General features: G+C 42.5%; 2 protein-coding genes across 2 annotated transcripts; one reads left to right on the top strand and one right to left on the bottom strand.

The window, feature by feature from the left end:
* Positions 1-62,810: 62,810 nt before the first annotated feature.
* Positions 62,811-227,778, bottom strand: NWD2 (NACHT and WD repeat domain containing 2). Its single transcript, XM_036278163.1, has 7 exons — positions 227,628-227,778; positions 158,308-158,396; positions 139,570-139,686; positions 79,186-79,389; positions 76,198-76,342; positions 71,314-71,903; positions 62,811-66,743 (listed from the first exon to the last, which is right to left on the bottom strand). Exons 1-7 carry the CDS (start codon positions 227,776-227,778, stop codon positions 62,811-62,813), a joined length of 5,229 nt encoding a protein of 1,742 aa, XP_036134056.1.
* LOC118636305 (metallothionein-2-like) lies at positions 192,798-199,105 on the top strand. The gene is made up of 2 exons (XM_036271384.1): positions 192,798-192,880; positions 198,925-199,105. Exons 1-2 carry the CDS (start codon positions 192,798-192,800, stop codon positions 199,103-199,105), a joined length of 264 nt encoding a protein of 87 aa, XP_036127277.1.
* Positions 227,779-288,358: the final 60,580 nt, after the last annotated feature.

The following is a 288,358-nucleotide window of genomic DNA, read 5'->3' as shown; positions in this document are numbered from 1 at the left end:
CTAGGACCTGCCAGGAGCGAGAGAGTGAACTTGGAAGCGGACCTTCAGAGGGTGGCCAGCAGGCACCCGCAAGCGCTCGGAAGCACGCCCTGCAGCTCCACCCAGCTTGCGGATGACCGCAACCCTGCCGGCAGCCTGACTACCGTCTCATTACACTGTGTCTGGGTCCCTGACCCAAAGAAACAATAAGATAAGAACTGTCTGTCCTTTTAAACTGCTGAGTTTTGGTGTCATTTGTTATGTAGCAAGAGATAAGTAAAACAACTGTGTCTCTTTAGCTGGATTCACCCTTTCAAGGTGAGTGAAATTCGACCTCCCAAGTCAAAGCCCCTCTGTGATCTGCTCTGTGGAGCCTTTTGGACCCCTGGTCCCCAGGTCCAAATGGTTCCAGCCACTTGGATGATCCCAAGCATCAAGGCACTGTGCCAACCGCTCACTCAGACTCTGTCCCATGGCCAAGTGGTCAGTTACACAGATGTCTGTCTCCCTGGCTGATGTTTCCTCAGGTTTGTAACCACAGAATCAATCTCATTTGGTGCCTATTATTCATAATGGAATATTAATATTTATTGAATGCTTATATTTGTAAAGCATTGTATATGCATCACTTCATTTAACCCTCACCACAACCTTATGAGGCAGGCAGTACTTTGAAGCCCACTTCATAGGGGAGGAACCTCAGAAACTTGCCTTTTTCCTGTAGCCAGCAGGTAGTGGAACAAGATCTGGGCTCTGACAGACCCTGATGCTGCCACACTACCGCCTGGGACACAAAGTCCCAGGATCCGTGGCTTATATCTCGGTACTGCAACTTTTTTTTTTTTTTTTTTGCATTTATCTTCAGATAGAGGGGGAGGGAGAGAGGGAGGAAGAGAGAGAGAAGCATCGATGTGAGAGAGACAAATCGAGTGGCTGCTACCCACACGACCCCAACCAGGGCCGGGGACAAACTGCAACAGAGGTACATGCCCTTAGCGGGAACCAAACCCGAGACTCTCTGGTCCGTGCGCTGACGTTTTAACTGCTGAGCAAAACCGGCCAGGGCTCAGTCCTACCACTTTTAACTGTGGGCTTGGCAAAGTCACTCACACAAAGGAAACCAATGTCCTCACCTATAATGTGGGGACAATGATGCCACTCACCTCTCTTTCGCTCCATTGATTTTAGCTGAATAAAGAAAAGATGTTTCACCCATTTCTGGCTGTTTTTTGCTGGAACAGAAATTCCATCGAGAAGCTATTTAGTGTTCAAGCAGTGCTAAGCACTTAGTGGGTGCTCAGGAAATACCTGTTAACTGGCTGAGCCGAAATATCTGACTTCACACTATTAGAGTCAGGACATAGAGTCTGAGTAAAGAACAGACCGATGGTTGCCAGTGGAGAGGGGGTTGGGGGACTGGGTGAAAAGGCGGAGAGGTTGAGAAGTACAAATTGGAAGTTACAAGGTAGCCACAGGGATGTAAGGCACAGCATAGGGAATACAGTCAATAATATCACAGTCACTGTGTGGGGCCAGGTAGGAAGCAGAAATCAGGGGAGCACTTTGTAAAGTATGAGATTGTCTAACCACCATGCTGTACACCTGAAAATAATACAAAACAATACTGAGTGTAGCCCTGGCCAGTTTGGCTCAGCGGTTAGAGCATCGGCCTGTGGTCCAGAGAGACCCAGGTTCAGTTCCCGCTAAGGGCATGTACCTCGGTTGCAGTTTGCCCCCGGCCCTGGTTGGGTTGTGCGGGTGGCAACCACTTGATGTGTCCCTTTTACGTCGATGTTTCTCTCTCTCTCTTTCTCCCTCCCACTCTATCTGAACAAAAAAATGGGAAAATGTCCTCGGATGAGGATAAAAAAAAAAAAAGTGGTGGTAAAAAAAATATATATACACTGAGTGTAAACTGTAATTGAAAAAGAAAAGAAAAAGAAAGTAGAGTTCAAAAATGGTTTCAAGGTTCAGAAGACTCCTGAGTCTGGCCGAGGCTCCAACTGTGGCCAAGCCAGAATGAACTCCTAGGACCTTCCTACGCGTGGGTTTCATAATATCAATGTTGTGTGTTCATCCTCTAGGAAACGTATCTATCTGATCAGACTGCATCCAATAACCTTGGATTGAAATAGTATCTTTCCTGAGCAGGGATTTTCAAAAGTTAAAAAAAAAAAAAAAAAAGATTGCTACTTCTGCATGGACTTTTGTTTGTTTGAAAAACAAACCAAAAACAACACTGCTCCCCTCTAAGCAAGAAGATCCTGAGAGACCAAAACCCTTCATCAGGGTTTCCTTTCAGCACCATTTCTGATCAATCAGGTAAAATAGACATCTCAAGAAAACAGGGAACCTGACCTACGCTTAATATCAAAACCAGAAAAGCATTCTGCCCGAGCTCCGTGAAAGTGTGACTACGTGATTCCCACCATTGGCAACCTGTCTCCTTTTCTAAGGGAACTAAGATAGGCTTCATGTCCATCAGACGACTGTTCAAACCTGAGTCAAAAATAACTTGCCCCATTATTATTTTCATCCCTTCCACCGAGCACCCCTAATCCTACATAAAGCACTTTTCCAGAGGACATTGGAAGGGTCTCTAGTTGTTTTACTTTCATTCATTCACTCATTCATTCATTTCCCCCAGTAATAAATATTAGAGGTCCATCAGACTAAGACGGAAAAGAGAGCAGTTCTCAAAATTGTATGTATTAAAGTTTGTTCAGAGAAAGTAAAAAATTTGGTCACGGCAAGTTTGCTAATTTATAAACTAAGATCAACAGGCCGGCCCCTCCTCCTGTAGTGTGGAATGTAAGGCGGAAACCTCGTGTTGTAGAAACAGTCCAAAACCAGTTAAAGGAGAAGCAAGTAACTAAGCGTATAACAACATGCACGACAATCCACGGACCACAGAGTGTTTCTAGAGAGAGGTACAGGGTAGAAGTAAAACAAAGCCAGAAACTGATATGCTCTGACCCAACCTTTCATTCACTCAACTAAGTAAATATGAGACTGGTTTAAATTCCCAATTTTTCAACCCTTAATGTTTTCTTCGCTTGATATACTAACACATAAAGTGTATTAACTTACTGTTCTTTGGGGCGGGGGGGATCCTACTACTTAAGCCAAGATAGCTGGAAATGGACCCTATGATCTTCATTAGCAAAAAAAAAAAAAAAAAAAAAAAAAAGGTATGTGTACATATGGCAGCAAAATGCATGACATTGCAGGAGAAACTTATCTGTAACCCGATTCTGGGTAGTTTGAAGACTTCTGGACATGATTCATTCTTGCTGGTGGCCTAATGCGGAAAATTCAGCACCAGAAGAAGCTGGCATGCTTTTGAGCTTTTCCTTTTTTAACAACGGGGTAAAGAGCTATGTTCCTATTTCACTTCTATTCAAAATGATGCCAATGTTCTGGGGAAGGCGTGACTCGGACTCTGCGGTTCTGGCAGGTGAAAAGTTTGCAGAGCAGCCAGACCTCCCAGGCCGCCGTGAGCCAGCGAATGTCTAACTGGTTCTACAGAAACAAGAACGGTTACTGTTATACATGAGGGGTGGGTAGTGCACCGTTTACAAGCAAGATCAGCAATACTTTCTTTTCATTATAGATTGCATTTGGACAAATTGATTTCCACGGGAGCTTTAACTGAGTTTTTTTTCTGGAGTCTTCTATCCATAGTCAACCTATGGTGGCAACTGACAAAACAAGTAGTGTTTTGACATGGAAGTCAGTTGATACTTCATTTACATTAAGGAGATAGATGAAAGTGAAACAACGAGCACACATGTTTGGAATTTCACTGGCTTGTTAATAACACCAGGACACTCTTTGCAGATAATCCTTTTTGAAGGATTATCAGAAAACGTTTAGTGTCATTCTCATGGAATGACGACAGACAGGAAACTCTTATGTTTAATTCGCGTTAACGTTTTCTTCATCACATTCTTAAGGGTAGTCAATAAAAAAAACATGATATTGAACCTGATTTATAGCATTTGCCAATTTCCATGGTGTAAATGCTCCTGCCACGGCCGATTTCAGCTAGTAACGTTAAGTCACGTAGAAAGACGGTATAATGGTGTGCAACTGTATACCTCTTTCCACTTTGTGTTCAGTGACTTAACTTGAACACAAAGTGGAAAGAGGTATACAGTTGCACACCATTATACCGTCTTTCTACCACACAGACACAATAAATGTAAAAAACGTAGAAAACTAATTAGGAAATGATGCGTTTTAAGTATTTATAACTTTGTTTTAATATAATTTGCTTGCCTATACTTGAATAGAATTTGACGTTTTAATATAACATCACAAAATGTCTGAAATTCCATAATTCCCTAGCCAGTTCAGGCGGGCTCCAGCACAAGGTTTCAGAGTTCTGAGCCTGAAGGGCAAATGCATTTTCCAGACAATTTTTCCCTCAGCTGCATACCACTAACCTCCAATTAACAGTGCCTCCCTCTCCCCCCCCCCCCCCCCGGGCTAACTCCTCCCACTATGAGTTAATCAATCTCAAGGGGTGGCTGTCTGGCATCAAGTTCCCAGCAGAGTATTAACACTTAGTGGGAGAGAAAAATGACTTCAGCATGGGCATGTGACTTGGAGGCAGTACTCAGTTTCCTCATCTGTAGAATGGGACAATACTTTTCCTAGGGCTGTTAGAAGGATTAGAGATAATGCAGCAAAGCTCCTGGAATAATGCCTCCAATCCAGATGTGGAAAAACTAAGTGGTATCACTAAGATGATGGCAGAATCGCTGTAAAAGATCCCTTTTTGTGGATACTTATGAGCCAGTCATCTGAGCTTCCTCCTCTCCAACAGAGAAGCCATTTTCAAATGTGACCGACTGAAGAGCGGGTTCGAGGGCAAGCCCAGTCACTAGCAGATTTCTTGAGTATATGGAAGAGCGTTACCTGGCTCCCAAGAATCTCTGTTTCATTCCTTCTCAGGAAAAAGAAACAAATAAAGTAAATTTGTAACTGGGGTGTCTCAGCACAGACCCAGAAGGTAACTTCCAACAGTGAGTATTTTATGTTAGAATCATGGGCTAGAATTTAGGGCGACTCATTTGCCACCTGCGAAACTGGCACAGGCAACAGTTGTTTGGGGAGCATCTTGTTTGGATGATAGACAAAGTCTTTTAGAGTTTTTGATACTTTCCAAACTATACTGCCTAGAATATTTATCATAACTTGTAGGATTCCAGGCCTCTTCAAGATCCTTTCTGCACTACCTCTTTTTTTTTTTTTTTTTTTTTAAGGACACCTTAAAGAAAACATAATGCAAAACAATTCAAGTACAAAAGGCTTACATTGTTTTTTAAATGTGTGGAACAGGGGTAACTATACCTATCTCATAAACTTACTGTCTTAATGAACTCAAGAATCCAGTCCACGACCCTGGCTGGTTTGGCTCAGTGGTTAGAGCGCCGGCCTGTGGTCCAGAGAGACCCGGGTTCGGTTCCCGCTAAGGGCGCGTACCTTGGTTGCAGTTTGTCCCCGACCCTGGTTGGTCCTGCGGGTGGTAGCCACTTGATGTGTCCCTTTCATGTCGATGTTTCTCTACGTCGATGTTTCTCTCTCTCTCTCTCTCTCTCTCTCTCTCTCTCTCTTCCTCTCTCTTCCTCCCATCCTCCCACTCTATCTGAACAAAAAATAGAAAAATATTCTCAGGTAAGGATAAAAAAAAAAAAAAATCCAGCCCACGGGACATGTCCTGCCCACCGCCTGGGTCCATACCCAATGGCAGTCATTGTATGCAGCACACTCCACCCCCTCCTTCCAAGTGAACTCGAGGTGAACTGGGCGAGGGGAGCACAGACAAAATACCAAGGAGAGGCCAGCTTTCTCCTGTCTACGAAATGGTCAGGTAAACAGGCTGCATTGATCCAATTTTCCTCCCTGGAAAAGAGTGTTTTCTTCTAAAACTCGAAAGAACAGCAGCCCGCTTGTGGTAGTTATTAACTAGGAATTCAGAGATTCTAAGAACTCACTTGTTCTTTTATTTTATGGACATTTGTAAACCCTAGTCTTTATTCTGGATTTCAGTGACACCAGGGATTAAATGTCAAGCCATGGGGAATTTCAGCAAATGCTAAACATTTCCAGCACAGAAGGTACGATAGAACCATCAAGAGTCGGCATAGCCTTAAGTTATAAGATATTTATAGCATCAATAAACACACACTATACAAATGACATATTGTAGAATTTTATATCTGAACCCTATATAGTTTTATTACCCCAATAAATCCAATAAAAAACAATACATGATCATATGGCTGGGGAGAAAATGCAGGGAAGAAATAGATATGAATCTTAAAACTAGAAATATTAACAGAAAAGAATTAATGGCTGTATTCTAAAGCATCTAGATGATCATAAAAATGTTTTGTAGCACATTATGGAAGACAATTTGATATGTTTCTGGGGAAATCACAGAATTTAGCCTACAAATATATGAAAATAGAAGAACTTTAGGTAACATTGTTAAATTTAGCATCATTCAAATTCTGAGACTTGAGATCTAGTTGCAATTTATGTTTCATAAAAAACTCAAGCTAAATTCCTGGGCAGGAAATGTTCTAAATTGAAAAAATGCACAAAATATGATAAACCAAATATGACGAGTTGTCAGATTTAAAATCTCAAATGATGAACAGTGATCTAGATTACTTAAATTGAAGTTTTAAAAGTAATAAATAGTGTGTGTGTGTGTGTGTGTGTGTACATGCCTATGTGCAAACTTAAGCCAGAACAAAAAAGTTTTTCTCTTCTGGTGGAGTTTACATAATGTACACTAGGGCTAGACTGTTCATGAGAATAGCTCCTTAAACTATAGTATTTTTAAATTTGAATACACACTGCTAATTAGTTCTATGTGAATTTGGAAGGAACGCAGAGTGAATTTACAGTATCATCAGTCTTTCTAATTCAGTTGCAAGCCCTTCCCCTCCCAGCCTACAGGAGCGGAGTTCCCGCCTGGGGAAAGGCCGCAGCAAATCAACGCGGGTGTCTTCCTCTCTCCGGGCAAGTGCAGCAAGAGCTAAGTTTTTTGTTTGTATTTTTTTCTGAAGCATTTCTTACCTCACCAGGCTTGTGATGTCATCAGACCTATATACACTGGAGTTGTGCTGTTGGTTCTTCTCTTCTTATTTTTTTCCCCAAAGAGGTACCCCAAACGCTTACAGCCTAAGCCTAAAATCTCAGCAGGTTCTCAGAACTTGACACAGTTGTGCAATGGTTAAAAACCAAACAGAAAGCCCAGCCCTGGACCTTCCTGGCTAGGGTGTGGCGGAGGCTATTGCTTAACAAACCAAATACTCAGCACTAACCGCTGACCAGGTACAGTGATTACATATTAAATAGAAGGAGCTGTATACCTTTCCTCACCAAAGACATGAATGAAATCGTAAAACCCTTTAGTCGGGGCTCCTCCGGGTTCAATTCCCAGTGCTTTTCAACCTTGAGCGTTCAAGCATGACCTGGAGTAAAAGCCCACTGCTTACTTCCTAAAGTTGATGTTTGACATACTCAAAATGGGTGAAAATGGGAAAACTCAATTTTAAAAATTCTGAAACAAAGCCATCACCATTTATATTGGGTACATTATGGTTCATACTTTATGCTTGTTTTCTGACAAAGCTTAATATATATCAGGAGCAAGGCAGTGAACTGACATAAAAAACAAACAAACAAAAAACCCAACTATATAAAATATGTACCATTTCCATCCCTCATGGCAGATTGCACTGAATCATTTCAGAGCTAGGCAGTCTTTTACTGTCATTAATCCAGTAAGGCACTTTAGAAGTTCAGAGCAAAGACAGAACTCTCAGGACCAAATATTTTGTAAGCATTGCAATAAATTTTAATAATTCAAAAGTATTTATTATATATCTATATGTATGTAGCACTGTGCTAGCCATTATGGAAAACTTAAAAAGTATATGGCTCACTCTCTCCAAGACTTTTAGTCAACAAGCCAAATCTATCCTGGCCAAGTGGCTCAGTTGGTTGGAGTATCATCCTGTACACCGAAAGGTGGCGGGTTCTTCCCGGTCAGGGCACATACCCAGGTGGCGGCTTCTATCCCCTGTCAGGGTGGGTACAGGAGGCAACTCCATTCCTCTGCCTCTAAATATATATATCTAGTCTATGTCTATGTCTATGTCTATGTCTATGTCTATGTCTATGTCTATGTCTATGTCTATGTCTATGTCTATGTCTATGTCTATGTCTATATAGATCTCTCTCTCTCTCCATCTATCCATCCATCCATCCATCCTCAAGTGAGGACTAAAAAATAAAGAGTAACAGAAAAATCTATGTATGGAATATTTTCAATTCTGACTTAAGTATCATTTCCATAGGGTGGTGTAGGAAGACCTAGAATAGAAGATTGGAATTTCAAGTTTACAAAACATATTGACGTACTGCTTGGTGCCTGCTTGCTCATAAATGTGGTTGAGAATCTATATGTGGAAGATCTGGCCTGAGACTTGTTTCATTACATCCTGGCAGAGAGGATGCCGACAGGGGCTCCTTCTCACCCACGAGGCTTTCCCGTGGTTACCGTTAACTACCCTTGATCCAATGAGTTTGATTTTTTAGATGCTGGGAAGATCTATTTTAAAGTTAAGGGCAGTGGGCCCTTACTAACAACTGGTTATGTAGCTGACCACAAATTCTTTAGGTTCAACTTTAATCCAATTAAATGAGGAGAACAACACTTATCTCCTGGGGTTACTATAAAAATTCATAACAATTATGCACATAACCCAGTCGGCTGCTCATTCACTACCCTGATTACTGTCCTGTTGTTATACATTTCCTAGCCCAGAGGAAATGTACAAATGTTTGCAAAATTGAAAAGTGTAATCTCTCTCTATTTTCCATTTTAATTTATTGGGACAGAACAACTTTTGGAATTGTAAATACGGCACCCGCGTTACCCCATCTTAAATCTGGATGCCGTGAATCATCGGAGGCTGAGATGCTTTCCTTCTTCTAGTACCTAGAGTCCTTCCCCAGTCCTGGAATTCCTTGTGCCCATTCACACTTCTAGGACTCTCCATGGGCAATTACTGCTTTGGTGTCTCTCAGTGTCACCTCAGTCATTGCCTTAGATATACTTCGGAAGAAGATATCCATTTAACTTCCATTTTATTAAAAACAAACAAACATCCTTTCTTCACTAAGCAATAAAAGATGAAAAACTATTGCAGAATGCTTAGCAAGTGTGGTAGCCAACCTCTCAGCTGGCCCCCAGTGATCCTTGCCTCCTGGTGTCACATCCTTGCATAGTGAGTCCTCTTCCTACATGGAATCAGGGCTGGAGTGTGTGACCAACAGAATATGCAGAAGTCATAAAGTGTGGTTGTCAAGGCTGGGAAAAGAAAGGCATTAGAGCTTCTGCAGCGGTCTCTTCAGTTGCTCACTCAGGGGGAAGCCAGCTGCCGCGCTGTGAGGACACTTAAGAGTGGAGAGGCCCATGGGGATGAACCAACTTGGGCCACCTTGGAAGGTATCCACCAGCCCCAGTCAAACCCCAGGGACTGAAGCCAAAGCTGACACCTGACTGCAACCTTATGAGAGATGGAAAGCCAGAAAGGCCCAAGTCGGCCACCCTCCAATTCCTGACCCACAGATATTTCCAGATGATAAATGTTTACTTTTGCTTTAAACCACTGACTTTTGGAGCAACTTGTTATACAGCAACAGATAACTAATCCGTTACAAATGCATTTCCTATTCTTCATGACGGAGACAGTCTAAGGCAGGCAAAGTCTTTCAAAGAAGGAATACACTTTATACTTTACTTGTTACTCTTTGCCACTTTCTCCTTTTGAAATATGTATGCTAATGGAGCTGTGAGCAAGATACTACAGTCTGTACCTCCCAGATTCCTGCTGATGCCCCGGTCCCCACTGTGATGGTATTTAGAGGTGGGGCAATTGGGAGGTAAACAGGTTTAGATGAGCTCATGGGGTTGGAGCCCATGACAGGATTAATACTCTTCTAAGAGTAGGAGATCCAAGACTGCTCTCCAGCTCTCCCAGTGCGCATGCACCCAGGAGAGGCCACGTGAGCACACAACCAGCAAGAGGGCCCCCACTAGGAACTCAGCTGGAACTCCGATCTCAGACTTTCAGCCTCCAGACCAGGAGAAACAAACGTGTGTTGTTATAGCCGCCCAATCGATGGCAATTGGTTATAGGAGCAAGAACTAAGACAGGAACGTTTCGTCTATAACACACAAGAGTGTTAATTTCTGTTTACTTATGGAGGAAAACACATACAGCAAGCACATAACTCTCCTCTTGGTTTTAGCTATATTCTGAATGTTCCCCCAAATTCATATGTTGAAACTGAAACCCCAATATTATGATACTGGGGGCTTGGGAGGTGATTAGGTCATAAGAGTAGAGCCCTCATGAATGGGTTACTGTCCTTATAATAAGAGCCCAGAGAGCGCCCTTGCCCCTTCCACCAGGTGAGAACACAGGGCATGGATGTCTATGAACCAGGAGGCTGGCTGCCACCAGACAACCTCCCTGCATCTTCACCTTAGATCTCTCAGCCTCCAGGACTGTGACAAAGAAACGTGTGCTGTTTACAAGCCACCTGGTGCCTGGCATTCTGCTAAAGCAGCCCGAACGGACTAACACAGCTGTGTAAGACTGAGCGGCAAACCCCACTAAGCACAGAGAATGGACCCAGTCCAGGTGTGTCCGTGAAGTCAGCTGGTGACTGTGTCACTGCACAAATAATTCATGGTCACGACCGAAGGTTTAGAACATACGGATGAAGCAAAAATGTAATCAATACCATTTGTGATTCCTTTAGCCTTGTTTTCTACTTAAAATTACATCATGAATATTATCTATGATACAATAAATAAGCTCTAGAGAATCTGCTACAATGCCATGGACAAAGCAGATGTGCAATAAATATTTGTTGACTAAGCCAGAATAATTATTAAACTGATAGAAGCTAAAAAGTGAGAGTTATGACAAATTTATGTTCACAGGTACATTAGTGGTTTATTTTTATTTTTTGATAAACAATGCTAAAAATCTTCTTTTAGAATTCTGTAACTCATCACTAATTAGAATGAATAATTACATGTTATTGGACTTCTGTGTGGTAACATGTTGGTAAATCCACCATTATTTAAATGTATATTGGTAGTTTGCAAAATGGCGGTGGAGTGAATGGAAGCTACACAGACCATCTCCCAGGACAAAACTGGAATTACAACTAAAACAAAGACAAATCATCGGGAAAAAGCAACTGAAAAGCAGCTTGCGAGGACCATATAACCAGGGACACTGGATTGATCCTGGCAGAATTGCGGAGGGGTGAGAGAGGGGGGCTGGGAGCCCACGGACAGCAGCGGCCTTAGCTGTGAGCAGCGCCCTCAAGTTAAACTCCCAAGCAGCTCCACAGGGCAGAGCCGGGACAGACGCTAAAATAGCCACAGCCCCTGACCTTGGACTCTGGCAGAGGGAGAGTGGACTGGACTGGAACTGTGTGGGGACACTTGGGATTTGGAGGGCACTCAGAGCTTTTGTTGAGTTGCAACCAACCAGGATGGTGGTCATTTTACTCCTCCCCAGGGCTCTGGGGAGAGGCAGCGGCCTCTCCCTCGGAGATTCAACCCCACCGTGTGGGCTATTGAAATGAAAATTGAGGCCCATTAACAACCAACATCTGCCCCACCCTTGGAAAACTCCTTTATACTGAGCACCTGAGGGAGTTTTTCATTCAACTGAGAACCCAAGGTTCTTCAAGTAACCACTACTGATAGCCTATAGGCAAAAAGCTGGAGTATAATTGAACCATTCCTGGGCTAGCAACTCTAACCTAGAAAGTAAAACTTGACAGTGGTGTTTAACATGGGTCCTCTCTCGCTCATCCAAACCCAGGAGAAGGAGCCACAAATAGCAGAACACCAACACCCACAAAGAAAATTTGGCACACTTCAAAGCCCACTGTGATAGCCAAAATGGTGAAACAAAGAAACAAATGCCAAATGAAAGAACAAGAGACCTCTACTGAAGATGAGATAAATGAGGTGCAGTTAAGCAAGTTAACAGAGCTAGTATTCAAAGCCATGATCTTGAGGAAGCTCAACAGCATGAGGAAGGACATCAACACCATGAGCAAAAACACAGAAATGTTGAAAGTCAACCAATTGGAAATTAAAAAGCACCAAGAAGAAAGGAAGAATGACATATCAGAAATGAAGAACACATTGTAAGGTCTAAATGGCAGAGTAGAGGAAGCTGAGGACCAGATCAGTGAATTAGAAGACAGGGTAGAAAAAAATAAACCAATCAGAAAAACGATAGGAAAAAACAATTAAAAACAGAAAGACAGATTAAGAGAACTGTGGGACAACTGGAAACATAATAACATTTGCATCATAGGAGTCCCCGAAGAAGAATAAAATGAGCAAGGGTTAGAGAATATATTTGAAGAAATAGTGACAGAAAACTTCCTTAATTTGGTAAAGGAAAAAGGCATTCAAATTCAAGAAGCACAGAGAGCCCCAAGTAAGAAGAACCCAAACAGGTCCACACCAAGACACATAGTAATTTAAATGCCAAAAATTAAAGACAAAAAGAGAATCCTAAAAGCAGCAAGAGATAAGCAACAGGTTACCTACAAAGGAACTCCCATAAGGCTCTCAGCTGACTTCTCAACAGAAACACTGCAGTCCAGAAGGGAATGGCATGAAGTAATCAAGGTCATGAAAAACAAGAATCTGAATCCAATACTACTCTACCCAGCAAGGTTATCATTCAAAAAGAAGGTCAAATAAAGAGCGTCCCAGACAAAAAAAGCCTAAGAGAATACATTAGCACCAAACCAGAACTGCAAGAAATGTTAAAAGGACTGCTGTAATTAGTAGAAGAAATAGGAAGAAAAATATAACCACACTAAACAAAAATGGCAATAAATAAGTACATATCAATAATCACCTTAAATGTAAATGGATTGAGTGCTCCCATAAAAAGACACAGAGTAGCTGATTGGATAAGAATGCATGACTCATATATATGTTGTGTCCGAGAGACCCACCTCACAACAAAAGACTCACATAGGTTGAAAGTGAAGAGATGGAAAAAAATCTTCCAAGCAAATGGAAAGGAAAAAAAAAGCTGTGGTAGCAATACTCATAACTGATAAAATAGATTTCAAAATGAAGGCCATAACTAGAGACAAAGAAAGCCACTACATAATATTGAAAGGATCTATCCAACAGGAAGATATAACCTTGATAAACATATATGCACCCAATATAAGAGCACCAAAATATATTAAAATTCTTCTGGAGGATTTCAAAGGAGAAATCGATAGCAATACAATCATAGCAGGGGACTTCAACACCCCGCTCACATCACTGGATAGATCCTCTAGACAAAAAAATTAACAAGGAAGCAGAGACTCTAAATAAAGCACTAGGCCAAATGGATTTAATAGATATCTACAGAGAATTACACACCAAAACTAGAGAATTTACATTCTTCTCAAGTGCACATGAGACATTCTCAAAGATAGACCACATGTTAGGACACAAGCTAAATCTCTACAAGTTCAAGAAGTTTGAAATCATATCAAGCATCTTCTCAGATCACAATGGCATGAAACTAGAAATCAATTGCAAGAAGAACATGCAAAGACATTTGAACACATGTAGGCTAAATAGCATGTTATTAAACAATGAATGGGTTGCTGAGGAGATCAAGGAAGAAATTTAAAAATTCCTGGAAACCAATGAAAATGAACACACAACAGTATAAAATCTATGGGATGCAGCAAAAGCAGTTCTGAGAGGGAAGTTCACAGCACTACAGGCCTACCTCAAGAAACAAGAAAAATTTGTAATAGACTATCTAATCTCATAACTTAAAAAACTAGAAAGAAAACAAAAATAAAACCCCAGAGAAAGTAGAAGGGAGGAAATAGTAAAGATCAGAGCAGAAATAAATGACATAGAGACGAAAAACACAATTCAAAGGATCAATGTAACAAAGAGCTGGTTTTTCGAAAAGATAAACAAGATTGATGGACAGTTAGCTAGACTCACCAAGAAACAAAGAGAGACAACCCAAATATACAAAATCAGAAATGAAAGAGGAGAAGTAACAGCTGACATCACAGAAATATGACAATCTAAGCCAAATGGACAAATTTCTAGAAACACATCTTCTCCCAAAACTGGACCGGGAAGAGATAGAAAACTTGAACAGACCAACAACAACTAAGGAAATTGAAGAGGTAATGAAGACTCTCCCAGCAAACAAAAGCCCAGGCCCGGATGGCCTCACGGGGAAGTTTTACCAAACATTCAAAAAACAACTAGCACCCATTCTCCTCAAACTATTTCAAAAAAATTCAAGAAGGAAGACTTCCAAACTCTTTTAATGAGGCCAGCGTAATTCTAATTATAAAAGCAGAAAAGACACTACAAAGAAAGAAAACTACAGACCAATATCCCTGATGAACAGACGCCAAAATCCTGAACAAAATACTAGCAAATCGGATCCAGCAATACATCAAAAAAAATTATTCACCATGATCAAGTGGGATTCATCCCAGGGATGTAAGGCTGGTGCAATATTCGCAAATCAATAAATGTGATACACCACATGAATAAAATGAAGAATAAAAACCACATGATCATATCAATAGATGCCGAAAAAACCTTCGACAAAATCCAGCATCCATTTCTGATAAAAACGCTCAGCAATGTGGGAATAGAGGGATCATATCTCGACATAATAAAGGCCATATATGAAAGACCTACAGCCAACATCATACTCAATGGGCAAAAACTAAAAGCATTTCCCTTAAGAACAGGAACAAGACGGGAATGCCCACTTTCACCTCTCTTATTTAAGATCATACTGGAAGTCTTAGCAACAGCAATCAGCCATGAAGAGAAAATAAAAGGGATCCAAATTGGAAAGGAGGAAGTGAAACTGTCATTATTTGCAGATGACATGATATTATACATAGAAATTCCTAAAGACTCCATCAAAAATCTACTAGACTTAATAAACGAATTTGGCAAATTAGCAGGATACAAAATTAACATCAAGAAATTGACAGCATTCTTATACACCAATGATGAACTCACAGAAAGAGAAACTGAAAAAACAATCCCACTTACCACTGTGGCAAAAAAATTAAGATACCTAGGTATAAACTTAACCAAAGAAGTAAAGGACCTATTTGCAGAAAACTACAGGACATTGAAAAAAGAAATAGAGGAAGATATAAAAAAGTAGAAGCACAAACCTTGTTCATGAATTGGAAGAATTAACATCATTAAAATGTCCATATTACCCAAAGCAATCTATAGATTCAATGCAATCTCCATCAAAATACCAATGACAGCCCTAGCCAGTTTGGCTCAGCAGTTAGAGCATTGGCCTGCAGTCCAGAGAGACCTGCTAAGGGCGCATACCTCGGTTGCAGTTTGTCCCCGGCCCTGGTTGGTTTGTGCAGGTGGCAGCCACTTGATGTGTCCCTTTCACGTCGATGTTTCTCTCTTCCTCTCTCTTCCTCCCACTCTATCTGAACAAAAAATGGAAAAATGTCCACAGGTGAGGATAAAAAAAAACAAAAACCAACGACATATTTCACAGAACTAGAAAAAATACTTCAAAAGTTCAGATGGACCCAAAAAAGACCCCAAATAGCCACAGCAATCTTGAAAAAGAAGGACATAGTAAGTGGGATCACAATACTGGATATCAGGTTATACTACCAAGCTGCTGTAATCAAAACAGCCTGGTACTGGCACAAGAACAGGCATGTAGACCAGTGGAACAGAACAGAGAACCCAGAAATCGACCCAAGACATTAAGCTCAATTAATATTTGACAAAAGAGGCAAAAGCGTACAGTGGAGTAAAGACAGTCTCTTTAATAAATGGTGTTGGAAAAATTAGACAGGTACATGCAAAAAAGTGAAACTAGACCATCAACTTACACCATACACAAAAATAAACTCAACATAGATAAAAGACTTAAATGTGACCTGTGAATCATAAAAATCTTAGAAGAAAATGTAGGCAACAAAATTTCAGACATCATACACAGCCGAATTTTCACTGATACATCACCTAAGGCAACAGAAACAAAGAAAAACATGAACACATGGGACTATATCAAACTAAAAAGCTTCTACACAGCAAAAGAAACAACCATCAAAATGGAACGGCAACCTACTGTATGGGACAGCATAATTGCCAATGATACATCAGATAAGGGGTTAATTTCCAAAATATATAGAGTGCTCATACAATTCAACAAAAGGAAGACAAAGAACCCAATAAAAAAAAATGGGCATAGGAGCTGAATAGACACCTCTCCAAACAGGATATACAAATGGCTAAGAGACATATGAAGAAATGCTCAACATCACTAATCATCAGAGAGATGCAAATTAAAACAATGAGAGGTATCACCTCACACCTGTCAGAATGGCCACCATCAACAATCATCAAACAAGTGTTGGTGAGGGTGTGGAGAAAAGGGGACTCTAGTGCACTGCTGGTGGGAATGCAGACTGGTGCAGCCACTATGGAAAACAATATGCTGTTACCTCAAGAAATTAAAAATTGAACTTTATTTGACCCAGTGATCTTACTTCTAAGAATATACCCTAAGAAGCCCAAAACACCCATCAGAAAGAATATATGTACCCCCATGTTCATAGCAGCACTATTTACAATAGCTAAGACCTGTAAACAGCCCAAGTGTCCATCAGTAGACGACTGGCTAAAAAAGCTGTGGTACATATACATAATGAAGTACTATGCAGCTGTAAGAAAGAAAGATCTGTTATCCTTTGAGAAGACATGGAGGGACCTCGAAAGTATTATCCTAAGTGAAGCAAGCCAAGCAGAAAAAGACAAATACCATATGATCTTACTTATTTGTGGAATATAATGATCATAACATTCTGAGGAGTAGGGTAGACCTAGAGACATGGAAGTAGGGTACAGACTGACAACCCGCAGGAGAGGGGGTGGTGGGGGGAGGGAAGAGATAAACCACATAACCAATGGACATGGACAACATAGCCCGGAACTGGGTGGGGGGGATGGGGAGGAGAGTGTCAATGGGGTAAAAAAGGAGAAACATCTGTAACAAAAACAAAATAAATAAAAAATAATAATAAAAATAAAATAAATGTATATTGGTAGAATATCAGGTAAAGACAGTGGATTGAACATACTCATCAATGTTGGCCTGCTCCTGCCTGGTTGGGTAGCTCAGCTGGTTAGAGCATCATCCTGATATGCCAAGGTCATGGATTTGATCCCTGGTCAGGGCACATACAAGAATTAATCAGTAACTGCATATAAGTGGAACAAATCAATCTCCATCTCTCCCTCTCCCCACTCCCCTCTCTTTGCTCTCTCTCATCAGTACAAAAACAGTTTGGCCTGCTCCTGAACTTATTAAAACTAAAATAGTTATATAAGCACACAGATATACATACACATACATTCATACAAACACATACACATACATTTATACACACACATACACATACATTCACACACACATACACATACATAAACATACATTCACACACACATACATTCATACACACACATACATTTACACACACATACATTCATACACACATACACATACATTCACACACACATTCATACACACACATACATTCATACACACACATACACATACATTCACACACACACATTCACACACATGCATAAACATACATTCACACACACATACATTCATACACACAAATACATTCACACACATACATTCACACATACACATACATATACATTCACACACACACATACATTCATACACACACATTCACACACACATACATTCACACACACATACACATACATTAACGCACACATACATTCATATACACACATACATTCACACACACACGTACATTCATACACACACATACATTCACACACACATTCATACACACATACATTCACACACACACATACACATACACAAACATACATTCACACACACATACATTCATACACACATACATTCACACACACATACACATACATTCACACACACATACGCATACATAAACATACATTCATACATTCATATACACACATACATTCACACACATACACATACATAAACATACATTCACATACATACATTCATACACACATACATCCACACACACATACATTCACACACACATACACATACATAAACATACATTCACACACACATACACATACATTCACACACACATACATTCACACACACATACATACACATACATTCACACACATACATTCACACACATACATTCACACACATACACATACATAAACATACATTCACACACACATACACATACATTCACACACACATACACATACATTCACACACATACATAAACATACATTCACACACACATACATTCATACACACATACATTCACACACACACACATACATTCACACACACTTACACATACATAAACATACATTCACACAATACATTCACACACATACACATACATAAACATACATTCACACACACATTCACACACACATACACATACATTCACACACACATACACATACATTCACACACATACATAAACATACATTCACACACATACATTCATACACACATACATTCACACACACATACATTCACACACACATACACACACATACACATACATTCACACACACACTTACACATACATTTCCGATAACAGAAGTGGGAGCGGTGACAATAACAGCGTTTCAGAAGCTGAAAAGTGGGTGAATGGTGGCCCCTCACCCGGTGGAGCCGAGAAAGCTGACAGGAAGCTGGAGGTGGACCAGATGAGCACCGTCTTTTACATGCAGGGTGCTCAAAGGTTTTGGGGAAGCAGGTGCCTCAGACAGAGGGGGAACTTGGGCCAGAACGGTGGAGGGGCTGTGTTTAAGAAGCAGTGACCCCCCTCCTTTCCCTACTGCAAGCACCTGGTGACAGCACCACTTCTGCCGAGCAGCAGCCTGAAGGTGTATCCCGAAAGGTCTCTGGATTAGGGGGTACACCAGGTGAAACTGGGGGTGGGTGCTGTATACAGATAGGAGGAGGATGAGGTAAATACAGACAAGCACCATGAGATTCCTCTTTTCAACTTCTTATCCTCATCTCCCCAATACTGGCAGCCAGACCCTCACCCTCCAGGCAAGCGTTTGGGGGAGTTCCTAGGGGACCTGACCAACCCGGGAGGACAGCCAGAAAGATCCTGACACTGAAGATCCCTAACAATGGGCTCGGCCATTCATTACAGCCAGTGTCACCGAGTGCCCTCCCCACCCCCCGCCAGGTGTGTGTTCGGAATTGCACCTGTTAGTCCCCACTCTGACATGTGAGCAGAACACCAGTGTGTCCAAAGAACCGAGGAAACCAAGAATAATCTGGAGGGATTAAGAACTCAGAAGGAAACAGAAAATTTCCAAAATAATTATTAAAAACTCATAGAGAGAAGAGAAATACAAGGTCTCTTGAAGCAAGAAAAATGATGCTGTTAGAAAAAGGGCATTCGAGAACAAAAAAGACCTCTTACACATGAAAAACACAACACCTAAATAAAATCCTCAATGAAAAGAATCTATGCTAAAGTTGAAAAAATTGGAGTGAAATACGAAATAGATAATAGAAAAGAAAAGCAGATAAATAATCCAGAAATCCCAAAGAAATCTAGAAAATAAAATGAAACAAAATACCTCCAGGAAAAAAACCACTAACAAAAATAATTCAAGAAAATTTCCCCAAAACTGGAGGATGGATTCTCTAGATTTAAAGGGCCCACAGAGTGCCCAGCACATTGGATTTAAAAAGACCCACACTGCCTTGGCCGGTTATGCTCAGTGGATAGAGTATTGGCCTATAGACCAATGAGTCGCAGGTTCAATTCCAGGCAAGGGCACGGACCTCGGTTAGTTGCAGTTTGTCCCTGGCCCTGGTCGGGTTCTGCGGGAGGCAACCAGTCAATGCGTCTTTTTCACATTGATGTTTCTCTCTCTCCCTCCCTCCTATTCTATCTGATGAAAAACAGAAAAATATCTTCAGGTAAGGATTTAAAAAAATAAAGATAAATAAAAAGACCCACATTGAAGTACATCACTGTGAAATTTCACAATACTAGGATAAAAAAAATATGCAACCGACTTCCAGAGAAGAAAATAAAGAACAAGAAATTGGAATTGTGGTAGACTTTTCAACAACCATACTGTAAATAAGGAGACAATGAAGCAATGTCTCTAAAATTCTAAAGAAAAAAACCAGAAAACCCAAAGAAACAAGTTCTGAGTGGGAATGATTTCCAACACAGAACTCTCTACATGACCACTCTGACAATCAAGGTGGGAGCTGGGACACAGACATGTTTAGACAGACAAATACTTAAATAATTCTTACTTCCATGACTGTTTTCTTAAAAAGCTACTGGAGGGTGTAGTCCATAAAAATGAAGGAATGAAACAAGAAAAAGGGAGACACGAGGTCTAGGAAATAGGAACTTCAACACAGGAGGGAAGTGAAGGGACCCTTCAGGCAGTGATGACAGATGTCAGTGTGACCAGGCAGGGAGGGCCACCCTGCAAAAGCATGAAGTTGATATCACTGATAGAACACCTGATAGGAAACGGACAGATCACGGAACATCTTGAGAGAACATTTAGACAATGGACAACTATTTAAACACTGAAAGAATGCTAAGTACAGAAAACACACACACACAAAACAAACAGATAAAAAATAAATAAGCAAGTACAAAGAAAACTATTAACTCCAGGAATAAGTTGTGCTGGTAAGAAACAAACAGTTGAAGATATGCCCCATTTCTGAATGCCATATGTAGTCAAAATGCCATTATGACTGTATGTTAAACCTTGAATATTTTTCTAATCAAAACTGAGATACGGTGTGTGGATGGGAACTGACTGTGTAGTGTCAGTGAAGAGCATGAAGACATGAAGAGCTAAGTCTCATCCCCCACAGGGAAAGTCAATGTTCAACGAATGCCCCAAACAAGAAACTCAGGAGGCGGCGATACTTACTCGCCAGAAGGCACAGGGAGGTAAATATCAGGCGAAGAGTTGACAGTTTCTTTGGGGAAGAGGAGATGAGAAGCAGAGGAGCTGAAACCTCTTGCTTTTAAGAATCTTACAGAGCTAGCAGGTCCTTTAAACTACCCTACTATGTAACTTCGATGAAAAATTATAAAATGATTTAAGTGTAATAGTATATGGAGAGCTCGCATGTGACTGAGTTTTCAAATAACATCTATGTGATTTTGATAGATAATATTTTTGGTGATCAACTTTTTTTTTTAAATATATTTTGAGAGGCTTGGACTAAATCATTTTTAAGGTCCCCTGACCTCTCTTTACATCTGTTTACTCTTTGTACGAGTCTGGACTTGTGACCATAAACACATGGAAAGCTGATAAGCAACAGCGGAACTCCCAATTATTTTGATTATTCAAAATGAATATGTATTATCCACATGTCGACCATCTGATCCCACCGAGAGAAGGCGGCACAACCATCTAAGGATTTGTAGAGAAGCACCTGAGGCTGCATTTCTGTCTTCCTCTGGCCATGTGAGAGGAAACACAGGAGACTAAAGTCCCCTGTTGTTTAGACTCTGGCCTGTGACGCATGGTTATGCTGACCTAAAAGTTAATATTTAGCCATCTCAGTGAGTTAAGCTGGCTTGAGAACTTGATGGGGGAAAAAGGAAGGAAAGAACTGTGGTAGAGATCTGTACTAAAGTCAATATTAATCTTGGTAGCAGAGCAAGTCTCTTGTGCCTTCTCTAGCACATGTCAAAGAACAGGGCTAGCCCTTTAACAGTACCTCAACATTGAAATGGGGAGGGCGGGTATGGCACTTTGAATTAAACAAAAAAATGAAGACTGTCCATTTCAAACCTCCCATTACTTCCTAGCTTTGTGACTGCAGGTAAATCATAATTTCTCTATGCCCCGAGTTCTTTCTCCATAAATTGAGGATAATAATACCTATTCCATGTGGTTGTTGGGAGATTATATATGTTAATATCTGCTGAACACTGAAAATGGTGTCTTGATACACAGTCTCTAAAAGTAGATGCAAAGAACATAAGTGATTTGCAGGGGCCTTGGATTCATCTCTCTCTCTTTCTACTCCCAACCCCCCCCCCCCCCCCCCCCCGCAAGATATGTAACCTGGTATTCAGAATAACAGAAGCTCTAAGAGGAGAGAATTTCCCATGACAAATTTGGTCAAGTCAGTCTCAAGAAGTCAAGGAACACCTTGTTCATTGGCCATAGTAATCCTATTTAGTAAAATCTCAGGTTACAGTGATTTGCACTAACATTTCAGATCTGACACTAACACTTTCCTCTGGTATTCGGCACCCCAGGTGTATTTTAGCAACCTTTATGCTCGTGCCAAGTCAAGGAGTCCAACAACTGACTTAGGAACACGCTTTCATTTTTTTTTGCTATCCCGGGTCCTCAACAGTATCTGGCACAGAGAAAGTGCTCAGTAAATGTTTGTTGAGGAATGCTTTTTGAAAACAAATAGAACATTGATGTGATATTTATCTTTCCTTTTAGAATCATTTATACTAAATGTCAAATACATTCCAAACTAGGCATTTGAATAAAGAAAGAAAAAAAATACCTACTGTGAAAAAAAAAAAAGAAAAATACATTGGAAATGCTTCTCATAGTAAAAAATTCCATAGCTATTCCTATTAGCCACTCACAATTCTTTCATCTAAGAATGTAGTTTTATTTTTCTTATTCATTTTTCTGTTTTTACTAAAACTTTTATAGTTCAAACCACTATATTAAATGGAATGTTACCATATCATATTACAGTATGCATAATTTACATTAAAGAATTAATACAGACTGTCATGCTAGGGAAGTGGTACTCTTTAGTGGTGAGCTATTTCTGTTTTTAAAAAACTCCCAAAGAATATTAACCCCTTGTCAGATCGTTTGCAATTATTCTCTCCCATTCCATAGGTTGCTTTTCCACTCTATTGTTTCCTTTGCTGTGTAGAAGCTTTTTATCTTGATGTAGTCCCACTTGTTTATTTTTGGCTTTGCTGTCATATCCAAGAAATCACTGCTGAGATCAATGTCACGAAGGTTTTCTAGTTTCAGATCTTATATTTACATCTTTAAACCATTATGAGTTGATTTTTGTGCATGGTGTAAGAAAAGGGTACAATTTCATTCTTCTGCGTGTGAGTATCCAGTTTTCTCAACACCGTTTATTGAAGAGACTATTCTTTCCTCCTTGTGTATTCTTGGCCTCCTTGGCAGAGCCTAATAAATGGCATTAGTGCCCTTATAAAAGAGAACCCAGAAGGTTCCATCACCTCTTATGCCATGTGAGATTGAGATTATAGCAAGAAGACAGCTCTATATGAATAAGAAAGTAGGATCTCATCAGACACCAAATCTTTTGACACCTTTATCTTAGACTTTCTGGTCTCCAGAACCATGATAAGTAAATTTCTATTGTTGAATCTAGTCTATGGTAATCTAGTATAGCAGTCTGCACAGACAACATATATACAAGTTTATTTCTGGGATTTTCTGGGCTCTCTATTCATTTATACCAGTACCATACTGGTTTTAATTACTATAGCTTTGTAATATATTTTCAAATCAGGAAGTGTAATATCTATAGCTTTGTTTTTCTTTCTCAAGACTGCTTTAGCTATTCTGTCTTTTGTGGTTCCATATGAATTTTAGGATAGTTTTTTTCTTTTTTTGGTAAAAATTGCCATTGGGATTTTGACAAGTATTACATTGAATCTATAGATTGCTTGGGTAATATAGACATTTTAACATTACATCTTCCAATCTATGAATACATACTATCTTCTCATTTCTTTCTGTCTTTATTTCTTCCATCAGTGCTTTGTGTTTTTTAGTGTGTAAGTCTTTCATCTCAGTTAAGTTTATTTCTCAGTATTTTATCTTTAAAATATTTTTTTCTTTATTGATAATAGAGAGAGGGGAAGGAAGAGGGGGAGAGAGATAGAAATATCGGTGAGAGAGAACATCGATTGGCCACCTCCTGCATGCCCCCTACTGGTGAGTGGGCCCACAAGCTGGGCATTTGCCCTGAAAGGGAATGAAACTGGCGACCTGCTGTTACATGGGTTGACACTCAACCACTGAGCCACACTGGCCGGGCAATTTTATCATTTTTGATGCTATCATAAATGAGATTGTTTTCTTAATTCCCTTTTTAGATAGTTTGTTGTTAGCATATAAAAATACAACTGATTTTTATATGTCGATTTTGTATCTTGCAACTTTACTGAATTCATTTATTGGTTCCTTTTTGTGGAATCTTTAGGCTTTTCTACATGTAGATCTATTAATTTTTATAATTATTTCATAAATGGTGCTAGGATGACAAATTATTAGGAAAAAGTCAGGTTCCGAATTAGGTTAAATGAGGACAAAAAATATTTGGAGGAAAATACAAGTGAATATTTATCTAATTTAAGAATAAAGAAAGCCTTTTCAGTTACTAAAGGTCTGGAAGAAACACTTAATAAAGAACTTGAGACCATTTACATTTATGCTATGTGCTGACTCTCCTTTCTGTCATCTTATTTTACCATTTTCTTAATGCCTCTTGGTTGCCTTTTTTATTTTCAGACTTGTGCTTTTAATTTTTGTATTTAGTTTAAATTTTTCTAGCATTCTGCAAGCTGTATGTTGTATTTTAAAAATTCTTTTTGGAAGAAAAATATTCTCCTTTTATGTTCCTCTTTAAAAAGCATATTTACATAAAGTGGTACCTAACTGAAGTTTTCATGCAAGGACCACAGGTGTCAACTGGAAGCATTTGGGACAAATAGGGATGGATGTTATGTTATCTCTAGGTGACAGGGACAAGGAGGTGCAGGCTTGGGATTGACAGATTTCATTTTGGTGTATTCTGTGTCTATGGTGCTAGATGTACATCCAAAGGGAGGTGTTCAGTTGGCAGTTGTATACACTGGCAAGAAACTTAGGAGAGAGCTTTGGGTTCAATATAAAGATTTCAGGGTCATCAACAATATAGCTAATAAAATTGAATTTAAAAATACAGAAAATAAGTATGAAGTATTAAAGAAAGAAAAGACTGAATTCTGAAGAATATTGCTTAATATGGAAAAAAAAGAAAAGACTACAAAGGAGATTCATAAATTGTAGCCAGAGGAGTAGGAAAAAAAATAAGTATAGAGGGTTGACTCCATTCTTTGCTGTCTTTTCACAAGACCTGCAGGACAAAGGGACGACTGGCCAGGAACCAGGAACAGAACTGCCCCATTCTGCCATGGGTGTGGAAGACAACTAGTAACACGATCAGGACCAGCGCCAACAGGGACGCTGGAGAAGAACGGAGCCGGGTCCATGAGGAATCGCATGTGAGACGGCACCGTCTTGACGTATTTACACTTCACAGGGCCACCAGCGTCTCTCCCTGTGAAGCTGAAAACTCCACCACTGTCTGGACAAACAAGTCTTACTGGGATAATGATTTTTCTCTCTGTTTCTGTGCTTCTGTACCAGGTTGGTTCAGTAATAAATACATGAGACTTTCATTTGAAAAAAATAAACACATAAAGAGAAGCGAGTGTGGTCATGGCCGCAGGTGAAGGGTTCCAGGGCATGAGGACTGGCCAACCAGTGTTGATGACCCCCCACGGGACTCACATTTAGCACCGAGGAGGTAACTTGCAGTTTGGGCGACTTGGTGAATCTGGAAGCTAGTTGCCATGGGTTACCCAGCAGCGGCAGGTGGGGAAGCGGAAATGGTAGGCGTGCAGAAGCCTGAGAAGAAAACCTGCTGGGCATGGACGGTGAGAGAGGGTGAGGAGGGAGGAGGCAGATTACAGGGAGGTCTGCTTACGTGGGGAGAGTTTTCGGTTGTTGAGATAGGTTAATAGGAGACAGGTGGACAAAGGGGGGAGTTGAAGACAGAGGGAAGAGACAGGATCATCCCTTGAGACAGTAAGGAGTGTAGCGGGCAGGAGGGAACAGCCAGGGATTAAAGCCTCAGACAGGAGACGGGTAGCGAATCGGTGGACCTGCGCTCAGTGTCTCCCTTGTATGCAGTTTCCTGTTCTGCAGAGACTAGAAGGCAGCAAAGGTTCCCCAGACTCTCTTGCAGTGGGGGTCCCCGGCAGACGTAGATGAGAAAGGTGGTGGACAGTGAGACAGAGGTTGGACTTTGGCTACTTCTGCTTTCTCTGCCGGCAAGCCCATGGGGTCACACTGGACTTGTCTTAGCAGCGTCCCCGTGGCTGTGGAGGCAGAGTGTGCGTCCATGTGTCTGCTGTCGCTCACGCAGCTCCACTGGGCGTGGTGTGACTCTAGGACCATCGCTCCCGGCAGCTCGGCAGCTACTCCCAGCTAAGGCGATGCTCCTGGAGCCCACAGTTCCAGGGATTATTTCCCATTCCCCTCCTTTCTGGCTATGTAAGAGGAGGCGGCCGCCTGGGCGGATTAGCTCCACGGTGTTTTGGGTGTCACCGAGCCTGCTGCTCTAGCCTTTCCTGGAAAATTGTAAGCACTCACTTCCATGTGTCACATTTTGTTCTGCTTGAAACTGCGAACGTAATTTCTGTTTTCTGCGAGTCGACTCTGACAGACGGGGCATACCTATTGTTGCATCAGAAGGGAAGGAAGAAAGGACAGATGTACATATAGATAAATCTGTGTTTTGGTGATGGTGAGCTTCTCAAATGCAGAAAATTTTAAAAGCTGGGGTGTGTAGCGCCCCACGGGGTTCCCGGATAGAATTCAGGGTTTCTGTGAACTTAAATGAGAACAAGTCACATCTTTACTCACCTCTAACTAAAATTTAGTGCTTTCTTCAGTCCTGAATGTGGGTATCAGAGTACAGCATCATTAACAGTCGCTGTGACTTTGTCTTACAGAAATCACAGATATTTTCATATTACATTAGTTGCTGTCTTCCGTTTTCCCCGGAAAGTAGGGTTTCTAAACTCCAGCACTATCGACACGTTAGAAAGGATAATTCTGTCTTGTGGGGGACTGCTTTTTGCACTGTAGAATGTCCAGCAGCCTCAACCCACTGTATGCTAATAACACACGGTCACCTGGGGGGCGGGAGTGACCCTGGCTGAGAACCACTGCGGTGAAGCAGTGCTAAGAGTGAAGGGTGGAAGGTGACTGGGTCTGAGATCTGATTGGAGGAAAGAGTTTCAAATGGATACAACAGAGGATGGTAGAGAGAAGGGGCAAAGGAAACCTGCAGCTGAGTGATGCCGAGGGACCAGATGAAATGAACAACCATACAGTAGCCATGGATAAGAGAAGAGGGTCTCACTTTGCTTTTCTGCTCCACACACATGATGAATAATATTCGGATGATGCACCGGTGCAGTAGGGGCTGGTTCACAAGTGAGATAAGCTGGAGTTACTGCCCCGTCCTAGGTGCTGTTTCTTCCACCAACCCCTCTGCCAACATGTCTCAACACTGGTTGAGAAATGTGCTGTCCTCACGCAGAAGCATAATGAGAACATTTAGAAGCTAAAAAGAACTGTTATTGCCCCTTGATCTGCTATTGTATGGGAAAAAATATTCTGAACTTGAATGGATTTGGGGGTCACCACACCAAGGAAAGCTGAGCCGAGCAGGCATAACCCGAAGGATATGCAGCACCCTATGATCCAGCAATTCGACTCCTGGAGAATTACCCAAGAGAGACAAAAATGTATATCCATACCACGATTTATCCAAGAGCATTCATAGCAGCTTTACTCATAATAGCCCCATATTGGAGAGAACCCAAATGTTCACCAACAGGATAATACACGGTATAGTCTTACAGTGAAATACTACTGAGCAATAAAAAAGAATGAACTTAGCTTGGCTGGTGTAGCTCAGTGGGTAAAAAAGAATGCACCACTGATAGATGCCACATGAATGGAACTCAAAAACACGCTGAGTAAAAAAAGCCTGACACAAAAGAGAACATACAGACTATATGACTCATTGACATGAGGTTTTGAACAGGCTAAGCTAATCTATGTGATAAAAAAAAATCAGAATCATGACTGACTCCATGGGGGTGAGGAAGGGGCACGGGGACTTTCCTGGGGTTATAGGAAGTTTACAGTTGTGAGTGCACAAAACAGAGTTTACTCTTTTTCTTATAATTTATTGATTATTGTATTATTTTCCATACAAACTGTAAACCTACTTTTGCCACACCCTGCACACTGACGGTGAGTTGGGTTATACAGTTGCATGCAGTTGCCAAAACTCACCAAATCATACATTTAGATTTGTACATTTCACTGTACGTAAATTATACCAGAGGAAAGGGATGGGTGGCGAAAAGGAGAGGGAGAAGGGACCATATATGAAAACGGAACTCATAGTTAACAAAATAGATGCTGAAATGTTTGAAATGATCTGATGTTGGCAACACTCTGTGATGCAGTTAAAGAAAAAGATGGACTGATGGACAGCAAGGTTGTTGGATATGGGATAAAGATACAAAATGTTAATTGTGGAACTGAGATGGTGAGTGTGATTCATGGGCAATTCTTTCAACTTTTCTGTAGCTTGAAAATTTTCACACTAAAAATGTGATGGTATATAGAAATGTCTTTTTGCCTTTTTGAAAGATTTCATTAATCTTTGGGCAAAGAAAGCTACTTCAAGAAAAACAAAGCATTTTGCATAGTTCTTGCCCTATTTTACTTTACTTTTACTTAATGATTTGAGAGAAACATGAATTTGTTGTTCCATTTATTTATGCTTTCATTGGTTGATACTTGTATGTGCCCTGACTGGAGATTGAACCCACCACCTTAGCGTATCTGGATAATGTCCTGACCAACTGAGCTACCTGACCAGGGCAGTTATTGCCCTGTTTTAATAAATAGATTTTTAAATGTCATACAAACAAAAATATAAAAAAATAAAATGTTATATATATCATCTGTATTCCAGGAATAATGACCATCAATCAATACTATCATCGCCGCCACCATGTCTGGATCATGGGAGCTGTCCCAGGCACCACATTAATTACTTTACACAAGTTATATCTTCACATAGAGACATGCATGGCTTTCTTTACATCTTTTTTTTTTTTTTTTTCCATCCTCACCTGAGGACATGTTTCCATTTTTGTTCAGATAGAGTGGGAGGAAGAGAGAGAGAGAGAAACATCGATGTGAACGGGACACATCGAGTGGCTGCCTCCCGCACGAACCCAACCAAGGCTGGGGACGAATGGCAACCGAGGTGCGTGCCCTTGACCAGAATTGAACCTGCAACTCATTGGTCTGCAGGTCGACGCTCTAACCGCTGAGCCAAACTGGCCAGGGTAATGAACGGCTTTCTTTCTTGTTTAACAGGAGCTCTAGGCTGAGTCACATCTTCAGAACTTCCAGACAAATAGAAACTGGAACAAACAGATGTCCAGCAGGAAGGTAATGTTGGTGATGCCAGGTATTTTTAGCAGAATGCATTATTGAAATAGGTCAGGAAGGTACGGGCAGCGTGTGCTGTGTATATGCCTAGGGGCAGTCAGCTGAAGTGGGAGGAGGACAGTATATTTAGAAAGATGATACATACCCTAAGCCATAAAAAGGAAGAGTAACTTTAGTCCGGTTTCTATAGAGGGAGAAGCCTTGTTCCTGTTCTTGTTTCTTAAGCTCATATCCAATATCTGATCGCGTCACCTGGCAAAGGGGTGTGTCAAAGGCTCCCTGGGTTTAGCACCTCCCGCCTCTTTGTGGCTTTCCTTTCTCAATAAACCTTTGACAAAGGTCAGGTTTTGAAAGGTTGGGTTTTCCCTTGTTCGGTCTAAGTGTTTCTTGCTTAGAAGAATGATTAAATGTCCCTGAGCGCCAGAAGATGAGTGGTTTCCGTGAGGCTTTGGGGAATCTATTTCCCTAAAGGCTGCTTGGTGACTTGCCTGGAATTAGTTTGGTTTTGTGTGAAACTAGTCAGTAAACAATGTAATTACCAGGCTGCCTGGTCCCCATGACTCCTGATACCTGCAGAGTCACACCTGTGACAAGAGAGCAGGGTGAACGGTCTTCCCCTAAAACCAGGAGGCAGAGGCTCCGAACGCCACCTTCGCTTGACGGAATGCCAAGGCGCAGAGGGCAGGGGCTGGACTTGAACGACAGCGATGTCAGGGCACCGGGCAGCTGTGGCAGCCACTGGAAAGAACACATACGCTGTGTAAACATCTCCTGGGAGAAAGAAGTCAGGCCAGCCCTGAACAAAAACGCTGAGCCTCTGATTAGCTTTGCTCCAAGGTATGAATAGAGGCCACAACCCAAACCGAAACCAGGGAACAGCCCTGCTGGGCCTGGCTGTGCATGGGGGAATGTGTCCGCGTGAACTTGGCACAGGAACCCCATGCTGAATCGAGACAGGCTGGTGAGCCAGGGTAAATGGAACAGGGAGACTGAGACGGACAGGTAAACGGCCCAGCCATTCAATCAATCGAAAAATCCTACCTCCCCTAACCAAGGACACTTAAGAGGAACTGGTTTACGCTTCTCCCCAGCCAGAGGGTAAATAGCTTCAGCACTGCACTGCAAGACAGGGAGCAGAAATCCAATTCGCGCCATTTGCCAACCACATCCAGTGAGGATGGAGTCAGGGGAATAAATCTCATGTTGCCACATCAGCATAAAGGCCATGAATACTCTATTGAGGTCCTCCCCTAAGACCTCCCCTGAAATTCCCGCAGTCAGAAAACAGCTGCACCTTCAAGGTAAAGCCCAGCCTGGGCTCTCCCTGGGCCATGCCCTCCCCCTCTCAGGCCTGCCTCATACTTTCCTCTCCCAAACTCTGGGGAAACTCCAAGGGGCCGGGCAGCGGCAGCTGGCCCTGGGCTGCCCCCTGAACCCGACCCCAAGGCCCCTTTCCTCTGACTCTCCAGGGAGCTGACAGCAGCCCCACCCGGGCTCCCGTCTTTCCTGCAACGTTCTAGGAGACAAAGCACCGCTGGGCTCTCTCCCGTTGCTTCTTCTACCCGATGTCCCTCCTTTGCTCCACTGTGCCCAGCTTTAATGACCGTCCTCTCAAAGTCACCTGGACTTGTGTCGTGAAATCCTCCCTGCATGAAGTCAGGGACCCACACACTGCCGGCCTGGCCCAAGGCTGACCCACCCCAGGCCCAGACCCTTTCCGGTGACACAACACGTTCGGAGAGGTCTGCTCTGTTCTTTCTCTTTTTAAGGGTCTCCCCAACCCCCTGCCCGGGCTGTTATTAGGGAGAAAGAGTATTTTTTTTTGGTAAAGCCATGTCAAACAATGCCTTTCGGGAAGCGGTAGACGGGGTGCAAACCAAGCAGACCGGGTCCCCCTGGGCGTAGTGCTTGGTGCTTCGGGGCAAAATGCTGGCCTCACCTGGTTAGAAGAAAAATCCAGATACGTGGTCTCTACACACGTTGGGGAACCACACAATTAATGGTATTCAGGTTCCAAAGAGGAGCAGACGGACTTTGAGACTTACTAGGATTAAGGGAAAAAATAAAATAAAATCCTGGCTCTTTCCTTAACATAAATTGTATATAATCAGCAAATAAGCAGGCAGTTTTTATTGGTTTGTGATTCATTTGAGACTTAATTCCAATAAAGATGATGTGAAGACGTTTACAAGCTTGGCTGAAACCAGAGCAGGAGGAAGACGGGAGGAGCCTGTGGTGGACAGCACAGAAGACACTCTTCTCAGCCGTTTTCCCAGCCTAAGAAGCAAAAGTGGACGGCTTGCTTGCTGGGCAGAGCGCGAAATACGGATTTCAACTTGAGTTCCCACTATCGTATCCTAACTGCTTGCCCACCGCTCCCCGCTCCCCCGCCCACGACCTGGCTACCTGGGGGACGCTGGCAGCCTGTGGAGCAGACGGTCCTCCGGGCTTAGGGCCCTGCTGCTCCAGGCGAATGCTGCTCACCTGGTTAGAAGCAAACTCCAGATATGTGGTCTCCCCTCCACTAACAGCTCCGTCTTTGACGTGAGTACGGGGCTGACCAGAGGAATACTGTTCGCTGCATTTTTCTTATCCGTGGTTGGTATTTTACGGGGTTACTAATAAAAGATCGGAGGGACACAAATCTTCCCATGGGGTGCCCTGAACCCGCCGCCGGTGGAGCCCAGACATTCAGGATGGCTCTGCATGAGGACCGGGCCAGGCCTTGGGCGTGGGTGCTCGATGCGGCACCAGCTGTAGGAGAGACATTCATGCGTCTGGGATTGTTCTGGGCTGAACTTTGTCCCTCCGAAATCCGTATTCAGACGCTGTAACCTCAGTACCTCAGGATGTGACACTACTGGGAGAGAGAGCCCTTAAAGAGGTGATTAAAGTGAGGCTCTGGAGATGGGCGGGGTAACCCAATCAGTTAGAGAGAGATTAGGGCACACAGGTGTGTGTTAGAGAGATTAGGACACACAGGTGACACGCAGACTGGGGGGGGGGGCACGTGAAGAGTCAGCAAGAGGGTGGCCAGGAGCCGGCCACCAAGAGAGGTCTCAGGAGACACCAGTCCTGCTGACGTCTTGGTCTCGGACTTCCAGCCTCTGGACCTGTGAGAAAATACCTTTCTGTTGTTGAACCACACGGTCTGGTACCTCGTTATGGCAGCCGGGACAGTATTCTGACCGTGCCTTCGGAAGGACACGGGCTGTGCAGCCGGACCACAAATGCCCATACTTCAGGGAGGCCGACCACGCTTACTGCAAATTATTAATCACAGACTATTTAGGGCTCAATCTTAGATAAGGTACTGCGGGAGATAAAAAGAGTTTATGGGACATACTTAAACATTTATGACCTTTGGGAAAATGACACTTTTACATGAAGGACTAATCAACAATAAAAAATAATAAAGGTTGACTTGGGGGGCGGGGGGTAGAACGCTGCGAAAGTCCAGGGGACGAGATTGTTTCTAGCTACGTTTCTTCAAAGACATGGATTCCCTACAGCAGCGGTTCTCAACTTGTGGGTCGCAAGCCCTTTGGGGGCCGAACGACCCTTTCACAGGGGTCGCCTAAGACCAGTGGAAAACATATATTTTGATGGTCTTAGGAACCGAGACACCGCTCCTCTGTCTCCAGGCAGGTCCGCCCTCACACAGATACGCCCTCACGCAGATACACCCACATGCAGATACGCCCACACGCAGATACACCCACATACAACACGAGGAACTGCATTAAAGGGTTGCGGCATTAGGAAGGGTGAGAACCACTGCCCTACAGCAAGTAGCACAGCTTGTCGTCAACTCATTTCCTTGTACTAAGAGATCAATTCGGGAAAATAATTTTATAAAAAGAATTATAAATAAGCATTTCTACTGCGAACAAAGAAAAGTGTAAGAGGTCTGATTCCTTATTGAAGCAATATGTATAATTATTTTGGACCTTCACTGGAAGGACAATCCAAAGCTGGGGGCGTATGTATTCCTTTAAGGGTCAGCCTTAGCTTGGTGGATAAAAGCCAAGTAATTAATCCATTTTTCTTCTCTTAACAAAGAATAGGCTACTATATTCAGCTGATGTGTTAAGTCAGCCCCACATTAAGACCTACCCTGGGGAAATGTGGTTCCCAGCGGACCAGCTCCTAGGCGTGGAGATGCAGCATTTCCTTCACAACCCATTATTTCCAGGGCTCCATGTCCAGGCTTAGAGAAACTGGACCCAGGTAATGATGAATCAGAACCTAATTCAAATGTTAAAGTGACAGGAAGATAAATGCTGTGTATCTGGTGGGGTGGGGTGGGGTGGATCACTGGCGGCAGTGCAGGGTCAGGGGTGTGTGTTTTTAAGTTCACACAAACTGGCTGCCTTTGGGCGCTGTCTAATCTGTACGAGACAGGAAACCCTCCTTTACAAACACGAGAGCTTGGGTCCAAGTGATCATTTTAGAGGCAGTTCTGCTAAAATGTAGTTCACATTTGTACTTGGTTTTCTAAAACCCAAGTTCTCAACTCTCTGCCGCCTCGATGCTTCCCTAATAGGGAGGGAGGGAGGGAGGGATGGAGAGAGAAAACAGGGACAAGAGAGAGCCTCCTGGAAGAGCCCTGATTGGGGATCGAAACTGCAACCTCTTGGTATACAAAATGATGCTCCAACAACTAAGCCACCTGGCCAGGGTGAAGCCTCTTGTTTTGTTTTTTGTTGTTTTTTTTTTTAACCTCTCCCAAGTCATTTTTGCATTCATCTTCAGATAGGGAGGGAGGGAGAGAGGGAAGAAGAGAGAAAAAGAAACATCGATGTGAGAGACACATGGACTGGCTGCCACCCACACAACCCCAACCAGGGCAGGGGACAAACTGCAACCGAGGTAGGTGCCCCTAGCGGGAACCGAACCTGGGTCTCTCTGGTCCTCGGGCTAATGCTCTAACCGCTGAGCCAAACTGGCCAGGGCGTGCCTCTTGTTTTGATACACAGAAAACCTGTAGCTGTGGGCAAAGAAGATACTCAAAAGCTACTGGCAAGTCAAAGCCCAGGGATTTGGGGGCACATCTGTGATGGGTAATTAATAGACATCTACGCCTACTGAACTCTTGTCTAAAAACTTTTAAGCAATTTCTTAGAAGAAATTCTTTATTTTTAGCAGTTTTATTGACATATAATTCACATACCTTACCATTCATTCACTTAAAGTGTACAAGTCGATGGTGTTTAATATATTCCCAGAGTTGTGCAACCATCGCCACAATTAATTTCAGAACATTTTCATCATCCCAAGAAAACCTGTTCCCTGGTAGCCATAAATTCCCCATTCCCTGTCATCCTCAGCCCTAAGCAGTCACCAACCTCCTTTCCATCTCTGTATTTGTCTACCCTGGTCCTTTCACATCAATTAATCGTACAATATGTGGCCTTTTCTACCGGGCGTCTTTCAGTTAGCATGGTATTTTCAAGGTTCATCCATGTTGTAGCACAATCATTCCTTTCTATGGCCATATAATAGTTTACTGTATAGATGGTATCACATTTTTTAAAAAATATGTTTTTATTGACTTTGAGAGAGAGGAAGAGAGAAGGAAAGAGAGAGAGACATCGATGAGAGAGAAACATACATTCCTCCAGCATGCCCCACAGAGGATCAGGCCCACAACCTGGCACGTGTCCTAACCAGGAATCGAACTAGCAACCCTTCGGTGCATGGGACGATGCTCATCCAAGTGAGCCACGCCGGCCAGGGCAAGATGGTATCACATTTTAGTTGTCCATTCACCAGTCAATGGACATTTGAGTTGTTTTCACATTTTGGCTACTATGAATAATGCTGCTATGAACATCCATGTACACGTTTTTGTGTGAGCAGAACTTTTCTAGAAGGGATGGCTGAGGGATACAATAATTTCACATTTAACCTTTTAAGCAACTTGCAGACTATTTTCCAAAATGGATGCACCACTTTATATTCCTAGCAGCAGAGTGTGGGGTTCCACTTGTCAGCTCTTGTTCTTGCCTTTTTTTTTTTAATCTTCACCTGAGGATATTTTTTTTTATATTAATCTTCAGACGGAGCTGGAGGGAGAGAGGGAGGAAGAGAGGGAGAAAGAGAAACATCCACGTGAGAGAGACACATTGATTGGTTGCCTCCCGCACAACCCCAACTGGGGCCGGGACGAACTGCAACTGAGGTACGTGCCCTTGGCTGGAATCGAACCCGGGACTCTTTGGTCCGCAGGTGATGCTCCTCTTACTGCTGAGCCATACTGGCCAGGGCCTCGCCCATCTTTCTAACGACAGCTATTCTCCTGGGTGGCTACCATGAAGCAGTATGTCTAAGAATTCTCTGCTCACAGGAGTCCTGTCAACATGCATAATTTCTTCCCATGCACACGCTGCTTGGATATCTGGCTTCCAGGCCAATGACAATCCCCTCTGTGTGTCAGCGCAATTATCATCCTAGCTTCACAAAGCAACGGAGGCCACAGCATGATCCTGTTTCCGTGGCTGCTGTGGACCCACAGACGCATCGGGAGCAGTTTGGGCAATGAAGTAACTGCGCTTTATGAAATTAAGGCATCTAGTAACGATGAGGACGATGCCGAAGGGGCATGGCTTTTGCATTATAGCAACAGGCCACATGGTATCTGTTGAGAGACTGAGGAACAGAGAAGTGGTTTCCGTGGCCACAGAGCAATGGAAAGGAACACTCGAGATGAAGCAGCCCCATATCACTTGGGGTGAATGGCTGTCTTCATCACCCCACCTGGAAAATGAGAACATTAACTGTCCTCAGGGTACAGTGATGAGTATCATCGAAACAGCAGTTTACCTTTACCTTTGGTGTGCGCGCCTGAGAGAATGAAGCCCGTCTCTCTTGAATTACTACCTTCCCTGTATGTGGCCAGGTAGGTTATTTCAGTTTTGTGACTGTTTTCCACTTTCTATAGAACGGTGCCTTTCTTTTGCTCCTTGTAGTTGAGGAAACATTATTTTGCAATAAAAATCATTTTGAATTTTGGCCACCGTCGCAAGCAATTCTGGGAATGAAACACTGTTAGTAAAAAGGTCCTGCTCACTACAACCCCTTTCTAGAGCTCTGTTCTGTCCACTGCATATATAATTATGGTATCTTTATCTAGGCTCTTCCCAGTTTTCAAACTCGTGTGGGTGATTCCATTAACTAGAAGAGCTCAAGGAAACCGATCTTATAAATAATTCATAAGGTTTTCGAAAGGTGGTGTAAATATATTTTTAGAATATCTTTATTTTTCATTTATTTTTATTTTTTTAATCCTCACCTGAGTACATTTTTCATTTATCTTCAGATAGAGTGGGGGGGGAGGGAGAGAGGGAGCAAGAGACATCTATGTGAAAGAAACACACTGACTGGGTGCCTCCTGCATGACCCCAACCAGGGCCGGGGCGAACTGCAGCCGAGGTACGTGCCCTTGACTGGAATTGAACCCTCAACTCTTTGGTTTGTGGGCCAAACTGTTCTAACCATTGAGCAAAACCGGCCAGGGCTGGATATTTTTTATTTTTTAATTAAACTTATTAGCATGACATTGGTTAATGACATTACATAAGTTTCAAGTGTCCAATTCTGTAATACATTATCTATACATTGCTTTGTGTGCTCACCACTCAAAGGTGTTATATTTTTACTTTTCTTGTTTTATAAATATTTAATATGTTTTACTGATTTTTAGAGAGTTAGGGAGAGGGAGAGAGAGATAGAAACATCAATGAGAGAAACATTGATTGGCTGCCTCCTGCACGCCCCTTACTGGGGACCAAGCTTGAAACCTGGCATGTGCCCTGACCAGGAATGGAACCGGGACCTCCCAGTCCATGGGGTGATGCTCAATTTACTGAGCCACACCGGCCAGGCTCTTGTTGTATTTTCATATATCATTTCCTGTAGAGAAAGTACACAAAAGTGCCTCCAACTTCAATGACTTAACAAAAGCAGCATTCTACTTTGGGATGGGGCAAAGTTAATTTGAGAATGAGAAATATAGACGCAAATGCTCATTATTTTTAAAAAGTTTATTTTGAGGAAAACATCTCTTCTCAATCTTTCGCTTGTACTTGGCAGCCCTGTTTAAAGGGCTGATCCCCACAGGCGAGGGGGAGGGGCTGTGAGGGGGGTAGACGTGGACAAGGGCAGTTCCGGTTTTACCACTCCAACAATTTTGTGCTGGGGCTGAGGTGCTCAGTGGAAAAAAGGAGCATTGTTTCTATGAACTGGATAAAGGAGCAGGAAGGAGGAAATGTGAGGAGGAGGATTTCTCAACTTTATTTCTTAAAAGACGTTCTTGTGCCTGCATTTCCCGTAAGCCCACCGTTTGTGCCCGTCTCCGAGCGCACCCTCCTTGGTCTGGCAGCGTTGGGACGATCGGGAGGGTTTTCCCCACTCAGCAGCAGGCCAAGCAGGAAGGCTGGGAGAACTGTGCTGATGCATCTTCAATAACTGACAGTGCCGATCTTTGAGATCATTAAGCCTTGGTATTTTGATCTGCCTGAAAGGTGAAGTGAGTTCTTTTATAAGGAAATAGGGGGGCGGGGATCACTAAGTGTTTATCCACCAATTTCTGAGTTTCGAGCATCCCTCAGCTTTCAGTCACGTCAGTAAGGCCACTGCATAAACCCTGGAGAGGAACGCGAGCCTGAGTGGGGGCCCTCCTCTGAGCTGAGGGGTCACACTGAAGAGCCAGTCTGCTGGCGGGGGGGTGGGGGTGGGGGCTCTGGAGCAACACAGCCTTGACTGAGCCCTGGCTGCGTCACTCACTAGCTCTGCACCTTGAATAGCTGGCTTAACCTCTCCGATCCACTCCTTTCAGTTAAATCATCTATACAGTATAAGCTGCTTTGAATGCCGGGTACCTGGTAGGTGCTCAATAAGTGTCAGCAATTTCTGCTCTCCTGACAAAGAGGTTTTGTCCAATACCAACATGATATGGGCCTCCCTTCTCCACTCAGCCCATGTTTTATTTGGCCCTTGTATTCACTGACTGAGTTTGCAGTGCCTACTGTTGTCAGGCAGTGGGCACTGAAGAGTCAAAGATGCTCAAGCCACATCCTGGCCCTTGAGGGCAAGGGAACCTAGATGACCCATCAGCTGAGACAGCGACAGGAGGGAGAGGAAATCTGGGGGTGAGGTGAGGTGGGGCAGGGCAGCGATGAATTGGGCTCCTGACGGGTTAAGTTTAGAGGAGGCAAGGGAGATGCAGGTGGGCCTGCCCTGCAGGCAGCTGTTTTCAAAGGATCTGCAGCTGTGTCTGGACAGCAGGCTGCAGGTCCCCCTGGGGTGTCCTGTGTGTAGGTGCTGGGGGCCGGCTCACAGGGTGACACTGCCAGAAGCTGGTCAGGGAGCCAGCGAGTGGGACGGACTGAGGGTGAAGGAGGAGCCAGAGGCACCGTGCTTGGGAGCCTCCTTTGGGACAGGGCCCCAAAAGGTATTATGTGCGGCTATTTAGGGTTTTTATTTATTAATATTTAATTTACCAAGTAAATTAAACTACAATCCAAAAATGTAGTTTTCTCCTGAGTTGGGATCAACTACAAATCTTATATTCTATTTAAAGTTCTGTAAACTTTGTCATTCCTTTTAAGAGTGATTTTTCAACTTGGTTAACTAAAGCTTTTTAAGTGGTTCTCAACCTTCCTAATGCCGCAACCCTTTAATATAGTTCCTCATGTTGTGGTGACCCCCAACCATAACATTATTTTTGTTGCTACTTCATCACTGTAATTTTGCTACTGTTATGTCTTAGGTGACCCCTGTGAAAGGGTCTTTCGACCCCCAGAGGGGTGGCGACCCACAGGTTGAGAATTGCTGTTGAGTTTAAAAGATATTTTAAACACTTACAAATGAAATTTATTTGATTTTCTTTTTAAGTATTTTCATTTTCTGACTAATAAACTCTTCCTCACAACTTAAGTCATTTTATAAAACTAATAAATTAAATGCAATCAACACTAATAAATTAAAGTCTAAATCAATCGCCTAATCACATATTTTGAAGTAGAATCACAAGGCTAAATCATGTTAATAAATTTTCTTAAAAACTATGAATATTGTACATAATCAATAAATGTCAGCAATTTCTGAATTGTACATATTTCTGAATTGTCAGCAATTTCTGAAATGTACATATTTAAATGACTAAATGCAGACATTTCCAACTCTTTGGATATAAATACTTTGGATTTTATTTAGTGCCTCATATTCATACTTCATTCCAAACCTTTCAGGGTTAAAACACTGTCTTGTAAGAAATCTGCTTTCAGGCGGCATCAAAACCTGACAAAGGTCCCACCTTCTCACCTCTGTCCCCAAGATTCCAATCGTTAGTTACCGAATCCTCAAGTCCGCTTTGATTCTTCACCTCCCACGGAGGCTGCCTTGCCACCTGACCCGAATCAATGAACCCAGCCCCCTTTCAATCCTACTGAATTCTTTGTTCACCCTTCCTTGGTGACAGTCACATCCCACAGGACCAGTGACCGGATTCGGCTTCACCAACTGCACCTGCATGCGACCTGACAACAGGCGGCGGAGGGACAGGGATGGGAGCGAGAAAGGTGCCGGTAGGGGCCGAAGGAAAGCGACTTTCCGAAAGGCAGGCTTCGGCGATGTCAGCAGTTTAAAAGGCAGCAGGGAGGTGTATAAGGTAAGAGGATGAAACAGATTTAATGGTCATAAATTTAAATGCAGGATTCAAATGTCATCAGTGAAATTTTCATGGCATGACAGGGGTAGAAAACAGACAGCTACATAGTAGGAGTAAACAGCCAATGGATCCTCTCCCTGTCCTGACTCTCCCCATTCTTGGCACTCCTTCGTCCCCCCAAAAATGAGTCAACTCTCCTCGACTCGAGTAAACAGGAAGTGAGAAATTGGCAAGTGAATTTAAAGGCATCAATGACTCAAGAATTTTTCAAGACTTTTTCATTTAACTTACTAATTCAATGAGGGAAAAGTGAAGGGGAGAGAGAGAGACAGAGAGAGAACCCAGAAGCAGGGACATGAGGCTCAAAGGAAGAGGCATTTGCTCTGTACTTCATTTACAAATATTGAGTGTGCTCACTGAGGAGAGTTGACTCGTTTTTGGGGGGACGAAGGAGTGCCAAGAATGGGAAGAGTCAGGACAGGACGAGGATCCACTGGTGAAGCAACGTGCCAAAGGATAGGGGCCCTTGTGAAAAGGCTGACCTTGAAGAGGAAAAGGAACACCTTATCCTCTGAGAATGGAGGGAATGAGGAAAGGCTTGATAGGGAGGTAGATAACTCTGTGGATGTGGGCAGAGCAGGAAGTTGAGGTAACTTAGCCTCATAAACTGCCTGGATCTGGCCCAACCAGGGCCAGGCTGGCAGGCACTCAGCGTACAGTCTCTGGGAACACACGGAACCTGGGCTGGGATGCTTCAGAAATGGCCCAAGGGAAGCCATCGCCACCTGCGATGGGGTAGCCGTTCCTGAGAACCAAAGGGAAGAAATCCTACAGGTTTCTAGTGAACTCAGTTAAAGAAAATGAGACGGGGTGAAGACATGCGCAAGAGCAGTCAGTCACTAGCATCTCTTAAACCAGAAACCAGGTGTTCTGGCCCCCAGAGCCATGCTCCCACCCCCTTTAAAACACACACACTCTCTCTCTCTCTCGCTAACTTTTCTTTTGTTTCAAAGTCACTTTCTCTGAAAAGCCTTCCCAGACCTCTCTCCCCTTCCCATCTAAATCAGTTCCCATCAAGGCTGTTACATACCCCTTTACCTTTCCTTTGTGGCACCACAATTTGAAATTCTATTTTCATTTCTGTGATTATTAAATGTTCCTTTTCCCAGGAGATATAAGCCACATGAGGACAGGGACTTTTTTGTTTACTTCTGTATCCTGGTCAGCACACAGCTCAATCAATATGATAAATAAATGTATATTCCAGGTGTATGGTGTGGGAGAATAGTATTCAAGAATTTTATTTGTAAATTATAAAGTTTTGCATTTGTGAAAAATGTCCCTATGAGGTTCCAGGAAGGTGACTTATACTTACTCTATAGGTTGGGTACCTGGGAAATGCTCAATACATATTTGTTGAGTAGAGAAAGATTTCTGCACTATTGGAATTTTAATTCCCTTAAGGAAAAAAAAAATACATTGCTTCCAAGCCACTCAATATAAAGATATTACCAAAAGATTTTTAAAAACCTATTTAAACAAGCAAATTAAGATTTTCCAAATAATGTTATTTAGAATAAATATTAGACTCCATCAGTACTTTGTGAAAAACTGATTTATAGTGAAAAACTGATCATATTACTAGGGTAGTTCCAAGGATCATACAGAACTAGAAAACCCAATGTTCAATTCCTGAAGTTTCATACTTTTGAGTATCTCAGAGACATCTCTCAGATCTATCTGCCTCTCAGATACTAAATTATCTTACCAATTTTTAGTACAGAAATTCATGCACATGCAAATATTTGGAAAGAAAAGACATCGCCAATGAATTGCCTCCCACCTTTCTCAGGGAAGCAAATTCATGAATACATGCATGAAGCTTAGTAGCATACAGTAGGCAAATATTTTTCCATGTCCCACCCAAAGCAAACAAATGAAAATAGAAACTTCAAGGGCAATTATAAAATATGTTCAAGTTTAAAGACACAGCATCTTTTTCTGTTTTGGTTTCCCTCTCTACTTTCATCAGAAATAAATATTCCTCAGTCGGTCCCAGCTGAGAAGCTCTAGCTGGAGAACATATCTGCTCTTTTGACTGTGAGGTGATTATTTTTTTCTTACACTTCCTTACTTTATGGAACAAAAAATGTGGATAGCAGTTACTCAAATGTTTGTTAAATTATGGGTATTAAGAGACACTACTGTTTCCACCTTATCTAGCCCTCAATTATATCCTTATATTCTTTCATGGAAATTTTAATTTCCAGTAGAGGCTATAACAATCCCCACTAACAATCAAAATGTTGCACTATTTAGGCATATGGTCTATATCTCCTAAACTGTCGCAGTGTCCGCCTGAACATCGTTGTTAATAATATTCATTTGGGCAAGTTACAGGAAACATCAATCCTTGAGTTTTCGGAGCAGACTGATTTCAATCTATTCTGTTGGCCATCAAATATGTTTTACATTTTGATAGAAAATTTGTTAACTGTATCTCATACCAAGATTCCTATGAGTCAGACAGATTATTGTCCAGCCTGGGCATAGCTGAACAGCTCCGTGAGAGGGCCTGGCTGGGTAGCTCAGTTGGTTAGAGCATTGTCTGGATACAACAAGGTTGCAGGTTTGATCCCCAGGGAGGACACATACAAGAAGCAACCAATGCTTGCACAAATGAGTGGGTGTTTCTCTCTCTCCCTTCCTCTGTCTCTAAAATCAATCAATCAATCCATTAAAAACACATGCGCGCGCACACGCGCGCACACACACACACACACACACACACACACACACACGAGAGAGAAACATAACCTTTTCCAGGTATTTCAGAAGGCACACACATGGTCCAGGACTGGGTTAGAAGGAGATCATACCAACTCTCTAGTAACTCCTGCAGGGCTCACCAATCCGGTCATCTAGGAATTTTCTGACTCTAAGATCTGATGAGGGGTGGTTCGCTCACATCCTTCCTGTTCCATTTGTAACAGAGGCCCACCAGTTATTCCCCATGGAAGGGCGTGCATGCTCCCCTGCGGGTCTCTCAGCCTCTGCGCGCGGCTAGTCTTCAAGAAGCTAAACTTCCACGCTTGTGAAAAGCAAACTGTGAGCTTCCTAAAAGGCAGACATAATGCTGACTGAGGGGAAACAATTATTAGTACTTTAAATTGATATTAGCTTTCTTAATACAATTTAAAGGCATGTCACAGTTGTAATAGTTAATTACTTTTGTTTTTCCCTGATTTTAAGGTGAAATGTATAAATGCATCATGTGGGTAAGGTAAATTCTCAAAGCATTGTGTACACACACAAAAAGCAACAGGAGAAAGAAACTGGTTTGAAAGAATTTAAACTTTATATAAATGTGCTGTGTGTGTGTGTGTGTGTGTGTAGTCTAAATGATAAAGCAGATGGTAATTTTAAAAATGGAAATGTTTAAGATATGGAAAATGCTGAGTTGAAATAAATTAATAAAACGCTGGAAACAAGCTCCACAAATTTGCAAAATGGGAGCAGAATAGTTTCCGAAAGACAGCGGCCCATTTAGGTGATGAGCACCAGATGTCAAATGCAGTTCAGTATAGACAATAGTATTCTGATTAGCTTCAGGGGGGAAGGTGAAAAGCATCAGGCACCAAAGGCAAGAACGCCGAACACCCCACACCAGCCTGGGTAACTCCTGGTCTAGGGACGAGACTGTTCCTACCCTTGTTTCGTGAATCGCAGGTGTCCAGTTTGCTGGCCCACCACCTCGTGAGGGTGGACAAGCTGAAACATTGCTCTGGGCCCACAGTCAGGGTGGCTGTGATTCTGTGAGACAGGAAACAGTCCCCAAAACATACTCTGTGAAAAGGGCCTTTGAGAGTTTTAGGAGGAGCGAGTTCCGAAGCTGGGGGAAATCACCGAGGTTATCGACTAATTAAAAGAATCCTGGAATAGCATCATTTCCTTTAGGAGGTTTGGGATATTGGCGTATGACTGCATGAGAGGGACACTTACTCAGGGACCCTCCCTTAAGTCCAAAGGCCATTTCTTCAGCATGAGCAATTAGGCAATGCAGCCCAGTGCCCCTAACCTATTCCTATGAGAGTGTGTGAGTGTGTGAGCGTGTGTGTGTGTGTGTGTGTGTGTGTGTTGGGGGGGCACGTGAGTGCCACCCAAGTGTAGGAGCCTTGCTCCTCCCTGAAGTTCAGCTCTGCCTCTTGGACCTGAAATCTAAGTAAATCTGCTGATTCCTTTAATGAGCATTTACAGTATGTTGAACAGACATAATACTGGACACTGCCTGCCTGTCTCAGTCTGAGCACTTAATTTATTGAAGGAGAAATACAGATTTATTCACTTCCCAGTCCAATAAAAGCCAAGTGATCCTCTGGTACAGCGAGTGTCAGAGAAGACTCGTTGTAGCTGAAAGGATTCTAGGGTAAGAGTGAGCATGTCCCTGGATTCTTGTCTTGGCCCTGCTATTAATTTAGGGTCATGTGACTTTGGCATAGCCATTCACCTCTCTGGACCTCAGTTTCCTTGGATGTGAAATGGAGATGTTGAACTGACTGACCCCCTTTTAAATTTTTATTTTATTTTAATTTAGTTTTGTTAATTCTCATCCAAGGGTATTTTTCCATTGACTTTTAGATAGAGTGAAAAGGAGGGAGAGAAAGATCAATGTGAGAGAGACACATTATTAGTTGCCTCCCACATGACCCCGACCAGGTTCAGGGATCAAACCTGCAACCCAGGTACATGCCCTTGACTGGGAATTGAACCTGAGACCCTTCGGATGTAAGCCAATGCTCTAACCACTGGGTAAAACCAGTCAGTGCTAAAAAATTTTTTTTTTTTTATAATTTATTGATTTTAGAGAGATGAAAGTAGGAGAGAGAAAGAGAGAAAACATTGATTTGTTCCACTTATTTATGCGTTCATTAGTTGATTCTTGTAAATGCCCTGACAGGATTGAACCCACAACCTTGGCATATTGGGATGACACTCTAACCAACTAGGCTACCCATCCAAGGCTGACAGACCCCTTTTTGGATCTGCCACCCTGGAATGACTGTGGTCTGTGTGTTTAGAAGAGGCAGAAATCACTGTGGGGTTTGCTCATTTTCCGCAGTCAGATTTCTCAGTTGCAAAAAATCCAGAGTCCAGAAATGTCAAATGTACATTGAAAATATCCCTGGTAGCCCTGGCCGGTTTGGCTCAGCGGTTAGAGCGTCAGCCTGCGGTCCACAGAGACCCGGGTTCGGTTCCCGCTAAGGGCATGTACCTTGGCTGCAGTTTGTCCCCGGCCCTGGTTGGGTCGTGTGGGTGGCGGCCACTCGATGTGTCCCTTTCACATCGATGTTTCTCTCTCTTCCTCTCTCTCCTTCCCGTTCTATCTGAGTAAAAATTGGAAAAATGTCCTCGAGTGAGGATAAAAAAAAAAAAAAAAAAAGAAAATATCCCTGGTAATCTCTGTCTCACAGATAATCACTGTTAGAATTTTTTTTTTCTTTCAGATATCTTATACATTCTAAGCATACATTCTAAGTATAATCATTTCTATTGCTAAGTTAAGTGCTAAACCATTACTATTTGTATCAAAATGGAACACTAAGGGCATGTTTCTTCCACACATTTTTATTTAAGTTTTTTATTGATTTTTTAGAGAGAGAGGAAGGGAGAGAAGACAGAAACATCAGTGCGAGAGAGAAACATCAATCAGCTGCCTCCTGCACGCCCCCTACTGGGGATCGAGCGCACAACCCAGGCATGTGCTTTGACTGGGAATCATCAAACTGGGACCTCTTAGTCCATGGGAGAATGCTCAGTCCACTGAGCCACACTAGCTGGGCTCTTCCACACATTTTTAAAATTTTAAGAATATATCCTAGAAATCTTTTCACCATGTCATCACATACACATTTCATTTTATTTTATTTTTTTCCAGTCAGGGCAGAGTATTGCATTGTATCTATAAATTGTAGTTCATTTAACTATTGTATACTGACAACATATAAAATGTTTCTTTTTTTCTTCTTGATCACAAACAACACTGCAACAAAATTACTTGTATCCCCAGTCCTAAAAATCTGGATACCTCCTCCCTCATTTCCCACTTCCAGTCTGTCACCAGGTCCCGGTCATTTCACCTAAAATCTCAGAAACCCCTCAACTTCTCTGCACCCTATTACCCTCCCTTTATTCAGGTGGAGAGTCAGCACCATACAAACAAAGAACAGCATCTTCTTAATTGGTTCCCTCCTCCCCAAATCTGGCCTCCAGTTTCTCAAACTGCAGCCAGAGATGCAAATCACATTACTTTCCAGTTTAAAACCTTCAATAGCTTCTCACTGTCCTTAAGATAAAGACCATCGCTGTATAATGGGTGCATTATCTGTAATTCACTTTGAGAAATATGTCAGCATAAACAGTCTGAGATTTATGAGTGTGATTTTAATCTGTACACTAGGATGTAGATTAAATTAGTTGCCCTAATCAGGAATATACACTTCAGAGATGATTAGTAAGAACACTGTTATCGGAAGGTTACAGTCCAGAGTTGCAAAGGACTTTATTAATTAGAAAATGGATGTTAGAAGTTGTGTTTCCTTGAAGTCAGTTTTGCATAAGACGTGTGGATTGGCTAGAAAAGGTGTAGAGGCACGCCCACCCCTTATCACCTCGTAGATGGTAGCAATCCAGCCACTGGTGATTTCAACAGTTCCCAAAGCTTGTTACTAAAAAAATGCCTTGTCCAGAGGCTAGCTCAAGGCTTCCTGCTGCTTAAACTCTTAGGTTAGCTCAACCCTGCCTCCGAAGAGTGTCACACTGCTTCCAATGAGCAAGACATGAAATATATAGCTGGAGAAACTAAAAGGACAGACAGAGGGACTGCCCCAGGCTTATACAACAGGATGCATGATGGTGTTCATTCCTGCTCACCCACTGATCAATCTTGCCATGTGGGGCTGAACTGACCCTGAGATTTGCTTTTGGATCAAGTGTGAGGCTGTAAGAAAGGAGACCTTCACCCTCTCCCACGTCTAAATATTGGAAGTCTCAACACCCACCCCCCTCCCAAAACTTAAATAAATAAGAAGGACCAGACTGGTCGAGGTCAGATTATAGCTCACTACCGACAAAGCCCTGCATGATTTAGCTTCTGCCTGCTATCTCCCTCTCGGGTTACTCAAGACATTTCCAGGAACACTGCCTCCTTGGGATGCGGGCATGCTATGGGCATCCTCACCCCTGCGACTCCGTCTGCCTAGTTAGATCCCTCTCAGCCCTCCTCAGGGAAGCCTTCCTGCCCCTCAGGACCAGTCACAGCTCCCATGCTGCCCCCACAGGCCAGGACTCCTCCCTGCAGCCCATCCAGGAAGGCGGTGGTCTGTCTGCTTGGTTGATGCATCAACACCTAAGAGACTGTGTCCACGTCCATTTTGTTCACCTGTGTACCCCTACGACCTAGCACAGCCTCCATCTGTTCAACAGATCATTTAGATTTTAGCGTATATGGCATTAACAGGAAAAAAAAGTTGTTTATGTTACTAAGTGGTGTGTGGGCCCTCCACAGTAAAAACATTTTCTTATATGTATTTTAAAGATTTTGTAAGTTACTAAACTTACAAGGTGAAGAATGAAGAATATACAGAGACCACAGGCAAGGCTATGACCCTGTCTTTTAAATACGATACATGTTGCCCTGGCCCGTTTGGCTCAGCAGTTAGAGCGTCCACCCCCGGTCCAGAGTGTCCTGGGTTTGATTCCCGCTGAGGGCACGTCTGTCCCCGGCCCTGGTTAGGGTTGTGTGGGTGGCAACCATTCGATGTGTCTCTCTCACATCGATGTCTCTCTCTCTCTTCCTCCCGTTCTGTCTGAAGATAAATGCAAAAATGTCCTTGGGTGAGGATACAAATAAAGAAAGAAATACCATACATGCTGACTCACATATTTTGAAAATCCTTCATGGAAATGAGGACCAGAAAAAAGTTACCTTCCTCATCTCTCATTTCTCCATACTGTACAGTTTCCTTTCGTCCGGGCAGTTACAGAAGGATCCGGTCAGCATGTCAGGAACTTCTGCTTTCTCCGCTTATCCTGTTTCCTCAGAACTCCCTCGCTGGCAGGCTCCCTACCTGCCCGTGGAAACCCGGAGCTGTGACCCACTTCGCCCCACATTCTTCACGCGCGTGAGCACAGGACGCATTTGCAGCCACCCCGATCCAAACCTGTCCGCTCACGTCGGGGAAACTGAAGTCCACAGTGCACAGATGCTGAGAATCCAATTTATCCAGCATTTCCCAAGGCCGACACGCTGGGGGAAGCAGTCGGCTCCCCAGGTTTATAGAGAAGGAAACAAAAACCCAGGCGGGTTACATGACAGCCCCCTGAGGTCCCACAACCAATGACGGAGGCCACGTGGCTTAGTGAGGGGAAAGGCACCCGTGCCCCAGCTTTCCGTTCACAGGGCCCACAGACGCGCCCTGCAAACACCAGGAGTGAGAGACTAAAGGGGACCGAACGCGCGTGGGGTGCTGTTGCCTGGGGAGGGGGGGGCGGTGCGCTGATTTATCACTGGGGCGTGTGCGGGGCGTGTGCGGGGCGTGTGCGTGAGCGCCTCGCTCGGTCACACCTGCCATTAGGCCCGCTTCTGTGGCACATTCTTGTTTTTGTTTGCTTGTTTGGCTTTTTGTTTGTTTAATGAACCCTTACAGGACCACTTCTCAAGGTTGCGATTTCAGTCATTTTACTTTCTCTAGAGCTACTTTAGCTTGATTATTGTTCTTACTAAGTCACACTGTGGCGCCCCATCAGACCTTTGGATTTAGGCAGGGTGTTAAAGCCTCCAGCTCTCTCCACACGTGTGGCTGTGACTGCTCTCCCGCCCTCTGGTCGCCGGCGGCCCTGCCCAGAGCCCTGTGCTGCAGGCCCGAAGGGCGCACGGATCACAGGCACGGGACTCATTCACGGCGGGCACGGGGACAGGCGGTCGGGGCTGCAGCGTGGTCTTCCGAGGCTGGGCCTCTGCCTGGGTTGCAGGGCATTTCTGAAGCTTTTATTACCGTCCACTCCTAGAACACTTGGCTTCCTTCACCAAAACCAAATCCTAGTGAGAATCGTAAAACCTGCCACATCAAGTTTCCAAGAGAATGCAGGTAAATTGTACTTTGTAAACTAAATCTTCACCGTCTGGCCAGTTAATTCTGTTTTATGATTCTCTTCAGCGACGACGGCAGCAGTAAATGCGCTTTGCTTCGTGCCAGGCAGCTGGCAAAGCAGGATTCAATCCCAGGTCCTCCGGACTTCGCAGTGTGGGCTCTGCTGACCTCCTCACAGGCCGTCAGAGGCGGGCCGGGCCAGCAGGGTGAGGAGCTGCCCCCAGCGAGTTTAGTCCGAGTGTAGGGCTGGGGGTTAGGAACAAGGGGACCAGCTCTGGCTCTGCTCCCAACTTGTGGGGTACCCCTGAACCCCTTCTTTCCCCAAGCCCCAGTCTTCTTATCCATAAAACCAGGTGTTTCGACCCTTTTGGGGCCATGGTTCTGTAATCTATGGACATTGTTTTTGTTTTTTTTAAACTCTCACCTGAGGATATTTTTTCATTTATCTTCAGATAGAATGGGAGGGAGGGAGAGAGATAAACACTGATGTGAGAGAGACACACCAATTGGTTGCCTCCTGCATGACCTCAACCAGGAGACGAAACCGCAACCAAGGTATATGCCGTTGGCCAGAATCAAACCTGCGACTCTCTGGTCTGCAGGCAAACGCTCTCACCGCTGAGCCAAACTGGCCTGGGATCTATGGACATTTCTTAAAGCCTCAGCTTAGTTGCTTAAGAACAGACTTAAAAATATATTTGGCAAAAAAATCAGCCCGGCTGGTGTGGCTCAGTGGTTGAGCATCGACCCATGCACCAAGAGGTCACCAGTACAATTCCTGGTCAGGGCACATGCCCAGGTTGTGGACCAAATCCCCAGTGGGAGGCATGCAGGAGGTGGCCAATCGATGTTCTCTCTCATGGATGTTTCTCTCTCTCTCTCTCCCCCCCTCTCCCTTCCTTTCTCTCTAAAATCAATAAAAAAATTTTTTTTAAATCAAAATCTCATCACTCAGAGAAATCAAAGGAAGAGGCTGCAAAAGAGCTCACATTGTTTAAAATATAAAGTGTGATTTGTTGCCACTGGGACCAATATATGGGAATAAAATAATAAGAAAACCAGGTGAGGAAAGTAATCAGTTTTCATGAGGCATTTTCAAATTTCTATGAAATAATTACTTCAAAATCATCGGTAAAAACTTTCAAGCACCTTTCTGAGTTTGGCACGGTGTATATAGAAGCCAAAACAAGACTGAACGCCGATCAGATTGTAAATTTTTTCCAAAGACAAAATATACAACATTCGGAGTGTTTCAGTGCACCGACGGAACCCTGAGCTTGGAGTCAGTAGACCTGGGTTTGAATCTTGACTGAGTGACATCGCTAAATCTCAGTGTCCTTAACTGTGAATGGGGCATAATAACCCTACCTACAGAGATGTCCACAGGGCAGCTGGGACGGTCTCATAAACAGAAGAACAATATAAAGAACTGTTTCATTGTAACTACTGGTTGCCAAAAGACTTCTCTCACTATATGTGGGAAACTGCCATGGGCGTTAGGATTTGGAACTTTAATGTTTGAACTGCCTCTTGGCAAAACTACCATTATCACCCCACAAAAATCTTCTTTACCTGTAGCAAAGAAATATCCCAACCCAAAGGCTGGGAAACAACTCAGAACTTGACAGTCCTGAACCATCTTCACTTCCTCTCTTACTTTCCTTAGAACTCAATTTGGCATCAAGTTCAGTGGGACGTGCTTTGAAATGCCTCCCAGATTGGACCACTGGTCTCTGAAGTTTCACCATCCCTCCCATAGCCTGAGCTGTCCTCGTGGTATGCCCAGATGACATCAAAACCTCATCACTGTCCCCTCCAGGACCTCCTCAGGGCTGCCTGGTTCCCTTCCTGAAAAGCAGACTTCCTCAGAATCCGGAGATGCTATCAGTCTCACATGACTTCCTCTGCTCCCGAACATGCTCCTCCTCCCGTCCAGGAATTCCTCCACATGCCTACAGACGCCAGTCTCGGGCCTGTGCCCTTGTTTCTCTCGCCTGGGATGTTCTTCCACCAGCTCTTACTATCCTTTTCCCCACGTTCCCTTCAGTGCTTCTCAGACTTGACTGCGCTCATGAATCACCTGGGGTGTTGTTACCATGTAGATTCTGACTCAACAGATCTGAGTGGCTCAAGACTCTGCATTTCTAACCAGCTCCCAGGTGACCACCATGCGGTTCCATCACTCACCAGCTGCATCCCCTAACCCGGACTAACGTGTGGGGTTTCAGTTTCTTCACCTGTACGATAGGAATTCTGCTTTAACCTCTAGCGTCGACGTGAGAATTAAGTTAGGTATGTTATACGGAGAGCTCCGCCTATGTGGTAGATTGCAAAAAATGGCCACAATTCTCCACCCGTCCTAAATCCACACAAGTCTTTGACTTGCTTTTAAAATAGACTGGAAGGGAAGCACCTTGTGTGTTTCGGGCTCCGCCTCAATGTTCCCTGACTCCACACTCCCTCTTACAACCACACTGAGTGGGCCCAATAATGGGGGCATGAGGCCCAGCTGCTCCCCAGCTGACTCAGCGCTGGTCAGCCAATCCTCAGGGGCACAGCCACCTTGGTGACCCCAGAGGCGGAAAGGAGCCTGGGAAAGAGAGCAGATTCTCCAGGCCCAAACTGCTGATCCACAAAGTCATAAACTAAATAAATGGTGGTTGTTTTAAGCTATTATGTTTTAGGGTGTTGTTACACGGTAATGGATACATGATACTGTGTATATAAGTAATTTCTCCATAAATGGTGGCTATAACACTTTAAGAAAAAGGTACTTAATAAAATATGAATTTTTCATACCACTAAAATGTGAACTTTTGGTCAGTAGTAGAAAGAGGATTAAACTGGGAATTGGGATTCTTAGATTCTGGTCCCAGTAACTTTTCCAATGGGCAGCCTTATAACCTTGGACATCCCATTTAAGCTTTTTGAGCCTCAGGTTTTTTTGTTTTATTTTATTCCTATCTCTAAAAGTGATCGAAGCTGCATTTCCCCAAATGCAATGCTTATTTCCTTGCCAACAGTTAGTCCTGAGCCCAATTTTTCTTTTCTTTTAGACTTAGGATTTAATCACCGACAACTCCCACTGTATTGCCTTTGCTATCAGCAGTTGGTTGTGGCTACATCTGACACTTATCGCAATAGCCACGTTCTGGGTCCATAAGCTGGGCCTCCCTGCTATGGACCGGGAACCCAAAGAGCCAAGCTCATTAGGAATCGGAAAGTAAATAACACCAAACAAGTTCTAGTGAGAATCTCCGCTGTGTGACTCGCTTTTACTCAGTTCCAGATCGCAGTCAATGTTTTGGAGGATGGCGGCTGTGTCGTCTGATCACCAAATAAGAGGGATTCTGTTTTACAGCCTCAAGTACGAATCAAGTCTGCCTTTATCGCACATAAATGACCCAAGATATGTACTCAACTATCAGATAGAGGGAAGGAGAGTTAACACCGACATAAAAAGAAATTTCAAAACTCGTGTGTGTAGAGGTCAACTCTGGGACTCACAAACAAGTGGCTTCCAAATGTATCCCAATACCTGTTACAGCAAAAAGCTATGCGCGTGGCAGTGAGCCCGGAACCGAGGTGAGTTTTCTTCTCTCACAGGCGTTCGGTGACTCTCGTACGGCGGGCCACGCTCCGACACAGCGCTCCTGCACACCTCGCCTCCTCGGGGACCTACGGCGGCCCTGCGGGGACCAGCTTAAAAAAAGGCTGCTCTTCTGCCCACTCCCACTACTGTTACACAATTCCAGGTCAGTATTTTTATTCCTAGGACTTAAGCTAAATAAGAGAACATGTATACAAATCTGAGGGCAACAGTTTGTCTGAACTTTACCTTTAAATGTATATAGTTAAGTCCACATAAAGAAGCACTAGTTGTTCAAAGTATAAACTATTTGGCTCATTCTTTTTTTTTTTATATATTTTTTTCCTTTATTGATTTTAGAGAGAGAGGAAGAGAGAGATAGAAACATCGATGAGAGAGAACATCGATTGGCTGCCTCCTGCATGTCCCCTACTGGGGATTGGGCCCACAACCTGGGCATGTGCCCTGACTGGGAATCGAACTGGCGACCTCTTGGTGCATGGGTTGATGCTCAACCACTGAGCCACACTGACCAGACTATTTGGCTCAAACTTTATCATATTCTTTATCACAAACTTTTTCCTGTGATGGAAACAATGTATGTAACTTTAGTGGATAGAGACAGCATCGCAATAAAACGTGACTTATGGTTATCTACCTAGAACAAATATATCCTGAATTGTTGTATAAATTAACTTCAGAGACTGGAGCCACCTAACATGTTCCAAGTTAATATAAATACCTTTGCCCCTCTAATTATCTTTTGAGTCTATTCTCTCCTCTCTCTCCTCTCATGTGGGTTTTTACAGAAGCTCTTTTGCTTGTATCTTCCCCACTGAACTCTTCCCATCGAGCCAGAGGCTCCCTAAAATACAGCTCTGCTCTGCTTAACGCCCTCCATGGCTTCCCTGAAAGTGAGGACTGTGTCCCCAGCACCTCACCGAGGCTCTGCAGTCTGGCTCTGCTCACATGCTGTCTCCAAGGCCAGATCAGGGTTCCATTTCATTTTAGAGAGCCACCTGTCAGTGCTCACTGCTGGGGGTGCAGTTTTGGACATGATACTTGTTTTGTCCTGTGCAAGTCAGGGGCGTCTTTTCTAAGATGCTTGATGACTGAGTCAGTATTTCGAGTTCTTTCAAGTATCTGCTTCAGGACACATGTTCATCGGATGGGTGTGTTATAAGGAAGCTTTAGGATAGGGTCTTTTTGATGACATGTAGTCTTTCTGAAGATTCCAGTCTCTGTGCGGCTATGACATTCTCAGGGTGCAAATAGAGAAAATATTTCACTTCTTTTCTTAAATAACATTCATGTGGCAGCCAGACTCAAAAAGGCTAGAGCTGGGTGACCCACAGGACCTGTAAGTAGGTAAGGGCTCACGGCTGCCCTCCCCTATCAACTCCTCTTTCCTAGATATCTAAAATGTTTATCTGCAACCAGATAATCTAAAGACCAAAAAAAGGGAAAAAAGGAGGGAAAAAAAAAAGGCAGACCAAGGCACTATTTAACCAAGACTTCCCCAAAGAGCCCAAGATTTGGGTGATTGGAAAAACTGTAGAACTAGGGGAGTTTGAAACATTCCAGGTGGAGGAAACCCAGCTACTGGGGGACTGGTGTTCAGTTATTTGGAAACTGGAGTCCATTCCAAGAAGCGCAGTCAATGGGCCCTTGGGCACCCAGGGCAGAGCAGTTCTGAGAGCCAGGAGAGCAGTACCGCTCTGCCCTTGGGGCTGGGATTCTGGCCAGAGCTTAGCCAGGTTGTTTCCAGGCTCAGAGAGCACTAGGTGAGAAGTCAGGGGAGTCCTTCCACTTTTTAAGTTAATAAACATATTTAATTGATACACAGGTTTTTGTTTTAAATTCCAGATATGCAAAAGCTCTTAGGACAGAGCTAAGATTCTTCACATTTATCTTTCCATGTCATTGCCCATCTAAATCGTGAGAACCACCGAGGACCAGGACCTGGGGCCCGATGCCAGGAGAGAGTCCCTTACCACACAGTGGCTGGAAGCAAGAGCGGGGTCAGGAGGGAGTAGACACAGAGAAATAAGACGAACCCTGCCCTCCTTTACCAGTGTCTGTTCCATTTCTTCTCTGTGATCGAGGCCACTTCCTATGACTGACTCTGTGTACTTCAGATAAAAGCCAATAACCCCAGAACTCTACCTTTAGAGCCTCAAATGACTGTTTCAGTGATCAGCCTCATGACTACGGAGGTGTTCTGCAGGCACAGGTGTAGCCTTAATAGGCTTTAACATCTGTCTCCTCCTTAAAATAGTATTAGCTGGAGAATCAAATGCAGGAATAAGTGGCAAATACACACTCTATTGTCTTTAAAAGAGCAACCAGTTTCCATTTCCTTCTCATTCAGCTCTCAAATGTTTCTCACCCTTTCCCCAGCGATCACCACTCACAATGGCTTCCTTACAACCACCCAGGACACCCCTAAATCCTGGAGAGAAGCGTCATCAGTAGATCCCTCTCATTGTGACAGGAAGAAACTATCTTTAATGATTCTGAACCACTTCATGGAACACTGACTTCCTTCAAATCCACTGGGCAAACATCCACACAGCAATGCCAAGTAAAATGTACTAAGTTACTAAAGGGAGTTTTTGTTTTGTTTTTAGGTTTAATTACAGTGCTGGAGAAAAAAAAACAAACCAAAACACTGATTTCTGCCTTACATCACTGGAAACAGTCTTCAGTGGTGGTTTGTGAAAATCTCACCTCATCAGGGCTGCCAAGGTCAATGAGACCCACGTAACCAACCAGGAGGGGCTTGTCTAATTATTAAACAGCGAACAGTTTGTGACCAGTTAACCCTTTGCACCCAGCACCCTCTTCAACACGTGCTCCAACCCAGCGCTGCACCCTGTCCCCTCCACCCCTCCCCACCACCACCCAGGGCACCAGCACCCGGAGGGGGCAAATCCTGGGACCCAAGGGCACTTCAAAGTAACAGCGGCAGAGGGGGAACTTAGAAATAAAGGAAAATCTCTTGCAGTTGTTCCAATTTAAGTTCTCGGGCACTGCCGAAAGTTCATTAATTGGGGATTTAAAACCAAAACGGTTTCATACACCAATTAGCTACCAAGCTTTATCAAGTGTCCGGATCTTCGGTGAATGTGTGGAAGTCCCCCTCCCGCCCCCATCCTGGCTTTGCCTCTCTTTCCCTACCTTTGTTGACTTGTGACTTGTCCGAAGTAATCAAACTGAGAATCGCCTCACACCAGGGCAAAAGGAAATAAAGAAATAAAAATAACCCGCGCGAGAAGTCGGGGGGATAATGCCACCAAGCCGAGTTCCGCAGTGGTCGAGCCCTTGTCCTTCCCCGGCGGGCCCGACGCGCGGGGCGGGGGACGGTCCTACCTGAGGCCGGGTGGCGGCGGCGGCGCTGGGGTCGCGGCGCCCATGGCTTCGCGGGCCTCGGGCGGCCGCGCGGGGAAACACCAGGGGCTCAGCCCGGAGTCCGCGGCGCTCGCAGCTGCCACCGCGGTGCGGTCATTGGGCCCGCGCGTCACGTGGCCCGGCCCGGGGCGAGCCTCCCCAGCACGTGTAACCCTTTACCTGCGCGCCCCGGGCCGCGCGGCTCCCCTGGAGGTGCCCCGGCTGCACGCTGGGCGCGCTCCCCCCCGGATCCCGACTTCAACCCCGCGGCCGGGGCTGCTCATCCGGACGCACTGAAGCAGAAACTCCAGGAGCTTGTCCCTGAGCCAAGCCCAGGTTGCACACCAGCCTCGCGCCCGCGCTGGGAAACTTTTCCTGCAGTGCTGTCGGGAGGGGGGCGCTGCCCACGATTCCGGACGTGAGTGGGGAGATACATAAATGCACCCCTGGCAAGTAGATCTGTCTGTATCCCTCACCCCCGTGTTTTTCTGTTTCCTCCTCAGTTCTGGCTTTAGCCAGTTAGACCTGGTGTGTGCACTGTCGCCTGCCTTTGTGGCCTGGATGGTCTGACCACAGCGCAGACCTACCATGATAAAGCCCCGGGACGCTGCACACGCTCGCGTGCACCTCTAGACCACAGGGGGAGGTCAATGAAATCATGCTTCCCCGCCCCCACCTTCCCTCTCTTTTCCTGGCGTGGCAACCTCGGCTGCAACACTTCGTACTAGCCCCACGCCTGTACTTACCCACGCACCTAAAGTAGGTGAAGAATTTACTGCTCTACCCTAAAATATTACTTAGTATGGGGCATTCTTTTCACCTGCGCTTCAAAGTGAACGTTGGGCTTGACAGGAAAATGTATTAAGCAACTGCGCCACCTAGCTTCCCCTTTCTCTCAGCTCCAGCTCATCCAGGAAAAAAGTGGGTGCTGGAGAAGCAACCCCAGAGTACTGTACATACTGCCCCTAGTTTTTTGTTTGTTCGTGTGTGTGTGTGTGTTTTAACTTATCTTTATTGTTGAAAGTATTACAGATGTCCTCCCCTTCCCCCCCATTGACCCCCTCCACCCTCTCTCGCGACCCCCACCCAAGTTTCACCGCATTATTGTCTGTGTCGATGGGTTATGCATCTAGGCATGTCCATTCTTTGGTTAATCTCTCCCCGCCCTCCTTTCCTCCAGCTTAGTTTTTAATGTTTCCATTTAAATGACTCCAGCGCTATTTACATGACATTTGCCTTTATGGAAGAGTCATTTTAAGAATGTAGTGGCTGCATGCTTTAAAGTAATTGGTATATGAGGAAAGTTATACTGTTTTACATAATTTTGTAATAAAACCCATTGTCACAATAGAGGAACCTCATGTCCAACTTCCAGCTGATGTTTTAGTAATGCCACAGGATATTGGTACATTTATCAGGTTATTCTGACCATAAATACTTTGATCTTTATTTTAGGTTTAAAGTGTGGTTCCCAGATTAGCAGAATGAGCACCATCTGGGGGAATTTAGTAAAAATGCAAATTCGTGGGCGCTACCGCAGACACAGTGATTCAGAAACAATGGAGGGCAGGGAGGGTGATGTACAGTCCAGTTTTTGAATCACTGCTCTTAGTGTGTTCCAGTGGCTGGTTAAGTGACTCTCATCTAGTAAAGGCTGGGATTCTGTAATGGTGGTGTTTTGGTAACCTCAAATTACCAGTGTTACATAATTTGTCATGTTGATACACTGAAACCAAAAGCTCTGATGTGTCTATACAAAATGTGATCTGTGCTTCCTAAGGATCACAGGGGGTGCCGGGTGGAGATCTGAGAGGTCCCTGGGCAAAACACGAAAGAAAAACCTATGGTTTCTTGATGTACGTGGAACTGAAAAACACCATAATTCACTAAGTTTTTAAAGTGTGTTTGTGTTTTCATTTCATATAAATTGTTTCCAACTGATGAGTCATGGAAGACAGGAAAGCTAATTTGAGTAGATTTGTCAATATAATTCTAACTTTGTCAATATAGTTTTTAAAAAAGACAAAAAATTTAAGTGTGTGGTATTGGCTTACATAATAACCAAAAAAGCACCAGATGAGGCATTTTAGACTTTTAAGAAAGAGGTAACTGGTTGGATTCTTAGTCTTCAGGTCAGATTTCTCCACTGGATGAACAAGCATATTTCCAATTGCCTGTGTGGATGCCCTGACCTTGAACTTTCTAGGTCCAACTTTATTTTATTACTTCCCCAATTTTTATCTCCTATTTACTTTACATTTGCAACTTTATCTACTCAGTTTCAATCGAAACTGAAATTTGTTTTCCTTCTCCATCATGCACCTGTCAGTTAAGCGCTGAAATCACTCTTAAATTGTCGCTCCTCTCAGCATTCTCACTGTGACTGTCCTAAGATAAAATTCTCATACTTTCTATCTCAGATCACTGCAATAGTCGCTGTACTGCTCTCATCCATTTCTAATCCCTTTGATACAGTACTGCCTGCATCATTCTAAAATACCATCAAGCCATTCTCCTCAAAAAATTTTTCATGATTCCTTGTTGACTACTGAATAAAGTCTAAAATCCCAACGTAGCATTTGAACTCATCCAAAATATACTTCAACTGTTTTTGTTCACGTAGCTTCCTTTACCTGAAATGTCTTTCTGATTCTGATAGCTAAGTCTTACTTATTGTTCAGGCCTTAGCCGTCTGTCCCCGTCTCCTGGCCATTCTTCTTGATTCCCAGAGGTTATTGCTCCTCTGTGGTGGATCTTCTGCACTTGGCTTTCATTTTTACTAACAACTTTGCATCACAGTCTGTCTTTTTGTTTTTTAAGATTTTAAATTGATTTTCAGAGAGGAGGGGAAAGGCAGAGGGGGAGAGAAAGAGAGAGAAACATTGATGTGAGAGGGAAACACCGAAACCCAGGCATGTGCCCTGACTGGGAATTGAACTGGCAACCTTTCAGTGCATGGGACGACACCCAACCAACTGAGCCACACTGGCCAGGGCCACAGTCTGTCATACATCTGATTTAGTTGTGTCTCTTTTAGGTTATAGGACTCCGAAGGACAGGAGTTGTGTGTGACTAATTTTCAAATCACCCTAGGGCATAGCATAATGCTTTGGATAGAGCAAGCACAGGGTATTTGTTTTGTTTTTGACCCTAGAAGACGTTCAGTTAAACAGCAAATTTCATGTGTATGAAATACTTTTATGCAAATATTAATGGCCAGCTCCTCTATGTTTTTTCTGAGAACCAAAAGAGAAGAGGGTTTAACCTTCAATGCAATGGATTTAGATTAGAATCCAAGAAAGAATTCCCTAGCATGGGTAGTGGCATCATTTTCAGAAGGGGTAAATTTTAGACAGAAGTCAGTCTCAGCCATATGAGGATGGAGGCAGTTAACCTGATGGATAACTCAACATGTTCTTAACCTCTTTAAGTTTTCTCTGAGAATAGTTGTTTCATGATACTAGCTTCAAGGTTTCACCTGATAATTTCCTAGTTATCATCACGTAAGCCCTCCACTGCTGCCCTGTTTAAAAAAATTGTGTGTGTGATTTTCAGATCCAAGAAGTGATCAAACAAACCCCCAAATCCCTATGAGTAAGGTGCCCCTGGTCTCTCACCTGCAGGGAATTTATGAGTGGGCTGACTCCTTGGTTATCACCTTCCCACATCCACCTGCAGCTCCAGAGGGAGGCTCCCTGTCCTTGAACTTACACATAGAACTTGTTTCCTATTTGTTTTCCTGTTAAGACTGTGAAATCCTAGAAGGCACAAGCTATTTTATTAACCTTTGTATTCTTGGCAAATGTATAACCCAATAAATATTTGCTGAATGAACAGTATAAATCTTGAGAGTTTGCAAAGACTCCAGGGATCTTCAGCACCTGGCTTGGTCTTGAATCGAAAGTTAGAAAATAGCTTATGGGTCATTCCCAGCAAGTGCCTACTGGATACTCAACACTATATTTTTATGTGCTTTGAAAAAGACATTGATTGTGCATTGAAGTCCTGTTCAACTATTCTTCTAGACCTGTGTTTCTAGGTTTCTTCACCTGTAAATTTGGAATACTACCAATACTTAACTTATAAAGCTGTTGTGAAAAATAACTGGCTTAGTACACATGTAGCTCCGAAAATATTGCCTGGTGTACAGTAGGCACGGACAATAATTATTGTTATTATTAACAATCTCTAATGACATCTGCCTAAACTGGGAGAGAAAAGACAACACACAAATCTATGTAGTTTGTCTTTTATTCATATAAACAATACATACACAAGACTGTATATTGTTTGAAGACTGAAATAATTTTCTAGTGTAACAACTCTGTAACAAAATTTAACTAAATGTAACATTTATGAAAATATAAATCTCTGATTGGGTAATTCTTCCCAACAATACAAAGTTTACATAAAAACATTCAGTATGAGCTATCAATTGCAAACAAGTTAGGAAAAATCATTCAAGTCACTTGTTATACTCTATTGGCTGTTACATAGAACATTCACACACTACATTTAATCCATCTAGGCATTTAATTCTCAGAAATGTGTGGCATGGAGTTCCAACTGATATAAGGAATAAGATGTGTTGCCTCTGAAGCGCTAAGAAAAAAAAAAGCATTGATTCATACAATAAATTTCAGGTGATCTGCACATGGGCTGGGCCTTCTCTGAGCTACCTCCTCCCTGGCTGGTAGCCAGACCGAGAGGGACATACCGGAAAAAGTCCTTCACCCTCGAGTGGGGTGTTCCTATCCACATTCTCTCTCTCCAAAGTGAAATACAATGACTTGGATACACTAGAGGTTCGATCCCTTTGTTGCTCCCATTAGCTTCAGTAGTCAAGATGTCACTACATTTGTTTCTTTCATTGCTTCCAACATCCCTGTGAGGGTTATAGCAGTGCTACCGTGGTCTTGATTCTGCACTTGACAAGAACAATACAGCGGCGAGGTTCACGATTTGTCTACGGACATGTGATGAGTTCATGGCAGAGCTGGACCGAAAGCGAGTTAGTTCCTTGTTCATTATTCTGCCTATTTAAGTCACAACTTCCCCTTTCAAAGAAAGCCAAAGCAAACCACCACTGCTGACCCCCTTGGAAAGTTATCCAAGGACATGCCATGGAAAAAAAAAATCCCTTTCTCCTTTAAGGACATAATATTTTTTTTAATAGGTGACTTCATGTTTTAAAAAGATTAATACATCATTTCACAGCTTCTGCTCTGAAATGGAGAGGGCTAGAAAGCCTCCAAAGAGCCCTCAAGCAGAAAGGGCGACAGGGAAAGAAGCAAACATCCAGTGTGTAGAAGTAAGAAAATGGTTACAAACAGGAACAAGAAAGAACCTTTGGACACCCCTAAGACTTATGGAATATTTTAGCACAAAGATGGGCATATTCGGTTTGTCCCAGAGTATTTGGTCACTATCTGCGTGTTACACCGGAAAGAGGAGGAATGAGAATAAGGCAGATGTCACCAGTGTTTCGTAGATGGCATGTCGAGAAAGCATTCCTTCTGTTACGATTTACTGCAGGGATTTAGAAAGTAATTTATGCTTCCATACAACTGACGGAACAGCACGGACTTTTGTTAGTACTGATAGAAATGAACAGGTGTCCGGACCAGCTCTGTAATGCCCTTCCTATAATTCCTCCCTGCACCCGGCACACGTAGGCGTTGCAAAAAGACATGAAAAGATTGTGGTTCCTTATCAAATGTGTTCTTTTGCAGCCCAGGAAATAGCTTTAAAAATCCTGTGCTCCATTACACAGGAACCCTGGCATGCATTGTCCCAACTGTATTTTCACGAAGACCGGCTCGGTGTGTTCAGTAGCCCTGTGACCGTGGTCGGAAGTTGTTGCCCCAGTCCAGTTTGTGGCCTCATCTTGCACCTCCTTTCTCTTGGGAAACTGGGGGTCCATCTGGGCATTTTTATTCCATGATTTTGTACTACCAGGCCTTCGATCTGCAGACTGGGTTTACACAGTTGTCAGGATTGTAAAATGTAAGGAGAGATTAAGGCTGTGTTTACTTATGGCCACACAATCACTCGAAGTCAAACAGCTCTGTGTGTGCACGATTTCAACCGATCCCTAAAAAACTGGCTCCGGTCTAAACGGTCTCTGGCCCCTCTCATCTGAACCACTGGTTTCAGTGATGTTGCTGCTTCTCCCACCATTTTAAAACTACCTTCTATCCCCCCATTGATGTCGCCATTGAAATATGATTTCTACACATTCTCTAGAAGAGTCTCAAGATGTCATTCCTGGATAAACTTTGACAAAGAGACCAAACCCAAGACCCATTTCACATTTCTGTACATTTCACGAGCATGTTACTAATAAACACTGGGACCCCAGCCTCTTTCCTGTCCTTTCAGAAATGAGCAGTCTGTCATTGGGGATACAGAGGGTATTCCCCATCACTCTTCTGCGTGTGCATCGTGTATTTCTGACGAGCAGGATAAACATTTTTGTCAGTTGTCAGGGCCATAGCTGTGGCCTCTGGGTTCCAGGGCAGAGCACACCCGGTCATAGCAAGAATTGTATTTCTTGGAGGGTGTCGCCTCGTTGGGCTCAGTGGGGTCACTCACTGTGATGGGACTGTCTCTTGCAAAGACCTCGGTAGACTCTCTCCATAAGCAGTCCACAGACACTTTGAAACAGTAACTGTTGCACTTGGCCCTGGATGTCTGTGTCGCGTTGTTGAATATCTGCCTGCTGTTTGAAGTGGCGATTTTAATCTTCAGCGCAGCGTCCACGCGGTCCACCACCGTGTATATGCCTATGCTCCCGTCGTCAAAACCCACGACGATGTTCAGGTGCCTCTGGGAGAGGGCGAGGAAAGTTGGTGTTTTGTAAAGGGAACAAGCACCGATATTTTTGCCGTCAGCCAGCCTCATGACAATTAAACTGGATATCGCACCGTTCTCATCCTCGTCCCCCCCGCTTCGGAAACAAATGTACACCAGGTAGCGACCGTCTCGAGACAGCCTCTGCCGCCAGATGACCCCGGAGGCGTGAACCACCCGCAATTTACCGCTGTGTAAATCCAGCACGTTGATATTGTCATCTCCCCGGGACAGGATGCCTAACTTTCCATTGGGAGAAATTTCAAAATCCTCTAGCGTTTTCAGGAAGTTGTTTGGAAGTTGCACACGGCGGCAGATCACTTCATCGGTCAGGCTCCAGATGTTCACCGTCTCGGCCGATGTGATAAACACGATGATGTCAGGACAGTCGGGGATCAGCTTAAAACTCACGATGGTGCTGCCATCCTCACAGCAGAATTTCTTGGTGATGCTGCCTGTCCACAGACTGACGGCCAGCACTTTGCTCTTGGTCATGCCCACCACGAAGGTGTTCGCAGAGGTTATGAAGGCGTTCTGCAGTGTGGTCAGGATGTTGCAGACCCTGTGGCCCGTGGCCAGTCTCCAAACCCTGGAGGCGTTTTCCTCACAGAGAGACACCACGAACTGGTCGTTGTGTGTGATGAGCAGCTGAGATATCCTCTGCCCGTTAATCCGGAAGAGGTTTTCCCCGCTGTTGGTGTGCCAGACATACTGGCTGCTTTTGTCATCTGATGTCACCATTATGTCTCCAGAGGACGTCAACACGCAGTGTTCAACGGTTCCTTCGTGTTTAAACACTGCTTCAATGAACCCACTGCTGAAGTTCCACTTGTGGACACAGTCAGAGCCGTCGAGGGAGTAGATGATTTCCCCTCTGGCCGGCAACACGAGACTTTGGATGGGTTTTCCCGTCTTATCTATGTTGGACATAGCTGTGATTATGTCGATGTCCCAGACAGACAGGATGCCACTGGTTGATAACGACAGCAGCATGTTGTGGTGACGGGATTTCACCAACTTCACGATGGTACCTGAGATTTCTTGTAAGCTGGCCATGCACTGTCCCGTGTCCCGCCTCCAGAAAAACACGGCTGAGGTATTTTCCATGGTGGCAATGATGCAGTCTCCGTTTTTGGACAGCACGGCAGATATAAAGCGCTCATTGTGCTTAGCTCTGAACTTTTCAGCCACCTTCCACATGCCAGTATCCAAGAGCTCAATGCTGAGGGCTTTACAGATCAGAATTGCACTTTGGTCCTCCGAAAGTTCAATGCTGACCACCTCGCTGTCTTCTCTCCGGCAGTCAAAGTCGTCAGTCAGCTGGGGATTGGAGATGTCCTCGGTATTCCAAACAGAAAGGCTTCCCTCACTGTCTACCATTACCATTTCTTGAGCCGTGTCCAAGATAAGAAGAAACTTCACAAACCCACCTGAATATTCAGAGGTCACTGTGCACAACTTTTCTCCACTCCCTAGATGAAATATGGTGGTGGTGTTCAGGTACTGTCCACAGAAAGCATGCATCCCGTCCAGAGAGCACTGGACACACGTCACTTCGTACCAGCAGTGGAACTGGTAAAGGGGCCATCCGTAGAGCAGATCGATGACAGTGACATCTTTGCTGGCTTCGAGCCAGGCAAGGGCATGGTTGACAGACAGCGTAAATCCATTGATGTAGGTGGAGCCGCTGCCATGCTTGGTCCCTTTGATTTCCACTTCAGACAGGAGACAGGAGTTTACATTGTCATAAATCAACAGGGTGTTATTGGTCGTAGCCACCACAAGATACTTTTCGTCACTGGAGAGTTTCATGCCCAGGATGACAGACTGGGCGGTTGTGATTTGCCTGAGTAGTTGACGAGTTTCCACATCCCATGTGCTGATGGAACCATTTTCTAACGCTGTGAGGACAGTACTGGGGTTACAAGTGGGCAGAATCTCGGTGACATGCAGGTGACTAGAGGACAAGGGAAGACGCTCTGGGCTGTATGTCACGTCCATGGATGAATGCAGTGGCACAATAGAGCAATATTTGGGCCCGTCTTTGTCGCACTCTAGAAGGAGGTGTCTCAGTTTGGGCAGGGAACTCACGACAGGCAGCAGCCTTTGCTGAAGCTCTGCTGAAAGGGAGCCGGGAAACGCAATGACCTTGTTTCTGATGCTGCGGAGGGTGTTGGCCAGGAACTTCAGCTCCTTCTCTGGCGAGTAGTTGTAAGCCAGCTCGATGTCTGAAAGCACTTTGTTGAACTGGCCAATTTTGATCATGGTGTAAAGCCAGCTGAAGTTCATGATGATGCCATAAAGCAGGTCATCGGTTTTCCCACACCTGGTCAGGTGGTGCAAGAGCTCACACATTTTCCGATGATTGACGAAAAAGATGTCAGGCTCCAACGGATTACACTGGAAAACCCAGGGCTGGTCTGGGGCCTGCCTGTCGAAAGAAGCCTGTTCCATGAAGTGCTTTTCTTCCTCCAGCAGGCTTCTGCTTTCCAAGTCAAGGCAGCCATTCAAGTAGGGGTCTTCGAGGCAAAAAGCTTTCCTCCTGCCCCCTGACCAGACCCCCAGGAAATAATCTGCCAGGATGGTGTGCATTGCATGCAGGTCACTGTCTTCCTTCAGATACAGCTTCTGGGCTATGAGCTGCAGGTGTCTGTTGGCCCAGACCAGGAGTGTGACGTTCTTCACGTGTCTTTCTATTAAATACCCACTGAGACCCTCCTTGAGCCTCGAGATGTACAAATAAGGGACTCTGAGGGGGTTGCTGGGCCGGGTGTTCTCATTGAGCTCATTCATCACACTGTTGTCTAGGGCCAGCACATCCTCCAGTTCCATTTCACTCAGACCCATTTTGGCCATGGTGATGTAACCAAGAGCCCTGGAGACCAGTTTCTGACCACACTTCTTCTCCAAGGACCAGAAGAGCTGCTCTATACTTTCATGAACGGTGACGCAGAGGGAGGATTCATCGACGTCTTTGTGAGATCTCCAGTGTCTCACCTCCCTGAAGGTCAGGTTCACGAACATGGGCAGCGTGCACTTGGAGAGCGCGTTGTTCACGTAAATCTGCTGGCCCGACGTGACCTTCCTTTTGACTCGCAGTAGCTGGTGTTTGAGGACCTGGCTGCACATCTTCCTGTCCCGGGGAACCAGCTCGATGTAATTGCTTTCTTCGTGGATAAGGCACCTGAGTTTCTGCAGGATCCCGTGTTTGTTGGGCAGTGTGGAGAGGACTATCCGCACGGAGCGGGGAAGGTGAGCGGGGAGCCACCACAGCTTCCTGGCCTCGTCGCTCTCTGAGAGCTGCTCCAGGGCGTCGAATATTATTACGAGAGGTCTCTGCGACGAAGACTCATTCAAAAGGTTGATAAATAAGTCACGGAGGTCGTGAACCTTCTTAGGGTAGCTCTGCACCAGACACTGGTAGTTAACTGCCAACTGTTCACAAACACTGAGAAGGAGAGTCCTGAGGTCAGTGCTCACGTCTGTGCTCCCTAGAAAGCGCACGACTATGACTGGGTCCGATTCCGGTCCTGCATGTTCGTGGAGCCAGCCGTAAGCCTAAAACATAAAGGTGCTGTTTAGAATGGTAATACGTATTCACACGGTCATGTACTACAACAGCTCTTCTCTGCCGAGGCCAGCCTCTGGTACCCTGGCCATGCAGAACGTACTCCAGAACCAGGAAACAGAAAAACCTGCTGAGAAGGTCGAAGGGCCGTCACAAAGCTCATGCACTAAAATCTATAAGTGAGACCCTCAGGATCACTCTGCTCAAGGTAATAAAATAGTGGCAGTAGTAACATTCAACCAAAGGCAACATTTAGCTTGTATTCTAAAAGTTACAAAGTGTTTCATAGACAGTCAATCTGAGTATCTAGTACGGTCAGTTCTTTGACACTGAATCCCATTTCCTGGCACAGTTGTTGGCACATAGTAGGTACTTACTAAGTATTTTTTAATGAATAGATTCATAATTTGCACATTATATCGAGTCAAATTATTTTCCTTAGTTGGATCACATAATACTGTATAAGGCTGCACACATTCCCAGTTAGAATGCAATAAAAATAGTACTAAAATGATACTGAATATAATCTTTTTTTTTTGACAGCTCCCAGTCTTTTTATTTAATTAACGTATTTTGTTACAGATGTTTCTCCTTTTTCCCCCATTGACACCCTCCTCCCATTCCTGCCCCCCCATCCCCGAATTGTTGTCTATGTCCATTGGTTATGCTCATATGCATAAGTTCTTTGGTTTATCTCTTCCCTCCCCTCCGCCCCCTCCTCTGAAGTTTGTCAGTCTGAACCCTACTTCTATGTCTCTGGGTCTATTTTGTTCATCACCCTATTCTGTTCATTATATTCCACAAATAAGTGAAATCGTGATACTTGTCTTTCTCTGATTGGCTTATTTCGCTTAGCATAATACTCCCCAGGTCCCTCCATGTTGCCTCAAAGGGTAAGAGATCTTTCTTTCTTACAGCTGCATAGTGTTCCGTTCTGTAGATGTACCACAGCTTTTTTATCCATTCATCTGCTGATGGACACTTGGGCTGTTTCCAGGTCTTAGCAATTATAAATAGTGCTGCTGTGAACACAGGGGTGCATATATTCTTTCTGATTGGTGTTTCAGGCTTCTTAGGATATATCTCTAGAAGTGGGATCGCTGGGTCAAATAGTTTACTATATCGTGCTGCTATAGGATCAGCATTATGATTATTATTTACCGTTGTTATAAAAATCTAGATGGTGCTGGTTAAAAGAGTTTTGCTAACTGTACTTTAGAACAGTTTATATGTAAACAGGAAGTTATGGTTCTCACATTATCTCTCTGCAAGGAGCAAGGGAACTACAGTATCATCTAACAGAAGTGGAAACTGAGGTCCAGGCTGGATAAATGACTTGCTCAGAGTTAAATGGTTACCAGCAAAGTTGGAGAAGTTCATTTGACTTTCATTCTAGTGCATGTGCGCGCGCTCTCTCTCTCTCTCTCTCTCTCTCTCTCTCTCTGTTACATAGTTAAAGAGATAATATATGAGTGGGTTGCTAAGTTTAATATTTTTCTGTCTGGAAAGACCAGAATAAAAAGGGACATGATCAAAATATGAAACACTCCAATGTGTATTTTTAGGGACATAATGTCTTTCAGTAATTGGAATTTACCAAGGATACACCTTAGAAAAGGAAGTATTGTTTAATACATTAGGAAGTAAGTTTATGAAACTTGGTTCCTTAAGAGATAGTTCAGGGTAAACTACAAAGATATATGCTGGTCAGTTTCAGAACAAGCTAGTAGGGGAACTAAACATTTTATTGTTGTTGTTTAGCCCCAACCTTTGATGCTGGTTTGTAGGAAGATAATCCTTCCATCCTATAGGTGCCTTTGATGGCAAACCAGAAACAACACAATTTGTGGTCCCTACAGGCTGCTTATGATGACTGTATGCATTGTCTTCCCTCCTCCCAGTCACGTGTCACTGAATGTGTGGTATCTGCAGAGAGTGTCCCTCCAATCAGAAGCTCACGTCCGTGGACATGTTGCGTACACAGGAGATACCCATGAGAGTGACATGAGGTGTCTGTCTGCATCCTCACAGGGACACAAAGCCACAAGGGAGCACAGGTTGTTGTTGGTGGTGGGTGGGAGAAGATGTCCCCAGGAGAGAGGCCAGAGAAGCACAGGCAGGGAACCTAGAAATGGGCGTGGCTCTTCGGGGGCCAGAGTCCTGGACTCTGAATAGATTCACTGTGGTCACTGGACAAAACATTCCGAACAGCGAGAGCTCAGAAAGCCATTTTCAAGTTGATCAACTCGACTGTCACCACACTGCCTGACCTGGACTGTCAGCACGTCCCGGGTGATTGCTTCCCATGCTGGAGCGTGTGGAGTGCATCACTGCACGGTTAGCTTGGCCAAGTTCAACAATATCTGCCCCTCACAACCTTGACTCTTTCCCCCTCCACAAGGAAGACAGCCCTAGAGTGAGTGTGCAATGCATCTGTGATGTTTTCCCATCTGATTCAGTTCCCATGCACCCCTCAGAATGTTATTGTCTCGCTTACTTGGAATAATTTTACAGTTTGAAGATTTGCATAAAAATTAGTGTTCAGAGACATACATCACATGCTCGCTCACACATACACGTTCATTTCGATGCAACATGGCCCCTAACTGTAAGCTGGTCACTTCCTCTGGTGTTCGAGCTGTACTGATAAACACAAGAAGAAACATCAGCCGCTGGGCGTCACATATTAAGATGGTCTTCCTAAGGACTTTAAGAGTGAATTTGATGTACCTGATTTTCACCGGTGAGCTTACATTGGCACCTAATCCCCACATAAGGTGTGACACAGCTGTCTCTATTCTTGTGCTTAAGATGACCTGCTTGAGATCATGTAGCACGTGATAGATTATGATAATGTTCGTAAAGTTCAAGAAAGCTGTGGTCTTAAGAGAGTTAACCATAGGAAGAGCAACACATAGATTCCAAAGTAACATCAGGATAATAGAAACCATCAGACTTTGATATCAAGTGTAAGAGAGGTTAAAAATGGTTTAGTCCAGCCCAGCCAGTGTGGCTCAGTGGTTGAGCGACGACCCATGCACCAAGAGGTCACCAGTTTGATTCCCGGTCAGGGCACATGCCCAGGTTGTGGGCCGATCCCCAGTGGGGGGGCATGCAGGAGGTGGTTAACCGATGTTCTCTCTCATCGATGTTTCTATCTCCCTCTCCTTCTCCCTTCCTCTCTCTCTAAAATCAATACAGAAAAATTATTTTAAAAAATGGTTTAGTCCAGTTTAGACTGAGGTGCTAAGACAACAGACAGGTTGAGGTTCCAGACCATCATGCAGAACTTGAAAGGAAATTGTGAAAACCGGCCTTGATACCTTTAGTGGACTACCCACCTCTAGGCTGAAAAAGAGAATTAAGAGGCCAAGAAAAAAGTTGGAGATTCAGGTGCTGTGAGTTGTATCTACCGCCACCCTACTCCCAAAGGGGAGGCTGAGAGATGCCCAACTCTTCATTTCTAGCCTATGGAAATGGACCTCGTAGAGGGTGTGCTCTAGAGGCTGGGGTCGTGGCCACCTGTGTCTGATGGCATCTGAGAAACAGAGGTTGCGTGACTGAGGCCGGCGTGACAGGGTGTGAGGGGGAGCCGCTGTGTTGGAGCTGGAATTTCTCAGGGAAAAAAATGCCCGAGTGTTTCCCCTGTACCAGATGTGAACCACTGGAAAGCATGAGCTAAAAACGTGTTTGCTGGTTGTTTCTTCCCCCATCCTGTTTAAGGGAGTGTGCTGGGCTGTGGAGAGGATCTTGGTAGAAAGACACTAGAAGTGTGTTGCTGAATATCTAGGGGCTAAGGAAGTGACACGCTAGAAAAAGATGCATTCCTTCATGTCCAGGGAAATGTACTGAGAGATGCTTAGGAGAAGGGATGTGGGAGGGAAGGATGTCCAGGACCCACGAGGAGCCCTCAGATGAGGCAGGAAGCGCCACCTGCCAGTCCAGGAGGCACAGAGCCCGGGCCAGAGCAGCACTGGTCACGACTCTCTGGCCACCTTCCCTCTCCTACATCCCCTCCACCGCAACCCTGTAGGGTCATAGATGCGGTTGGGATTTGGGATTAGGGGTGGAGGGGCAAAGTGCTGTGTGGAGAAAGGAGATGACCATGTCCCTGTCCACACTGTACACACCCTGCTTATTGTAAGCCTCAGCTGGGGGAGAGGAATGTAGACTGGAATTGTAATTATCGTCTCAGACTGGAAATACGAATTGCTGAATTGAGACTGATTTATGTCCAGAAGCAACTGGAGGGCTTGTCTTTGCTGCGGGATGAGAAGAGTTGTGAGACCTGCACTTGTTTGTGTTTGCGTGGAAGCCAGCCCCACACGCGCGGCTGAACAGCGGGAGAGAACAGAAAGCTGTCCTAGAACTGCACCCACGAGTCACCCTCTTCAGTACACCCGCTCTACCAGCAAGAGAGAAACGCTGACATGTCTACCCCAAAAGACTGGCTAGAATTCAGATAGCACACACACAAAACAGAAATGAGTCTGACCAATTTACATTTTTTCCCCAGAGTAAAAGTTATAAATATACACGTAAAAAATAATAGGCGTTTACCTTCTTTGCTACTTCGGCGAGCAGAAGCGTCTTCCCGGTGCATGGCCCACCATATACGATGAGCGGGTTGATGTACCCGGTTTTGCTTGGGAGGATGTATTTATGCACGATGGTTAGGGACTCGCACTTGTACTCGTAGAAAGAGGCATACGTTTTACACAAGGACGAATGCTGCAGGATCTCATCATAGAGAGTATCTGTTTCCGTGTCAAAGTTCTGCTGCACCGTCGCCTGGATGATATCAATCATGTCCTCATAAAACTGTTTCCCAAGGCCTTCGATGTAATGATTCTCTATCTCCTGCGAATAGCCTAGCTTCATGTCACAATGGGTAACAGACGTGTACACTCTGAGATTAGAGGACGCGACAATGGTGGGAATAAATTCATCCCTGAGTTTTACCAGCTTCTCCTGGGCTTCCGGGTCCCGAATAACCCTGGGTTCTGTTCCCGTGATATCCATGTACCTCCCCATCTCCGGGATTTTCACAAAGCGCTCGATGTTCGCGATCTTCCGGATGTAGCAGACGCACTTCTTGAGGAACGCGGGCGTCTGCTTCCCCAGAGCGAAGTCAAACTCGTCCTCGATGGCTGAAAGCAAGCAAGACACCAGCTCATTGCCCGGAGCAGACAGGCAACAGCCCCTCCGCCCAGCCCTGAACTCTCCCCCCAGCAGCAGGTGATTTCGCTTATAGTGTGAGGCACAGTCGTCTATAAAATAATTTCTTCATTTTCTACTTGTGTTTTGCTAGACAGCCTACAACCAGAACAGCGGGTTTTAAATGCTCGAATTGCCTCCCTGGTAGGAGGGAGAGGTTGAACATCAGAGAGCTGCCAAGTTTCTATTTCAGTTACTCCCCAGCTTCCTCTCGGACTTCAGGGGTCAGACTGAAGAGCAGGGGCCAATGGGCCAGAAAGCATGAGAAACGGGCTTCCTCATCGGTTTCCCCAGTGCATGTAGCTTCCCACTGCTTGAGGTCACTGTACCCCAGACATACGTGTCAATATCAATATAAAGGCATGTTCAAAATACAATCATGTTCTGATTAATTGATCGATCTGGATTATCCACATCACTGTTAAGCCACATGATATCCATCAGAATGGGTACAGAAAAATGACTTAGTATGTAACTTTATTTCTTCTCAGATAAGGCTTGTAATACATATACTTAAACACAAGTACATTTACATTATAAATCACTCAAAGCCCCATTGGAACGTTTAAAATTGGATCCATCATAATAAAAATCTTATTTGTACATGATTTTTGAGAAGAAAAATAAAAATGAATGAAAGAATTACACCAAAAGAAATGAATTTTAAGCTAAGACTGGCTGCCCGCCCTCACGTGGTTATTTCTTCTCTCCCTCCTCCTCCGCTTGCCCTCACCCCATTGGTCTCACTGAGCACCTGCTGTGCCAGGCAGGCTGCTGTTTGCTCAGGGTGCAGTGGTGAGAAAACAGACAATGCTGAGAGAAAAGGCCTCTCTGGAGCGTCCAGTCCAGGGCAGAACAGTAGACCCGAATCCCACTAATACATGTATCAAGATTGTTTCAGTCTCAGGAAGGAGAATAACGTGCTGCAGGGACAGCAAACGGGTGGGGGTGGGGCTGGGGGATCCTAATCCACTTGGAGGGGTCAGGGAAGGGGGTGACTACTGAGCTGGGATCTGATGGAAGCAGGGGGTGAGGAGGTGGCGCTCTGAACATACAGGGCTGGTCAGATGCTGAAAACATGTCAGCACGCTGGCCACACCTCCAATATCAAGCAAAACCTAAAACACACATGTATCTGCAAAGTAACTATTAAGGAAGATGGGAACTCTATTTTAAAATGATGCCTTTTAGTGGGACTCTCGTGACAATATTTCTTCAGTGATGATAGTACTTGATCAAAATGTGTGACTTAAGTAAGAAAGAAACGTGTAGAGCCACCAGCGTTGAGTGAGCTGAGTCATTTATGTCGGTATGTTTTATCAAGGGTTTTACTCAGGCGACTTGGTGAAGGAGGCCAGTTTAGTCTTCTTTTTATAGAAGAATAGGGACTCCTTACAATGTAGACTAGGAAAGATGCAAGAGATCTCGGCTTCACGAGCTCCTGCAGAGAGCAGCCTTTGGCCTGAATCTTTGCCAGGCACCCGAGTAAAATGCCAGGGGGCACGCTGGCTGAGGTGAGTGCTACATGCTAAGCATCACAAAGAGAAAGCGGCCAAACTTAATATTTATACATAATGAATGACAACCAGAGGTACGCACTGTTACTCTGACTCCCAGAAAACAAGTCAGCTGGAACCTGACATGGTTATCACATCCATGGAAGGAATGTGTCAGTCAGGAGTGTTGATGATAAATGCAACATAAAAAGATACAAAGCAAGTTGGTAGAGCCCAACTAAGCTTGGCTGGGGGTGGGATGGGGCTGGACTTGGGAGTGCCTGGTTGATGATAGACTTCATAAATATACCTGAATAAATAAGTCAACTCTATGGACTTATTTTTAGAAGCAAAATGCATCGTCATTTTAGCAGACTTTTATGAATAATTTGATATTTACTTGTCTATAGATATTATCAACTCCCCCCCTCCTAACTAGAACACTATACCGTAGTTGTTTTCTCTCTTGACATTTTTCTTAATATCCTAAAGTTGAACCAGTCACAGAACCTGGTAGAGGAAACATTAGGAGGGGCTGCCCAGCCCTGGCAACCATCATTCAGGGGGCATCAGTCTCTCTACTATCCCTGAAACCCCTCAGTTTTGACGGTCAGTGTAGGGTGCCATTTTGAGGTCTAATTTATTTCTCTCCTTCTCCTGTTTTTTAAAAAGGTAAAACTGGAAGTGTTGTGAAAATTACATGTAAGTATAAATAGTACACCTTTCCAGATTCTGCCTAGTATTCATCTTTTCAAGATTTCTGAGAATATACAGTACACAGCTGACCCTTGAACAACATGGGTTTGAACTGTGTGATCCACTTTTATGTGGGATTTTTTCAATAAACACGAATGGCACTGTAAATGTATTTCCTCATCCTTATGATTTTATTAACATTTTTCTTTTCCCTAGCTTACTTTTTGGTAACAATACAATATATAATACATATAACATACAAAATATGTGTTAATAGACTGTTTATGGTCTTAGTAAAGCTTCTGGTCAACAGCAGGCCATTAGTATTTAAGTTTGGGGGGCATCAAATTGAACATGGATTTTTTTTTTTAAAATCCTCACCCGAGGACATTTTTGCATTTATCTTCAGACAGAGCAGGAGGGAGAGAAGGAGGAAGAGAGAGAACAAAACATCGATGTGAGAGAGACACATCGACTGGTTGCCACCCACATGACCCCAACCAGGGCCAGGGACAAACTGCAACTGAGGTATGTGCCCCTAGTGGGAACCGAACCCAGGACTCTGGTCTGCGGGCTGATGTTCTAACTGCTGAGCCAAATCGGCCAGGGCTGAACATGGATTTTTGATTGCACAGGAGGTTGGTGCCCCAACCCACACATTGTTCAAGGGTCATCTCTACATCCATTTGAAAGAGTGGGTACTTCTCCAGCAATTTTCATTTTGCAAATGTCAGTTTGGAATGTAACATACATAACATTGTTCTGAGCACGTATATCTTTAAGCAACATAACCCCAAAAAGAAAAAAGACCACTTGTTACTAGAAGGTCATACTACAGAGTGTGAACTTACTTATCTTCAAAAATATTCATGTGAACAGAGATTTTAGTGTGGAGGAAATGAGGAGAAAGTGTTCGGCAATGAAATGTTTGAACACTTGAGCTGTATGATTCTAAAGAGAGGGTGCCTTCCCCAAACCGGTGTCTCTTCTCAGGAATAGGACAGCTTTGCTCCGGGCATTATATTTTCTTAACACAGTGTGTTTTTAAAACACGGGGGTTTTGCCTTTGATACAGATGAAGAACCAGTGCCTCAGAAATGGATCAAAAAGATCCCAAAAGAACAAGGATGTTTGTTGATCTGTGTATTCTAAAGATGGTACTTATTCCTGCCAATTCTAGTATTTTCAGAGGGCCTAATTTTTGACAGCTTGCCGAGAATGAATTTGTCGAAATTATTTATAAATTCTCTGATTATTTATAATTTCTCTAGATACATGGAGTCCACGTGTCCAGGGAGAAGAGAATCAAATACCCTTTAGGTTTTCACAAATGCTTTGCTATGCCATTCGCAAAAGCAATCTGAAAATGCAACTGCCATTGGTTTTCCTTCAATAATTCTTTACTTTCGACTTGCAAAATAAAGGCGACACTGCTGGCTTTGGTTCCTTCTGTCATTCAGCTCAAATGTCATTTCCTTATGGCCCACTCCATCTACACCTGGACCCGTGCATCCTTCGTCAGCTTTTACTATCCTATTACTAGTTTGCTCCATACATATCTTTCTGAAATTATCTTGTTCATGTATTTGATTAATTGACTATCATTTATTTCTCCTCACTAAAAAAAAAATAAGTCCTGGGAGAGCAGAGACCTTGCCTTCCTGTCCACTGTTGTATACTTAGTGCCTAGCACATAGTATCAACTCAATAAATGTTTGCTGAGTGGGTGAGTGGGTGAATGAGTGAACAGTTCAACTGAGAAACACCGACCAGGTCTGGTTTGTTATATCCAGCCTGCTCTGACTTCTTTAAAACATTCCTTTTTTTTTTTTTTCTTTGGAGAAGTCCTCAAATTAAGTAAAAGCTTATCTATGATTTAAAAAAAAATAACACTTGTCTCTCCAGGAGATAGAAATGTTAGAAAAATTAAATTTTACCAGGTAGTAAATGAAGTTGACAGAACCGTCAAAGGGAAACAGTAAATGCTTCTATTATTTATCTATTCCTTAGTGTGCTGAGGATGTACAAAAATTACCTGAGAACAGGTACCTCTTAGCTTGGTTGTGTTTCATTTTCCCCTTTTCATGTAACAGTTTTACAGCAGCCTTAAATATCTTTTTGATCTCATCTGATATCTCTTGCCAGGTCTTCTCAGTCTCAGCGTGGGCAGAAGGCTGCATCTGTGGAAATGCGAAAGGGAACCATCAGTCTTAAACTCATCACAGAAGAATTGATATGTAAGAGCAAAGGAACTATTATCATTTGAAGGTTTACTGTGCGCCAATACTGTGATGGTTGATTAGCAGACAGTGTCTCACTTGATACTCCCACTCACCCTGAAAGTTAGACATCATTTCCATGTTACGTATGACCTTGCCCCAGTGACACAGGGGTGTGAATGCAAACAGGATTTGTTTGCTGAGCTTTCTTATTATACCATGGAGTTCCCTCTTGCTTTTCGATATGCACGTAATAACAAAATCATCTCTTTAATATTCTTTAAAGAAGAGAGAAAGTTAAAGGGAAGTCTATTTAATTGTCTTTCATTATTTCTTCTTCGTTTGCTATTATGACCCTCTAGGAAATAAAATAGGAGGATTGCCTACCAAGAAAGTAATATTTGTAGAACCTTGATGATAATCTTACTCATACCTTCATTCATTCTTTTTTTTTTTGTCCAAAAAGTCTATTATAATGCAATTTTTACAAAACTTGGAATATTTTCCCAGAATGGACAGCAAAGGTAAAAATTATAGGCGTTTTATGGTGTATCCATGACAGGGCTCAATAAATCTGATTTTGTAGGGATTGGGAAGAGTAAGCTCTCACTCTTGTTTTGAAGTACAGAGGATAAGGCTCAACCTAAGACAGTCCCATGGTTGATGCATCTTCATGGCTCCTCCAACCACCCTTTCTCTCTGCTGGCTCTTAATGAGCTGTACTGCATCCATGCAGACCCGCCCTGGCTCCGGACAGGCTGCCCAGCACCCATCAGCATTCTCTGTGTCCCCCATGAATGAACACATTTCCCTTCTCCTCCTGCTCCTCCCAAGTGTTTTTAGCATGTTTTATGTCTATAATCAATTGACAATAATCATGCACTATAATAAACTTAAAATTTGGATGAACGACATGTTGCTATTTTAAGAAGCATGTTACACAACTTATGGAATCACTTCAGGAAACAATTGAAGTAGATGATGTAATAGCATTTTTGTAGAAAATGAAATGAACACCGAGAATCAGAAATTTTCCCAGTTATGCAATTCAGAAGTAACACAGCTGAAAATTGGAATATTAGTTTGACACAGAATGTACATTCATTTATTTAACAGCCGCTTATACAGAAATTCCATGTGGAGTATGGAGAATAATTGAAATCTCCCTAGAGGGTCACAGAATGGAATGAAGGAAAAATAACTACAGCGAGTGAAACAGCAGCATGTGAGCAAACCGCTGTGTGTTCCTGGTTTCTCGGGGATTGTGTGTTTTGACAGCTACACTTCCTAGCTACGCCCTGTACTCTCTGCACATTTAACCAGGGAATGGTTTGGGTTTACCCCAGGATCCCTTTCCATAGAAGCAATATGTTTGCAGATAATGTCTTTGGAAAATGCATGTGAGGGGGAAGAAGGAAAACCAGGGATTCTGACACGATTTCATCTTGCATAGAGAAAATGCTTTATGTTAATTATCAGAGCGACACTTATGCAAGGTCCTTCCATGAAGAACTGTCACTCAGCCAGGGCTCTCGTCCCCTCAGAGCTGCCTGGGGCTAAATGTATCAAGGCTGTGCTCTTGGAAGAGGGACGGCATCTGTGCCTTCTTTTCAAGCGCTCTAAATACTCTGCACTGAATAGGCCCACCCATTTTCTCCTCCTCCTTCATTCAGTTTCAGGGGACACATAGTGGATACATTTAAGAACCACGTTAGAGAGGGGACAACGATATTTCCATCATGTTCTGGCATGAATCAGCCTCACTCCAAGATTCTACATAAGATTTAAGACTATAAAGTAACTATGTATCAGGTGTTAAAAAATATTGAATTAAAAAATAAGAAACTATAAAAATTAGGTAGATTTAAAAAGACCATTCCACCAAACAAACAAATGAAAAAACCAAAAAAAAAAAACCTTTCACAAATTAAAAGTAGAACTGTTGAACTTGATAACTCAATGTATGAACAGGGTGAACACAGCTGAAGAAAAAATTAGTGAACTGGAAAAAAGAACTAAATCTTCTGGAAAGATGAACAGAGAGATAAGGAAATTGATGATGTAAAAGAAGATTAAGTCCAGATGGTGTGGCTCAGTGGACAGAGTGTCATCCCATGGACTGAGATGTCCCAGTTCAATTCCCGGTCAGGGCACATGCCCAGGTTGCGGGCTTGATCCCCAGTGGGGGAGGAGGGGTGCAGGAGGCAGCCAATAGATGATTCTCACATAGATGTTTCTATCTCTTTCTCCCTTTCCTTCTCTCTCTAAAAAAGTCAATAAACACAAAATTTTTTTTACAAAGTAGATTAAGAGACATGGAAGATAGACTGAGGTGGTCTAATGTACATCTTATTCAAGACCAAAAAGTAAAGAACCAAGGAAATAAAGGAGAGATTATTTGATGAGATGGCTGAGAATTTTCCACAACTGAAGGAATTCATAAACTTACAAACATGAGAAGCATGACACATGGTAATCAGAATAAATAAGTAGACATATCACAAAATGGGAAAAATAAGAATATTTTCAGATAAACAAACACTGAGAGAGTCTGTCTCTAGTATACCTTCACTAGAGTAACTTCTAAAAGTTGTACATCAGGAAGAAGGAAATGAGCCCAGAAGGAAAGACTGAGGTGCTAAAAAGAAAGGTGAGTCAAGAATTGGAAGGTTTCTTAGCTTTAGATTTTGTTAAAAGGAAATATAGAGCCCAGTGCAGAATCACATTCAGTCTACCACTGCTGGGTGACATACACAGTTCCAATTTATGGACAGATACCTACGTGGCAGAGAAAGGGAACTTACTGCATTTTTATTGCTTTTCAGCATTTCTGATTTGGGTCTGAGGTAATAAGCCGCTGGCACTGAGTTCTCATCACGACAGTACCACTCTTCCAGCAACTTGGTCTCCAGCTTTGCTTCTATGGCCGCGTCCAAGATCATTTCAAACTCTGCGGCCTCCACTTCCCCGGGGATCCGGATGTTCCCGTATTTCTCCCCCAACAGTCCCTGTGTGTCAATGAGAATGTGCAGGTTAGTGTATCACCAGGAAGGTTCATTTCAGTGTTCACATCACCAGGTCGCTCAGTAAGTATTAACAAATAGATTACAACGGACATTGTGCCATCGGTTTTCTTTCAATGACAGTGGATACATTTTCTCCCCCCGTGGATTATTTCGTAAGTTAAATTAGATCACTTATATTGTACTTATAATAAGTTCTTCACATACCGAGAAATGAAATGGAGTATCATATTAGACAAATTCAAAATGCAGAATTTTGTAGTGAATTTATTTTCCCAGCATTTACCTAATACAACAAAAGTTGTTCTAGAGATTTTTTTTGGTTTGTTCATGACACAGAAAAACCCTATGACCTATCAAACATGTAAACTATCAAACAAAAGAAATGCTTTTATTCTTTTAAATAATACTTCTATTTAATACTGTACTAAAATGATAATGGTAGTGATTGAAGTCACAGCTTCCCAGATAATCCTCATAGAACTTAGTCAAAGTTATTTAAGGTGGTGTGATTTTGTCCTTGACACGTAAAACACGTTCTCACTCCAGACTCACAGCCTCTGGCTCCACAGGCTGGAAGTCCTGGGGCCCTGCCCGACCCCGTCCCTGCTCTGCGGAGCCCAGGTTAGGAAAAGACTTAAAGGTGACACCGTCTCAGGGGATGGAGGGCAAGCCAGGAAAATGAGCCCCGGCGGTACCTGCCGAGCAAAGGGGCTGCGACTCCTTTCTTATCCCCAGGCCATCAGAGTCACGCCCTTTCCCTTACTAGAGAGGAAATCGCCAACCTTTGGACAAGAAAAGCAGGGCAAAGGTTTCGAACCGTCCGTGAGTCAATCCATTATTCAACCAGAAGGGAGCGAGAGTGGGGCAGGTACAGCCAACAGGGTGGTTTAAACGGCACTGAAAGGGGCAAGTGGGGCAAGTGTCTTTCCTTGTTTCAAGCTCACCTGGGGGAGAAAGGACAGGCCGTCCATCCTGGGTTCCTCGGACCGGCCTGCGTGGGTTTCCTCCCAGTTCTCTAGTCATTCACACCCAGGTATGTCCCAAACACTTTGCCGTCCACCTGTGTCCTCCACATGATTGAATTTAAATCCGATCCACTTTAACACAGGGAATTTTTTGAGCATCTGAGTCTACCAGTAATCTACACACATTCCCAGCACAGAGAGGAAACTGGAACGGATTTCTACAATCAGTAGAATATTCCTCCTCCTTGGGTTGTTGCAACACTTAAATAATAGTAAGTTTAAAGCACTCAGCTCCGTGCTGGCGTGTTCATGAGTCCTAACAAGTGAATATTCTGTTGAGTGGAACGGAGCACACTTCCCACTGCAGTCACACGGGGCGATGCAGAACTAGTACTTATGTTTCCAGAGCTGTGAGCCGCAGGGCCAGTGCTATTAAAATGGCAGACATGCAGAACACGGACAACATCAAGTGTTGCTGAGGATGTGGAGCAACAGGCATTCTCATTCATTGCTTCTCCACCACAAGGTCCCCAGAGCCTTAGCCCCTCACACCCATGCTGCTACTTCTGTCCCCTACACTGCCCAGGCCTGGTCTGGACTGTGGCACAGGCCTTCTAGTGCTCTTCCTGCTTCCACCCCCAACCCATTCTCAAGAGCGGCTAGAATGTTCTTTAGACATGCAAATCAAATCCCATCCCCTCCCCACCTTAAAATCCTCAGGTAGCTTCCCACAACATGGACTTAAGTAAAATTCTGGATCTGGCTGATTTAACTTCCCCTCCCTCACGGTGCTCCAGCCTTTCTGTTTGCCACCAGCTAAGCTCAAGCCTCCCTTAGCATGTCTGCAACCAGCTGTGTCCTCTGCCTGGAATCAAATGAAATGCTTTGAAAAGAGTTAATAGTATGATTTCGTTCATTCATTCATTCATTCATTCATATTTTGGTAGGTGCCCCTAGTGGGAACTGAACCCCGGACTTTCTGGTCCACAGGCCGACGCTCCAACCACTGAGCCAAACCAGCCAGGGCAAATAATAGTATGATTTCCAAGCCCCAGACTGACCCAGCTACAAATGGAAGACGTATGAAATCATTGACTGGGATGCTACTATCAACCCCACTGAAAACTGAAAACATTTCAAAATGTGAGCAAGATACCATTTTCTCCCTATTCAATTGACAAAGGAGAAAGTGCTCAGTGTTATGTGAAGGTGTGAGAAAACACCCACATAGTGCTGATGGCTGTGGAAATTGATCCGATGCTTCTTTGAAGGGTATTCTGGCAATATGTATTAAAAGCCTTACAAAAATACACACACACACACACACACACACACACTTTTGCATGGCAGTTATTCTCCTGGGAATTTGTCTTTAGAAAACAATTAAGGATATACATAAAGACTTAGAATATTTATGGTGAACCTGTTTTAACAGCAAAGAGCTGGTAGAACAACCTAAGTGCCCAGCAAGGGGGGCACTGAATACCATATTTTACGGTATCTTTATTCAAAGGCTGTATCAAAGCATGTTTTAGAACTGCATGGACATAGAAGGATGTTTATAATATACTTTGAAGTGAAAAGGAAAGTTACAGAATAGTATGTATAAGATGATTCCAATGGTTCACATATATATATATATTCTCACATATATGAATATCGTGTGTATACACAAACATACACATATACATAAGAGAGTTTTTATAAGAATACATAGCAAGGTTAATGGCTATCTTTAAGTGGGTAGTTTTAATGTTTTTTTTTTTTCTTTATTGATTTTAGAGAGAGAGGAAGGGAGAGGGAGAGAGAGATAGAAACAATGAGAGAGAACATCAATTGGCTGCCTCCTGCATGCCCCCCACTGGGGATTGAGCCCAAAACCTGGCATGTGCCCTGACCGGGAATTGAACCGGCAACTTCTTGGTGCGTGGGTTGACCCTCAACCACTGAGCCATACCGGCCAGGTTAAGTGGGTAGTTTTAAATTTACTTAGGTTGTTTTACGAATGTATTGCTTTTCTATTAAAAAACTTTTGGGGGGCAATACATATATATTATTTTGTAGTGAGAAAAACAGCAGGTATTAAAATATTTTAAACCCAGTGACAGGCTGCCTATACTGAGGCATCATCCCAGACCTACTGTGCCAGAAACTCTGGGGATAGTGCTGAGCAATCTGTGCTCCAGCAAACCCTCTAGGTGGTTGAACCACTAGTTTAGGCCAATAAAAGTATTAGCTTAATAGCACTCGGTATTTCAATTAATCTCCAGTGACCTATGCAGTGGAAGCAAGGAAGAACATAGAGGAAGTCTGATACACATCTGTACGATTACAGGCAGGAGTGGCTGCTTCATAGTGTCCCAGGAAAGAGTTCTGTTTCGTTTGTGAGCATCTTCATCTTTTCTCTTCCTGTTGACCAGCACCTTTGCCATGCACTCCCAGCCTCGTTTTTCCAAGGAATGGGATTGTAACGGGATCACATTCACGGTTGGCTTTCTTGGGCACCTCATGCTACCTCCACTGCCTGGCACCGCGCCATCCACAGTGTTCTTTCCATCTCCCACGGGCCGGTGGGAGAAGACTAGTCCAGGGAAGATCTGTGTCCCAAATAAATTCATGACCTAAACTCTACTGCCCTTTAGGGCAGAAGCCAGAGCTGTTCATTCCTAGCACATAGACAATATTTTAAAATGTTTGTTGAATAAATGAAGAAATCAAGACAGAGAAAGAAATCACTGGAATTTGTTCTATTCTTATTTGAATCTTTTTTTTTTTTTTTTGATTCACAGGTAAGGTCACAATTTGGGAAGGTACTGGTTTTGTCGGCGACCCTCATTTCAGCCTGTCATGTTGGAGCAGGTACTGGCCAAACACAGTTCTGGTTGGGGTGTGCCCTATCTCCTTGGGACATGATCCTCCTCATCTATCTGGCTTACTGAGGTGACTGTGGCTGGCCCATCCCTCCTCAGTAGGAACCTCAGTGACCAGGCAGGAGGAAAGTACAACCTGACTGTTCTCTTTAGCTGCATAAATGCTCTGGAAGGGACTTTGGGTGGAGCAACTGCACATCGGTCTCCATTATTTCAGCATGGTCAATGAGGGCTTATGGAGGGCTCTTTTGAGATAAGGGTTTCTAATTCCAATGCAGTGTATCAGCCTGAGGCCAATGAAAAACTTTCTTATCTAATCTGCGTTTAGTTTGGGCTATTCTTGACAAAAAGTTTTATGCAACCAAAATAATGTTATTTTGAGTTGTCTCTCACTTTGACAGTTTCTCTTCTAAAAATCCATGTTAAACTTGGGTAAATGAGCATGCACAATCTCTCAATCTGCCACAGATACAGAGGGAGAGGCTATTTTTAGGGTAGCCAGCCTAGTGATTATCCTATTACCCTGACTAATCCTGGATAAGGATAGTCAGCATCCTCAGTCAGGCCTGACTGTCGTGAGGAGGGAGGTAGTAGTGCTGGGATCAGCCATCCAGCAAAGCCACCGGGGCACAGTAGGGAAAAAGAAGACTTCTAAACAGTAACCACGGGAGGAATCCCAAAAGGCATGTGGGTGGAGTTTGGCCAAGGTTGGAGGGAGGACCTGGTGGACGGGCGGAACACTACATATGGGACTTAGTAGTTGACAGTCTTCCGCCCAGCAGCCAGCAAAGCCCAGAAAGACCATGAAGTCAGCAACTAAGATCCAAGGCTGGATTTTGGACATGAAGTGGGAAAGAAAACGAAATAGTGACTAGTCCAACAAGATCAGGTCCCAGGGCGGGAGCCTCACCGCTGCACTAGCAATTTACGGACTGTTGGTCCCCCATCTTCTCTCTGCTCTCGTAAGGTTGGTCTCAGGGTCGAGGGAAGGGTCAAGTCTCTGGATCAGTTTCTAAATATGCTCCATGGATTACCTGCATCTGGATTGCCAGGGCGGCTTGTTAAAATACAGGTTATTGGTCCCTTTTTAGACTTAAAGGATACTGTGGTTAGGGAGCCTAGGAATATGGATTTTAAAGTGAGGTTATAAATAAATTTAAAATTGAGGACCCCTGCTCTGAACGGGCAATGCATATGTGGTCTCATTTGTAACGGTCAGCAAACACTGAAGGGCAGGACGGGGAGCACAGCAAATCACCACAAAAATCAAAGGCTCTTTAAAAATAATTATTTGAGTTGAACAGCTGGCACCAAATACCTAATTATTTGATCAATATAACAAGGCAAAGTGTTCCTTAGAGTAGAGATTACCAAAGAAGAAAAAAATATCCTCACCCAATTCAAATAACAAATACATATTGAGCGCCTACTATGTATAAAGTGGTGATATAGAACTCCAGAAAAGTAATGTGCTGTAGGCTTAAAGTTACTTATTGGATTGTTCTCTCCTTTTCCTTCTATCGATTCTTCCTTTAGGTGGAATGCTCATAAATCATGAAGCAGTTGCTTTTCAAGCATCTGAGACAGGATCCTGCCTCAGTCTTGTCTTACTATTTGAAAAATAGCAAAAAGAGACACAGCAAAAGAAAAGTTTGCTACCATATTTTTTCAGGAAGACTTTTCTGGGTTCTGTGTGGTTCTAGTTCTAAGGTAACACAAAAAGCATGCCTCTGTTTACCAGGGCCAGAGAGAGTTTATTTAGAGGAAGAGTCCGTCTAACTCAGTTGCAAAGTCCAGCTCATATAGTCAGTGGCTCAGCGCAGGGGTAGAGAAGTGGGACCGAGTCTATGAAGCTAGAAGTCAGAGTGGAGGTGGCAAGATGCAGCCCACTCTTGATTTCCTAGGCAGCCTAGTTCTTAGCTCGGTAGCCATGGGGAGTATCCCTGGATGACCCTAGGGCAGCCACATACGTTATGAGCACGAAGGCCCCTTTCTCTGCTCATTGGCCATAGAACATCCACTCCACGCCTCCAAAGGGGAGTCAGTTTTCCACATCCTTCTGACCTCAGTGTTCAAGAAGCTCACTTTTTGCTTAAACCAACTTTGTCAGTTTGTAGGAGAAACTTGGTGGAGAGTTGAGGGACTATATTTGATTTCAGCATGTAGGTCCATGTTTATTAGTGATCCCCTTGATCAGTCTGCCTGTGCAACCCTGGGTGGGAGAAATGTGTGTGTCTGCGGAACTTTCAACTCTTTATCGAATTGTTTAAACACTCTATTATTACCTATGCACATAAACAGATGGGATCTCACCTGTGTGTAGAAATCCATAATCACCTCTCCCACCCACCTGGTCAAGTGTGCACACATATTTAAATTGGCCTATTCTTAAACACTGAAGATAGGTCATACTATTTAGGTAGAAAGCAATAATCCAACTGACTGCTCAAATATCATCTGGGAGTTACGTCCAAAATGCATGAAAAGTCTAAGAAAATGTTCTAATATTTTAAAATGTAGTTTCTGCATGTACAATTCTAGCATAAGAAATACTTCCACATGCCGTGCAGCTAGAGAGAGTGGGCAGTTGTTCAACATCATAAATGTACTAAATGACACTGAATTGTTCACTTTAAAATGGTTAAGTTTGTGTTATATGAATTTCTCTTCAATTAAAAAAACTATTTTATGAACCCTTGAGATCATTATAACTGGGAACTTAAATGTAAAAGGACTCTACTTTCTGTATCTTCCTTTCCTTCTTTATATGCGGATATACACACACTGCTTTCAAAGGCTTAGCGATAACATTTCCTAAGCCTCCGATCGATTTTTCTTCCCCACTGGGCAAACAGTGATTCCCGCAGCCCCCCTTGCTCTCTCTGCAGTTAGTTCTGCCCGGGCTTGCAATCTGAGACTCTCTGGGATCTGAGTCTGACGGGATGCAGTTTATTGTAGCAAACAGAATGGAGGGTTTGAAGTGTTCTCCATTGTCTTGGTGACCTCAGTGTGTTCTTGCCTTTACTCTGTGGAGGGATGTTGGGGAAAAGGTGAGGGCAGTGTTTGGGGGGTTATGGATGCTATTCTTTGCAGAGAGGTGGGCAAGTGCTCCCTGGGCGCCTGTTTATGAGCCATCACTCACGAGGGCCGAGGGCCGCTGCAAGGGAAAGGAGAAATCCCCACCCCAACTCGTGCTATAACAAGTTGAATAACACACTCTTTAGTAAAAGCCTATTCCTCCTAACCCAGTCGCTAAAGTAAGGCAGGTGGGACTATTCCTTCCCTTCTATGAGCTCCCCCTTATAATGAAAATAAAATGCATACTTATATATACCATTTTCCCTCACACATAATCCCATGAAATGGTCGTAATCCCATGAAGGAGGGTGAGTTACAGAAGAGGACATCAACGCTCACAGACATCAGCTGGCTGGCCCAAGACCACTTCTCAAGGAGACCGAGCACTTGAATATAGGGTGTTTAATTCAATAACCTCTCTTCCTATTTCTTCAGGTCACTGTACTACGCTCCCTCTGACAGAGCCTTCAGATGACGTGTTTGCTCATGCGGACCCTTCCAGCGGTGCCCTTGGCAGGGCTGTGGCCATGCAGACAGCATGGCACACCCCTAGAAGGACGACAGCATGCCCAGTGCTGGCTCTGGGTGGTGGCATTCTTTTATGTGACTTGTTGGATGGAGGGAGGAAGCTGGGTGTGATGTGTTCCTGGAGCTCAGAGCCAGTCTTCACAGCCACAGCTCCAGGCCAGAGTCGGCTGCACCTGCCGTGCACACTTCATGCCCTTTCCTTAGTGGTTTCTGAGCCAGGAATCACCTACACAACTGACTCTTCCATTTTTAAATATGAACATAATATAAGGTAATTTAGAAGTGAACGGCAACTCAGTGACTCAAAATTTATGTGTTTGATGCAGGAGTAAAGGGAGAAAAGGGGGCGTGATGATTCACTGTGTGTGTCAATCCTACTGGCCCGTGGAGTGCTCAGATATGTGGCTAAACACTACTTCTGGGCATGTCCGTGAGGTCCGTGAGGTGTTTCCGGGTGAGATTAGCAGCCAGAACCAGCAGGCTGAGCGAAGCAGATTGCCTCTTCAGCGTGAGCAAACACCCAATCCACTGAGGGCCTGAATGGACCAAAAGGGTGGGGGAACGGAGGATTCACTCTCTCCGCCGGACCTGCACGAGCTGGGACACGGGTTGTCGGCACTCAGACTGGGACTTCCACCGCGGGCACTGCTGGGTCTCAGGCCTTGGACTCAGCTGGGACGACACCACTCACTTCCCTGGGTTTCAGATGCGGAAGGCAGATCACGGGACTCGTCAGCCTCCATAATCATATGAACCAATTCTTCATTAAAAACAATCTTTATATGTGCCTTTCCTTTGTGTGTGTGTATGTGTGTAATATGTATTCTTTATATATAAACATGTTATATATACACACATATATAATCTTAATCATATATATGTGTATATAGATGTTAATATATATATAATCCTAATCATATGCATGTGTGTGTATTCTATTGGTTCTGATGCTCTGGAGAATTGTGGCTAATGCAGAGAATGATAAGAAATTGGGAAATAATGACAAGTGACTAAAACATTATTGATTAGAACTAAATAATGTCCACAATAAAGATGATCTGGATAAGATATTTAAGAATGGTAATATCTTTGGCACCAACAGGCATTACAGTAATATCTTTAGAAAACTGTTCATCTCTCAGTCATTAGAGCTACACACTTGCATGCAGGGTTGCCCAGAATGAGTGTTAGCTGACATATTTAGTGTGTGAAGTTGAGTATTTTTTCATTTCAATGCATTCAATTATCCATGATGGAATTCACAGGATATAAAGATTAGATATTTACTGGCATCTGTCTGTGGGCAAACTATCCATTTTCCACCATTTGCACATAGTGAGCCTTTGTTTCACATACCACAAAAATGAGGTTCTGAAATAGGATATATAGACAAAGAGATACATTCATGCACACAAATAATCGACTGATGAATAAAGGCTGATGTGAGATTAGGAAAAGGCAAGCTGTTAGGGGTAACCTTGGCAAGCCACTTCACCTCTGAACCTCAGCGTTCATGTCTGTGAAGGGAGATCTTACTTTAGCCTTGTCTATTTTTCTGACCACACATCTACTCTGACTTATTGTGAGAATTAAATCATTACTGTAGGCAAAAGCACTCTGTGAAATGTACATCATTTGGAAAGATATAAGACACCACTACTTTACTGAAACATAATTTATAGAGAAACATACAGAGCATGTTCAACCACACCTACTGAATAAAAAAATGCTTGGGAAGTACTGCTAGGTAGATGAGGGAATGAAATATCTCTTGATTGAAAAAAAGAGAAGATAGAAAGACGGTAATAATGTGTAGATAGTTGCTTACAGGTGGTAGGAAGGTGATACAATGTATGGTTAGGTAAGGATGAACTCCACGCTCCACGGGTGGAGAAAAAGGGGTGTCCTGTTACCTGTTAGCGGGTTGCAAGCGCAGCAGCAGAGGTACGGAGTCACCCTTTACGGAGAACACAGGTGTACTGTGGTGGCAGCTGAGAGCCCACATGTGAAACAGAAGTTTTAAAAAATGAAGCCATTTGTATTCACGGTATGTGAATAACCATGTCTGCAAGAATCAAGTTACTTAAATTCAACTCTTCTGAAAAAAGAAGACCAGCACTGGTATGAACTGAACTGAGTCCTCCCTGAATTCATATGTTGAAGCCCTAAGTCCTCCGCGTGACCATACTGGAGACAGGCGCTTTAAGAAAGTGATTGAGGTGACATGAGGTCATAAGGGTGGAGCCTTGATTGCATAGAGCTTGTGCCCCTATAAGAGAAAAAGATGAGAGACACCAGGCCTCTTTGCCACGTGAAGGCACAGCGAGAAGGCAGCTTCCCTCAACCCAGGAAGCGCCCTCGCCAGCACCTGACCAAGCTGGCACCCTGGTCTCGGACTTCCAGACTCCAGAACTGTGCGCAAATAAATTGTTGTTGAAGCTGCGCCCTCTACAATACATTGTTAAGGCAGCCCGAGCTGACGAATACACACCGATGAACACAACGAAGCCGATTCTGTCAATATAAGATCTGGTATCTTTGAAAATTCATCAACACATGTATTAAGGGGGTAAAGTCATAGACGACATGATTTACCAATATCGTTTATACAGGACACCTAAGCTGATGCCTCAGTCTAGTTTGGGAGTCTCAGCTTTCTCATCAAGTTATAATGCTACCTTTCCCTAAAGCTGATAGTCATGGTTTATCCGTGGTTATGAAGCCTACCTTCTGAAACCCACTGCTGAACTTAAACTTGTATCAATAATTACTCATATCAATAATAATTCTGCTATTTCTGCTAATTCTGCCTGTAAGATGCTTGTGTCTGTAAGGAAGTTTCATTATCTACAAAATACTAAGCACGGTTATTCTTCTTTAGAGGCGTCGGGGTGAAAGGCCTTGGTAACAGGCCACAGGGAATGGAACCATTCTGAAGTTTGCAGTTAATTTGCATTCATTACAAAGTACAGAATACAACCCTACCCCTGACCCACCACCTTACAACACAGAGTTGAGAAGTGTGTCAGAATGACTAGAATTCTAAAATGCTAGGGAAAAAGTTTACTGAGCAGGTGAGTACAAAAGAGCAGGTGTGTGCGTGTGTGGAGGGGGAGGGTGGAAGGAGAGTTTGGGACATGTCGGAAGTGAGATCTATTCACATGGTGCTCTCCATGGAGCATCAGACATAGAGATCGGTAGATAATAAGTGTCCTCTGGCTGGAACAGGAGTCCTGGAAGCCGCCATGCATTCACTCAACCACTGTTTATTGAGCACCTAACTTAAAGGATGGCCAAACGTCTCAGTTGGCTCAGGGCTGTCCCAGTTCGAGCACTGCAAGTCGCAGATACCCCTTCCTTCCCAGCCCAGCTGGGGCAGCCCTGGTTCTCGTTCCTTTTGAGCTTTCACTATGGGGGAGCCCTGGGCTACGGCCTTCATTGTGCTTCATAGGTGTTGCATTTTTTACAAACTGAAGGCAAGACCCTCTACCAGCAAAAGGATTTCAACTCGCTTTATGACGATGCTTGCTTTATTGGGATGGTCTGGAACCGAACTCACAATATCTCTGAGGTCTGCCTGTATCTGCATGGGTTAGGGAGTTCAGGGGGGGACTACAGAGTAGAGAGAGAGGGGGGTGGGGCACCAACCTTGATGTGGGCACAGAAGCAGGAGGAAGGGTGGGATGGTGTCATATGCGTCCAGAGAGAAGAATGATAATGTCCAAGAAATGTATACAGAGCTCTTACAAAGCAGAGGAAGATGGACACAGGACATGAATAGACACAGAAGCAGAAAAACAAATGCCAGTGAGCAGAAAAATAGTAATACTCAACTCTTGACAATCATGGGACTGCAAATAAAAACACGTGATCTCTTTGCTCATCAAGCTTATAGAGGAAAATAATAATGCCCAGTGGTGCTTTGGTAGCAAAGAAATGGGTGCTGTCACACAGAATGCCAATAAAAACGGGTGTAACCTGGCTGAGAATGTAACTGGGCGGTAGGCATAAAATTCCACTTTTAGAAAGCCACCCTACTTTTTTGCCTAAGGATTTGGGTACACATAAGCTCAGCAATTTTTAGCTTAAATCTTTGCCTTATTCTATGAGACTTTTTACCAGTGTTAATATAAATAAGAAAACAAAGTAAAATTGTCCAACATAATTACTAATCCACATAATGTGTGGGAAATAATTCTGTTCAAATTTCTATCTTTCTAAATCTGAGAAGCTAAAAAGAAAATAGAGAACATGGAAAACATAAAATAAACAACTCTGGCCCCTCAGCCCAGCTTGACAACTCAACATTTGGTCATATTTTCAAAGTGATTTTTTAAAAAAAATGAATAGATTATTTATTAGAACAATTTTAGACTTCCAGAAAAATTGAGCAGACAGTACTGGGAGTTCTCATTCCCATCCGTCCTCCAATTTTCCCTACTTTTAACATCTTACATTGGTGTGGAACGTTTGTTACAATTATTGAAGCCGTACTGGCACAACTTTGTGAGGTACAGCCTCCAGTTTATTCAGCTTGCACAGTCTGTCCTGTTCTACGATGCCCCCCAGAACCCCACATTGCACTTCCTTGTCGTTTCTCTTTGGGATCCTCAGTGCTGATAGTTTCTCAGGTTTTCTTTGTATTCGATCACTTTGACCATTTTGAAGAGTAGTGGTTTTATAGGAAATCCCCTATTGGAATTTGCCCGATATTATTCTTATGACTAGACTGGAGTTGATAGCTTCGGGGGTCGATCGTAGAGGTCAAGTGCATTTTCATCATGTCACCGGTACGTACTGTCAACATAGCTTATGTGTTGACATTGACCCTGATCACCTGTCTGAGGCAGTGATGCTGTTGAGGTACTGCCCCAGCCTCTCCCACTTCCACACTGCTCATTAGAGGGGTGCAGCCCACACTCACGGGGTGGGAGTCAGGCTCCCCCGCCCTTCAGGGCGCAGCATCTACATAATTGGGAATTATTCTGCACAGGAGAGTTGTCTCTTCTTCCCTCCTTTTAAATTTATCCTATCATTTACATCTCTAGTGACTCATTAATATTTTATATTTTGAGTCATGATCCAACGCTAGTTTATTTTGTTGCTCAAATTATTTCAGCTTTGGTCACTGGAAGCTCTTTTATTTGGCTCCTAGGACCCTTTGGCGTACCCCATAATTGTGGCAATTTTTTTTTTTTTAAGAGCTACTTCCGTTCTGCCATTATAAGATTCTTCCTGTGTATTTCCTGCTCCAGCTCCAGAATCCCTCATTTCTCCACAGAGCCTATTCCTTTCACTGGAGAATGGTATTAGAAACCAGGATCTGGGTGCTGGGGGTGTTTGTTGCTCTTCTGGGGTCATTTCGTTTAGGCGTCTCAGCTGAGTATGTGCGAATACTAGCCTGTGTCTATACACAGATCTGTCACTATTTCTGTAGGTAACCGTCTGTGCTCTAGATTATTCTCACACTTAATCTCTACCAAGTTAAACATAAGTTCTCTGTAAACTCCGTCAAGTGTCCCGAATCCAAGCCCATCACCGTGTGGATCATCCTAGCCTCCTCCCCTAGCTGAGCAGATTTCCACTCCGGCTGTGAGGGGCCTGGACCCTGCCATCCGCCACTGGTGTCCTGGGCTCGTCAATCCCAGTGTGTGTATCCAGCAGGGCCAGGGTGGTCCGCTCCCACCGCAGAGATGCTTTTACTGGCGAGAGGACCTTTCTTAAGCAGTTCCTTTTGCCCTTAGTCTTACAGATTCCATTCACTTTCAACCCATAGTTTTTAAATAAAAGAAACAAAACCTAACAGAATCCCCCTTCGACCTGCACATCCAGGCTGATTCCTCACTCTTCTTTCCCCAAATGCACATATTATAACTTTGCTGTATACTCTTTGTCTATTTTTATCTTCTCTATATACTACTAGACATCTTTGGGCATTTTATTTTAAAATTTACAAAAATTACATATGGGTCCTATTCTGCACCTTTTCTCATTCTTGTATTTTTGTGATGACTCTGTTGATAAATTTAGATTTAGTTTCTTCCTTTGCATAGTTATAATATCCCATCATAAGAATATGCCTCATTTTCTTCACCATTTTTCTTAATGATATTTAGATTCTTCCCATTTCTTTTTTGCTTTTAAAAATATCATACAAAATATCCCATCATGAAGCTAGCAAATATTTGAGGGCATTATATCAGTGGAAACGGCATCAATTTATATCAAACATATAACACGTCCCATGCTCAGATCCAATTTCTATCTCCATAGTCCACAAACTATGGATTCCCATCGAGTTGTGGTGCCCGTAGAGCCTGGTTCCTGCAGCCCCGTCCAGCTGGCCGAGTCCTTATCCAGGTGTGGATACAGTGCCTGGCCCACAGCAGGCTCTCGTTTCTCATCCTGCTTTCTTGCAGGGGTCAGCCCCGGTCAGCCTGGCTCAAGGTTCTTTCAGAACTGCCTGTGTGTATGCGCGGATCCTGCTGAGGCCTTTCAACGTGCTTTGAATGCCTTACAGAAACAGCTGAATTGCCCATGCATACTGCCGGTCCAGAGAGCCAAGGAAAGTTTCTTCTTTTGAACTGGGGACGGAGCAGACAGGCCTGGCATGTGCGCAGTGGGCCTGAGAACTGGACAGAAGGAAAGCTGGCTCATTAAGTGTTTCTGTCTAAATGACGACAGCAGCATAATAAATGGGGATCCACTAATGAGGCTTGGGCTCTTGGAGGTCCCCTTCAGTATATGCCTCATCTTCAGTGGAATTTCACATTTATAAGTCCTAATATCTTGCTTAGTATCCTGTCTCCTTAGATGGCAGTAAACTGACCGGGTATTTTAAAAATGCATTTAAATGGTCTTAATGAAAAGGGATACACATTTGAATATTACCACCTTTCTTTCCTAGTGGAAAATACTGAGTACATGGAAGTGTTCCTAGTTTTAGCAGCTGGTGATAAAGTAGGGTCAAAACCACTGTCTCAGAATAGGATTCCTCTGGCTTTGCATGTCCCTTCTGTGGAGTTCAGAATCCCCGAGTTCCTCCAGAACAGTTCTGGGAGCTTTGAGGGGGTTTCGGGTGTGCTCCGGGGTCTCCGTGCTGCTGTGCTGCCACTTCACCTCTGTGAAGCCCCCTTCTCTGAGGCACCGTGTCCGGAAGCAGTGGCCAAAAGCAGCCACTGGGTTGCTGGGGCCTAAAATGTGCAGCTGCTGCCAACAGTACCCACCATTGACCATGACGCTAGAGTTGATGCCTGAACACATTTATGCAATGTTCCTGGTGACTGATGTCAAAGCCAGGTGTTGACACAGTGGTTGTCCCCTCTCCTGCCACCCCCCATGCTTCCCAGGTGCTGGCGCTGCTCCCTGCTCCTGCATTACTGAGGCCCAAGGTCTTTGCTGGCCACAGCTGCATTTGCTCGGGCACCTCCATTGCCCACTTCCCAGTCTTAGGGCACAGCTGGACTCAGACCTACCCTCCCTTCCATGCTGGCTCGTCCCTTGGGACCAAACTCTTGTCTTGGTTTACTTTTCCTGGAGATAAGAAATATCTGTAGGCTTTTCATGCGACCACCTTTGGAAGGGGCCCTCCGCCGTTCCCCTCATCTGGTAACTAGTCTGAACTCTGGATAAAGGGCAGTTCACATAGGTGCATTCTAGGATTTGTCTTTTGGTGATGGTGCCTATCATAAAGGAACGACTTATATTTTTCCAGCCCCATTTGCTTTTCCACATGAGGGGCAGGAAGATGGTTTCAAAATGTGGGCTCTGGGCCAGCAGCTTCGGCACCTCCTGGAACACGAGGGATGCATTCTCTTCTCAGACCCCCTGCAGCCCCGCTGAAGCAGGAACTCGGGGAGAGGGGCCCAGTGATGCGTTTGGAGGAGCCCTCCGGGACCCGGACGGGGTCCACTGCTCTTGACTATCCCACTGCGTAGGTCTGGCTGAGTGCCACCTGGGGTTGCCTCCGTATGTCCTACAAACTGGCAATTCGATTTAGACCCTTGCTTATATTCAGGTTTAGTTTTTAGTTTTTGGGATTTTTTTTTTTTGCAAGAATAGTTCACAGATGATGCTGTGTTGTCCTACCGCATCATCCTTGACACTGTAAGAGCTGTGTGACCCGAAGTGAGTCATGCAGACACTGACCAGGACCGTGGTGGCGTCCACTCAACGTCTGCTTCACCAAATGGTTTTACCAACCACTGAGGGTTGTTGTCCAGACCTATTATTTCCTTTGGGATCGCCATCTGATTTCTAATACCTTCCATTCTGCACTTAGTAATCATTTCAGCCCTTTGTTCTTGTCACTGCTTATTTGGGACCATGATAATCTCCATGGCATATGTATGGTAGAAAAGCACCATGAATTAACGCGACTGTTTAGAAATGGAAAAAAACAAAACAAAACAAAAGCAAAACTTTAGAGAATTTTCTAATAACCCTTACTTACCATAATCACAAACCCCTGATCTGCATGATTTGCATTTGCTTAGAAACCACTCATTTAATTAGTAAAGAATTACAATTTAACAGTTTGCATCTGAGCTCTTGTTTTGCACCAATTACTGTCTACGGGTATGTCTGTGTTGAGGCAAATTGGCTGCTCCTCCAAGATCTGTTCATTAGATCTGTGTTTAAATGCCTCCGCCCCCTCGACTCTGCAGTGACAAGATCACAGATTCCTACCTGCCTGATGAAAATTTTAAAATATTCTGAGATAATGAATGTCAGAGTACCTAATGTGCTCTGCTCTGGACTATCTTTGGGTCCACTTTGGGTACTGGGACATATGACGTGTCTCTGAGACCTGACTCTTTTGCTATGAGATACAGCAGTGCTTCTCAAACTTTTCTGGCAGAGACCTACAGTAAGAAACCCACTTTAGATTTGTGACTTTGTTCAGACACACATGTACACACAGCGCACACAACACACACACCCGTTAGAAACAAAAAGTCCCCGTCTTAATGGCATTGAAGGGACGGGAGGCTCAAGCAGGACGGGCTGAGGAACGCGGACCCGATTCCACAGGCCCCTGAGACTATGACTTGATGGCAGATGCTACTGAAGAGGAATTACTATAACTCGTAATGAAAAATCATCAGGGCTACACACTGCTGTTCCTGCTGATTTCAATTCTGTGATGTTCCCGACAGGGGTTCAAGGGGCCGAGTTCCACACACTGCTCATGACCGGAAGCCTGTCTCTTTATGCCACGGGCCATAAAAAACAGCTCCGTCTGCCCGGGGAGAGCTGCACAAATGCAAACCCTTCTTGAAGTGAACAAACAGGTGGAGAGGTGCTGCTATCGGGTCTCAAAGATGATCCATGCATTTTAGCTTTGCCCTAGACGAGATCTGAACTTTGGATTGGGTCTCAAGTTGCCTCAACTATGGAGAAGTCATTTCCATTAGGGAAAATGGACCTGAGTCTTCGGAGTTTGTTTTCCCCTGGAACAGGCCCCCTGAAACCCTGACTTAGGGTGGGGCAGCTTGCTTGGTGGCCCCAGATTTGCATGTGTGACCGATTGCAGTCTCAGCTCCGATGTCACCTCCTCAATGACATCTTCTCTGTCCACTCAAACTACATTAGCCATTCAAGTACCTATTACGATGCGTTGCCTTATGTTTCTTATTTCTTTTGTTATTATGCTAAAATGACCTTTTAAAAATTCATATATTTTCTTGCTCATTGTTTTTTCCTTTACTCTAAGCTTCAAGAATGCAGGGTCCTTCTCTGTCTTCCCATCACTATATCCTCATGCCTAGAACAGTGCCTGGCACAGAAGAAAAGGTTCAGTAAATGCATCCTGTTGGATGACTACATGAGCTCATGGGAGAGGTGCGCTGTGGGCCTGGCAACCTTCCCAGTACTCTTCCTTCCGATAGACTTTGTTCTTGGTGATTTCATGGAAACAGTAGGAAGACGTGAACAGCTGAATCCTCGCTCTCAAGGGTTGCTGATTTAGGTTGAGGCCCCTTTCCCATCGAGAAATCCTCAGCATTCAGAACACAGTTGCCTAGACCATGAAAATGGTTCTTCAGACTTAACAACTTGTAGATTGTGTATAACGGGCTGGCACAAGATAATGGTGATGCTAAAATGATAAAATCTTAGACTTGGTAGAAACCTTAGGAAAAATGTAGTGCCAACCCCTTGTTTTATGGATGAAGCAACCGAGTCTTCCGAAGAGGTTAAATGACGTGCCAGAACCCCTGGGGCTGAATCAGCGAAGCGGGGCAGGACCAGAACTTAGAACCGCCCTGTCCAGCCTTCGCTTCTCCACACAAGGGCTTCCACAGGGTGAGGAGGGAGTGAAGCAGGGATATAAAACGGAGTCGTTCTAACCAGGCTGCTGTCATGACTGACATTGTTGAGGCCTGAGGAAAGACTCCATTCTTGTTCTAATTAGTCTGGGAATTTAAACGTTTGTCCTGCGTCAGTGTCTGGATGTACAGCTAGACCTCCAGGCAACCTTCTAACTACCCTTGAAGGACCCCTATGTCCAGGCCACCGGACCTCCTTCTCCTAGACCGTCAGGATGCGACCAGACCACCTACCTGACCTCCATTACCCAGACCATCAGGATGCGACCAGCCCTCTGGTGTCCATCTTTCCACCGGTGGACATTGAACTGATAACCCCTCCAGACCAATCCCAGGGCTGACAATGCAGGACTGATCCTTCTCAAGAATGTACTTTTTACTAGAAAAACTTTTACCTTTTCTTTCTTTGAAACACTCTGGATTTTTGCCTATCTGTGTTCCCAAAGCATTCCAAGACCCTTGAATAGATTTCTATCATCCTTTTCTAGCAAATCCTCCAGATTCTTTTAAAAAACTTCTGTTTTTTATTCTCACCTGAGGATATTTTTCGATTGATTTTTAGATAGAGTGGGAGGGAGGGAGGAAGGGAGAGAAAAAAACTTCGAAGTGAGAGAGAGACATCAATTGGTTGTCTCCTGCATGACTCCAGCCGGGGCCAGGGATTGAACCTGCAAGCTTGGTACAAGCCCTTGACCAGAATCAAGTCCTTTGGTCTGCAGGCCCATGCTCTAACTGCTGAGCCAAAGCCCATGCTCTCACCGCTGACCCAAACTGGCCAGGGCAAATCCTCCAGGTTCTTTTCGAGTTTGTTCAATAATGATTTCTTCAGAGGAGAATTTAATTGATCAGTACACACATATTCTAGATATGGGTGAAGTACAGAGCATTTAAGTAATATTGCAGAAGAACATGTCTGATAAAAATGAACTAACATTCTTTTCTTCTCTGTAATGCTTCTGTGATTATCTGTTTGGTTAACAGCACACAATTCCGTGCCTAAACATCTAATTTTCGTAAATCACCATGTTTGTCACCGGGAAAGGTAAAAAACACACACACAAAACGGACATTTCCCCCGATCTCAGGCACAAACAACTACAGTGGAAGGCAGTGTTGTAATAAACGTATAACATGGACACACAGAGATGGATGTCATGGATTTGAACTGGAGACACACTAAGGACAAGAATTTCAACATTCTTGCCATTCAGCAGAGAGAAGACTGCAGATAGAGTCATGGCAAGAGCATAAGGTCTGAGGTGGGCACCATGCTCACAGAACGGCAGGTGGACCTCTGAGCTGGGAAGGGTGTGCGGAAGGGGTCCTCTGGACAGGAGAGCAGAGGGCCTCGCGGTGGAGTGTGGAGAACCTTGAGACTCATTAAAACTTTTTTCTAATCCTTCTGGATATCACTGAGTTTCTGAGTAGGGGACTAACATAAACATTTGTCTTTTAACAAGGTAATTCTGGTATAAAATGCTGAGTAGAAAGAAGCAGCCATTAGAAGGACTTGTTGAGTCCAGGTGAGAGAAGATGAGGGTCTGAACCTCGGTGCTGTCTAAAGTCATGCAATGCACGTGGAGGGGAGAGACTGAGGTTGTAAACCACGTGCAGACACTAGCAGACGGAGGAGCTGCAGATACGGGGACTGAGGCTGTAAACCACGTGCAGACACTAGCAGACGGAGGAGCTGCAGATACACGGACTGAGGCTGTAAACCACGTGCAGACACTAGCAGACGGAGGAGCTGCAGATACGGGGACTGAGGCTGTAAACCACGTGCAGACACTGGCAGACGGAGGAGCTGCAGATACAGGAGAGAGAGACTGGCAGAGAAGATCCTGGGCCAGTTGAGGCCAAGGTGGTATCTTTGAAGAGCAGCATTTTGTTTTTGCTGAGACACTTGACAAACTGGGCCAAATGGAGGTGAGGAGACCCCGTGCGATGGAGTGAGTATGGGCAGTCAGGGACTTGTGGCGAATGTCCTTTGTTTCGCAATAAAGGGGGAAACGAGATTTGCCCAGGAGAGTGAACAGATTTTGTGATTGGATAAGAGAAAGAGAGCCCCCCAAAGTAGGGGCTCTTCCCTGAGACATGGTCCCTAATGTAAGTGAGTGTTATTCTCACTTGTTCTTCTTGGCCAACATCAGTGCCTCGTCCAAAGTGACTACACACCATTAATTAATAACAACACGTGTCACTGAGCCTTAATGCCCCTTCTTACCAAATCCGGTTTAAATTCACTTTTCAGCATAATTTAACTGTAGGAACCACAACAAAAGAAGTACAACCATTGTTCTTTAAGGAAAGGCGATGAGGCTTTTCCAAACCTCATTTCAAGCAATGCAGATTGATGGAAATTAAAATGAGGGCACTTTGCATTTTGTTTATAATGCAGGAATGGTCCCAATGCAAGCAAACACTCCATCATGGCTTGCATAAAATGCCCATTCGTCAGCCTCTGTCTAGACCAAGTACACAAGGCAATTAGTCACAGAGTTGAGGTGTCTGAGCGTTTTTAGTTATCTTTCTAAGCCTTGGCAAAAATCAGGACTATTTTTATTCTTAAAGTGGCCCTTCTGAGTGAACTGGTGACAGCCGGGAACTGTCGCAGGTGAGGGGGGATACATGCCATCACTCCAATTGTCTCAGAGGCGGGGATTTCTCCCCACTGCAGTTTGGTTAACAGCCGCAGGCAATGGAAAAACCTGTGCTGAGCAGCAAGCCTGATGCCAGAAACCCACTCCAGGAAGGCCATTCTTTTTATGTTCCCGCTGGAAAGCTTCTGGGGGAAATGGAGCTGTTAGCTCTGTGCTTCTTCATTACTTAAGATAGATAGGCAGAGAGGAACACACTTGGAGACTAACACCGGGAATATTAGAGTAGATGGGAAGGCAGACTAATGATAAGGGATTTTAAAAGAAGCAATTTGCCCACGTGTTATCTGTTTAGATTAAGTCGATTTCCAAGGCAGCTGAAGCTCTCAAGTTTTGAGCCGGTTGGGGGTGCGGAGTCTACAATCTGGCTTCACTCTGGTTACTTGCTTTTGAAATTTTTTTTTTTCTTTATTGATTTTAGACAGAGAGGAAGGGAGAGAGAGAGAGAGAAACATCCATGAGAAGGAACATCGACTGGCTGCCTCCTGCATGCCCCCCACTAGAGATTGGGCCCACAACCTGGGCGTGTGCCCTGACTGGGAATTGAACTGGTGACCTTTTAGTGCATGGGATGATGCTCAACCACTGAGCCACACTGGCTGGGCTGGTTACCTGCTGTTGACTGGTGTAGAAAACATGGGAGACGGAAAGGGCCCCAAAGCTCGAGGAAGGAACACCCAGGGCGGTGATGCTCCACTGAGCCTGCATCAGAATCACCTGGAGAGCTTGTTCAGGCAGACGCCCGGGCCCCACTCAGACTTCCTGCTTCTGTGGGGCTGGGGTGGGGCCAGAGAATGTCTACAGTGGTTCCCCCTTAGCCTCGGTTTTGCTTTCTGCAGGTTCAGTCACCTGCAGTCAACTGTGGTTTGAAAGTATTGAAAGAAAAATTCCAGGGCCTTGAACAAAATGTTTTAAACAGTGCCTGGACCACATTAAGCATTTAGTAAACATTAGCTATTTCTATTAGAAACGGTGGTGATGAGATTATGCAACTCTCTCAGTCGTGGAGTTAAATGGTACCATTTCAATCACAGGTCCATGTTCCTGGGTCACCAGAGCTCTGGTTCTAATTTGGATTTAATTTGAAAGATGCACTCCTACCAAATGAGTGCGCACAGTGAGGACCTTCTGTGGTCACAGGGAGGCGGTGCAGAGCCCGGAGGCAGTGGACAGAGAGCCACGGAAAGATGCACTGAGCGCGAGACAGCATTCCCAAGGAAACAGGTTGCTGTGAGCAAACATTTGGCCAAGGGCACTAAAGGAATGCAATTTCCTTGAACTACATCGAACAAAAATACTCCGTACTTACAGTGAACTTGACGCAAGTGGGAAGTGGAACCTGAGAATGTTGGGGAACTAGAAATGAGGCTTCTGGAATCACCTCACTCTAACATGGGTTACTGTACCACAAGAATAACACGGGCACACGAGGGAAGACCAATTCCAAGACACAGGAGGAAATCTGGAGTTAAACATGGTCGATTTCATTCCCTATTTTGGGGAAAACACTCTGGAAACTAATGTCACAATCAGATGGATAGTGTATGTGTAAAATTACATGCCAGGCTATTATACACTGTTCTCATTTGCTCATGTGTATTGTCACCCTTGGGTAATCCATCTGACTCCTTCATAGAGTTCTGAGTGGAAGAACTGTTCTAGGTGCTGGTAACAGATGGTCATAGTGGATAAAGTCCATTGACTTCTGGAGATGTGATTATGGTGTCCAGAGTGAGCAAGACAAGTTATGAGTCTTTGTAGAACTGATGTAAAATGATAAAGAGGGCTGTGTTAATCAGGGTTCTCCAGAGAAACATCACCAATAGGGAGGGAGGAAGAGAGGGTGTATGAGTAGAATGTGTACCTCTATACTTTAAGGAATTGGCTTACGTGTTTATGGGGGCTGGCAAGTCTGAAATCTGCAGGGTAGGTTGGACCCAGGAAGAGCTGATGTTACAGCTTGAGTATGAAGGCCTTCTATAGGTGGAATTCCTTCTTCTTCCGAGGACCTCAGTCTTTTTCTCTTAACACCTTTCGCTGACTAGATGAAGCCCACCCACGTTAGGAAGGCTAACCTGCTTGACTCCAAGTCTGCTGATTGAAATGTTAATCTCATATCAAAATACCTTTACAGTGACCTCTAGATGGTATTTGACCAAACATCTGGGTACTGTGGCCTAGTCAGCTGGACACACAAAATCAACCATCACAAAGGCTCTTTCTGAAATCTCAGTTACCCCTGAAACCCACAGCAAGGCCAGTAGGCTACCACAACCATGTAAAGATGAGTTGCTAGACAGCCACTTTGTTCCTGCGACCTTCATCCCCATTGCCCACCTCCAATCTACATGAACAAAGACTGGAGACTCGAAGGAGATTTCTTGGAGGCACTTGGAGTAGAGTCTGCTCTACTTTCTCCTCTCCCCAGAGTGGATGCTGCTTCCCCACCCCCACCCCCACCCCATCCCCATGAAGGGAGGGAGATACCATCTCTAGAGACTGGGGAGACCACATTTTACCCCCTGACTGAGATCTGCTGAGCTAAAGAAGCCCATAGAAACCTCTCCAGTGAACACTGGCGGTGGAAGACACGGATTTCTTGAGAGAACTCAAGAGGTGGCCCCAGGAGCTTGAGAGGATTTGCAAATATGGAGACTGGTTCTTGCCTCCCTCCTAGACAACTATGAAGGTAACAAGCTGAGGGGAACTGCCCACGAAGGCAGAGTAAGCAGAGGGCAGCCTGTGCCTCCAGACACTAGCATGGTAAGGGGTGAGGATATGTGAATTTCCCATGGACTAACTGGAGTCATGACAAATAGCCAGGCTCCAGACATCTTGATGAGACTTCATCCAAGGGGGCAGCATGCCAAGGTGGGGACCCCACCAGTAAGAAAAAATGCAGGGGACAGGACTAGGGTGAAAGTCCCAAGAGGACAATCAAATCATATGTCAAGGTGGGGGTCCCATTGAAGAGGCCTCACAGTGAGCTCCATGAAAGAGCCAGCACCTGGACACCAGACGTGAGGAGGTGCGAAACGGCAGACAGGGTTGGAGAAGCTGCTCAGTGTTGGTTCCTTTGGAAAACCTGGAGGATCCAGAAACAGCATTTGGAGGGCCGCAAGGCTGCGCGTGGGATGAAGGCAGACGGAGAAGAGATGGCACAAGAACTGACCAGGTACCCTTCTCTACTCCAGGTCTGAGAACCTGAACCAAGGAGAGGCAGACACTTCACAGTTGTGCAGCAGGGTGTGCTGAGACAGACACACCTGGTGTTTCAATACCTGAAAGTGAGTCTTACAAGTGTCTCGGCTAAGAGTTTCCAGGGTGGGGGAAAGAATCCAGCAGAACATGTTGGAGTTCAGCCCTCAATACATTGGTCATGCAAATCAAAAAAGACTCAGCCCCATCTGAGTTGTGTATGCGACACCGCTGCCCTGATTTAGCGCACACTTGGGGATGCTGTGTGGCTCAGATATGTGTCTGGGCACTGTGGCTCTGTTAACCGAGGACTAGGAGGAGGGTGAGGTCTGGGTCAAGAACTAAAGCAAAGGTTCCTAACAGAGTAACATGGGCCACTTTGTAGAGTGTTCTAACTCCATGCGCCAATCAACCATGGACAGAAAGGTCCCATGTGCACGGTTGTGTCCCCACTGCAAACACTAGTTTATCATCCTGTTCCTCCAAGGTTAGACGAGCTTTGAGGTCAGTGAAACCGGAAAAGGAATTAGTGAGGACTGCAAGCTACACAGAACACGAGTGCTGTGGCTCTGTGCAGCCCCCTCTGGTTCAACGGGGAAAGCCTGCCCCAACTGTGAGTATTATCGAAAGTACTTACTGCCCGTCTCTAGGGATCACTCTGTCACTTGCTGTGGTACATGCGACTCAAAGCCACAGGTTGATGATTTTTTTTTTCCCAGCTAGTCTGAATTGATCACTATGTTATTTATGACCAGCCATTCTGGTGTTAACCAATTTAACTACCTCCCCTGCAGAACCTTGGTCTCCTCCCTCCCCCATGGAGACTTCTTGTTGAATCCTGTGAAAACAGTCCAGATGAACACACAAGAAACATACTGGCAACTTCAGATTGCAGAATGAAAACAGGTGGCAAACATGACAATGAGGTGAGATTAGACACGTACTTCAGTGCTCAGTGTGGCTTTGGGAGGGGAGGGAAAATACTGGGTGTCCACAGTCACCCCAAATGTTTCTCTTCCCTGCCCCATTTTCCTTCGTCCTGAGGTGTCTCAAAGGAATAACACTCCTTCCCTGGAGGGCTGTTCTTGGCCATGAGAGGACCATTCTTTTTCTTTACCAAAGTAAAGATGTATTTTTCAAAGGTTAGCCTTGTCCTTCCAGCCTAGAGACTAAGGGGAGAGACCAACTCCAGTGGCCCATGGCTTTGGGCCGTGAGGACAACAGTGTCCTGAGAGATGTTGGGAAGAGGAAACGCAGAGGAGGAGCAGGAGCTGCTCAAGGCCAGGTTACACTGGAAGCTGTGTAGATAGAGTGCAGGAAGAAGGGGGGGAGGAAGTCAGTGACCCCAAATTCAAGCCAGTACGGTGCTGGCTGCTGCGTGGAATTGAGCTTCCAACGCTGGTGACAGACTTACTGTAGGCTCCCTACTGAGACGCTGGGGTCCAGGAAGGGGTCTGTGGTAATATCTGTATTCGTTTTGCATTAAAAAAATATGCCTGGACGATATTCTCTAGAAGTTTTCAAGCTACATTGTCTAATTATGAATTTTCTCCATTCATACCATTCAGACATTTCTTCTCATGACAACACAGAGCCCAGGAAATAACAAAGGATGTCGATTAAAAAATAAATAAAATAAAATTCTTGGAGAAACTCTTCCAAAAATGTGCTTCAAGGGTCAATTGCTTCTCTTGCAAATTAGGTAATGTAGCTGGTTCTGGCAGAGAAAAGACAGGATAAAATGCCCAACAAAATGATGATTATTCATAGTATAAAAGAAAGTTTTCTCTGAATCCCATCTTTTATTTGATTATAATCAAGGTCAGAGTTTTTTCCGGATGTTTCCTGCCAGCCTAAAGTGGATTCTTTGTTTTCTAAGAAAAAGACCCAACATTCACTGCCTGGCCTCACTGCCCACTGCTTCCGCTTCCTGTGGCTCCGGGGTGGGAGCCAGTGAGTCCCCGGGGACTGGACGACGGCTGCTCTGGGTCTGCGGCTTACTTGAGTGTGGTGGAAGTAATTTTTATGTCAGACCAGTCATGGGGTCAGGAGAATCCTGAAGTGTCCATAGCATTCACAGACATCCCTGTGTGAAGGAGACAATTCCCTGGTGCTTGGAACGTTTCCAAGAGGGAGACCTGTTGGTGTAATCTGAAGGAGGCTCCAGGAGGACCAGACAGCTCAGACTGGCAGAGACCATGTTAAGGTGAATACATCGTCCACCGCAGCGGCGTTTGCAGAGTGCCCAGCTGAGCGCGCGCCTGCAGACACAGTCACCCAAGGCTAAGCTCAAGCCGTGCAAAGCAGAGATCCCTAGTTCGGGCAGGCTCCCCCCATCTTCCAGTCATCACATCCTGCATTAGCTAACTGTACCCCCAACATCCTTACATCACCTGCACTGATGGTTCTCAGGGAGGGGCCGGGAATCTGTCCCTAGGAGACATTTTTGATTGTCACAACCTGGAAGTGGGGTGGGCGGGTTGCTACAGGTATCGAATGGGTCAAGGCCAGGAACGCTGCTAAGCAGGCAATGCACTGCGAGACTCCTGACCACGAACGTCCGTGGCGCTGAGCTTCAGAAAGCCTGATCTAAATGGCCTGGTTTAAGCTGTTTGGTGATTGTTTTATTGTCTATGCTCTAGTCTTTAGATTTTATGGGGGCTTATTAGGCTCACACCTATGTAATATACCCAGGCATATGATTTAAGAGGTTGTTTTTGCCTTTATGTATTCATATTTCATAAAATGAATGATTTTAAGCTGATGAACACATGTACAGAACACACTGATTCTTAATGATCTCTGAATTTTGATGAGGTGAGGCTGCCCACTAGGGCCCAGCAAGACACAGGAGAGAGAAAGCACTTGGGGGTGGGGCAATGGTGCAGCCCTGGCGAGGTCTCCGCGCATCGGCCTCCTCCGCTGGATGATGAGAGGGTGGGTTTCACTCACAGTTCTTCTGGGGTCTGCTATTCTGTCATTAAACACTGCTGGCGGTTGCCCTGGCTGGTTTGGCTCCGTGGCTTGAACGTCAGCCCTCGGAACAAAGAGTCGCGGGTTCAATTCTGATCAAGGGTACGTACCGCAGTGGAGGTTTGGTCCCCGGCCCTGGCTGGGGTCCTGTGGGAGGCAACCCGTCGATGTGTCCCTCTCACATCCATGCTTCCCCCCACCCCCGCCGGCCACTCTGTCTGAAGATAAATGGGAAAATATCCTCTGGTGAGGATGAAAAAAACAAAACAAAAAACTGCTGGCAATGGAAACCCAGACAGCCATCTCCCCTCTTCATGTCTTCACCAAGTATTTCTCCTTCCCTCTCTCGCGCCCACCAGAACCCCTCCCCAGGGTGCTGCTTCCCTTTCCAAAAGATTTACTATTCTAACTCAAGCAAGATAACTAACATTATATCAAGCCTTCACTTAAATCTAAACCTCTGGCTTTCTCCCCACTCAAAACTCATCCTCTGAAAGCCTCCCCTGACCCTCCGCACACACATGATCCTTTCAGCCGGCTGTGGGCACCTTAAGTGTCATGAACATGCTCACGTTCTGCTCTATTTTTTATGCCCTTTTCATACTGGAAATCTACGAGTGCGCCTTCTCTCTGTGATGGAAGAATTCTTGATGACGACTGCAGCATTCAGTCATCAGGCTTCACAGAACGGAGGTTTTGATGGACAGCACACGTGCTTTCCTGGCGCTTAGGAAGAGACAAAGCACCGGCAACACACACACGCAGTTCCAGAGAGAAAAATCACGGGAGGGTGGAACTGTCTTACTGTACTCAGAGATGCAGATGGCAAATGCCCGCCAACCAGACGCTGTGAAAACAAAAAATCAGTGACACACCCTGGCTGGGTGGCTCAGTTGGTTGGAGCATCATTCCACATACCGAAAGGTTTGGGGATCGATCTGTTGGGGTGCAGCTGATTGATATTTCTCTCTCTCCCCCTTCCTCTCTCTAAAAATCAATAAAAACATATACTCAGGTGAGGACTGGGGGAAAAAAATCAGTAATGTAGATTGTATCAACACAGATAATCTAATTCAAATTTTACTTTGTAAATGAAAACTTAACAGATAGATTGAACGGACTTACTTTGTTGAAATCTAAAAATCAATTTATAACTTGGAAAACAGATTAGACGGACATATATTCTCCATTTTATGTCCTCCTCTCTCCAAACAATGAAATAAAACATTTCCTGAACTTTGGACAGTTTCCAAAATATCCACCAAGTTCCTTCAATGAAGCTTCTTTACTGATTACCAGCGTGACTTTGGGCAAGTCATTTGAACTCTCACGTACAAACTCAAGAGGCTTGGCCGCCATCGCCTAGGTTTTCCTCAGTTCTCACTTTCCATGGCTCTAAGGCTGTACGTCCTATCCCGGCTGCACAGGGAACCACCTCGGTGGCTTTTAAAAATCCTGATCCTCAGGTGACACCCAGACCAACTCCATCAATTTCTGGAGGAGGGCCAAAGCCACAGCAGTTTCTTTAACTACCAGGCCATTTCCGTGTTTGACCCAGCTTACGCCCAGTGTGCACCTGACTTAGAGTACATCAAGTTTCCTAGACCAGTGACTTTCTAAATGTTTCTAAGACGGCCCTCGTCAGACAAAGCATTTCATATCGTGCCTAAGCACACACATGAGGATGTTGTAATCTTTCAACAAAATAATTCTGTGGAATGTATTTGTTAAACTTTATAAAAGAGTTTTTATGCACTTTAATATTTTCTATTTTATAAAGTTAAAAATTCACGACCCAGAGATTGGAAAACACCACCCTCACCACAGGCTATACATGACAATTTAGCCACTAGATGGAACCCTCACATTTAAAGAATGGAAAGTGCAACCCTGAATTCTGAACTCCACAAGGTAAAAGCAAACGTGTGTTATGATGTAATATGCACTTTCACCCAGACAAAAAGTTACAGGAAAGGGCGTGTGGCTGTGGGAAGATGATGGCTATGTTAACAGTGGGGAATGCTGATGAAGATGTGACCCTGCACAGTGTGTCACTGAGGCTGCTGCACGGCCACAACCACCTGACGAGGTCAGTGTTTCATCCTTTTCCAGCAGCAGGAACTAGGAGCCAGACAGGTTAAGTAACGTAATCAGCACTGGACAAACAGCAGCCCCTGTCACCGCGTAGCCAGCTGAGGGAAGAGAAGGGTTTGAAATCTAGTCGCAAGCCTGGGTGGTGTGGCTCAGTGGTTGAACAACAACCCACACACCAAGAAGTCACTGGTTCGATTCCCAGTCAGGGCACATGCCCAGGTTGTGGGTCCAAACCCCAGTGGGGGGCATGCAGGAGGCGGCCAATCAATGTTCTTTCTCACAGATATTTCTCTCTGTGGAGGGCGGCTGAGCCAAGGTCTCTTGTTCCTGTGGTGTTTGCACGGACTCGCCCAGGAGCCTTTAGTCCCAAGGCCACTTGTTGAGCCTCCATCGCACGCAACCTAGGCGATGGCGTGCCGGCCAGGCCCACACAGGGGCCTCCTGAGCCGCAGGCAAGAACGTACGGACAGTCTGGACCTTGAGCTCAGAGGCGGAGGGAAACGTCTGGTGTTTGAGAACAATGAAGCTTTTGAACTCCCCCCGCTTCAACCGGCTATACAATAAACTTGCCGAGCTGGCTCGGGGTCACTGTCTCCCCATCACAGAGCAGTGTCCCACCCGGCCCCAGCCTTTCTCTCTACAATGTCTCTGTCTTTCTTAGTCTCCTGTAGCCCCTCCTCAGGTCCGGTTCGACCAGCCGTGCAGGTCACGGCACTTTCTCTCTTTCCCTTTCCCCTCCTCTCTCTCTAAAACCAATAAAGAAAAAAAAATCTAGTCACAAAATCACCAAGAGACAGGAGCAGAATGAAGTCTCAATGTGTTGGACAAAATGTCCGAGATTTAAGGGTCATGACACACAGACCACATCTGTACAAAATGCAGCACACTGCGGGTTCCTGTTTCGGAATCTAGGTCTAACGTGTCCACTCTCACCGCACAGGGGAAGGGGCAGCAGACGGAGGGGCGAGGGGCCTGAGGCGGGGGCTGCAAACAGTGGCCTCCTGGACTGGAACGAGTTTGGTTTTTATTCAAAGTGCGGGGGGTTCCCACTGAAGGGTTTTCAATGGGAGAGGGACTAGGGGGGAACTTTGCAGGCCAACTCCTTCAATTTGTGCCCCTCTTTGGGCAAAAATGTCTTTTCCTGGAGAGGCCTGCCTTGACCATTGGTAACAGCATCCACCTCCCCCTCGGGTGGTTTTCTGTTTTCACAGAGTTCAGCATTAGCAGGGGCAGACATTATGTTAAGTATCTTATTATTGACGGTCTCCTCAGCCAGGTGTAGGTTCCATAATGGAGCTGAAGTCAGCAATCCACAGCAGGGGCTGGGGGAGGGGGAAGTGGGGAGTTAATGTTTAACGTGCACAAAGTTCCTGTTTGAGGTGATGAAACAGTCTTGGGAATAGCTACTGGGGATGGTTGTACTGCACTGTAAATGTAATTAACATTACTGAATTGTACAATGGTTAAAATGGCAAATTTTTATGTTATATTTTGTCACAATTAAAATTCAAAATCATCAAAGTCAGTCACCCAAAATTCAACCCAGCAGAGTAACTTAAAAAATATCATTTTATCTGTATCAAGCACTTTACACCTATTAACTAAGCGGATCGTCACAGCAACCCTGTTAAGGTAGATACTATTATTGTTCTTATTTTACAAATGATAAAATTAAGGCACAGATTGGTTTAGCAATTTTCCCATGGTCAGTAAGTAGAGGCTGGATTTGTACCTAGGTAAGCTGCTTTTGATCATTACACTACTACTGTATCTAACACTTAAAATAGAGCCTGGCACATGCCCACTTAATACATATTTGTTGCAAGAATGTTTCAAAAACGGTTACTTTGGCTGCTGGATGGAGAACAGATTGAGGGGTGAGAGGAGCTATCTGGAGTAGAAGGAGATTGCCTTAGAAGGTGAAAGATGTGGAGGTCATGGACGTCCAGACAGGTTGATGGTTTACATGTATTTCAGGATACGGACAATAGGATATGCAGACTGATCTGATTGGAGAAATGAGAGATGAAGCTTAGATCTAAGACTGGACTGTCCATATGGTGGCCATTAGCCACATGTACCTACTGAGTCCTTGAAATGCAGCCAGAAAGAAATGAGGTGTAGCCAGGACAGTGTGCCTCAGTGGACTGAGCATCATCCCATGGATTGAGAGGTCCCAGTTTTATTCCTGGTCAGGGCACATGCCCGAGTTGTGGCCTCGATCCCAAGTAGGGGGCGTGCAGGAGGCAGCTGATTGACATTTCTCTTTCACATTGATGTTTCTATCTCTCTCTCTCTAAAAATCAATAAAAACATATATATAGATATGTATGTATATGTATATCTATCTATATTTCTTTCTATCTATATTTCTTTCTATCTATCTATCTATCTATCTATCTATCTATCTATCTATCTATCAAAGAAGATATAAAATACGTTGTTGACCATAAAATGCATGCTGGATTCCAAAGACAGCATAAAAAAGTAAAACATCTTAATTTTTACACTGATGTAGATATGCCAATGGTTTTCATCTATTGGATTAATTAATAATATATTAATAAGTACCATATATTATAAATTCCATCTGTTTTTTTTTTTTTTAAATGTGACTACTAGAAAATGTAAAATGGTTCACATTATATTTCTATTGAAAGTTGTTGATCTAGGCTAATGTCTTGGTTTTTGCTTGAACAATGTCACTATCGGTGGTGCTTTTACTGAACTGGATACAAATGGGGGGAGGGAGGTTTAAGGATGAAAGTAAATGAAGACTTCTGCTGGATATATAAAGTGTGCAAGCTGTCCAGCTGGAGACGGGAGCCCAGAGCTCAGAGCAGGGGGCAGAGAGGCTGCTGCCCATTCGGGAGGGATCAGCCTGAGGATGGCACCGAGGGCCGAGTTCGTGTGAGACCCTTCTGGGGAGCCTGTGTGTAGGGAGAGCCACCCAGCACCAAGCCCCGAGACTCCAACACTTAGAGATTTGGTAGAAACAGGCAGTCAGATATTGTGAAAAGGGTAGTATATTTCTACCTTCAATTTTCTAGCTGGAAAAATCCCTCTAAATTCATTATAGTTTCATGTTGATGTGTTTTTGTTTGGAATTTGTACATTTTTGTGAACTGCAGTTCGGTTTAGGATTGCTTTGTGTTTTCTAGGCAACATCAGTACAGTTTAGCTGTGGGGATCTGTGAAAGCCTCCTTCACACAGAAGTAACAGAACTCAATACGGTGGACAAGTGTCGTAGAGAAATCCCACGCACCCCTGACTCGCCATCCAGAGCAGGACGAGGCTGCGTGAGCTCTCAAGGGGCGACTCCCTCCTGGCAACCACCTGTGGGGCAGGGCAACGTGCTCCAGAGACAGCGGCATGCTTTGAGAGTACTGCAAGAACTTCACTTAATCCCCCAATTCTTTCTTTTTTTCAAAATCCTCGCCCGAGGTATTTTTCTATTCATCTTCAGACAGAGTGGAAGGGAGAGAAAGAGAGAGAGTGAGAAACATCGGTGTGAGAGGGACACATTGACCAGTTGCCTCCCACACGACCAGGGCCGGGGACCAACTGCAACTGAGATACATGCTCTTGGCCAGAATCAAACCTGCGACTCATTGGTCTGTGGGCCGATGCTCTGCCACTGAGCCAAACCAGCTAGGTCACCAAATTATTTCTTTAGAGAACTCCGGTTTAGACAACAATTAATGGTCACATAGTGAAGAAATCAAACTTTGTGGTCGGTATATCTGAGTTAATGAACCCATTTCGTAGAGTTCCTGGTCCACGGCAAGTATTTGGTAAATGCTATGATTATTGTTCTTGTTAATAATATCAGAAACCCTCCCTGTTCCCCCAATTCATTTCTGTCATATGATAAAGATGTGCATTGTACATCATATATGTTATATCGTGATATGATGTCATATAAAGTCAGTTTGTTTTCCTGTCCTTGTTCTGATGAGCACATGCTTTCCTGGTGGACCTCTCCCTCCGCTTGGTGTTTGGTGGAAACTTTTTCTTTTTTTTAAAATCCCCCCCCCCCCTTTATTGATTTTAAAGAGAGAGGGGAAGTGAGAGGGAGAGAAACATCAATAAAAGAGAATATTGACTGGCTGCCTCCTGCATGTCCCCCACTGGGGATTGAGCTCACAACGTGGGCATGTGCCCTGACCAGGAACCAAACCAGTGACCTCTTGGTGCATGGGTCGATGCTCAACTGCTGAGCCACACCAGATAGATGAGGGTGGAACTATCTTTGTGCTTCTGGTGTTTCCTTGTGGTGGGAACCCTATTAGAGTAACACTTCCCATCAGTGACCTCTCCAGGGTGGGCGAGTGAATCTGAGAGGCTTTGGGAGATGGAGCTGGGAATCTCTTTTTGGTGCCTACCTGTTGGCAGAGAGAACAGAACACATGCTGCTCTGAGCAGCTACTTGCACTGGGGCAGGACCTCTTGGGGGAGGCTTGAGGCTGTCCAGCTGTGGGTGGTAAGTAATGACTGTAAAATTTTACACACCCATTCACCTGGAAGTTCCCAATGGCTAGATTCACAGTAAAGGTGGGTTTTTAAATTAGCACCTGGCTCCTGCGTTTATCTTTCTGTCGGTTCAGAATTTAAGCAGGGGTAAGAAGAGTGTTATTTTTGATCTCTTTAAATTCTTAGCGTCTAGTGCATTCAGCTGGGATCTTTGAGAACTAGACCAAGAGTACAGAGGATTTCAGTGGGGCCAAGGCAAATGGCTCTGGACCCCTAGGGTCAGCAGGGCAGGGTCCTATGTTCTAATCTTGGTAGTTGCCAGGGGTCTATATTGTCCACGCAGCTGGTTTTTACACGCAGCTTTTAGCTGGTGTAGCCGAGCAGAAGACTCGGGCTTCGGCAGGTGTGGGCCATGTGGGATTCCTACTCTGGATTAGGGTGCTTTATGTACAGCTAAATGGCTCTTTTTCACATAGGCAGGACTGTGGATGGAAGCCATGCACAGCAGTCGTAATAGAGGCCAAGGTGGGGAAAGGGTTTGTTTGGGTGTAGGCCTCTTAGACATTCAGGAGCTAAATGATTTTTGCTGCTGTTCCCAGTTGGCTAGGAATTGCAAGAGCAGACAGAGCTGAGCGCCAAGTACACTGCAGAATGCCGGTAGGTTCTATCTTCCAATTATCTGTGCTATTCATGGCCGAAGAGGGAATTAATATAGCTAACCTCGTGTAATCATGCGCTTGCCGAAGGCTCTCAAGAGTCACTTGTGAAAGGTAGCATATGCAGAATAAATAAACAGAATCGGCCATCTTCTTGGGTTCAAGTGGAGAACAACTCAATAACATGATGGCAAACCCTACGGCTTGTTCCTGGGAAGCAGGGGATGAAGGGACAACTTAAGTGCTTTGAAATACAGCCTTCAGTTTGCCAACCATCAGGAACAGTGGGAGATTGAAAGCAAAATAAAGACGGCCAACTGGTTAAAAGCTAAAGGAAGATGTCCTTCAGGGAAAGTCAGACATCTTAGAAGAAGTTAAATAGATCGTGAAGAGAGAGCTGTGGAACAAAAGATGGACCTCCGTCTGTGTGTTCCTGAAAAAGGAGGGACCTTTCCGTTGACATTTGATCAGAAAGAGTGACGTGAGCCCAACAAAATCCAACAGAGGACTGAAGGCAAGAGCTCAGAAACAACCTAGAATTACTACCCAGAGGGCGCCGGAATCCAGAACACTCTTGCAAACACCATAAAAACCAGCAGGGCCCACGGTGAGAGCCATTGGGGACCCACATTCTGATGGTTGGGTCAGTGTAGAAATGAGTTACACCGGTGAGCAGATGTGATACGAAAAGACCAGGGAAAGCATCAAAGCAGTCCTAGGTGAGTTCTCAGCAGACAGAGCCATTGCAGGAGGCAGGTGCTTCTCATGCCCCGAGGGACTTGCTGGAGAAACTGATGACAGCAGAACTCGAACAGAGAGGTGAGCTGAGACACGGGACACGGGAACAGGCCGGACAATAGCGGAGCAAGCCCAGTGACTTTGACCTGTGAACCTAGATTCACTTGACAGAAAATTCCCGCCGAGTGGTGAGTTCTGGCGCTCTGTTTAGCACACTCAGGATGTTCCCGTCGAGATACACTGTGCACACACACGCTGGTGGTCAGGACTCCCCCGTTGGTTCTCTCTCATTTGCTTGTACCGAATCTCTGTGTTTTGGCAACATGAAGTATGGATTTGGGGAACATAAGGGTGTCTGAGCTAACTTCTCTGGGGCCCGAGTTGGCTTGTTTTCTAAATTTCGTGTGTGTGTGTGGCCAGCACTGTGACATGACAGCTGAGTTTCATCATCTCTGGAAACACAGAATAAGAGTTCATTTCTGAGGATGCTGAAGGAGTCACACCCATGCAGAGGACAGCCCAAGCTTGTTCCGAATGTCTCTGAAGGAGACTGAACAGACTAAGACATTGAAAATCAATTTTGAAGTTTACGTTTTAAAATTTTATCCAACAAAAGCAAGAGAATTTTCTTTTTGATATTTTAAAATTTGACTGAGCTACATTATTTTTGGCTGTTCATCTTTACATTTGAATGTCTCCCTGTGTAACTGATGATGGGTGAGATGTAAATGTAAATATGGAAATGGTTTATATTATCAGCATTTCATTACGGGAACAGTCAGCCACCGTCTCTCAGTTTCATTACAGACCCCTGAAGGGCTGTTGTCCAATGTGGCCGCCTGCAATCTGGGATGGGAAATAGAATACAGACCAAATTTCAGACTTAGCTTCAGAGCAGCCTTGGTATTAATTTCATGACTACACATTTCTGACCTGGTTTTGAACTTTCTGGGAGTGGGGTGGGGGGAGGAATGCTTGGATGCTGCCTAGTTATGGTCTAGGAAGGAAACCCGAGGAAGCAACAGCTGGTGTGGGGGAGGGGCCTCACGAAGCTGGGACCAGTCCTGCCCTGACAGATGTTCATGTCCTCACCTGAGGGGAGCAGTCACACCTGGGTGACCCCCAGTGTTAGTGGAACTCAGTGAAGTTGGAAAGATTCAAATCTTGGAATGTTAAATGGGATTCGTATGCCCTGCTTGGGGTTTCTGTTTGGAGGAGTTCCATTAGAGCAGCGATTTTCAACCCTTTTCATCTCGTGGCACACATAAACTAATTACTAAAATTTTGCGGCACATGAAAAAATATATTTTTTGCTAATCTGGCAAAAAAAAAAAAAAAAAGTATAATTTTTATTCATTCACACCAGATAGCTATTGTTGTGTTGGCTGTTGTCATTTAAAAATTTTTTTTATTTGACCGTCTAAGGGAAAAGAGGTCAGTGCCCTGACCACACAGTCTCATACTGCACGTTTTAAACATTCCTGTGGCACACGGGGCGAAAACTGCTGCATTAGTGACCACGCCTGGCCTTTCTCGACCTTCACTCACACCGCGTGGGAGAGGAGGAGCCCGTTCTCTGACTGGTGATGGGGAGAAAAGTGGAAACCGAGTCAGCCCTTCTGTCTTTCTGGGATCTGTCTGCCTGCAGAATGTCATCACCCAGCACCAGGACAGGCGTCATGAGGTGGTCGGAGGAGGGGGGCGCTGAGCTGTTAGATCGGCCAGTGGGTGGGTCAGTTTGTCTCATGTAAGATTTAGTGATTATGCTTGGCACCCCACTTAAGCCATGTTCTCCAACAGCTTTATCATAAATATGGTGACATTTAAATTTCCATCCACCTGATTCCTCCAACCTCCCGGCAGCGGGTTCTGAATTGAAGCAGGAAAAAGAAGGGCATTTTCCTAATCTGCTAAATCCCTAACACTTGAACTCCATCAAGATAGGGAAAATTTACTCTAAGTAGTTTGTCAGAATGAGATTAGAAGAGCCAAGAGTTTTAAAAATTCAAAGCATCATTTAGAAAATGGAAATAACGTACCAACCACTTCATAAAAGTTTTGGTGAAAACAAAATGCGATAATGTAGGCTACTTATAAACTTTGCTGTTTTTGGTCGCCTGCCCATGGTTCCTTAGTATACAGTGTCTAATAATAACCACAGCTGGTGGTTGTAGTAACTCCTCACTTCACGTTGCCGATAGGTTCTTGGAATGGTGGCAAAATGTATAATGCATAATATATGAAACTAATTTTACCATAGGCAAATTGATATAAACAAGAGTTAAATTCCTACAGCATCTCACCAACATTCTAATAAAACAAAATGGAAAAAAAAAACCATGTTATTTGCAAGGACCTGCTGTATTTAATGCACATTATGGGTAAGACCCTGTGTTAAGTAACCAGTTAAGTAATCGAGAGATTATCACAAAAACTGGGTAGTAGGTGGTAAGATTATTCCAGTTTTATAAATGAGGTAATTAAAGCCTAGAAAGATTGAAAACGTTGTCCAAGGTCATGCATTATGTGAACTCCAGAGCAGATATTTGAACTCTGACACGTGAATCCAGAGTCCATACCCTTAAATAATATGCTATTTCCCCAAAATAAAATCTGCCCCTTATTGACTGCCTACTATGTGCCTCATATGATATCCCCAGTCCTATGTAAGTTTGGAGCATAACTTTGCAACAGATACGGGGTTGAATTCCAACTCTGCAACTTTGTAGTCTATAACCTTTCGGAAGTCAGCTTATCTTTCTGAGCCTCATTTTTTTCAACTGTGAATTGGGGACAACAATACCTACATCTCATGGGTTTGCTGTAAAGATTAAGTGAGAGGCCCTGGCCGGTTTGGCTCAGCGGTTGGAACGTCGACCTGCAGTCTGGAGAGACCGGGGTTCGGTTCCCGCTAAGGGCATGTACCTCGGTTGCAGTTTGTCCCTGGCCCTGGTTGGTCGTGCGGGTGGCAGCCAGTCAATGTATCCCTTTCACATCAATGTTTCCCTCTCTGTCTCTTCCTCTCTCTCCCTCCCACTCTATCTGTACAAAAAATGGAAAAGTGTCCTCGGGTGAGGATAAAAAAAAAAAAAAAAAGATTAAGTGAGAGAATGCTTAGCACTTGGCCCATTGGAAGCACTCAATGCAATGCAGCAATTCTTATTCCCATTTCACAAACAACAGAATGAAGCTCACAGGTGGCAGGGCCAAGCCCAAACCCTGACTCATCCACGTCCCAGCAGCCTGCTTTTTCTGCTATTCCCATGTCCAGTTCATTTCCCTCAGACCACTCGGTTCTTCCAGGTGAGACAAGGTCACACTCCACCTGTCTGAAGGGCACCACGGGAGAAGGCGATGGATGCCCGCTTGTATTCCGTGCGGCCCTTCCGTGGGGCTTCTGGGGTGAGATGGAAACAGTGAGTCTTTTACACGCTGCTTCAGCTAGGATACCTTCTGCCTTCATTCATCTTATAAGCAGATAGTTAAAGTTTTCATTGAATAAAATGTTCCTTGGCAAAACGAAAACAAACAAAACCTCCGCGAGAGAAACGGATGGGAGGAGCAGGAGGCCTGGGGTTGAGACAAGCGCATCGATTTCAGTGGCCTGGGGCTGCTTCCTTCTTCTGTGTCTGTGTGCTCTCGTGAACACACAGAATAATAAAACCGTAGTATCTCCTGGGGCTACTATGAGGACTAGTGAGAAAACGTTTTATGAAATGTGCTTTGTGAAACACGAAAGCGTGGCACAGAGTGAATGTACCCTAGAGCCCAAACATCGGGGCTTGAAATTCCAGCTCCCTCTCTTACTGTGTGATGCTGGGCAATCCATTCAACCTCTCTGTGCCTTGGTTAGTTCTGTGAAGTGGAGATAACAGTTCCGTCTTCATCGTGCTGTCTGAGGACTAAATGGTTGGAACTATGGGAACATTGCTCCATAAGTGTTATATTTAATATTCTTAGGTTTGACTGACTGTTAGCTTTGTCCGCTGCACTTCTTCCTGTGAAGACCATGCAGAACACACCAGAAAGTGCTGCCCTTTTCTAAGCCTTCCCTACAATAAACATTGCACAGACCCATGATCCCCGTCACGTGGATTTTCCCTTGCGTTGCCCAGGCAACTGGGGTAAAGCGGTGTTGGGGGGGAGGAAGGGGGCCGGAGGAGTCTCATTAGCAGCATTTGCCAAACTCCGGCATTCCTTTGTACAATGAGTCTGGAAGTTGAGTCATAAAATGTGAATTGAAATTGCTGCTAGCTTTATGGCCTCAACACAAATGAAATCAAACTATTCCATTAGTTTTATAGTTTCCAATGGAAAAACTATAAAAACAAATGTCCATTCCCTCCGCTTTGGAACAACAAATAAGTCTTGTGAATATCAGCGAAATGTCCAATTCTTGACATTTCTCAATTTTTAAAGAAATCAATTGTTGCAGTGTAGTTTTTTAAAAAAAATGATTTATAAAATTACATTTAGAGAGGACACAGAGCGGGTGTATTGAAAGAAAACACTTTTACAACAGTCACCAAATTATAAGTTCCTGTGACTCAAAGGTCACTCAAATTAAAAAAAGAAAAAGAAAACATATTCAGGGAAATGAAGTAACACACAGGAGCAGAAAGGTAAATGCTAAGAGGCCAAAAATTGTCTTGGCAAAAACAGGTTAGAATCTGTCTGGCACCAGCCACAGCTGCCAGGGAAAATGAAGTTCCCTCCCGACTTTCTTGTAATAGTGGATGTCACCCCAAATGAATGACAGCTAAGTGAACTCAATGGCACCCTGTCACACGGCCCACTTCCTTAACCGAGAACCTGGTTGTTGTTATTTGGTCCATTTTCACTTTCTCTTTGAGAAAGCTTAGATAATAAAATTGAACTTAAACATCAGTTATTGTATGGACATTTTTAAGTCCTTTCATTCAATTTAGACATCAGTATAGAAGAGCATACTAATAGAATATCTAACTCCTCCAAACCAAAGTCATGGTTGTCAGTGTTCTGTAAAATGATTCTTTATAAGGACATGGTGCACACACAGGCACATGCGTTTTGGAGGGTTGAGTAGGGGGTGGATAGAGGACAGAGAGAGACATACAAAATTTATCTTCTTAATCATCATACCCCAAATCAGGCTTACAAGTACACATTGTTATTCTAAAAAGATGTTCTAACCTAAAATACGCTTTATTTTATTCTGAAAATAGTTTCTCCCCTGGTCATTTATAATAATTTGGTCTGACAGTCAAAATCACTTAAGAAACCATGGCAGCCCTGGCCAATTTGGCCCAGTGGTTAGAGCATCAGCCTGCAGACCAGAGAGTCCTGGGTTTGGTTCCCACTAAGGGCACCTACCTCAGTTGCAGTTTGTCCCCGGCCCCAGTTGGGGTCGTGTGGGTGGCAACCAGTCGATATGTCTCTCTCATGTTGATGTTTCTCTCTCTCTCTTCCTCCCTCTCTCCCTCCCACTCTATCTGAAGATAAATGCAAAAATGTCCTCAGGTGAGGATAAGAAAAAAAAAAGAAACCATGTTTACTTTTGCAGGTCTTCTTAAAACCTAGCGAATTTCATTTTTGTTTTACTACACCAAACATTGGGAGATATTTTTGAAAACATTTCTTTCAGTGGGAAGAGAAGGAAGAGGGTGAAGAGGGTGAGTCCTTTTCCACTTGCCAAAGTCCCCACTATAGTCACTACATCCTTATTCATTCAATCAACTGTCAGGGGAGTCACTACTCTTGAATGTTCTCTAGAGTTTGGCCTATATGGCACTAGCCTGTAATTCAGTCTGTCCTACAGAAAGTAGCTAGCAAATTGTTAAAATTCTAAATGCTGCCTTTGAGAACCTACATTTGATGATTTCTATTTTTAAAATTCTGCAATGGGAGAATGATATAATGTTTTAGAGGCTAGCTGGATGGAATCATGACATCTAATCACAAGATGTCGTTTGGAAGTAGAGGAATCTCACAGTCAGCCCAGGACAGTAGATATGTATTCCTAACTCAGATCGGGCTTTTGCTAGGTACTCAAACAGAGGACAAAGACAGAACTTCCTCCTGAGAACTCTTCTTCTGTTGTGGGAGAAGGATACCTACACACCAAACTTTGAAACAAGTCTAAGGAGAGCTCCATGTAAGTGACTTGAAAGCATGGGACAACATTTAATAGTTACTGTTTGGAGGCTAAACACTTTTCTTTGTGCTGTCTGTGTACTAAACACTTTGCATGTATTATCGTATTTACTACCGACAATAAAGCAATGGAGTATTATGATCATTATTACCACTTTAAAATGAGATTAAGGTGCGTGGGATCAGGATTAGCCTAGATGTCTAGGAATAACTGGATACTTTTTCATTTCAGCTTTTGTGAGACAACAATGTATCCAGTATAGTGATGTTCTATTTCCTTTTTTTAATGTTCTATTTCTTAAAGGTGGAAAGGTCCAGAGCCATTGATAAAAATGACTGTTCTTAACCACTGACTGTGCTGCTTCTCCGAGGCAGGATTTAACAGGCAAGTCACACAACAATATCCCAATAAACATATGAAAATGTTCTTAAATATTACCAGTAGCCAGAGATGAGATAAGATACCCTGTTTTTCACCTATCAAATTTACAAAAGTTTTAAACAGAGGTATTATTCAGAGCTGACGTGTTCCTAGGAGATGGGCATTCTCATCTTCTCTGGGTAGAAACATAAATTGCAAAATCTTCCCACAGAACAAGTAGAAAATCAGGACAGTTCACCAATATTCAAGACGTTGACCTGCTAATTCTGTATCTTGGAGTGTCTCTCCAAGGAAAGAAATTAGGCAGTTTGAATTTATATGAAAATTTTAAATGCATTAATATTTATAATAATAATCAGAAATGACCTACATATTTAAAAATAGGCATTTAAACACATACAGTTCATTTATATGCTAGAATATCATTAAAATCACCTTTAAAAAAGTATCAGTAGAAATGCTCATGGTAAAACACTGGAAAGCCCAGCAGGTGTGGCTCAGTGGTTGCAGGTCCACCCATGCACCAAGAGATCGCTGGTTTGATTCCTGGTCCGGGCACATGCCTGGGTTGTGGGCTCAATCCCCAGTGGGGGGCATGCAGGAGGCAGCCAATCCATGTTCTCTCTCATCAATATTTCTATCTCTCCCTCTCCTTTCCTCTGTCTCTCTAAAAAACAAACAAACAAACAAAAAAAAAACACTGGAAAAAAGTTCTCCAGAGAGACAGTAGAACACAGTGGTTGAAGGGAGTGCACTGTAGAGAACACCGCCTGAGTTTATGTCACCTGGGGAACCACCTGCCTTTCTATGCATCAGGAAAACGGGGATTACAACAGTAACACCTGTGGCAGAAGACTCTTAACCAAGTAAAAACAGGCAGCTAAGCACTTAGCACAGGGACTGGTACATGTTTAAAATAATATGTAAAATACTAATGGTGAATATCGCTGGATGGTGAGATGATTATGAGTGAATTTTATATTTTCTTTCTTTTTTTTTTTATCCTCACCTAAGGCCATTTTTGCATTTATCTTCAGATAGAGCGGGAGGGAGAGAGACATCGATGTGAGAGAGACACATCAAGTGGTTGCCACCCACACGATCCCAACCAGGGCTGGGGACAAACTGCAATGGAGGTACGTGCCCTTAGCGGGAACCGAACCCCGGGACTCTCCGGTCCACGGGCCGATGCTCTAACTGCTGAGCCAAACCGGCCAGGGCTATATTTTCTTTCTTTATAATCATCTGCACTTTCCAAATTTCTGTCAATAACCTTTCATCTTATAACAGACATGCTTATAGTAATCACAAAGTTGGTTATTAACATATGGTAGATATTCTTAAACTGCAAAGAAGGAATCTATTGCAAATTCACAGAATTCATCACTGGTTAGACATGGGTCTGGAATGAGTTTTTTGGCATCACTTGAGATTAACGTATTTTTCACATTGATTTACTTATTAATGGACTGTCTAATAATAACTCGGTTACACTTCTGGGATAAGTATCTAAGTCTGGTAGATACTTTTTATATCTACTTTTGAATTTGGTCTAGTAATTTCATAAAGAATTCGGAATCTATATTAAAATCAAGAAGGAGCATTAATCTGTGTGCTCTCTCAGGTTTGGGGTCAGGACTATGCTATAGCTTGAAAAGTGAGTAAGACAGGATGATACCTTCGTCTTCACCACGGAACCATTTATTCAGCACGAGACTCTGCCCTTTGAGAGTTTAAGAGAAGACAGAAAATGCCACTTTGCCTACTTTTCGAAAGCAAGAGGAAGCTTATTTTTAGAAGCCATGCTTTAATGGACTTTCAAGTTCTTTTACAACTACCAATTTATGCAAAGCTTCTTCCATCTATGTTGGTATTAAATACTTCTTAGAAAAGTATTCATATCATTCAGCTCTGAAACTTTCTCAGCAGCACGTTTTATGCAGGGTGTTCTTTTCATTTTAGAAGCACACTTGTCACAACCGTTGACAGCCTGTATGTGGAACAGAGACGCGTGGTGCCTAGGCTGTGCCACGTGTTAGTGTTGCTGCTGGTGTTATTTCTGTATTTGTGGCTTTAATCATCTTTTATTCCTAATTTTGGTTCTGTATATTTTCCCTATTTTATTAGATTCGTCAAAGATCTATGTTTTTATTGTTAGTAAAAAGCATTTGTCCAGAACTTTTTCCTCCAAGTACGCATCTGATTATTGCTTCTGACCCTAGTGTTTTCCCTGGAAATACCTGTAATTCTATGGTGGGTTCCATTGGCTGCTCTCTCTCTCTATTTTTTCCCTCTTATTTTTCATCTCTCTTTTTCTTCTGCATACCAAGAAACCATGTCATGTTTATTATCTGTATCAATGACTTGATTTTTCCTGTGTTAATTCTATGCTTGGGTTTCCTTGTAAGTCACCCATCCCTACCACTTAGTTTTTTCCCACATTAGTCTGTTCTCACCATACATAACTTTTAGCCTCAGAAGAGTCTTCTGCGTGCTACTGAGATGCCAGCATGTTTTCTAAAGCCCTTTTTTTTCCTCCAGCAAATAATTATCAGATATATTACTTGCTTCTTAGTCCCCCTTCTTTAATCTGTGGAATGTTTTTGCAAAGCTCTTTATCCCCAGACTTGATGTTGGTGAGTATACAGGATGTCCGGCTTGCCCTCTGGTCCTGATCTCTGTCCAACTGTGTGTCGATCAACTGCTCTCCTTGATTTAGTAAGAACAGTAAGAAAAATCACTATCATGTCATTGATAAAAATTAACAGGAACAGCTCTCCATCTGGACTTCATTAAAGAAACTATTTATAGTCTATTTTGACCATCTATTAAGAGGAAATTAGAAAGGAAAACATAGTGATGGTGATTAATAAGAAAGTAAAGGTAAGTGTGATATTCCATAGGGGAGGGGCCGCAAGGCCCTCCGTTTACCCTGAGTAGGGTCCCACAGGTAGACTAAAACGTTAATCTGCAAGTTTGTTCATGCCAGATAACATAGTTACTAAACTAGTAAAAATTAAAGCTAAGCTGAACATTTTATAATTAAGCTTTAGTATCATCATTCTTCCTGTCTCGAACAAATGAGGTTTAGAGCTGGTTTAATGACTCACCTGGATCCTTTTTATGCTTACCTCATCTGCTACATTTTGGGAAAAGTTGAGTCAACTACTTCACTGAGACTGGTGTAGGTAAGTAAGACACAACTGCGTTAATCAGGGTCCCCTCTGTATTTCAAAATGATTCAAGTTGGAGACCAACTGATACCCATTTTCACAGGGACACAATTTAAAGCCTCTTCCAAGTGCTTAATGAGCCACCTCTTCTAAGGCCAGGTAAAAATCTACAAGCCTGCACCCATTTAGGGGCAGGAAAATAATTTTATAGTCAAGGGAAAGCACCATGGTTACTCCATTTGCATAAAGAGACACATTTTAGATTATGTGTAATATTGCTGGTGGTATATGAGTATTTGACTCTAGTCTTGAAACACTAATCTTAATGATAGGTTTGGAAAACCAGAAGCATCCATTATTAACAACATTTTTTTGTATAACAGACAATATGTAAATGCTGAACTAAGTGAAAATAAGCAGATTCCCTGTCCTCAAGTTAACATAATAGTTAAAACTACTGCCTCTTCAATAATCAGAGATACCATGTATAAATAAATAGAAAGGCTGAAATATTTAAACTTCTCTGAACCATTTAGTGCATGTCTGCAGAATGTCTGGGAAGATGGTTTTGCAACTTATAGCAAAGTGAGAAAGGGGTCAAGAGCAAAGGTCATCCTGCAACTAGGTCTGCACATCCTCCAGCATCTTAGATGCGAAGGAAAGGAAAGAGCAGGAAGAAGAGAAGGACCTCCTGGTCCTTCTGGGGCTGCGGTGGACAGCTGAGAATACAGAAGGAGCCGCAAAACACAGAAGTCCAATAAAACTGTCCCATATCTGTGCATATTCCCAAGCTGGGAGAACACCCGCTTTGACCTCCACACCCAGCACTGAATTTGCCTTTGGAGCATGATAGACTTTTCCAAAATTCACCTGTCCCTCATACTTTAAAGAAGAAAAGTAAAAAGCGGTAAGAGAAGTGTTCACAGAATTGTAATGGTCCACACTGATTTTGCAATTCAACTTGCTCCTGTGGACTCTCGGCTACTGGTTTCACTCTCCTCCCGTGCTGCGCGGTGGGAAGAATGAGAAAGAAGACAGAGATGGTGCGTAATGAAGAACATTACACATTCTTATAGATTTTATTTTGAGCAGGTAGTTATGGTCTGCAAATCTGGACTGTAGGTTACCCTGTAACAGGTGTTTTCGTGCATATGGGATGGATGGAAGAGCTCGTACCCTGGGTTTAATATAATCACTGTTGATTCAGCTTACCCCTTATCCCCACATTATTTTTAATCCTCACCTAAGGACAGGTTTTTGTTGATTTTTAGAGAGAGTGAGGGAGAGAGAGAGACAGAAACATCGATATGAGAGAAACACTGATCCACTGCCTCCCTTATGCACCCTGACCAGGGATTGAACCCACAACCCAGGTATGTGCCTTGACTGGGAAATCAAACCTGCAAACTGTTGGTATATGGGATGATGCTCCAACCAACTGAACCACCTGGCTTGGACCTTACCCCACCTTTTAATAGTCAACATCAATTCTATTTCTTAACTGGCTCTAATCTATGCCCACCTCTGCATTTCATCTCTCATCACACGGGATTAGTCTTTGTCTGGATCGTGACATTAGCTGGGCTCCTAGTTAGGTGTCTCGCCTCTGGCCACTTCACAACACTAACTCCAGAGTTACAAATCTCAACAGTGTTCCCTTCACTGCTAACAAGTGTACGTGGAAACTCCTAAGATCGAGCCTCAAACTACACTTCTTGCCCCTCATTCCCCAATGCCCTATGTTCTAACTATATTCAAGAACTCCTGGTCTAAGGACCATCAAGGCACCCTCACACCCCCTGCCCCAGATCTACAGGTGACAAGCCCTTAGTTCTTCTAGTTTCAGTGCAAACATCACTTCTCTGGAAGTCTCTTCTGACCCATGGAGTCAGGATAGTGGAGTAAGTCAAATAAAATGGAGAGTCACTATCTCCATTTGGCTCTCATAACACTTGCATAACACCTTATCAGAGCATTGGTCAAACTGTATCATATCTAACTGCATACACATCTCTCTCTTTCTGTTTTAGGGGCAAAAATAGATGTTACTTTTATAGCCATGGGCACAGAATACTCAGGTATTGCTCAGAGAACTTAGCAGAGAGTCTTATACATGATCGACACTACATCGATTTTCTGGTTGTTTCATTGAACAACACTGTAAAATGTGCGTTTCCAGACAAGGAGACTTGAGGTTTTGGTACAGTACACCTGAACCTTGTTCTGTGAGTAGATACAGGGTAAGCATGAGGGGGAAAACATCTATGTAATCTTTATGTTGTTTTCACAAGTTGCATGTGTGGTATTTCCAAGCACAGACTTTGGCAGCTTCGAGTTTCTCTGTCTAGGGAAATTAGTTAAGAAGGCGAAACTTGTCATAAAATGTAATGGCTGGCCTAAGCTATCTTAATAAAGCATAGGGCAACACAGTTTCATTCCCTACTGGACGCTAGACCAGTGATTATTTCAGCTGACTCAACAGTACATAAAAGAATTTCACAAACTGAAGGGAGACAGTATGGTACAATTTCTGTACTTTTGTAAAAGAAGAAATAGCCTGGGAGAAAGGGACTTGCGTTCTAGACCTCACAATGGCCCCTAATTAAACCATTTATGGTCTTGCGGTAGGAAGATGAGGGACTTTGGAAAAAATTAAAAATGGAACTGCTAAGTGACTCAGTGATCCCACTTCTGGGAATATTTCCTAAAAACCCCAAAACACCAATCAGAAAAACTATGTACTCCTATGTTCATAGCATTGTTATTTACAATAGCCAAGATCTGGAAACAGCCCAAGTGCCCATCAGTAGATGAGCAGATAAAAAAGCTGTGGTATGTTTACATAGTGGAATACTATGCAGCTGTAAAAAAGGATTTCTTACCCTTTGAGACAGCATAGATGGACCTGGAGAGTATCATGATAAGTGAAAAAAGCCAATCAGAAAAAGACAAATATCATATGATTTCACTTATTTGTGGAATCTAATGAACAAACTGAATTGACTAACAAAATAAGTCCCAAGGCATGGAATAGACAGATAATTCTTGGGGGAGGGGAGAAGAGATAAAACAAAGAACTTATATACTTATATGTATAGCTCATGGACACAGATAACAGTGGGGTGAAGACCTGTTGGGTAGGGGCTAGGTGGAGAATGGTAAAGGGGGGATATGAAGGACATCTGTAATACTGTCAATAAAGAAAAAAAGAGAGACCTATGTTGGAATCCTGGCTCCAACTCTTACTAGTTTTAAGACTTTAGGCAAATTACAGAAACTGCTTATGTCTCAGCATCCTCATTGATAGAGCTGGAAAAATATTGGCCTCAGTGGGTTGGTATAAGAAATACTACGTGAAAAGTGTTCAGCACAGCACCAGCCATATTTAGGAGTTCAGGAAATACTGGATTCCCTCACTTCTTTGGGTCTCAAGTGTAGGACCCAAAGTCATAAAATGTAGAATTTTTAACTAATTAATTATTTGATGATCTCGAGGCTCCCTCCAGCTCTAAAGTCCTATTATCTTTTATCCTTAGAGGTACAACTAGTCCTCAGAATCTTTGAAAGTGTTTTAAAAGCTGCTGCTTCTGATGAATGTGCCTTTTTCTTCTAATCTCCTTAGGTTTACTTTTATTGTTCTAGCTTCTTGAGATGAACAATACAATCATTAATTTTCAAACTCTTTTTTTAAAAAAAAATTTTTTCTTTATTGATTTTTAGAGAGAGAGGAAGGGAGAGGGAGAGAGAGATAGAAACATTGATGAGAGAGAACATGGATTGGCTGCCTCCTGCATGCCCCCACACTGGGGATGGGCCCACACCTGAGCACGTGCCCTGACCAGGAATCGAACCGGCAACCTCTTGGTGCCTGGGTCAATGCTCAACCACTGAGCCACACCAGCCAGGTAAACTCTCTTCTTTTCTAACACGCAGTTAAAACCATGCATTGCCTTCTGTTTTTCTCTAAGCAAGTCTTTAGCTGAATCCCACAGTTTTATATGTTGTATTTTTATTTTAGTTCAGTTCAAAACTTTTATAATTTCCCTTGTGATATTTCTTTGACTCTTGGTTTATTTAGAACCATGTTGCTTAACTTCCACATATTTGGAGATTGTGTTGTTACCTTTCAGTTGTTTTTTAGTTTTTAATGCCACTGAAGTCAGAGCAAAAATTTAATATGATTTCAATCCTTTGAAATTTGTTGAGACTTGCATTATTACCTGCCATATGGATGGATCATACTTCATACTTGAGCAAATGTTCTGTGTGTCACTGAAGGTAGGTGTATTCTGTAGTTATTGGTTGCAGCAGTCTATAAATGTCAATTAGGTCATTGCCAATAAATCATGTTATTCAAATCTACATATTTATTGATTTTTGTTTTCTGCTTCTTTACTCAAATACTAAAATAAATTTCTAAAAATCTTTATTATTGTGGATGTGTCTATTTCTTTTTGTTCTGACAAAGTTTTGCTTTACATAAGTTGAAGCTATGTATTAGATGCTTTTAAATGTAGGAATATTATATCTTCCCATGGAACTGACCTGCTTATTATTATGAACTGCTCATTTATCTTTTTTCTTTTTTAATCCTCACTTATCTTATTGTTGGAAAGAGTAGAAGGAAGGGAGGAAGGGGGGAGAGAGGGAGGGGAGGGAGGGAGGGAGAGGGGGAGAGAGAGAGAGAGAGAGAGAGAGAGAGAGAGAGAGAGAGAGATATCACTTGCATTATTATGCAATGACACTGACCAAGCCCTGGGACTGACCTGCCACTGAGGTACATGCCCTTGACTGGAACTGAACCCACAACTCTTTGGTCCATGGGGCTGACACTCCAACCGCTGAGCCAAACCAGCCAGGGCTATCTTCTTCTTCTTCTTTTTTTTTTTTTTTAATGTTTCTATTGATTTTTTTAGAGAGAGAGGAAGGTAGACAGAGATAGAAACATCGCTGTGAGAGAGATACATTCTTCGGCCGCCTCCTGCATGCCCTACACTGGGGATGGAACCCACAACCCGGGCATGTGCCCTGACCAGGAATCAAACCAGGACCTCTCAGTCCATGGGACAATGCTCCATCCACTGAGCCACACCAGCAAGGCTCATTTATCTTCTCAGAGCCTACTGCATGATAGTGATACAACTTTCTTTTGGTTAGTGTACATCATATAGTTGAATCTCTATTTTAATTGGAGTGTTTGGTCTGTTTACATTTAATTAAATAGTTGGATTTAAGGCTATCATCTTTCTATTTGTTCCATCTATTTATTCTTTTCCAGCCTTCTTTTAGAAAAATCAATTTTATTATTCTATTTTATCTCTTCCATGAGATTTTTAAATTATATCTTTTTGTATTCCTCTTTAGTGGTTTTCCACATAGGGATGACAATATTCACCCTTGACTTATTATAGTTCAGTTTAAATTTGTAATTTTATCACTTTAATGCAAGTAATGCAAGAATACCTTTTAAAAGTGGTTAACTCCATGTGTCCTCTTTGACCTGTTCCAAACCACTGCAGTAAAGCAAGTATCACAATCATGCGAGGCATAGTCTTTTTGCTGGTGAAGGGTCTTGCCTCCAATTTGTTTAAAAAAAAAAAAAAAAAAAAAGGCAACAATTGCAAAGCATAATAAAGTGCAGCACAATAGAATGAGCGTGCCTGTCTGTTATAATCCCTACAAAGCATCATTACTGTTGCTTTATACAGTCAATGTTTTCTCATATCACCCTCTCCAGGGTTCTTAATTCCTTCCACGGATCTGAGCTTCTACCTGTGGTCATCTTCCCTAAGGCAGAAAAAATCTTCTTGTTATTCTTTAAATATGGGTTAGCTGATAACAAAGTCTTTCTGTTTTTGTCTGAAAATGTCTTTATTTCATCTTTCCAACAATGAAATAAAGAAAGTATAACAATCTAGCTTGGCTTTTTTTTTTTTTTTTTTTTTCTTTTCGCTCTTTAAGAAGATATTGCGTTGTCCTTTGACTTCCAGAGCTTCTCCATGGAAATTCCATGACAGTCTCGGTTGTTTTTCTGAAAGTAATAACTTTTTTGTCTTCTGATGAATTTTTAGTTTAGTTTTGTTTTTTTTCTTTGTACTTTTGGTTTGAAGCAGTTAACAGGCTCAGGTGCAATGTTCTCATCTGAAGTTGAGTAGGCTTCTTGAATCTACATGGGTCGGGTTGAGTGTTTCAACAGCTTTGGAAAATTCTCACTTTTTACTTCTCCACTATTCTCTTTCTCTGTCCCTTTCACTAGAACCACAGTTAAACTTATGTGAGACTGTTTGACAATACCTCACATTTCTTCTGTTTTATTTTGTATTCCCTATTTAAAAATCTGTGCTTCAATTAAGAAATTTTCTTTTGAGTTTACTAATTCAGTCTTAAACTGCATTCAGTCTACTACTAAATTGAAAGTGTAAAATAACTTCTTTTATTGTTGACACTAGTACAGATGTCCCTGACCCCCCCACCCCCCGCACCTTTGCCTCCCTCTACCCAGCCCCACTACCCCTCTCCTGGCCTTCACTACTGTTGTCTGTGTCCGCAGGCTATGTATATATGTCCTTTAGCTACTCTCTTCACCTTCTTTTATTCAGTTCCCTCTGCTCGTCCCTCCCCTCCCTTCTGACCTCTGTCAGTCTGTTCTATGTATCCATGCCTCTGGTTCTACTTTGTTCATTAGATTCCACATATAAATTAGATAATATGGTGTCTGTCTTTCTCTGACTGGCCTATTTTGGCTTAGCATAATAGCCTTACCCATGCTGTCACAAAGGGTAAGAGATCCTTCTTTTTTATAGCTGCAGAGTATTCCATTGAGTAAATGTACCAGAGCTTTTTTATCCACTCATCTACTGATGGGCTCTTGGGCAGTTCTCAGATCTTGGCTACTGTAAATAGTGCTGCTATGAACATAGCGGTGCATATATTCTTTCTGATTGGTGCTTCTTAGGATATATCTCAGAAGTAGGATCACTGGGTTAAAAGGCAGTTCCATTTTCAAATTTCTGAGGAAACTCCATACTGTTTTCTACAGTGACTGCACCATTTTTCATTCCACCAATAGTGCACTAGCATTCCCTTTTCTCCACACCCTCGCCAGCACTTGTTGCTTGATGATTTGTTGATGGCGGCCATTCTGGCAAGTGTGAGGTGATACCTCATTGTTGTTTTAATTTGCATCTCTCTGATGATTAGTGACATTGGGCACTTTTTCATATGTCTACTGTCCATCTGTATGTCTTCCTTAGAGAAGTGTCGATTCATGTCCTTTGCTTTTTAAAAATTGGGTTGGTTGTTTTCCTAGTGTTGAATTGTGTAAGTTCTTTATATATTTTGAAAATTAACCCCTTATCAGATGTTTCATTGGGAAATATGTTCTCCTTTACCACAGATTCCCTTTTCATTTTGTTGATGGTTTCTTTTGTTGTGCAGAAGCTTTTTAATTTGATGTAGTCCCATTTATTTATTTTTTCCTTTGTTTCCCTCTCCCTAGGAGATATATCAATAAAAATATTGCTACATAAGATGTCTTGTGATTTTATTGCCTATGTCTTCTAGGAGTTTTATGGCTTCATGTCTTACATGTAAGTCTTTTATCCATCTTCCTTCCTTCCTTCCTTCCTTCCTTCCTTCCTTCCTTCCTTCCTTCCTTCCTCCCTCCCTCCCTCCCTCCCTCCCTCCCTCCCTTCCTTCCTTGTACCTAACGTCCCCAAGACCATTTGTTAAAGAGATTGTTTTTATACCATTGTATTCTCTTGCCTTCTCTGTCAAATATTACTTGACATAAAGGTGTGAGTTGATTTCTGGGCTCTCTGTTCTGTTCCACTGATCTATATGCCTGTTACTGTGCCAGTACCAGGTTGTTTTGATTACAGTGGCTTTGTAGTATAGTTTGATATTTGCTATTGTGAACCCTCCAACTTTGAAAAAAAAATTTGTTTTTATTGATTTCAGAGAGAGGAAGGGAGAGGGAGAGAGAGAGAGAGAGAGAAACATTGATGTGAGATAGACACATGGATCAGCTACCTCCTGCATGTCCCCTAATGGGGATCGAGCACATAACTCGGGCATGTGCCCCAACTGGGAATCGAACCAGGGACCTCCTGGTTCATAGGTCAATGCTCAGTCCTTAAGCCACACCAGCTGGACATGATCTCTCCAATTTTGTTCTTTCTCAAGATTGTGAAATATGCATTGGTATTTAATAGGAATTGCATTGCATCTATAGATTGTTTTGGGTAGTATGGACATTTTAATGATGTTAATTCTTCCAAACCATTAACATGGTATATGCATCCACTGGTTTATATCTTTCTCTGTTTCTTTCTTCAATGCCCTACATTTTTCTGAGTATAGGTCTTTTACCTCCTTGGTTAAGTTTATTTCTAGGTATCTTTGTTGTTGTTGTTGTTGTGATAGTAAATGGTTTCTCTTTCTTATAGTTCATTATTGGTATATAAAAATGCCACCAATTTCTGAATATTAATTTTGTATCCTGCTACTTTGAATTCATTTATTAGATCTAATAGTTTTGTGGTGAGTTTTTAGGGTTTTCTATGTACAATATCATGTCATCTGCAAATAATGACAGTTTCACTTTCTCCTTTCCAATTTGGATGCCTTTTATTTCTTCCTTTTGTCTTATTTCTGTGACTAGGACTTCCAGTACTATGTTGAATAAGAGTGGTAATAGCAGACATGCCCTGTCTTGTTCCCAATCTTAAGGAAAACACTTTTAGTTTTTGCCCACTGAGTATGATGTTGGCTGTAGGTTTGTCATATATGGCCTTTATTATATTGGGTATAAGCCCTCTATTCCCACTTTGCTGACAGTTTTTAATCACAAATGGGTGCTGGATTTTATCAAATGTTTTTTCTGCATCTACTGATGTGATCATGTGATTTTTAATTTGTGAATATTGTGTGCCCATAAAATAAATTTTTAATTTTAGATATTGCATCTTTTAGTTCTAAAAAATTATTTATTTTTTATAGATTGTTTCTTTGTTGAAATCCATGTTATCACTCATTTTACCCACCTTTACCTGTATTTTCATTAAACCATTTATAATAACCATTAACAGTTTTTAAAGATTTTTGAAATTGACTTTTAGAGAAATAGGAAAGGGGAAGGAGGGAGAGAGAGAGAGAGAAACATCGATGTGAGAGCGTAATATAGACTGGCTACCTCCTGCACACCACCTGCCCACAAACCAGGCATGTGCCCTGACTGGAGAATTGAACCAGCAACCTTTCAGTGCATGGGACAATGCCCAACCAACTGAGCAACACTGGCCAGGGCCCATTTAATAGGTTTTGATCACCAAGTCTATCATCTTGGTCATCTGGGGGGTTTTATGTTGTATAATTTTCCTCTTGTTTATTAATAATATATCCTTGATTCTTTGCATGTCTTGTAATTTTCATTGTATTCTGGCATCATATTTAAAGAAGCTGTTATTTAGGGGTTCCTCTTCTATGTTGACTGATAGGGCAAGAGCCTAATTCCTTCAGTATTTGAACTGGGTACAACTTGGTTGTAGTTTTAGTTGGATTCAGTTTACTTTGAATTAAAATATTTTAATGGCAAGACTTATTGAATATTCATGCTAGGCTCTAGTGAACTTTGTCTCTTAAATATCAAGAGAGTGTTGAAGACTTGACTCTGCTTTTCTATCTCAGCTTCTATTACCCTGTGTTGCCCAATGTTTAGCGAATATCTGAGGGAGAAAACTGTTGATACTTTCCGGGCTCCTCTACTTGTACAGCCAGCTCGCCAAGAAAGAATCTTGTCTCTGAAAATTAAGTTTGTTTAATTATCTTTGTCTCTACAGCTCTATTATGTCTTTAAAAATAGGATGCTTATAATTTTTTTTTTTAAGTTGTTGCAGTTCTACTCAGAAGCAGACATCCTTAGGACTATAATCTTAAGTGGACATTTTTTCTTACAAATTAAATTATAAGGAGTTTGATTGCTCTCCAGTTCGATTTTTTTCTCCATAATTCTGTTCAGCACACAAAAAATATGCCGTATTACGTGAACTGTGAAACAATGGCTTAAACTGGGGAAATAGCTTATGTATTACTTAAACCTTTCTGTGGAACTACATTTTATATCAGCAAACATCACCTAAGTGGCTCTCTTGGCTTTTACCAGTGATAACCAGCTTTCTTTTCAACATTTCCCCCTTCTAACTTCTTCTGGTGATAATCAAGTACTTTATTATTGAAACCAATTCATTATGGGAACCTAACTGGAACCTATTTTAGAACTATGATGACCAGTTGATTTCAGAGGGACAGGTTTAATTGTATATGTAAAAAGTCTTTGTTTCTCTCAATATTACAAGCAAAATATATCTGAAAAGTATGAAGTTTTAGGTTAATTTTTATTTACATTTTTTAAAAAAGGACTTAAAATATGATTGTTTAATTTAGATGATTTTCAGTTCAAATCAATGACTATTTTCCCATTTTAGTACATTTTTGTTAGTAAACCTGTACTTATGAATGTGAAAACTAAACTAGACAAAAATGCCTGGACATTTTGTTAAAGTCAAACCAAGATTGAACACTTGTTTTAATTTTTCACGTGTGTATTTACTTAGTATACCTAAAATGGTAAATCAATCATATATTGGATCATGGATAAAATAAAATATTTTCCAAAGCTCAACTGTTATAAAAACAGTATAATTCTTTCTTTAAATTTAGTGATTTAAGAACTCTATATAATTTTCTTTAACTGAAAATTATTTAAAAAACCTAAACTGAGTCTGAACTTTCAAGTGGGCATAACTGAACTTGGGAGGAGAGAGGCGGCACCGTTGGGTGATAAAGAACGAATCTACATGCTGTAGGTTTAATCTGGTCTTTCATATAGTGACGTAGCTATGTGGAATGGGTTTCTTTTTACCAGGAACTGCTATGGACTTTGCTCTGTCTTGTCTTTACTCTTGTGCCAGGTAAAACATAACCTTGCTGAACAATGACATATTTCTGAGTCCAGTCCCTTCAGAGTTTTCATATTTCTGCTCTAAGATCTGGATCTCTAAGCTTGCTTCTTCCCACTTTGCACATGGTCTGCAGGGCAGCTGCCAGGAGCTGCCTGTGTGAGGCAAAAGCATGGCCTGCGCTGTGTCCCGCGCCGTCTGTGGCGCTGATGGCTAAGTGTGAGTGTGTGTGAGTGTGTGTGTGTGTGTGTGTACGGAAAGGAGGGCCCCTGTGGTGTCTGCTGGCACTCAGGTAAGAATGATGGCAGTGGTTCCACTCCTGGTCTTGGCTACTTCTCTAGCCAGTGCTGACGAATGACGTCTGTGTGATCCGGAGCCCCAGTGAGGATGCTATACAGGCTTTGGCTTCCTGTGATTTCTGGGAATTGTCAAAACATATGGCAGGCAGCATCCTCTTTGTCCTGACTCTAAGACATGGTGAGCACCCCTGTGAATGTGGAGTTGCTGATTCTCTTCCCGGTCTCTGTTATTGGGTGCATGGGCCTGGCTTGGCTCTCCTAGGGTAGCTTCCAGGACCTTGCCCTCAGTAACTCTCTACATCATCCACACTGTGGATTGAAGGAATGTAGTGAGACATTACCTGGATCCCCCAAAGCTCACACACACCTAAGGGCAGTGTTATAACTAAGCTTTCGAACTCCAATTCTTCAAGCTAGCTGAGAACTTGCTTTTATCAACTTGTGCCAAGAGGCAGAACTTTGCTCAAGGTCCAGGGTCAATGCTCAGACTGCACAGGCAGTCTTTCGGGGTACTCCGAATTTGGAGGGATGGCAAGAAGAAAACCCCTTTCCCCGGTAAACACATCTCATGAAGAGGTTCGGGGATGTGATAGCATTTACATGGACTGGGCTCTCTCCAAAAGGCAATATTCATCCCCACATCATAAGGATTTTCTTATGGACCAAGTGAGTGGGACTGGTTGGTGGGCGAGATTCTGCTGAACTTTCCACATTTTGTGAAGGCTGAAGCAATGCTCTGCATTTAGGAGGGGAAGCAGATAGTGACTTTGGACTAAATGCGAGTCCAAATCCTGGTCAAAATCCTTCCTTGGGAACAGGTAAACATCTTATTAAGTAAATTCCAGCAAATTCATACTCTATATTCTATGATGTTTGTTAAGAATGATCCAAAAAACCCTTTGTTTGACTTTAATTTTTGACTGAATTGTCTTAATACCTTCTACATTTAGACTATCAACATTTTCAAAGGAAAAAATTCCAGTATCACAGAAATGTCCATTATGAATAAATACATTTTATTCTCATTTGAAATAACTTAACTCATAATTGGTCATAACTAATGATTGAGTGGTCCTTTATAGTTTACAAGGTACTCTCACATAGATCCCACAACAAACCTTTGATATTTGTTCAACGTTTACTTTTAGTTGAACTGTTATTTCCCTGTTCTGTGAGTGTGATCATCAGACATGGCGAGGTAGTGACCTGCCCTATCAGAACCAGGGCTCTGACTCAGGTTGTGAAATAAGAGTCCGGGTCTTTCCCATTACATGTTTGTTCCTCTCTCCAAATGCTGCTCTTCCTTAGTAGAGATGATGTGTTCTCAGTATAAAATACATCTCCTGAGTTAATTTTCTGGGAATGAAACCCGGACACGTCTGGGCACCTTACTCCATCACCCTCTTCTCCTTGTGACCAAAGAGCATGTTTTCAAACAGCTTCCCAGAACCGGCAGCACAGACAGCGGGTCTCTAGGACCTCGGGCCAGAGCTCAGAGCACAACACGTAGGAAATGAAGTCGAAAGAGCCAAGCGCATACAACATTTATGTCCAAGTTCCTTTTGGATCTCAGTTCCCTGGGTACTTAACATGAGAGCTTTGTTTGGTCCTGAATGTATGTGTTTCTAACATAAGAGCTAATGTCTATGAAGTCTTTGAAGATATAAAAACATTTTTTTCACTCAGCAATGATGAATTTTCTTGCCAAATACTTGATCATCAGGTGAAGTAATAGGTCATGCTTGGCAGCCCACAGGGGTCATCATGATGTCTAGAAATACCACAAGGGAGCACTGGGCAAGGAAATTGGAGCTCAGAGGTGACACATGTACACCCGCTGTTACCATAGTTACAACGAGACAGGCCATCAGAGCAGCACTTTTCCCTATAAGCAGTGAGATAAGCCTTGGGTGATTTAAGATCACTGGGGTGAATAATCCAAGCTCCATCCACAGGGTTTCATCATGGTTGCCCTGAGTTTCAACATGTAACAGGGAGCAGAAGGAGGCATAAATGATTTGTTTAAGCTCACTCAACTTGTTACTGATGTTCTATCAATTAACCTTTACTCCCAGAACCTGCACAAACTTGCAAAGTCTTTAAATTATTCATCCCTCTACCAGCAAATTGTTGGAATTAATGGCCATGACTAATTTTGGTTAGTTTGGGTATGACACACTATAGGGTGATCAAAGGGGGAGAATGTCTCTCTCGTTCCTGAATTTCTGAGGCTAGATCAGGATAGCATTATGAAGATCACAGCAACTGAGATTTCCCAGGGATTCCCACAGCACTTGCAAGCTCCCATATCCGGCTTTCTAAGCATGATGAAATCCATTCTAACTTGCTTTCAATGTCTGGATCTCTTCTATAGCACCACATCCTGCCACAGTGGTTTGCATGCTCTACGTTAATGACAACTTTGTTGGTGACACACTCATTACAATTTGAGACAGGTGATTTCATCTTTAGACGGTTTTGAGAGACAATAATAATGATTATGACAACAAATAACCAACACTCACTGTGGGTTACTCTACGTGAGACACTATAAGTACCCTATAATTTCATTTCATCCTCAGAATAACCCCAGAAGGTAGGTAACTATTAACATCACCTCCATTTTACAGATAAGGAAACTAAGGCTTAGGGCAGTAAAGAAACTCCTCCAGTGCCACACAGCTATGACATGTTAGACAGGACCTAAGGATATGTGACCCTAAAACCTGAGAGAGTGCTAGATCCTGCGATATCTTCACCTGGAGATGAAATCTGTCTCCTGGGATTTCTGTCCACTGGTCCTAGGTCTATCTTCTGAAGGCCCATAGAAAACGTCTTCATTCCTCTGCCACCACTAGCTCTTCAGATAGCTAACATGGCTTTCAGGACCTTCTGTGCCCGTTCAAACCACAGGGTGCTGTGTTTAGATGTCCATTCTCCTACCTCCTCTAAACCATGCACATGTGTTGTTGGACTTGTTATATTAGCTCTCTAATGGGTCTCCCTGCTCTGCCCTCTGCCATACACCCAGTAGCCGTGGGAGGCCTTAAACTATGTCAGATCACTTTAGTACTCTGCTCAAAACACTGGCTTCTCATGTCATTCAAAGTAAACATGGAATCTTTACAGCCAACTTTGAGATGATAAAGCCCATGCTATGCCTGCATCCCTACTCTCCCCTTTGCTCCTACTGCTCCAGGCACACTGGTCCCTGAACATGCCAATCATGTTCCCAACTCCTCTCCCTGGAAGGCTCTATGTGATTATTCACCAGCTTCTTTCCCAACTCTCTTCCTACCTCCCCTCCCAACCACCACCTCAGTGAGGCCTTCCCCGATTGAAAACCAACCTCTCACCTCACTGCGGTTCCCTCTCCTCCCTCCTTGCTGTATTTTTCTCCGTAGCACTTCTCACCCTCTGACTTGTTTCTTTTACTTATTCCTATGATATTTGTTTGCTCTCTCCCCTTACCCCCATAAAAGAATGCAAGCTCTGTGAGGGCAGGACGTTTTATCTTCTAAGTTCAGTTCATATGAACTGGCCCACAAAATGACTATTTCATATGAGTCAACCTACCACACCCCCAGCACTCAGAGCAGCCCCTGGCACAGACTAGCATTCAGTAAGTGGTTGGTGAATAAATGAATAATTTATCCATATACTTATACTAGAAATATTATATTATAGAGCTTTCATTTTATTATCTCTGGTAAGAACTTTATCAACTGGTCAGACTTCTGATGTCATCTGTGTCTGTCATCTCGATCCTCTGTGGAGCTGAATACAGATGGATATGCAAATAAGTAATAAAAGCACATCTATTGATAGACTGCATCTAGCTTGTAATGACATGATTTGGTACTTTTTTCATAGCATTCACCAGTGATTTTACCTCCCATCTGTGAAACTCAAAACTTCATGTGTTGAAAGGGGCACAACACATCCTACCTCTCAACTGGTAGGATGTGTTTGGATTCAAGATAAGGTTCTTTCTAAAGATAAACTAAGAGTTTCTTCAATCACCTGCCACAGACTGACCTTCTGATCTTATCCTCCTATCAGTGTGTTTACACAGAGGAGTTGGTAATTTTCAGAAAATAATGATAAACGAATAATAACGTTCCACTTGAACTTGTAGATTATAATAAGCATCTAGCTGGAGAGCTCTGCATAATAAAAAATGTGTAGGACACCATCTCCTGCTGGCAGATTTGACATAGCATATTTGGTTTAGTTTTACACCGTTTCAGCCACTGTGCTTAAAATAATGCCAGAAGTTCTAATGTATTTAATCATAGCATCTCTATTTTTCAACATTTCTACAACATAAGATATTTTAGGGTAATTACGGTAGCACCGATACAGCAATCCTTACTGCTGGTCACAGCCCTGTGGAAATTGTTGTCAAACCCCAGTCACACCTCCCCTTACCATTTCAACTCAAGCGCCATCAATTTGCAGTGCTTCTTACACAAAGCTGGGGGTGTTGTTCTCCCACATCGAGGGCAAAGAGACAGTTGGACATTTTTCAATAGAAACAGAAAAGCAAGTATTTTTTTTTTTTCTCCCATTTTCAAAGCCCCATAAGAATCACAAATCAGCAAGAACTCGCACATTCATCTACAATTTAATAGAAGGCATTAGTTTTTTTATACCCACAACAAAACATGGACCTGCAGAAGTTTTCAAACAGTCCTCCAGCAGCTTCATGCGGGCCCTCTGGAGCTCCGGGCTGTCCCACTCGTCTGCCGCCACGCCCCAGTACAGATCGATGACCTGCGGACCAGCGGAGGGGACAGCGTGAGTTCACCCGCGGGAAACGGCTTTCACCTGCAGGCTTCAGTCTCCTTCACAATGGTAAGCTAGCATGACTTTTAACTTTTCTCTTCCCTGCTTTTTTCCCCTTAAAGAGAGAAAATGATTTTTAAGATCCACCTAAAGAGAGTTAGTTTTTTATCCCATGATGCACTGGGGATGAACCTTATAATTTCTTCTTATGTTCCTGACAAGGGCCCAGAGAAAATGAAATGCTAAGTGTCAGAGGTGCTGCAGTGCAAGCTTTCATTATATCGAAAGAGTAACAGGACTTCAGAAAGGGTTGAAAGCAGCTGGGATATGGTTATAAGTTATTTGAGACAATTAAATAACAAAGTATGTCACTGAAAGTCTTTTAATATGAGAAGGGAAAACCACAATGGGCATTAACACATATTGACTTGAAGTTAAACATCTACATTTCTCTCTATGTCTGTGTTACCTATAAGCAGTCGGCTTTCATCAATATGTATCTGAAAAACATGTATTGGAAAGTGTGCCTTGCCCTGGCCGGTTTGGCTCAGCGGTCAGAGCATCGGCCCGCAGACTGGAGAGTCCCGGGTTCGGGTCCTGCTAAGGGCACGTACCTCCGTTGTGGTTTGTCCCCGGCCCCAGTTGGGGTCGTGTGGGTGGCAGCCAGTCGATGTGTCTCTCTCACATCGATGTTTCTCTCTCTCCCCCTTCCACTCTATCTGAAGACAAATGCAAGAATGTCCTTAAGTGATGATAAAAAAAAAGTGTGCCTTACTAAGAAGTGAGGATAATAGGAGCTTCTAGCTCCTTACTTCAAAGACTGCAGGGCAGATTCTGAGAGTCTCTAAAGACTTTTACAAGTACACTCTGAAAAATTTGCTATGGAGAGCAGTGTGGGTTTCATTCCCTTTACTCAACTGCTATATGCATAAGGTAAATGTTTCCAGTGGTAGCTTTGAAGATTTCTTCTTCTCTTTCCTTGTTACCCACAAGCAGGAAAAAGCTCCCCCCCACCCCCCGGCTGCGCCCATGGCATCCAGTGAGACGAGCACAGAGCACGGACCCAAGCAGATCTGGGGGACATGGTGCACTTCCCAGGCCAAGGCCCCACACAGGTGTCTTTATCTGTGTGCATTTAAATTTCACATGGCTGGCCGAGATATAACAGCTTCTTTAAAAAAGAGTCCCACAGCCCTGGCCGGTTTGGCTCAGTGGTTAGAGCGTCGGCCTGCGGTCCTGAGAGACCCGGGTTCGGTTCCCGCTAAGGGCACATGCCTCGGTTGCAGTTTGTCCCCAGCTCTGGTCAGTCGTGCGGGTGGCAGCCACTCGATGTGTCCCTTTCACATCGATGTTTCTCTCTCTCTCTCTGTTCCTCTCTCTCCCTCCCACTCTACCTGAACAGAAAATGGAAAAATGTCCTCGGGTGAGGATTAAAAAAAAAAAGAGTCCCACAGCCCAGTCCATGAATTTTATAACATATGGAATGGTCAGCACTGATTTTGGGGTTCTTTTCTCTGTATTCTATCTTAGAAGGTTTAATAACAATATTAAGAAAGGGGACATCTGAGATGATAATGCCACTGTCCAGTATGAGAGCTTTTAGCTGTGGCTATTTAAAATTAAATATAAATTGATTGTAATTAAAAATTTAAATAGTAACATGTGGCTATTGACCCCTATGTTGGAAAGCAAAGATATAGAATACTTTACTCTCAGAGAAAGTTTAATTGGACTGAACTGTAAATTATTGAGATTTATATACTGAAATTAGAACAAAACATTTTGGCCATCTGCCAATGAACTATCAAAATAAACACACACCTACTACAATGTTAATGGTGCTTCTCAGTTGTGCCATGCAAACTGACAACTATACATAGAGACTGGTCCATCCTTTTGGCTGGCACTATTGGGATATATCTGAGGAAAGGTCTGATTTAGAACAAATGAAGGAAACAGAAATGTACTTATGAATTTGTAAATATGAAGATTAATATAACAAAGCTATAAATATATATGTGCTCTTCTCTCATCTTCTTTTAATGACAAAATTATGAAAAGTAATAACTAAAACAGTACGTCATTGGGTTTGTAACAATAATAGCACAGAAAGGGAGAGAGGGAATGTGGCTACATAGGAGTAATCTTTCTATAGCTCACTGGAATTAACTTAGCATAAATTATATATCGATTCTGATATGATGTATATGCCTTAAAATAACTACAAAGAAAAAACTCAAAACGAGTGAAAAAATAAAGGAATTAAAATGCCGCACTAGGAAATAGTCACTTAATACAAAGCAAAGAAGCAAAGAAGCAACAGAGGAACACAAAAGAGATGAGTAGCCCTGGCCGGTTTTGCTCAGCAGTTAGAGTGTTGGCCCATAGACCAAAGAGTCATGGCTCGATTTCAGTCAAGGGCACATACCTCAGTTGCATTTCGATCTCCAGCCCTTGTTGGGGTTGTGCGTGAGGCAACCAATTAAGGTGTCTCTCTCACATTGATGTTTCTCTTTCCCTCCCTCCCTCCTACTCTATCTGCAAATTGATGGAAAAATATCCTTAGGTGAGATTAAAAAAATAAAAAAGACATGAGATAAATAGAAGAAAAATTAAAATGGCAGTGAATCCAACCAACCATATCAATAGTACCAGTAAGTGTGATTGGATTAAACCACTAGACCAAAGGCAGACTGGGTAAAAACGAGATCCACCTACATGTAGGCTAAAGGAGACACACTTTAGCTTTACACAGGTTGAGAGTAAAAGGTTAGAAAAGGATACATCACACAAACAGCAACCATAATAAAGCTCATAAGTGTATACTAATATCAAACAAAAGAGATTTTAAAACAAAATGTAAGAGATAAATCGGCACATTTTATGATAAAAGGGTAAATCCATCAAAAGATATAACAATTATAAATGTATTTGCAACTAACAACAGAGCTTTAATATACAGGAAGCACACACTGACATAAATGAAGAGAGAATTAGACAATTAAACTGTAAGGGTTGGAGATTTGAATACCTCACATTTAATAATCAGAATAACAACTAGAAAGAAGATCAACAAAGCTAGAAGAGTAGAACAATACTACAAACTAAGCAGATCTAACATATCTCTAGAACAATGTACTCAACAACAACAGAACACACATAAGACATTCTCCAGGATGGAACATATATTAGATCATAAAACAAGCCTCAATAAACTTAAACAGATTTATATTATATAAAAAATGTTCCTTGAACATCATGCAATGATGTTAGAAGTTAGTAATAGAAAGAAATTTGGGAAATTCACAAATATATGGAAATCAATGCAATCTTAAATAACCTATGAGTCAAGAAAGAAATCACAAAGGAAATTAAAACATTAATTTGGGATGAATGAAAATGAAGACACAACATACCAAAACTAATGGGATGCCATTGAAGCAGTACTTGAAGGAAAATTTATAGTAGTAAACACCTATATTAAAAAAAGATTCAGTTATCTAACTTTCTACCTTAAGACAATAGAAAAAGAGCAAGAAAGAGCAAACTACCAAAACAAGCAGAAGGAAAGAAACTACAGATTACAGTGGAAATTAATAAAATGAGAAAAACAATAGAGAAAAATCAACAAATCCAAAAGTTAGTTTTTGAGGAGATCAAAAAAACAGACAAAACTTTAGCTGGATTGACCAGAGAGAGACGATTCAAATTACTAAAATCAGGGGTGAAAAATAGGCCATTATTATTGACCTTACAGAAAAAAAAAAAGAAAAAAAAAGATAATACTATGAACAACTGTATGTCCATGAATGAAACTACTTGAATGAAATGAACAAATTTCTAGAGAGACACCAGTTACATAAATTAACTCAAGACAAAATAGAAAATGTGAAGACATTTTAAACAAGAGATTACATAGTAATTTAAAAAATTACACAAGAAGTAAAGCCTAGTTCCACATGGATGTGCTTGTAAATTCTAACAAACATATAAAGAAGAATTAGTACCAATTCTTCACAGTCTTACAAAAATTAAAGAGAACACTTCCCAATGTTCTGTGATACCAAAGCTGGACAAATAGCACAAGGAAACTACAGAACAATATCTCTTATGAAAATAAAACAAACATCCTCAACAAAAATACCAGAAAACCTAATCAAGCAACATATAAAGAGGATTACACAACACAATTAGGTGGAATTGACCCCAGGAATGCCATGTTGGTTTAGCATCAGAAAATCAACTCATGTAATACACTATATATCAATAGAATAATGGCCAAAACTGTATGAGCAATCTCAAAAGTCACAGAAGAAAACATCTGATAAAATTCAACACCCCTTGATGATAAAAACATTCAACAAAGTAGGAAGAGAAATTCATCAACCTGAATAAAAGGCATGTATGAAGAAATTATACCTAACATGCTTAAGAAAGACAAAGCTTTCTCCCTACAATTAGGAACATGAGAAGGATATCTATTCTCAATGCAACCCTATACTGAAGGTTCCAGCCAGGGCAATTAGGCAGAAAAAGAAATAAAATACATTCAGATAGAAAAGGTAGATCTATTTTTATTCATAGATGACATGATCTTGTCCAGCTGACCTTTGAACAACATAGGAGTTAGGGGTGCTGACCCCTCATGCAGTAAAAAATCTGCATATAACTTCTGAATACCCCCCAAAATTAACTACTAATAGCCTGTTGACCTGAAGTCTTACCAATAACAAACAGTCAATTAACACATTTTATGTTTTATATACTGTATTCTTATAATAAAGTAAGCTAGAGAAAAGAAAATGTTAAGAAAACCATAAGGAAGAGAGAATACATTTACAGTATTTATTGAAAAAATGTCTACACATAAGTGTACCCACTTCAAACCCATGTGGTTCAAAGTTCAACTGTATATTGAAAATCTTTAGGAAACCATTAAAAAAATGGTTGAAACTAGTGAGGTGAGCAAGGTTATAGGATACAAGATCAATATACAAAAAGCAATTGCACTTCTATACACTAGCAGTGAGCAATCTATGATGAAATGAAGAAATTTAAATTCCATTTTGGAGAGCATCAGAAAAAATAAAAAACGAATAAATTTAAGAAATGTAAAATTTATACTCTGAAAATTACAAAACACAAGGCAATTAAAGAAGATCTGATAAACTGAAAAACATCCCATGTAAATGAATTGGGAGATTTAATATTGTTAAGTTGGCAATATTTTCCAAATTAATCTATAGATTCAATGCAATCACTATAAAACTCTTAGCTGACTTATTAACAGAAGTTGACAAGTTGATCCTAAAATTCATAAGGAAATTCAAAAGACCTAGAATAGCCCAAACAACCTTTTGTAAAAGAAGAACAAAGTTGAAGGACTCACACTTGAAGATGTCAATCTTACCATAAAGCTATAATAATTAAGACAGTGAAGTACTAGCATTAAGATATTCAATAGAATAAATTGAGAATCCATAAATAAATCCTCACAGGGTCAACAGATTTCAACACAGGTGTCAAAACAATTCAATGAGGAGTATTTTTTTTTTTTTCCAACAAATGATACTGGGACAACTGGATATCCACATGTGAAAGAATGAAGTTTAATCCCCTACCTCACTCCATATACAAAAATTAACTCAAAATAGATAATAGACATAAAGAAAACTATAAAACTCTATTTTTTAAAAAAATATAGGGTAATTCTTTGTGACCTTGGATTTGACAGTGATTTCTTAGACATGAGAGCAAAGTACAAGTAATCAAAACAAAAAAGATAAATCTAATTTCCTCAAAATTAAAAAAAAAAGTTTTGTACTTGAAAGGAAACAAAGAAAGCAAAAAGAGCACACTCAGAGTGGGAGAAAACATTTGCAAATCATATATTTGATAGTGATTTGTATCTAGACTATATAAGGAACTCCTACAACTCAATAGTATTAAGACAAATAACCCAATTAAAAATGGACAAAAAAAATCTGAGTATACATTTCTTCACAGAGTATATACAGATTACCAATAAACACATGAATAGATGCTCAATATCATTAGTCACCATGGGAATGCAAATTAAAACTACAATGAGATAACACTTCACACCCACTAGAATGGCTATGATAAAAAAATCAAAACAAAAAAACACGAAGTGTTGGTGAGAATATGCAGCAACTGGAACCTTCATGTGTTGCTGGTGGAAGTAGACAGGGGTGCAGCCTCCTTGGGAAATAGTCTGGCAGATCCTCAAATGGTAACACATAAAGTTACTACATGATTCAGCAATTCTAGGTACATACCCAAGAAATGAAAACATATGTCCACACAAGAACTGAAACTTGAATGTTTACAGCAGCATTACTTATAACAGCCAAGAAGTGGGAAAAATCTAAATGTCTATCAAACGATCAATGGATAAATAAAACAGTACATTCAACAATGGACTATTCAGCAATGAAATACCGATCCAATACTACAACAAGTTTCAGCCTTGAAAACATTATGCTAAGTGCAAGAAGCCAGTCACAAAAGACCATGTCCTATGATTCCTTTATATGAATTATCTAGAACAGGCAAATCTACAGAGACAAAAAGTAGATTAGTGCTTGCCTAGGGCTGGGAAGAAGGGGAACAGGGCATTTAGGGAGTCATAGTGAAAGGGCACAGATTTCTTTTAGGGGTGATGAAAGATGTATTTGGGCAATGCTCACACAACTGCGAACATGCTAAAAAGTGTACACTTTCAATGGGCAACCTTTGTGGTGTGTGAACTGAAGTCTATCTCGATGACACTTTGCACATCTAATTTGTATCGTGGTTTTCTACAGGTTTTACTCCTCTACTCAGTAGAATTGAGTGCAAGAACAGAGTTAAGTTGAAATCAAGCGCCTGGCATGGTTAGAGCTAAACAAGGAGGTCTAACTACCTATGGGCAGAGCAAATGACCAGGGTGGAAGTTGAAACAAGGCTTTCACTTATATTTTTAAATAGGAGCCTGACTGTCACACTGTGAACCTGCTCCAAATGGGAGTGTTTTGTAACAGTTTCTGCATCTGTTACTTCCGGAAAGCCTGGCCATACTGCTCCCCTCCAGACCTTCAACTCAGTGTCTCCTTCCTGCAGGGGCTCCGTTGAAATGTTCTCCTGCTTCCAGCTTTTCCCTTTACCGTATTTTTCTTTTTTCTTTTCAAATGTCTTTATGGGCAAAACCATGATGAAAAAAGGTAAAAATCAAGTAACCGTGAAGACAGGGAGGAAATAAATAAATATAAATGAGACATCTGACGTCTACAACACAAAACACCATTTGGGGCACGCAGACATGCCTCGTATTTGCATGATTGCTAACTGGTAAAAAGTGGTTGGAAGCCAAAGTGCTCCCCAAGACAAGATTTATTCTATACTTAAAAAATTAAGCTCCGCTTCCAGCCTAATGTCCAGGCGCTGCAGACACTGGAATCTAATTTGCTATTTATTGGAACACTAACTTGTTGACAGCACATTTTATGTGCCTTTACTTAGTTCATCATTAAGTACAAAAGCCCAGGAAAGTAATTTGATTTTATCTCTTTTTACTTAAAGCCATCTAACTTGTTTTAAAATATTCCTAGGAAAGCTAATTTTTTATGCTCATTATAATGTGCTGAATTGGTCTGAAGACAGAAAGCCAGCAGAGAAAAGCCCTAATAAATTCTAACCACTTGAAATCAGACATGATCCTTTCAATTCCAAGACTGCTGACCACACAACAGAGCAAACTGTAAGACACAAATAGCAATCTCGTGCTTTATAGAGAAAAAAAACCAAAACCCAGATTTGAATTCATAATGGCCTCACTATCATTTCTTCAAAGACCTTTTAAATTTAAATGTTTTCCAAAATATTTTCCCGCACCCTTTGACATGACTGAATGCAGAACGAAAATATAACCACAGAGACAACAGGATTGATTCTGTTTCCGAACAAAGATAGGACTGGAAGGAAGGCTGTTGCTCACTGTTGTTACAGTGGGAAGCGACACACTCACTCCAGGGGTCCTGCCACGGCCAAGGGCCCTTCCTCTGTAGGAATCGTCACGTTTCTGTACTGAAAAAAACTCCTGTCACATTACAGCTGGAGTTTGTTTTTATTACAGACATTACTTCTCCTGCTTTACTGGCCTTTACATGTATAAGACATGGCTCTGAAAAGGACTTTAGCTCTTTTAAAAAAATCAAATCTATTCTTAAAGGGATTGCCTCTGCCACTACGAAAAATTTTCAAAAGAACATAGAGCTGGTTCGAAAAGATCTGGACAGAAACAGCATTCTTGTGCTATGGCCAAACTCTCCGGTCCGTCCAGGGAAGTCAGCCCGCGTGTGAACTTGTTCAGTAGTTGTTTCCCTGTTAGAATGTTCGCCTCACAGGAGAACGTGAGCAGGGAGGGGTCTCAAACCTCAGACCAGGTGAGTCAGATACTGTTTACCAGTGGTGAGTTATGCTTTATAGATATGGTCATTCTCAGTCTAGTTAGAATGACTTCCCTCAGATTAAGGGATGCAAGGGAAAAACAAACAAACAAAAAACCCTCTTCAGGTCTGCATCATCCATATCCACACTTTTACTAGAACTACTGCAAAATTTGACCTTAGGTCACCTGCAATTATTATGTTGGTCATGAGAGTTGGGGGCATGACTGAGATACACACTCCTGGGAAAAACCAGGTCCTATATCCAGCCCAGGGAGGACTGGCTGGCTCCAGTGGTCTTACACAATCACCAGAAAGAAAGAGGGTCCCATAGCATGAGGAAGGATAATGCTTCATCCGAAGCCTCATGAAGACAGAGAATTGCTCAGACCTGAGGCCTCTCTGTCTTGGGGGAGTTAGTCTCTGGACAGTTTTGGCAATTATGTGATGGTAAGGACAAACTGAGCCCTGAACTGAGGCAGGACCTCTGACTATTGGACTTACTGAACACGGAGGAGAAAGAAGGTACCAGGAGTTGTTCGAGCAGAGACGGAGCCACAAGCCCAGAGCCACGTACACCCGTGCGGATCATAAGCCGGAGAGCTCACGGCTCAAAGGAACCTCAGCCAGGCTACGGCTAGCTACCAGCCTCCTTCAGCGGCGGGACACCTGGCCTCCAACGAAGTATGTGACTACGTGAAAACCCAGCACTGGCTTTGTACTTCCTCTGCAACCAGCATCTGCCTGGTCACTGTTGTGTATGACCATCTTCTCTGGGAAACTGTAAACCCCATGAGGGCAGGACCCATGTTCGTCCTCCACACGGGCATCCACCGCACCCACAGCTCTGCCTGATGCAGACCAGAGGCTTAAGGAAGCTGCGAATAAACGAACAAAGCCCTTGGGACCAAGCACCTTAATCTGCCCTGGGGGGACGAGGGTAGACACCAGTGAGGAAGGAAGACAGGAGTCTGAACTTGAAGGATACATGCATAGGAGACTGTTCTTCAGAGAGGGTAAGAGGGACGTCTAGACAGAACAGCGTCACAAACGTGACGGGGCCTGCCCATCTAGAGATGAGGTCACAGCATCATCACTGGAAGCTGAAAGGAAACACATCAGGTAGAAGAAAACTGGGTTTCAATTACTTTTCAGTGGTTTATAACTAATTATTGTCATAGTGAACCTCTTAAAGGCGTGTTCTTTTTACTGTGCCAAGACTTGTTAAAAAGTTCTCCTTTCCCTCCTGAGAGAAATAAAAAATGAGAATGGAAAGAAACAGCTACCCTCTGTTCAGAACTTGAGAATAGCTTCATGGTGACTGTACCCAACTGGGACACTTAAATGTCACCAGCAAATGGGATCCCTCATTCTGTTTATTACAGGATTCATCCTACTGGGTGAGTTCCAGTGTTGGGGTAATCAGCCAGCCACAATACAGCAAGCAGAATTAAACGCTCAGCTCCTCCAGTAAATTCTGGAGCTCCCCACAATGCCACTGCTCTACATTTAGGATAAATATTAGGCAGAAGATTGTACACACAAAGTAATGGGAGAACAACAATGCTATCTTGGGAAGTCAGGCACGAGAATTCCAGAAGAGCCATTCAATGCCGCGGAAACGGTGAGCTGATATTTGCAATTAAACTGGAGCAACTGAAGGTCAATTATGACATCATGTTTTCCTTTCCTTCTTGCATCTCTGTTCATCTTCCTTCCCCCTTTTCATCAACTGGCTCATGGATGGGAGAAAGATGATGTAACATGCTTGTGGTATTTTCCCATAATATTACCTTGGTGAGACCTGCTCGGGCTTTGACGGACGGGACGGAAATGTGAAGTGAGGCAGACACGTGGACGCGCTGGTCTGAGCGAAATGATGTGATTCAGTGAGGGGATATGCACTTCAGTCTGCACAGAAGCAGACATCTGATTACTAGGAGATGGGGAAGGGCTGACTGGCTGACAACGTGGAGAAAAGACCAAGCACCTCACGGCATATCCTGTCAGTGGCCGAGCCAATCGTTTATTCTGGCAACTCAGGAGGCAACATGCATTTTGAGACACGTGAGCAGGCAGAGAGCTGGGAGTGCGAACGTGTGCAAAGGAGGAGACTGGGCTCCTTGTAGAACAGGAAGGCTGCAATGGGAGAAGAAAGATGCGATGGAGGAAAAGTAGGTGGAAGCGACTAATGAAGAACCTTCGGTGTAGGGCAAAGTGAGTGTTCAATTTAGTCAATATTGGTAAGGTCAGGCTAATAGAACACTCACATAATTGAACTTAACCTACAACTCCGATGTTCACAGAGAATGTACCTGCTTTATTTAGTCTGAAATGAGTATGGGCTTCCTGCCCAAATCTCCATCCATCCCCTGGTTGAGTGCCTTCCCATGTGCCAGACACTTTGTATAATGCATTGAATTCTCCTAACGGTCCTGGAAAATAAACACTGTCCCATCATTTTACAGAGAGATCAACCAGGTGTCAGAGATTGAGCACTTTGCCCAGTGTCATAGGACTGATTTGTGGACCCAGACTCTGAATCCCAGCCTAAGAGGAAAATGTATGTGTTTCCATTAGACACCATGAATGACATAACGTGCGGCAATTGACTGAATCTAAAAGATCACTTGTAGGCTGCTCCAATATTGTATGTTCCACTCAAAAGTGACATGCGTTCCCAATTCCATCAACACATATGACACGCCACTAGGTGTAAGATGAATCCTGACTTCAGAGATGTCAAAATGGGAAAAAAAGAAAAAAAAAAAACATGCATCTTAGAATGAATGAAATCTGGCCAATACCGTTTAAGGAAGATCACCTGAGCCGCTGCGTGCTGTCTGGACTAGAACACAAAGAAGCCCAGGTAAGGAAAGACTGGGAAAAGGTCGCCATAGTCATTCAGCTGTTAAGGAAGGAAGCCCGAGTGAAGACAGAGCCAGTGACATGGAAAGAAAAGGCGAACTTCTCAAACACGCTGCGGCAAGTGCAGCAACAGGACAGTAGCAGTTTAGATCTAGGTGGTAAGGGGTGAAGAATGGACTATATGCCACGGTTTCAAAGTCTAGAAAACTGGGAAGTAGTAGCAATCGAGAAGGTGGGAAAGGGGGAAAGAAGAATGGGTTCTGTTTTAAATACAGTAACATTCAAAAACCAGAGAATTGTCTGCATGTACCTATGGAGGGGAGAGAGCTGGAGGGGCTGACATGGGCTCACACAGACACCTGGTTAGGGAGAAGATAAAGCTCTAACTGGGAGTCTGGGGAGGAAAAATACCAGGTGCTGCCAAAGGGAACACGAAGAACTGGAACCGCAAAGTGGAGGACAGCAGACAGATGCCAGACAAAAGGAAGCATCTTTGTCAGGGATGCGCACCGGTCCCCTCGGTGCCTTCAGGAGGCACCACAGTGTCACGGTGAGGCAGAAGGCAGGGATGCAAGGTCTTCTGGAGGTAAGGGCAGCAGGTTTCACGCTCCCACTTCCCTACACCTACGATCCCCACACTTGCCTGTCAGAGGGAAGGAAGAGGGTGGGGTCCGCACACGGGGCTCCTGCTCTGAGCCCCAGTCGGTACACTAATTGCAATGGCACGTGGGAGAACTGTATCAAAAAGCTCAATTTAGCAATGTTGCAAAAAGGTAACAAAGGCACCCTCCGTGACAAGGACTGTTCATCTAAGACTGGAGAATAAGCGTTTCCATCACTAGCCTCTTGTGATTACAAATAACGCTTCAAGCTTAAGACAGCTGGCAACTGACTGCTGACCATCGGTCTTAGTCTGTTGCCTCGAACTATAGCCCCTCAGTCCCGACTCACAGCACTTTTGAAAGTTGCATTAACTATTTCAGGTTATGCACTCTATTAACTCATTGTCTGAAATGATCCAATAAAAGAAAAAGTTACTAATTTGACAAGTGGAATAATTTTCTTAATCGTTGTCTGATCTGGATTTTTTTTTTTTTTACATATACAAATGAATTTCCATCCCCACTAACTTCCTCTGGTTGTTTTTCTGTCCCTCTCTGCTGGACACCGGTCACCGGGCAATCGGGCTCTCATCCCCTTCGGAATGGCCCCCCTGAGGCCACTCCTGTCCAGAGCTGCTTTGTCCGCACGTGGCTGTCGGGCACCTGAAGTGTGGCCGGTGAGAATGACGATGTGTTGTGAGCGTCAAGTATACACTGGACTTTGAAGACTTAGTATGAAAAGAGAATGTAAAATACCTCCTTAATCATTTCTCCATTGATGACGTGTTCAGATGAGAATGTTCTGGATATAATGGCTTATGTAAAACATATTACAAAAATAAATTTTACCTGCTTCTTTTTCATTTTTAATATGTAATTAGTAGAGAACTTAAAATGACCTTTGTGGCTTACCAGATCTGTGACTCACAGTATAGTTCTGCACAGCGCCGTTCCAGACTGTCAGCTTCTGGGGCTAATTCATTTGATCGATAAATTCTCTTCAATCAACCCACATTCATTATACACATAGTATATGTTGGTGATGTGAAGATATAAATAATATCATTTCTGACCTCTAAGAATTTCAGTTAGTGGAGTGAGGGCACTTTAAAAGTAATTTAAAACAATTTGCAAATACTATTAAGGACTAGGAATGAAACACTATGGAATCTTAAAGCAGAAAGTTCACTGTTTCCTAAAGAAGGAGTAGAAAGTTTGCTAGTCGTCTGCATGGTGGGCAATTCACAGCACCCCAGAGGGAGGACACGGTGAGTGAAGACTCGGAAAGACAGCACATTTGGAGAACTGAATGCAGCTCAGAAGGCTCAATTAGGCGGCCTGTGCGGAGGGTGACATAGACCTCACCAGCAGGCAGGGGTGGAGAGAGAACCATGCATCCGTGCTAAGAAGTGCAGGCTGTATCTTAGAGATGACAATCAGGTCTGCGTTTCAGAAGCACTGTGGCCATGTCGGGAAGGACGGACCAGTGGTCCAGGTGGGCAGGGGCTGGTTCGGGGAGAAGGAAGAGGTGAAGGTACACAGACCAGCAGAGTGTTTGTGGTCACAGTCAAGATGACAGTAACACAGAGCTGAACATACAGGACAGACTGGGGAAATACTTCAGGAGGTAGAAACCGAAGGTCTTCGGGATTTACTGGATATTAAGGGTGAAGAAAAAGGAACAGGTTTATGAACTTTGGTGACTAAGACGAAGTGAGATAAATACTAGACGCCCACTAGAGAAGGTGGCTCTCAGAATGTAACCTTAAGGAGTGACACTAAGTTGAGTGGCTGGAATCGAATGAAAATTGCCTTCAAAATGGAGGTGTCCTAAGTGCCCAGATCAGTCAAGAACCCCTTTAGCAGTCTCTGCCCTAACCAGGTTTACTGGGGGCTCAGGGTACCCATGGGGGCTAGGTGGGGGTGGATTTATAAGAGCTCAGGGAGGCCCGGCCAGTGTGGCTCAGTGGGTTGAGTGTTGTCCCATGGACTGAGAGGTCCCGGTTTGATTCCCTGTCAAGGTACATGCTCGGGTTGCAGGCTCGATCCCCAGTAGGGTGTGTGCAGAAGGCAACCCATCGATATTTCTCTCCCACATCAATGTTTCTATCTCCTTCTCCCTTCCTCTCTCTCTCTAAAAAAATCAATAAAGCCCAGCTGGTGTGGCTCAGTGGTTGAGTGTTGACACATGCACTAAAAGGTCGCCGGTTTGATTCCCAGTCAGGGCACATGCCTAGGTTGTGGGCTCAGTTCCCAGTAGGGTGTGTGCAGGAGGCGGCCCATTGATATTTCTCTCCCACACTGATGTTTCTATCTCTCTCTCCCTTCCACTCTCTCTAAAAATATCAATAAAAACATATTTAAAAATAAAAAAGAGTTCAGGGAGTAGAAGGGGGGTATTTGGGGACTGAAAAAGCCATTTTGGGAAAGCTAGGCCTTGAGCTGGAGTTTGAAGGAGGCGGGGAGGTGGAGAGGAAAGGGTATTTCTGAGAAGAGGGGAGAGCTGAAAGAGAGATTACAAGTGAGATTTTCTAGCCAGGAATGAGCAATCAGCAAGATGTGCTCCAAGGACAGGCCGGGAAGGGAGTGTTTCTCTGGGAAGAGTGAAGATGAAGCTGGAGAGACAGCTGGGGGCATATTAGAGTGGGGCCCCCGTAGGCAGCAGGGAGCTAGTAAAAGCTTTTAAGCAGTGGAGTAACACACTTTTACAAAACCCCAATAAATGTCAAACACTCTCCCAGGGCTAGGGGACTTAAAAGCAAATGAGAACTAGTTTCTTCCTTAAGGATTTGCAACCAACTGGATAGCAATAAACAGGATCAGTTAAGATGCTTTTTGTTCATCCAATTTTTGAAGCCATGAGGGTCAGACCAGGGTCTCATCAGTGAGAAGGAGGAGAAGAAACATCTGAAAGAAAGAATAGATGGCATTGCCCTGGCCGGTTTGGCTCAGCGGTTAGAGCATCGGCCTGCGGTCTGGAGAGACCCGGGTTCAGTTCCCACTAAAGGCATGTACCTTGGTTGCAGTTTGTCCCCAGCCCTGGTTGGGTCATGCGGGTGGCAACCACTCGATGTGTCCCTTTCACATCGATGTTTCTCTCTCTCTATATATATAAAAAAAGAATAGATGGCATCTGTGGGTATAAACCTAAGCCCTTTATTTATTAGGTCCTGCACTACCTGCTTTTTTGCCCCAATCTGTCTTTGTTTTTCCCAGTTCTCTTCTCTTCTCTATGGCCAAGGGCAGTTACAGAATATTAGCAAATCAAATGACATAATTTTTTGTTGTTGTTGTTAATCCTCACTGGAGGATATTTTTCCATTGATTATTTTAGATAGAGTGGAAGGGAGGAGGAAAGGGGGGAGGGGGAGAGAGGGGGAGGGGGAGGGGGAGGAAGAGAGAGAGAGAGAGAGAGAACACATCAATTGGTTGCCTCCTGAACAACCCCAACCAGGGCTGGAGACAAAACTGCAACCACGGTACAAGCCCTTGACCAGGAATCAAACCCGACATCTCCTTATCCCCACTGCTCATTCTAGTCCACGCCATGACCACTTTTTACTGGAATCATCTTCCTGCTTCTAGCATTCCTCCCCACCCCCATCGAGTCTCTTCACAGAGCTTGAGCGACTCTCTTAAATCTAAGTCACATAATGTCACTCTTTTTTTTTTTTCTTAGTAAAATTCTAAGTCCTTAATCTTGGCCCATATAGTCCCATATGCTCTGACTTTGATGTCACTTCCTAGAATTATTTCCCTTACTCCATTTCACTTGGCTTCTTCAATGTTTCTATAATACTCTAAATATGCTCCAACCTCAGACCCTGGTTTCCTGCACCTAGCACCCTCCTCTTGCGATGTCCATGTGACTTGCTCTATCACTTCTGCAAATTTCTGCTCAAAGATAGTCTTATTACTGAGTCTTTCTCTGAGTACCCGACATTCCCTCCCCTCCTTATCCTGCTTTTCTTTGACATATTTACTGAATAAAATGCATCTATTACCACTGGAATTTATCATTTATTGTCTGCCTCCCCCAACGATATTGGCTTGACCTTATATTCCCAACACTACTGCTGACTGATATGTAGTCAAGAGTCAACAAATGAATGAACTAGATGAATGGTTGGGAGTTATGCACAGGATTTTAGGGGAGCAAAAGGAACGGTACAAGGCATTTCCTGGGAGTGATGGGGGATCAGAGAAAGCTTCCTTAAGGAAGTAATGTTTGGGCGGAGACTTCCTTCATTCACATGCTCATGCAGGCATTCATTCCTTCATTCAACACATTCTTATAGAGTTTTCCTATGGGACAGGAACTATTCTAAGACCAGAAATATGGCTGTCATGAAGGCAGACAAGTCCCTCTTCTTGTGGAACTTACAATCTAGAGAAAGAAAGATAATAAACAAGCCAATACATGAGTAAACAAGAAAAATATCCAACACTGACAATGCAGTGCCATGCAGAGAACGAAAACAGGGCGATGTGAAAGAGTCCTTAAGTGGTTACTTTAGACTGAGTCATTAGCAAAGTGACATTTCAGTGGAGACCTGAAGGACAATAAAAAGACGAGGAGGGGAGCCATTCCTACAAAGACAATATCCAGGGCAAAATCCTTAAATGGGAATGGGCTCGAAGTGTTCAAGGAACCGAGTGGAGGACACACAGCTGCAGGCGGTGGGCGAAGAGGAGGGGCCATAAGACCCGATAGGAAGAGTAAGGGGAATAGGGAGAATCTAGGAGGCGGTGCAGTGGAAGAACCAGATTGAAAAACATTGTATGTGGAGAGAACAACATAAGCTAAGGCAAGAGGCACGAAATAGATTGGGATGTTTGAGTAACTCCAGGAAATTAATTTCTCCTGGGCTCCCTGAACAAGCAAGGATGGAATGGGTAAATTGTTCTTTTTTGTTTTTTTCATGAAGCTTCTGGCACCATATTTTGTTGTAGTTGAAAAGAGAACCATCTCTTTAGAAAACATATCCTCATGGAGATCTAGAACCAACCTACCAGAAAAGACCATACCAAAATGTATATTCTTAGAAGGTTCAGTTATACTATTTGAGCTCCTGGTAAGCTTCGAAGCTGGAAAGCAAATGCAACCTTGCACATTTTATTCTAAACACAACCTCAAACCTGTGAGCTGTCACCACCCCCATTTTGGACACCGAACTGAAGGACTGGCAGGTTAAGCCACTCTAGTCAGCTGGGGCTCAGTTCCATGTCTGCATTGGCCACTGCTGTTTCTACTGCTGGCCAAGCATCTCATCAACTGACTCACTGGACCTGCCTACCATGATCCTTGCCATCAATTTAGTCTACGAACCTGGCTTGCTCTAGTTTTCCTTTGGCTCCATTTGTCTTCTCCTGTGCCTACCTGGGATTTAGAAACTATACTTCTCTATTTTTCTCCTCAGCTAATCCTAATCGATACCATGTGTTATGGAAGCTGTTCTGTAGTTCAAAGACTTCCTCCCTCTACTGACAAAAATGATGCAAACCCAAACTCCCTCAAAAAATGGGATGAATATGCTTGAAAACATTTCCTCCTCTATAGTAACTGATTCCCCAGGGTTGTCTAAGTCTTCGGGAATCTTGACAGATCGACCTTTTTGTAACAGTTGACACCCTGTTATCAACAGAACCAGAGTTCTCAAAGAAGGTAATGCTAAATTCACAACAAGGAATTTAACTTAGGTTCATAAGTTACCAAGCAAATGGTACCTTATGAGTAACTATTCACTATGTATGTCAGTGCCCTGCTGCCGACTGACATTATGCATTGAGATCAGAGCCATTTGAGACTATTATTGTATGCATTATATTAGAAGGCATCATGCGGTACACCAAGATAAAACATATACCCAGGAGGAAACACATAAAAGGTGAAATTTTCTCCCACCAACACTGGTGCATTTTGCACTCTTACACCATAAACCCCTAGTATACATTGCTTACTTAACAGTGTAAATATACAGTTAAGATACAGCACTGGAGAATTAAGATTTCCATTGTAAATGAAGTTGAAAATTCTGTCTAAATGTTACCTATTGTAGGAACCACTTAGTTTTTCAAGGTTTGGATATCCAAGATACACCAAAGTTTTCATGTACTTTTCTATTAGGTGGCAAAACCAATGGTGTCTACAAATGCCAGGGTTTTCACAAACATTAGCAATGACATGCGTAGTTACTATCTCTTGAAAGGTTGATAGATATAAATAAATGGCACATCTCTGAAATACTCAGGGAAGGAGACATTCTGCAATGTGACTAAAACTAAAAGGCAAAGACTGGCTAGACTGTTAAAAGGAAATACCTGTGAGAAAGTCGGTCCCAGTTTTCAGATGCAAAATAATTTTAGAGACCATAGGTTTTGTAAAGGCAGATGCTCAACAACCTTCACCTTTTCCATAATAGTGGAAATTGTCAAAAAAGCAAATCGACATGGTTTGAAAGAAGACAAGCCAATAACAGGCAGAGTCTAGGAAACAGCACAAACATACAAAACATGAAAAGTGACTAAATATTTTATCTCGATTTTCCAGTGTTTCTATCCACACTTATAGGAATGACATTTTTCAGGGCTTAAAATTTGTCTTTTATAGTACTCAAGTTGTAACAAGAAACAAACACAAATGTTGGGTATTTAGCTGACATAATTAAAAGTGAAATTAGTATGTGAGTTACCTGAAATTCTAATCCATAATTTTCTCTGCAGAATTCTCTCAATTTTGGATACACATTTTCTCTTAGTGCCTGTCTTTCTGCTCCCGTGTCTGTGGTAGGAAAAAAAACACATGCACATAGAAAGTGAATTATATATATTTCTGGGGGGAAGAGAAGGCATATAAACAAACATTAACATTAGTACAATCAAGGTGGGGTGCTGCACTGTGAAATGCTGTGGCGACCTGCTCCTAACCGAGCTGGGGGAGCCGAGACCCCCTCGGTACGCACAAGAAGCCTGCGGTGGATGGGAGCCCTACCGCTCACTGCTGTGTACACTGGCTGAGCTGAGAATTCACCGTTCATTATTATTATTATTATTTTTTTAAATCCTCACCAGAGGACATGCTTTCATGGATATTTTGGAGGGTCGGAGAGAAACATCAATGTTAGAGTGAAACAGCATCCCAACTAAGGATCAAACATGCAACCTAGGTATGTGCCCTGATCAGGAACCGAATCCACAACCATTTGGTTCATGGGATGATGCTCCAACCAACTGAGCCATACCTGCCAGGGCCACAGTTGGTTCTTTATGCCCACGCAGACCCTCACATGGAGCTATCAAACAGTCACGACCCCACCGTTTGTGGACGAGGTAGAAGGAAAAGTTGTAGGGCTATCAGGTATTTTAGCCCCAGTAAGTATAAGTTTCAAAACACACACACATTAATTTAGTTTTTGACTTACAGAAAATCCAGACTCTATCAATATTTCCTACAGTATTCAGAAATACAATGACTTTTACACAATTTAGGACAGCATCCTTGCAGAAAGCAAATTAATTAGGAGAGGCAAATTTTGGGAGCCAACACCCCAAACTAGCAGACTTCACACATTGTACATTCGATCGACCAGCAGTTTAACAGCATGACAGCTCCTGCTTTGGGCTCAGGGACTTCTGTTATATCAGAGAGAAGACTGTTTCAAAGGTGCCACACCATGCAAAAGCTTTGAAATAAAATATTTTTATTCTCCATATTATCAGAAATGCGAGAAGAAACGGGAACCTGCCACCGGAAGAACCACGGACCACGCGTGTGCTCATCGTGACTGTTTGGCACAGACAGGAGGCCCAAGGCCAGCTGTGCTGGACGATGCGCCCGTGATGGCCCTGTAAGACCCTCACAGCCAGGGGGGCTGTCCCCTGCCTGACAAACTGCGAGTGGAAGACGAGCAGCAGAGCTTTTAAAAACGAGGTTGACGTGTTATCTCCCGCCCTGGCTGGTTTGGTTCAGCGGTTGGAGTGTCGGCCTGCGGTCCTGAGAGACCCGGGTTCGGTTCCCGCTAAGGGCATGTACCTCGGTTGCAGTTTGTCCCCAGCCCTGGTTGGTCGTGCGGGTGGCAGCCACTCGATGTGTTCCTTTCACATCGATGTTTCTCTCTCTCTCTGTTCCTCTCTCTCCCTCCCACTCTACCTGAACAAAAAATGGAAAAATGTCCTCGGGTGAAGATAAAAAAACAAACAAACAATAAAAAACCAGGTTGACGTGTTATCTCCTGAAAAGGACCATTTGCTCAATATACCTCAGTCCCAGCCGTAACGAGGAACCCTTTGCCTACCACATTTACAGCTAAGACACCGACTTAAAAGAATTTTCTTAGCCTTCTCAAGCACATCTGTGCGTGCAAAGTCAACCATATGCTGCGCTGACCTGCTCGGCCTCCCCGCTGTTCTGAAGCCTGTTCTGAGATGTAAATAACCGGTCTCGGGAGCCTGACATGCAGCTGCAGCCTGACAGAGGGACAGGAAGCAGTGTTCACATGGAAACCGGAGATTCACTAGATTATCTGTCATCCAAAGGCATCGGGTCTTTGCAAGAGTAGCTGCGACACGGACCTGCGTCCAAAGGCGAGCAGGCGGGCCAAGCTCAGGTGGTGTGTCTGAGCAGCGCCCACATGCTGTTACGGCACTGGTGGAGGCTGTGTATCAAGCGTTTGTGTTTGATTTTTATTTATTGATTTGAGAGAGAGAGACACACACACATCAATTTGTTGTTCATTTATTTATGCCTTCATTAGTTGCTTCTTGTATGTGCCCTGACTGGGGATCAAACCCGTAGCCTTGGTGTACTGGGATGATGCTCTAACCAAGTGAGCTCCCAGCCAGGGCCTTAAGCTCTTATGATTTCAGATAGTTTATATAATCTTGGGATTAGACGCCCTTCCTCCCTCACCCCATTTTAAGGGCCGAAAACACTAACTTCACAGTAAAGCTAACAGTATTCAAACACACTCTCTAAAAGGCTACAGATGTTTAAACCCAAAACAACAAAGAGTCACTTTAAAAATAAATACTATCAAATGTGAGAGTTGGGAATATATTGAACAAGGACTATTGTTAAGATATTTTTTAAAGTACCAAAATAATACATAAAATATGAAATAAGGAGCAGAAATTATTTGTTTCTAAGAATGCTTATTGTAACTCTCAGTACTAGATACTGAGACCTCCATGTGAAATAGCGAGGAGAGTAGGACCAATGTGATATCTAATTACCGCCACTCACTGAGGCTTACTGGAGTCTCCTTGTGTGCTACGTATTTCCACATGGACTTTCTTAGTCACTCTGGCAACAACCCTATGATATAGGTAAAATGATTATTCCTTATTTTTTATAAGGGGAAACCAAAAAATAGAGGACGTAAGAGACTTGCCTGAGGTCATATGACCACTAAGTTAGGGAATCTGGATTTGAATCGAAAGAGTCATGTCATAGGCTGCTGTAATCATGGACAATAAGCAACCGTGCAAAGATTCAATCTTTGAAAATGATACATGCAATGACTTCATAGGATGGTTAAGGGATGCTGGAGTCCTAACATTTATGAAGCAAAAAAATCTGAGTTATCCTTAATGGGCTCATCCCTTTCTGTAACACACCCTTCAGCAGCCAACTCATCCACAAGCTGTGGTTCTCCATCTCTAGACACACCCTGAGGCAGTGGGCTTCTCTGCGCCTCCGGAGCAAGCCAGACTCCTCTCTCATCGGGGCTCTCCCTGTTCCCACCCTGCTCCCCTCAGTCCACTCTCCACAGAGCAGCCGGACTCATCTTTTAAAAATGTACATCAGATCGCATCACTATCTTGTTGAAAACCCTCCAGCCACTCTTTATGGAACCTGAACTGTCCCCCGTCTCCCTGAGCGCATCTCTTACCACGTTCCCAGTTCATGTCACTGCAGACTGGCAGACCTGTGGCTCCAGAGTGCATTCCCACTCATGGCCTTTGCTCTGGCTGTGACTTTCTCCTGGGACACGCAGTCCTGTGACCGCCTGATGGCACCTGCTGTGGTTCCATGTTGGCTTGGATGCCACCTCCTCAGAGAGCTCTCGCCTGAGCCCTCCGCCTGCAGCTCCAGCCTCCCGGCGTTACCTTCCCTGCCCATTCCTCAGCACGGCTCCTGGCATTACCTGTTCACCTCTGTCTCCCCCACTGCAGCGTGAGCTCAACGGAGTGGGGACCTTCTTCTGTCCCCGTCCCTGCTGCAGCCCTAGTGATCAGAGTCGCCCTCCATTAAGGAACGAGTGACTGAGAAGACTGTGTGGGCACCAGTGCTTCCTGTAATCACCTCCAGAAAGAGAAAGGCTTCCGGCATTAGTGTGGCTTAGTCAAGACTACGTGAAATAAAACCATGGGATTTAGAAAGTCGGTGTCATGAGTTAAGTGAATAAACTGAAATACTGATGTATTTTCTGGTTTATGTGTTTCCAGCAGAATTCTAATACATTTTACCAATACTAACACATAAGGATGGGAAGGGAGCCTACCCATGGGTCTGGAAGGCATTCTGTGTTACTAACCATATTACAAAAATGACTCAGATTTTCCCTTATATTTTTAATAGATAATGATTGGCCTGGAAATGGATCAGTAATTAAGATAGAATGGATTAATTATGATGGATGACAGATACGCTGGCTTCATTTTATTTTACAAAAGTCTGTTTCCTACCGACAGCAAATCCAGATGTTGACAATGGAAAATATTAGAATGTCATGAACAGGAAAAAATAAGTCACAGAATGGCATACGTAAAAAGAGACCTCTTTAAAAAGTTTGGATCAGGCCCTGGCCGGTTTGGCTCAGCGGTTAGAGAGTCGGCCTGCTGTCCAGAGAGACCTGGGTTCGGTTCCCGCTAAGGGCACGTACCTCGGTTGCAGTTTGTCCCTGGCCCTGGTTGGGTCGTGCAGGTGGCAACCAGTCGATGTGTCCCTTTCACGTCGATGTTTTTCTCTCTCTCTCTCTTCCTCTCTCTCCCTCCCACTCTGTCTGAACAAAAAGTGAAAAATGTCCTCGGGTGAGGATAAAAATGAATGAATGAATAAATAAATAAATAAATAATAAAAAATAAAAACTATGGAACAGGCACGAGGTATGTCATTTACTCTTTACACAATCAATGCATCCATTTGTATCTGCCTAGCTCCTTGATGCTCTGAGAAGAGGTACTTTAACACTTTGGCCGTGCTGTTAGGTATTCAAGGAGTTGCTTTCTAAATAATTCCTCAATGATTTCAGAGTTAATGAAGGTGTCTGCGCAGTGTCTGCGTTACCCACAGGAAGGGCATTAGTTGGGGAAGAATTGTTAATCAATACCATTATCCTACAACAAGAAAGGTTTGGATTAATTCCAAATTTTTATTAAAAATAAGGGTTCCCAAATAACCGTGTTGGATTGGAACCTCTTGCGCCCCCCCCCCCCACACACACACACACAGTTAAGGCCATGCACAGAGGAGCACGTCTTTTCCTTCTTGGCAGCTCAGAAGATGCATTAGGATCCACCACAACCTCTGCTTACAGCTGTCGCTACAGCCTGGTCTCCAAGGTTCTGTACATTGGTCTCGCCTGGATTCTCCCTCTGTACCTGGTTCCCCCGGCCAGCCAATCATCTAGACAGCTGGATTTTGCTGCTGTTGTTGTGTGGACTGATTTCTTGTTTGGCGTCTTCCCAGGGCCTGTCTCTTCTCCCTCTAAGTCCTCTGTGTACAACCACACACGGTCACCCTTCCTCATTTCAATATCGCCAAATCCTGTCAATTTTACCATAAACGTCTGTTGAATTTGGCCATTCTCAACTTTGCACTCACCATCTCTGAACCCTGAGAGCCAAAAGTCTCCTTTTGGATTGACCAGTTATCTATCCCTCCTCATCGCAGACAAAAGAAAAGCGAAAATTAATTAGCTTATTAAAGACACCGGCTGGTATCTGGTGGCCCAGAGGAGAAAGGTCAGAACGTTCAGATGTACATGTGCCTTCAGCTAAGTCCCATCTTCTTCACCACGTGCCCCCCAGAGTACTTTTCATATGTGGGTTAAACCTGGACGATGTCTCAACACGCCCTGTGCTCAGACTCCCCCTTCTGAGTTCCAATTAAAGGCAGCACACGTCGTGAAGTCTTACTCGTCAGAGACAGACATGCCTTCTCCTGGTCACCCCACGGCACTCTGTTCATCTCTACATACCATCATGTATTGCAGTTTATCATAATTATTTATTTTTATTTTGTTTCCCCCATTAGACCTGTAAATTCATAGAAGGCAGGGACTTCTTCATGTATCTTTACATCACAGAAATTAGAGCAGACCCCATAACACAGTTAGAAACTCAATAAAGGAATGAGCAAACAGATGGTATTATATTAAAAACGTTAATTAAATCCAACCAAAGAATTAATTTGTCGCCATGAAGCTAACATAAATCAAAATTTAATGTCATTTTCCAATAGTAGTTGATTATGTTGACGGCATTAATAGTCATGCGTGAATCTGGGGCAATGTTACAAAATACATGACAGAGTATGGCATAGTCAAGAGCTTAGCAGATCCTCTTCCCAATAAGCAATAATAAAACAGAACAAAATTGTCAAAATAACATTTAAATGCAATGTAATCCAACCAAAGACCAAAGGCATAAACCAAATCAGAAAGTCATTATTCATGAAAAATAACTGAATTTTGGATACAAACAGTGGAGTCTACGGGATTCTTGCCTGGGCTTCTCCTATTCCCCCTTAACCACACTACCCACCCCCATCTTAGAGAAGGTCAAGCTGTGAACATCAATGACTTCATTACCAGAAAGGACTTGCTTGACTTGGAGTGAGCATGGGAAATCTCCATGCCCATAACTGTTGTTAGTAGCAGTCGTGGTCTAGAGGTAGACAAATGGGAAAGTCTAGTGCCTGAGATAGCTTGTGGCTTCATCCATATTTAATAAGGAGATCATGGAAATAAACAGCCATCAAGGGCCTTGATAAGCTCTCCACAAATTCCTGGCTGATGGGAAGGCTACCCACAAGCAAATTTCTGGCTGATGGGAAGGCTGCCCACAAGCAAATTCCTGGCTGATGGGAAGGCTACCCAAAAACACAAAAGAGACTAAAAACTATCCACGTATTCCTGGCTGTCTTTGAGCCTGTGTACATGGGTAGTGGAAGCATGAGATGGCCCTGTGGAAAGTAAAAGCCGGGGAAGAATTAAACAGACTAAATATTGCATTTGTTCCCCAACCCACACAAACCCACTGGCAGTGTGGAGGCCTTACTGGCTTAAGGTATTTGAAAAGAAATTCTGGAAAATCACCAAGCTATGCAGATATGTGGGTGACTCCTAGGCAGCCAGGCATCATCATCATCATCAAATACCTGGGCAGAGACTTCAGTAGGCCACACCATGGGAAAGGGATTCCATAGATTTATTCCAGGAAAGTTGCTGAAGAAACCACAAATAAAACACCCACAAAGAAACAAACTAATTAAAAAATAGCAGTCAACCCCTGGCCGGTTTTTCTCAGTGGTTAGAGCATCAGCCTGTGGACCAAATGAGTCATGGGTTCGATTATGGTCAAGGGCACGTCTCTTGGTTGTGGTTTGTCCCTGGCCCTGGTTTGGTCATGCGGGAGGCAATGTGTCTCTCTCACATCGATGTTTCTCTTTCTATTTCCCCCTCTCTCTCTCTTTCCCTGCGTCCCTCCCACTCTATCTGATGATAAAAGGAAAAATATCCTTGGGTGAGGATTAAGAAAAAAAATGGCATTCAAAGCTAAAAATCAGCCTCTAGATTTGTTATAATGTATTACCCTAAAATGTCCAGTTTTCAAAAAAAATTATAAGACATATACAGAGATAGAAAATTGTGACACATTCAGGAGAAATAAGCTGTCCCTCAGTGAGTTCATTTATTAGATTTAGTTGACAAAGATTTCAAAACCAGTTATTATAAATATATTTAAAGAACTTAAGTTAGCTGTCTTTAAAGATTAAAGAAAAATGAACAAGGTTCCAGAAACCTGTGGGACAACATTAATTGTAGTGATACATATGCAAAGGGGGTCCCACAGGGATAGGAGAAATAGAAAAGAGAAAAAATATTTTGAAGAAATAAATACCAAATGTCCCCAATTTAATGGAAAACATTAATCTACACATTCAAAATGTTCAAAGAACCCAAGTAGGATAAACTCTAAGAGATCCACACTTAGACACATACTCAAACAGTTGAAACCAAAGAGAAAGAGAGAGAAAAATGACTCATCATATATACGACTAATGGCTGACTTCTCATCAGAAGGAATGGAAGCCAGAAGGCAACAGAATGATACAGTCAGAGCACTGGAAAAAATGTTAACCAAGGATTCTATGTCCAACAAAACAATGTAAAGAAAAGATCCGGAGGATACTAGGCTAAGTGAAATAAGTCAAACACAGAAAGACAATTACTGCATGATTTCACGTATATGTAGACTCTAAAATAAACTCATAGAAGCAGAAAGTAGAATAGTGGATGCCGGGGGCTGGAAAAAGGGGGAAATGGGGAGGTATTGGTCAAAGGGTACAATTTCAGTTATGTAAGATGAATAAATGCTGGAGATCGAATGTATAGCAATGTGACTATCCTGTATTGTACACTTTAACTTTGCCAAAGGAGTAGACTTTAAGTGTTCTCACAATAATAATAATAATAAGAAGAAGAAGAAGAAGAGGAGGAGGAGGAGGAGGAGGAAGAAGAAATAAAGTGAAAAAAAAGGTTAACTATCTGAAATGATGAATATGTTAATTATAGCTTGATTCTGGTGATTGTTTCACAATGTATATGCATATCAAAACATCAAATCGTACACCTTAAATATGTGCAATTCTTTCTCAATTATACCTCAATAAAGCTGAAGAAAGTAAAAGAAGGATATTACAATTTTAAAAAGATTGAAACTGTTGCTAGATGATCTATAAAAAGGAGAAACATCTGTAATAAAAATTAACAATAAAAAAGAATATACTAAAAAATAAAATCCTTCAAGCTGAAAGAAAATGACATCAGACTGCAACAATTCATGGAAAGACTGAAGAGCACAGGAAAAGTGAATATGCAAGTATGTATAAAAGAGTATATATTTTTCTCTATTTATTCTTTTATACACTTCTGGGGGAAAAAAACCATAAGACTGCATAAAGCAATAATTACTGCATAAAGCCATAATTATAAGACTGCACTGCTGGGTTTCAACAGCCATGTGCACATATGTAACATATGACAATAACAACACAAAAGAGGAAGGAGAAAATGGAGATACAGTGGGATAAAGTCTTTGTCTTACCAGAAGAATTAAGTTACTATTCTTCTAAAGTATAATAAATTAAGATATATTTTGTAATCCCAAGAGCACTAAAACATAGCTAAACAAACAATGAAACAACAAAGGAATTAAAATGATACACTAAAACATCAATTTAACAAAGAAGAGAGTAAAGTGGAAAGAGCTGAAAGAAAATAACATGTTATATGTGGAAAAGAAATAGCAAAAGGGTAGAAATAAATAAGCATAGCAATCATTACTTTAAATAAGAATGGAATAAACACTCAAATGGAAAGAGATTGTCAGACTAGATAACAGAACAATATCCAACTCTATGCTGTCTACTAGTGACACACTTTAAATTTAAAAATACAAAATACAAATAGGTTGAAAGCAAAATGATAGAAAAATATAATATGCAAACAGTAACCAAAAGCAGACTGTCTACACACACACACACACACACACACACACACACACACACATCAGAAAAACCAGGTTTTAAGAAATATCACTAGAGAAAAAATGGCCCATGATATAACAATTATAAATGTATGCACTAATAAACAGACCCCCAAAATACATGAAGCAAAATTTGAAAGCAGAAATAGGTATTTCAACAACAACTGGATTCCACAGCCTACTCAGTAAGTGATGAAACAACTAAACAGAAAATCAACAAGTATATAGAAAACTTGAACAACAATATCAAACAACTTGACCTAACTGACATTTATAAAACTATCCACCAAAGACAGTGAAGCACACGTTCTTTCCAGTGCACCCATGATAGGTCATTTACTTGACCACAAATAAGTCATAAATTTAACACTACTGAAATCATAATAAGTATGACCTCCAACTACAATATAAATATACATCAATAACAAATAATTTTTGGAAATCCCTAAATATTTGGAAAATGAACGTCATACTTCTTTTTTTATCCTCACCCAAGGACATTTTTATTTTATTTTTTTGCACTTATCTTCAGATAGAGTGGGAGGGAGAGAGGGAGGAGGAGAGAGAGAGAAATGAACATCATGCTTCTAAATTTTTTTTTTTTTATCCTCACTTGAGGATATTTTTCCATTTTTTTGTTCAGATAGAGTGGGGAGGAAGAGAGAGAGAGAGAAACATCGACGTGAAGGGACACATCGAGTGGTTGCCACCCACACGACCCAACCAGGGCCGGGGACAAACTGCAACCGAGGTACATGCCCTTAGCGGGAACCGAACCCGGGTCTCTCTGGACCGTAGGCCGACGCTCTACAGCTGAGCCACACCGGCCAGGGCGAACATCATGCTTCTAAATAACTCACGTATCAGAGAAGAATGCACAAAGAGAAAGAGATGTTTTGAATTGAATGAAATGAAAACATGTCAACAGTTATGAAATGCAACTAAAGCAGTAGTTAGAAAGAAATCTGTATCTTTAAACACCTATATCAGAATCAGTAACTTAGATTCCACATTAGGAAACTAGAAAAGGAAGAGCAAACTCAACCCAAAGTAAGCTGGAAAAGGAAGTAAAGATTAAGATGGAAATTAATGAAATAGAAAACTGAAAAAAAAAAAAATAATAGAGAATAAAGTCAAAAGTTGGTTTTTTAAAAGATCATGGAGGGACCTGGAGAGTATTGTGTTAAGCAAAATAAGCCAGTCAGAGAAAGACAAGTATCACAAGACAAGTATCACATGATCATCTCACTTACATGTGGAATCCAATAAACAAAATAAACTGACGAACAAAACAGATCCAGAGACGTGGAAGCAGGGAACAGACTGACCAGTCTCAGAGGTAAGGGGCGAGGGGCGACGGGAAGAGATAAACCAAAAAATTTACATGCATATTTGCATAACTAATGGACACAGACAATTGTGCGGTGAAGGGGGGGATGTGGGAGAGGGGTGTCAATGGAGGAAAAAGGGGGGACATCTGTAAAACTTTCAAAAATAAAAAGAAATTTTTAAAAAAGTGAATACAAAAAAAAAATCAATAGAACAAACTTTCAGCTAGGCTGACGAAGAAGAAAGATGAGAGGACAAATGATCAAAAGTAGAAATGAAAGAGAAGCCATGTAGTGTGCTGACACAGCGGAAAAATAATCAGGGTATAGTAGCAACAATAACTTTATTTCTAAGAAGTTATAAAACTTGGATGAAATAGACAAATTCTAGAAAAACACAAATTACTAAAACTGACTCAAGAAGAAAAAGAAAATTTGAAGAGCTTCATAACAAGTAAAAAAAAAAGAATGTTATTAAAATCTTCCCACAAAGACAATCACTGGCCCAGCGTGCTTCAGTGGTAAGTTATATCAATATTTAAAGAAGAAACCATCCTTTACAATGTTGAAAATCAAGTAGAAAAGAACAATTCCCAACTCATTCTTTAAGCCTATATTATCATAAATCCAAAGCCAAAGACATTAAAAAAAAAGCACAAAACAACAACTACAGAATAATATATCCCTCATGAACATAGATGCAAAAATCCTTAACAGAATACTACCAAACTGAGCCCAGCAACATATACGGCAAGACCAAGTGGGATTTATTATAAGATGGAGAGGTTAGTTTAACATACGAAAATAAATTAGTGTAATAGTAATATGCCACATTAACAGAGGACATAACCAAGTGATCACTCTACAGATGCGGAAAAAACATTTGACAAGATCTAAACCCATTCAGGTTAAAAACTCAGCCATGGGGAACAGAAAGCAACTTCCTTACCCTGATAAAGGGAACCTACACAAAACCCTACAGTTAGCACCAGACTTCATGGTCTAAGACAAAAGCTTTTCCACCTGTGATCAGGAACACCTTCTTGTCACTTCCAGTCAACATTTTACTAAAGGTTCTAGATAGTGCAGTAAAAAAAAATTTTTTTTAAGGCCTCTAGATTGGAAAGGGAAAAATAAAACCATTTTAATTCCCTGATGACAAGATCTTGTATGAGAAAATCTTGAGGAATCTGGAGGAAAAAAAATTCAGTAACTAATAAACAAGTTCAGCAAGATCATTAAATAGACTATACAAAAATCAATGCTATTTCATAATAAAGCAATCCAAAATGAAATTAAAATCAATTATATTTACAATACCATTAAAATAACACTGAAAAAATAAATTTAATAAAAGAAATACAAGACATAAATTATAAATTATAAAACTTTACTGAGAGAAATAAATCTAAAGGGAGGGACAGTTCATCTTCATGGATGGGAAGACTCAATATTGCTGGTTGGAAATCCTCACCAGTTATAGGCTTGAGATTCTCCAAACTGATGTATCTATTCCACACATTCCCTATCAAAATTCCAGCACAATTTGCACTTATTTTTTGAGCACCATTATTTACATGAAATATAAAGCACACCTTGGCTGATCTTGTTTATGACTTGCTTTGTTAGGTACACCAGCTGGTGTCAAACAGAGAAGACGGTGCAGGGACTTGAATGTGCTTCTGGGACCAAACTCTCTGTCTGAATCCCAGCTCCTTCACCTACTGTGTGACCTCAGACAAACTGTTGAATTTTTCCAGGTTTCAATTTTTTTTTCACTTGTCACACAGAATTGAAATTACTAGTATCAATCAACCTTATGAGGCTGTTGTGAAGATTAAATGGAGTCTTTAGACAACACCTGACAATACTCAATAAATGGTTGCAGTTATTTTAATAAACAACTTGGGGATAAAATATTTATTAAATATTTTTTATTTATGATAATTTTCAGTACTGAAAGATCAATAATAAAGTAGCTACAAGAATTGTGATATCTTGTCTCATACTGTAGTCCTTAAAATGATTAAATTTTCTAGATACTTTTCAAAGCTTTAGGAAAAGTGTTAGTTAAAATATAAATTTATTTTTAGTATTTATTTATTTAATTTTAATCCTCACTTGAACATATGTTTTTATTAATATTTGGGGGAGAGAGAGAAAGATACATTGATGTGAGAGCAAAACATCGATTGGCTGCCTCCAGTTAAGTGCCCTGACTGCGGATCGAACCCACAACCTGGGTATGTACCCTGACCAGGAATCATATCTGCCACTATTTAGTGTGTGGGACGATGCTCAAACCAACTGAATCACCTGGCCAGGGCTAAATTTCTTTATTTTTTAAAAATAGTATCAGTGTAGCCCTGGTCAGTTTGGCTCAGTGGTTAGAGCGTTGGCCTGAGGTCCCGAGAAACCCGGGTTCGGTTCCCGCTAAAGGCATGTACCTCGGTTGCAGTTTGTCCCTGACCTTGGTTGGGTCGTGTGGGAGGCAGCCACTCGATGTGTCCCTTTCACGTTGATGTTTCTCTCTCTCTCTATCTCTTCCTCTCTCTCCCTCCCACTATATCTGAACAAAAAAATGGAAAAATGTCCTTGGGTAAGGCTTAAAAAAAAAAAAATAACATCAATGTATCAAAATACTCTTGTAAGTTCCCAGTATGAATTCACTAACTTTATTATTTCTATACCTGCACACATTTTAGGGAAAAAAAAGAGTAAATTATAAAAGATAACAATGCTGGACTTCTTTCTGGTAATACTGAGGAAGAGAAACCGGTATAGATATCACATTTAAAACAATTAAAACATGACAAAATATTTAAAAAATGCATCTCATAATTGGAATAAAGCTAAGCAATGCATAGAGGTCCAAGGCACAGTGAAAGCAGAAATGTCAGAAAAGAAGAGACCCTTGAAGTCAGGCTATTTTGTTATTTCCCATACAATCCTGGTGACGTTCAGTGTTGCTTCTGTCTTCTATGGGTACATGGTAGATTGGAGACAAAGCACAGAGCCCCACTCAAAAGAGGAGTCCAAAAGGAAAACCTTGGAAGAGGCTGTGACCCCAAAGACTTGTATCTTCAGTACGAGGGTGAACCAAAAATATTCATCAGCAAGAAAACTATCTGCCATAACATTTACATTCGGTGCAAGAAGAACAATCTATTTGATATCTGTAATTCATCCTATTTAAGGTGGGACTAATCTCAATCCCATAATTTATTTTTAAATAGTCCTGTTTTGGTAGTGACCCCAGGTGTCTGAGAAGTGTACTTTCTAATAATGACTTGATGAATTCCCGCAAATTGAAAGTTCCAAGGAACATTACCACCACCAGCCCCCGACACACAAATATCAAATACACAAGGAGATATGGCACCGTGAGTGAGAACCAGCTGAAACAAACAGCCAAAACAGATACACACAGAAGGACCGTGGCGTTGTCTGGATACAAAACAATTACTTCCTTTGTTTAATGGAATAAAAGCAGGCATTAATAAAACAACAGGGCTCAGAAACCAAGAACAATAAAGCAGATTTCAAAAAGAACCTAATACTACCTCTAGAAATAAAAAAAACATATATTTAGATTAAAACTCAATGGGCCCTGGCCAGTTTTGCTCAGCGGTTAGAGCGTCGGCCTGCGGTCCGGAGAGACCCGGGTTCGGTTCCCGCTAGGGGCATGTACTTCGGTTGCAGTTTGTCCCCGGCCCTGGTTGGTCGTGCGGGTGGCAGCCACTCGATGTGTCCCTTCACGTCGATGTTTCTCTCTCTCTCTCCCTTCCTCTCTCTCCCTCCCACTCTATCTGTACAAAAAAATGGAAAAATATCCTCGGGTGAGGATAAAAAAACAAACAAACAAAAAAACTCAATGGAATAAACAGCTAAAAAGTGAACAGAAAGGCAGATATGAATAAATTATCCAGAATGCAGTATAAAGTGACAGAGAAATGAAAACTATGGAAGGGTAGCAGAGAGGATAATATACTAAAATCTAACACATATCTTTTGAACTCCAGAAGGATGGAAAAGAGAGATCAGGAAGACACAGTACTTGAAGAAATAATGGCTGAATATTTCCCAGATTTGTTCAAAGACACCAGTTTTCATATTCAGGGAGGGTGATAAAATACAGGCATAATATATATAAAGAATTCCATAAATAGAGAAATTCCATTCCATAGTGAAAATATAAAAACACCAGAAGCAAGAGATCTTAAAAACAGCCAGAAAAAAAAAAGACAAATTATCTACAACATCACAACAAGTATGTTGTCTGCTGACTTGTCACCAGCAACAGTAGAAGCCAAAAGTCTGTGGAAAACTGTCTTCACTATGCTAAGAAAAAAAAAACAACTGTCAGCTTGGAATTAAATAACCAACAGAATTATCTTTCAAGAAAAAGGACAAAAGAAAAACAAAAGGTAGTTTCCTGCCACTTGCCTTTAGTAAAAAAAAAAAAGGTAAACAATATATTTCAGGTAGACGAATTGTCCCAAATGTCAAGTTTGATATGCTAGAAGTGTTGGTGTCCAAAGAACCCAATAAACATAGCTAAGCCTATAAAATTTGTTTGCATGAAACGATGTTTAACTTATGGGGTTAAAAGACAATTAAAATCTTAGATAAAACTAGGATGTAAATGAGAGATGATGAGAATTAAAACTGTCTTAGTTCCTTATGTTTTTCCAGAGAATTAATGTTTTGAATGTCTTTATTCTCCGTTCAGTCTGCTTATTAAAATTTCTAGGACAGCCATTAAACTAGATATCAGTGTTACATCCATGAATGTTGTTAGAAACCTAGATGCTTAGTCTGTGCTTTTTTGTAACAAATAAGATATTTTTCTTTTCAGAAATAGCTTCATATTTATTACCAAATAATTTGTAATGCAATTACAGAACAATTGGTGACTTCAGTTTTCAGTTTCTTTGTAAATTTCAGGAGGAAAACATTTTCAAATTAGCTTAATTTATCACTAAATCTTCTCTTCCTTTCATGCTGAAGTCTATTTAAAGAAGACTTAGTAAGAACTATACATGGCTTCTCAGATTCACTCATTCAAGTAACACATAATTTGAACTCTGGAAGTATGACTTGGCACGCATCCAGTCCTCAACAAGGGCTTGTTGCCACATTAAAATTTATTGGTGGCTATATTGTTTCTTTCCAAATAAAAGACATACGTACACGGTATAGTCCTGCCCTCACCACTCACAATATACAGGGTGGGGCAAAAGTAGGTTTACAGTTGTGAGTACCCAAAACACAGAGTTTATTATTGCATTATTATTTATCAATCATTGTTTCATTTTCAACAACTGTAAACCTACTTTTGCTGCATCCCATACTGGGGTCAAACAGCAGTCAGCTAAGAAGGGCATTCCCAAAAGCACATAGTAAGTTCTAGAATAAAGGTATAAGCAAAGTACTGGAGCACAGAGAGAGGACTTCTTACTTTTGTCTGGTGATCAGGGACATATGATTTTGCGAGGTAGAAAGGAGGAAACATCTTCTAGAAGAGGTTGTAGCATGAACAAAATGAGACAGGCTTAGAAAGTTCATGATGGCCCTGGCCCGTGTGGCCCAGTGGTTAGAGTGTCAGCTACACACCGAAGGGTCTTGGGTTCAATTCCAATCAGGGGCACGTACCTGGATTGCAGGTTTGATCCCCAGCCCCCATTGGGGTGCGTGTGGGAGGCAACCAATTGATGTGTCTCTCTCTCCCCCTCCCTTCCACTCATCTAAAAATCAATGGAAAAAATATCCTCAGGTGAGGATTAACAACAAAAAAGTTCGTGATTTTCCTGAGGCACATCGAGTTGTGCAGTCTGTTGCAGTACAACTTAGGAGGCTTATATTATAATCAGTCTGCCAGTTACAAGTCTTTTGAGGTTCCTCTGTGTGCTGGGAATTTGGAGAATGTAACATCAGTTCTTTCTCACAGTCAAATGGGAAAGAAAAGAATACATACAGAGCAAGAGCAATCCACCCTACATTTCGGTGAACTCAAAGGAAGAGATCTTTCATACCATGCTCACGACGCAGCTGTCCCTCCACTCACAGGGCTCCGTCAGTAGCCAGTCCCCCTCTTGCCCAGACCCCACCATGTACCCAGCACTCTGCTGGTGTCAGGAAATCAAAGGCAACACCACATGACCCCAACACAAAGGAACTTGTATTGTAGGCAGAGTCAAAACGAAGATACTTACAGAAAACAGAAAATGGTTCCATATTAAGCTGAATGGAGCACATCCTAGACATCCTGGGAAAGCTTATGGGGAGGCTGTGACTTGAAAATGAGTAGAATTCAGAAAGATCAGGGTGGAGAACAGTTTTCCAGATGAAGAAAAAGACCTTATTTTAGAAAGGGGTGGGGGTCCGTGAACAACACTGACAGGAACAGGGAAAACACGTTACGGTGCCGAGACCAAACCACTGAGGGTCTTGAAAGGAGGAGTCAGGATTCCATGAAGTGGGCAGGTGATCTCAAGATAAATGTGATCTTTCGGGAAAGGACAAAGCGAAGCCTTTCACACGGCAGATCTGACAAAGAAACCAGAAGAGAAAGACTTGCCTGGAAATGGCTGTAGAAATCCACGGGCGAGAGGAAGGGAGTTTATACCCTGATTGCAGCAGGAAGAGAAAGGGCACAAAGGAGGGACATTTCAAGGGAAACGGAGAAAGAGTGGGCATGATATGGCTGTAACATTGATACTGTTGTCATAATCTGGTTATTACGTGACAGGAAAGAAGTAAAGGGGAGATAATCTGGGCGTGCCATTTACACAGCTATGCCAGAGGCTGCAGCGGAACACTCCAGGTCTGTTCCCCGCTGACCGATGGGGAAGGGGCTGGACAAAGGCACTTTAGACGCATGCCCAGCAAGGTCTGAGGGACGTGGGAAGGGGCTTACCTGTCAATCACTCCTGGGAACAGGTAATTGTGGCCAGAATGGGCACGGTCACCACAAGGGCATGGATTCTGAGATAGATAATCTCCTGAACAAAGAAAGTTTCCTCTCTCTGCCTCTCTTGGTTCTCTCCCTTGCTGCCCATGCCAGACTCCTAGCTTGCAGGTCTCCCATGTCCTGCACTCACCCACGGGGCTCATGGCCTTGTGGGACCCACACAATGGACTGAATCTTTTTTTTTTCCACTTCTTACTATTTATTTATTTATTTATTTATTTTTATTTTAATGGACTGAATCTTGCCTGATATTTCACTGGACCCAGTTTCACCATGGAACGGAAACTCCAGACACTGGCCCTGCGTCTAGCTTTGCTAAAACCTGAACTACCCCTCTTTCAGGACTGGGTTAAGGGGACTGGGACTTTGGAACCCAAGGGATATAACTCCACACAAATAAAAATCCTTCATTGTCCCATGCAAGTCTTAGAAAATTCCTTTTCTGAAGATATCACAAGAGTAATATCTGGCAATGGGGAAATCTGGCCCCATGATTTCTCCTGTAACAGCATCGGTTTGAGTGCTGGTGGAACATGAAGGCATGTTCTAGGGCTAGTTCCAGCTTTTGCAAACCTCAGAAAACATCCCCAGTATCTGCTTCCCCGGGACTAAGTCAATATAAAGCATGTACTCCTCACATAGTAACATCTCAGTGGCAGTTGGCTGCACCACCCACACCACCACTGTATCGGAGGGATTACATTTTTTCTACTTTATAAAATAACTGTTTCGCTCAGCTGGTGTGGCTCAGTAGTTGAGAGTCAACCAGTTCGATTCCTGGTCAGGTCAAGGCCCAGGCTGTGGGCCAAATCCCCAGTGGGGGGCATGCAGGAGGCGGCCAATCAATGTTTCTCTCCGTCTCCCTTCCTCTCTCTCTAAAATCAATAAAGAGAAAAAAATTTTTAATAACTGTTTCCTCTGTAATTGATAGGTATCTTGTAGGGAAATGCTTTGAGTCTCTTTGAGACTCTTTCTCCTCAACCTTTCACCCACTAGTTAGAGCTTCCATTGAAGATTCTTGCCTGAAAAATAACTACAGTTGGCAAATAATGATTTAATTCCATCACCTTTAAAATTTTTCAAGTAGCTTATTATTTTAAGGAAGAGCTCTCTCCCTTCCCATTCACCCATACTTTCATCCATCTACCCACCCATCTACCTACTTATTTACCTACCTCAGCAGGGATGCTTACATTAATTACAAAGAGAAAAAACTAGTAAGAAACAAGAAAAAAGCCGTCCCTGATTATCACAAAAATGGGAGCTGACTAGCCCTCCCAACTAGGTGATGAAGTGCTCTTTTGTTGAATATAAATGATTTCATCCAACACCAATATTACACAAAGTCTTATAATTATCGACTATAAATTATGAGCATAATTAATAATAAGACATTGTCTGTTTTCTGACAGTAGCCCTCTAGAGCAGTGGTTCTCAACCTGTGGGTCACGACCCCTTTGGGGGTCACCTAAGACCATCGGAAAAAACATATTTCCAATGGCGATTCATAACACTAGTAAAATTAAAGTTATGAAGTAGCAATGAAAATAATTCTATGGTTGGGAGTCACCACAACATGAAGAGCTGTATTAAAGAGTTGCGGCGTTAGGAAGGTTGAGAGCCACTCCTCGAGAGCAAAGCCACACTTGCTTGAAACCTCCCCCAAATAATCAGACACAGGTCCGAACCTGATCGTGACCCATCACGACGGAGACACCGCACAGTCAGCCCCTTAGCGTGTGCTCTGCTCTGTCCGTGAGCCCACACACCCAACTCGTCCAACCAGGCTGTGTTCCTGGGCCGGGTCTGTGCTGGAGGACATCCATGGCACATATCCCTCTTACCCAAGTGACCACTTAGTATTACCAGATGTGGGAAACATCAACTTCGTAGTTCTCCTTATAAAATGTACTAAGGAGAACACATCACTTTTATCCCTACCAAAAATGCATAATACAGACTGAACCATGAAGAGACATCAAGCCATGCTGAAGACATTCTACAAAATAACTGATGTACAAGTAAAACATTAAAGTCAACAACTAAGGAAGTGTACGGAAGTAACCATGGCGAGAGAGATGTGAGAACTGAATGCAACACCTGACCCAGTATCACTGGGGCAGCGAGTAAACCCTAGTGAGACCTACAGATTCGGTAATACAGAACTCATGTTGATTTTCTGATTGTGATAACTGGGTTGTGGTTATAGAAAAGAATGTCCAAATACACATTAAAGCATGTAGGTGCAATTCATATATATAAATTGCATGTGTATATATACATGCACATATACACAGTGATAAAGCAAATGTAAAATATTCATGTCTGGAAGCTCTAGGTGAAGGGCGTGCAAAAAGTATTTTACTTTTCTTGAAACTTCCCTGTAAATCTGAAATTACCGCCGATCCTCGTTATTTGTAGCAGTTACGTTCTACAAAGTGGCTGTGAAGACAGAATTCGTGAGCACAGAAGCACTGCTCCTAAAAGGAAGGTGAGGTTAGCCTCCTGAAAGCCTCCAGTCACTGTATCTTTATCAACCGATTAATACAAAACCTTGTTGTATGTGTGTCCTGCTTAAAGACATCTTACTCAAAACACACTGTTGATTCATTAACACTGGCCAACAGCACGGGATGTCATGCCTGAATGAAACTTACCTAGTACATAGATCTTCTCCCTAACCATGTCCCAGCCCTCATGCTTAGAAACAGTGTACGTGAGTCATTTTACACCAACAAATCAACAAGAAAAAACACAAAAGTATGAAAAATGTGGCACCAAGTAGACTGCGAAGAAAAACTCTTGTTCACAGTATGAGAGCTGAAACAAGAAGGCACAGTACCCACGCCTTGCTTGACCTCAAAGGCCGCGTAGGGTGGGCCACTCAGATTTTTCACCGCTCTGCCCATGTCCACGAGGGACCACAAGGGCCCTGTGGGTTTTCTTTGGGGGTTACAGATGAGTTTTAGTGAGTGGAGAAATTCACAAATATGGAATCTGTGAATAGCAAGGAGTGCCTGGATATCAAAATAAAAAGTTAAGAAAATACACTTTTCAACCTGGAAGACGAGAAGATGGTGGTACAATAAATGAACTGTGGTCACTGGGCAGGAGAGTTGTTCTGGGAGGGAAGATTCTATTTAATTCGGGATAGTACAGGTTTGAAAGGTTGTCCCGGAAATGCTTTACAGACCTTTGGAAATCCAGGAGGGGTGAAGGCCAGCAGGGGAGGGGGTGAAGGTCGTGGGGTTTATTGGTAACAGAGTGGAGATAACTGATGCCATGAGCAGACCCACGGCAGAGAAAGGAAGAGCCTGATTTTGTGCCTAACTCATAACACACACGGGATTAAATAATTAGGAGGAAGAAAGGCAGCATCAAGGCTAATGACTCAGGAATGGGCCGCACAGTGAAACCTGCCTTTGTTTTGGGAAAGTTACTAAAATACATGAACTGAGTAAGGAGTAGCAGACAGGTTTCAGTAAGATCATTTCAATCCAAATCGAGAGAAAAATGTGACTAGTTACGGCTTCCCAGATGGAGCGAACTGCGCTAGAAGGTGGACTCGCTGCGCTTGGGGGCTTCCCAGCACAGGCTGCGATCACTTCCCGGGGGAGGGAGCCGTGAACTACTTTGACCGAAGGGTCCTTGAGACCTGCGCAATTCCAGTGTTCTGTGGCTGGTGGTTTGCCGCCTCTTCTTTGGTGTCCTAACAAATGACTGCCACATAGTTCACCAATCACAAAGCAGCTTTGACATCCCTACACATACTCTAACCTATCGAATTGAGCAAATTTCTGTCATAGGCACATTTTTTTTTTGTCACAGAAAAAGCCACAGCCCATGTCACTGGACTATCTAGAGCACAGAGAAAAAGGCAGAAGCCCCTTCTGCGCCAGTGCTGTCCATCTTCTTCCTGAACGCACTGTCGTCATCTTATGAAGAAGCAGTCCGTGAGATGGACATGTGGAGCCCGGGACACATCCCTCTTAGATGCTCCTGTGGAAAGTCAGCATGAACTGAGTCCTACAGGAGCAGAAATGAGTGCTTGGCATGTGGGAGATTGTGGGGCTTATGAAAGAAGAGCGTCCTGAAAATTCCATCCAGGTTATGGTCTCTGGGAACTAGGATTTCTCTGAAAGAGCCTAGTGTCCCTGCCCATCAGTGGTACACTAGAGGGAAAACCGTCAAGGGCATAACGCTGGCTCCCGGACCCCGCGCACGCCCTCTGCCGCTGCTGTGTGGAGGCCCTGGGACGTGAGAGATGGTTGTTACAGAGACACCTGCCTCAACCTGCCTCACGGCAGCAGCTCTGCACTCCCCGCCTGTGCTTCCTCTTGTCTGGCAACAGCCAGTGTCCTGCTTTCTGCAGAGCGGGACAGAGACGTCCTGTGACTTGTGCAACACTCGTGATCTGTCTTCTCACATTTCCCTATACTCCTTAACTGTGCTTTTGATTAGTGTAGAATAGAGAAGAATGTTCACTGACAGGCCTCCTTTGGTTTTCTGAAATCAAACTTTCTCTCTTTTTTAAAGGCATAATGGCCCAGACTTGACATGTGTTAAGTACTAGCCAATAATACATGGTTTGCAACATCTGGTAGAAATAATAATAGTTGAAGGCTTCTTCCACATTAATAAGGAAGCACTTAAAGACCTTAACATCGTTGGTAAAAGCAAATATTCATTCTTTATATAAATTTATTGTGCTACACACTGTCAACACAATCCTCCAAATAAACATACAATTTACCAAAGAGAATTAATGCAATGTACTGTTCACAGCCAGGGAAGAAGGCAATTAACCCATTTTGGCCAAACATGAAATACCAAAGTGATAAGCACTGATATGTGACATTGATGTTCATTAACAAGTGGCAAATTGGAAGATCATATTTGACATTTTTGTTCTAAAAAATCCTTATAAAGACATCAAGTGGATATTACAATAGTTCCCATAATAGTTGCTTTTAGAAACAAACATGGATTTGCTAAATACTAATGAATTAAATTATTAGCAAATATGTATTGCATCCTTGTCGTGTGCAAAGCACTGTCCTACAGGTGTGGAGAATTTGAGAAATCTGCCCCACCCCCGCAGTCAGGCAGTTCGGTGTCTAATGGGCAAACAGACAGCAGTACAAATATCCATCATCTAGACAAGCATGTGGTGTTAAACGTTAACAGTGATTTTTCTTATGGGTTCAGAGAGGGAGGGAGAAATAGCGTTAACATTAGTCCCAATGCTAGCCTATTGACAACTGATTGGACACCAACCAGTATCAACTAGCCATTTGAAAAAGACATTTTTAGAAATAGATATAATCTGTTTAATAGGCATAGCTATTTTAGAGACTGTAGTTTGGATCTCTATGTATGTCAGGATACTTGTATCCTGATACTTGCTCAGATGGGAGCATGGGGCAGGGGTGAGCCAGGTAAGACCCACTGGCCCATCGATCCCCTGAGGCAGTGGTTCTCAACCTTCCTGATGCCGCAACATTTAATACAGCTCCTCATGTTGTGGTGACCCCCAGCCATAAAATTATTTTTGTTGCTACTTCATAACTGTAATTTTGCTACTGTTATGTCTTGGGTGACCCCTGTGAAAGGGTCGTTTGACCCTCAAAGGGGTGGTGACCCACAGGTTGAGAACTGCTATCAAGGGAATGAACCTCATAGTTGAGGCTAGAGGAGGAAGTGACCAAATGTACTGAGGTACGTACAAATGAACTATCTGAAATATTCAAGGACCGTCATGGCTGGTCTTTATCAACATTAAAAAACAAACGAATGCTCCGTGACCCTGTTCAGATAAATAACCCAAACAGATGTTCAGTTTGAGGTACTCCAGTGTCTACTGAGTCAGCTCCCATTCAGAGAACGTTTCCCCTATTTTCAAGAAAATGACATAATTCCAGCAAAGAGTTTGAGGTGCTCCCTATACCAAAAGTATATAATAGATGGTGTCTTAATTGTAATATTTTGAGGTAAGTTTAAATACCTCGATCACTGTATATTTATGGATGTGTTTATCTGGTCTCATCACTATAGGAGAGAATGATCTCAGTGATACCACAGCATATGAAGAACATTAATACAGTTTGCACAGAAGAAAACAGCAAAACAAAGCTTTAGTAAAATTATCCTCTCACTTTAATGCATTTATGAATATATTATTATTGTTAGTGTGAACTTCTAAATACTACTCACAGCTAAAAGTTGTACAGGTTTCCTTTTAAGCCATTAAAGGATGTTTCGCTTTACTTTTTTCCAAAGTATCAATACTGCATGTTATAAAAATACTTTTAGCATTTGCTTTCAAATAAAATATTCAATGCTCAGTGCTTTCATGGAACATTTCCCTTAAAAATCCATTATACTAAAAGTAAATATCTGCGTCGGGCCCACTAGACTGATGTAATTAGAATTCAGTTCACAAAAAGAAAATGGAGAGTTTATCAGCAATAGCGCGCAATTCAGTGCAACCACTGGGGATTGTTTTCCTGGAGAACCGTTTCTGGGATAAACATAATGTTGTCGTTTATTAAGTCTCACAGCAATCCTTAGATTACTTCTTTTTACGGCAACTTAATTTTATTACAAGGAACTAAATAATGCAAGAAAGTCAAAGTGATAGGAAGAATTAGGTCACATTGTTACTTATAAACTGCTGACCGAACCTCTCCGGGGGAGCCCTGCTCAGGACTCTGGTTACACCGCAGCTCGCCCCGGGCTGCTGGGGCCTCGGCAGGAGAAGGCTCAATTCGGACCTTTGGTCAAAGAGGCCCTGGGGTCCCTTCTAGGCTTGCTCTCGGGGTTCTAGACCAGACAGAGCTGCCTATTTTAACCACTCTGATTACACCCAAACCTTCTCATGTCATTCCTTGACTCTAGGACTCCTTAAATCCTGCTCTCAGAACTGTCTCTTTTTGAAACAGTAGTGCAGCCAATTCTAGATCACACTCATCAAGCTAATCCAATAAATAAATCAGGAATTCATCTGGGGTGCGAAGAGGGACGAGGATGATGGTTCCACACGTCAAACACTCCTCCCTTCTCACAGTAAGAACCGACGGGATTTACCCGTCTCTCCCTCCTGCTCTCCCTTCCTGTCCCTTTCCTCCTTGCCCTCCGGAGGTCCAGTTTCCCACCGTGTCAGACGTCTTCTCATGCCGTTTCCACACGCCTGCGATCGACCTCCTGCTTGCCCCTTCGCCCCTGCTCGCTCCTGCCCACCCTTTGGCTGTCAGCTTAAAGGCAACTTCTTCCAGGAAGCCCTCTCTGACTACCTACATCCTCCCTGAAGGCCAAGGTCTATCTTCCCACTGCACACTCCTGCGGCGCTCTGCACGTGGGTCTGTGGCACCCAGCACACCGCTCATCACCAAGGATGGCCCCGTGCCTGGAGCGCCTGTGGGCACGGACCGCGTTTATCTCAGGGTTGTCTCCCCACTCCTGACACACAGGAGAGCTCCGTCAATACCTGTGAACCTATAATGAATGATTAATAGTTATTGGCTTATGTGGCAACCTCCTGTACTGTGACTTCTCCATGTTTTACTCATCTTGGTACCCTGTATGTCTAGCCCAGTAATTGGCACAACATAAGCCCTTAATAAACGCTGGCTGAATGCATCCCTGAAATGGTGTGCTTATCTAACTTACCAAGGATGGTTTCCTCCTCCCTTGGCTTACCCGTAACTATGAAAAAGGAATTAGAAGATGGTGGAAGAAAAGCAGAAATAACATCCTCAGAAAATTATACTGACGTGAAAATAAGAAGTGGATTGCTCCTTCAACCTTAGCAGGGCACCCATGCACATGGCCAAATCCAACCAAGTTTTTTTTTTTTTTTCAAATGAGGAAAAAATCATTTGCTAATAACTGGTTGCTTGGAACTAATCTTTGGTTAAAAAAGAAAATCAGGACAGTGGTTGCCTCTGGGGTTGGGGACAGAGACTGACTGGGAAGGGAGATGAAGGAACTTTCAGGAGACAAAAATGTTCTATATTTGGCTTATGGTTTATTCCATACTGATGTAGGCATTCCAAAACTCAGCAAATGGTGCACTCAGGATTTGTACATTTCACAGCATGTAAATTTTACCCCCCAAAACAAACAAGAGATCTGTCAGCAAATACTGAACTCTCGTAAATGATACGCATGACATGATACGTTAAGGATGGAGTGTGTTGATGATTGCAACTTCCTTTGAAATGCGTACAATAAAAAGGACTGATGGAGAAAGAAACATGATAAAGCAAACGATGTACAATGTTAATCACAGAATCTAGCTGGCAAGCATATGATTCTTTACTATACTGTTCTCTCAACATCCCTGTATATTTGAACATTTTCATTGAAAAACTGGGGGAGAATGGTTGCTTGGCCTCATCAGGATGCAGGTATATTAGCAACCAAAAGTTAGGGACTGACTTATATCCAGGGAGTCCTTCAGTCATGCAAAGTCAGAAATTAAGATCACATGTAATAGGTTAGGATGGAGTAATGATGAAATTCTAAAAACTTCAGAAAAAAAGGGAAAAGTTCTGATTATCTGTGATTGATTGACTCATTCATTCATTCATTCATTCATTCAGTAACTATTTATGGAACTCCCAGTACTCACAGAAACGATTTAGACACACAAAAGAAAGCAAAGTCTTGTCTTCTTGCAGTTTAGATTTTCATCACGATTTGAAAGAAATTCCTCTAAAGACGGGAAGGAAGGTGGGGCAGTGGGTTAGCAGGTGACAAGGTGGCAGTTCTGCTCCGTTGTGGGTCTGAGACTGTCCTTGCAAGGGAAGGGTACCACATGTGGATATAATATGGATCAAGGCACCGAGAAGTGGAATATGTTGGCAGTCCAACGAGGGTACTTTTAGTTCATAGTGGTGAATTAGCTTCCCCTCCAAAGGCAGAACGAATTATGGATTGATTTTCTTAACTTAGTCACAGTCTGCAGGAGTATCATGTACAAAATATGGAGCATCTGTATGCTGCAACCTTTTAAAACGAGACGTAGCTACCCCACGTACAGACACATGCTATGCTCCCTAGACAAGGAGGCAATGACGGTCAGGATTTCCCCCACCTGAATGACTTCTTTCTCACAAGAAGAAATCTGAGGTCTGTATGGTAAAACCCGTGTTATATTTGGGTGGTGTGTTTTCTGTGTGTTAACATTTTTTTCAGAATTAAACATTCCATGATTAAATTACAGAAGAAAGTGTTGAGATACTGTAAGGCAGTCCTATTGACATCATGTAACCACAGACAATTTGGGGTTCTCTGTAATGTGCTTAAGGGGAAAGGGAGGGAAAAAATGAAGGCAAAGGCAACCATCAAAATAATAACATAGCTCCCAAGCACAGAGGTTTTTATTTTATTTTTTTAATTAATTTATTTTTGTTGCAGATGTTTCTCCTTTTCCCCCCACTGATCTCCCTCCCCTGCCCTGTCCCCAGCTTTGTTGTCCATGTCCATTGTTCATGCATACATGCATATAAGTTCTGTAGTTTATCTCTCCCCCACCACCCCAGTGGGGATTGTCAGTCTGTACCCCACTTCCACGTCTCTGGGACTACCCCATTCCTCAGACTGTTATGTTCATTATATTCCACAAATAAGTGAGATCATATGATACTTGTCTTTCTCTGTTTGGCTTGTTTCACTTAGGATAATACTTTCCAGGTCCCTCCATGTCGTCTCAAAGGATGAGAGATCTTTCTTTCTTACAGCTGCATAGTACTCCATTGTGTATATGTACCACTACTTTTTTATCCATTCGTCTACTGGTGGACACTTGGGCTGTTTCCAGATCTTAGCTATTGTAAATAGTGCTGCTACGAACATGGGGGTACATATATTCTTTCTGATTGGTGTTTCAGGCTTCTTAGGGTATATTCCTAGAAGTGGGATCACTGGGTCAAAAGGCAGTTCAATTTTTAATTTTTTGAGGTAACACCATATTGTTTTCCATAGTGGCTGCACCAGTCTGCATTCCCACCAGCAGTGTACTAGAGTCCCCTTTTCTCCACACCCTCGCCAACACTTGTTTGATGATTTGTTGATGGCAGCCATTCTGACAGGTGCAAGGTGATACCTCATTGTTGTTTTAATTTGCATCTCTCTGATGATTAGTGATGTTGGGCATTTCTTCATATGCCATTTGTATGTCCTGTTTGGAGAGGTGTCTATTTAGTTCCTCTGCCAATTTTTTAATTGGGTTCTTTGTCTTCCTTTTGTTGAGTTGTATGAGCACTCTCTATATATTGGAAATTAACCCCTTATCTGATATATCATTGGCAATGATGCTCTCCCATATAGTGTGTTACCTTTCCATTTTGATGATTGTATCTTTTGCTGTGCAGAAGCTTTTTAGTTTGATGTAGTCCCATGTGTTCATTTTCTCCTTTGTTTCTGTTGTCTTAGGTGATATATCTGTGAAAATTCTGCTGTGTATGATGTCTGAAATTTTGTTGCCTACATTTTCTTCTATGAATCACATTTAAGTCTTTTATCCATTTTGAGTTTATTCTTGTGTATGGTGTAAGTTGATGGTCTAGTATCATTTTTTTTTTGCATGTAGCTGTTCAATTTTCCTAACACTATTTATTAAAGAGGCTGTCTTTACTCCACTGTATGCTCCCCTTTGTCAAATATTAATTAAGCATATTGTTTTGGGTCCATTTCTGGGTTCTCTGTTCTGTTCCACTGGTCTATATGCCTATTTTTGTGCCAGTACCGGGCTGTTTTGATTACAGTGTCTTTGTAGTATAACCTGAAATCTGGTAATGTGATCCCTCCTTTGTTCTTTTTCAAGATTGCTGTGGCTATTTGAGGTCTTTTTTGGTTCCATATGAACTTTTGAAGTATTTGTTCTAGTTCTGTGAAGTACGTCGTTGGTATTTTGATGGGGATTGCACTGAATCTATAGATTGCTTTGGGTAGTATGGACATTTTAATGTGTTGATTCTTCCAATCCATGAACAAGGTATGTACTTCCACTTTTTTGTATCTTCCTCTATTTCTTTTTTCAAGGACCTGTAGTTTTCTGCAAATAGGTCCTTTATTTCTTTGGTTAAATTTATTCCTAAGTATCTTAACTTTTTTGCTGCGATGGTAAATTGGATTTTTTTTTCAGTTTCTCTTTCTGTGAGTTCATCATTGGTGTATTAAGAATGCCATCGATTTCTTAATGTTAATTTTGTATCCTGCTACTCTGCCAAATTAATTTATTAAGTCTAGTAAATTTTTGATGGATTCTTTGGGGGTTTTCTACATATAGTATCATGTCATCTGCGAATAATTACAGTTTCACGTCCTCCTTTCCAATTTGGATCCCTTTTATTTTTTCTTCCTGTCTGATTGCTGTGGCTAATACTTCCAGTACTATGTCAAATAAGAGTAGCAAGAGTAGGCATCCTTTTCTTGTTCCTGTTAAGGGAAATGCTTTTAATTTTTGCTCATTGAGTATGATGTTGGCTGTAGGTCTTTCATATATGGTTTTTATTATGTTGAGATATGATAAAAAGGCCTTTATTAATAGATTTATTTACAAAAGTATTCCTTCCTACAAAACAATATATTGGGGGTGGGTGGGGTGGGTGAAATGACTTTATGTATTCAGGAAACAATACTCACCAGTATCACAATTTCTGACATAAATGAACACTCTGATTTAATCCATTTATTAAATAGTCAGTAAATTGCTTACTTTTGAAAAATGGTGCTTCTGTGCAAATGTGTGGTATAAGCACATTACAAATGAGAACTGCTGCTGATGACTCATGAGAAATACAGATGTTATGTGGAACTTTCCAACTGATATCGTGCAAAGCTAGGTTATCTGGGGTAGTCAAACTGGGATACTGCAACCATGTTGAAGGCGTTTGTCCCAAAATCCATCAGTATTTGGGCGACAGCTTGAATTCTGGTTTAAGAGATTCATAATGAAAAGTCACTGGACATCTCAGTGATTCAGAAGGCAATAAGGCAAAGCTAAAATACTGATGCAAAGCATATGTGGAATTAACATAAACACAATATAAACAACCCATTACTGAGAATTCAGTACAGTTTTATAATCTTTGCTCTAGAGTTCGGTTTTATTTAAGTAACTGACAAATGTGATTCACCCAATGTGATCATGCCTGTTTCTGTTCCTAACAGCAGGGTTCAGTTAATCCTGTGAACACCAGCCACGGGTTCAGTTCCACTGTTCAGCACTGAGTAACACAGGAAAACGGGCAGCTCACGGCCACTTCTACTTCCCCACAAACCCTGCTGCTGAGCACAGGGCTGGGCCTGAGGAGGCAGAGAGATTGTGACACCTGAACTCTACGCCAGAAAACGACCACTGGCCTCCCCAGAGAGGGTCAGTGGCTGATTACATTTCTGCCCAGGCGCTCTTGAAAAATTAATACATAAATTAGGCTGACAATTAGGAACACTATAAATAACATGTTCAATTTGATAGCCTGGTATTGTAATAACTTTAACAACGGCATCTCCCTGGGGCTGCGTTCATGTTCACCTCGGGTTCCGTGGTGCTGGCTACAGTGACCCTGGAACGGGAGGCGGGGGCGGGGGGTGAACATCTGAGGTTAACTTCCTCGCACTGGCTTTATTCCTGTCGACATGCAGGACCCACACGCAACATTTCACACCAGAAAGCACTCTCTCTCCTCTATACTTTCTTTCTCCTTGCAGTGTCATGAAGTTAAGCTTTGTGAGAATGCAGGCAGTCGAGACTGATCCTCAGCTGAGGTTCATGGAGACCTCCTCCGTCACGCTCCAGGGACGCGGACACGCTCCGAAACCTGACAGTCATCACGTGCGTAGCATCACCATCTCTATTTCACACATCAGGAAACTCCAAGTCGCTAAGGAACTTGCTGAACTGCACACACGTTTTACCAGTCAGTTCATGATTTAATCCTGGGCTGCACACTCCAGGGCCCGTGTTCTTTCTACGGCCCAAAACACCGACTCGAAGTCCTTTCCCTGTCTACCACATGCAGCGGTCTCTGCACGTGCTCACTTCAATCTAACTAATACCTACTATCTTCTGAGGGTACTTTCCCGTGCCGGGGTGTAAGGGCCAGTTCACAGTCATGTGACATGGCAAGAAAAAATTAATTGTGCTTTTCCAACTCAGACATTGGGGAAAACCCGACCCAAAGAGGACATGTAATTTGGAGGATGCTTCAGCACTAGGTTATCTTGGGGATTTCATTATCACTGCTGTTTACTGTTAACAAAAGTGCTGAGGACAGAGGAGTCCGTAAAGCTGATGTTAGATATAACACAACAGTACACAAAAATGATTAATGTATCCAATCATTTTAGAGAGTAAAAATTTTTTTACAGATGGCAATAAAAATTTTATTTGGAAACAACAGTTGCACATTAAATGGTACTCTGTGATCCTATATCCTTTTTGTTCAGCCAACTAAATACAGGAAAATTGTTCTCTGTAGATTTCTACTGGCAATCCCTTTAAGTGACCGCTGCCCCACAGAGGCTGGGTCCCGGTGATGTCATGATTCTAACACCAAGATGCTTCCAAATCCTCGTTGGTATCTGGTGAGTCTCCAAAAAGTCAGAGTGAAATTCTTCTCAGCATAGGCCTGATGCTAAGCTCAGTTTTTAAATTAAAATTTTTTTATTAAGTTGATACTGGGTAATAAAATTATATAGGTTTCAGGGGTGCAATTCTACAATACGTCATCTGTACATTGTATTGTGTGTTCACCACTCCAAGTCAAGTCTCCTTCCATCATCATTTATCCCCCCTTTAGCCTCTTTTACCCCCCCAAATGCTATCGTTTGAATGGCATAAATAGTTGACACTATTAAACAGAATACCCTATATTATGAGACACTATTAAACAGAATACCCTATATTATGAGCATTAAAGAGGACAGAATTATCTGCATATAAAATTTTTGATGAGAAAAAACAGATTACTGTGAACTTCTACATAAAACATTCAACAGAATAATGTGAAAATACATGGACATATATTATAATCAGAAATAAAGTAAAAAAAAATTAAAGATAACTTGGAAAGTATTATCTGGTTCAAAAGAAACCAAACCATATAGGCTGTCTCAAAGAAAAGTAAATGTTAGAAAACAGTATCTCTCATGTTGACAGCATCAGTTAACAAGATACAAATAAATTTGTAAAAACAATGCCTAATTATCTTTTTCATTTGATTCTGGGGTATTTATAAAAATTATAAATCTGGAAGGCCTTACTGTTCTAGTCTATATTTCTGTAAATATATTATTACATTGTGCATTGCCAGAAGATCTTATAGATCATACAACAAATCATATTTCAACATATAGGATCAACTTTTAGGATACTCATTTACAAATTTGTTTTGGCAACCCTAGTGTTTTTTTGTGTATATGTCCCATAGCTTTTTTATCCACTCATCTACTGATGGACACTTGGGCTGTTTCCAGATCTTAGCTATTGTAAACAGTGCTGCTATGAACATGGGGGTACATATACTCTTTCTGATTGGTGTTTCAGGCTTCTCAGGGTATATTCCTAGAAGTGGAATCACTGGGTCAAATGGCAGTTCAATTTTTAATTTTTTAAGGAAACACCCCAGTGTTTTCCACAGTGGCTGCCCCAGTCTGCATTCCCACCAGCGGTGTACTAGAGTCCCCTTTTCTCCACACCCTCGCCAACACTTGTTGTTTGATGATTTGTTGATGGCGGCCATTCTGACAGGTGTGAGGTGATACTTCATAGTCATGTTAATTTGCATCTCTCTGATAAATAGTGACCTTCAGCATTTTTTCATATGTCTCTTGATCATTTGTGTGTCCTGTTTGGAGAAGTGTCTATTTAGGTCCTCTGCCAACACCAGTGTTTTTTAACTAAAAATTGCAGAACTTTGGAAAAATAACCCAATGTTATTGAATTACAGGGAACATGTATCAGAGATCAAAACACCCCCCCACCACATAAAAAGTCTACTTCCTTAAAAAGTGACATAATCTGCTGGAAAGTTGGCTGGAAAGGGAGACACGTGGACTAAATTCAAGTTCTGCCAATAATTCTGGTAGCTTGACTAGGCTTCTGGAGATCACAGGTGAAATGAGAGTACTGCGGGGAGGGTGCTGTGTGAAGGAAGGAGCATTACATTATATGGTACCCAAGGTCTTATACAGTTACCAGATTTTTAAAATCAATCCTACCCATCTTTAGACATGGAAAGAAATGTCTAACTGTGGAGTCGGTGGAGAGAGGCACTTCCCTGATGGAACAACTACTGCGAGAGTCATCCCTGAAGGTGAACAGGATCCCAGTTTTTCTGTGTGTAACCCCCAACCACAGGTCTCCAGTCACTGAAGGGGCACGAGGACAGTGGCTGCAGACACAAATGTGTAGCTTGGTTTTGGGGGGCAGTCAACCCCAAGGACTAGCAAAGCTTCACCAGTGCCAGGCAGAGAGAGGCACAGGAGCCTCACCTACAAATAGATACGATAGAACTAAATCTCCCGGTATCACCAGGATCTCCTGGATGACTATGAACGCACTGAGTTAACAACTGACCGCACAGTGGAAGAGAGTGAGTGCTATCTTTTAGACACTATTTGTGTGTCAAACAAGACGGCTGGTCCTCACAGAGAATTGCTTCTGAAACCCTGTGTGATGAGCCTAATATGCCTCCACAGTTGGATAAAACAGACTGCTGCATCCCAAAACCTTCCTGATAAGAATTCTCATTTATACATTTTGGGTGGGGGCAGGCTTTTCATTGATTGCAGAAGGCTGCATTTGAAGCAAGTTCAGTAACTGATTCTATAATGACCGCAGCACAGCAAGTGGCTTGGAGCTTTAGAGTCAGGCAGAGGAGGCTGTGAGTTCTGCCTTCACCACACACTAGCTGTGTGACCTTGGGCAAGTTTCTAAACCTCTCTGAGCTTCAGTTTCCGCACCAGGAAAACAGGGATAGTAGTGCCTTCTTCATAATCTGTAACGTTATGTAAATAACTTAGTAATCATGCAAAATCCTCGGTGTTAATTAAATGGTACCTATTATAATTACATTATTGACATTTGTTAATGTATTTCTCACAACGACCCTAAAAGGAGGAACTGTGATACAACTTTTAGAGTTATGAAAATGAGCGCATTGAGAGGTTAAGTAATTCCTCCAAGGATACTCATGGTGTAACTATTTCCACAATACTCAGTAAATGCTATGTAAGCAGAACTCAGGGAAGGAGAAGGTAATGCCTCAAAACTGAAAATAGAGATCTATTATGCACACACACTTAGCATAACAGCTGCAGCCAAATGCAAACCCAGTAAATGGTGCCCAAGTGTGATGGAACTGTGCCTGGAGAGTTCTACAACTCCAACTGTGCAAGGATTCAGAATGCCTGCAAGATCAACGGGTCTTGCTTACTGCTTAACAGAGAGAAGCGTTACTATTGCTACAGACACAAACTGCATTCACCGTGCGAGGAACAGTGTCCGAGTAGATAAGTCTTAACATGCTTTCCTAAGCACCTGAGTTGCTTCAGGGCCAGGAAATAAGGCAGGCTCAGGGGAGGAAAACTCATGTTATTCTGCATTGTTCCTCCTACCTCGGAAAGAGGGTTATAATGTAATCAGTTTATAAGCAATATATATATATTTTCAATGTGAGAGTAGATTACACACCCCGTGCTTAAGGTCCTGAGATGTTTTGGCTTATTGTTTTCATTTATTTTATTTTTAACAGTCTTCCGTTGGAAGAACTGTGGCTTCTGCAAGAAATATGCTGGTGATTTTAAACGGAGAGACTGTGAACTTATATTACTGAGCACTAACGGTCTGTGCATAGCTGCTCTACATACTGCCCGAGATCAGAACGTTGTATACTCCGGGTACTGAAGGGAAATCCTGGAGACTGAGTATGTATAGAAAACCAGGTCTTTCTCTTTCTCTCTCAGTAATCATAAATGTCATAAGGCTTCACGAAGCTATGTTTAGCCAGACTACTTTTTGTTTTCTTGGAGGGGAGGGGGTTGGCTAAAACGATGTGTCACAGCTGCCCAATCACATGGCCCAGACAGGGTGGCACAGATCATGAAGGACAACGAGAGCGACGTCAGAGCCAACTCTCCAGTGATGTACAAGGTGTCAGGAGTTTTAGTTGTTTGTCTGCTCTGGTAGAAAGCAACAATTTTTAAGAACGGAATCACAATGATGCAAATACATGTTTTCCAGCAGATTCTTTTTTTTCCTATTAAAAATTTATTTTTCAATTACAATTTACATTCAGTATTATTTTGTATTAGTTTCCTGTGTACAGCATAGTAGTTAGAAAATCATACACTTTACCAATGGTCCTCCAGATATTTAAGTACCCAATGGACACCAGACACAGTTATTACAATATTATTGACTGTATTCCCTATGCTGTACTTTATATCCCTATGACTATTTTTGTGATACCAATTTGTAGTTCTTAATCCCTTCACCTTTCCACCCAGTCCCCTCCACCCCCAGCAATTCCTCTCCTGGGTATATATCCAAAGAAACCCAAAACATTAATTCAAAGGAATATATACACCCCTATATTCATTGCAGCATTACTGCTAATAGCCAAGACATGAAAGTAACCTAAGTACCCATCAATAGACAAGTGGATAAAAAGTTGTGGTACACAAATACAATGGAATATTACTTTACCATTAAAAAAAGTGAAATCTTACCCCTTGCAACTTATATGTGGAATCTACAGAGCAAAATAAATGAACAAACTAGAAATAGCCAGGCTACTTTGATTTAGTTACTAGAATGTTACCATGTTTGTATAAAGAAGAGGGTTTAAGTTAACTAGGATGTTTATATCCATAAATTAGTTCAAAATAAAAATATGTTAATATGAACCATGATAATTAAAATATTAGGTAACAGAACAGAGTAAAAATATATAAGGAAATAAAAGTGTTTATATTGGTGTTACTATTTTACTATTAACGTTTCTTCTATTTTCAACAGCGATGAATCTCATTGTATGATCACATGTGATGGACGTAAGGCATCCACTGCAACGTGCTCAGAGAGATCTGGTGTGAGATCTGAATCATTTCTCCATGATTTTAACCTCTTTATAGTATAGGTGGTCTGAGAAGATTAAATGCACATTGATTATTTAGTATTGGAAGGTCTAAAAAAAAAAGTAAAAGTAGTTAACACAATGAAGGGACACAGAAGTCCCTCATTAAATGACAGCTATTATATCACTAAAAATACTTCTTCCTGTCACTCTTCCTCTTTTTCTTTGTTACCTTCCGGAGGGCCCTGGAATGGTTAGAGGGGAGAGGAGCCAGACTTAGAGCAACCCTACCTAGCTCAGATCCCACCTTCATTTCTTGCTCCCTGTGTGACCTTGGGCATGTGATTTAAACTTCCTGTGCCTCAATTTTCTCCTATGTAAAATGGGAATATAATGGAATGATAGCAAGATGAATCCACTGTGTTAGAGGAAGAAGGATTTAAAACTTGGGAAGTACTTAAGAGGAGAAAAGGGTCCCAGTCCTCCATCTCCTCCTCGCCTGTCTGCTCTGGTCTCCACTGATGGGTCCTTCCAAACATTATTTAAAGACGCCTTTTTCCCCCTCTCATCCTATCAGGCCCCCGAGGGCTGGAATTGACTCTTTGTTTTTCCATCTTTAAATGATCAACTTTTGTAACCACCTGTAACCACACAGAAACTTTCTTTAACATGACCCTTTCTCCTTTCTGTCCATTCCCTTCCTTAATCATTAAGCCCTTAGGGCATCAGATTCTGGTTGGTATCAAACTGTGTTAAGAACACAGCCTCAGATCTGTTGACCACAGAAACAGTTGGTCAAGCTAAAGATAACCCTGAGTTCAGCTGTGTTCCAGCTCCAGGCCCACGGAAGACCCTACTGACCACACGCCCACGAACCAGCGCAATGGCATGACTAACATCACGACCTGACACAATGATCCCTACTCTGGTCCCAACCAACCAGTCAAGTCCACGACCCCAACTCCTTTAGCCACCATGATTAATGACTTTCCCCCTATATAACCCACCCCCTGGAAGCCACTGGGGAGCCAGGTCTTCATGCATCAGCTCATCTGTGACTGTGGGTTTGGCACCATTTCCACAACTAATGAACCTCTAATTTGTTGCAATCTCCTGTTCACATTTGACTCGGCTTTGATGCATGCAGGTGAATGGACTCCTTCAGTCTGGTAACACTTTTAACGAAATGTCTGGCACATAGTAGCTTTTCAAAAAAAAAAAAAAAAAAGTAGAATTCTACTAAACTCCTCAGCTGGTCCCAGAAATACTTGGTGTGGTTCCAAAGAGAGGGGGTACCAACGCGGGGACCCAGTGTGTAGTCTGAGATGGGGGAAAATCTTTCATTAAAAGCATTGGACCAGAGTCCTGTAATTGACAGTTATGCTTCTCTCTCCGGTGTTCATATTTAATTTTGTTGTCTTTGTTTTTGGCCAGGTCTTCCCACTGAACTGTAGGTTCCATACGAGCAGCTTCTAAACCAGCAAACGGGGCACCTTCCTTCCATTTGCCTCTCCAAATGCGTTCCCACCCTTCTCCACCTGTTCTCTCCCCAAGCAGGAGGCTGATCTGTAGAAACTGGATCAACGGGCCCCCTGGTCCTCCAGCTTCCCGTGTGGACACTGGGATCCACAGCACGAGGCCAGAAAAAGACAGGAAAGAGAAGTTAGGGTCTTTGTGCCCCCAGGGTCCTGACTTGTAGGTTCCCCTCAGAGGGCCCTCACTGTATGACTCTGCGAATGTGCTTTTGTCTGGGTCCTTTGGACCTGGGTGATAACAGCTCCATGATTACTGGCACCAGGGAGCTGCACTATCCCTGGCATTTCTCTCCACTTTTCTCCCAGCTTTGTTGAAAGCCCCGTTCTTAAACCCTGTAGAAATATTCCAGTTTGAAAGTGCCATCTGTTTCCTGCTGGAACTCTGATTAATACAGTGCTCTAGCTATGAAAGGGAGAACCATAAACAACCGCACGTTTCCTCTGGCTACGCACCACACGGCAGCTCCTTCTCCCCTTTTATGCCCGACTGGGACCCAAATGCTTTCCCCTCCCTTCTCCCAGGCGGTTCCTATGGGTCTCTCCATGAACTCTGAGGCGACAGAGCGTCTTGCTCATTCTTCTCCTTCAGGGAGTTATTTTAAGAGAAAAGAGCTCTGTCAGAACTTATGGACAATGTTCTATTTCTTGTTTTTAGTTTTTATTTGCGGTTTTGTTTGGCACTTTTTGGAGGCATCATTTTGTTTGATTTTCTTCTGCGATCCATGTTTAAATTTAGTCACAGGTGATCATACAATCTGCATGGAAAGCAATACATTTTTCAAATGAAACTTTGCTCCTAACTTGATTTTTTTTTTTGCAGTGAAAACGTTTTAAATACACTTACAAACTTGCCATTAACAGGAAATGTAATGTAAAATAAATTATTTTGGAGATGACACAGATATAATGGAGATGCTTCTATTTTTCACTGTGTATTTCCTGCTATCTAGTCCAGATGTTTAAAACACATTTGGGGATAAGAAACATGTTCATTTACAATGAACTTGTTTTTACATTTTATTTCTGGAGGTTTCACGATGGGATATGAAAATGAATAGCAAACATTTTGTTAATTTCCTCCTTCTGCAGGTGTGGAAGAAAACTCTTCTTGTTTGCAAATCAACGCTTCTGTTTGGTGAGGAGGATGTTCTGCAGAAGTTTTCATGCCCTTGCTGTTTACTTTGGCTTCGAAAGGAACTGAACTCAAAAGGAAAGCAGATGGATAAAGGCTCCTGGACACAAATACACCTAAAACACAGGAAAGTCTAGTAGTGAATTCTACATCTTCTCTACTTAAAAGTATGGTTTAATATTAACCATGTATAGTTCTCTTTTATTTTCATTTTTCTTTGCATTCTGTCTTCCTTTTTTGTTGTTGTTGTTGTTAATCCTCACCTGAGAATATTTTTTTCTATCGATTATTATTATTTTTTTTTAGAGAGAGTGAAGGGAGGATTGGTTGACTCCCGCATGCACCCCGACTGGGGACGGACATCAAACCTGCAACCCAGGTACCTGTCCTTGACAGGGAATCACACCCGTGACCCTTTGGTCAGCAGGCTAATGCTCTAACCACTGAGAAACACTGGACAGGACCTGTCTTTTTTTTTTGATGTTACACAAAAGAGCCAAGTACAACGGGGTAAATGCCTATATGACGCCAGTCAGGTTTCTCTTACATTGTCCTAATGTTTGGACAGATGTGAAAATAAAATCAGGGGCTGAATCAGCTGCACAACACTGATAAATGCCCAAGGAAGTGAGTGCTGGTTTTCACCAAGGTTCAGCTGATCAAAACTCTCATACAGGCAGTAATGCATTTTGGAATTCATTGAAGTGCTAGTTTCAACTGATATCACCATGTTTCATCAATGTCTAGCCGCGTACTTGAAGAAAAACGTCACTTAACAAGTGTGGGTGTCTCACAATGGCTTTTGGCCAGCAAGGCTGTCATGCAGGCTCCACCAGGACAGGGAGAGCCAGGGCCAGGCCCGGGGCTGGCATCTTCTCTGCTGTGGGTGAAAGGAGCTCCCCTGATTTGGAGTGGTGGATGAGAAAACTCAAAGAACCAGTGTCAGGAATAGAAGGGTCACCACTGGGTATCCTACGGTTATTAATAAAGTAACAACACAATGTTATACACCATTTTATGCTAAAAAATCCAGTAACTTCAATGAAATAGACAAATTCCTTGAAAACCTCAATCTACCAGAATAAAGAGAAAATCTGTTTCTATTTAAAAACTGAATTATAAAATGTTCCCTCAAAGAAAACACTGGCCCACTGTACATTGGTATATTCTGTCAATCATTTAATGAAGAAATAATATTAATCTTACACAAACTATTTTTAAAAATGGAGGTGGTAGTAACAATTCTCAGCAGTACTGATACTCAAAACAGAAGAAAACCACAGATCAATATCCTTCATGAGCACAGACTGAAGGTCTTTAAAATATGAGCAAATCAAATTCATCAATATAAAAAAAGGAAATGCATCATGACCAAGTTAGGTTTATCCCAGGAAGGAAAGACTGATATAACATTTGAAAATAATGTAATTCACCACAATAACAGAATTAAAAAGAAAAATGTGTATGATCATTTCAAACGATACAAAAGAGCCTTTGATTAAATTCAAACCCATTCATAATAAAAGCCCTTAGAAAGTTAGAAATAAACTGGAACATTCTCAATCTGATAAAGGGCAACTGCAAAAAAAATAAACACTAACATCATACTTTATCATGAAACATTGAACACTTTTCTCCTTAAGATTGGGAACAAGGAAAAATATCTGCCCTTATCATCACTTGTGTTCTGTAGCTAATTCTGGAATACAGTAAGCTACTGTAATAGGCAAGAAATAGAAATAAAATATATAAAGACCTAAAGAAGAAGAAATATAATCTTTTATTTCCAGATGACATGATTGTGTATCTAGAGAATGATAATGAATTTACAAAAGAATTACTGACAAATCTTCAAAGCCTTGTGCTAAGTGACAGAACCCAGATGAAAGAGTACCTATCGTATGATTCCATTTGAATGAAGGTCAAAGGTGAAAATAATCATCGGTGATGGAAATCAGAAGAGGGGTGTTTATGTAGGTGGGGAACACAGGAATAGGTTAATGGAAATGTTGTATAGCTTCGTTTGGGTGTGGTTACACAAGTGAGCGTATTGTCAAAACTCATCAAATTGTGCCCTTGAGACCTATGCATCTCATTGCTTACAAAAGGACTGATAGAAATAAGATTGTGGATTAAACTTCCACTTTCTACTTTTCTATTCCAGACATCAGTTTTGCATGCCACACACTCTCTACTTAGTCGTATAACAACTATTGAGAGTAGCATGAATGGAGACAAGAATCTGGATGTCCTTACTCAAACCAAACTGGGGCAGGCATCACCATTTTCAACTGAAAATTGGGAAGGTTTGGGCCTGGAGGGTGGATACCGTGTACCACATGGCATACACACTGATCCCTCCATGTGAGCAGGGGACGAAGGTGTGGCTGGTGTGGTGCATACAGAGCCCAGCAGCGTCAGGGTACCAGTGTGCCCAGCTAGACCAGCTTTGGACCTTCTGCCTCACCTCTGACAGATATGAACCCCCAACTGCTCCTGCCAAACTGGTGAATTCTGCACCTGTGCTGCCTCCAGCAAATGCAAAGACTGCAAATGCACCAGCTGCAAGAAGAGCTGCTGCTCCTGCTGCTCCGTGGGCTGTGCCCATTGTGCCCAGGGCTGCGTCTGCAAAGAAGCATCTGACAAATGCAGCTGCTGTGCATGACCTCGGGGGAGAGCCTGCTCCCAGAGGTAAAGAGAGCAACATGTTCAAACCTGCATTTTATTTTTCATTCCACCCTGACCCATTTGCCACATTCTCTTTTCTATGGAATATGTGAGAGATAATAAGAATTGCTAACTTTAAAAAACATCTTATTTGCAACTGTAATACAATTATGTGTTCTTTCCTCTAGCCAAAGATACAAGCCATTATATTTAATTCCTACAACAACATCAATACACATATATACTACATTATACTAATAAAATAAATCTCATAATGGCAAGGGAATTCTTCAGAGACTGGGCTTAAAAGTCACTGCTTTGGGCCCTGGCCGGTTTGGCTCAGCAGTTAGGGTGTCAGCCCGTGGACTGGAGAGTCCTGGGTTCGGTTCCTGCTAAGGGCACGTACTTCGGTTGCAGTTTGTTCCTGGCCCCAGCTGGGGTCGTATGGGTGGCAACCACTTGATGTGGCCCTCTCACGTCAATGTTTCTCTCTTCCTCCCTCTCCTCCTCCTGCTCTATCTGAAGATAAACACAAAAATGTCCTTGGGTGAGGATGAAAAAAAATTTTTTTTTAAAAAGTCACTGCTTTGGCAAATCAGGAATTCACTCTAACTGACCTTATTTGGCTAAAAATGGACTCTTCTTTCATCAGTTAATGGAAATACAGCCTGATGATTTATTTCTATTTGTCAGATGAGCAACACTTAACTGTGAATACTGATGGGCAAAGTTAGGTGTTTGGGAGAATCCTGGCCCAGACACTCACTTGCCTCTTAAGCTTGATTACTACATCTGCACTGACTACCTGCTTCCCGTCACCCTCATTGTATCAACCCGTCATGCATATGGCTCCTAGAATAACTTTCTTAACATCTGACTTTCTCAGGCCAAACATCTGTTTCCCCTAAATCTTACTAAGTAGCCTTTGTAAAAGCTCTTAATAATTATAGGATATTAATAATGCCAATGAATGATCTTACTGGATAAAAGAACCACATGTCCATCTATATTTGTAATTTCAACATTCTAGCTATTTATTGCAATGCTGCATATTCACCGGGTGCCTGGCTGACCAGGTACTGTCCGAGGTGCTTAGAGTCTATATAGGAATATAAAGCTCTATCTTTAATAGTTAACAGTGAATTTGGGAGCAAGGCATAGCCGTCAGATAATGGAATCAATAATGCAAAAGGTCTCTGATTAAAAATCACTATTTAAGCAATAATCTCCCTAGGAGTTCATTCAGGACAGCTTCCTGTAGGAGGCAGACCTTAAAACTGAAACGTGAATATGGGAGGGTGGGGTACAGAAAGAAATCAGCTAGCTGGTAGAATGCTGCCCAATTATGGGAGTTTTGGCAAATCAGGCTCTTGAGTTCACACTTCTTCCCACAGGTGGTGAAGGGTAGTTTAGACGTTTCTGGGTGGAGAAGGAGTATAAAGAAATTATTATTTTTTAATACAAAGCTATCTTCTCCCTATAGAGGACTCCTATAGGAAATAAGACAAGCCATGTGAACAGGTAAGGGTAGAAGCAGATTTTAAGAAGAGTAGACAGCATCTGAGAAATAAGAATTGGAGGCAACCACACAGTGATCTCATAACACCACTCAGAATTCTCATCGTATGCAGTTATTTCTATTTCTGTGTTCCTCTCCCTCATCAGACATGAAGTCCTTGCAGGCAGAACTTATTAACCACTTTAACTTTATCAATTATTGTTTTTAATTATGTTGCAATAATAATTAATATTAATTCCTGGCATATGACAGGGACTAAAAAATCTGTGTTTTTAAAGACTACATTAAAACCAAGAGGCATTTCAGGACTCTGGTCCCAGGATTTTTATTATTCCAAATTTACAGCCTTTAACTTCTGCAAATCTATAGATCGTGGCTAGATGCATCGTTGGGTGAAGTCCTCAATTCAAAGGCCACAGTCTCATCCTAATGGGCACTACATTCCCTAGAGAACAGGCACCTGCATTAGAGGTTCAAGATACTTCTTTTGCCCTGATAGGTTCTTATGAATTCTTAAAGTTGGAGGCTCTAATGGAATTTACACCGTCAAAGGTAGCATCGCTTTCCTCCGATTCCTCCTCCTTGCTCTCTCTCCACAGCTCTTAACCTCCCTCCTCGAAGCGCGAGTCGGCTCCTTAGAATGAGTGACCGCTCTCACTATGCATACATAATCACAGCAAAGCCCCCAATAACTAATTCAGTGAGTGACTGGCTAAATGAATCATTGTAAGGTATGGTAAAACTGCTATTCCGCAATGACAATTTCTAATTAATGTGAACATGAAATATTTATGACTTAGAGTAACAGCGGCACAGAACTGCCTCCCAGAACCAGGAGGCAATTCTGCGTAAAATTTAGTTATCTGTTTCTCCAAGTTTCCTTTATGGTTGTATGCATTCCGTAACAACCCATGCTCTTTGTTGTCTTTTTCTATCTAAATTCTACTCATCTTTTAAGTCCCAGCTCAAGCTATGATATTTTCTCAAGTTATTAAGCTCTAAAGTATACTTCATATCTCTGAAATTTGAGCCCTTATTTTAATTAACCTTAAGCTGCCTTCAGATATCACTTCTTCTACAGTGTTATTTTCAACCCAATGTAGCACATTTGCTATCAGTGTTGCACAGTTCTGGGTGCTCGGTGGGAGGGGTGGGGTGAAAATGAGAAAGACAGAAGCACTTCCTTTCAGGATTCATATGTCAGTGTAATGATCCAAAGCCTGTAATGTACGATCAATGCTGTGAAAGAAAAACAGAGAGGATAAGTAACCGAGAAGATAAGTAACGATGTTGTGATCAGGAATGATATAAATTAAGATGAATATAAATAAAACAGAATGAGGTTTGAGAAGAACTCACACCAAATTGGTGCCTACAGCAAGTATTATTTATTCTATCTAACCCCTTTCATCTTTTAAAAAGTTATTTCCCCACTTCTGCTCCACAGCTTCAACACATGACCATCTGGCCACAGGGATCTGTCTAAGGGGTTCGACATGTGACCTAAGCCAATCAGAGTTCTTCTCTTAGAAGTTTTTTTCAAAATCTTATTAAAGCCGTAAAATTGTAACCCTGAAGTACCCGGGGCCTTGCCCACTTCTGCCAAAGTTAGAAGACAGCCTAAGAGAATTTGGTAGGGATATAGAAAGAAGCAAAAACAGGCAGCCAGTCCTGATGGTGTTCAAGTTCCTAACTGCTATGGACCAAATGTTTGTGTCCCTCCAAAACCTATATGTTAAAGCCATAATCTCCAACGTGATGGTATTTCGAAGTGGGGTCTTTGGGAAGTGACCCCATGATGGGATGAGTGTCCTTGCAGGATGAGAGAGACCAGAGCCCCCTCTCTCTGATATAGCAAGAAAGGGTCCATGGTCCAACATTAATCCAAAAAGTAAACTCTTGCCCTTGCCAGTTTGGCTCAGCAGTAGAGCATCAGCCTGTAGAATAATGAGTCACGGGTTCGATTTTGGTCAAGGGCATGAACCTTGGCTGCAGTTTGTCCCGGCCCTGGTCAGGGTCATGCGGGAGGCAACCAGTGGATGTGTCCCTCTTGCGTCCATGTTTCTCTCTCTCTCCCTCCCACTTTATCTGAACAAAAATGAAAAAATATCCTCCGGTGAGGATTAAAAACAAATAATAATAAGTAGGCTCTCTCTGGAAATCAAATCTCCTGGCACCTTGATCTTGGACTTCCGAGCCTCTGGAACATTGAGAAACACATGTTTGTTGTTTAAGCCACCCAGCCTGTGGGGTTTGGTTATAGCAGCTTGGGCAGACTAGGACACGGATCCTAGCTGTTTCTAGGCCTTGCCCCTTACACAGTTCACGTCCTTGAGTCCATCAAGTCTCCAGATCTTGCTTAAGGGAGTTTGAGCTGGGTTTCTGCCACCTGCACACAAAGTGTGCCAGCGCATCTGGGGAAATTAGAAATGCTGAAAGGAGAAGAGAGCACGGAAGACTGGCCTTGAAGGGTGGCTAGGCGTCTGAAGAGTGAACAGGATACAAGGGCGTTCACTAGCACAGGCAGAGGCGAGGGGAAGGACAGGACTGGCCAGAAAGGATGCACTTGGAGGTTTGATGGAGATGGGATAGAAGAGGAGACTGTGGCACTGTTATGGGATCTTGAAATTGAGGCTGTGAAGACATGGTCCCCTTAAAGCCCCCTGTGTCGTGGTAGGCTAAATGGTGAGCCCCAAAGATGTCCCCATCCTAATCCCGGGGAACCTGTGAGTGTTGCCTTATGTGGCAAACGGGACTTTGCACGTGAGATTAATTGAAGAGTCCTGAGATGGGGAGATTATTCTGGATTATCTGGGAGGGCCTGATATAATCACAAGGGTCCTTAGAAGAGGAAGGCGGAAGGGTTAGGGCGAAGGGAAGAACTGTGATGATGAGAGCAGAATCAGAGGAGATGGGACATTGAAGACGAAAGACAGTGGCCATGAGCCAAGAAATGCAGGCAAACTCTGCAATCTGGAAAAGGCAAGGAGACGTTCTCCCTTTAGCCTCCAGAAAGCACGCAAGCCTGTCAACACCTTGACATTAGCCCAGTGCAACCGAATTCAGTCTTCTGATCTCCAGAACTGGCAGATAATAAATCTGTGTTGTTACAAGCCACCAATTGTAGTGACTTTTCATAGAAGCAATAGGAAACTAATGCAAATGTTTTATGTATATTAGATGCTTTCTAACTTTGCAGAGGTCAATGTCAGTAGCTACTGTAAGCTCCCAGGTGTAAATCCATACTTCTGTGTGTCTTTACACAGCGACTGTGCAGAGGAGGGTGAATTAAACCTCACTAGTTGGTATAATTCACCTCAAGTCACCCAATTAGAAGTGTATCATTTTATATCTCGACAACAACAAAAAAGGTCTTAGCCTTTTCTTAGAAAGAATTACTCAGTGGTACCCTGACCATCACAAAGTATTCCTTCTTTTCCTTCTGCCGCTCAAGTCAAGGATAGGCTGGACTTGGGCTTGAAACGTAATCGTTTGTTTTGGTCCAATTTTCATATTGAAATATATGTCAATTTAGGCATTTAATGGCTGGGAGACATATTTTGTGTTTCATGCTACCTCGCAGATTCTATAAAAATACCCTCCAGTCTGGCCGATGTGGCTTAGCGGTTGAGCATCAACCCATGCACCAAGAGATCACTGGTTTGATTCCTGGTCTGGACACATGCCCAGGTTGTGGGCCTGATCCCCAGTAGGGGGCATGCAGGAGGTGGTCAATCAATGTTCTCTCTCATCGATGTTTCTCTCTCTCTCTCCCTCTCCCCTACTCTCTCTCAAAAAAAAAAAAAAAAAAATCAATAAAGGAAAAAAGAAAAAAAACGCCACCCTCCAGCATAGTTTGACAGTAAAGCTGTGTGGCAGCAGAGCCACGCCAAACACACGATGCTCGGCATTGTATTTTTTACTTTGCAGATATTGTTTTGATTCAAATATATTAAATGTCTAAAATATTAAAAGCATACTAATACATCAAAATATGATCAGTCTTTTATAGAACTTAAATGAGAAGTTGATTATTGACATGTATACATGAATTAATAAAAAGGGGCTAAATCCTGGATTTATTTTTGCTTCTGACTTTACTTCTTACAGAATAAAGCTTCATTTTTACATCTTTTAAGCTGTTGAAAATGTCTGGTTCTCTGTTAAGGGCATTTGTTTTGATTTGACCATGCAGAGCGGGGAATTTCACAGGCTACAACCTTAACCGCTTTGAAATACAGATCGAAATATCTGTTTGACACAGGGACACATCCAGATATAAATACATTCAACCTCCTTGGGCAAGAATCTCCAGAACACTGAGTTCAGTGGCTGTGTAACAAAATGACCTATTTAGGGAAAAGGTCAGCTGGTTATAAAAAAAAATAAAAACGATAAAACAACTCCAGGATGAAGGGGGATAAAGAAACAGCATTGCACCTAAGGGAGAGACTATCCAAGCACACGTCCACCAGAAGTAAAGCAAGCTCCTCTGAAATGCCAGGGGTTCTGAAAAACACAGGGGGTTTATGCCAGCTACTGAACCGCCAGCAAGCCACTCAAACCCTCCACGTCTTCCTGCCATACGGGAAGGGGCTGAGAAAACGTCACCTATCACATCTGAATTCAGCCAGGCACTAAATTACGGTGACAGCTATCTGTTGAATTGGTAGTCAATAGACAGACTGAACTCTCTCTTGGTTTGAAATGGTTTAGTTAGTTCAATCTAAGATGAATGAAATAGCTATTAACTGTCTTGTTCTCCTATTTGAGAATCTCCAACTTTTTTTTTTTTTCACTTTCTTGGGGGGGGGGTAACAATTTTATTTATTTTTATTTTTATTGGATTTATTGGGGTCACATTGGTTCATGAAACCATACAGCTTTCAAGTGTACAACTCAATAAAACATCATCAGCACATTGTATCATTTTATAGGCATTATATACACAACCCTGCGCTCTCTTTGATTGCCTTTTGTGTTTCAGAAAGTATTATTCACCTCACTGTTACCAGGCACTCAGTAAATGGTCAGGAATAAAGGCAATCTTTAATCCCTTCCAATGACCATCCAAAACTCTGCTGCTAAAATCATTTCTTCTTTTGTTTCAAATAACGTAGAGCTCATACCAGTCTATCAGTCTCACCTTTAAGTAATTTCTCTATTGAAATTTAAAAGGAACTTGAATGTTTTATCTTCACACAGCTTGGTACTCTATTGGATTTTTTCCCCTGCTATATTTTTCCTGGATATTTTCCCCTTCTCCCTACTTCTTCCTTTTGCTCCCCCCCCCCCCCGCCCACACACACAATAATTCTACTTCCATTTTGAATCATCATAATGACTAGCATTAATGTGTCTATTACACCAGGCACAGAGCTAAGTGCTGCCCATACATTAGCTCATCAATCCTCATAGGAACCTTAAAAGTCAAATACTGTTATTAGCCCCCTTACACGACTGGGAAAACCAAGGCTCAGAGAGGCTCAGAAAGAATATACATTGCTACAAAGTGGGTGAGTTCCAATACTAGGCCTAGCACTTCCTGATTCCTGAGCCAAAAGCTACACATTTGCTTGTCATTGGTACCCATGCTCCCTCGGCTTCCACACCAGACTGAGGGAGGGAACACCGCCACACAGAGGTGTTCCTTGAGTGGATGGATGCATGCATGATGGAAAAGTAACAGGCTCTATGAGACTCTTGGTCACCGTGGGAACCTACTACAAAACAGGTGGCTTAGATGCTCTCCGTGTGGGGCATTCCATTTTCCTGCTTCTATTATAGGTTCCAGTATTTACAAAGTGCCCTGGATTCTTAGCATCTGCACAAACTGTACCATTCAGCCCCTGGCTGTCCCTGATGGGGGCCACGTCACAGCTGTTCCTTCTGCTGCTGGGCTGCAACATGCTCCAGATGACCTTCACTTAGGCCTAATGCTGATCCCCATCCGCCTCATAGCCACCACTGTGCCCTCACTGACACAGACATGGTAGTGTGGGGGTCCCTGCCCCATCAACTTCATAATGGGCTCCCGAATGGTTGCCTTTGTTTCACCCCTCAAAGAATGGTGAACAGGTTTCTAGGCTCTCTGGTTAAAGGATGTGGCAGGAATCCACCTGGAGCCATACCAAGAAGCAGCCTGGGCCACTTTCAGTACCCAGAGACCAAGACTGACCCCACCCTCTGCCACCTCAGAGAGGATTTCCTGTCTACCCAGGTCACATATGACGCGGTGGCTTTTCCTCTCTTGTATGACTCTTCCTCCCAAGGTTCAGGGCAGTCTGCCACCTGCCACCTTGAAAGATCCAATTACTACGTCTCTGGTTCCCTTCCACAAGAGTCCTCGGGCTGCGGCAGCCAGGAGATGCAGGTCAGGCCCCCACCCACCTCTCTGCCCTGCCAGGACCCTGAGGAACTGCAGAGCCTCCCAAACACAGATCGGTTTGCTAACACACCCGCCGGAACACACGCGCCCAAGTCAATGCTGACATAGCCTCTTTTCCAACACGATTGGAAATAATTTTGAGTTCTCACTTTTAAAAATAAGTTGAATCAAAGGATGAACATAACCCCCAAGTAAATAGTGATAATCCTTATGTTTTTAGGTAAAGTTGGTTTCTTGAGCTGAGTCTAAAAATTATGGCGAGAGAGTATCATGGCCCCACAGAAGCTGGCCTCCATGAGTTCTCTGATCTCATTTCCTACCGAGGCTGATGCCCAGCAGAGACCCGCTATCCTGGCTGCTTATACACGGCATCTGTGCTGGTTGATTGCCCCATGGGTTACAATTTTGTAAAAACTGCCCTCTCCACCTACTCTCCACCACACTGACCTTGTAGCTCCTTGGACAGCTGAGGCACACTCTGCCTCAGGGCCTTTGCACTTACTGCTGCTTCTCTGCCTTTCCTTCTTGACAGAAATGCTTGGCTCCCATCCTCACGCTGTTCATGTCTGTTTGCAAATATTATTCATCAGACATCCCTTCTCTTCCCACTCATTACTGTGAAAGAGAAACTCTGCCCGTTACTCTTTCTCCTCACCTTGTATTTTTCTTCACAATACCTACCACTACCTCCGAGAGCTTTACAAACATCTTTTACTTTATTTGCTTTTTCACATTGTGGTCCTTCCCTCAGAATATGAATGCCATGATGGCAGCTCAATGTGTATGTTACATGAACACTGTTCAATTCTACACCTTCGGGACTTAGACCAGTATCTTTGCATAGAAAATTCCCAATAAATATTTGTTAAGTGACTGCTGTGAATTTCTGATTTAAAATGGGGTCTGACCGGAAGGGAATAAAGTATGCCCCTTCTTGTGGCTGGCAAACTTAATTCTGACGATGATCCCACAAAGGCACTTTTTAAATGTTTATCTGTGGCCTCGTAGGATGTCAGCCATGACATGTAGCTGGAAATAAGCATTCTGGCTTAACATCAGTACACAGAACACAAATGTTTCTAATTGTGTCATCGCGTCACACACCTTTCCCTCTCCTAGTGAGTGGGCAACAAAGACACTGCTGGCAGCTGAGAATTTTTATTTCTATTATTTTTAATATGGTTTTATTGATTTTTTTAGAGAGATAGGAAGAAAGAGAGAGAGAGGGAGAGAAACATCTAAGTGAGAGAGAAACATTAATGGGCTGCCTCCTGCTCGCCCCCTACTGGGGATCAATCGTGCAATCCGGGCATGTGCCCTGACCGGGAATCGAACCGGGACCTCTCAGTCCATGGCACGACGCTCGGTCCAGTGGGCCACACCGGCCAGGCGAACTTTTTGTTTTTCAGTGATGGTCAGCCCACTGAGCCAGGCCTGACGTCACTTCTTTACTAGCTGATTGCCAGCACCTTCTAGGTAAGGAGAAGATGTGGCTAATAATCATGGTAATAGCCCTAGTTACATTTCATGACAGCTTCTTATGTGCCAGACACGTGATCAACATTTCACAAGCTTTGTCTCATTTAAGCCTCATAAAAATCCAATGAAGTTTTCAATTTTAGAAATAAGCAAATCCAGGATTAGAAAACTTACGTAACTTGTGTAAGGTCACCGAGTCAGGAAATGGCACCGAGCAAGGTCTCAAACCCACGCGCTGCCAACTCCAGACCCGGAACCTTCCAGCTCTGCACTTACCAGTCCGCATCCCATGTTGGACGCACACTCGGTGGGCTGTGCCACTCAGCTCGGGAGACATCTGGTCCCTTCCACCCAAAATCACCCAGGGATTTCATCAACCTGGAAGTCTCATTTGTAGACTAATCACACTCCAATTTAATACTGAACACCTGGGAAGAGATACTAAATCCTGATGTTTCTCACGAAATCCGCTGTACTCTGTTACACTTTCCACATTCAAATACTCAACAGTGGACATGTACACAGGACAGTGCAGTTTCAAAAGGGCTTTTCTATTGCCCTGGCTGGTTGGGCTCAGTGGTTAGAGTGTCGGCCCATAGACCAAGGAGTTGCGGGTTCGATTCTGGTCAAGGGCAGGTACCTCGGTTGTGGTTTGGTCCCTGACCCTGGTTGTGCGGGAGGCAATCAGTCGATGTGTCTCTCTCATGTCTGTGTCTCTCCCATGTCTATGCTTCTCTCTCTCCCTCCCTCCCTCTCTGTCTGAAGATAAATGGAAAAAAATATCCTCGGGTGAGGATTTAAAAAAAAAAAAAGTGCTTTTCCATCTATTATCATGACAAACTTCTGAGCGGAAGAGGACAGGTGGTATTTTCCAGACCATGGCGTAGACCTGTTCACGGAGTCGGGGTAAACACCCCCCACTTCCTCTCCTCAGAAGGAAAGAAAACAAAATGAAACTGCTGGAGTCAAAGAGGCCCGGGGAGTCCGTTCTTCATCCAACTCATTCTTCATGTGAGCAAAGTGAGCCTGTGTTCTGCCCGAGGTCACGGAGCCGCTGTCCACCCCAGACAGAGAGGCCAGGTGGGCTCAGTCCACATCAGGCCCCGGCGCCCCGCGTGGTGTCTCGAGGACAAGGACAGGGACACACAATGCCACTGGAGCCCATGGAGGAAGCGCTCTGGTGGAAACGCTCACGTCTCTCCACCCTCCACGGACTCCACGCCTGACTGCGCGTGATCGAAATGGAACACAAAATGAGACGTGCCATAAAAACAATGTCACAGAAAGTGACAGGGTTCCTAACTGGTCCCCAGAGTCTCCTGCAGCTAGACCAGCACACCTGCAGTACTTGATTTCTCGTTTTTGTGAGAAACGCGTGGAAATTTAAAACCGCACTGCTGTTGTCTGGTTTCATGGTAGAAATCTCTTCTGACCTCATCCCTCGGTGCCTGCTTTCCCGGGAGGAACACATCATTATCTTCCCACTTGCCCTCCCTAGGGGGCTGCAGCAGAAAAGGGGAGCCGTAGCTGGAACATGGCTTCCCGGGGCCCCGCTGGAGGAGGGGAGCGGAGTGCTGGCATCGGCTGGGCGGAAGAAGGCTGTGGCCTGCCACCCTGGGGGTGCGTCCTAGGGTGACGTGAAGGAAAGGAAATGTAGGCCTTAGCCAAAGGCTTGTTTGCTTTTTTTTTAAGATGTCAAGAAATAGTTGAGCCCAGCTGGTGTGGCTCAGTGGTTGAGCGTCGACCCATGCACCGAGAGGTCACCGGTTCGATTCCCGGTCAGGGCACATGACCAGGTTGTGGGCCCGATTCCCAGTGGGGACATGTAGGAGGCAGCCAATTAATATTCGCTCTCATTGATGTTTCTATCTCTCCCTCTCCCTTCCTCTCTCTCTAAAATCAATAAAGAAAAAAATTAATATAAAAAGAAATAGTTGAAAATCATTTTTTGATTCAGTACTTACTGTATGTAATCTTTTCTTTCTGGTTTTCCTTACCATTTTTTTTTTCTCCTAGAAAATTACAGTCTATCTCAACTATGTCAAAGAGGAAAACAAGGTTTCTCTTTTGCTGATGTGATGAGTAGGATCAACGTGGACCCATGCCAGGGGCAGCTCGGGTATGTGGGCAGGGGAGGCCCCCGTCCAACACTGTGCTGACCTCCTCCGTGCAGACGCCCTGGGCAGCGCCTGTGGGTGCGGGGGTGGCAGTGTGGCTTCTGGGGCTGGGGTTCCCTTAGCTACCAGGGCCCCCGTGAGTCAGAATCACACCATCAGAACTGGATTCAGCACTACCCAGTGTTTACCAAACGTGTAACCGATGCAGGTACTACCTTGGTCTCAAACTTCCCTCTGTCAAAATAAAAACAAAACAAAAACCCCTACGTTGTATGTCTGACGGATTCTGAGGATTCGATTCTGATGCAGTCACAGTGAGCCTACATACAGGGTGGGCAAGAGGAGGGTTATAGTTGTTCATATGGAAAATAATGTAATAATTAATAAACAACAGTACAAGAATAAACTCCGCTTTGCACACTGACAACTGTAAAGCTACCTTGCCTCACCCTGAAGAAACAAAGTTTTTTCCTGAAAACCCTTCCCTATACACGAGTCTTAAACGGACTCCCAAGGCGGGTAAGTTATGTCACAGCACCGTAAACAGCGTAGCTCACATTCAGAGCCCCGGACACGAGGGGCTCAAGAAGTGCCTGCTGAACGGAAAGATGCCTTAAGAGAAACCAAGGGGCCCTGGCCGGGTGGCTCAGGCGGCTCCTGTGTCATCCTGATACGCCAAGGTGGCGGGTTCGATCTCCCATCAGGACACATACAAGCAGCAGCTAGTGAATGCATAAATAAGTGGAACAACAAATCTTGTTTCTCTCTCTCTCTCTCTCCATTCTCCCTCCCTCCTTCTCTCCCTTCCTCTCTCTAATAATCAATAAGTACAATTTTAAAAAGAGGGAGAAACAAAAGTGAACAGGAATGGGGTGGGGGCAGTCTTCCCTGACCTGGACTTCTCGGGTGTTCCTGCAGGTTTTGCTAGTGCCAGGGCCAACTCTAGTCCACAGAACCCCCTCCGCTCCTCCATGCTCCGGTCCCTGTCCTCTCCCAATCCCACCACCAGTCAGTATACCCAATCTCCTCCTGCCTGACTGCTGCTCAACTCCTTTACCCCCAGGCTGACAGGGCCTCACCCAGGGCCAACTGGATCCCCAGTGGGATGGAGGGACGGTTTTAGAGACCCTGTCTGAAGAGTCCCCACTCCCTGACACCAGAGCTCCCAATAAACCACATTCCGTGAATACAGCTCCCCATTTTCCAGTAGCACCAAACTCCGAAATTAAGAATCAAATACTTTGTTTCCAGACTCCTAGATTCTAGAATCTTCCCTCTCATTCATTCCACTCTCAGATTTACAGCGTAGAATCAGTGAGCAAATGAATGACTAACCCTTTCCAGGGTCAAGTTATCATCCACTTGTCCCTGGCCCAAGTGCTGATTCGCTCAAGAGACCTATCTTTTCTCTTCTGTTCCCACCTCTCTGTCCTCTGCCTCAAACACCAACATCTACAGAAGCTCCCATATTGTTTCCTCAACAGAACGTGGCGTGTGGTAACCATTACAGGCACACGATAAGCAACATACACAAGTTTGGTCATTCTAACATATAGCCACTTGGAATGAGAGAGCTTTCAATCATTCATGAGATTTCCATCCTAGGTAAAAGGGGGCTGCTCATTTTTATCAAGAGTGTTCCTTCGGCCCTGGCTGGGTGGCTCAGCTGGTTAGAGCATCATCCCGTACATAAAAGGGTTGCCAGGGGTGCGGGTGTGATTCCCAGTCAGGACACACAGTGGGTCATGGATTGATTGCCGGTCGGAGTGTGTACGGAAGGCAGCTGATGTATGTTTCTCTCTCCCGTCAATGTTTCTTTCTCTCTCCCTCCTTCCCCCTCCCCCTACCTCTCTCTGAAAATCAGTAGAACATATCCTAGTGTGTGGATTGAAGAAAAAGAAAAAAAACAAGAGCGGTCCTCTCCATGTAAACGTGAGCACAAGCTCTTTAGAACATCGTGGCAAGGAAACTGGGCTGAAGGATTAACAGCAGTTGGAACAGAGGCATAGGAATCTTTGTGTAGATTTAAAGCTTTATTAAAGGGACTGTGTGTGTGTGACAGAGATTATGATTCTTAGGACACCATTTTAGCACACCTTACATTGAAAGGTGGAGGGGCTAGCTTTTTATCTGAGTGTCATTTTATTAAAATCGGCTTGCTCGCTATGATTTTAAGAGTTTTTGGGCTAATTTAACAAAGCAAGTTATAGTTTCTGCTCTATTGTTTAGAGATAAAAATAATATGTGTTAAATCAACTTTTAAAAATACGTTTTTTGGAGTCCCTTCTAAATACAAACATACATTACGCAGGTGTCATAATTTGGGAATAATGACCCATCTCATGCCCCAATTTCCACACAAAAAAATGTTGTTCAAGCAATTATTATTCCCTTGTAACCCTTATACCTCCTCTTTTCTTCATTTCCTATGGCTTTAAACAAACTGGTCTATGATTTGTGAGTTCTAGTTGTCTTTCAGGCATTGTTGTGGGGGGTTATGAACAGTATCTTGATTTCTCACAATAAGCCCGTGAGACAGGTATTATTATGCCCAACTTTCAGAAGGGACAACAGAGCTGGAGGAGATTTAACACTTTACTCAAGGTTGTAACAAGTCTTGGGATTCAAATCCAGATCTAACCCCCAAATTCTTTCATCTTAGCCAGTAATACACTATAACGCATGCTTTATTCTACTAATTTGATAATTTATCTATTGCTTCATAACAAATCAAAACCATTGGCTTGAAACAATAATGATCATTCATCTCTTGAACCTGCGATTTTGGCAGGGCTCCGTGGGGAAGGCTGGTCTCTGCCCATGCAGCTTCAGCCAGCTGGGACAGCACCTGTGTGTGTGCGCGTGTGCACGTGCACGTGCGTGTGCACGTGCGTGTGCATGTACTAGAGATCCACTTCCAAGACAGCTCCTTGTCCTGGCTGGGAAGGTGGTGCTGGCTGTCCCCTCCTTTCAGAGCAGTCTCTCCATGGGTGTCTGGGTTAGAAAGAACAAGTGTTTCAAAAAGACTGAAAGTGGAAGGGGCCAATTTCTAAAAGTCTAGACCCAGAAACATCACTGTGTCATTTCTTCCACCTTCTGCTGACCCAACACAGTAAAAGAGCCCAGATTCAAGGAGAGAAGTCATGGACTCCACCTTTCAAGGGCAGGTGTGCCAAAAATGTGGGGCCGGGTGACAAAATCCCCACACCTGGTAAGATTTCCAGTTCAGCAGTGATTTCCTTACATTGTGAAGTTCCTGTTTTAGGAATGCTCTCATCCTCCATGGCTTCACAGATAAAGATCTCCAATGGTAGCTGCTCAGAGATGGGAAGGGCTGGACGCTTTTGCATTTTTTCCTACAAATTCTCCCCCTTGTTTTTGCAATTCCTTTTCTATATAGATGACACAGGCTTGGGCTTAAAAGGGAACTTCTTCTTCTCATGTCTTCTTTTCAGTGTTCTCAGTAGTTTTTGAACTCCATTTTAATTAGAGAATTTTCTAGAATATTTTCAACTGAGAGGGATCTGCTGAAGCTACACTTAACTTAGCAGTGACTAGCACGCAGGTTCTACCACACGCAAGTCGATTTCAGTCTATGGAACAGTTTCAACACATTCTCCTTTGGAAGTGATGATTCTACCAGTTTTGTCATTTGGGGGGAAAAAAAAAACTCGCCAGTTATTTCTAGGGCAAGTTTCTCCTTTTACTCTGGCTTTTCCTCTCTGCCTTGGCCAAAAAAACTAACGTCAGCCTCCTTGCTCTTTGTCGCTGCCTGGTCCCCATTGCCCCTCCACCCCACGTTCGCGGTTGCAAATGCACTGCATAAACCAGGGCAGACACCAGCCCTCCGCCAGTGCCAGCGACATTCCTAATAATCGCTGCTCTGGATGTGGCCCCAAGGCACCTGTGGCTGCAAAACATTTTAGTCACCAGCTACTAGTCAAGCAATGAGCCCTCCGGGATATGTACTATTCCCGCTCTCTGGAGCATCTCATCTTCAATTAGGGCAATCAAGTCTTTCTGATCTCTCAAATGTCAGTCTGAATGCCTTATTTTTATTGAATAACCTGTTCAGCTGCCCAGCACCTGCATCTATTCTCTGAGATACCTGAAGCCATACTCCATGCCATAGTGCCGGCTGTCCCAGTCCCTGGACCCAGCAGTGACCTCAGCCAGGGAGTATCTTACATGACTCCTATCCGGAGCCTCCGGGACTCAGGGACTAATCCCTCAGGCAGCAGTTCTGGCCCTGGCCTTGGGTTCCAATCCTGACAATAACTCTGTACCTTGTCCCAGGGCCTCAGTCCCCCCTTATGACTAGGGATTCGGATCCTGCCTTGATGCTTGATGCTTCCCATCCACTGCCTCCACCCCCCCCCCCACACACACACACTTTCCATCTCAGGAAGGGGATCTTGTGCCCACACCCTCGTTTTACCGTCATACTTTGCACCTGCCCAAATGCTTTCTCTTCCAAAACTGGGTTCTTCTCTTGGATCCGGACCTGTTCTCATCACCACAGCTGGACCAGCTGCCCACCAGCTGCTACGGCAGAAAGGTCTATTTCTCAGATTTGATACATCTCAGCTTTTGCCTTTTGACTAAATTTGACCAGTTCATACCTGACTGGGAATCAGACTGGACAGTTTGATTCCAATTATTCTAACTGGACTTTGCATGTAAACATCCCGCTCACAGTCACAGTGTTTGTATCTGTGGTAGTTGTGTTTGTCCAGCCTTATGGATGAATGAGTCTAAAGATACAGTATCTCTTACTTGTACCTCTTACTTCCTTTGTAACTCTCCACACCGACCAGTTAGGAGTTCAGTCATATACAATGGGTATCTAATAAATACTGCAGCTGATGCTTAGAATAAAATCTGAAGGCAATATATTCAGTGGCAAGAATCTCTTTGAATGACACTACACATAATGGATCAGATTAAGCATTATGAGGGATACCCTTTCAATTTTGTGGTTTCATTTCTGAGTTAGATTCTGTAATCACTCTTGGAATAAGACACCTGGCATCTGGACTCTGCTCTGGTTTGAGTGTACCCATGTCAGAGTCTTTGATAGATTTTGGATTGAAAAGAAGATTTCAAGGAAGTATTTCATTAGAAGTGGGTATTGCTCTGTTTGAACTGCATCCAAAGGTGCCATATTTTATCCTTTTATTAACTTTCTTTCAAGTAACTCCTTTTTCTAATTATACATCAGCGAACAAACTTTAATCTTCTGAATGAATCTTGTTTGATTTCAACCAAAAATATGATGAAAACTAAAGCTTGAAGAACCAATACAAAGGTTTCTATCTTTAAGTTAGTAAAGACCTTCTCCTCCATTGATTGTACATAACTCGGCACCTACGTACACTTCTGAGACACCTACTACAAGTTTTACATTTATTTAAATCATTTGACCATTAAGAGCAAAACTTAAAAGAACTTTTGAGTTGAAAATAACTTTAAGCTTTCTTTAGAAAACCCAATTACTTTGTAGATGAATTCCTGTTACTCAGTAGGAATTGCATCATTTTCCACTTTAAAAGGTGTTTGTGAGTTCACACTTTATGTTTTAGTTGTGTATTGCTGCCTATCACTCTAACCCAAAATTCAGTGGTTTAAAACAACTTATTTCTAGAGAGATAAAGTGCCTTTCCCCAAGGCTGTGCTAAGCACTTTTCCTCCTTTAAATGTATTCTGATGCTACCTTGGCCAGTTTGGCTCAGCGGTTAGAGCGTCGGCCTGTGGTTCAGAGAAACCTGGGTTCGGTTCCCGCTAAAAGTATTCTGATGCTGATATTTGATATAGATCTTGCTTCTATATATAAGGTCATGTGATACCCTATAGCTCACTGTATTCTTTTCTTTGTATTAAGATATCTGGCTGTGATATAATTTGGGTTATATCAAACTGGATATCTAATTTAAAGGATCCTGCGTAATCAAAGGAGTCCACTGCGCACAAATATCATGACTGAAATAAACATTCGTGCCAGGGGAGAGGGCTTTCTTCCTCTGGCTGGAGGTCTCTGGAGCATGAGACTCCTGTCTCTTCTTTACCTCCTCACTTCCTCTTTCCAGATCTGGGATGGGGGAATTATGGGGTGCCTCATTTGATTGGAAAATGTGAGAAGAATAAACCAGCAAGCTCAACCCATCTGTTCACTCGTTGCCCCCAGGAAATGGCTGTCCACAGAGAGTGTGGGTGACCCTCTCTCCTCTGGGCTCCATGTTTCATGGGGCAGGCCCTCTGGAGGCCCCCCAGTGTGTGGGTGGACGAATCTAATTCTGGTGTTTAGTATTAGGAAGCACAAAAGCATTCTCTATGGTTACTTTATCAGTAAAAATGGGATGTTTTGGTTTCCTACCTGTGAGCTCTCTGGCATTTTTTTCTCAGTTTAGCATATGGGAGGTTTGGAAGGGTGCCATTTATGAAGTCGATGTCCATCCTCAACAACATATCATTATCATCATCAACTACGATCAGTAACACTGGTTTAGCACTGGACCAGATGCTTGTTTACCCACGTTGCATGCATGACACCACTTCATCTAACTGTAACGGAAACTACACACTGCAACGGGGGTTCTGCTGCTTGGGAAGTCGGCCACCATTAACCCCTGCCCCAGCCTGAACGCACATGCCTGCCCTCCGGTCACAGGGCGGGGCAACTTCTCTTCCCTCAGAGTCCAGGATGGCCCTGTGACTTGCACAGACAGAATGCAGCGAGAGAGCCATGCTGGGACTTCCAAGCCCAGGCTTGAAGAGGCCCAGCAGCTGCCATTTCCCTTTTCTGGGAAGCCAACCCCTGTCATGTATCCTGGACTAGACTCCTGAGTGGTGAGAGAAGAACTGGAGAGAGCAAGCCCTCACGGAGCGCCGAGGACCCGGACACAGGAGTGAAGCCATCTCCCACTACCCAGCGCCACCCAGGCAGAGCCGAATGCAGCCCACTGGGGACTCCAGCCCGAGCCGCGTGGGAACAGCAGGAGCCCCCTCCTTCTGCAGGCCACGCCTGCCCAAATTCACGGACACTCCACCGTGAGAAACGACACGCCGCTGTTTACGTCACTGAGCTTTGGGGTGGGTTGATAGTCAGTGAAAGACAACTGAAACAGAAATAAAATCCAAACCCGCAGACGCCTGCTCTTTATTGTTTTTGTTTTTGTTTTTTTATCCTCACCCGAGGATATTTTTCCATTTTTTGTACAGATTGAGTGGGAGGGAGAGAGAGGAAGGGAGAGAGAGAGAGAAACATCGACGTGAAGGGACACATCGAGTGGCTGCCACCCGCACGACCAACCAGGGCCGGGGACAAACTGCAACCGAGGTACGTGCCCTTAGCGGGAACCGAACCCGGGTCTCTCAGGACCGCAGGTCGACGCTCCAACCGCTGAGCCAAACCGGCCAGGGCAGACGCCTGCTCTTTAAAATGGCAATGGTGCCCTGGCCGGTTTGGCTCAGCGGTTGGAGCGTCGACCTGCGGTCCTGAGAGACCCGGGTTCGGTTCCCGCTAAGGGCACGTACCTCGGTTGCAGTTTGTCCCCGGCCCTGGTTGGTCGTGCGGGTGGCAGCCACTCGATGTGTCCCTTCACGTCGATGTTTCTCTCTCTCTCTCTCTTCCTCTCTCTCCCTCCCGCTCTATCTGAACAAAAAATGGAAAAAATGTCCTCGGGTGAGGATAAAAAAATAAAAATAAAAAATAAAATAAAATGGCAATGGTGTCCCTGCCATGGTGTAACAAGAATTTTAAAAGATCTGCTGATGATTCATTAAACCACAAAGTCATGATCTCTTTGAATACAGCATACCTATGTGGTCCTAGTCATGCTTTCTTTTAAATGTCATTCTAGATGAGCCACCTTCAAAAGACAAGTGATAATATCACCTCAAGACACTGCTCCCCTCTTACTCAATGGGACAAAAGCTCTTCATTGAATGATAATCTCGTTCTACTGCCTGCAGAGATCTCATCCATCCTCACTTTACCTCATAGCTGATGATGGTGTAGGAGCTGCTACAATGACTCTCTATTCATCCCTCAAAGGAGCCCTCCCAACCCCCAATTCTGAGCCCCCAAGGTGGTTTGCTCCTCCTCAGTGTCTCTTTCATGCTCTGCTCATATTTTAGCACAGAGCTCATCACATGTATCACCTTAGTTACCTAAACCCCATGACAGCAGATCCCTGCCTGTTTTCTAAGCCCCGGAACAGCACTCCGCAAGGAGCAGGTGCTTCATGCGTACTTACTGCTTGAACAAGCCAGTGGCTGCATGTTCCTGCTTCCCCCAGGCTAGCCACTGTGTCTTAGTTCTGAGTATCCATCACCAGTCCCATTCATTCTCTCCCTTGTGGCTGGAAGCCTGAAGTCCCCGGCCTGACTTTCTGCCGGGTCCCAGTGCAATTCTGGTTCTGCCAGAGAGACAGCTGCCTGAGAGCTGGAGGCAAAGGGCTGGGGAAGCTCCTGGCCACCAGCTGGGGTGGGTGTCCTGCAGTGTCAGCAGATGTGTCTGTGGAAGCTGGTCAGCTACCCAGCACCAACTGTGATCCGGTGGCTTCTGCAGTTTCCTGCCCTCTGGATGACGGCTTTGGCAGCTCACCCAAATGCCTAGTGATGCCCGTTCTCTCCTCAGACCCTTCCGGTGGTTTCTCAGAGTGCCCAGTCCCCAGTCCCCTGGTTTCTGTCTTTCCTGAGTCCTGACAGGCCTCCCCAGACGCACTCCTGGAGGGCAGGAAACGCCTTCTTTGCATCCCCACAACTGCAGTGTCTGCATCACAGTGGAAACTAATAACAAAGATAAGAACAATAGTAAATCTTTATTTAATATTTACTATGTGCCCAACACTGTTCTAAGTGCTTTGTGTCTATGAGCTTATTTAATCTGGTCAATAACCCTGCGAGCCGGGTGCTATTACGGTCCTCTTTTCTAGATTAGAAAACTGAGAACAAAATAGTTAAGCAACTTGCTCAAGACATCACAGCATTAAATGGTGGACTGAGGAGTCAAACCCAGACAGTCTGGCTCTCAAGTCTGTATTTGTAGCTAATACTCTCTTCCTGCCTGAAAAACGTTTGCTGAAGGATTTAAAAATACAACCCCTACAATTTTAGAACTCATTTATTATATATATCCTATTTGCATGTAATATCATAAAACAGAAGTTCAGGATATTCTCCTTTAAGAATCTTCCTTTTAAAGATGTTCCTGGGGCATGAAAATGGAATATGCATGTGCGCACATGCACACACACACATGCACGCACACCAACACACACATGCGCGTGCACACACACACATTATTTTGCTGTGTTCAACTGCATTTTTTATTTTTTTTCTGATTACTCAGAAAAATAAAATTAAAAAACAGGGATTCTTGGAAATAACATTGTAGGAAAGGTAAGGACCGTGGTGGAAAAGCACTCATCGGTTTCATAAGAGTTTCTTCAGCACATTTTTCTGCCTCTTGTCTGGGAGCATTTGCTAAAGCAAATGGCCACTGGTTGCAGCCACTGTGGGGAAAACATTTCTCTCCTCACTGTGGCTTCTGCCAAAATGGAGAACAAGCTTATTCACCAAGACTCCAAAAGATACGAGGTAGATATTCAGGGAAGATGGAAAGATATGAAAGGAAAAAATCTACATGGAAATTGAGCACCTGCTCATTGTTACTATGGGCGAGGTGCACAGCCCTCAAACAGGCACAAATCTGCGTGGGGAGGGGATGCACAGACATAGGTGTCAGGTGTCGTCTTCTCCACTCCAGATGCCTGTTGACACTCAGAGGGAGATTCCGTACACTAGCCCTGGGCAGGGCCATCCCTTAGTCCTCAGGGGAGAAGGGTCTTAATCTGAGGATGCATTTCGAAGGGAGACCTGAGGACAAAGAGCCCAGCCCTTTTGTCTCTCTTGTAAGTAAACCTGTCATTCTTCTCTGCTCCTCCATGTCTTTAATGTTAAAGGGGTCAAGTCTGTCCCTGGTGGGGCAGGGCAGCTCTGTGCCCTGTCCACTGCTGACAGTGACTGGGAGGGTAAAGCTGGGCAATTCTGGAAACGCACTTTTCTAGCTAAAAGCCACATTCCCCAATAAAGGTCAACAGCCCTTACCTGCCATTCCAAGAGTCCTAAAGTGTTGAGAACAAAACAATGTTCCCCAATTCATCTGGCAGCAAAAGCTAACATGACCCGAGTCACTGGGAAAACTGGCCTTAGCTGACTTAAGTTCCTTCCAGTCCTTGTCACGCCACATAAAGCTCTGTGTCCCATACAGTAGGTAAGTCCACGTGCCTAGGTAAATGTAAATACATTCAACGAAACAACACTAAACCTCAGATCCTTAGTCACACTAGCACATTTCAAAACTTCGACAGACTTATGTCACCACTGCTACCACACAGGGCAGCCCAGACGAAGGCCCTTCCAACGCTGCAGAAAACTATTGCACAGCACTTAGCGGGAAGTACACGTTTCTTTATCGGGTTTACTTACGGGGTATTGCTCCAGGCCCCATACAATAAGCAGTATAGGCACCATTTCCCCACGTCTAAGACATGTGCAACACCAAAGGCCCGCAGCGAGGTGTGGCGCTGCATCCGTCTTTAACCAGCACCCTAGGCAATATTTTCGTTTCCTTCTGGTTTAGACTTTGCCTGTTATGGACTAAATGTTCGTGTTCCCCAAAGTCACAGGTGGAAGCCCTAAGCCCACGTGCGCTGCTATTTTGGGGTGAGGCCTTAGGGGGTAATTAGGTTTAGATGAACTCATGAGGGTGAGGCCCCATGATGGAGTTAGAGTCTTCAGAAGAGGAAGAGACACATGAGTTCTCTCTCTTCTCCCACCACAGGAGATGTGGCCTCCTTCCCTGTGGGGGAGGAGACTGGAGTGACACAGGTACAAGCCCAGGGACACCAAGGGTGGCCAGGAACCACCCAAAGCTGGAGAGACAAGGAGATTTTTCACCAGAGCCTGCAGAGAGAACACAGCTCTGCTGACTCTTCTGCACTCCAGGATCACGAGGCTACAAATTCCAGTTTGTGGAATTTGTCACTGCAATCCCAGGGGACAGAGAGCGAGCGAGCTTGCTGCCGAGAAGAGGACCGACCGCTGCTGTAACAAGTGCCCAGACACGTGGAAACAGCGTCAGAACTGGGTAATGGGTAGAGGCTGGACGAGCCGGGGGTGCGTGCTAGAAGGGCCAAGACTGCTTCGAGGGCCATCCTGGTGAGGACTCAGAAAGAAGAGGGACGGGCTGTGTGGAAGCCTCTCTTCTTAGAGGACACAGAAATAATCCTGAGCAGAATGGGGGTGGTGAGGGCCATTCTGGGGAGGTCTCAAGCAGAAGCGAGGGACTTGTTAGTAGACAACGGAGAAATGGCCGGAGCTGTTATAAAGTAGCAAAGAACTTGGCTGAACTGTGTTTTAGTGTTTTGTGAAAGGTAGAACTTGTGAGCAGCGAAACTGGGTATTTAGTTGAGACTTCTGAGAAAACAAGGAGTGGTTTGGATATTCCTGACCGCTTAAGGGGAAAGATGAACAGAGGAAGAAATTAAGCCAAAAGAAACCAGAATTTGAAGATCTGTAAAACTCTTAGCCTACCCATTGCAAAGAGTGAGAAATCTTGTTCTGAAGAGAACACTAAGAGTGTGGTTAAACAACCATTTGATAAAAAAAAAAAAAAAAAAAAAAAAAGAGTGTGAACCATGGACCACCCCAACAGAAATATGGCCAGTTTGAACTGAAGGAGACAGACAAGATGAAGTGAAGGGAGGCTGTCAGGGTTCTTAGATCACACAGGACTGAACTAGAGAGCTACTCGGCAGTGAATGTTGGCGATTTTTCACAATGACCGCAAAGGAGAGTTGGAGATCAGGGCTGCGTCCTTGGTTTCAAAGGTGTGGGAGGGCATTTCCTGGGTTTCAACAGGACAGATGTGGGGGCAGGGTACCCTGGAACCTCACTGGGTGACTCTTTCCCCACAGAACAACCGAGGTTGGACTGTCACCCCAGTGGGTCCAGAAGGTGGAGCATCAAACCAAAGAGGATTATTTTAGAGCCCTGAGATCTAATGAAATTTGCCTTACTAGGTTTTGGACTTGCTTGGGCCCCATTCCCTGGAATGGGAATGTCTATTCCATGCCTGTCCTGCCACTGTATTTGGGAATCACATATCTTGTGTGGTTTCATGGGTTCACCGCTGGAGAGAAATTTTGCCTCAGGATAAATTACATCTGCAGTCTTACCCGTATCTAATTTAGATGAAATTTAGATGATACTTCGAACTTTAAGACTTTAGAGTTGATGCTGGACAAGTCAAGACTTTTGAATCTGTTGGGATGGAATGAGTGTATTTTATATGTTGAGGACAGAAATTCTGGGGGGCAAGGGCAGAATGTTATGAACTAAATATTTGTCTCCCCATATGAAGAAATGCTCAACATCACTAATCATCAGAGAGATGCAAATTAAAACAACAATGAGGTATCACCTCACACCTGTCAGAATGGCTGCCATCAACAAATCATCAAACAACAAGTGTTGGCGAGGGTGTGGAGAAAAGGGGACTCTAGTACACTGCTGGTGGGAATGCAGACTAGTGCAGCCACTATGGAGAACAATATGGTGTTACCTCAAAAAATTAAAAATTGAATGCCATTTGACCCAGTGATCCCACTTCTAGGAATATACCCAAAGAAGCCTGAAACACCAATCAGAAAGAATATGTGTACCACCATGTTTGTAGCAGCACTATTTACAGTAGCTAAGATCTGGAAACAGCCCATGTGTCCATCAGTAGATGAATGGATAAAAAAGCAGTGGTACATATACACAATGGAGTACTATGCAGCTGTAAGAAAGAAAGACCTCTTATCCTTTGAGATGACATGGAGGGACCTGGAAAGTATTATCCCAAGCGAAACAAGCAAAACAGAGAAAGATAAGTATCATATGATCTTACTTATTTGTGGAATATAATGAACATAACAGTCTGAGGAATGAGGGAGTCCTAGAGACATGGAAGTGGGGTACAGACTGACAATCCCCAGAAGAGAGGGTGGTGGGGGAGAGATAAACCACAGAACTTATATGCATGCATGCATGAACAATGGACATGGACAACAAAGCTTGGGACAGGGCGTGGAGGGAGGGGGGGGAGTCAGTGGGGGGGGGAAGAGAAACATCTGTAAAAAAAATAAATTAATTAATAAAAAATAAAGTTATAGATATTAAAATAAATATTTGTCTCCCAAATTCACATGTTGAAGCCCAAATCCCCAATGTAATAGTATTTGGAGATGGGTCTTTGAGAGATAACTAGGTTTAAATAAGGTCATGGGGGTGGGGCCCCCATTATGGGAATAAGCATCCTCAGAAGGAAAAGAAAAAGGAAGAGAAACCAGAGCTCCTTTTTCTCTGCCACCTGAGGACACGATGAGACGATGAGCATCTGAGAACCAGGAAGGGGGCCCTTATGAGGAACCAAATCTGCCAGCACCTCAAGGTTGGGCTTCCCAGCCTCCAGGCTGTGAGATACAAATGTCTTTTAGTGAAGACACTAAGTCCATGGAACTTTGTTGTAACAGCCTGAGCTAAAAATTTAACTTATTCTAAATCAGTTAAAAACTGGGATAGGGAGGATACATATCATTTATCAGGCCCCCTTGAGGTCCTGTAACAGAAAGAGCACTGTGCAGGCCCCTCCCCTCTGCATATTCGTGGACAATCCAGGCTACTTGTAGTGGAAGAGCCATGAACCGGGACAACGCTACTGTGTCACCAACACTAGTTCTTCTTCCATTGGTAGGGACTGGTCTGATGCAGTTAACGTTTTGGACAGAACCTTGTCCATTAGTGTTCAGAATACTGTGAGATTTTCTCGAATGCTGGGTCAGGACAGCCATGTTCCCTTCCTACTACTCAGCTTCCTCTGGCTGTCAGGTTTCAAGAGGAAGGATAGTGCTCACCCACTATACCTAGCTTATTTTCTTGTCCAAATGGATGTAAGGTATCTCACAGAAGCCTGGCGTGAACCTAGCCTGGGCCAAAGAGTACCAAGAGAGATGTTTGGTTTTTTCAAAAAAATTTTTCTTTATCAGTGAGAGAGAGAGAGAGAGAGGGGGGGGGGGAAGGGAGAGAGAGAGAAACACCAATGAGAGAGAACATCAACCGGCCACCTCCTGCATGCCACCCACTGCGGAGCAGGCCCACAACCTGGTCATGTGCTCTGACCAGGAATCAAACCAGTGACCTCTTAGTACATGGGTCGATGCTCAACCACTGAACCATAGTAGCCGGGGCCAAGAGAGAAGTTTTGAGTCCTCTGCAGGCTCTACCTTCTTTCACTCTGCTATATGAGTTCAGGCAAGTAGTTCACCCTGATGTAGGATCAGTTTTCTTATCTGTAAAATAGGGAGAACACTATGTCTGGTCCACCATCCTCACAGGGTTTGGGGATGAAAATCAAAATTAAAATATTGAATGAGCTGCTATATGAGAAAGTAAGATATGTATTCTCTTTTTAAAAATATGTTTTTTATTGATTTTTTTAGAGAGAGAGAGGAAGGGGGGGAGAGAGAGAGAGAGAGAGAGAGAGAGAAACATTGATGTGAAAGAGAAACATCGATTGGCTGCCTCCTGCACACCCTGTACTAGAGATGGAGCCCGCAACCCCTGCATGTGCCCTGACTGGGAATCCAACTGGAATCTCTCAATCCACGGGACAATGCTAAATCAACTGAGCCACAACGGCCTGGCAAGATGTGTATTATATTTATTACTGATGGGAAATTCCACATAGCCTTGCAAAGCAATACCTATTCAAACAATCATCTAAATGAGAGAGATCCGGGCTGGATTCTTAAAAGTATTGCCATGAGTTCAATACAAAACACCTTTTATTTAGAACACAAATTGAATTTCCACTTGTAAAGGAAAGCATGAGATAATGTTCTTTGTCTTAATTTGACAGTGGAAAGGTTCTTGAGTATTGGCCAAGAATCTAATATTGGATTGTACCAAAACAGACCATTTGTTTCCTGAATTGTATCCATAAAGGTCTCACGGTGAGATGCTTGCTGCCTCTGACAGAGCATTTACCAAGATTGCTGGGCTTCACATTCAGATTCTAAAAAATACTCATCTCTGTCTTTTCTATTCCACACACCCTGGGCTCTCCAATTCAGATACAATTTGCGCTCCTGCCTCTATTGAAACTTCTCAGGTCAACCTCACATTTCTGATCTTTTAGGATCCAACGTGCAAGCTGCTAGGTCCAGAAAGCAACTGTCAGCAACTCTCTCCTGTCTGCTTTCCTAAGATTAATATATGCTAAAGCTTTTATTTCAAGAAACTAGAGAATCTGAAGAATTACATGGACAGGCTTAAGAAAAATGACATTAATCCTGAAGATTAATTCAATATTTAGCTGACTCCATTTAAATTCATCATCATAGGTTTTTATCCAAGAAATTACAACTTTAAGGAAAAAATTTAACTATTGATGATATTAATAAGTTTCACTGTATTTTAGACACAATTTATTTAAGGAAAAACAATAATCAAGTTAGGTTTACATCAGGGGATTAAAATACTTCATGAGATTTTTGTCAAGCTCAGAAGAATTAAAAATTTTAAGACCAACCATTTTCTAATACAATTGTCTCAAACACTTTTAAAATGTTTTAGCAATATTTCTGAAAGCAATAATGGAAACTTAAGTTGCAGAATTTCTTAATTCTAAAGCAGGCTGCATATCTCCATGGTTTTCTTTATCCAGGTTAAGGTAAAAATCCTGAAAGACATATTTGAGATAAAATGATTTTTAGAGTGCACTGTAGCTTTCTAAAACCTTCCTTGCATATTAAATTCCGTGAAAGTGAGTTGTAAATGGATGAAAGGCTAGTCGCTACCCCCCACCCTGCCAAGTACAAAGTCCTTCTAAAACTAATTAGAATTAGTTTCTGCTAGTGCTTTTGGAAACATAATTCTTTAATGCAAGTTTTTGTTGTTGGTCCTCTCTGCATGCTTTTCAACAACTTTCTTTTTTCCTCTTACTGCTTTTGTCAGACCCCAGGTTTGTTACGGAGTGCAGAAAAAGTTCGTTTCGGATCTCGAACGTCTCTATTCCAGTCTCCTAAAAACTCATCTTAAGGCTGAACATTAATTGTTCTGGAAAAAGGCAATTCCTGTGGTTTCGTTCAGCTCACGTCAAATGCATCCTATTTTTTCTTAACTTACTGAGAAAAGAAAGTTAATATTCAGGATAAGAACTAAAAAGCAGTGATGAGCAAGGTATTAACCACCCAGCGCTCAGCCGCTGTGATTTGTGAATGTAATAAATCAACAGGTTTTCGCTTGGCGCTAGCCAGGTGCCCAGCCTTAAGCAGGTACACCCTGAAAAGGCCAGGTGCTGGACCAGGGACCCAGCTGCAAAGAGGGGCTCACCCTGGGTGCTCTATCGCGAAACCAATTCCGGGCAGATCCCAGGACCCCACGGCGCATTTCTTCTTGATCTTTGCGGGCCCTCAAAGATCCACGGCGCAGGGGTCTCCTCGCCCCCACCCCCCACCCCAAGGCAAAAAGGGTACCTTACTCTCGCCAAGAGGTAAGTCTTGGGGATACTTCACCTCGGTCTGATCAAGTAGCAAAGGAGGGTGCCCCTACTCCGGAACCTGCCGCGAGAGCTACTACTTACGTCTGGGATAACCCCGAAGAAACTGTCAAAAGAAAGGGAAAAGGAGTGGCGGTTCCGGGCTGGAGCTTCCAGAAGCATCTGCTATGCCTAGGACGTTTCTTAGGTCAACCCGGAGGAGTAACGCAGGGGGTGAAAATGGGTGTTCTAGGGGAAGTGAGCAAGGAGAGGGGGTGAACAAGGTGAGTAAAAGTGATTCAAATAAAATTCCCACGCGCTCAGGGCAGTCAAGGCTTTGGCTGGAGGAAGGGGACGCTGGGGACGCACGGTGCGCCTGGCTGTGCTGCGAGCGGCAGAAGGACAGATAAATCCGAGCGAGGGACTTACCTTCAGGGTTGGCACTGATGAAGACCCGGACGCTGCGGCCGGCGGGCACGAGGTGAGAAGGCAGGGCGGTGAGGTTCCCGGAGAAAGCCGCCCGCCGAAGCGCAGAGTCCCGGGGGCAGGGCAGCTTGGTGCCCGCACCGGCCGGCCACATCGCCCTTTGGAGGAATCGCCGCCGCCGCCGCCGCCTTCTGCAGCTCGGGTTTCTGCCCGCGGCTCCGCGGCACAGCGAGGTCGATACCCGCAGGCAGCGCGGTTCAGAGCCGCTCCGAGCCCGAGGCGCCGCCGGCGAGCTCCGTGGCGCACACTACCGGCCGACGGGGTGCGGCCACACGCACCCTCGGGCCTTTGTTGCCGCCGCCTCCTGCCCCGCTGGGCGTCCGCCTTCGCTCGCTGCCGGACTTTAGCGCAGCAGCCGGTGGGAGCGGGAGGTCAGCGTGTCGGCGGCTACGCGCGTGGCGCCCCTTGGCGCCGGGAAGCGCCCGCGCCTGTCGCCCAGTCCGCGGCCATGTCCCCGCCTGCGCCCGCCGCGGGAGGAGGGGGCTGCCAAGGAGGCAGGACCGAGCAGACCAAACTTTATCTACGAAAGGCGTCTGGAGTTTATCAGAAGCTGCCCCCCCACGGCTTAAAGGGCGGCGGGGGCGGGGGCCTCAGGCTACCCAGGGGCTTCCTGGGCTTCACTGTGGATGATCCCGAGCGCTCGCGGCTGCTTCCTTGATGGAGGACAGGGAAGAAATTAGCCCGAGATTCCTGCTACTCCGCCACCTCGCCTAAAGGTCACCGCAGCCCTGAGCATTTTCGGGAATGCACGCCTGTCGGCGTCTGCGCGTCTTTGCCTAAGTGCCGGCAATGCGGCCTCAAAGTTAGACACACGCACAGAGCCCGGACCCGAGGGTCTGAATTATCAAATTTCGGGACCGCTTCGGGCGTCTTGAAGGAAATGCCACTGTCGCCCTGTCTGTCGTGGCGCAGGTCGTACTGTCCTGCTGCTCCTCTCCATCCTCACGCGCAGCAAAGCGGGCGTTTTATAGGGAAGCTGCGCGACTCACGTGCTCTCCGTCGCGTGGTCTCGGAACCTTTCCAAAAGCGGATCTTTGCGAGGAGCCCTCCCAAGGTCTCTAAGGCTCCAGGGGGTCCTTCCTGCTCTAACCCGGCGCATCCCCGGGCCATTCTGCCTGTCCGGAGTCCCCCGGGCCCACCGGCCTTGAAGATGCCGGGCACCCTGCGCCGCCCCGGGCGCGCTCCGGGGAGCGCCGCCCCGCGCGAGAGCAGGCGGAATGCAGGTGGCCACGGAATGGGGCGGGGTGCGAGAGATCAGAGTTGGCCTTGGGCTGCTTCTTCAAGTCCATGCAAAGCTAGACTTGGCTCTACCGGACGCTGAGCTAACGTGACCAGAGCGGATGCAGGATTCTACCCCGGGTTGCGGCTCCAGGTGGCCGGCTGGAGGGGTCTGGTTCCCATCCCGGGTGAAATGAGATGCAAGCCGACCCAGCTGTAAAATTGCCATCTCAGGGTCACACTCCAATGCACCTATGGAAATACTGCAAATCCCAGAACATGCAGGAAAACCTGGGGGAAGGGAGGAGGGAGTATTTGATCCATTATTAACTGGAGTTTGTTCTCCAAACCCCCCTTTTTAGCTTTAGGGCAGGAATTCAACTTCTAGAGAGGAAGGGCAGCTTTTATAAATCTTTGCGCTTGGGGAAGGGGTGGGTGGGCGCAGGGTGAGGGCAGTTTAGCTGTAAATTTCATCCTTTCACCGGGGCTTCTGTAGGCAGCTCCTGGCCCCTCCAGGCCTGCATTTCTTCTGGGCCCTGCTGGTGGCAGTGAAGTCCTAGGCACTGCTGCTTATTTTGTTGCCCCACCCCACCCCCACACACACTTTCTGGGTAATCTTTTTGGAAGAATTGGGTCTCTGGGTTTTTAAGGCTCCCTCTCCACTGCGGAGAACCAGGGATCGGGCAGCAGTTCTTACGTTGTATCACTTTGATGCAGCAACAAGAAGCCCTGACCCTGCCCAGGTATTCGTTCAGCTGAGTCCATTTAGCAAATTATCTCCTTCCCCCCTCCAGCCTCATTACTCTCAGGTGGGAACATTCTCCAGCAGGAAGGAGGTCTCTGAAACACCTCCTGATGTCCTAGGAGGTATGCACCGAGAGTTCTGGAAGAAGTTATGGATATATACAGTATCTATTACAGTTTCATCCTGTATCAATATACCGTACTTACTACTGGAGAAATGAGCCAGGGCCACTTTATTCCTCATCTCAATATTGTTTATGAGAGACTGATAAGGAGTTACCAGATTGCCAAGGACCCGCCTTCCTTTCTTTGTTTCCTACCCCCTATTTATTGTTTCTTTCTTAAAACTCAGATAAGTATTTGTGTCTTCTGACCTTTGCTTCAGATCTCTAAGTGTTGCACTTTCTTAGGATGACTTTGGGGTTTTTGGCAGCCTCTATAACCTAATTAAGTGTTCTAGACAGGCCGAAGTTTAGCATCTGCCAGTGTCACTGCAGACCAAGGATGCAGAGAGAGAAGTTCACGTGATCTGTGGGGCCATGCTTAAAAGTCTCCCTGCACAGCCAGCTTTGCATCCGGTAGAGCAGGCTGCTGTCTTTGGTATATAAGGGAGTTTTCTAATAAGGATACCTGATCACCCACTTCCCCCTCCACACATATATATATTCTCCTACCTCCTCCCCTCCTGTCTCTTGCTAACATCTGATATCCTAAAGCCAGCGATTCATTCATTAGCATGCAGATGGCGTAGAGAAGAGTCACCCATGGCGCTGACACTTTGTTATGAATTAACTAGATTTATTTCCCACCCTGAGGAACTGTTGGCGATGGGAGGGAGGTGAAGAAACTCAAAAGGGAAAGGAAGGAGCAGGCATGAATGTGGAAGACAGGCCCAGACTTATAGCTTTGTTTTTATATCTGTCTAAAAGACTTTACATTTTCTCCTCTTTGGTAAATATTGAATGTGTTATTATGACTCCTGTTTTACACACGAGAAAAACAAGGCTCAAAAAAGAGAAATGACTTGTCCAAGGTGATATAACCAGTTCATGCTAGAGCCAGGATCCAGATACTGTGGCCTATCCCAATACTCTATTTTCTAATTTTGCGCAGGTCTGGCTCTGGCTGACATCTTTAGTAACCTGGAAAATAGATGTTTAGGCCTGTGTTCAGGTATGGAAGTCTGGTTATCACTTCTGCTTCCCAAATACGAAAGAAAGTGTGTCCCCCGGATCACACAGGACTAGACTCTTCCAACTTATAGAAGTTGGTTGGATGATAAAGATTTTCAAATTCCTTGTTTCCTTTGGGTCTTGTTCTTTCCTTATAAGACTACAGGCAGACTCATTTTCTCTCTGAAGTTGGTTTTGCATCATCCCAGGCACCAAAAGTTGCTGGTTTGATTCCCAGTCAGGGCACATGCCTGGGTTGTGGGCTTGATCCTGGGTATGGGGCATGCAGGAGGCAGCCAATGGATATTCTGCTCTCACACCAATATTTCTCTCTCTAAAAGTCAATAAAAAATCTTTCTTAAAAGCATCTAGAAGTAGGATGCGAACAGTACATGGAAAAGAGCTTGGGACTGTAATTCAGATCAAAAACAGGTATTTCCTTCTCCACCTTTTCCCTCACTAGCAGGCCAGAGGGCCACAGAGAGGTGAGATGTCCTAGCTCTACAAAACAACATTTCCAGCCCTTGATGAAACTGAGCTGCTCACAGGTAAAATCACTGCTAGGCTCATCCTGCTTTTTGAGCTAGAAGAAACATTGTGATCATGGAATCCAACTCCTCTTGATATATAGATAATGCCCCTCCCAAAGTAATTTTTAAAAATAAGAGGAAAGAAAACTAATGTCTAGTAATACTGATATACTGAGCATCAGTAAGCTAGATACTGCATTAGGCCTTTAATAGGAAGCTCATTTAATCCTACCACAGCTGGTGTGTGGGCCCAACACCTCTTATTACTTCTTGTGATATAAGTCCCTGTTGCCTGATCCAAAGTCCATGAGCTGCAAATGTGTCTCACCTAGTCCCTTGCCTGCCATGGTTGGTGACTTTCACCCATTCGCATGGTTGTATCACATTCATTCTGCTTAGGTGACAGGGTGGTGATCATAAAACATACAACCCGAGCCCCTGTGACTGACTCTTCCACAGCGGAAGGAAGCTCCATCACCCAACCTGCGGGTACACTCACATTTGTGCACATCAAATATCCTGGCTTGGATACTTCTGGACGAGTGGTTCCATATTTTTCCTATTGGGAAGGAAGTGGGAAAAGAGCCCCTGGTATCATAAAGATGACCAGATTGACACATCATACTCCTCTATCTCAGGAACTCTAACCAGGACGCCAATGGTGTGTTTTGTGTTTCCCACACTTGAAGAAGAACATCAGACTTAATATTATATGAATGTTTATAGTGGCTCTCTGATTTGGGTGATAAATATTTGAATCTGCTTTGCTAATGTGAGAAATGGATTATACAGGGTCAGTCAAGCAACGGCTCCACTTTCCAAAGTTCCATCTCAGAATATAAGCTAGATCTTCAGGAACCCACATACCTGTTTACAAAATGGAAATTTTCAGTTTATGTGAGAATTTGTCAGCATAGCAATATGCCAACAAAGATTGTTGAGTCAGAGGTGTCTGCAGCATGATAGAATTCACAGCAGCTTGGTTTTAAATAAAGTTACACCTTTCTGAAATTGCTATCTGATGCTTTCATGACTCAGAAATGCTAACTTTATATCCACCCCCTTCCAAATCTGTTTAATGTATTTTTTGATCTGTCTGTCTCTTACAACCTTCTAAACGCTCACATTGCTATGAGAGCACTATGCATACCACACAAAGTAGAAGAAAGTAAGGCAGCTGTTCAATAAAAATTTGTAGTTGTTTTATACAGGGTGTCCCAAGAAAATGTAGGTTCGATTGCATTTTGAAAATGACATGTATTTTTATTTAACATTAGCTTTATAATTATTCAAAGTTGTGCATACATTTTTGGGGGACACCCTATATTTCTAAGTTAAATGTTTTGTTTTTGTTTTACAATTGCCAAGTTTGTTTCCCCTTCGTGATATTAGTCTAAATACAGCACTTTTAAACATCCTGTCTCTTGTTCCATCACCTGATACTCATTTGGAGGATTGCTTTTTACAAAGCACTTCTATACATGTCAACTCATTTCGATTCCAACCCAGTGAAATATGTTCTACCAACAGTGTGTAAGGACTCCCTTTTCTCCACAGCCTGACCAACACTGATTATCTTTTGTTTTCTATTATTTTTTATTTTATTTATTTATTTTTTATCCTCACCTGAGGACATTTTTCCATTTTTTGTTCAGATAGAGTAGGAGGGAGAGAGAGAGAGAGAAACATTGATGTGAAAGGGACACATCGAGTGGCTGCCATCCACACGACCAACCAGGGCCAGGGCCAAACTGCAACCGAGGTACGTTCAGTGCCTTAGCGGGAACTGAACCCGGGTCTCTCTGGACCGCAGGCCGATGCTCTAACCACTGAGCAAAACCGGCCAGCTTATGATACTTTCTTCAATAAATATCGTTAGGAAAACTCAATATCTACATGCAAAAGAAGAATGGAATTTCTTCCTTATACCATACACAAAATCAAAATGGATTGAAGACTTAAATATTAGACCTGAAACCATAAAACTCCTAGAAGAAAACAGTGGAAATAAGTGACTTTTAAAGATGATTTATAAACTACTTGCTAGGTTATAAGACATTCCAGGAAGTAAAACTAAATAGAAAGTGGTACGTCAACCTAGAATTTTGCCACCTTCTTGGAATAATTGTGCTAATAAGGATATGACAATAAGATTAACTGAACATCTCTAATATATGGCTAAACTATCTTTAGATACAATTTAAATAGAAAAGTAAGAAATACCCATCTGTCCTACATAGAGTTCTCAGCTGAAAACAACGAACCTGGTGCTGATTGATCTAAGCTTAAAAGCAATTTGCTGGAAAATTCTTAGATATTGTCAATAGGGATGGAGAACCTGACCAGATGGGAAATGGGAAGAGACCAGAAAAGCTCAGCTCATTGGATCCACCGCTCAAGTGTCTTAAGAACACAGACACCCAGGAGAACCTGGACACCTGCTGAAGGCTGAGCACCGCAGTGCCACCCCGTCGCCACCACACCCATTCACTGGACATCACCACTGGCACCATTGCCACTGGGAAGTAGATACTGCCATCCCCATTGCCCCACCCAGTTCTTCACTGTGGCTTCTGCAGTCAGGGAGCCAGGGGGAGGGAATATCTCCATTTAGACTTGGGCTGTGCAGAATTTTCTAAACACTGCAAGGAGGATCAGAGGTTAGGATGGAAAAACCCTCACACACCCCCCTCCAGCAAATGCATAGTACACTTCTTCTATTCTTATATGGCCCAGAACAATAGATGCAATGGACAAGAAATGAATTGGATGCTCTTTGAATTCCTAGTAATACAATTAGAATGATGACATTCCACCTCTCGAAGACTTAGATGCCCGGCAAAGCTCCCCTCTCCTGGACCACAACCAAGAATAAGAATGTGATCTAAAGAGAATCTTCTACGCAGCCAGACTATATGTTACCGTGTCCACGTTCTGGCACACACTTCCTTGACTCAGAGGAGATCCCGGAGGCTTTCTGTCAGGGTCTCCTCACATTTACTGTATACGCAACTCCAACAAGCTGGGTTTTCCTGTTTGGCTAAAACCACAGCAGATTAGACAGTGAATCAGAAGAGGAAGGGCTGCCACGTGGAAGTGAGGAATGACTGCTCACAGCAGAGTCAGAAAACGTGACAGCAGAGATGATATGTATTTACACACACACACACACACACACACACACACACACACACACACACCCGCAGTGATCTAGGGACCACTTAATTTTGGAACATCAGGGCTCTCTCTATATATCAAAGTGGGACAGATGAGGAATGAATAGATCCTGAAGTTGAGACAGACTAATGTCAGGGTATCGCATTTTGCAAGTATTTGGGGACAATTTTTAGCAGCAAACAACTCAGTTTAGACAAAGAGACAATTGGCACTCGTGACCTCCAGTAAACATCAAGTAGGTGGAGAATCAGGTAGAATCCTTCCTCTGAGAAGAACATGTAGGGCTCTTTTACTTATGTGCCTGAAGTAATGGTGATAGTAGTAGTAACAATAATATCATCATCAACAACAATAATAATAAAATAAACATTTAAAAGCCTTTCATCAGGCTTGATATGGGTCTACAAGATTTATAGACATTAACATATTTAATTCTAAGTTGCCATTCCTGAAGAGAAGGCGCTATTATTATTCCCATTTTCCAGATGAGGAGACAGAGGCAAGGTCGGATCAAGGTACTTGCCTAGATCACACAGAATGTGGTATAGCCTGGACATCAATGCAGACAGCCTGGCTCCTGGTTTGAGTTTCAAACATGATGACATACTCCATCTCTAGATGCTAGGTAGGATTCCAATACAATTACCCGGGCAAAGGAGAACCGGCTCAAGACAAGGAAACTAGGAGGAAACTCAGGTTGCAACGCTTGTCTTAAAGGAAAGGGAAGGAGTAATAATGAATGTTTACTCCATGTTGCGTTCATTATCCTCACCATCTCACACGGCCGTCCATATGCTCTCTGATGTTACTGCTCATGTTAAAAATGAACAGTCTGAGGCTTAAGTAACGTATCCATCATCGCAGAGCTTATAAGCAATGAAGCTGGGATTTGATCTCCATGCCTGACTCCATGTTCTTCCTGCTACAGGGTGACCTTGTCAGGAAATGGTGCACATGCCAGTTGTGAGAATGACTTTTAAGCTGTCCACTCCATCCATTTTATTTATTTGTTCATTTTTTCATCAAACATTTGTTAAGCACTTACGTGTTCCAAGGACGAGCCCTGTTTTCAGGATGCGCGATCCAGTATGGGACTCCAAAATGATGGTGCCTGTGTGGGGCGAGATCTACTGAAGTGACCGTCGATCAGTTTAGAGATGTTTAAAACCATCAAGTAAATCCATCAAGACAAGTACATATGGTACCTGAAAACACATTAGTATACACTCTAGAGAAAAGGGCTACCTGGAGAAAGCAGAGGGTCACAATGACCAATCATACAAGAGCGGGATTTGATGAGCTCTATTTAAAGAGGCAGTAGGGCCCTGACCAGTTTGGCTCAGCGGTTGAGAGTCGGCCTGTAGACCAGAGAGTCCCGGTTCGGTTCCTGCTAAGAGCACGTATCATAAATAAATAAATAAATAAATAAATAAATAAATAAAAATAAAACAAAGAGGCAGTAGGGCCCTGGCCAGTTTGGCTCAGCCATTAGAGCATCGGCCTGCGGACCAGAGAAACCCAGGTTTAGTTCCCGCTAAGGGCACGTACCTTGGTTGCAGTTTGTCCCAGGCCCTGATTGGGTCGTGCGGGAGGAAGCCAGTCAATGTGTCTCTCTCTTTTTTTTCTCCCTCTCTCCCTCCTGCTCTATCTGAAGATAAAGGATTAAAATAAATAAGTAAATAAAGAGGCAGTAGGCTATAATAGCAGAATGTGGGTTTTGTAGAACAATTGACAAATGGAGGTTCCAATATCGCTCCAGTGCTTACTAACTGTGGCCACTGGCTAGTAAATATTCTTCTCTAAGTCTCAGTGTCCTTCTCTGTGAAATGGACACAAGACGCCTCCTTTGCTTGGATAAATGGTAAACATGTTCAAGGACCTGGCACAGTGCTGCGTACTCAGTGGTGGTAACTACATGGAAAAAGCTGGAAAGGAGATCACAGAATCTCAAAGGCAATCTTGCAATTTGAATGTGGAAAAACCACACTGTTCCTGATATTGGGTCCAGGATCAAAATGGAGCCAGAAACAAGGCTCACCCTTAGATGAATGCTCAGTAGCTAATAAACATCCTCTGGCTTAGAGCTGGAGGACTCTGGGAGCCTGGAAGCTGGAGTATACGTCCTATCGAGGCTCTAAATGGGAGCACTGAGAGGTCAGGGAACAGGAAGCACTCACTACTTCTCAGCTCTGGACCTTGCTGCTCCCTCTCTGCAGTTTGGCAAGAGCCTCCTGGTGGGTCATTCTATCTGCATTGTGGTCTCCATGGCAGCTTTTCACAAACATTCTGCTCCTAACTTGCCTTTCCTGACTTCTCGCCACTCTTCCTTTACAGGTTTACTCTAAGTCAAGGTATAGAGCTCTATGTTATATATCTTTTCATACTGAATGACTTCACTTTCAGCCTTCAGGGCTTATCCTCTCTAGTCACTCTTTTGAAAGCTTTCTCTGATGTTGCCAACTAAATGGAGTCTATCTCTATTTTGGTCCTTCTAATATGTGCATTATTGATATAAAGGCAACATTATGTTGCAATAACAACCAACCTCAAAATCTCAGGGATTCTTGTCTTCAGTATTATACCAGAAGTTCTAGACAGGGCAATTAGGAAAGAAAAAATAAAATGCATTAAGGTGGAAATGAAAAAGTAAAACTACCTTTATTTTCAGGCATTACCATCTATGTAGAAAATTGCAAGGAACCCACTAAAAAATGCTAGAACTAAAACATGAATTCAGCCAGGTTGCAGGATACAAGCTCATTATAAAAAAAATCAATTATATTTCTATACACTAACAATGAACAATACAAAAAAATTAAGAAAACAGTTTCATTCACAATATCATCTAAATTAAAAACTTAAATAAACTTAGCCAAAGAAGTACAAGACTTGTACACTAAAAGTTATAAAACATTGTTGAAAAAAATTAAAGCTGTATGTAAATGAAAAGACACCCTATGTTCATGGACAGAAGACTGAATAAATATTGTTCAGATGGCAATTCCTAAACTGCTCTATAGTTTTAACTCAATCCCAACTGAAATTCCTGCTATGAATTTCATTAATTAATTTATTTAGTGGAAATTGACCAGCTGAACTTAAAATTCATGGAAATGCAAAAACCACATGAGCCAAATCAGTCTTGAAAAAAGAATGACAAAGTTGAAGGATTTACACTACCAGATTTCAAAACCTATTACAAAGCTAATACATTGTGTTACAGGCATAAGGTAGACACATGTAGAGTAGAAGTGGAAGAATGGAGTTTAAGAGACCAAAAATAAACCCTTATGTTTATGGTCAATTGTTTTTTGACAAAGTTGCCAAGTTAATTCTATGAATAAATAAGAACCTTTTCAAAAAATGGTTCTGGGACAACTGCATATCAACATGCAAAATAATACATTTGGATCCTTACTCACATCATACACAAAAATGTACTTGAAATGGATCAGATTTAGTGACAGAGCTAGTACTGTGAAACTCTTACAAGAAGCCATAAGAGTAAATCTTTGTGACCTTGACTTTGCTAATGGGTCCTTAGATATAACACCAATGCACAAGTGTTAAAAGAAAAAATTGAAACACTGAAATCACCAAAATTAAAAACCTTTGTGTTGCAAACATGTCATCAAGAAAGTGAAAAGACAATCCACAGTCTTAGAAAAATATTTGCAAATTACATATTTGATAAGGGACTTGTGTATAGATTACATATGTACTCTTAATAACCCAGTTATAAAATATTAGTAAACATTTCTCTGAAAAAGTTTTAAAAATGATGAATAAGTACATAAAGGATGTGCAACATCATTACTCGTTGGAGAAATTCAGTGAAAACCATGGTAAGACACCATTGCACACCCACTTGACTGATTATAATAGAAAGGCCAGACAATTGTCGATGAGAATGTTAAGAAATTACAACCTTTATGTTGCTGATGTGAATGTATGAAAGTTACTTTGGAAAACAGCTTGGCAGTTCCTCAAATTCTTAAACACAGTTACCATATCATCCAGCAATTTCACTTCTAAAAAAATTCCAAGAGAAACAAAAATATATAGTCACAGAATATTTGTACACACACGTTTGTAACAACATTATTCACGAACACCAAAAAGTTGAACCGACGCAAATGTTCACCACGTGACAGATGGATCAACAAAACCTGGTACACATGTACAACGTATGCAGCAATGAAAAGGAATACATTACTGGGAGATGCTACAACATGGATGAACCCTCAAAACATTATGTTTAGTGAAAAAAACAGTCACAAAAGAATACATATCGTGTAAGTCAATTTGTGTGAAATGCCCAGGATGTGTAAATTTACCGAGACAGAAGGGAAGTGGTGATTGCCTGGGGCTGAGAGAATGAGGGAGAGGTGGGAATGACTGCTAATGAGTGTAAGATTTCTTGTCGATGAAATCTTCTGAATGATGTTCTGATGAACGTGTTCTAAAATTAGATTATGGTGATGGTTACACAACTTTATATACTAAAAAAACATTGAACTGGACATTTGAAACGGAAGAATTTTGTGATATGTAAACTATCTCTCAGTAAAGCTGTTAAAAATCACCGTGGTTTGCTACAACAGAAGTTTATTGCTCACTCATGCTATCTATTCAGTGGAGGTTGGGCGAACAGCTCTGCTTGCAGTGGACACTCTAACCCCCGGGGCGGACAGAAGCTCTATTTGATCACATACTTCTGTGGTCGCTCAGGTAGGAAAAGGAATGTGGCAAATTGTCTATTGGCCCTTAAAACTTCCACCTAGAAGTCATACATACCACTTGAACTTACGTTCCATTGGCCAAAAGAAGTTACATGGTCACACCTAACTTCAGAGAGGGCAAGTAAGTTCAACTCAACCACCTCTGTAAAAGAAAAGAAGTAGAATACCTGTGGAGAGTCCCAACGAACACCCCGTTAGTCCGATCCTCTTTCCTAGGTTTTAATTCCTAAGAACAACGACTCCTCACTGCAATAGAAAACCACGTTTCCTTAAATTCTTTTTTTCTTTTTGAATAAGATAGAATTATTACATGAGTAAGGTTAAAAAGAAAAGAAAAACACATCAACTTAGAATAGTACTTTTTTCACAATAAAAGTTTCATAATTGTGTGCCAGTTGAAGAAATGAACATGAAATGATGAAGGAACAGTGCAGAGTGAATGACTGAGAGCCCAACGTGGGAATTAAGGACGAGGACCAGGAGTTCAGCAAAGAGGAGACGGAGGTGCGTCGAGGTGGTGGTGGCACAGTAATCGGTGTTCCGGACCTGTGTCTCCTGTATCAGTGCAGATGGATCACGAAGAACGGCTGCAGTGACCCAGATGGATGGTGTTATCTGTGTCACAGTTTGTTTTCTTCCCAGATAGGTCTTGGGCAGAGCCCTGCAAACCTAATGAGGGCAGAAAAGAATAGCATCCGGAATTACTTAACCTTTCTGAATCTCCGTTCGCAAATCACGGTTGTAAAATGTAGCTCGATGACACCTAAAAACCCATGAGAAAGGATGCTAATAGTATTTTGTGCAAAATCTATCAGAGAGCAAAATGGTACTTCATGGACACAAAGTTGCTGAATATGTCAAAGCGGTAACAGTCAGTCTGCAGGTAAACCCTGCATTCTGCTAAATTGGAGTTTTCACAGGAATACTTTAATGAAGACCCTTTCTTTCCAGAAACTCCTGAGGCCATACAATTATACACGCACTGGAGTCCTTGTTGCACTGTGGAGAGGTTGTTAAATCGAAAGGAGTGCTAAGGAGCGCTGTGAAATCTCAAGGCATTGCCGATTCTCTCATTACACATGGACTTTCAAGTAAAAGTTTATTGTTTTTAAAAAATTATTTTTCTTTATTGATTTTTTTTTTTTTTTTTTAGAGAGAGAGGAAGGGAAAGGGAGAGAGAGATAGAAACATTGATGAGAGAGAACACTGATTGGCCGTCTCCTGCATGCCCCCCACGGGGGGTCGGGCCCACAACCTGGGCATGTGCCCTGACCAGGAATCAAACCGGTGACCTCTTGGTGCATGGGTCGACGCTCAACCACTGAGCCACACCCGCTGGGCTAAAAGTTTATTGTTGTGTTAGCTGGCGGATATCAAAATCTCTGCTTCTTTCGTGTTCCTGTTAGACATATATCTTCATTAGTTTCAGTTCTTAAGAAAAGGACCTTTCCCTTCAAGAAAGCTATTTATATGTTCATTATCAGTTGTGGTTGTTATAGTGACCACATTAACCTGAGCTCGGCCACACTTCACTACTTGGTTGGCAGATAGCTCTAAACATGGAGAGAACAGTTAACATATTCTTAGAAAATGTTCCTTATTTTTAAAATATTAATTAAAAAAATTTTTGCTCACAATATTTGGTTTCCTCTACCACATGAAAGGAACAGTAAAAATATCAGTTATCAAGTAATGGGGCGGGGAACCCACATAATCAAATCACTTACCACTAGCACACATAAATCTTAGTTTAAGCTATTTTAAAATGAGAAAAAAAAAAAGATATGAGAGAAGATTTCAGTTTTCGAAAATGTAGTAGTTATGGTTTTCGGAAAGATGTAGAATGCCCACTAGGAGTGAAAATTAAAGCCATTTTTTTTCTTACCTTAACCATTTATCTTAGCTCTTTATATATGGGGATTACACAGTACTCAGCACAGAGGAGGTGCTTTAAAAAATGCTTCTGGAATGAACTGTCCATACCTGGCAGATCATCTTGGAATGTGTCCAAGAGAGCAGGTAGGCTGTCGCTCCCAGCAAAGGCACACATACTTGCGTAGCACCGAGAAAGCCATATGTGGAGCAGAATATTTTTAGTACTTCCCTCAGGGAATCACACCTACTTCTAATTCTGAAAAAAAGAAAAAGAAACCTTCATAGCCTAGAGTCACAAAGGAAATAATAACTAATACTCCAGAAATGTCCATGGAGGACGTCCCACGTATACTGATGTACACTTAAACATTTCTTTCCTCCCTTTTGCTTGTTCCATCGGACAGGTGGCGAAATCAGTCATGGGACATGTTGCACCTATTAGGTAAACACAGCTCATTTCAGCAAAAATTTGCTGAGCACCTACTGCGTTCTTTGTACTGTGAAGTGCATACATGTCACCACAGGATACAGACTTTTAAATTAGAACGTTGAGGAAAGACTGACAAATGAAATAGGACATTAAAATTTTAGTCCTAAATAAAGAGGAGCAGCAATTAATATTTATTTTATGCATTGTTATTTTCTAAATCCCTTAATCCCATCTGGCTCAATGGCACGAGAATTACAGTAAATGGAGAAAGCGTTCCATCTGTTAAAAATGTAGAATAAAGCATTTAATCTTGTGGGCAACCACACAGAGCACCAAGAAGTGCCTCACAATGGCAATGGTAAGAACCAGATCCTCTCTTTAGTTATGCGTAGCTGATACAGACTTCTGGAGGATCTCTACTATATGAATAGATAGATTTGCAAATATTTCTAAGGGTCTAGTGACTATTTTTCCCCCCAAGTGATATGAAATACTCTAGCCAACTGGTATAACACTCATAAATTAGGAAGACAACTTGCCATGAATTACAAGTAAATGATGCAGTAGATACTCATTCTATGTGCCCCTCATCTTTCGGCCCTGCTTGACCACTCTGAGATTTATGGTCATAGGACCAGCTCTGGCTGCCGTGTCAATATGACAGTCACTCAGCACATCCCCTATTGATCAGTTCAGAGGTGGACTTGTCCTTTCCCTGGGAGTTTGGGTGGCTGTATTTGTGACAGTTAAATCCAGGAGACATCTGGGGCCATGTTTCTTCTATGTACACCAGAGATGCAGAGGAAACTGGTGTAGACAGCGAGTCTGGCTATCAAGAACTACAGTAAGCACCAGAAGGAAAGAAATAGCTGGAAAGCAAGAGAGAAGAGTGAGAGCGAGCAAGAGGAAAAAATGCAACAACTCATAGGCATCCCGCAGTCACAGCTACTCTTGAGCTCTGCAGCCCAGCCTACAGCCCATGGGAAACCCTTGCTCTGCGATCTACAGTAGTCCCCTTATCTAAGTACCTCCAATGGTGTCTGTTATTTGCAACCGTGTCAATGTTATATCTCCCAGCAATGATGTGGTTGTTCCTGGGCATTTGCCTCCCCCTCTTCTCTCTCACTTGATCCAGAAGTGACTTTCTCCCTCCACCTCCTCACACAAAAGTAGAGACAATGATTTAAACAAGTTTTCTACCTAAGTAACAGAAAAGGTCCTTTTCTCTCCAAGGTGGGAGTGATTAGGTATTACTGCCCTTGGGGGAAGGGAGAGAGGAGGCAGAAACTTATCTAACACCCAGTGGAAGAGAAAGGATGGTTTGGAGGGCCAGGGTGAAAACCTTCAGTCAAGCGAACCGAGGACAGAATGAAAGAAATAAGAGGTTGAACGCTCCCCTGCCTGTCATCATCTGCCATTTAACAGTCCTGAGCCCTGGTAAGTCCTTTGATTTGAGAGTAGAACTGAAACTCTGTGTGTGGTTGGGTGGGCTAACAAAACTGCAAAGGGTCATGACTAATACAAACCACATTTCACAACATTATGGCTATTTCTCCATTAACAGAGTGAAATGCAAGTGATTATCTAGATACTTCAGATAATTAAAAGGAAAGTAGTTAAGACTGAAAACTATTACCCAACTCATCAGAACATTGAGGTCAAGGTCTGTGATGTAGGGATTCTCACTAGAAGCCTATCTTTTTTTTTGAGGACATGATTATTTGCAGGTATATTTGGAGTAGAGTCGTGTAGCTAAATGTTAAGAGGGAGCAATTAGAATAGAACTTGACTTGAAGGGGAAAAAAATGCCAAAAAATTCCTTTTGAAGCTATAGCAGAGAAAGCACAGATAACTCAGATGTTACTGTGATAATTCAAGTTCCAATGCACTCCTGTTCCATTTGGATTACCCCAGGTCTTGAGACTCTGTATTAACAAGAAGCATGAACAAGCCTATGGATGTTTTAGCTAACCCTGCTGACTTTGCCTCTATGAAACAGATCTTTGATGAGACATGTGGTTTGTATGCCTGGCCCTGTCTGATTCTCTGTATTGTACTCATCTAAGAAGAAATGACAGCTGGGGTTAGGCCCTGGCTAGAGAACAAGTCTACCAACTTTTGTCATCAACCCTATATCTATCGCCACCTTTGTCCACCTGACGTCCGGCCGGCCTGACATCTCCAGTTTTTCTTCCCCACTCTCCCACTCAATTTCTTCCAAACTCCACAGACGTCTGTACACTCTGATCAACTCGTAGTCTACTGATATTCTGCCTACACTAGCACTGAACTTCAGGGGAAGTGGGAGGTCCCATCTGCTCAAACACATGACAGGAAGCCCAGTTAGGTTACAAGGAAGTAGGGCAAAGGGAAACCTGGAGTGAGGCAGCGTGTGGAAGGAACTGATTCAGAAGTTCAGAGATTTGGCACAAGATAAGGCTTGTTAATGATCTATGCACAGTTCTAGGCCCTGAGGATACTGAGATGAACATGGACCTTATGTTTTAGTAGAGCAAACAGAAAATAAATAGATCAATAAGATAATCTAGGTATTGGTAACTACGGTTTTAAAAAGAGGGTATTGTATAGAGAGTTTGGGAGGGATGTTCAGTTTAGACAGGGTGGTCAGGGAAGCTGTCTTTGAGGAAGTGGCATCGGAGTCACTGAATGGTGAAAAAGACCCAACCATGCAGCAGTTTGGGGGAAGAACATTACAAGGAGAGAAAACCACAGTGTAGGAGCCCTAGGCTGAGACAAGCTTGCCTGTGTTGGAAAGTCAGAGGGGCTGAAAAACAGTTAACAGGGGAAGGGTGGTCCTAGATGCCTTGAAGAGCACCTCGGCAGGGATCAGATCCTATAGGGTCTTTCAGGGATTTAGGCAGCCACTGGAGGGTCTTAAGCCTGGAAATAACATGCGATTTATGCTGGAAAAGCCCAGTTGAGCATGGACGAGCTGCTAGATGGTAAGAAGACCGTCTAGCTGGGGGAATGGCTCAGATTAGACATGTTAAATAACTTTCCCAAAGGCACTCAGTGACTAGGTCAACAACAAGTGGCACGGGGTGGTGGAGTGGAGGGATGGACACACACCATGCGCTCTTGACCCTCTTGTTCTCTCTGACCTGGAATGCTGGCTGACATTGCAGCTCCACCTAGAAAGCAAGGGCGTGGACGTTTGTCATTCTTGTCAGCAGTCTGGCACTTTTGAACATGCCTACTTTGGAGAGCTCTCTACTTTAAGAGTCTGCATGTCCCCGCGGAAAAGATTAGAAACTAAGTTTCCCAGCCTTTTTGCAGTTATGGCATAAGCACGTGACCCAGGTGCTGCCAACCAGAGTTTGACACGCTAATCACAGATTTAGAAAATAGTGAGAGGAGACACAGGTGCTGAGAAGAGCCCATTGCGGGGTTCTTTCCGGTGACACCTGGCTTCCAGAACCAGCAGAGGTTCTGAAGGTGTGTCCAGGGCCCAGTGTGGCTGATGACAGACATACTGTCTGTTAGGGCCATGCTCCTCGGTAAAATGGGCATTTTATTTGGCCATAAAGGCTCCAAGCCTAGTTCTCTGTCCCCCCAGACATGCCAAAAGCTACCCAGTGTCTGTAATACATCCCTTTTCTGCTTAAATCAATTGGTTCTGATCTGTTGACTCCTTAGGAACCATGACTGGTGCCTCTGTTCTCTTTGGAACGCAGTCACGGAGCTGGGGAAGTCGGAGGGGAGAGATCCTCATCCAGGTGACAGGTGATATCTCCAGCCGACTCTCTCCGGTCCCAGCTTGCCTGGAAGTTCTGCCAAATGTCCCCCTTCCCATTTTAAATGGGACCCAGGAGCTGCTTAAGGTGTCCAAAGTGTTTCTTGTAAGAAGAGGCAAAGTGAAATTTGTCAGGAGGCTACACGCTGGGCAGACACCCCGCCTGTTGCTGAAAGCAATTTCTCACCAAGCAGAGGGCAAAGTGAAAACAGGGAACCATCGTTTTGGGCTCTTTCACGGAAATTGTTTTGCAAATGGTAGTTCTCACTCAGTACTTGGCTTCTTACTGATGTTACCAGAGAATGTGCAGCTTCTGACTCATCAGCAGTATCTGCAGGCACTTTTCCCACTACAATTGGAAATCAGAAATAAATGAGTAAAAAACAAAACCCTATCAACTACCCTTGTGAGGAGTCTAAGTGAGGAATAATAATTTCGAATATGCCATGAGCTCCCAGTTCCCAGGGTCCCGGAGAGTTGCTTATTATCGATATAGGAAAATAATAGGGGGGAAATTGAGAATTTCAACAAGATTTAAGAATATGCCTTTTAAATATTAATTTTAATTGTTCATTATTTCTAAATAGGTTTCTCTCAAGAGAAAATCGAAAAGGATAATAAACCTGAGTCTCAAATGCAGGTTATATCTTTTTAACTGGTGGCTTTCTCCTTGGGGTCTAAGTTCAAGCTGTGATTAGCCAAGACCTCAGGACATGATTGTCCCTTGGCCACAAAAGGAGAAAGGCCACCGACGCACCTCACCAATCCCCACTGAGCAAAGACTTCCTCTTTGGTGCCATTTTTAGGAAGTGGCATATAATGTAGTAAAACTGCTCACATGCCAAGTTTTTCATAAGTGGAAAAACTTTCTCAATGAGATGTTTATTCTACATATCTGGCTTCATAACAGATTGTGAACACACCTGAAGTCTCATGATTTTGTCTTCACTTTCTTTACCCTCTATCTTGATGGTCAGCGGTGCGTGGCTCTGCCTTGCTGACTTGGCGGCCACGAGCGGCAGACTTGAGGGGTGTCATCTCCTGAGGAGGATCACGGCAGGGAGAGAAGGTGCTTCAGATGCGTGTGAATAGCTTAGTGTTGGCTCCTCTGTGGACATGTCTCCGAAGTGTACTTTCCCTCCATTTATGACCTGCTTCCCAATAGATTAATTTGTTTAATTGATTACCAATTAATTGATCTTAGAGGTTGCTATAGACTGAAGCTTTGTGTTCATCCCAAATTCACATGTTGAAACCTAACCGCAGTGTGATGGTCTTAGGAGATGAGGTCTTTGGGGGGTGGAGCCCTCATGGATGGGATTAGTGCCCTTATGAAAAGGCCCCAGAGAGTTCCCTTGTCCGTCTGCATGGTGAGGACACAGCAAGAAGGTGGCCAAATACGGAGGCGGCTTCTCACCAGACACTAAATTTGTTGGTGCCATGGTCTTGGACTTAGCCTCCAAAGTTGTAAGAATTAAAATTCTGTTATTTGAAGGCCACCAGTTTACGGTATGTTAGCTGCAGTGGTAATGGACGAATATCATCAAGTGCTTTGGAAGTTGGCCTCAGGGATTAGCCAAGGCTTGATGAAGGCAGTGCCTTTGACCTAAGCCTTGAAAGAAGAGAAAGATTTCGAAGGAAGGAGAAGGCCATCCTTGGATGAGCAAAGGTAGGGAGTCAGAAGGATTAGCAGGCTGTGGTGGAGCTTTATAGGTGCATGACGGTTCTGTGTCGGGCAAGACGTGGGAGAGGTGTAGGGAACCAGGCCTGGAAGCTAGGTGTTGCTGTGGTCTCACCACTTCCTGGCCCGTGGTAAGTATTTCATAACTACACCTCTGTCGAGTGAGCCGGGCTTTGTGCAGGGGTTTGAACTTCAGTGAGGGCCAGAGGGAATTTAAGATGAACAATGTTTTTGGGGGGGGTTTTTGGTACGTGACCCTAATGGGAACCGAACCTGGGACTCTCTGGTCCACAGGCCGACGCTCCAACCGCTGAGCCAAACCGGCCAGGGCGACAATGCTTTTCCTCTTCGCAAACTTCACTTCCGCCTTCACCAGTTCCCTTACCACACTTTTTCAAATGCTGCTGTCACGTTTGAATATTAATCTGACTTTGCGCCTGTCATCCCCTTATAGGTGGGTGCTGCCATTTACTTTTGTTGATGCTACTATTCCAAACTCCTTTTTTGTGAAAAGGTTGGAAACTCGTTGAACAGGAATTCTGGAGAAACTACTGAGGTTACCTCTCCATAGTAAAGGCACTATGTTTTTGACAAATGTCTGGGCTCACTTATGGTGACAACCCAGGGCCAGAGACTTTTAGCTCAGAAAGATTGGACAGCAGGGAGCACACACAATCTCTCCCTCTGCTCTGGTGCATCAGATAAGACACACGAAGATAAGAATACCCAATGTGGCTTGGCGCGCTGATGAGTCAGTGTAACCTAGAGTGCTATAAATTCTAGTTGAAGTTTAGATAGGTTTGATGGCAGATAAACTCTATAAATACAATTTACACTTGGGCCCGTTTCCCCCCTAATCAGTCCTACAGGCAGATCGTTCCATAGTAGCAGCACATGTGCATCAAACCAATCAGTAAAGACGTGAACTGAGTTACACGCTGCAGTGATTTGTTTTATTCACATGTTCTAGGTATGAAATGCTAACATCATTTCTCATGACTTTGGCCAGAATTGCCTATCTTAAGTTATATTGTTGCAAAAAATTTGAACATACAAATCTTATAGTGCAACCTATAACAAAAGTCTTTGATTTTACCTTGTCATGTGAAACAGGGTGAGAAACTAATTAAAATCTGATAGTGTTAAAGACATTTATATGGCACTTAATACTACAGCACTGTCACATACTGGCTCTAGGTATTTTGCAATTACTCTGGTTGATGAGGTCAATTGTACAGGTAACAGAATAAGGTCAAAGAGGTCAAGTGATTTACCCAAGGTAACCCAGCTTATTCTTATTTGGGGCTGAATCAGGACTCAAACCCAGATCCATGTATTCTATATTCCCATGTTTGTCAATCTGTGATTCATTTCATCAATGGGAATTTATTAATTTAGGTAACATGATGGGCTAATTTACCAAATAGGTTTTGGTTTCTCTGCTTTGTGAAAGAGAATGCTGTGTACCGGGAGGGGGGGGGGGGGTCGTAAACGATAAAATCCAAAAGGAAGGGTGGATAAAAGGACAAAAGAAAGAAGACAACTTGCAGAACAATGGTGCCCTTTAAACAGCAGGTGCTGGCTCATCTTTCCTGGTGACTTTGTTGTGTGACACAGTGGGCCGGGCTGACCTCCCTCAGCCATTCTCACTACGCATCTGTCAACTAAATCGATTAGCTGACACCTTCCATCCACAGGCCAGTTATGTTGAAAGCCATGTGTTGTTTGATTTTACTGTTATTTTGTAGAAATGAGATAGTGATGGATGGGTTGGTTACATTGATAATTGGACTAGTTCTAGGGCAATCCTTCTACTCTGCATGCAGCCCAGAGTGACTCTCAGAGACGCTCCGGGAGACCGAACAGGCCACCTGGGAGAGTATTCCCAGTAGTGTGTTCAGACTCAGACCTCACCAATGCTCTCCGAGCCCTTATCCTGTAGCTGCATGAAGGCAAACAGTCACTTTTACAGATACACCAAAAAAGAATTATGTATATATTTTCTGAATAAAAGAAAAGATATGGAGCTAAGTATCAGGCACTTGAAAACAATATTGCTTGCTTTTAGATGTTAGATGTCAGGCAGCCTGGATACCAATCCCTGCTCTGCCTGCTTCTAACGAGTCTGCCTCTGATTATGTCAGCTTTTCTAACTCTGCTCTCTCAGCTTAAAAATGGGGTAATGCTCCCTCATTAAACTCGAAGTTTAGTGGAGCGGATTTGAAAGAATGGTCAGGGAACACTGAATGTCTCCCCTCTTTGCCCTGAGAGACCTCACATGAAGCAAGATGAACTAATTAGGAAATAATCTACACTGTGAGCAGGGTCAGGACGCTCTTGAATAATAATTTTCTGAGCTTCAACCTCCTCATTTGTAAACTGAAGACAGGGGACTAGATGGTCATTATCAGTGATTTGAGTTCTAAAATATGTTCGACCTGATGATGTTGTCATTATGTTGGTTGGATTCGTATGCAATGACAATCTTCTAGAATCCCTTAAAAGCTGTAACCCAGCATGAGAGGGTTTGCAAACACATGTAAAAAGATAAAACTGTTTCCATGTGTATACATGCATGCATGAATGCGTCATTTTCATGTAATGATAAAAACCAATGTCTGCCTTCATGTACCAAACATTCTCTACTTAGAAAATTCAGTGTTCCTTGACATGGAAATTATTAGCATAACTGAGAGTTTATGATTGCACGGTTATTTTAGAAAGCACTTATTTTAATTTAGTATCTATTTAGATCTTCAGTATTGTATGACTATGATATATAGATACACATCACAATGTTATATGCTTCTCCTCAAGACCATTGAAGAAGGAGTTTCCCATAACAAGATAACATGTTCATTACAGAGTTTCTCCTGTTTATCAGAGAGAGAGAGAGAGAAGGCATTCTATATTTGATAGTGAACATCCCTCTCTCCACCTCTTGCCAGAATACAATGACAAGAAAACCATTAATGAGTTCATTCCACATTACTGTTGGCTGGAATCCAGTCCAGGAATGGGGGAAGCCTGAATAATTGGAGGGAAGAGGTAACAGTGGTAACATCAGTTATAACGGGTCAGAGAAGCTTTACTCCTGGGCTATCTGCCCAGATCAGAGGATCGGAGTGTGGTTTGCATCGGAGTGTGGATCGGCAAGCAACCCCTATTGGCCCAGAATCATAGCACAGAGCTCCCTGTGAGGTTCGAGAGGGAGGCTGGACAGAACTGCACGTTCTTGTACTGAAACCTTTCATGACAACAGTTGTGGTAGAGGTTTTACCTAGTGAGTGATCCATGACCACCGGACACAGGGGCACCTTATCTCATTTATCATCTCCTCCCGAGTGCAGCGCCAGTGGAATCAGAATCCAGACTACTGACCGGCTCTATACTCTGGATTTACTTGTGATTTCTTCATATCTTTTTTTCTCTCCTTTATAACAAATAAGAAAATAGTGTGTGGCTGGTGGAATTAGGGCCACAGTCAAGGGATGGGTAAGAAAAGTCACTGTACTGCTAAAGCGCTTTATTGAACCCAGGTATGTAATTGTTTGGAACCAAAACCAAGCTGCTCTGCAGACTGAAAGCGGAGGGGCCGACGAATCTGTACCGAGGCGGCGCTGAGGGAGAGGCAGCGCCGTGTTAACTGGCAGTGGCAGTGGGGGTGGGCACTGGACAGGCTGAGCTCAAGGACCCGCTGCACACCAGCCTGCGTGCACCCTGCCCCCACGCTTTGGTTTTGTGGATAATGACCCTGTCTTCAGTAATAACTGGAAATATGAAAGAGATGACCTATACCTTTTCACACACACACACACACACACACACACACACACACGAGCTGTTGTGGAGCTATAAGAGCTGTTGATGTTAGCTTAAGAAGAGAAGAAACCAAATGATGCCATTTAAAACAAAACAAATGCAATCCTGGACCAAACAATATGTTATTGGCTGAACATCAAGGGAATATGATACCATAAAGATCAGCAGAATTATGGATGCTTCTGTTGAAACGTATCTTTAAATAGCAGCTCTCAGTCTGACATTACCTTGTAAGAAGAAATTATTTAAAAAATTTTGTTATTTTTGTACTCTAAAAATATACAAACTGTGCAAGAGGTTAAGAATTCTATCATATTTCATAAAAATCAAATTCTAATGTAAAGTTGAATTGCTCTAAAGATAAACCGAAATGAAATAAATTCAGTGAGATAACAGATTTAAAAAAGCTGCTCTTAGATTAAGAAAGAATCTGACAATTTCCTTTCAAAACAACTCATTTTAAGATGCAAGAATCAATTAATGTATTTGAGAAGTGAATATACCTTAGGCCTATTTCTAGTTCTTTATGGGTTTTTTTTAAACTTTATTTTTATTGTTTACACTATTACAGATGTCCCCATTTCCCCCTTCTTTGCCTGCCCCCTGCCCTCAACCCCTCTTCCCTCTGGCCATCACCACACTATCGCATGTGTCAGTGGTTTATGCATATATGCTCTTTGGCCAATCCCTTCACCTTCTATCATCCAGTCCCCCCCCTTCCCCTCTGAAAGCTATCATTCTGTTTTATATTCTATGTTACAATATTAAAAAAAAAAAATTAAACCAACACAAAAGAAGCAACTTAGAAAATGTTGCACATAATGCATGGCTTGGGAAAAGTTTGCTTTTATTTTTATACCGATGTCAAGAGATATTAAAGTTCTGATTCAGTGTAAATACACAGAAATTGAAATTTAAAGATATAAGATATAAATGAGAGGCAAGTAATTTAACCTATAACCTTCCTATTTTTGTCTAGTATTAATAAGTTTCAGGTTAAAACATTTTTATATATTCTCATCTCACTTGCTTATTGCAGACCTAGATGAAAATCATATCTAATACACCTAAAAAGACTTTGCTCATCACTACAAGCAAGCCAACTAGTGTGTCCTCAAATATAGGGCAACTCTCCACCCAGCCAATGGATCAGAAATACCTCCTGGAACAGGATTCTGAAACGATGCTTTACCTCTCTCTTCTGAGGTCTATTTAACTTTATTTTACTTACAAAATACTCAAGCATGCCAAGTCCCCTTTCTTCAAGGCAAGTACTCTTTAAGGTGGAAACTGGTAGTTAATGTACAAAGTATATAATTTATTCTTGAAAGCTAGATCCATTCAGCAGTAACTGGATGCTTAGCTCAACGTTTTCCCTCAACTCCAGAATTCTCATTCTTTCTGCGATCAGCTTTAGATGTAAACCTCAATTTTGGTCAAAATTGTTCTTTCTGTTGCCATTTTAGTTGTTGGACTTCTATTATATCCTAAATTGTACCGAACACCTCTTTAGCAAGTTTCTTTTTCCTTTGGCCCTGTGAGGTAAGCATATATCTGTCTGTGGTTAATACATCTGTGAACAAAGAAGGTTCTGGAGGCAATATGCCTGTATCCACATCTACCTCCATCACGTACAGCCAGGGGCACTGGCAAACGTCTTCATGTTGCAGAGCCCGCATTGCGAGTGGAAGTGCAAACGAGGATAAGCACTTTGAAAAGCACTATGGTGCTATTTGCTGAGTTGAGTATCTGCATTCTCTGCAACCCAGGGACAGCATACTGATGAAACTAGACTTGCACAGGAATGTTCCCAGTTCCACTCATGTCCCACAACTATGCCTTCACATTTAAGATGGGCACATATTTTGCATGATTTCTATCACCCTGTCCCCCAACCCTAAATATTTATGGCAGATACTACTAATTGACCCTGGCAGTCTTTCCTGGGGAGTCCAGGCTTGAGCTCACAATTCTTTTCAACCCAGCTCCACAGGCGACCACCCCCCAGTCAGTTGGAATCTTGAAAAGACTCTTCTGCCTTCCGGACCTGGTTATAGGTAGGGCCGTTCAGACTGAGCATGCTCAGCAGTTTCTTTAAAATGGTTTGAATGTGGGTAATGATAAACAGATTTCCAAAGGCTCATTTTCTCCCTCTGTGTATATTATCTCATCCTGAAAGAAAGGATGTTTTACTAACACTTGCTCCTTGTATTTTTTTCCTTACATTTTTATATATAATGGTTTTAGGGTGAACAATTATGTTCTCATCTCTTAAATGTTTTTTAACTTCTTATCCAGATGCTCAGCTTTATCTTGCTTTTAGAATTCATATTGATTCATTACATAATGCACTAAATTTTATTCAAATGGTTTATGACATTTTCTTTTTAGATTATCGACACTATCTTTCTACAAATTGCTTTGGTCTCTCTGGTATATAGCAATCAATGGAAAACAAAAGTCTAATAGAATATAGGAATGTTATATTAATATTCCATAGATGTACCCATGTATTCCCAAAGTGGAAGGAGAAATTGCCAAATCTATAATTTCATTTTTCTCAAATGTTGATATAGTACCCTGAGCCACAGCATACCTTGCAGTTCTTTCCAGCAAATAGCTTTAGAAAGAGAAGCATTGAATCACTTAGCAATAATTTCACATTACTGAGGCAAGGGAACCAGGCAAAATATGGTTTCTTGTGTAATATGAGAATTGTTTCATTTTTCCTGTGGCTAATGATTTAGCCTTTTTGTTTTTTGGATTTAAGATATCCTGGTTAATAAGGAATTACTATAGAAACAGTGTAGGTGGCTGAGTGCCAATTTCATTAAAAAATACATCCCTGAAGGAGATAAAATCCTCACCCCTTTAAACTTACATCGTCATTGAAGCAAAATCTCTCAACAAACTTTTCTTGCAATTAAAAGATGCATGTATAATGCTTGGGAGACACACTGGATTCAACGGATGCCCCCAGAGGCAGAGACCATCTATATTTCATCCTCAGCATAATTCATTGGCAGCATTTGTTTCTAGTAGGGTCCAGATCCACACCTTAAACTGGATGAACTAAGGCAGAAGGCAAAAATTCCAATTAGAGCCCTGACTGGGTAGCTTAGTTTGTGGAGCATTGTCCTAGTGTGCCAAGGTTGGGGGTTGAATCCCCAGTCAGGGCACATACAGGTATTGACCGCTGAATGCAAGGATAAGTGGAGCAATGGGTCAATGTTTCCCCCTCTCTCTCTAAAATTGATAAATTAAAAAATAAATGCCTGAGTGAAATAAACTAGCCAGAGAAAGAAAAGTACCACATGATGTCACTTATTTATGGAATATTATGAACAACATAAGTTGTCAATCAAAATAGATCCAGAGTCATGGAAGCAGGTCACAGACTAACAAACCTCGGAGGCAGGGGGTGGGAATGAGAAGAGATAAAACAAAGGACTTATATGCATATATGCTTAACCAATGGACACGGACAGTAGTGGGAGGAAGCCAGTAGAGGGTGGGAGCAGGGAGGAGGGGGTCGATGGGGAATTAAAGGGGGGGACGTATGTAATACTTTCAACAATAAAGATAAAAAAATAAATGCCAATCAGAAAACCTTTTCTTTGAGACATTTGTCCTGGCTTTTAATAACCTGTACTGTAGTCCCCAAAACTGCTTTTTTTTTTTTTTTTTTTTTTTTTAAGGTGGAGAGAGTATTTGACAATGAGATTCAGAAGCTTTAAGAAATTCTCAGGTAGGTCTGAAAACTGGGAGAAGAAGGACATCAGACTCCATATTTGAGCAACATTCCGTAAGATGCTAAGAACTGCAGAGCTCAAGGGCTCTGGAAATTAAGCTTCCTCTACCCACCTGGAAATTGAACAATATTTGAAGTGTTTGTAAAGATGATGACTTTTTTTCATCCTTGATACCGATAACACTTAACTTTAGTAATACCAGAAAGGTATACAATGATTTTTGACTGGTAAGAAACTAGAAGAGAAAATACCAGTAACTTCATTTTACCAATGCTGAAATTCAGCCATGTACATTTTAGTCACTATTCCAAAATTAACACAATACTATAGGGTCATAACCCAGGATTCCTGGCTGTTGGACTCATGGCCTGCCTACCCGGGATACCTCTCTGTCACCCTTCTGTCTTTCTCCCTCTCCCCCATTGCAAAAAGGTTCTTTTGCATAGTGGCTGAGAGCGTGGACCTCGGGATGAGAATGCCTGACTCTGCTACTCCCTAGCAGTGTGACTAAAGGCACAGGCATTGATATCCTATTCCTAAAAGTTCCTCATCTCTAAAGTGAGGCTAATAATAGTACCTACTTCAATGGCTGTTGTGAAGAATAAATAGGTAATTATGGGTAAAATGGCTGGCATAGAGTAAGGCCCTCAGTGCATGTTAGATAGAAGAACCTATCATGATAGCTTCCTCTGTGCCCAAATCCTTGCTTTTCCTCCGTCTGACTTCTTTTTATCCATAGTTACCATCAACTCTTTCATTTCTATTTGGGCTCCTCATTTCAGTCTTGGTTGGGTCTCTCTCTTTCTGCACCTCCTTTGCAGAACCTTATTATAATTCTTGGTAATAATTATTTATTGGTCTGCTGATGAACATTCAACTTCGGACAGGGAAATTATAGCATAGGATGTGCTTGATTAATAAGATCACCTGCAGATGTGATGAGCGGGTCTTGAATGGACAAGAATGGAGGCAAGAAGACTCTAGGGAGGCAACTGTAGATAAAAGCAAACACTAATAAAATGGTGCTGGGGATGGAGGGAGACACAGGAAGAGAAGCTAGATCAGGAGGCAGAATCCATAGAATCTGATTGTCAAGGATGTATGGGAGAAAGGAGTCAAAATGATGTCTGGGTTTCTGATAGAGACAATTGGGTCTGGAGACACAGATGTGGAGGTCAAAGTTATATTGGGCGTAACAGAAGTAGCGACATAGGGAGCACAAGAAAGTGGGGAGTGCTAAGGCAGGTCTCTGAGAAGTACCACTGGACGGAGCAGAAGAGTATAAAGAAACTTGGGAGAAAGCCTAGGGCCCAGAAGGGGAGCCAGGTTAAAGTGATGAGACCTGAGAGAGATTTGCAACAGTGCACTGTAAGTTGTACTACATTTTAAAATTATACTTTACAGAAATATAAAGAAAACAAGAAATGAATATTTATTAAACCTCTGCAAAAGCCCTAAATTTCTAAGCCTAGAAATAGCAAAGAAAAAGAACCCAACTGAAAAAACCAACAAACAAAAAAACACTGTAATAAAGAGATTTACATAAACATAGAACTAAGTCTTTTGAATGTTAAAGAAATCAAAGCAGAAAGGCAAGCATCAAATTGAGGAAAATGTTTCCAAGTGTTTACAGTAGGGAAAATACTGTCTTTAGAAAAAGAGCTTGTATGAATCGTTATGGTAAAACCACCAAGAATGGGATAGATCAATGGGTAAAGGACTTAAGGGGAAAATTCATAAAATTTTCTCACTACAAAAAAAGAAATGATAATTATTGGACATGATGGAGGTGTTAGCTAACATTAAGATGGTAATCATATTTTGTAATATATAAATGTATCAAATCAACACATTGTACACCTAAACTCATACAATGCTACATCTCAATTTTTTTTAATTAATTAATTTATTTTTGTTATAGATGTTTCTCCTTTTCCCTCCCACTGATTCCCCTCTCCGCTTCCCTCCCCGCCCTGTCCTCAGCTCTGTTGTTCATGTCCATTGTTCATGTACACATGCATATAAGTTCTGTGGTTTATCTCTCCCCCACAACCCCCTCTTCTGAGGGTTGTCAATCTGTACCCCACTTCCACGTCTCTGGGACTACCCTATTCCTCAGGCTGTTATGTTCATTATATTCCACAAATAAGTAAGATCATATAATACTTGTCTTTCTCTGCTTGGCTTGTTTCGCTTAGGATAATACTTTCCAGGTCCCTCCATGTCATCTCAAAGGATAAGAGATCTTTCTTTCTTATAGCTGCATAGTACTCCATTGTGTATATGTACCACTGCTTTTTTATCCATTCGTCTACTGATGGACATTTGGGCTGTTTCCAGATCTTAGCTATTGTAAATAGTGCTGCTATGAACATGGGGGTACATATAATCTTTCTGATTGGTGTTTCAGGCTTCTTTGGGTATATTCCTAGAAGTAGGATCACTGGGTCAAAGGGAAGTTCAATTTTTAATTTTTTGAGGTAACACCATATTGTTTTCCATAGTGGCTGCACCAGTCTGCATTCCCACCAGCAGTGTACTAGAGTCCCCTTTTCTCCACACCCTCGCCAACACTTGTTGTTTGATGATTTGTTGATGGCAGCCATTCTGACAGGTGTGAGGTGATACCTCATTGTTGTTTTAATTTGCATCTCTCTGATGACTACTGATATTGAGTATTTCTTCATATGCCTCTTAGCCATTTGCATGTCCTGTTCGGAGAGGTGTCTATTTAGTTTCTCTGCCCACTTTTTAATTGGGTTCTTTGTCTTCCTTCTGTTGACTTGTATGAGCATTCTATATATATTGGAAATTAACCCCTTATCTGATATATCATTAGCAATGATGCTCTCCCATACAGTGGGTTGCCTTTCCATTTTGATGATTGTATCTTTTGCTGTGCAGAAGCTTTTGAGTTTGATGTAGTCCCATGTGTTCATTTTCTCCTTTGTTTCTGTTGCTTTAGGTGAGGTATCAGTGAAAATTCTGCTGTGTATGATGTCTGAAATTATGTTGCCTACATTTTCTTCTAGGATTTTTATGGATTCATGAATCACATTTAAGTCTTTTATCCATTTTGAGTTTATTCTTGTGTATGGTGTAAGTTGATGGTCTAGTTTCATTTTTTTTTTTTTTTTTTGCATGTAGCTGTTCAATTTTCCCAACACCATTTATTAAAAAGGCTCTTTACTCCACTGTATGCCCCCTTTGTCAAATATTAATTGAGCATAATGTCTTGGGTCGATTTTTGGGTTCCCTATTCTATTCCATTATTCTATCTGCCTATTCTTGTGCCACTACCAGCCTGTTTTGATTACAGTGGCTTTGTAGTATAACCTGAAATCTGGTAATGTGATCCCTCCAACTTTGTTCTTCTTTTGCAAGATTCCTGTGGCTATTCGAGGTCTTTTTTGGTTCCATATGAACTTTTGAAGTATTTTTTCTAGTTCTGTGAAGTATGTTGTTGGCATTTTGATAGGGATTGCATTGAATCTGTAGATTGTTTTAGGTAATATAGAGATTTTCATGATGTTAATTCTTGCAATCTATGAACAAGGTATGTGCTTCCACTTTTTTATATCTTTCTCTATTTTTTTCTTCAATGACCTGTAGTTTTCTGCGATTAGGTCCTTTATTTCTTTGGTTAAGTTTATTCCTAGGTATCTTAATTTTTTTGCCGCATTGGTAAATGGGATTGTTTTCTTAGTTTCTCTTTCTGCCGCAATGGTAAATGGGATTGTTTTCTTAGTTTCTCTTTCTGTGAGTTCATCACTGGTGTATAAGAATGCCATTTTGTATCCTGCTACTTTGCCAAATTCATTTATTAAGTCCAGCAGATTTTTGATGAAATCTTTAAGGTTTTCTATGTACAATATCATGTCAATCCGCAAATAACGACAGTTTCACTTCCTCCTTTCCAATTTGGATCCCTTTTATTTTTTCTTCTTGTGTGAATGCTGTGGCTAAGACTTCCAGTCTATGTTAAGTAAGAGTGGAAAAAGTGGGCATCCTAGTCTTTTTCCTGTTTTTAAGGAAAATGCTTTTAATTTTTTCCCATTGAGTATGATGTTGGTTGTAGGTCTTTCATATATGGTTATTATTATGTCGAGATATGATCCCTCTATTCCCACATTGCTGAGTGTTTTTATCATAAATGGGTGCTGGATTTTGTCGAATGCTTTTTCAACATCTATTGATATAATCATATGATTTTTATCTTTCATTTTATATGATGTATTATATTTATTGGTTTACAAATATTGTACCAGCCTTACATCCCTGGGATGAATCCCACTTTGTCATGGTGAATCATTTTTTTGATGTATTGCTGGATTCAATTTGCTAGTATTTTGTTCAGGGTTTTGGCATCTATGTTCATCAGGGATATTGGCCAGTAGTTTTCTTTCTTTGTAGTGTCTTTTCTGATTTTGGAATTAGAATTATGCTGGCCTCATAAAACGAGTTTAGAAGTATTCCTTCTTCTTGAATTTTTTGAAATAGTTTGAGGAGAATAGGTATTAGTTCTTCTTTGATGGTTCGGTGAAATTCCCCCGTGAAGCCGTCCTGGCCCGGGCTTTTGTTTGCTGGGAGAGTCTTGATTACATCTTCGATTTCTTTTGTTGTTATTGGTCTGTTCAAGTTTTCTATCTCTTCCCAGTCCAGTTTTGGGAGACTATGTGTTTCTGGAAATTTGTCCATTTTGCTTAGATTGTCGAATTTGTTGTCATATAATTGTTCATAATATTTGTAAACAATCCTTTGTATTTCTGTGGTGTCAGTTATTATTTCTCCTATTTCATTTCTGATTTTGTGTATTTCGGTTCTCTCTCTTTGTTTCTTGGGGAGTCTAGCTAAACGTACATCAATCTTGTTTATCTTCTCGAAAAACCAGCTCTTTGTTTCATTGATCCTTTGAATTGTTTTCTTTTTTTTTTTTTTTTTTTTGGACTATATGTCATTTATTTCTGCTCTCATCTTTACTATTTCCTTTCTTCTACTTGCTCCGGGGTTTGCTTTCTAGTTCTTTAAGTTGTGAGGTTAGATTGTCTATTAAAATTTTTTCTTGCTTCTTGAAGTAGGCCTGTAGTGCTATGAACTTCCCTCTCAGAACTGCTTTTGCTGTATCCCATAGATTTCATGTTGTTGTGTGTTCATTTTCATTGGTTTTCGGGAAGTTTTAATTTCTTCCTTGATCTCCATGGTAACCCATTCATTGTTCAATAACATGCTATTTAGCCTCCATGTGTTCAAATGTCTTTGCATGTTCTTGTAGCAATTGATTTCTAGTCTCATGCGATTGTGATCTGAGAAGATGCTTAATATGATTTCAATCTTCTTGAACTTGTACAGACATAGTTTGTGTCCTAACATGTGGTCTATCTTTGAGAATGTCCCATGGGCACTTTAGAAGAATATGAATTCTGCAGTTTTGGGGTATAATTCTCTATAGATATCTATTAAATACATTTGATCTAGCGCTTCATTTAGAGTCTGTGTTTCCTTGTTAATTTTTTGTCTAGAAGATCTATCCAGTGATGTCAGCGCGGTATTGAAGTCCCCTGCTATGATTGTACTGCTGTTGATTTCTCCTCTGAAGTCCTCCAGGAGGTTTTTAATATATGTTGGTGCTCCTATATTGGGTGCGTATATGTTTACCAAGGTTATATCTTCCCATTCGATAGATTCTTTCAAGATTATGTAGTGGCCTTCTTTGTCTCTAGTTATGGCCTTCATTTTCAAGTCTACTTCATCAGATATGAGTATTGCTACCCCAGCTTTTTTTTCCTTTCCATTTGCTTGAATGATTTTTTTCCATTCCTTCACTTTCAACCTATGTGAGTCTTTTGTTGTGTGGTGGATCTCTTGTAAACAACATATATGTGAATCATGCTTTCTTATTCAGTCAGCTACTCTGTGTGTTTTTATCAGAGCATTCAACCCATTCACATATAAGGTGATAATTGAATTGTTCTTATTTATTGCCATTTTTGTTTAGTGTGGTTATTTTTTTTCTTCTACTAATTACAGCAGTCCTTTTAACATATTTTGCAGTGCTGGTTCAATGTTAATATATTCCTTCAGCCTTTTTTTTTTTTTTAATCTGGAAAGCTCTTAATTTTATTTTCTATTTTGAATGGTAGCCTTGCTGGATAGAGTAGTCTTGGATTCAGATCCTTGTTTTTCATGACCTTGATTACTTCATGCCACTCCCTTCTGACCTACATGTAGTGTTTCTGTTGAGAAGTCAGCTGAGAGCCTTATGGGGTTTCCTTTGTAAGTAACCTGTTGCTTATCTCTTGCTGCCTTTAGGATTCTCTCTTTGTCTTTAACTTTTGGCATTTTAATTATTATGTGTCTTAGTGTGGGCCTGTTTGGGTTCTTCTTACTTGGGGATCTCTGTGCTTCTTGAACTTGAATGCCTTCTTCCTTCACCAAGTTAGAAAAGTTTTCTGTCACTATTTCTTCAAATATATTCCCTAACGCTTACCCATTATTTTCCTCTTCAGGGATTCCTATGATGTGAATATTATTACATTTCCAGTTGTCCCACTGTTCTCTTAAGCTATCTTCCTGTTTTTTTAATTGTTTTTTCCTTTTGGTTTTCTGTTTGGTTGATTCTTTTCTACCCTGTCTTCTAATTCACTGATCCAGTCCTCAGCTTCCTCTACTCTGCTGGTTAGTCTTTCCAGTGTGTTCTTAATTTCTGCTATGTCATTCTTCATTTCCAATTGGTTGGTTTTCAATGTTTCTATATCTTTTCTCATGGTGCTGATGTCCTTACTCATGCTGTTGAGCTTCCTCAAGATCATGGCTCTGAACTCTACCTCTGATAATTTGCTTAGCTGCATTTCATTGATTTCATCTTCGATAGAGTTCTCTTGTTCTTTCATTTGGGATTTGTTTCTTTGTTTCACCATCTTTGCTATCTCAGTGGGTTTTGGAGCCTGCCAAATTTTCCCTGTGGGTGTTGGTGTTCTGCTGTTTGTGGCTCCCTCTGCTGTGTTTGGATGAGCCTGGGTGGGCCCACGTTAAACACCACTGTCAAGTCTTACTTTCCTGGGTAGATTTGCAAGCCCAGGAAAGGTTCAGTTATTCTCTAGCTTTTTCCTGGTCTCTAGTAGTCTTAGTTACTCAGTGCCTTGGAATGTAGCCCTAGTGTTCAGCATAAGAGGATTTCCAGAGGGTGGGATAGATGCTGGTTGTTAATGAGCCTCAATTTGCATTTTTTTTTGCCTCACCTGGGAAAGGCTGAATCTCTGAGGGGGGTGGGGGCTGCTGCTTTTCCCCACAGTCTGGTAAGGAGCATGCTGGCTACTGTCCTTTGTGGCCACGACTCAGCATAAACTCTGAGTGCCCTCCAAATCCCGGGTGTCCCCACAGAGTTCCAGCCCAGTCTGCCCTCCCTCTGCCATTGCCCCCAGGTGAGTGGCTGTGGCTATTTTAGCGCTCTGTCTGGCTCTCTGCACTGTGGAGCGGGCTTGGTCTTTATTCCCCAAGGGCGCTGCTCACAGCTAAGACTGCTGCTGTCTGTGGGCTCCCAGCCCGCCACCCTCTCACGCCTCTGCAGATCCTACCAGTGTCCCTGGCTATATGGTCCTGTCCTGCTGCTTTACTGTTGCTTTTTTCCAAGGACTTGTCTTTATTTTAGTTGTAATTCCCATTTGGTCCTGGGAAATTGTCTGTGTAGCTTCCATTCACTACCCCTCCATTTTCACATCCTCTATGCCTATCTTGTGTGCAGCTGGGTGGCACAGGCCTCTCTGGTGCCCCAGCACCCTGCAGGTCCCATGGGTAACTGGATTGCACAGTCCCTGCGGGGTCACACAGGCCTCCCTGGTGCCCCTGCACCCTGTGGGCCCCGTAGGCAGGCAGCTGGATCGCACCAGTCCCTCTCGTGCTCCAGCTTCCCACCGTTCTTGTGAGCTGCTGTACCGCACGGGCCTCTGTGGAGCTCCAGGTCCAGCGGCTGGTGGCTGGAGAGTGCTGCTGCCCTGTGGGGCTCAACTCTTGCTCAGTTTTTGTTGTAATTTTTGGGAATGGGTCTCAGCTGCTGGTCTGTGCTTCTGTTGCCTGGGGACAGATGTCTGCTCCCCAGCCTCTGTTGCTGGGGGTATATCTACACTGTGATCATGCTGCTACTGTGGGGGATGGTGCTGGGCTCTGGGCTGTCCGTGGCTTCCGGGACTAGCACCTTGGCAGCTCCACTACTGTGCACTGGTCTGTGTTGACACAGAGTGTCCACTAGTTGGATGGTGCCAGGTGTGCTGGTGGGCTCAGGTTGGTGGGCCCTAGCCACTCCCACTGCCTCCTCCCAGGGAAGACCGGGGATCTTCCAAAATGGTGGGGCCTCCCTGCAGTGCAGGGAGAAGGGCCCTGAAGGGCCGCTTACAGTGGTAGCCAGCTGCTCCGTGCACAGCACAGGGACCTTCTGCTCCACGGCTCTACACTGCTCGGGTTTGGTCGTCCTCCTTCATGTCCACTCACACTCTCTCATACACATGCTCACTCTCTCACACTCAGCCTCCCTCCAGTCCTGCCTGCTGCCATCTTCCCTACATCTCAATTTTTAAAAAGGAGCAAATACAACTAATCAACAAGAGAAATATTTATTTTCACTAGTAGCAAAGAAATATATTTCAGAACAAAGAGGCACTATCTTCCTCTTGTTAATTAGCAAAAATGTTTAAATAATAATATAGTAACTTTAAAAAATATTGGGTGAAATCAGCATTGCTAATGATTATTGGTGACACTGTATATTAGTATAGACTTTTGGGGAAAATATTTGTTGGAATAAATTTGAAACCACAAATTGTTTTCTTGCAGAGTTTTGCTGATGTCTCCTGAAAAATTCGAATGATGGAATATACGTACAAATTATTTTTTATTGAATAACACAATTGTAAGTAACTATGAAAATTAAAATTTTCTAATAAAGCTGTTTGTTAAATAATATGCAGTGTGCCTATTATGAAGGTTTCCTAAAAGGATTCTGATATAATGTTTGTGAATTAAAAACAGGATCTATATTTTATATGTACACTAAATATATAGCCATGTGGAATAGAATATTAAACAAACTAGAAAGAGCATATATGGAAATGTCGATAGTAGTTGTGTTATGGTTGGGTTAACCATGACATGTCTTTCCCTATTTCCCTCCATGCTTGTTTTCTTATTAGATTATTTATATAACTACATTGACTATAATCACTCAATAGTTATTGGGTCTTCTTTTATTTTTCTCTTTTTCAGGCTAACTGAAATGATATTGTTCAGTCGTTGATGAGATATGACCCTTGTCATTAAAACTGTCTTGCAAATTAACTACAAGTTAAATAAAATCATTTTGATGCTAATATTTGTTATCAAGGGACAGATTTTACTAATGGCTCTTTTAAAAAGTGACCCACTGGTGATGATGATAATGATGGAGATTGGGTGACCACTATGACTCTAATGAGACATTGCACTTCTGAATTGTTACTGTTACTTTGTGCCTATATTTAAAGAATCACAGTAGATTTTACCCTTTGGTTTCATAGAAATTAAAAGGCTTTTTATCTTGTAGTTCTAAAATCTGGGAAATGTGTCTGTTGTGATTAATAACATATGATCATTAGCAAACCTGTGCCCAAACCTGATTATCTTGTTTGTAGCTGTTACAGGTGAGAGTTCCTGAGCTCATTACAAATTCCATGAGTTATTTGGTTAATTCTTTTATTGATAATGCTAAATAAATTACCCTGTAGAATGAGGTATCTGCTCAAAATAAACATAGGATTCTGACAGGGTCTGGACAATTGATCCACTCTCCACGTCTAGACAGAGACTGTCAGGGAGCATTAACAGTGAGCCAGAACTTCCCTGAAATCTAATTCATCGATGTAATTTTTGCATGATATAATTCAGGATTCAGTTTTCCTTTACTGGGTGAATGTCTCTCCACTGGGGTCTCTGACTGATGTTTTTCTCCTCCAAAACACTTCAAGTCTGACTTGCTGACTTGGGACTATTTATTACCTAATTCTTGAGTTGGCTGAAAAGGCTCCTCCCTCCCAAATTTTCTTCACCAAATTTGAAATTCCTGACATTGAAGGCACACCTTTACATCAGCATCTATGGCGTCCCATTTCCATTCTCTTAAAACACCAGCACGTTACTAGTGGTGGTCACTGTGGCTAAAGAAGGCTCACCGTGGACAGCTTCAGTTTGACGTTACAAAAGCCTTAATACAGCCTTTTAATTATTTTCTTCGCCTCAGCCAGCTTTCCTCAAATATTACTAGAATATAAAGTCCACTGCAACCTAGGTTTCACAGGGGCAAACATTCGTAAGTATATTTGTTCACCCGTGCAGAACGGGGCCTGCTATGTGATGAGTAATTGTTGCAAGAACAGGGTCTACAAATAAAAGAAGGTGAGACTTATTGAATAGGCTATTTTCCCCCCACCCATTCCCCTTTATTCTTGTCCCACTGCACATTTTTTTTTTTTAACCTGGAAATAGAATCATAAAAGGTGTATAAAGAAGAGGAGAGAGAGGGCACGGGAGCATTTCTTCACGCTCATGGCTTGAGCTTGGCGCATCCCTCCCTCTCCCCACGGGGATCAGAGCTGGTATAGCAAGTTGCAGTAGCCCTTGGTGGTTGCCAGGGAGGGTGGTTTCTCATGCAAAAGCTAAGAGGAAGTCTGTGAAGCTGCTTCTTTTCATCCCCTAAACTGAATGCAGCCTAACTTCTGAACTCATAATGACTGTCCAGCTGTGGTGGTCTTTCCCTAGTATCTTTGGCAAATATCCATCCCACATTTCTAACCTTATGTCCCCCAAACGTCTGAGCACAACTGAAATCCCTTCAAAGAAACTTCACGGAGAAACACGGAGGCTGCCAACAAACGGAGGAATTTCTGCTAAAAGCCTCCCTGCCACATGTGAGAAATGTCTTTGGGGCATAATTTCCTCACCTATGTAAGAAAGCAAGAATGATTTGCTCCATAAATGTTAGTTGAATGAAATATTTATTGTATTAATGAGAAAGAACAGTAATGTATTAATGACTCATATATATGCTTTTGCTCTGGGAAGCAGATTGTGGGATGCAGCGAGGGCTCCTTAGACTGAGACAGAGTGTGGGCTCCGTCTTGGTGATGTTACTCATTCTGTGAGTGTGCTGGGCACCTTTTGGCTTCCACCCAAGCATCTATTACTCAGAATCCTAATTTCCTCTGGGGAAATAAAAATTCCCTTGTTCTCAGACATGTGATTGGGTTGATTAATCCTACCCATACACACTTGGTTGGAAGTGTTGGGAAGACTAAATGAATTAGTTAGTATAAGTATATGCAAATCACTTAGAACAATGTCTGCCTGTCACTTAATCAGGGTCGATGTTGAAATTGTTACATAAGCCCTCTGCCTCTGATGGTTCCGCTTCCCCAGATGCAACCAATTGCAGATTGAAAAATACTGTATTAGAAAGAAAAATGTTATGTTGTTGCCGACATGTGCTATGTAGTTAGGCCTATGATGGTTGCCTCTGTATAGACTTCTTTTTCTCTTCATTATTCTGTAAATAATACAGTATCATTGTTTATATAGCATTTTCATTGTATAAGTAATCTAGATGATAAAAAGCATACAGGATGATGTGTATATAGGTTACATGCAAATGCTAAGCCATTTTATATAAGAGACTTGAGCATCCTCAGATCGGGGCATCCATGGGGGTCCTGGAAACAATCCTCCATGGATACCAAAGAAACAATTGTATTTTCTTTGTTTGTGAATAATTTCTATAAGATTTTGTAATTATACAAATCATTGGAGTAAATGACATTCTGCTATTTTATCTTAAATTCCAGGCTCTGTTGTCATTTATGAACTCAATCCAACTAGCCAATCAGTTTTCATGATGCAGCTGGTCCATGTCCTACATTTGTTAGTGTACAAAGGCAGAGAGAACATGGTTTATGTTTTTGTGGAACTTACGAGACACTTGTCTTATTCAGGATTTTCATTCATGTAAAGGGTATGAAGCCAAGACTATCATACTTGGTGCAAATAAATAAAATATATTTAGTTGCAGTGGAGAAAGGCTTGATTTAATTGGATATAACTAGAAAATTTGAAAGTCTTTTATTCTGTAGGGTTTCCCCCCTATATTTCAGTTTAGCATACAAGGAGAGCTGTGATTCTGTCCCTGAGGCTAGGAGAACAGAGGCATAGTGAGCCATACAAAAGATGAAGATGTGTATATATCTTGCTATAACATCAAATTTATTATTACATAAAATCTCTTTCTTAATGCAATAGCATCTGAAATTTGATTTTGTGAACTATTCGCTCTTTTAAAAACAATCTACATTTAGGCACTATTTGAAAAGGCTCAACAGTCTTCATAGTCACATAGTGACAGAAGCTGTGGAGTGGCTCCCCCAGGCTTTTCCCTTTTCCTCCTCCACTTTAGAGACCAGGAAGCTGAAGCACCTTCCCAGATCCCCTGCAGCTGGCGTTGGCCCTATCACACATTTCTAGCCAATGAGACAAGGCAGAAGCCTCTGAGGAGGGCTTCCCTTCCCGAAGGAAAACACTAAGCATTGCCTCTCTTTCCTGCTTGGATCATGGGCATGATGCCTGTAGGAGCAGGAGCCATATGTTGCCATGACTAATGCCACAACCGGAGATGCACAGTAGGACGAGAGAAGGAGACTGGTCATGGAAGATACCAATGAACTGTCCTACCAGCCCTGATGGCCATCCTTGGACATTCTTATGATGTGAACCAAATGGCTTCTCATTTGTTGAAGCCAACCCAGTGGAGATTTCTGCTCCTCTCAGGTGAAGACAAATCGATCTGATACAGTGTCTTGCATCAGCACAGGCTGTTTCATGCTTTCATGTAAATGCACAGCCTGGAAATCTCGGTGGCTGCACCACAAAAGGAGTTTGTTTCTTGCTCACTCTGTGTCTGCTGTGGTTTTAGGCGACCCTCTAAGGAGCTGATATCCCTGTGTGCTCGGTATTCGGGGCTATGATGGCAATTCCATAGCAACATATGAGCCCCTGATCACTGCAGTAGGGGAAAGAAGCAGAGTTGGAGATTCCATCAAACACAATGAAATGCTCTAGCTGGAAGTGACACCCTTCATGTCTGCACACATTGCATTTGGCCAAACCAAATTACCTGGACACAACTAACCTCAAGAGTGTAGAGAAGAACAATATCCTGTATACCTGGAAGGGGAGCCTGGGTGAGCAGCACTAATGTCTACCACACATAAGAGGTCTTTGTCAGTTGAAAACGAAGGGAATGACGTTTCTGAAAACATGACTAGGCAGAGATTTTAAGATAGTTTGATAAAATAAGTGTGCTACAAGCACAATCTTCCAGTTCCAGTAGAGTAAATACCACCGTTCTCTTATCTGTCCTACACGGTATTGGTTGAGAGTGGAATTTGCTAGCGACTGGCTTGAAAGCAGGTGTGAGGTGGATGAGTTGTGTGACACAGTGGAACTTGGAGACATTCTCGTTCACCCACTGGTGATTTTCCTCTAAACTTTGAATCTGCTGTGATTCTAAAGTTAGAATAGGAAGAAATACTGCTGATCTGTAATTGCTCGGGGTACTCTCCAGCTGCCCTCGCAGCAGGCCCTTCTGTGCAACGTGTCTTCTCATCACCGTAACTCCAGTAAAGTGATTTCAAAAAGTCTCTGGGAGTTTGGTAAATAGAATTGCGTTGAGCCATGACTCAGAACTTCAGGCTTTCTGTGGACTCAACGCACAAGTTGTCGGCACACTGGCAGGTAAATAAATGGCTCATTCTGGAACTATTAGCCAATCACATGTGACTTTCTAAATGTAGTTGTTAGGTTACTAAGGACGGTCAGTGAGTGTAACAAGGGAGTGGGGAAGAGTGTGGGGAAAAAGCCCTCTCACAGGGTTGGGTCTGCTGCTGGGTACAATGTTTCGTGCTATAATGATCTTTGAAGACACCTGGGGCTTCTATTTCAGCTTTGACACTTCCTAGTTGGGTGGCTTAGTCACCTCCACTTCTTCAGCCTCAGTTTCCTCATCTGTGCAATGGGGATGGCATCACCCAGCGCACAAGATTCGTGGGAGGAGAGGCAATTGTATGAATTCGAGATTTATTTGCTTTATTGATTTCTCTTTTTCCTAGGGGGCTTCTTCTTTCTCAGTAGAGGGGAAATAGTTGTGGTTAAAGTGATTTATATTTTTCAGGATATAAATATTTTTAAGAATATTCTTCTCTAGAAGTTCTTCTTTTAAAATGTTATACCTCATTAAAATCTTTCAGCCTTAAGTGAAAAATACAGTTTCTTTCGACTCGGGAGTCCTTAGAAAATTATGTGATAAAAGTTAACATTTGATAGGTTTTTATTTGGGGGGGTAGGGAGTAGGAATGTAGGCTTAAAATGCACGGAAAAAGATGTTTTGATTAAAATGAACTCGTGTCCTGGCAGGTTTGGCTTAGCGGTTGGAGCATCGGCCTGCGGACCAGAGAGTCCCGGGTTCGGTTCCTGCTAGGGGCATGTACCAAAAAAAAAAATAAATAAATAAAATAAAATCTGAACTTGCTTTATTGGAGGCTAAACTCAGTGGTATCAGGGAAGACCTGTGAATTCAGACCAGGCATAGACCAGGGAGATGCAGGCGAGGAACTATTGGCTGGGCAGGACATATACCAGCAGGGATGACTCCTTACAGGCTTCAGACGGTGGTTGAGATGGGTTCTGACCACACCAACATGCAGTAGCACATATTTGATCAGGCATATTAGGCTCAGGACATGGCCTTGAAGAATGCAAAGGTGCAGAGAGAAAGAAGAGTTGGAAGGGGATTTAGTAAGACAATATTAATCATAATCACAGTGAAGAAAAGCAGAGCCACCACATGCTAATGGGCTAATAAAAATAAAAATGGCTAGCATTTATTTAGGGCATATTATAGGTTGGGTGTTACAAGAGCTTTATAAATGATATCTCTTTTAATCTTCAAAATAACCCTATTTGATGGTTTTTATCATTATCCCCATTTTATAGACCAAAAAAACCCTGCAGCTTCTCAATTTCAAGTCAATGGAAGAAAGCATTTGGTAAAGTCGCAATGTGAACTCAGCTCTACTTGATTATGAATTCTGTTCCTTCTGCCCTGCTTTGTTATGCTGTCTCCATATTAATGAGGTTTCAAGAGCCCTAGGGCTTCTCAGAAGAGTGGCAGAGATGAGACATGAACAGCAAGGGAATGGAGCTGGAGCAGTTAGGAGTGCGTTGATATGAGAGTTTCACTAGATTATGTGAGGACGGTAAAACTGCCCTGGGGCTGGGTCTGACTTGACCCATCGGCGTGGAGCATCTCTAGCTCTTTCCTGGTCCTGACTCTTTGCTTTCTATTTGGCCACTCTTGGTGAGCATAGTTGCCGCCACCACACACAATAGAACCAGTGGAGTCTCTGTTATCTTAGTTACCTAAAAATGTGATTTAAAGAGTGATGAATGCTGTGATCAGGAGTTGAAATATTTGAAAATTACGGTGTCACCTCAACGTTGGTCCTTTCCTTTCATCTTGTAATATAGGGAACTGAGGGGAAATAGGTGAATTGCCTTAAAACTAGCACCCACTCCACTCGGTGTCAGAGCAATCTCAGCACATTCTCAGCCAACCAAAGCAACTCAAGTATTTATATGTATTCTTCTATTGCCCAAACACCATGATTTATAGACTCCCCACTCAATTCTAAGCATCTCCAATTCCTTATGCCATGCACTGCCTTTATATACTGCTGATGTCCCCATATTTTCTTCCTCAAAATTCCCTCTGTGGCTTCTAGCCCTAGTCTACATACACTGTGTTTTTCCTCTGAACCCTTTTCTGCATCACCCACCCCCTCCTCTCATGATAGAAGACATAAATAGACTGAGAGGGTCAAGGTCAAATCTCTCTGGGTAGGCTGCACAAGAAGACACCTGGAAAGCCTCCTCTGTCCTGTGACACAAGCATTTGCTGACAGCTGTTCCCCGAGGTGAGGGGCAGCTGCTTCCCCACGCTGCACAGAAACATATGGTGGTGCTGGGACACCAGTTTGCCATCTTTGACACGCAGGTCCTCAGTTTCTGATTATCTAGAGCATCATAAAAGGTGATCAGTTTAAATTTAATTTGGCACTGGAGAATGCTCTGAATGTAAGCAGGCTCACCAAGGCAGCTCTCAATCATGCTCAAATACTCACTGAGGGACAGGTTTGGCCTCTAGAATTAATTCACACTCAGTAGTCCAGAAAGAATAACCCCCAATAGGAAAAATGAAGGTATCTTCTCCCACACAAAACCAAACTATATTATTGCTTCAAGACAAACACCTACAATTCATAACTGTATCTCATTATGGCTGCCCAACCTTAGCGTCTCTGCAGTCCTGCTCGGTGCCAAAAGCAAGTCTTCATTAATTTGTGGTTAGATGGAAGGCTTGATAGATTTTACTATTATGCTCAAGAGAGCACTGTTTGAAAAAGAGAACTGATGCCCTGGCTGGTGTGGCTCCGTGGTTAGAGCATCAGCTCTCCAACCAAAGATTTGCAGGTTCGATTCTGGCCAAGGGCATGTACCCTGGTTGTGGTTTGGTCCCGACCCTGGTCAGGGTTGAGTGAGAGGCAACCAGTCAATGTGTCTCTCTCACGTTGATGTTTCTTTCTCTCTCCCTCCTTCTCACTCTATATAAAGATAAATGAGAAAATATCCTTAGGTGAGGATTAAAAAAAAAAGAAAAGAAAAATATAACTAATGCACTGGCCAGTGTGGCTTACTTAGTTGGGCATTGGCCCCAAAGGTCAACAGTTCGATTCCCTGTCAGGGCACATACTCAGGCTGCAGGTTCCATCCCAGTTGGGCCGACTGGGAAGCAGCCAATAGATGTTTCTCTCTCACACTTATGTTCTCTCTGTCTCTCCCTTTCTCTCTCTAAAATCAATAAAAAACAAACAAACATTTTTTTAAAAAGAAAAATATAACTGATGCTTAGAAAATTGAATGCATACCTTGATTGCAATACTTTCTTGCTCAGGTTTACTGCATCATTTTCTGAAATGAAATCAAGTCTCAAAAGTTATGAGTCAGCTAAACATTTTGAGGTAAGAACTTGTGGATAATTCTAGATCGATGCATGCAATTTCAAAAGGGAGATGAGAACTGAATTTTTGGAAGAGGGCTTATTTATAGGAAGAAGCAAGATTTATACTATTGGAATGAAAAAAAGAAAAATACGGTTGACTTAATTTACTTTCCTGTCTATATAAATAAGGAATATAAACAAGCTGACCCAGAGTTTAGAGGTCCCATAAAATAGCAGGATTTATGCATGGCCTGAGAGACTGTGACAATATACATGCCAGATTTTATAGAATAAACTGCAGCAATAACAACAATAATAGAGGAGGCTGTAAATGACTAAAATGCCAGAGTAACCAGAAACCTTACTGTGACCAACAATCAACAGTTTCCCTATAAAACCTTTTATCTTCATGCCTAATATGCAGGTAAAATAAACAAATTTGTGTTTCATGTTTGAGGCACCAACTGATAACTTATGCCCACAATCCATTTTTCCCCATTTTCCTTTAATAATAGAACCTCTCAGACTTTACTGAGTGCATTGCTGACCAGGTAATGACTAAATTCCTGGGGCTCTCTTGGGATTAGATAGGGCCGTCTGTCTAAGTTCTGGACAATGAAATGTGACAGATGTGATCTGTGCACCTTCTAACAATTGCCCTGCCAATGAAGAGGCATGCTTGTCCTTCTTGCCTCTGTCCTGCTGGCTGGACGCAGACTTGACGATGACAGTGGAGTGGCCCCCTGGGAAGCAGAGATGGAAACCGCATGTTGAGAATGGTGGACTTACTCTCCTAAACCTTGTCTACAATCCTGGGCCATTGTATGGAAAACAAATAATCGTCTACTTATTGAACCTATGTATTTGGTATTCTCTTTTTGTAAGAGTTCAGATTGTGCCCTAATTGACATAGAATTCTAACATATTATGCTCATTCTTCGGGAGAGGGTGGTCCATCGGCAATCATATGCCCTCGACAGAGGGAGCTGGAAGGAGAGGGTCCTCAAGTTGGTGTACTGTGCTTTCTAGATGGTGACATGAATAGAGCATGCCAGAAGGAAAAGGAAGGTGGCATTAACTCCGTGTAAAGCGTTGGGGAAAGCTTCACAGAAAACAAAATGACATTTGTGCTGAGGTTTAAAGGATAAGTTGACATTTTCCAGCTGGGGAGTATCTGAACCAAGACTCGAAAGGACATGGCTAGAAACGCAGAGGTTCTGGTGAGACTGTAAAAGTCATTTTTATGAAGCCATGTTCGTAAGATCACTATTCACCTTGTTGAGGAGTTTGGATGTTATTTCATAAGCAATGGAGAAGTGTCATACAATGTAATTTTTAGAACTGAAAGAATCAAATCTATTTTTAGAAAACATTCTCTGGTAGCACTGACGGAGAAAAATTGAAATGGGGAGGAAGTAGAGGAAGGGGGCCATGATTTCCCAAATCCTGTCATTCACCTAATTTTTGTCAGGGTCTTATCTATCTATCATCTATCTATCTATCTATCTATCTATCTATCTATCTATCTATCTATCCATCCATTATCTATGCATCTATCTACTTTACACTAAGCATATATATGCTATTTTGAATTTGGCCTTAATGTATGACATTTTTACATGTAATAAAAATACATATCTTATTTATTTTATAATTACAGTTTAAATTAAACATTATTTTGTATTAATTTCAGGTGAACAGAATATAATTTACAAAGAATATCTTATTTTTAAAAGTTTGCACATGTCCTCTTTAAGCTATCCTGTGTACCTCCGTGGTACACATGCCACACTCAGGACAAATATTCAGCTGATTCACAATGGTATAGGCAAGGTCTTTTCATCCATAAACATATTGGAAAAATTGATTTAAACTATCAAAATATTTTATTATTTATATAAAATTATCCTATACTGCACAATAACCAAAATTAAACGTAAATTACTAACTGAGATATCTATAATAAATATAAATGTTACAATTCTTAATACATAAAATTTTTACAAATTATTGATTGAACTAGAAAGACCCCCTTGATATAAATAAAATACAAATATGCTAACATGTGAGCAAAAAGCCATGATTAAAATATTAATGGTGAATATCTATAATAAAATGTTTAATTTACTGGTAATCATGGAAATACACATGTATCAAGTTATAAATTTTTATTTATCAAGTTGTCAAAGATTAAAAAATAGTGTTATTTGATGCTGACAAGAGTTTGCAGAGATTGGTACTGTTTTATGCTAGTTGAAGCATTAACTGGTGCATGCTTTCTGGAAAGCGATTTGTTCATATATATCAACAACAGCAAAGTTTTCTATTCTTTTACTCAGTAATTTCACTTCTGTTACAAAGAAATAAGCAGAGATGCAGAAAAATGGCCAATATGTTAGGTTACAATTAGGACATGCATTTTGGTACAAAATATTATAGAAATAAATTACAGAATATCATGTGAAGAGCTACAATTAAAATTACATTTCCAAATAATAAGTCCCTGTAACATAAAAAAACAGGAGCCCAATCTTTTGGTAAAGTTTTCTTTAGTGTCTCTGGATATTTGTTTTGTTTCTATTTTCTTTTATATATTTTTCCAAATTTTCCTCAATGATCATATATTCCTTTCACAATTACCCAAATCGTTATATCATTAATTAGTGTGCAGTAGCTTCTGTGAGGGCTCTTGTTCTTGTTTACTCAAGTGAGAATCTCAGAAAGTTGGTGGAAACATGGACATCACCACCATGCACAACCTTCCCACTCAACCTTGTCCAGTTGAGTATGTTAACCAGGCCAGTGTATGACTGACTTTTCTACTCTTCTACTCACTGATATCAGGAGAAGTAGCTGAGACAGTGGCATAATCAGCAATGGTGAAGAGCCAAACTTGTCCAAGTCTTTTTATTCTTTACACGATAAGCACTCAATAAGCTTTATCATTAAAATTAGTTCCTGCTTTATATAACATTTATAATTTCTCACAATATCTTTACAGCAGCCTCTCTCTTATTTAATTTGAAATGACACAACCATCTTCATAAAAGCTTTGTTTTTAAATGAGTTTTTAAAATTGAATGTATTGCGGTGACATTGGTTGATAAAATTATATAGGTTTCAGGTATACATTTCTACAATACATCATCCATATATTGCAATGTGTGTTCATTACCCCAAGTCAAGTCTCCTTCCATCACCATTTATCATCTTTTACTCTTTTCATCTCCTCCTACCCCCATTTCTCTCTGGTAATCACCATATTGTTGTCTGTGTCTATGAGTTGTTTTCTTTAATCTCTTAGCCCTGAAATGCCCCATCCCCCTCTGACAGCTGTCAGTCTGTTGTCTGTATCTATAAGTCGGTTTCTCTTTTGTTTGTTTATCATGTTCATTAGATTCCACTCATGTGTGGAATCATATGGTACTTGTCTTTCTCTGACTGGCTTATTTCACTTAGCATAATGCTCTCCAGGTCCATCCATGCTGTTGCAGAAGATAACTACTCAGCCATAAAAAAGAAGAAAACCTGCCCAATTTTTTTTTTTTTTTATTTCATCTTAGGACATTCCTCTTCTCACCCTTGGAGATATCAAAGTTTTAAGATGCTGTGCTATGCTGGTCATTTAAGGTTGATCCTGATTGCCATAATTACTAGAATCATAAAGTAGTTTAGGTTGTAAGTCTTCAAAGTATTTTTGAGGTTATAAATGAACATCAAAGCTTGAACTATTATCAAAATCATCAGAGAATCAGCCCTGGCCAGTTTTCTCAGTGGTTAGAGCATTGCCCACAGGCCAAAGAGTCACAGGTTCAGTTCTGGTCAAGGTCACATACCTCAGTTTTGGTCCAGTCCCTGGCCCTGGGGGTCATGCAGGAGGCAACCAGTCGATGTGCCCCCTCACACTGATGTTTCTCTCTCTCCCTCACACTCTATCTGAAGAAAAATGGAAAAATATCCTTGGGTGAGGGTTTAAAAAAAAAAATCATCAAGAATCATCAGAGGCAGAGCCTCTGGGGTGGGGAGAGCACCTCTAGCTGTCATCTTCTGTTTCACTGGGACCGCCAATCTTGTGGCATTACTGGCATGCCTTGGCAGATCATTCTGAAGGGAAGTTTTATAAAACACATATCAAGCTTCAGGTTGATTGCATCCAGTCAAAATAAAAATAAGATTTTGCTTAAAATATTTTTTTCTTTGGCATCATTTTCCGTTGATTAGGTGCTACCAAATGATGAGTTTAACAGACTCTCTTTCTAAATTCCAATCATGTGATTTTATGATGGGAAAATCAGCCTTCAATGAGTAACAACTTAGATGAAATCAAGGTTCTTTCTCCCTTGTTACCTCCCTCCTCCCTTCCTTTCTCACTCCCTTCCTTCCTATCTATTCCTTCCTTTCTTTCTTCTCCCTTCTTCCCTTAACGCATTCCTTCTCAACTTCTTTTTCTTTTGTGTTTGGGTTTGAGAAGTCTGTCCCATGCTTGACAAAATTATACTCATTCTCCAAGGCAAAGAGCTCCACTACTTTCTTGCTTCTCAACCCTTGGGGAATAATAAGAGCTTCTCCTTTTCTGCTCCTACAGGACTTTGGAAGTGATACTGGCATATGCTTCGCATGTGCCAAAGCTGAGTTGTGTCTTTTCCACTAGACCATGAGCAGGGACCATGTCGCACTTGGATTATATCCCCAGAGCACAACCCAGTATCTGGCACAAAGCTGGTTCTTCATGATTGGAGACGAAGTTCTGTTTATTTTGTGATAGACCTTCCATGTTATTTCACTTGTGAGAAAAATTTGAGAAATGAAAGAACAATATCCAAGAGCTTTGAACTTGAATTCTATTCCCTCTAGATATTTACATAGAAACTGGAAATAGCCAATGTCCTCTATAAACGAAAATCAGCAATAATTAACTTGAACAAAACAAATATTAAGGTTTAAAAGTAGGTAAGAGGGTTTTTTTGTTAAATTTACTTCCCACTTTATCAATAAGGTTTAACAAAATGTGAGCTCTTTGGCAAACCTTAAATTATAGCTGAGTTTCTGATACAGAATTTCAATTCCTGCAGAAATTTTTTTTCCTTCCTTGGGCATCACATCTCCCTTAGGGAGAGTAAAGGGCACCATGTAGTTATTTCTTTCCTCTACTAGTAGAAATAAATGAACACAAAAATATTTTGACAGGTATTTATTACTTGCCTGTAAAGGACAAGTATTGTTGGGAAATTGGCTATGATTTTTTTAAGTTTTGCATTTGCATTTCCATAACAAAAAATAATTAAATTAGAGATCTTTGAAAATGTTAGATATGTATTATCAATTAAAATAATTTTGTGGTAGGGCTAGATTATGAAGGAAAGCGACTGAGTTAGTGACCAAGCCTAGAAAATTTGTCTTAGCCAGGCAGCCTGCTAACAGCCTGGCAATTGGTTAGCACCCACATTTAGAGAATCTGCTCTAGATGAGAGAGCATAAGATGCTGGAGTAAGTATAGCAAAACAAGATATGTGGCCATTCTCTCCCAATAAGCTGCCAAATGGAGAATGCTGCTTTGATGAAGAAGCTAGGAGCATTGTATAAAAGGCAATGCTCCTAGCTTTGTAGTGAGGTTGATGTATGCATTTATTGTTTGTGTTGTAAAACAGATCCCCTATTTGATGAGGTGTGTCTTAGTGCTGCATAAGAATCATGTTCTATTACTGTAACACTCAAAGAGCAGAAGCAGAATATAGAGGGAGACAATGCCAATATTCAGCAGACATGGGGGTAGAGGTCATATCCTTTCTACAGGAACAATGAGAGACCAGCTGTGGGAGCTGCAAAGACATGGAGTGGTTTGAAGTCAGTTATCACTTGCATGGGAGGTGGTGACACAGAGAACGAAGGACCCTGAGTGGGAGCATATCTCCAGCCTGGGCTCCTTTATACACATAACAGATAAAGTAATCAAATAAATTTAAAAGAGAATAAAAATACTTTTACCTAGGAAATCACATTTGAAGCACATGATTTTTTGTTCTCTCTGAATTTTCAGGTAATTCTTTTACTACCCATCCTGTAAAATTCTCTTCTTTGTGTAATGTTTATCATAACCAGAGTATAATGGTGATTCTGGGGTTGAAAGTTCACCATCTCCCTAAAAAACTGAACAATTGGTCAACGAATTGGCACACTTCAGTTCTGCAGTTTACTCCAAATATACGAGAAGACTGGTGCAATGTCCTGGATCTCATCTTTGCACACTCACTGACACACAAAGGATGGGAAACAGCAAGACAATAGAGTTGACTCAAGATTTTGAGTTAAGATTCTTGTTTTCTCTAAAATAAAAATGTCTGTTTTTTTTGTTTTTTTTTTTGAACAGTGAGTCAGTAGAAGATATTGGTCAATAGAAAAGACTCAGAATTCAGGCTGCCAACATTCAAATCTCAATTCACCTCTTACCATCTGTGTGACTCTTTTGCAGGTCATTTAACCTCTCTAGACCTAAATTCCTAATCGTAAAGTGGGGGAGGATAATACATTTGTCTATGCTGAAGCATTCTGTAGGAGTTTAAAACAGAGCTCAGTACATGTTTAGCAGATACTATGACAATGGATCTGGCCACATCGTACATTTGATGTAAGAATCAAATGAGATTGAATGTTTATATCCAGGGAAACAGCAAAGCACTAGACATATTACTCATTTTACTCATTCATTTACAGATATGTAATGAGTGCCATGCCCTGTGCTATAAATTAAGGAGGAAAATGAATGAGATGGTGTTTGGACTCAAGGAACTCACAATCTAATCAAGATAAAAAGCACATTGTTGAATATTTTTCATACAGTAGTATGACTCAAGATATGCTTTCTGATGTTATTATTCGAAGAGGGGAGGAGAAAATCTTAAACTATATAAGTTAAAGAGATATTAACTGCTTACAGCTTAGTAAAGGAGAGGGATGGCATCAATTAAAAACAGTGTGATAGGAACCCTAGGGAGTTATAGACAAAGTGCTAGTGGCATTCAGGGAGATGTTCACTGCAGCTAAAGAGGGCAGAAAAGTTGTTAGAAAATGGAAATTTGAGTTAGATCCAGAAGGCTATATTACTTTGAGAAATTTTTAAATTTAGCTTTCCTGGTGATCGTATTTGGGAGAGAGGCGTATAAAGCTGGTTGGGTACTCTGCATGTGTGGAAGGGCTTCAGCTTCCCTACAGGGTGACTGGTGGGGAATTCCTAGCTCACTGGAGATCCTTCCGGTACCAGCAAGACTCTTCTGTTATGCCGGTTAGCTCTCCAGGGAGAAATTCTGCAGTTTTTGCCTGGGGTACCAATGCCTAACTTCCAGTGTTCTGGAAACTGAATGGACAAAAATGTCTGGGACGCTCAGGTGAAGATCTTTCATATCTCACTTTCTTCAGCCCCTTGGTTATCTCTGTCTTCCCTTTGCTTGGTTTCAGGCTCCTGAGTCTCCTTGGTTCAATGTTTCTGGAGATTAACAGTGGCAGGTAGAATTCTAGACATGTACTCTCCAAGATTCCCATCTTCTGGTTATCCCATCAAACAGTAATCGTGAGATGACCCAGCCCGCAGGTCGATCAACGAGGACTCTAGAGGGGGAGTGAGGATGAGGAGGGACAAGAGACACGAGAAATGGAGACAAGACAGGGTTCTGATCAAGTCTCGTTTATTCAGGGGGAGTTCACATTATATATAGGGGGAAAACAGGTGAAACAGTTAATGAGTATCCCACCTGAAGCAAATTCCAGTAAATACCTCAGGTGGAACAAATGATAAGCAAAGAATGGAGTAAACAATTGTCTAGAGGAATGCAGACACTGCACGCAGAGAGACCCCGCCCTGGGGCCGGAGACAGCAGAGCAGACTAACAAGATGGATGCCATGCAAATGGTCTCCCACAGAGAGGGGACTTTGAAGATGGAATTAAGAATACTTATCAGCTGACATTAAGATATAGAGATTATTTTGGATTTTTCTTGTAGGCACAATGTAATTACGTGAGCACTTAACAACAGAAGAGGAATATACAAGAGGAAGACAGAAAAGGAGACACAAGAGGTGTGGCAGAAGGGAAGACACAGAGATCAGAAATGTGAGAAATACTTCATGTGCCATTGTGCTGTTGCTGGTAAGATATAGAGGTGATGTGAAGAAGATAGGGAGTTAAGGGTGGCCTCCAGGTGACAGCCAGCAAGGAAATGGAGACCTCCGCCCTACAACCTCAAGGAACTTAATTCTGTCAACAACCTGAGTAAGAAGGGGAAGTGAATCTTTCCCAGAATTTTCTGATAAGTCTAACCAGTTGACACTTTGATTTCAGCTTTGAGAAAGCAATGGAGCCAAAATGGACTTGAAACCAACAGAACAGTGAGGTAATACATAGGTGGTGTTTCAGGCTGCTAAATTTGTGGCAGATTGTTAGCAGTGATAGAAAATCAACACAGTGACAAGCTGCTCCTGGCCTACTAACCAGTGGGGAAAAGGGGGTGAGGTGGAATCTAGAATCTAACTTTTCATTATAGAGATTTTCAACTGATCTCCCATGCTTCACCTGGTCTTCAGAGGCACCGAGTATCTACAATTCCCAAGATTTTCTGGGGTTCTGCAGTGCAAATTAAGTTACTTGTAGTTGGCACTTACATGTCAGTATTTCTTTCTTTTGAAAATCAGTTGCTACTCACATCCAATTCCCACATTTCACGTTTTGTTGATTCATCTCATCTGCCATTAATCCTACTGCAGTCCTCTTTGTCCTTGATAATGTCTTCCTTTAAAAATATTTTATATTGTCATTTCAGTGGTATTTGGGGAGCTAGGACGGTGGTGGGGTAAGTATATGTAATTAATCTGCCACATGAAACTGAAGTCCTTATATAGAATTATAATAAAAAGATGTGGAAGAGAAGAAAGGTATAAAAGAGGAAAATTAAGCATACATGAGGGAGGAAAAATTTGAGATGCAAGCAGAAGGACTGGGTAATTTGTTTTTATTAGAGATACTCAGGAGAAAAGAAGGAAATAAGGCTGGAAAGGCTATGAAAGAGAAATCACTGAAGACTGTGAGGGCTAGAGGTTAAGAAGTTTGGAATTGATTCATGGCCCTGGACAGCCTTGAAAGTCCTTGAACAGAAATAATCAGAAATTTGCTTTAGAATGATTAATTTACAAGGGATACATAAAAGGATTAGGGTGGAAGAAACTGGGAAGAAATTAGTGAGAAGGCTCTGACAATAATCTGAGAGAGTCATGAGTCTGAATCTGTACGTCCAACATGGTACCAACTCATCACGTGGTCTGTTGAGTACTTGAAATGTGGCTAGTGTGACTAAAGCACAGAATTTTAAATAGTTATATTTAAAATGTTTAAATGCTACACAATTCAACTATTAGAAACGTTTTATGTATGTTTGGAACAACATGGGTATGTGAATCTATTTTTCAAGTGTGAGTTTTATTATCCTGTACATCTGAAACTAATATTGGACAATGTTGAATGTAAACTGTAATTGAAAAAATATATAGATCAAGTATTTCCAGGAAAATTTAGCATCTGAATTCAAATATGTTGTAAGTGTAAAATACACACATGATTTTGAATACTTAATTAAAAAAAGAATGCAAAGAATCTCATCAATACTTTTTATATTAATTATTATTGGGTTAAATAAAATATATTATTAAATTATCTTACCTGCTTTTTAAAATTTTTATAATGTGGATACTGAAAAATTGAGAATTACCTATGTGGCTTATTTTTATTGTATAACTCTGGTATGAACTAAGTTTATGGTAGTATTCATCAGAGGGCAATCTGCATTTGAGAAGCACTATGGAGGTAGAGTAGAGTGGATTCATAGAACTTGGGTGGATTTATCCATAAGTGATGGGGCTCTGCCAGTGAAGAAGGTGAGGAAATGTGGATGGAGGAGAAACCTACTCTATCATGAGGGATCTCAAGCTGGAGGAGAACAGACTCATGCAAATGATCGAGAGAGAACATCTGGATGTTTGAAACATATTATCTTAGAGGAAACAATGATCTTAGAACTGACATTAGAAATCGTAGCTGTTGTCAGAGCATCTAAGCATGTGGGCTGAGTTTAACAATGTGGAATCCAGATATGGCAAGGATAATGGTGAGGCTGGGGCACATCTACCAATATAGTAAAGGAATAGGAAATGAACGGAGGCCCATGGAAGGGACCTAAGCAGAACCAAGCAATGTATCCAAACCAATTTGACTGAAACTGAGGTTAGAATGAACGCCAGTCCTATAGGGTAAGACCACTGGGAAGCATAGAAGTGCTCTGACTTGACCTGTAGGTCACATGTATGTGTATGGCAGGCATATTTGAGCCCTAGTTCTGGTTGGCAGGAAAGAAATCTAAACATTTACCAATTATGCATGGGTTCTATCCCTGGCTGTTGAAAAAGCATTGATTTTTAAGACCCAAAATATTATAGATAGAGGGGGTAGCTGGAGACTTTTTAATATACTTCTGAACTCTTTTGAGATTCATGAGAAAATTGGTGACGACATCTGTGGAATCAGAAGGAAAAAGTCTAGAGAGAAAAAAGTGAGCAGTGGAGGTGGGAAAAGACGCATTATCATTTTTGATAAGAGGAGGCAAGAGAGGCAGAGGAGAGGAGTATTATCATCTAGTTGGTGCCAATAACAGAAAAAGGAGTAGAATTGGTTTGGGGAGGGAGATAAAGAATTCTATTTACCTCATATGGAATATCTTTATATGTGTTTGAGATATTGACAAGACATCAGCCAGGATGACAGTATAAGAAGTCAGTTTGGAGGCTCAAATCTGAGTTTCCACATATGATAAATTGTTTGCAATGAGATTGCTAAGATTGAAGTACTGAAAGAATAGAAGCCAAATATGTAAAGTGTTTTACTATCTTTAAAGAGGCTTTGCCTCCATTATGATCAGAATGCTAATCATTAATTAGTGATGAGATGTGACTGCCAAGTGGTCAGAATGTTTTGTTGGCTCTTCAATGTATTTTCTCTCTAAAAAGCAACAGAAATCATAGATATTAATTTGAAAAGTAATACTGGAAAGATATAATCAAAGAAAACAGAATTATATGGTTTTAAGGAATGTTTTCACCAGAGTATGGGAGCCCAGTGAATCAGTTTTCTACTAATGGTAAAAACTTTTTAAAATCAACTTCTTTTCAAGGCATGTTTGTGGGAGAGCAAACATCTCCACTAAACTCTACCCTTTGTAAGTTTCTGGAATGCTGCTTCTTTTTGTTTGTGATGCTTTGCAGCATCAGCTCTCATTTCAGCAGACTTTCATGGCATGGTATAATTTTATATTGATCATCTTTTTAGTTGGAATATAGGGAAATCTTTGGTTTTATCAGAGCTAACCATATTATATTCTGACTGTAGTTGGTGGGTATCTCATTTTATTCCTATTGGTCTTTGTCAACTTAATCACAAAAGGATGTTGGTTTGGCCAGGAGGGTTAGGTTACACAGTGTAATAAATGATACCAAAAATCTCTGCTTTGTGACAATAATGCCCATCATGAGTGTTCCACCTCACCTTCACTCTGGGACCCAGCCTGATGGATCAGCCTCTGTCCGGAACAATACCAATTATTGTGGCAGAGGGGGAAAGAATACACAGAGAAGCTCATACTGGCTCTTGACATTTCCAGTGGAAAAATCATAGCTCGAATGGTCTGGTCTAAGTTCACTAGAGTGAGAATCCTCACACAGGCAAGGTCAATCACAATTGTCCCTTTGGAATATCCTCACCCATATATGTCTTTTGAATTAGTGTTTTTTGTTTTTTGTCAAATATCTTTGGGCCCACGTACTATGTTTTGATTACATTTCAGTCAATAAAAAATAATTTGATGTATTCTAGTGGATCAGTGTGATGCTTTCTCCAGGGCTGAGATGATGGAGTTTTCTTCAGACTACATTTTGACAGCGAGGGAGGAACATAGCTGAGGCAAGAGAATGAATGTTAACTGCTATGGACTTGTGTTGATGAGAACTTGTTTTGATCCTCTTCCTGATGGTATTGAAATTAATGCATTTACCACATCAATTGGCATATACTAGTGCCAAAGACCTAGTTGGCTTGTTCTAGTGAAGATATCACAGAGCTATCACATGGTAGTTTCAATCATCTGCCATGATTTCTGGGTTTATGCAGACAGAGGCTACACTGAATATCCTTTAAATTTTTGAGAGTGGTACTAATCTGTGATAATCCACCTGACATTTAGTATTGCTTCTGATTTACTGTCTTGGCTGAGGGTTTGGCCATTGCCATCATAATGAGTATTACTCTGCAGATCAGGGATCTACTGGGAGAGTTATATTGCAGCTACAAGTATCCAACTCAGTTATACATTCAGGAACTAGGGATATGACAACAGGATGAACCCTTGGAACTACTGAACCTATTATGATGTGGACATGGGCTAAGATTCTATTCATATCCCTGCCTCTGCATGTCTTGATTTTTAACAGATGGGTCATGATGACATTTTAGTTGCCTTGGTGTCACCACTCATATCCTGTTTACAACAGTCTTCAAAAGGGCTAGCTAGTTTTCTTTCCATAGTTTGGTTCATCTAGTAAGTTCCTATATATCACTTCGGGGAAAGATTTTGGGAATCTTAATCATATATACCTTCTGTGGTGTTGCATGGTCCTTCTTTAAGGAGGTTCCAGATTCCCCTTCAGTTGGTGATTCCTGGGACTAAAAATGGACTCAGGTCTGGGAAATGGAAGAAGGATCATCATGCTTTTTCCATGCAGCAGCAGCTTGTCAGCTCTTAAACAGTTTTGTCTGGATAAGTCATGCTATGTCCTTGTTGACTGCTCAACTCATCTTGCCCTTAGGAAACCAGTGGTCTATTAGTCCTGTGTTACCATTCTAGATTCTGCCTGTTATAGTAATTATATCCATCTTGCTTCTGATGAGTAAGTGCAGCATCTGGCCTCTGATGTTTCAGAATACCATCATCCACATTGCCCCTTTTACAGTAGGGAGCCCAGTTTCATAGCAACATGTCCTACCATCAACTTTGGCTACAGAAAACAGACATTATTGAGATTCTCAGCAATGCCAAAGTTCCTCTCATTAATGCATTCCTTGTCGACTCAGTGAAGTCACTGCTTTTCCTCACTCCCTCAGGATCATACAGCTTGCAGGTTCTCTAGTCTCACGTAATAATGTGCTTTTGTTTGCTTATTGCTCTGAGTCTACTAATTTCTTTTTCAACACTCTGCCAAGACATTCTGACACCTTCATAATATTTAGTGTAGGTTATCAACATGTCCAATAACCTGTAGATAGTCATTCCAGCAGCCTGTGAGAACAATATTCAGTTGTATGTAACCGCCCCACAATTTACATGCTAAAGCAGTTGTTCTCAAAATTGAGTCTACATTAGAATTCCTTGGAGGGCAAATCACTGCATACTACCTCAGAGTTTTTGATTTAGTAGGTCTTGATTGGGACCTGCACTTTTGCATCAGGTGATGTTGATGCTGCTAGTCCAAGGACAATATACCGAGGACCATTCAGCAGAACACAGGGTCCAGTCATCACTCAGCCTTGCAGACTCCATATTGCCATGTCCAAATTTAGTCAGGGTTGAAGGCTGTCTTCTTCAGATGCTTTATAAGGTTGGTGACACAAATGGGTGGTGTTTGATAAAGTTCAGGCAAATGAGAACATATGATGAATATGTTTTAGTATGCATTTTTTGCTTGTTTATTTAAAAGGGTACTATGTTGATGCATAATATTTGCTTAGGGATTAGTGATAATTCTTTTTCTGTCCCCCAAATTCCTCAGTTTTTATTCTAGGGTAGATGAGTGACAGTGGGAAATATTGTTCATTGCAGTGATGGCCAGGGTCTGTCGTGATTGCACTCTGACCGACTTCCACATTAAAGGGAAATGAGGTCCTGAATAGGCACTGTAACAAGTCATATTTGAAAAGTATAAATCAGAAAATATCATCTTCTAAATAAAAGTTTTGCAATTTTAAATATAATGTTTCAGTCACTGAATGTATTCCAAAATAAAATGAGCCAGAATAGAGTTTTTGAAGAAAACTGAGTGAGAAATTCACTCTCCAATTAATGTTCAGATTTGGCTCTTCACCCCAGCTTACCAATCCCTCCTCATAAATCAGCTTGTCTGGGTACAGGCTACCAAGATCAATTGTTGTGAAGTTCAGATGTTCAGCAAGCTGTCAGATGCTGCTCAGACGTTTCCAAGGAAACAGCTTTGCTTATCAGCACTTGTCTCTACAGACTTTAAATGCACCATTTTCTGGATGTAGAAGCAATCAGCTAGGGTAAAAGCACCACTGAAATGCCCACAAAACTATATTACAGGAAAAAAAAAAAAAAGGCATTACACAATCTTGTTAATTTGAAAGGTAGGTCCAACAAAAAGTTATATAATCGAGATTCCTGTATTTTCAATACACATGAAGGACTTGTGCATAAAAATCATAAAACATTGAATAATCTCATTTAGACACAATATTTGAATTTTACAGACTTCTCCTGAATCATGACATTACTTTAAGCAAGATATTTTTAGAATTATGTTTGAAAATTTATGGCATAATGCTTTCATCTCACATGTAAATTAATTGCAAAACCTCGTCAAACTTGGGAGCATGACTCCTAGCATCTTGAATTGTAGTAAAAATGGAGAACCTGTGTTCCTGCATAATGTTTAAAATTGTCCATATAGAAGAAATTTAAGTGTATTCAGAGAAAGGGTAACTGAATTAAATACACCTCTCACAGTGTAGGGGCACTCAACTCACAGTCCCACGATCTGTAATAAGCACATTTATCTACCTGGCAGCCAATCTGGCCAACAATTGCCAGTGGCCCCCTACAAGGTTGCACAAGTACCTAGTTCTCTTTAAATCCACTCTGGGTGTGTATATAGATCTCTCCCAAAGAGCTGCAAATAAACTTGTAGAAAATACACTTTAGCCTATTATTGATTGGGTAACCTTTAAAATAACCTTTTGTCTTAGAGGTTTTAAAATTTCTTTACCTTTTCTTTGCCAGGGAATGCACTAATAAGCAAGGTAAAAGGGCAGGGAAGCAAATGATTCCACTTTGGGAAGACGGTTATAGACTAATTTTATTTTCTTTCTAATTGGGCTTAGTTTTATCTAATATCTTTACTGTGTTTGGGTCATATCAGGGAAAATATGTTTATATGTATAACTCAGAAGTTTACAATCATTGGGAACTGAACCTTATTAATATGTGAAAAACAGAACAATAAACGTTTATAACCCAAAGCTACAATGCTTAGTTCAAGGAAGGACAGCTATGAGTCATAGTCAGAAAAAGCTTCATGAAAGGAGAGAAACCCAAGTTGAGCCTTGAAAAAAAAATGATATTCTTAGTATATATGTGTAATAATGGGAGGTATCAAATATGTAAGACATAAGACTGATCCTAATACCCCTTTAAAAATAGATGTTTTTCTAGAAATTTATTAAAAAGAAATAACTGAAAAGGTGAACAAAAGGTGTGTGTACATGTTGGTTCATGACATCTTTGTTTACATCTATTTAAGGGAAATTTCGTAGAGGCTCTATATTAATCCAATTATGGTCTTCTCATTCAATTGGCACATTATAGATGATGAATAAGTTCTAGAGAACCATTGTACAACATTGTAATTATAGTTAACATTACTTCATTGTACACTCTAAAATGTTTTAAAAGAATATATCTCATGTTGTGTTCCTAACACACACATACACATACACACACACACACACACACACACACACACACAGAGGCAGTGTCATCATTTCAAGGTCCAAACTAAAAAACACTAACCCAGTTATGACATAAAAAAGGCAGGAGAGTACAATTTTCTGATTGGCTGGATGAAGTAATATTTCTTACAAACCATTCAACATACCAGTTTACAATCCTGTAGTAGTTTCCAATCACTGTCTTTGTTGATAAAATCTAACCCCTAAGTCATTTTCACACAAATTATTGCCAAAGCAGGTTATACATGACTGAAACTCTATATCCATTGCCAGCAACTCCCCATTTCCCTCTTTCTGAGCCCCCTGCAACCACCATCCATTCTCTGTTTCTTTGAGTTCGACTATTTTGGTACCTCACATAAGTGAGACAGGCAGTATTTCTCCTTCTGTGACTAGCTTATGTCACTTAGCATACGGTCCTCCAGGTTTATCCATGTTGTTGCCTATGACAGGCTTTCCTTCTTTTTAAAGGCTTACTGTATATAGCTATACATTTTTATTATTTATTCATCATGGATATTTAGGCTATATCTTGGCTATTGTGAATAATGCATCATTGAACAGGGGAGCACAGCTATCTCTTCACGATCCTGATTTTAATTCTTATGGCTATATACCCAGAAGTGGGATTGCTGAATCCTATGGTAGGTATATTTTTAATTTTTTGAGATTTTCATATGCTTTACATAGTGGTAGCACCACTTTATATTCCCACCAACATTGTGCAAAGGTTACAATTTCTCCATACCCTTGACAACATATTATTCTTGTGATTCAATGACAGCCATCCTAACAGGTGTGAGGTGATATCTCATTGTGGTTTTG

Source organism: Molossus molossus, unplaced genomic scaffold (assembly GCF_014108415.1).
Source record: "Molossus molossus isolate mMolMol1 unplaced genomic scaffold, mMolMol1.p scaffold_m16_p_1, whole genome shotgun sequence".
NCBI lineage: Eukaryota > Metazoa > Chordata > Mammalia > Chiroptera > Molossidae > Molossus > Molossus molossus.
The sequence above is the reverse complement of the archived record's forward strand: the minus strand, read 5'-3'. Positions and strand labels throughout refer to the sequence as shown.

Bases quoted from the DNA above. Each gene is read 5' to 3' on its own strand.
- LOC118636305 (XM_036271384.1), top strand. From the start codon at position 192,798: ATGAAGGACAACGAGAGCGACGTCAGAGCCAACTCTCCAGTGATGTAC. The intron at 192,881-198,924 runs GTAGAAAGCAAC...ACAGATATGAAC, and splicing joins TTAGTTGTTTGTCTGCTCTG to CCCCAACTGCTCCTGCCAAA.
- NWD2 (XM_036278163.1), bottom strand. From the start codon at position 227,778: ATGTGGCCGGCCGGTGCGGGCACCAAGCTGCCCTGCCCCCGGGACTCT. The intron at 158,397-227,627 runs GTAAGTCCCTCG...TTCCTACCACAG, and splicing joins CATCAGTGCCAACCCTGAAG to ACACGGGAGCAGAAAGACAG. The intron at 139,687-158,307 runs GTAACTCACATA...GCTGGTCCGCAG, and splicing joins ATTATGGATTAGAATTTCAG to GTCATCGATCTGTACTGGGG.